The 279,387-nt window shown below is 43.1% G+C and overlaps 4 protein-coding genes across 7 annotated transcripts in view; 3 read left to right on the forward strand and 1 right to left on the reverse strand.

Moving 5' to 3' along the window:
* Nucleotides 1-17,084: 17,084 nt before the first annotated feature.
* On the forward strand, nucleotides 17,085-56,821 carry LOC120066573 (harmonin-like). Its single transcript, XM_039017999.1, has 26 exons — nucleotides 17,085-17,120; nucleotides 20,233-20,300; nucleotides 21,755-21,898; nucleotides 22,143-22,281; nucleotides 22,864-22,972; nucleotides 23,080-23,104; nucleotides 23,376-23,433; nucleotides 23,704-23,883; nucleotides 27,151-27,210; nucleotides 27,342-27,398; nucleotides 30,477-30,619; nucleotides 31,929-31,994; nucleotides 32,315-32,448; nucleotides 33,247-33,315; nucleotides 33,834-33,883; nucleotides 34,156-34,308; nucleotides 35,988-36,104; nucleotides 36,327-36,641; nucleotides 36,738-37,073; nucleotides 38,792-38,905; nucleotides 43,709-43,774; nucleotides 51,355-51,396; nucleotides 53,146-53,199; nucleotides 55,652-55,751; nucleotides 56,248-56,357; nucleotides 56,762-56,821. Exons 1-26 carry the CDS (start codon nucleotides 17,085-17,087, stop codon nucleotides 56,819-56,821), a joined length of 2,805 nt encoding a protein of 934 aa, XP_038873927.1.
* Nucleotides 56,822-109,639: 52,818 nt separating this feature from the next.
* abcc8 (ATP-binding cassette, sub-family C (CFTR/MRP), member 8) lies at nucleotides 109,640-219,582 on the forward strand. The gene is made up of 39 exons (XM_039018049.1): nucleotides 109,640-109,787; nucleotides 116,421-116,562; nucleotides 117,507-117,628; nucleotides 121,905-122,071; nucleotides 129,822-130,064; nucleotides 137,999-138,187; nucleotides 143,589-143,753; nucleotides 144,800-144,955; nucleotides 150,048-150,182; nucleotides 152,745-152,907; nucleotides 158,479-158,519; nucleotides 159,269-159,414; nucleotides 162,687-162,798; nucleotides 163,181-163,294; nucleotides 163,455-163,527; nucleotides 163,699-163,804; nucleotides 175,127-175,159; nucleotides 179,356-179,397; nucleotides 179,709-179,807; nucleotides 190,453-190,537; nucleotides 191,257-191,337; nucleotides 191,596-191,733; nucleotides 191,846-191,971; nucleotides 193,160-193,256; nucleotides 196,449-196,696; nucleotides 204,018-204,184; nucleotides 208,255-208,324; nucleotides 208,509-208,666; nucleotides 208,793-208,885; nucleotides 208,985-209,087; nucleotides 209,560-209,673; nucleotides 209,871-209,991; nucleotides 210,351-210,481; nucleotides 210,579-210,657; nucleotides 210,758-210,866; nucleotides 214,621-214,724; nucleotides 215,609-215,742; nucleotides 216,539-216,601; nucleotides 219,445-219,582. The coding sequence occupies exons 1-39, from the start codon at nucleotides 109,640-109,642 to the stop codon at nucleotides 219,580-219,582; spliced, it is 4,755 nt and encodes a 1,584-aa protein (XP_038873977.1).
* Nucleotides 219,583-225,937: 6,355 nt separating this feature from the next.
* LOC120066123 (ATP-sensitive inward rectifier potassium channel 11-like) lies at nucleotides 225,938-227,991 on the forward strand. Its single transcript, XM_039017250.1, has one exon. The coding sequence runs from the start codon at nucleotides 226,119-226,121 to the stop codon at nucleotides 227,268-227,270; it is 1,152 nt and encodes a 383-aa protein (XP_038873178.1). The 5' UTR covers nucleotides 225,938-226,118; the 3' UTR covers nucleotides 227,271-227,991.
* A 147-nt stretch (nucleotides 227,992-228,138) lies between these two features.
* LOC120066124 (MOB kinase activator 2-like) overlaps nucleotides 228,139-279,387 on the reverse strand; it is a 96,181-nt gene continuing 44,932 nt past the window's right edge. For 3 of the 4 annotated variants that reach the window (XM_039017254.1, XM_039017253.1, XM_039017252.1), the window contains exons 2-5: nucleotides 237,138-237,298; nucleotides 235,533-235,626; nucleotides 230,287-230,411; nucleotides 228,139-230,013 (exon numbers count right to left, since the gene is read on the reverse strand). In XM_039017254.1, coding sequence (XP_038873182.1) covers nucleotides 229,700-230,013; nucleotides 230,287-230,411; nucleotides 235,533-235,626; nucleotides 237,138-237,298 — 694 coding nt within the window. In that variant the 3' untranslated portion in view covers nucleotides 228,139-229,699. Of the gene's footprint in view, nucleotides 230,014-230,286; nucleotides 230,412-235,532; nucleotides 235,627-237,137; nucleotides 237,299-248,258; nucleotides 248,486-279,387 lie in introns of those variants that run through there. The other variant, XM_039017251.1, reaches the window with a different exon arrangement.

The raw sequence follows: 279,387 nt of genomic DNA on the forward strand, positions 1-279,387 counted from the left end.
TGGAAATCTTGATGTTGAGTTTAAAAACAACCAACCTAAAGTTATTAAGGTACCTAGTAAGCTAACGTATCTAGCTAGCACTCCTGTCAGGTAGCTAGCTACAGTTACCCATAGCTGGCTAGCAATTTTTATAGTTTGGTAATTTATTCCAAAAATTTCAGATTTGCAAAAAATATGTTTATGAATCTATCAACGTTTTATAGGCTCCTCACTACGAGACAATGCCAATTTGCCAACGCTAAAATCAATATATGTATATATAAATATTTTTCTTAGCAAGCTATACTTTTTCTGACAAATGCAGCCGTGATGATGAAAGTTGACACTTCGCGGCCACCAGAGTTTGTGACTACAGCTTTCATTGAATTGTAGGTCATATCAACCCCGCAAGTGACCATGGCTGCATTCCAAACACTTAAAATCATTCCTTTCGTTAGTCATCATGTATCTTATTTATGAGGCATGTCTTACCTTGCTTCAAAGTAGCCTATAGGCAAAATACGGCCATGGAAACGTGAAGACAATTATTTTATAAAGACTTCATAGTCTGTGCGTGAGTTTCAAGCTGGGGGAAGCTTACAATGTATCCTACCATGTATAATGTTCTGCGTTACAGTTTCATTTAAATAATAACGTTTTCGTTTGTCAAAATCCTGACGGGAAAAAATCGTTTGTCAAAATTCCTGACGGAATCCCTGCTCCACGCTAAATTGTTTAGGATAGATGGCCAGTCCCATATGGGCTACCTCACAATTCCTTTTATTTTTAGATGGCTGTCCACTCCGTTTACCCTAGTGAATTTATCTTCCAATGAGAACTTGGCCTACAGGCCATGATTCGTTATTGTGAAGATCTAGATTATAGACTGCATTTGTTGCACATATCCTCTTCTTTAAAAAATAAATGTTTGTACATAGTATAGAGCACATACAGTACATGCTTAATACAAATTGAGGGTACATAATGTTTAAGGTAATTTAGACCATATTGTTAATAACAATGATAATAATGTGTCCGTTGTACCCTTGGGATGAATATAATAATTATAATTCCCTTCTCTTGGCTGCCATCGCCTACTCCGAAGCACCTCTCACTCACATGGCTCTCTCAGAGATCTCAATTCCTATTAGCCAATGTCCGTCACATGATCGGGTCCTTCTCACAGGCATAGCAGCTCCGAAGTAGATAACAAGTGAAGACAGACACACCAGGGATGCAATGGCATGCGTCCTTCGTATCGAATTCCGAGGTGCCTATAAAAGATGTTAGAACTGTCCACATTTACTTTTCGTCAGCCGACAAGATGTGTAGACCTAACAAACAGCAAAAGCACTAGCCTATGTCAATCTACAATCCCCCATAGTACAAAAGTTGACTGATTATATTGGTCAGCTTGTCCTTCTGTGCGAGAATGGTTTGGGATGAGATGGACCGCAGAGTGAAGGAAAAGCAGCCAACAAGTGCTCAGCAGATGTGGCAACTCCTTCAAGACTGTTGGAAAAGCATTCCAGGTGAAGCTGGTTGAGAGAATTCCAAGAGTGTGCAAAGCTCTCATCAAGGCAAAGGTGGCTACTTTGAAGAATCTCAAATATATTTAGATTTGTTTAACACTTTTGGTTACTAGATGATTCCATATGTGTTATTTCATAGTTGTGATGTCTTCACTATTATTCTACAATGTAGAAAATAGTAAAAATAAAGAAAAACCCTTCACTGAGTGTGTTCAAACTTCTGACTGGTAGTGTATATATGTAATTAAAAGTCTCATTAAAGTTCAGCTATATTTTCAGGCGCCTCCATCATGTCAGCATAGGTCTGGACATGACAGGAAGTAACCAAAGGCTATCACCTACACTTCAACATGTATGCTAATTATGTATGTACATTTACATGCACTCGTGTTAACAGAATAGTTACTGTTTTTCGGCTATCAAATCAATTTAATTGGCTATTTTTGTTAATGGCCTGGGTCACCTAGCAGATGACCTTGGTGCCATGTCATGAGCTGAAATAAAAAATCCCAGAAATATTCCATAAGCTTTAAAAGCTTATTTCTCTCAGATTTTGTGCACAAATTAGTTGACGTCCCTGTTAGTGAGCATTTCTCCTTTACCAAGACAATCCCTCCACCTGATAGGTGTGGCATATTAAGAAGCTGATTAAACAGCATGATCATTACACAGGTGCACCTTGTATTGGGGACAATAAAAGGCCACTAAAATGTGCAGTTGTCACACAACACAATGCCACAGATGTCTCAAGTTTTGAGGGTGTGTGCAATTGGAATACTGACTGCAGGAATGTCCACCAGAGCTGTTGCAAGATAATTGAATGTCAATTTCTCTACCATAAGCTGCCTCCAACATCGTTTTAGAGAATTTGGCAGTACGTCCAACTGGCCTCACAACCACAGACCACGTGTAACCACGCCAGTCCTGGACCTCCACATCCGGCTTCTTCACCTGCAGGATCATCTTAGACCAGCCACCTGGACAGCTGAGGAAACTGTGAGTTTGCACAACCAAAGAATTTCTGCACAAACTGTCAGAAACCGTCTCAGGGAAGCTCATCTGCATGCTCGTCGTCCTCACCGGGGTCTTGACCTGATTGCAGTTCGGTGTCGTAACTGACTTCAGTGGGCAAATACTCATCTTCAATGGCCACTGGCATGCTGGAGAAGTGTGCTCTTCATGGATGAATCGCAGTTTTAACTGTAACGGGCAGATGGCAGATGTGGGCGAGCAGTTTGCTGATGTCAACGTTGTGAACAGTGTGCCCCATTGTGGCTTTGGGGTTATGGTATGGGCAGGTATAAGCTACGGAAAACAAACACAATTGCATTTTATCAAAGGCAATTTGAATGCACAGAGATACCGTGATGAGATCCTGAGGCCCATTTTCGTGCCATTCATCTGCCGCCATCACCTCAGCATAATGCACAGCCCCATGTAGCAAGCTGAAAATGTCCTAGTTCTTCCATGGCCTGCATACTCACCAGACATGTTACCCATTGAGCGTGTTTGGGATGCTCTGGATTAGAGGTCGACCGATTATGATTTTTCAAAGCCGATACCGATTATTGGAGGACCAAAAAAAGCCGATACCGACTAATCGGCCAATTTTAAACAATCTTTTAAAAAATATTATTATTATTATTATTTATTTATTTATTTGTATTTTATTTTTTGGGGTAATAATGACAATTACAACAATACTGAATGAACACTTATTTTAACTTAATATAATACATCAATAAAATCAATTTATTGATTGAGGAACGTAATTACATTCACATGTTAAGGGTACATTTAGGCTGTATAGAGCAAATATTTAAAGTCTGAATAAGAATACAATTTGGATTAAGCCACAGAAAAAAACGACAGAATAAGACCAGTACGATATGATTTCCTCGTCGTAGCGAAAAAGAATGTGCAATTCTAACAGATGATTTTGGACTTGAATATATAAATTCTATCCATTTCAAAAAGCACTCCCCAAAACCAAGCTTCTTTAACGTTGCTAAAAGAAAGACCCAGTCGTTGAGGTCAAATGCCTTTTCAGCATCGAGAGATAGTATAACTGTTTGTTTGAGTTGGGTCTTAGAGTAATGCCTGTACGATAAAGAATCGATAAAGAATAAAGAAGAAGAATTGATAATATTCAGAAGTCGTCTTACATTCAACGTTGAGTGACGTCCTTTAATGAACCTGGTTTGATCTGGATTGATGCATTTTGTTACTACCTCCTCAAGAAACAAAGAGATCTTCTGTTGGACCTGACAATTCATCTTGATGGTTGTACAGTCCGCTCAAATAAAACTGTGAAGGACCTCCGCGTTACTCTGGACCCTGATCTCTCTTTTGACTAACATATCAAGACTGTTTCAAGGACAGCTTTTTTTCCCATCTACTTAACATTTCAAAAATCAGAAACTTTCTGTCCAAAAATGATGCAGAAATTCATCCATGCTTTTGTCACTTCTAGATTAGACTACTGCAATGCTCTACTTTCCGGCTACCCGGATAAAGCACAAAGTAAACTTCCGTTAGTGCTAAACACTGCTGTTAGAATCTTGACTAAAACCAAAAATATTTGATCATATTACTCCAGTGCTAGCCTCTGTACACTGGCTTCCTATTAAGGCTAGGGCTGATTTCAAGTTTTTACTGCCAACCTACAAAGCATTACATGGGATTGCTCCTACCTATCTTTCTGATTTGGTCCTGCCGAACATACATACATACATGTACGCTACGGTCACAAGACGCAGGCCTCCTTATTGTCCCTAGAATTTCTAAGCAAACAGCTGGAGGCAGGGCTTTCTCCTATAGAGCAACATTTTTATGGAATGGTCTGCCTATCCATGTGAGAGACGCAGACTCCGTCTTGACCTTTTAAGTCTTTATTGAAGACTTATCTCTTCAGTAGGTCCTATGATTGAGTGTAGTCTGGTCCAGGGGTGTGAATGTGAACGGAAAGGCACTGGAGCGACGAACCGCCCTTGCTGTCTACCTGGCCGTTCCCCTCTCTACACTGGGATTCTCTGCCTATAACCCTATTACGGGGGCTGAGTCACTGGCTTACTGGTGCTCTTCTATGCTGTCCCTAGGAGGGGTGCGTCACTTGAGTGGGTTGAGTCACTGATGTGATCTTCCTGTCTGGGTTGGCGCACCCCTTGGGTTCGTGCCGTGGGGGAGATCTTTGTGGACTATACTCGGCCTTGTCTCAGGGTAGTAAGTTGGTGGTTGAAGATATCCCTCTAGTGGTGTGGGGGCTGTGCTTTGTCAAAGTGGGTGGGGTTATATCCTGCCTGGTTGGTCCTGTCCGGGGGTATAGTCAGACAGGGTCACAGTGTCTCCCGACCCCTCCTGTCTCAGCCTCCAGTAATTATGCTGCAATAGTTTGTGTCAGGGGGCTAGGGTCAGTCTGTAATATCTGGAGTATTATCCGGTGTCCTGTGTGAATTTAAGTATGCTCCCTCTAATTCTCTCTTCTCTTTCTCTTCTCTCGGAGGACCTGAGCCCTAGGACCATGCCTCAGGACTACCTGGCCTGATGACTCCTTGCTGTCCCCAGTCCAACTGGTCGTGCTGCTGCTCCAGTTTCAAATGTTGTGCATGGTGCTATGGAAGCTAGACCTATTCAATGGACGTGCTACCTTGTCCCGGACCTGCTGTTTTCGACTCTCTCTCTCTACCGCACCTGCTGTCTCTAACTCTGAATGATCGGCTATGAAAAAGCAATTGACATTTACTCCTGAGGTACTGACCTGTTACACCCTCTACAACCACTGTGATTATTATTATTTGACCCTGCTGGTCATCTATGAACGTTTGAACATCTTGGCCATGTACTGTTATAATCTCCGTCTGGCACAGCCAGAAGAGAACTGGCCACCCCTCAGAGCCTGGTTTCTTCCTAGGATCCTGCCTTTCTAGGGAGTTTTTCCTAGCCACCATGCTTCTACATCTGCATTGCTTGATGTTTGGGGTTTTAGGCTGGGTTTCTGTATAGCACTTTGTGACATCGACTGATTGATTTATTTTGTAATATAATCTTAGTGAGGATTTTAGAGTCATAATTTACTAAACTTACTGGTCTATGGGAACCACAGTCTAGTGGGTCCTTACCTGGCTTCTTTAACAGGGTGATGGTTGCTTCACACCAAGTATCTGGGTATTTATTGCGCTCTATAACCTCATGAAGAACCCCTCTGATCAGCGGTATTAGTTCTTTACTGAAAGTTTTATAGAACTCACATTTTGCATGCTTCTATCTCTGAGTCAGAAATTGGGGTTTCTATCAATTCCTTTTCTTCACGCGATAGCTCTGGCAGCTTCAAATGTGTGAGAAAGTCCTCCGGAGAGGAAACATCTTTAGGGTTCTTATATAGGGTCTCGTAGTACTCAGCGAATGTCTTATTAATTTATTTGGGACAAGAAGTAACTTTGCCCTGCACAGTTCTGATATTGAGAATACGTCGTTCAGCTGCATCGTTTTTAAGTTGCAGTGCAAGAAGTTTCCCTGGTTTGTCTCCATGAGTATAGTATTTATTTTGGGCAAATCGTATAGAACACTCCGCTTTATAAGTAAGAAGCGTCCCCATCCCCTTGTTTCTTATGTCTTTCTTCTAATTGGGAGGTTTCTCTCTCATTTTTGTATACGTACTTTTTTAAGCGGAGATGAATAGGCTATGATTTGACCCCTAAACCTTAGCACTCTCCCATAAAAGGGTTGTGCTGATACCTTCTGTTGAGTTAAATTCCAAAAATGTAAGTTCAGCTTGAACAACCCTTTGAAAACAAGTTTCTCCAAGAAGAGAAACGTTTAGCCGCCACCTGTATGTATCAGGTTGTCGATCTTTGAACTTTAGTTGTAGGGATACCCGACTATGATCTGAGATGGTGATGTCATTAACAATACCATGTTCTGCCTGATGAGCTAAGGTCTGAGTCATAATTTAAAAAAGTCTATCCTAGAGTAAGTCCCACGAGGATTTGAAAAGAAAGTAGAATATTTTGTTGTTGGGTTTAACTTTCTCCAAACATCAATAAACCCCTGTTCTTCACAGTGCAGTGAAATTGAGACATTTTTAATATGGGACCACCTGGTCTTGACTTGTCAATGTGGAGATAATGTACAATTAAAGTCACCTCCAACTACACAATGTGTATTTGAATGCTTAGCAATCTCTAAGAAACATATATTAATGCATTTTGGGGAATCATCATTTGGTGCATACACATTAGCGAAAGTAAAATTTATACCAAATAAGAGACACTAAATAATAACAAACTGACCCTCAATCAGTTACCTTATTTTTCTATGTAAAAGACTACCTCTTATTAACCAGTATACAAACACCATTTCATTTTGAGGAGGAGTGAGAGGAGAAAACAGTCTGATCTACCCATTCCCGTTTAAGCTTTGTGTGCTCCGCAATGTCACAATCCATTTGTTTTAGCTGTGTCAATATTTGTTCCCCCGTTTAAATCACATGGTTTAAGCCCTTCACGTTATAAATCAAAATGTTAAGTGACTTCATTGGCAGTATAAAGTGTCAATGTAAAACACTACAGACTTTGATTTTAATTGACCTTTTCCTTGTTTAAAAAAATAAATAAAAATTATTTCACCCTTATTTAACCAGGTAGGCTAGTTGAGAACAAGTTCTCATTTGCAACTGCGATCTGGCCAAGATAAAGCATAGCAGTTCGACACATACAACAACACAGAGTTACACATGGAATAAACAAAACATCCAGTCAATAATACAGTAGAAAAAAAGAAAACAAAAAGTCTATATACAGTGAGTGCAAATGAGGTAAGATAAGAGAGTTAAGGCCCTTCGACTCTATACCCATAACTGCAAAGCTATGTGTAATTGCCATAAAACGTAAAAAATAAATAATCTTTACTCTATAGCCTATTAAAAGAGAAAGTGTGAATGAGGAAAGCAGACTATTCTGTTTTTTCCAGATTGAATAATTACCTTACCATCCCGACAAACTGTAAAACAAAGATGAATTAGTTCAGCAATAAGGTCCCAATTATGAGCATAAATGCAGGTAGTTTCAAGTCCTTAAGAAAAAGGTCTCGCTTCAGTAGTCTGTGGACTAGACAATGTTCCGCCATAGATTTAGGCTACTTCTTGGGCCTTGGGTCCTTGTCTCTCACTCCTTCTGGGCCCAACAATTTGCCACATAGTTAGCATATTTTTCCGGGTCCTGTCCTCGTCTGGAAGGTGGTATAATCCCAATGGAGCGCAGGAAGGACTCGGCATCAGGTACAGAATCAAAGATGTGGGTCTTGCTCTCATGGGTGACACGCAGCTACGCAGGGAACATCAGGGAGTATGTGATGCTTTGATGCTCTCTCTTGATACCGTCGTAATCTTTTCTCTTCTGCAACAGCTCTACAGAATAGTAATTGAAGGTAGATATGCGCTTGTCCTTGTAGAGTAGTTCTCCCTTGGTTCTCGACAGCTGCATTATTTCCTGTTTCGTTGAGAAGTTGAGAAGGCGCACAACAATAGTGCTGGGCCTCTGTGTCCTTCGGTCAGGGCCTGCAGGTGCGGTTCTGTGGGCCCTCTCTATGACCAAAGGTGTAGCAGCATTGATTTCCAAGACCTCCTTTAGCATCTTGTCCACAAATGTAGACATTTTCTGCCCCCTTTCTGCATTAGTTTCGACCCCGAAAGTTTTCCAACAAGTATCCCTTCTTTTGCAATTCCTCTCCCGGGCCCATCAAGTAGTTAATAGCCTGTGTAACGGATGTGAAATTGCTATCTAGTTAGCGGGTACGCGCTACTAGCGTTTCAATCAGTTACGTCACTTGCTCTGAGACCTGAAGTAGGGTTTCCCCTTGCTCTGCAAGGGCCGCGGCTTTTGTGGAGCGATGGGTAACGACGCTTCGTGGGTGACTGTTGTAGATGTGTGCAGAGGGTCCCTGGTTTGCGCCCGAGGTCGGGGCGAGGGGACGTACTAAAGTTATACTGTTACACCTGGTCTTGTTGTATTAGCTTTTCATCATGTTCCTCACTTTTCTTTTCAATGTGGGTCATCCGTTTATAATATTTCTCTAGAGTAGCCTTCATGCCATCGATAGAGATTCGCATTTTGCAGAGTGAGGTGGCTGTTTCTCCTCTAAATAACTTCAGTTCTGCCATGAGAGGTGAACCTTTGCCATCTCTGTTTCAGCTGTGATGGTGGCCTCTACCACCTCGTGGAGTTGGGCTCGGTGAGCGACTTAAACGTGGTGAACATAGCGGAGTATCTTCTCTTTGATGCAGTCTTTCACTTGAATACTTAACCTTACTCATTGCCAGTCCAATTTAGAAGGTCAAATATGTACTTTTAACTTGTGAAGTTCAATTTAGGCCAAAATTGTCACAGAGCTTGATCAGCACACAGCCTTTCCCCAGAAGTCCATGAAGGATCCTCCCATTCTTCGGAATTCTAATCGGTTTTATGTAATAACTCTAAAAATAGAAAAGTGAGGTGTAACTTTGCATTGGGACTTTTGATGCATATACTATTGCAAATCCAAATGTTCCACGTGGTTACATTGATGCTACCTACCCTTTAATACAGCCACTTACAAAGGTTCATTTGGGAGGTATGTGAATACAGCACTAATTTCGCTTTTATAAAAAAAAATGTAAGGATGCCACTATCGTCCCCAATCTTTAATAAACACATACATTAAACCATTTTCCAAAATGTTGTTCTCCCGTCTCGCAATGTACTTACCAAGATTGGTCCACACGGACCAAAGCGGGTTTGTTAAAAAAGTTTGTATCCTCGGATAACCCCTGTCAACTATTACATATCTTAGATGCTTCATCAGAAACAACAGCTCCTTGGGCTGTATTCTCTCTCCATGCAGAAAAAGCTTTTGATAGACTAGAATGGTCATATCTCTGGTCTGTGTCGGCTCCAATTTCATTAATATTATTAAAATACTCTACGTCAATCCTTCAGCCATAGTTAATACAGGCAATATCTGCTCTGCTCTGTTCAGAATCACTACAAGCAACAGATAAGGCGATCCAATTTCACCTTTGCTATTCTGATTATCCATGGAACCTCTGGCCCAGGCAATTCGTCAATCGAAGGGAATAACACCTATTTCCCTCAAATCTACTGATCACTTCATCTCATTGTGCAGACGATATTTTACAATATATACAATTAACCAACTGCCCTACTGCCTCTCAAGACCACCATGGAGGACTCCATCTCTACTAATGGAATCCCAAATGTTTCCCATTTTAAATATTTGGGAGTAGATATATTTCCTTAAATAAAACCACTGACAGAAACTTTAACAGAACTGTCACGCCCTGACCTTAGAGATCCTTTTTATGTCTCTAGTTTGGTTTGGTCAGGGCGTGAGTTGGGGTGAGCATTCTATGTTTTGTGTTCTATGTTTTCTATTTCTGTGTGTTTGGCCGGGTGTGGTTCTCAATCAGAGGCAGCTGTCTCTAGTTGTCTCTGATTGAGAACCATACTTAGGTAGCCTTTTCCCACCTGTGTTTTGTGGGGTAGTTGTTTTCTGTTTTGTCGCACCTGACAGGACTGTTTCGTTTAGTTTATTTCTCTTTGTTATTTTGTTTAGTGTTCTGTTTTAATAAATGAACATGGACACTTACCACGCTGCGTTTTGGTCCGATGATTCCTCATCTTCAGACGAAGAATGTTACAAGAACGTTAAAAGTAGATGGAAAAAAATATCCCTGTTGCTTTAACCGGCAGAAAATCTATTGTCAAAATGAATATATTGCCACGGCTGAATTTCTGTACTTCATGTTTCCAATGTCTCCTCCTTCTGGCTATTGGGATAAAACTTATCGGGTGTGTCCTTGCCACCACCCAGACACACCTGTCTGTCAGAACTTTGCCCCCCCCCCCCCCCCCACTCAATTACAACAAACCTCCTGCAGATTGAGTTCAATAACTACAGGCAGATGTATGGTGAGATGCCGGAGGAAGCTTTGAATAGGTCAGAAGCTTATAGAGTAATATGAGAAGAATACAATTGCTGAATTTGTTGATATTCTAAACTAAGTGTTTTGATAACTTTCAAATATAGTAACAGGTCCATGTAGAATAAACAAACCTTTACATAATACCATAGAAGCAATGTTCTGCTAATATAACAATGTGCACCTTTCACCTTTGAATGTCATTCCCAGCAGATGCAGATACAGCAATTTGTCTGGTGGCAATGGGGGTACCTTGGCAAACATGTCAGTGGTCATACACTACATTATGTGGACAAATCATGGGCATTAATATGGAGTTGGTCCCCCTTTAGCTATCTCCATTTTAAAGTAGTCCATTTTCTTATTTTTTATTGGCTGATTTCATCCATCTCATAGTAATCCCCACCCAGTTGACTACTTTAAAATGGTGGAATCCCTCAATGGCAAAGTCCATGCTAAAACAGCTTATATCCATGAGTCCTCTATCTATAGGACAACAGGCACAAATCAGATATAAAGTGTTTTTTTTCGGTAAATTGCCGAAATGCCATGTGAGTCCACTTATCAGTGCATTCCTAACAATAACCTAACCATTATGGAACTTCTATTCAATCAAATAAATTAAATGTATTTAGGAAAGATTTCCATTGCAATCCATGTTTGAATCAAATAGCTTGCTAGTACGTTCTAACGAAGTGATCTGCTAGCTAGAACGCCGTGCACTTCACAAACAAGTCTCAAAAACATTGGCCAGCCAAATTAGCTAGCTAACGTTAGCCAAATGTATACAAAGCCCAGGTTTGAGTGCAGAGTCCAATGGCATTATTTCAACAACAATTCTTGATCTGTAATAAACATTGAAATTAGTTGTCGTTACTGTTAAGGCTGCGAAGGTTCAACTGAGATAGGAACAATAGCACACCTGAACTTGGTTAAAATAATTGTTTAATTCAAAAGTTAATAAATGGCAAATACAATTTCCGTATATACGGGTTCAATGTTTCATCACGCAGGATAAGACAGAGAACTGATTTGTTCCTGACAAAGATAGTATATTATACTCATGACAGAGATAGTTCCCACTTCCGAGTCGGCCTGTCAGAGTAAATACTGGGCGTGGTTTAGACTCACCCAGCCTATCGTTGGTGTTGGCGCATAAGCTGGTCCCAGCCCCTTTGCGCTCTCTGGTGTCCTGTCGCTGTTGCTGTGTAGATTACGCTCCCTCACCCCAGAGACTGAGGTCAGACAGTTTTGCAACATTGTCTGAGCTATTTGCACCTGTATACAATGCCCACTGTTCTCGCTCAAGGCTAACTACAGCTTCCCAGCACTCTTATCTGGGGCTAACTGTTACTTCCAGCACACACACACAGACACCCAGGCGCCCAGGCCAACAGTTTGCTAATATTCAATCACGTTGAGTATTCAATCACATATACAGTTGCTAATATTCAATCACGTTGAGTATTCAATCACATATACAGTTGCTAATATTCAATCACGTGTGTTATAGTATTGGGTTATAGTGCATAACTCAGAACCTCACAGATGTTCTTCGTGTGTATAGTTTATCTGTTATTGTCTATTGTACACCACAGTCAGCAGTCTCCTGATTCACCCCCCTCCCTCTACACCCCTCCTGTGCCTCTCTAAGATTAGCACAGTTTCGGTCACACAGTACAGTGCCCTTCTTAACACACACACACACATTATTTCACACTTCTGCTCATCCCTTACGTCCTGATACATTTGTTGCATACACACACATATTTCAGGCTGTGGCCCCATGGTTAGGCCTTGAGCACTGGTAAGTCTGATAACAATGGAAAATGCAGGTTCACATGAGTCAGCAATTCAAACTTTAATGCATAAGAAGCCCTACTAGCTTATAGTTAGTTAAGCATGTAAAAAACCTTATAAAACCCCATATTACCTTTCAAGTGGCGACCCGTTATTTGGGCATTAATAAGTGTCACATATCAGTTTGCCTTCTATGACATTTTTGAATTTTTAAATCATTTAATTAATAAAGCCGCATACAAACATGGTCTCTTTTTTGTTTTCTTGAGTAAAGCAACTCCAAAATGCAGGTGTTTCAGCCTAGCTCAGCGCTTTATTTGGTGGTGGGGAAAGCCAGCAGAAAATAGGAGCGTTGCGCCTGATTGGCTCAGTGTTCTGTCACTCATGAGGACACTACATCACAGGCCAAGTCTAAGTCCTTAGTAGGAGTAGACATTGAAAATTTCAGCCCTTTGGGTCCTGCCATAGAGTTATGTTTTAACTGCCCTTCCAAGAAGGCTCAAGGTCATTAGCCACAGACAAAATGACATCAAATCACGTTATATGTACCGTAGCTTTGATTGGACTGGTCATGTCAACATCTTACTTTCAAAATCATAGCTAGCAGTCATCATCATGAATCAAGTCTACAATCTACTGACAAATCCTTTTCAATCCTTGTCATTTGAAGATAAATAATTAAGAGGATTTAGAGATAAAACGTATCAGTGTTCATTGGCCATTGGACATACCCATTACACAACAAGTTGGAAATTGCTAATTCAACAATGTGTGGTTTGCAAGTAATCAGTGGCTAACTGCAAGCATTGCAAAGCAATCACTAGCCTGCTATACTGTGGAGTGGCTGTGTGTTTTTTTCAGACTTCCCACCATAAATCCAGAGAATGCCAGACTTTGATAACAAAGTTTGATGACAAAATTTGCCCACAAAGGACTGCGGCACCACCTTCCTGTTTAAGTGAGCAGGGTGAGTCCAAAAATGTCTTGTATGCTGCTACATAAATTATGTAATATGCCAGGGAGATATGTATACTGTAGCTAAGAAAGTAATATTATGTGTATGTTGTGTAGTAAGCTGTTAGTAGCCCATGTGCCTCACCCTAATAATTTGGTCTATTTTCACCAACGCGGTATTGTAAACACATCGTTCGTGGCCGGTGTGTGATTGTTTGCACACTTTTTTTTGTACAGCTTTGACAGTGCTACTGATAGTAGTGGTGGCGCTTGGCTTGCACCTGCAAATTCAGCACACACAACATTCTATAATAGAATTGTGTTATTTGACATGTCAAATTAAAAGCTTATTTAACGAGTCATATTGTTATTTGACGTGTATCTTTTTTGACACGCAAAGACCGAAACGGCGTTCAATGTGCCTCACACTAATAATTTGGTCTATTTTCACCTCTTAATTTCGCGTACTGTTCTAACTTGGTGGTGCACATGTAGCCTGTAACCTGTTTTAGAGAAATGTAATCATGGAATATTGTAAGAGCTTTCATTGTCTGCTTATATGCCCCCTTTATTTATCCTACAGTTCTGACTTGGAGTACAGGGAGAATACTGTAAGAATGGCCCATGTTATGAATTCTGTCGCTGTACATTTCAAAAGTGCTGAACAAATAGTTATATTGACTACGTCCATCGTCGCTCACTCATTAACGTCTTAATCGAAATTACGGATTGCCTCTTATCTGCTTGTCGTCCCCTTATGCCATAGTTTGTACATCTCAATTGTCAGTAGAAACCACATTTGTTTAAGCAAGTGAGCCATATCAGCTATGTTTTTTTTTTTTAAAGGCAGTAAATGAGGCTGAATGAACTGTTTCGCTGTCAGACAAGGCTCCGCTGATAGCCAGGTGTAGCAGTGATAAGGTGTTGTGACTGCTGTCGGGACTCTGCTGTTGGGACAGCTTTATGTAGGCCCTAACATTGCACTGTGATTTGATTAGCGATGCTCTACTGCTACCTACTGTTCTGGTGAATTGAAACACTGTGTGACTGGCTGGACTTCGGCACAAATGTTGTGTAAAATATTATTTAACTGCATTTCATTTGATGTAGCAAAATAACTTTTTTTAAGGTGACCTACATAATGAAATTAAAGCATACATAATGAAAGAGTTAAATATAAGCCTAACTACCTGTATGTTTTTATCTTTTATTTTCATAGACAATATGCCTAAATCATCAGTACCACAAAGCACTCATTTTCCATATGTTACAGTAGCCTAAATGTAGTAGTATAGATGGTGACAATAATGATATAGAAATAGTAGCTATGCTTTATTTGCCGCTGGCCTAGACACTGATCTAAGGACCGTTTTGCATTCATAACCTTAATGTTATGATTTGGGTAGTGTGCGCTGATCCTAGACCTACACCTAGGATCTATATTCCAACTGTCCAGTGTCTTTTGGTCCTCATAACTTTAGGGAAAAATAGTAGCCTATATCTTTATTTATTTTTTGTATTCTATCAGAAAAAGGACATGTTTGACGTTCAGAAAAACATATTGTTCAAGCTCAGGCACTTAAACATTTTGGTGCATTTTCCAATCTGTTCAGTGTATAATCCTAACAGGGTGGAACCTAACAGGTGGATATTTGGAGCCTAAATTAGCCATAGCTCTGTGAGTGAGCAAGATTGAACTAGCATTAGGATGAACAGTATTTTAAGTTCTCTATCAAACATATTTTAACATTTTGAAATGTTGTTAATTTAATTTAATCATTTAGCCTAACAGGGTCGACATTTATGAGTGTGTCACGTCCTGACCGTAGTTCCTTTTTTGTGTCTCTATTTTAGTTTGGTCAGGGCGTGAGTTGGGGTGGGCAGTCTATGTTATTTTTCTATGTTGTTGTATTTCTATGTGTTTGGCCTGATGTGGTTCCCAATCAGAGGCAGCTGTCTATCGTTGTCTCTGATTGGGAGCCATATTTAGGTAGCCTGTTTTTCATTGTGTGTTGTGGGTGATTGTTTTCTGTCTTAGTATTAGTTTCCAGACGGAACTGTTTCGGTTGTTCTTTTTTGTTTACTTTGTATTGTAGTGTTCAGTTTAATAAAATGACGAACACTTACCACGCTGCACATTGGTCCGATCCTTGCTACTCCTCATCCGACGAAGAGGAGATCCGTTACAGAGTGGGACATACAGACTAACAAGAAACATGAAAAAATAGATACAACTGAGTGTTTATATTTATATTTAACAAAAATATAAACACAAAACATGTAAAGTGTTGGTCCCATGTTTCATGAGCTGAAATAAAAGACCCCAGAAATGTTCAGCACAAAAAACGTATTTCTCTTAAATGTGCACAAATTTGTTTACATCCCTGTTAGTGAGCATTTATCTGTTGCCAAGATAATCCATCCACCTGATAGGTGTGGCATATCAAGAAGCTGATTAAACAGCATGATCATTACACAGGTGCACCTTGTGTTGGGGACAATAAAAGGCCACTCTAAAATGTTAAGTTTCTTCACACAACACAATGCCACAGATGTCTCAAGTTTTGATGGAGAGTGCAATTGGCATGCTGACTTCAGGAATGTCCACCAGAGCTGTTGCCAGAGAATTGAATGTTAATTTCTCTACCATAAGCCGACTCCAATGTCGTTTTATAGAATTTGGCAGTACGTCCAACCGGCCTCACAACCGCAGACCAAGTGTAACCACGCCAGCCCAGGACCTCCACATCCGGCTTCTTCACATGCAGGATCGTCTGAGACCTGCCACCCGGACAGCTGATCAATCTGAGTATTTATGTCTGTAATAAAGCCCTTTTTTGGGGATAAACTCATTCTGAATGGCTGGGCCTGGCTTTTCTGTGGGTGGGCCTCTGCCCTCTCAGACCAACCCATGGTTGCGCCCCTCCCCAGTCATCTGAAATCCATAGATTAGGGCCTAATTTATTTATTTAAATTAACAGATTTCCTTATATGATCTGTAAATCAGTAAACCTTTTGAAATTGTTGCATGTTGAGTTTATATTTTTGCTCAGTATATTTAGCTTTGCACCGTTGTTTTCCTACCAACTAAATTATGAAGCTTCCTGAATTGTAAATACTGTATCCTGAAAACCGGAAACATCCGCTTTTCCCCAGCCCAGCAGTGCCTCAGCAACTGAATACCAGGAGCTATTCTCTGAATAGGGCCACTGCTGTGATCTACCACCATAGAGATAGATAGAGGACTCATTTGTGACATAGTGTCTGTGACAACATGGGCAGTGCCATTGAGGCTACAACCCATAGAGCCCTGCAGTGTAGGTGTCATAATACCCATAAAATCTAGAGGTCAAACAGGGAAATGGTTCCAATCGTTTTTTTCCACCATTCATTTTTTTCCAAAGGCATTTCATTTTTGGTGGATAAATACAGACAAATATATTGATAAAAATCACCTTGTCCTAGAGAGATTTACACGGTTATCAAAACATCACGCCAGGATCAGGCTACACGAAACACAGCCCTTATGTTAAGTGTTTCTAAAATCCCCTATGGGAAAAATGAACGGTGACCTCTAGGTTTATGGGTATTATGACTCTTACTGTGGTACTCTATAGGAATCCCCACCCAGTTGACTACTTTGACTACTTTAAAATGGCGGAAGCATGGTGGAAGCACTCATTTGCGCTGCCCATGTTAAAACGGCTTTGGGCCACTAGAGGCCTCTATAATTCTTTATGTTTACCACCCAGCGTTCACTGTCGGTAGCGCCACTGTTGAGAGGGAACTGTCGCTAACAGCAAGATAGAACATCGGTCGGTGGCAGCGTTATTCTTTTGTCGAAAATGGAACGAAAAGTAGCTCGAGAATTTAGGCACAAGGTAAGAACTTAATTTGTTTCTTTTTTGTTTTGGCTGTTATCAAAGTCCTATGATGTACTCTGAACCCTGTTGGGGTAAGGCTTTTGCACAGGTGCCTTTAGATGCGTTTATAATGTCTTCATAGGTGTAGAAAATGTTCATACAGGACTAACATGTTTTGGCTGGGATTTTAATTGAATTGTTTCATCCTTTATTTCACAATTGTGAAAGTAGACTGTTGTGTTATACAACTGTTATACAACAAGTCAATTCTCTGTAGTGTAGGATTAAAAAGTTGCCCCCTCCTTGTAAGGATATTTAATTGACTATATTCCCTTTTAATACCATATGTGTGTATAGTCTATACAGTAACAATGTCGATTATAGGGAGAGTGTGTACAGGTAAACTAGGCTTTTATCATGAGTACCTATGGCCTGTGTGTCAGCTTTCCTGATTGGTTATCCTAGTCATTTGTCAGGTGAACTGTGTGTATTGCAAAACGTTCACCTGGTGTTTCCAATTTTTTTTTGTCTGTTGGTCATTCTAGACCCAACACAAAGATACCAATGTTGCGTTTTGTACTTAGCCGTACAATTGTTCACGGATACTCATGGTGACAGTATTCGGGTAATAATGTCAAAAAGAGAAGCGGTGTAAAGGCAACGTGATACGTTTGGGTGTTTTCAGTCCTCTGTAATGTGGACCCAGAGCCATCTGTCCTCTATGTTGTAGCCTCTCACTAGGTCGCTCCCCATTAGATAATTTAGAGCGTGTCAGGGATGTCCAGCCGAGCGGAAAAGGATGGGACGATTTACAGCAGCAATTAGAGACAGAGAGGGGACTGACAGGCAGGAAGGCATGAGCCACAACAACACTTTTAGATAAGGCTTTAAAAAGGGCTTTATAAATACATTTGATTGATTGACCACAGAACAGCTTGCGTTTTTGGTCATGTTTGTGACAATGAATATGTGGTGACAAATGTCTTTTACAGGTGAATATAGGCTACTGTTAGATTGAAGTGGGCCCTTAATCTCTCTTACAGTTTATTTGTTGTATGTGTTGTATTCACCCCTGTGCCTTTGTTGGATGTTTTGAGAATAAGGGAGTTTAAGGGTTTATAGAACACAAGAGGACTTCATATACGGTATAACATAAGCTGCGGTATCTGACTGGCTCTTTAGCTTCATCCGTTCAGGGCGCTAAAGTCTGCACATAGTCACCGTTGCTTACCCTGTCTCTCAATGTTGAGTCCGAGAGCTTTACCAAACCATAAATACACTGTCACACACCCAGGAACCTGCATGGTTGAGCTTGTGTGTAGTAATGTGTGTCTAGGTGTCTGCGTGTGCATGAGTGGGAGTGTGTGTATCTCTAAACCTTTTTGTTGTACACTCTTGGAAGTAAAGCAGCCTCAAATAACCTTTTGGGGTTAAAAAGATTGCCAGCTGTGAGAGTAAATGCCATTCCTGTGCATAAGTTTGTACACAATATATATATTTTAAATGCATATTACATATTATACTATTAACATTGCTGACATTGCTCATCCCTAAAGTGGTAGCTCTTCCAACGTTAGGATTTGCGTAGGCTCTTGAGGAACTCATACACCTCTGTAAGCCTCAATGAAGCTACAAAACTGTCAGTGTTCAACCTTAACAATACAGGGGGCCATAAATAAATATCTGAAAGACACACCTCCAATCTTCTTATCTGACCCGCTGGGCCAAAAATAACTATATGCAAGCCAGGCCCCTACTAAGCCACGCCCCCGGTCATCTTATCTGACCGGATTTGTCATTTCTTAATAACCCAGCATCAATAACCCAGCATCAACAACCAAACCTGTTTCTTTTTTAAAGAAAAACACCTGACTAAGTGACCCAGTGCCTGCCACCCAGCAGTTGGCCCATCCAAACAACCAAGCATTTTTAAGAGTGTAGGCTAGGTTGAAGATACTGTAGGTAACTAGCGAACTAAGCCAACACTTAATAATTATCATCATGAACAAACGTCATTACCATCACAATAAACGTTATTATTAAAACAAACAGGACCACTTTGGAAACAATCGTTTTAATTAATCATTTCAAGTGATATCCTCTGGGTCCACATTGTACATTTTGTTGTACATGTCTGTTACCCAAAATACATTCAATTCAATTCAATACAGTCATATAATATAATGGGCTTGACAGCCAATGTTGTATTATTCAACATTGATATTAAAATAGTACTCATATAGGAATGGGTAATGTTTTACAAGTTGCTGGCCATCCCATAAAGCCATTGCTGAAAACCACATATTTTCATCTTCTTCTGAGCTTGGCAGCGCAACAAATCCAACATCAAAATAAATTCAAAGTGCTCCGTGCACTCTAGCAAAAGGTTTCCTCCAGGAAACATTAAGGGTTTCCCCATAACCCCTCAATTAACCAAAGGTGCAAATATGAACCTATTGACTGCAATGGTTCCTTGAGTCACCCCTAATTCTAAGAAATTATGGTGGAGGAATGCTTGTCACAGGGATGTACTGTAAGGTGACACTGCTCACCTCACTATTCCAAACCGCCCTCAACCCCCACCCCTCCTTATCGCTCCCTTACTCCCCCTCCCTAGTCCGGTGGCATAAGTGTGTATACCAGCCCACAGTCCTAGTAAGGGAAAGGGATCTGGAAAACAGGAAAGCTACCTGGCCTCCTACCGCCAGCAACACAAAATAGAGATACTATTGATGCTAACGCTCTACAGGCATAGGCACACAAACGCAGCACTGACAAACATATACACAGGTACGTGCCCACACGCGCACACACACACAGAGGCAGTCTCACACAGACGGATAGACAACCTTCCTTAATGAAGGAGATGGGGTATATTAATGACTGGCCTAAGCGCTTCCTCAAAACTTTTCTGCAGCAGTTCAGTCGCTACAAGGTAAGATGCACACACACACACACACACACACACACACAAACCTAGGGCTAAAGGGAATGCCCCCTGTTATGCTGAAAGGACCACAGTGGAGAGGGATGTGTCAGTATAGAGACTGCTGCCTTCCCTGGCCGCTGCTATCTTGTCTGTGATGATGATGAAGATGAGAATGAGACTAAAGATGCCTTTGCTGTTTAGGTGGAGCTGCTCATTGACAATGAGGCAGAAAAGGATTACCTGTACGATGTCCTGCGAATGTACCACCAGTGAGTACCAGTGGTGTAAATTACTTAAGTAAAAAATACTTTAAAGTACTATTTAAGTAGTTTTTTGGGGGGTGTCTGTACTTTGCTTTGCTATTTATATTTTTCACAACTTTTACTTCACTACATTCCTAAAGAAAATAATGTACTTTTTACTCCATACATTTTCCCTGTCACCCACAAGTACTCGTTACATTTGAAATGCTTAACAGGATAGAAAATGGTCCAGTTCACACACTTATCAAAAGAACATCCATGGTCATCCCTAATGCCTCTGATCTGGCGGACTCACTCAACACAAATGCTTAGTTTGTAAATGATGTTGGAGTGTGCCCCTGGCTATCCATACTTTTAAAAAACAAAACAATTGTGCTGTCTGGTTTGCTTAATATAAAAGATTTTTAAATTATTCATACTTTTACTTGTGATACTTAAGTATATTTTAGCAATTATATTTACTTTTGATACTTAACTATATTTTAAAACCAAACACTTTTAGACTTTTACTCAAGTAGTATTTTACTGGGTGACTTTCACTTTTACTTGAGTCATTTTATCTTTACTTTTACTCAAGTATGACAATTGGGTACTTTTTCCACCACTGGTGAGTACCACCATCTCTGTTTGACTTTCACTTTAGTGATAAATTATTGACCTATTTTTTTTTCTTCTTCAGGATGACCAATTTTCCGACAATTTTCTTCCCTCAACTGATTTGCTGATCCTTTATTTGGGGAAGTGGATTGTTAGTGGGTCTGCCAGGCTCTTGAACAAAATTAAGATGGCCTTTTTTGCGTCACTTCTCTTTCAATAAAAATGGAAAATGGTCAAGCAAACGTCTTGATTTCTCTCCAATTGCAGATTTACATATAGGAGGATTAAGTCTCCTGTGTGTGTGTGTGTGTGTGTGTGTGCGTGCATGCTTGTGTGTGTGTATACAGGTGTATGGTGGGAGATAGGATTTCATTCAGGACTATGACGATAATGTGGACTGAATGGGGGTGAAGGGGAGTTAGCGGTGCTGGTTTCCATGCACTCTTTGTATGGAGCCAGAGACCTGAGACCCCATTGGTTAGACCCATGATCAGTTTTCCGCTGTGCTCCGCCAAGCCTGGCCAGCTATTCACTACAGCCCTTTACTCTTTCATACACGAGTCAGGAGTGAAATGGCAAATGTTAATAATTCATAGTCATAGGTCTTATGTTCCCATTGGAATTGGTAGGTTGATTGCACATTCTTGGAATCCTTGATGGCCCATAAGGCCATGGCGTTTATCATACTGTTCTGTACTAGTCATTCTGTGTGCCGCTTTGTCCTCATAATCATGTATGTCAACGATAGGAATGATGAAGAAAGCCATTCAAAACATCTCGCTCTCTCCTGAATGACTGTGCAGTGTGTGTGTGTGCGCTTGTGCGTGTTGAGCTGTCCTTTGACCCTCTGCCCTCTCCCTCAGGTCCATGGAGCTGCCGGTGTTGGTGGGGGACCTGAAGCTGGTCATCAACGAGCCCAGTCGCCTGCCGCTGTTTGATGCCATCCGGCCCCTCATTCCCCTCAAACACCAGGTGGAGTACGACCTGCTCACCCCCAAGAGGTCACGGTGAGTGGAGGGGTCGCTGCCACCCACCAGGCTGGAGCCCATAGACTTTCAATACGATGCACTTGTCTTATACCATGTAATTACTCTCTTAGTACTTATAGGCAACGAGAATGTACACCAATTTGATGACACAGAACTGATAACCCCTTCCTCCACCCTTTCCTGTCATCCTCCATCTAACCCCTTCTCCTTCTCCTCTCCTGTCTTCCCTTTCGTCCTCCCTCTCTCCATCCTGGTGGTGCAGTAAGTTGAAGGAGGTGCGTCTGGATCGTACTCATCCTGAGGGTCTGGGTCTGAGTGTGAGAGGGGGCCTGGAGTTCGGCTGTGGACTCTTCATCTCACAGATCGTCAAGGATGGACAGGCTGGAAACAGTGGCCTGCAGGTGTGTGTGTGTGTGTGTGTGTGTGTGTGTTTTTGCGTGCGTGTTTGTGTGTTCATGCATCGAATAAAGTCAACCCGAGAAACAAACCGCTTTGGTAAAAACATCCAGGAACTTTTTAAGTACCTTCCTGTCCTTCATCTCTTCCTGAAGCCATTTGCTCCTGAGTCACGACTCAGACTGATTGGATCTGCTTTTCCGTCAGTCTGCTGTAGTTATTCCCCTCAACCAGCGTGACAAGATGTCACACACTTCCATTAGCTCAATAACCGGTGACACAAATTGACACACAGCTACAGCTGAGGTGACACAGCCATCCTGTCTGGCATCTAGAAGAAAAAAACACTTCTGAGACTCATCCTTACCCAGTGAGCACAAGACATTGACTTATTTTCAATCCAAAATACGTAATTTCAACGTCTTTGCTCATATAGTACCTAGTATGGAGGGTAGATGGGATGTGGTCAAATATCTAAAGAGAGGCAAACATACACTGTGAAACATAACACTCAGAAAAGTAGCCACACACTGTCACACTACATAAAAAGAGCTGGTCGTAATGTCTGACCTCTGTGTGACCTCCAGATGGGAGATGAGATTGTCCGCATCAATGGATACGCCATCTCTTCCTGTATCCACGAGGAAGTCATCAACCTCATCAAGACCAAGAAAATCGTGTCGCTCAAAGTCAGGCGTAAGTTAAACGAAATCCACCCAACCAATATACTCACTCATCCTCATGTCAAATACAAAAGTGAATATTAATAACTTACTTCAATTTTCATCCTTTTATTTGTGCAGAGGTTGGGATGATACCAGTGAAGAGGTAGGGCTGTGTCTCTCTTTGTTGGTATTGTATTTGACACCTTTCTGCTTTAGAAAAGACTGTGATCAAAATAAAACCAGAAACTATATCCTGGGCAAGGGGTATCCGGTGAGCACTGAGATGATAGCTTGATTATTGATTGATGTATTTCCTGTGCCAGGTGTTGCTCACAAAATCTTATTCAGGGGACCTTCCTGGTTAAATAAAGCTGGAATAAATACATAAATGAATATAGAATCGGATTTATCCTCCGCTTTCTGTTCTTCTCCAGTTCCACAGAGGAGCCTCTGAAGTGGCAGTTCGTGGACCAATTTGTGTCTGATTCTGGGGTGAGAATGAGATTCGTTTTCTTTGAGATGAAATATTCCCTCATATTCTTTGAAGTGTAACACCCTTTGGCCCTTCTTCCATCACATTTTAGTAATTTAGGAAAACACTTATCCAGAGTGACCTACAAATAAGGAGGCAGGAAAAAAAACAAATTAATGCAACCACGAAATTGTACAATCTCTCTTTTCTCTCTCTGCCCTCCCCCTCCCCTCCCCTCCCCTCTCTCTCTCGCTCTCTCTCTCTCTCTCTCTCTCTCTCAGGACAAGAAGAGCAGTGTGGCAGGCCTGGCATCCATGGGAGGGAAGGAGATCAAGGAGAAGAAGGTGTTCCTGAGCCTGGTGGGCACCAAGGGCATGGGCGTCAGCATCTCCAGTGGCCCCACACAGAAGCCTGGCATCTACATCAGTAACGTCAAATCTGGCTCCCTCGCTGTTGAAGTAGGACTGCAGGTAAGAGTTTGGCCCTGTTTAGCGTACTGTAAACCACTTTGAAATGAACACGTGGAAATGTATCACGATGACAACTAGTCGACTCGTTCGCTTGCGAACATACATTTATTTTCCTTTGTTTTGCGCATCAGCCAATTCAAATCGTTGACTTAATTGCTCGTGATAAAACACTAGATGTTAGCTGTTCCCATTAGACAACCTGGCACATTTAGCCCTATGCTAAACTGACCAGCTGGAAGTGATTATTTCCTGTAAAAAATTTGGCATCAGTCTGTCAAAGATCTTAGACTTTATATCCACCAAACAATGGCATTTCTTAAAATATATTTTAAACCTCAAAATTCAAGGTTTACTTTTGTTCCACTTGGAACAACTGTAGTGTTCCAGTATTTCATCCTTGACTAGGCTACTACCCACTGGGCACACCAGGTCATTGCAACGTGGATAATTGGGTAATAATATTTGGTTGAGACATTGATCAATGAGATTACAACCTGCTGTATATTCACCCACTCAAAAAATACAACCAAAAGTTAGTTGAATTTCTAATGTGTTATCGCTATGCTTTCAACCATCTAAAAGCACAACCAAATTCCAATAGAAAACAATGTCAGATTTTTGGTTTAGTTGTCACCGAAATGTCTATCGCTATGCTTTCAACCATTTAAAAGCACAGCAAAGTTGAAATGGAATACAATGTCAGACTTATCCATGCTATCTTGAACATTCACACTTTACATGATTACATAAGGAGAAATGACAGTAACCTATTTTAAGGTTGAATGTTACGTTAGTTTGTAAGATAGCCTGAAGTTAAGGCTATTTACTATCTTGTAAAAGTAATATTGAATTGTGTTTGGTTGACAACGCAACCAAATATCAACATTTAAAGGAGATATACAGTGTATTCGGAAAGTTTTCAGACCCCTTCACTTTTTCCACATTGTTACGTTAAAGCTTTATTCTAAAATGGATTAAATTCATGTTTTTCCTCATCAATCTACACACATGAACCCATAATGACAAAGCAAAAACAGATTTTTAGAAATGTTAGCAAATATATTAAACATTAAAAACATAATGGTGTTAGGCGGGTGACGAGCTGTGTCTAGTTTTCTCCAGACATAATGCTTTTTTATTCAGGCCAAAAAGTAAAATGTTTTCCTTATGCTCTCAAAGTCTTTTTGCAAACTCCAGGCATGCTGTCATGTGCCTTTTTCTCAGGAGTGGCTTCCGTTTGACCACTCTCCCATAAAGCCCAGATTGGTAAAGTGCTGTAGAGACTGTTGTAGTTCAGGCAGGTTCTCCCATCTCAGCCAAGGAACTGGCAGAGTGGTCATTGGGTTCTTGATCACCTCCTTGACCAAGGCCCTTTTTGCCCGGTTGCTCAGTTTGGTTGGACGGCCAGCTCTAGGCAGAGTCTTGGTAGTTCCATAATTTTTGTCAATTTCCCACTCTGTTCCTGGAAACTTTCAACACTCTAGAAAATGTTTTATAGCCTTCCTCAGATACATGCCTCATCACAATTCTATCTCAGAGATCTACAGCCAGCTCATTGGTATGGTATAGTTTCTTCTCTGACATGTACTGTCAACTGTGGGACTTTATATACTGTACACAGGTGTGTTTCTTTCTAAATCATGTCCAAACAATTGAATTGGCCACAGGTGGACTCCAATCAAGTTGTAGTGACATCTCAAGGATGATCAATGGAAATTGGATGCACCTTATCTCAATTTGGAGTGTCATAGCAAAGGGGTGTGAATACTTAATTATATAAGATATTTCTTTATTTCATTTTCAATACATTTGCAAAAATTTCTAAAAACATGTTTTCACTTTGTCATTATTGGTTATTGTGTGTAGATGGGTGAGAAAAATATATATTTATTGAACTTCTTAGGGATCGGCGTCCCGTCAACGGGGCAGTTGTAAATCATGCAGCGCCGTGTGTCACGATGGCAGATTATAGAGAAACAACAAATATTGGTACATATAAGTGTCTTCTATCGGCTGAAAGCTTAAATTCTTGTTAATATGACTGCACTGTCCAATTTACAGTAGCTATTACTGCGAGAAAATGCCATGCTATCGTTTGAGGAGAGCTCCTAACAACAAAACACTTTTTTCACCGTGATAAGTTTGATAAATTCACCTCTGAAGGTGAAATGTGTACTTACATTCTGAAATCTTGCTCTGATTTATCATCGAAAGGGTCCCAGAGATAACATAAAGTGTCGTTTTGTTAGATAAAATCCTTTTTCATATCCTAAAAAGGTCCATACAGCATGCATGATCGATTTTTTTTAGTTCCACTCATTCAATTTGCAAAGAAAGGAATCTGTGAAAATCTCACCCTAAACATTGTTTCAACCAGTCAAATTACGTTCGTATTTATTCCTCAGAGATCCTAGAACGTAACCAGACTTCACTATATCATTAGGAGGGTAGTATATCCTATAGGACACCAAATTTGGTCAGGGAGCGACGCCTTCATGGCGCGCCGATGACACGGGCGGTCTTCACTCAAACAAAGCTAGCTAGATAGCCAATGAGCTGGGCTTTACGGGAGTCCCGTATCTCGTATCTGTCGCACAATGTTGCTGCTAACCTTGTGCGACAGCAAGCCTTTCCCTTTTGGACAAAAATGGCAAGAATATGGAGAGTTATGAAAACTGGATGTTTTGCAAATGTTGAACTTACAATATGGCTACTAATACTGGAAAAGCTAAATCAAAGTCCAAGTATACAGATTTGACGATATTCTTGCAGAAAAAATGTAATGTAAATGCATCCTTCACACTAAATGTCATGTAGCTTGCTCATACTTCAAGTTATCAGTCTGAAACTTTGCACATACACTGCGCCCTCTTGTGGACACCATCTGAATTACAACCAGAGTGATGGCTAGATTGCTAGATACAAAAAAACACATGTTTTTTGCTTTGTATTTTCGTCTACCAGATCTATTGTGTTATATTCTCCAGCATTCAATTCACATTTCCACAAACTTAAAGTGTTTCCTTTCAAATGGTACCAAGAATATGCATATCCTTGCTTCAGGTCCTGAGCTACAGGCAGTTAGATTTGGGTATGTCATTTTAGGTGAAAATTGAAAAAAAGGGGGCTATCCCTTAGAAGTTTTAAATGAAGGCACTGTATTTGGGTCCTAGTATGCCACAATGTCCCATAGTGGATCCAAATAAAGTACTGTGTGTGTTTTTGCATGGTTGGTATTGTGGATTGTATTGTGTTTTGTGTTGGTAGATTGGTGACCAGATCGTGGAGGTGAACGGGGTGGAATTTACTAATCTGGACCACAAAGAGGTAGGACACATGAAATGCAGACAAAGGTTTGATAACTCCAGAAAACTGTTTTGCTTGGTAAATAATGAATTTGCTTTGGAAAGTTTCATTTTTATTGCTCAGTTAAGTTTTTGTCTTTATTACGTCTGCAGGCTGTAAGAGTTCTGAAGAGTAGCAGGAGTCTAACCATCACAGTTCTCACCGGCGCTGTAAGTACACCGCCAGGACCTCCCCCACCCCCAAAACATTTTAGTGGCCCCCCGCTTGACAGCGGAGAGAAAAAATGTAAGTACACTTCCTGCAATTCTACACGTTTTGCCATGGGGCTTAGAGAAAATGTTGCACTTTTGAAGCACGTTTGCTGCAATTCTACACATTTTGCCATGGGGTGGAGAGAACATTTAGCAATTTTAGAACTAATAGCATGCAACTCGACTCGTTTTGCCATAGGGCAGAGAGAAAATGTTGCACGTGTCCTGCATGCCCAGTCGGTAATCCAACCGTGATTACTACAAGTTTAGATAGCTGGCTAGACTAATTTACCAATGTAAAAATATTTTACTGACATGGGCTAATTGAGTGACTGTCAGTGACTGACATAACAAAAGAAAACCTGCTGATACACAACCAAATTTTGAAACTGCACAATGTGTATTCTACTCCTCTTAACTCTCAACACTAAGTTGAGACTCCAACTCATTTACTTTTGGTTCAGGGGCCCCCTAGTGGCCACGGGACCCTAAAAGGTTGCTTATGTCACTTATGCCTAAGGCCGGCCCTATGAATAGTGCTTCCTCAACATTTCCCCAATTTATCTGCGGCGGCGTCTTGCTTGATTTATTACTTTTACATGCTGACTAGACTGCACCATCGCGAACATGTTTATTTTGTCCATTCATCCCAGACGCGGACACGAAGGTTGAAATATCAAAACAAACTCTGAAACAACTATATTCATTTATATTAATTTGGGGACAGGTCGAAACACATGAAACATTCATGACCATTTAGCTCGCTTGCTGTTGCAAGCTAATTTGTCCTGGGATATAAACATTGGGTTGTTATTTTACCTGAAATGCACAAGGTCCTTTTTTTCTGGATCTTTGTATAATTTTGACCCATTTTGAGTCATAAAATCATGTGTTCTCTAGTCCGACAATTATTCCATAGATAAAAGGGGAAACCTAGTTCGTTTCCAGTGATCTCTCCTTCTTCGGTCTTGTTCTTCTTCTTCTGTGGACTTTATATGGCGGTTGGCAACCAACTTTAAGGTGCATTACCTCCACCAACTGGACTGGAGTGTGGACCTCAGTTCATCTTTTAATCACCCACGTGGGTATATGCTCCTAAAAACCAATGAGGAGATGGGAGAGGCGGGACTTGCAGCGCGTCAAGCATAAAAAATAGGACCAAGTTCTATTTTAGCGCCTGCCTACGCAGATGCTCGTAGGCACCCGCGAGCAGTTTGGATTAAATGATTGAATAACATGCATGTGTACATTTATTTTACAACGCGAGCGGTGTGTTCAGCATGTTAGTTCCTACTGGAGTCTCGCATACCCCGAGCAGTTTTGACAATTTTGGAAAATGTGAATAACTTTGATAAAAATCTATCTTCTATCCAAGTTTACCCTAGAGCCAAGTAAGCTTTATACTCGCACCACAGTTTACACAGGTAATGCAGAAGACAACAACATCTGCATCAGTGGAGGCTGCTGCGGGGAGCACGGCTCGTAATAATGTCTGGAACGGAGCAAATGGAATGGCATCAGACACATGGAAACCGTGTGTTTGACATATTTGATAGCATTCCACTCATTCCGCTCCAGCCATTACCACGAGCCCCTCCTCCCCAATTAAGGTGCCACCAACCTCCTGTGATCTGCATTATATCCACCTACAGAGTAGGATAATGTGTATGTCTATTTTTAGAACATTTACCCAGACAAAGTCTGCTTCTGGAGGAGAACATGACTCATTTCGGAAAGTCATTTACCAGGTGGTTGTCATCAGGCCTCAGTTACAGGGCTGTGTTCTTGTCACACGCCATCTTCTCTCATTTACTGCTAGCAGAGGAAATACCGTTCAATTGAGAATTGTTCCTGTGTATGTTCTGTTGATTTGTGTGCAAACAAGTGCAGAGTGCCTTCTTATTGATTCGTCCGTATACTTGAGCGAGTTAACACCGGTGACATACAGTTAACTGACAAAATAAAGGAAATGCTTGAGTTAATGAAGTCTTGAAAGTAGGTGCTTCCACGCAGGTGTGGTTGCTGAGTTAATTACACTCGTGGGAATGGGCCAATATGGATAGGGCTAAATGTAAATGTTTCTTACAGAAGAAATATGAAATGCATAACCATGCTAGTTATTGAAAGGGAACAGTTTGGAGATTATGGGAACATAAGAATTTGTTCTTAACTGACTTGCCTAGTTAAATAAAGGTTAAAAACAAATACAAAATACAAATAAAAATTATTAGACACAACAGTTTATTTATTTATTTTACTAGGCATGTCAGTTAAGAACAAATGCTTATTTACAATGACGGCCTAGTAACAGTGGGTAAACTGCCTTGTTCAGGGGCAGAACGACAGACTTTTACCTTGTCAGCTCGGGGATTCGATCTAGCAACCTTTCAGTTACTGGCCCAACACTTTAACCACTAGGCTACCTGATGCCTCGTGGCAAGCTCACCTTAAATAAGACTGAATCTTGGTTTGCAGGGAACGCAGTCACAAGTGCATTCAGATGCGTGTGCTGCAGAATTTTTTTTTCTCTCTCAATAGACAAACATAGTCTCATTCTGTTCAGAACAACCCAGGGTGTGATGTCATGTCATCTTGTAACTAAATGTACATCAAACATAGTGATCATAAACGTTGACACTGTTTTTGACATGAGATTTATGATATGGAAATGTGAAGTGCACATTTGGACTCACGGGTGTTTGGCTTGCTTGTATGACATCAACGCTGTATTTATTATAATCCTCAACATCTCGTCTTTCAAAATACATAGAGTTCTCTTCATTTACAGACAAAAGTTTCCCAGTTAGCGGGAGGGGTGCAACTTCTTGTCGCACGAGTTGCTCCAGTTCAGAACAGACTGTCAGCCGTATCAAGTGTTTGGGTGTCCAACCTAAGAGCCATACATTATATATACAACGTTTGGTAATCGATATGAGGTTTTTAATTCTAAGGCTCACCAAATGTTTAAAAATTGAGATATTTGAACCCTCTGACGCCCCCCTTCCTGATTGTCCGTCTGTCTCCCCCCCCCCACAGGGCAGTGAGTTGTTTATGACAGACGAGGAGCGTCTGGCGGTGGAGGCTCGCAGGGAGCTGGACAGACGAGAGTTGATGCACCAGAAAAGGGTTGCCCTGGAGACTAACAAGATGGTCAAGGAGCAGCAGGAGAAAGAGAGGCAGTGAGTGGATATCAGTGGACTGATTGATTGGTTGATTCGTTTTGAGATTTAAAACCCAATTTAAACCACATAATTGGATGTATGGCATTTAAAATCATCAAGGGCAACTCAAAGAAGTGGTCAAACATATTTCCAATGTGGCTGGGGCTTTATCAGAATAGATAAGGCCCTTTGGAGGGAAAACTATTGTACTGAACTATTGTACGGAATAGGCAGCCCAAAGAATGATGGGAAGTTGGACAGAAAAAGCAACAAAACCAGCAATTGATGACTATAAATGATTATTTTATTCAGAGAGCTGAAGCTTTGGCAATTGGGAATTCATAAACTGATCATTATGTATTTTTGCTAAAAGTTATTGTTGTCTGTGCATATGCTTTATGAAGAGATGCCTCTCTTGACACACCCAGAGAGAGAGGGAGAGCACAGACAATAAGTGAGGACTGAAACATACTGTATGTTGGTTTTCACTTGTTAACCCACGTTCAGTTTGCCAAAATAGTCAGGTGCTGACAGCCATAGAGCACAGAGACTTTATCTCTTGGCTCTGTACACTAGAAAATAACAGGCTTTTCACTAGCAGTGATAGCAATCAGAGACAAGCAAAACAAAATATTAGTTTTTTTCTGATTGACAAATGAGATATACACTGAGTATGCCAGTGTATATCCTAATATTCAGAACAGCCTCAATTCGTCCGGGCATGGACACTACAAGGTGTCGAAAGCTTTCCACGGGGATGCTGGCCGATGTTGACTCCGATGCTTCCCACAGTTGTGTCAAGTTGGCTGGATGTCCTTTTGGTGGTGGACCATTCTTGATACACAAGGGAAACTGTTGAGCGTGAAAAACCCAGCAGCGTTGCATACCCCGTTCAAAGGCATTTCAATCTTTTGTCTTGCCCTGTTACCATCTGAATGGCGCACACACACAATCCATGTCTCAATTGTCTCGAGGCTTAAACATCCTTCTTTAACCTGTCTCCTCCCCTTCATCTACACTGATTGGAATTTTAACAAGTGACATCAATAAGGGATCATAGCTATTCACCTGGATTCGCCTGGTTAGTGTGTCATGGAAAGAGCAGGTGTTCTTAATGTTTTGTACACTCAGTGTACAAACTTGTCATCAACATGGCTTTCACAGTGAATCTATTATACTGACGCTATCTCCAGAAGAATAGGCTGTACTATATACAGTATCTCAGTCCTATACAATTTCAGAATATGTTATTTCCCATAAAATTGGATTTTAGTCATCCATACCGTACATGTCAATATATATAAATGTTTCTTTGTGTTGCGAACAGGAGAAAGATGGAGATTTCTCAGAAGACTGCTGAGGAAGAGGAACGCTATCGGAAGGAGATGAAGAAGTGGGTTTTCACCCCGCTTTGCATATTTATTGCAAAGCGTATGTATCTTGTATGTTACGTACATAATGTTACGCATATGACTAATTATTTCCGTAGTGAAACAGGCAGATCAGTCAGGGACTGGGAGTATTGCATGAAGGGAACCCAGGATCTATCAAAACTGCACAGACCGTGTAGTTGAGATCAGAGAGCTTCAGTTCTCTTGTGTGTTCACAACTATATCAGAGAATGTTTAGTTTGGGTGGCCCAGTGACCTCCTGACCTGTGTGTGTCTATGTGTGCGCGCTTGTGTGGATGCATGCGTGCCTGTGTGTGCGTAGGATCGAGGCTGCGGAGAGGAAGCACCACAGGGAGTGGGAGGAGGACTGGGCGCCTAGAGAGCAACCCAAAACCAAGAGTCCCTCTCCGGCCCCGCCCGAAATCAACACCACACCCCCCAAGTCCAAGAACTCTGGTAAGGACAGTGGGTCAGGTGGTACCTCTGATAGTGTCTAATGAATCTGTAGAGCAGGGGTACTCAACTCTTACCCCACAAGGTCCGGAGCCTACTGGTTTTCTTTTCTACCTGATAATTAATTGCACACACCTGGTGTCACAGGTCTAAATAAAATCATATTTTACATGCGCCGAATACAACAGGTGTAGACCTTACAGTGAAATGCTTATTTACGAGCCCCTAACCAACAATGCAGTTGAAAAAAATACGAAGAAGAATAAGAAATAAAAGTAATAAGTAATTAAAGAGCAGCAGTAAAATAACAATAGCGAGACTATATACAGGGGGGTATATAACCGGAGGCACTGGTTAGTTGAGGTAATATGTACATGTAGGTAGAGTTATTAAAGTGACTATGCATAGATGATAACAACAGAGAGTAGCAGCGGTGTAAAAGAGGTGGGGGGGGGGGGCACTGCAAATAGTCCTTGTGGCCATTTGATTATATGTTCAGGAGTCTTATGGCTTGGGGGTAGAAGCTGTTTAGAAGCCTCTTGGACTTAGACTTGGCGCTTCCTGACTACATGAGCGCCCCTGACTAGAGGGGAACAATGAAAAACTGCAGTTGAACTGTCTTCGAGGTCCAGAGTTGCGTTTGAGGGCTATAGATGAATGAATAGATCCAAGGAAGACCGTGTAGATCAGCAGAGACTGTAAGGGCCTAGATTTACAGTTGTGTTTCATCTCTTTGCATGCTGTCTGTCTCCTCTCTTCCTCCACTGTGTGCCGTGCTTCTCTGACTCCCTTCACTGCCAGACATTGGAGCAAGCTCTTTTCAGGCTGACGACGACGATGAAGAGCAGCAGGAGGTGGAGGAAGAGGGGAGTGAAGTGAGTGACGGGTCTCACAGTGTACCCACAGATCGCAGCGTCAGAGACGCACTACAATACCACTCGCAACATGCTCGATTTCCTTTGACAATCAAAACCCATTGACAGGCTCCCACACCTTAGTAGGGCTAGCCTGGATGCTAGGCTGTTTCTGCTTTAGCTAGCTTTTCATGTATTTCCGAAACTGCCTAGCATTCATCTTAACAAGGTGCCATCTTTCTGAATACGACCCCTTGAGCTGTCTTTCTCCGTTCATTTCTGTTGCGTGCAGTGGATTTAGTTGACGAACTGTAGCATGCTTTTTATCTCTAGTTACTGAAGTTCTGCTCTGAGTCCTCCTTAGCCTGAGTGTCAGTCTGTTTCTGCTCTCTTCATGGAATTGTGATGCAATACATGCATGACAGTTTGGCTTGACAATGACAGTGGAGTAGGCAAAAGCACAAACAAATCTGGGACCAGGCTAATTCCTGCCTCGGCATCCGAGTGACTCTGGCGTTGTTTTTTTCTCTATAGCTTTTGGATGGTTTTATCGCTACGAAGGGAAGCTGCCCACACTCCGCAAGGTACTCTGTACGGTCGCAGTTTGGTGTGCTGTGAGATGTGTTCTGTCAAAGCTAACCGACATATTTAACTTCGAGCAAAAAAACTTCACTTGTTTACTGGTTCTGTCACCACAATGCTGTGGCAGTTCTATAATATATTATTGTAGAACCTTACTGTGTAGTGTCTAGTCTTGGTCCTTGGACGGTTTGTACGGTTTGGGGTGGAATGGGTTCTGGTTTCTCCCTGGTTTCTATAACGATAAACATGAATGATGTCTCAGAAAGGAGAGAAGAAGAGGAAGAAGAAGAAGGTGTCCAACACGGACACCCTGCAGGAACAGAGGAAAAACAAGAAGGAGATGGAGTTTGAGCTCAAGCTGGCTGCAGAGAAAGAGGAGATGTATGAACGAGAGAAGCAGCTGAAGATCAGTAGACTGGTGCAGGAGGTAGGAGTAATGATCAGTAAACTGGCGCAGGAGGTAGGAGTAATGATCAGTAGACTGGCGCAGGAGGTAGGAGTAATGATCAGTAGACTGGCGCAGGAGGTAGGAGTAATGATCAGTAGACTGGTGCAGGAGGTAGGAGGAATGATCAGTAGACTGGTGCAGGAGGTAGGAGTAATGAACAGTAGACTGGTGCAGGAAGTAGGAGTAATGAACAGTAGACTGGCGCAGGAGGTAGGAGTAATGATCAGTAGACTGGCGCAGGAGGTAGGAGTAATGATCAGTAGACTGGCGCAGGAGGTAGGAGGAATGATCAGTAGACTGGCGCAGGAGGTAGGAGTAATGATCAGTAGGCTGGCGCAGGAGGTAGGAGTAATGATCAGTAGGCTGGCGCAGGAGGTAGGAGTAATGATCAGTAGGCTGGCGCAGGAGGTAGGAGTAATGATCAGTAGACTGGCGCAGGAGGTAGGGGTAATGATCAGTAGACAAGCGCAGGAGGTAGGAGTAATGATCAGTAGACTGGTGCAAGTGGTAGGAGTAATGATCAGTAGACTGGCGTAGGAGGTAGGAATAATGATCAGTAGACTGGTGCAGGTGGTAGGAGTAATGATCAGTAGACTGGCGCAGGAGGTAGGAGTAATGATCAGTAGACTGGTGCAGGTGGTAGGAGTATTGAACAGTAGACTGGTGCAGGAGATAGGAGTAATGAACAGTAGACTGGCGCAGGAGGTAGGGGTAATGATCAGTAGACTGGCGCAGGAGGTAGGAGTAATGATCAGTAGACTGACGCAGGAGGTAGGAGTAATGATCAGTAGACTGGCGCAGGAGGTAGGAGGAATGATCAGTAGACTGACGTAGGAGTAATGATCAGTAGACTGGCGCAGGAGGTAGGAGGAATGATCAGTAGACTGGCACAGGAGGTAGGAGTAATAATCAGTAGACTGGCGCAGGAGGTAGGAATAATGATCAGTAGACTGGCGCAGGAGGTAGGAGTAATGATCAGTAGACTGGCGCAGGAGGTAGGAGGAATGATCAGTAGACTGACGTAGGAGTAATGATCAGTAGACTGGCGCAGGAGGTAGGAGGAATGATCAGTAGACTGGCACAGGAGGTAGGAGTAATAATCAGTAGACTGGCGCAGGAGGTAGGAATAATGATCAGTAGACTGACGTAGGAGTAATGATCAGTAGACTGGCGCAGGAGGTAGAAGGAATGATCAGTAGACTGGCACAGGAGGTAGGAGTAATAATCAGTAGACTGGCGCAGGAGGTAGGAGTAATGATCAGTAGACTGACGCAGGAGGTAGGAGTAATGATCAGTAGACTGGCGCAGGAGGTAGGAGGAATGATCAGTAGACTGGCACAGGAGGTAGGAGTAATAATCAGTAGACTGGCGCAGGAGGTAGGAATAATGATCAGTAGACTGGCGCAGGAGGTAGGAGTAATGATCAGTAGACTGGCGTAGTATGAGTGAGGAAATAACATAAAATGAGAAAAGAGTGACTTTCATCTTCTGAGTTGACTTCCCATCAGCACCTTGCCAATAGGGTGTGTCTTCTTTATTCATTTATACTTTGGTGTATGACTAAGCCCTAACCCAGCCTTGAGTTATACAGTATGTTGTTCTATACGGGAGTCAGGGACCCAGTCTTGAGTGTTGCGTTGCGCTGTGCCGTGCCCCAGGTGTCAGAGACAGAGCGGGAGGATCTGGAGGAGTCAGAGAAGGTGCAGCACTGGGTGGAACGTCTCTGTCAGACACGCCTGGAACAGATTTCCTGTGTGGAGAACGAGTCCCCAGAGGTACATCTAGAACCCCTTCTCTATCTGTGTATCAGCTAGGAACACCGGTGGTCCTATCACATCTGATATTTTTATGTGTAGTAACTTTTCTTCAATCATTTCATGTTTTTTCCGTTCCGTTGCTAATGAATGGATTTGTCGTAGGCCACAATGATCTGTGACTGTGTGTACCATGATAGCTCTGTGGTTGTGTGTGTCTGAGAGGCTGGGCTTGTCCTTCAGATGTCCCCTCCTCGGTCTCCTGCCTCTGGACCCATGGTGAGGCGTTTCCCCGGGGGTCTCCAGCTGGCCACCACTGACCTTGATGATTTGAACTTGGATGAGGTGGACCAGAGCCTGAGGGGGCCCCTGAAGAGACTGGCCCCCACCCAGCCTTCTTCCTCCCAGCCCCCGCCCCCCCTACCTCTCCCTCCACCCTCTCCCAGACTCAACCCCACCATCCCCAACTTCTCTCCTGCCTCACCACGACCATCGCCCCAACGCCTCCCCCCTTCTCCCCCCTCCACCCGCAAGCCCCCTCCCTCTGCTTCTACCGCGGCCTCCAGAGGACGCCAGCCCCCTCCTCCTCCTCCTCCTCCACCACCCCCACCTCCACCTCCACCCCCACCTCCCCCTCCACCTCCTTTTTCTAAGTACCCTCCTACCTCCATCTCCTCTCACTACCCTCCTACCCCAATCTCCCACTTTCCTCCCTCCTCCTCACACTATCCCCCTACCTTCCAGTCCTACAGGCCCCCGTCCTCTCCCCGTCCCTCCCCTCAGCTTCCCCCTCCTCCTGCTCCACCTTCTCCGCCCCCACCCTCCCAGCACCCCGAGGAGCAGCTGGGGGGAGGGTCGCATGGAGGGTACCACCACCACCCCACCAGTCCCCCAGAGACAAGGAGCGAGTGGGAAGGGGGCGGGTACATGCCGAGGGGAGGTTACTACTCGTCCAACGCCAGTGAAATGTCTTACCCCTCCAGCCCTAAGGTAGCCTCCCTGGTGTGACTATGGCTTGGTCTGAAAACAACCCCTAGCCCGTTTCCCTTGTCCTTCCCCTGAAAACATTTAAGCAGAGCTGATAGGAGCGGACAGGTGTGAGCAAATACTTTTGATGGCTCCCACTAAACCATCCAATTGGTTTAGGGAAGAGATGCTGTTACGTTCCTGCTAACATCTTGTTCCTTCAGATCTCAGAACATCAAGGGGGCAGGGGAATGTTTAAGGACGGTACTCTGCATGATCTGTGCTGGGAAGATGCATGGTTATTTAATTCATGAAAGGGAGAGGAAACACATCACTGAGTCGCAATGACTGAATGTTGTGAAGAACAATGTCAATTTCCTCTCCGATTAAATGCAATCATGGATGCAGTTGTTGGTTTTTATTCGGTCTGTTTGCGGTGGCTCTGATTTTGTATTGTGTTATCGTATTTGACAGCAGTGGGTGTAGAATTGCATGGCGTGACGTGGTGGGTAAGATTGTCTATAGGCGAGAGAGGTTGCGAGTCATGACTGAAAAGCTCCTCTTCAAGTGCATGATATCTCCTTTCCTGTGTTCCATTTGAAACCACCACTGTGTGTGTGTTTGACATTACTATTCCAGTAGCGTTCTGTAATGATGATTCAGGGATAAGTACATGATACTACTGTGTTTTCCTGGTTCAGGTGATGAGAAACACTTCCCATATCAGTGGCATCTCCAATTTAAGCAATTCCCTGGTAAGTCTGCTCCCTCCCATCATTCGATCTTTGAGAGTGGTCAGTGAAGCCTGCCTAGATCGCTCCTGTAGTGGAGGAAGTTCTTCTGTGATGTCAGCAAATGTTTAGACAAGCTGGAGAGCTGTTGACTTTAAAGCCATGCCACATTCTTCATAGTTCTGGAACATTCCCAGGGCTCTGATCTTATGGGGTTAAACATATATAATATATACTACAGTTCAAAAGTTTGGAGTCACTTAGAAATGTCCTTGTTTTTGAAAGAAAAGCACCAAAAAATTTCAATTAAAATAACATCAAATTGATCAGAAATACTGTGTCGACATTGTTAATGTTGTAAATGACTATTGTAGCTGGAAACTGCAGATTTTTTATGGAATATCTACATAGGCGTACAGAGGCCATTTTGAGCCTGTAATCGAACCCACAAATGCTGATGTACCAGATACTCAACTAGTCTAAAGTTTTATTGCTAGTTTTATTGCTTCTTTAATCAGGACAACAGTTTTCAGCTATACTAACATAATTGCAAAAGGGTTTTCTAAAGATCAATTAGCCTTTTAAAATTATATACTTGGATTAGCTAACACAATGTGCCATTGGAACACAGGAGTGCTGGTTGCTGATAATGGGCCTCTGTACGCCTATGTAGATATTCCATAAAAAATATGCAGTTTCCAGCTACAATAGTCATTTACAACATTAACAATGTCTACACTGTATTTCTGATCAATTTGATGTTATTTTAATGGACAAAAACAAGGACATTTCTAGTGACCCCAAACTTTTGAACGGTAGTGTATATAGGGTTAAATCACAGGGTTAAAGCTCTGATGTCACTGGTTTTATAATGAGCGGTTTGCTCTGGGATTTAGCAGTAGAATCCCTATGTGTTCTTTTCAATAATGCCCATGGTGCTCTGCTCACTGAAGCCCGCTGTAACCCCATTGTTTGCTGTCCTTTCTGCCGCTGCTCGGATGTTCCTAATAGCAAATCGCTCCTAGCCCGCCCAACCAGAGGCGTCAGATGGCCCCTGTCATGTCTAAACCAGTCATGCTGTCCCAGAATCAGTCCCATCGACCTACCCTACACGCTGAGGGCCTGGTAAGAAACACAAACTCAGCACTGTCCGCCTACTCCTCCTCTCTCCCTCTCCCTAAACACCCTCAACCCCTCTGCGCATGCTTGCTGTGTTCTCCTGTCACTCCCCTTAGCCGGGGTGCTACGTTTGTTCACGCTGTTTCTCTGCTGCACCAGACAAGGCTGGTTAGTGTACCGATGCTAACTTCCTTATCCTGTCATTACTCTGCTCCCAACTGGTCATTTACCATGTGTCATCACCATCCAGAAAAACCAAGGGAGGATCGGGCCTGGCTTTTATATATCATCCAATTCTGTTGTCAAAGATGAATCCACAAACTGAGAGAGCGTGATAGTCTTTTGCAGTTTAGCTGCAGAACTTCTTAGTAGCTGAGTGAAATGATACAGCATCAGAACATGACTCGCATTCCAATAGTGAGAGGAGTGAGAGTGTATTGTTTCTTTGCCTGTCTGAAATTCGGAATACATTGATGTTCCCGATAGGTTGTCTGAGTCTTTGCGATGCTATTCATCTGAAGGGGACAGATCCACGGGGGGGGGGGGAAGCCCTTAAGTTCACAGACAGAAGTTACAAAGGCGGCTCCTAATTATTTTTGATTGTTTCAAAAATATCTCTCTATATACATCTTTGTATGTTTATTGGATAGAGAGAGAGCTATAGGTGAATGGTAGGAGAGAGATTGCTGAAAGAGCGGTGGGATGGATTCGAAGCAGCAGCGGCTTAGATCACCAGACAACCCCAAGCCGTTATCCAGAATGACTTATGAGTCAGAGACACAGAAACGGAGGAGAAACTCTGCTGCAGTTTGATGCTGAGACCCTCTCAAGCCCTACTGTCCGTCTGTAAGACTGACGCTCTATCTGCTGCAATTTAGACCACACAGGATGCCTATCTCAGCCCGTCTCAGCCCTATCTCAGGCCACCACCCGTGGATATAGCCTACAGTACAGTTTAGGTGCAGTCAGTTTCAGGCTCTGACGTTTGGTGACTGCTGTGTTAGCACTCAAGGATGTCGCATAAAGTTGACTTCCGTTTTTCAATTGTTTTATTCTTTTCACTGCATCAAACGTTTCGGCTTTGCGGCCTTCTTCAGTCTGTAGGTAATATTTTTCATTCAAAACAGCATTTATAGGACACAGCAATTTAAACTCTGTCCTTATCAAGAACACTGTCCATATCATATTTTGCATATAATTTATGAGTTAGGCTCACATATTTATGAACGACCTAGGCTGATGCCCTTTGTGGTAAGCTATCTCGTACATGTATATAATGTATCCAAATGAGCGGACGGTTCACGTCTCATACCCCCAATTGCTCTTTGTGCCTGCTCCTGTACCCTATAATTCTGAATTTCTTTGTGATTGTATGTGGGTAGACCAGAGAACCTGATTGGCAGATGAGTGGCAACATTGATTAGAAGCACCTGTTGCTCATCAGTTGCTCACCTGTGTTCCCTGTAAATGCTGTTTTGAATGAAAAAGATTACTACCTACACACTGAAGAAGGCTACAAAGCTGAAACGTCTGTGTACGCTATTGCTGATGCAAATAAAATAATAAACCAAATCGAAAAATGATATCAGCCTTATGCAACATCTTTTTGAGTGCAGACCCATCACATCTTTTTGCTTATATGAGTTTACAGGTTTTACACACCAACCAAAGTTCTGGGAGAGCATGATGGTCCCCTTTTGATTGGCTGCTGTGTTAGCCCTAGAAGATCCAAAGCAGTTAGCTACAGTCTAGTTAGGATGCAAATTAGATAATGTGGTACCAACATGGAGGATTATTTCTCTACCACTTGTAAGGTGAAGTTGATCCCAGGTGAAGGTTTTGCTGATGTTGACAGAGAGACAGACTTAAATTATTATAATTTTTTTAAATGAACCTTTATTTAACTAGGAAAGTCAGTTAAGAACAAATTCTTATTTACAATGATGGCCAAACCCGGACAACGCTGGGCCAATTGTGCGCCACACTTCCAATCACAGCCAGAAGTGGTACAGCCTGGATTTGAATCAGGTACTATAGTGATGCCTCTTGCACTGAGATGCAGTGCCTTAGACCACTGCGCCACTCGGGAGCCTAGACAGAGGGAGCACAGACAGAGAGAGACTCTGAAAGAAAGAGGAAGCGACTCATAAAGAGAGAAACAGAGAGAGACTTTTTGTATTTCTTTAATAAGCCATCCTCACTATATTGAAACACCACAGTACCCCCAGTGAGTCCCCCGGCCATACCATCAAACCACTTCTCAACCACATTTCACAGTACAATACACATTCCATATCATATTACAAATGTATATTTAACCCGCCCTCTCCAGCAGTACAGTCCTCTTAAGCCCCCGCATATCTTGAAATACCCCCAGATAGTTGACTATCTAGTATTTATAATCAATCTGTCATGACTTTATTTTCATTAAGCTGATGACTGTTATTTATTTAATCCACTAACTATGTTTAATTGTTACCCGACTAAATGGATCATGTGACAACTAACTAATTAGGAGTTTGGGGCACCACGGAAGAGGTTGTTTAAAGAGTTACCATCTCCCGAATTAAACTCTATAAGATATATCTATTACATCGATAAACAGTCATCTTATTAATCATTACCTCTTATCATTATGAACAGTCATAACCTCATGCATCTACAAAAACACCAGCCGTAATCATGATTCAGTACTACACAAATTGGTTGAATAATTTATTTACAAGCTAACTAAATAATAACAGGATAAGATACACACTTAATACATGAGACAAAGGTCCCTAGCGGACTTCTACAATATGGGGGCTTTTTACACAACGACACGGAGCGGGAGAGAGAGAAAGAGAAATAGACACTACAGAACTATTCTCACATTAATCATATAGTTTGCACACAAACCACTGCCCGTTTGGAATAAGAAATCATGAATGTATTTATGTGTGAGTGCCTTTGTTCGGTCGGAACCAGCCCTCCTTAGGAAGGTTGTTGGCCTTTCAGTGGCATGCTGTATGGCTCTGATTGTCTGAAAGGGGTCTCCACTTTCCCGTCTTCTACTATTGTTCACTCTGGAAGATAGCTAGCCAGCCGTGTCGCGGTTCCCATTGGTGATGAGCGTAGTAGGATAGTCTCACTTAGATTCGCTTTTCTAGATATTTGACTCAAGACAGCTAATCAACTGTCTCAGTGATTGTCTGGGAGGTGAGCTTCTCGCCTACACCTTGTGTTGATTATTCAGCATTTGGACCACGATGGACATGAGCTGCAGCTCGCTCGAGTTTATTTCTTCACCTCGTGTTGAGGTTCAAAGTTACAACCTTTTCAAACATGTAGCTACCGCCTCACGTTTCCTGGTCTGATGTTAATCTCTGTTGGCAAACCTTTTATGTCCTCTGGCCGAAGGGGACAGTTCCGTCCATCTGACACTCTCTCTGACCTTATCGGGGCGTGGCTACCTACTTATGCACAGTTTATAGGAGATAGATTCTCTTATACCTCTTAAAATCACATTCATATCTTAACAACAATACTTTCTTAATATGTCATATTATATGCACAACGTATTGGATGGAAACTTGACAGATAAAGGGGATATACTTTCCAAGTTACAGTATTACGTCCATACAGTTTTTTAAATTACATTTTATTCGTCACATACACATGGTTAGCAGATGTTAATGCGAGTGTAGCGAAATGCTTGTGCTTCTAGTTCCGACAGTGCAGTAATATCTAACAAGTAATCTAACAATTCCCCAACAACTACCTAATACACACAAATCTAAAGGGTTGAATGAGAATATGTACATGTAAGTAAATGGATGAGCGATTGCCGAGTGGCATAAGCAAGGTGCAATAGATGGTATAAAATACAGTATATACATGTGATATGAGTAATGTAAGATATGTAAACATGGCATTATTTAGAGTGAATTGTATAAAGTGACTAATGATCCATTTATTAAAGTGGCCAGTGATTGGGTCTCAATGTAGGCAGCAGCCTCTCTGAGTTAGTGATTGCTCTTTAGCAGTCTGATGGCCTTGAGATAGAAGCTGTTTTTCAGTCTCTCGGTCCCAGCTTTGATGCACCTGTACTGACCTCGCCTTTTGGATGATAGTGGTGTGAACAGGCAGTGGCTCGGGTGGTTGATGTCCTTGGTGATCTTTTTGGCCTTCCTGTGACATTGGGTGCTGTAGGTGTCATGGAGGGCAGGTAGGTTGCCCCCGGTGATGCGTTGTGCAGACTGCACCACCCTCTGGAGAGCCTTGCGGTTGAGGGCGGTGCAGTTGCCGTACCAGGCTGTGATAGAGCCCGACAGGATGCTCTCGATTGTGCATCTGTAAAAGTTTGTCAGCGTTTTTGTTGACAAGCCAAATTTCTAATGACATCACAAAATTAAAACTAATATGGCATTCGTTTTCTATAGCTCCCCACTGATCATTCCCCATATTCTTATGTTAGAATTATTGTTCCAGTATTCACTTTTGATGTGCTAAAGTTTCGGCGGGAAAACTTCTGTGAAACAAAGAACATTCCTTGGGTTAAATACTGGAGTGGGAGAGAAAGTCTCCTTCTCCTGTAATTTATGACAGGGTATGAACTGTCAACCCCCCAGCAGCCCCCCCCACCCCTGTGGGAGAGAGAGGGCCTTGTTATTGTCATCCATTGCCAAGCTGATCTGACCCATTCAGATCCTCACAGGACAGGCATGACACACCCTAAGGCATGGAGGGAGAGAAGGAGAATGGGGGGGGGAGAAGCGAGGTGTCGTAGTGTCAATCTCTAATGACTACTGTCTGGTTCCTGTGTTACAGCCCCCGGAGATGCTGAAACGGATGGTGACGTATAACAACTCGTTTAGGTCCAACAACAAGAGACAAGTAATCCATACCCATCACCACCTTCTCCCCTGACTGTGCTCTCCTCTGCTCTGAGTGGTTCTTAGTAGTTTAGTGGTTGTTTTCCCCTCTTTCTAATCTAAATCAATCCACCTTTCTTCCTCAGAGTGACTTGTGGAGTGACTGCCTCCTTTATTTCCCTGGTTCCCAATCTGTCCTTTCTGTTGGACACAGTAGTTCCTTGTACACATTCGATAGTTCAACTAAATTGACTGTGGAAGTTATGTACATGCATTGGGCCTTCTTTTGTCTCAAGGTAAATATGCAGACGGTGTGGATGCTGAGTAGTGTAGATATGTGGTTGTACGTCTTCCTTTTAGTGTTCAGGTTGCACTGAACTGAACTGACAGTGCATTGTCCCGCTGTCAATGGCATATTAGTGTTTGATACAAACTGAGACCACAAGCAACTTCCTGTGCAATGGGAAGAAGGACCTCCATGTTTTGACTCGACCCTACATATCATGCTTATTGTTATTAAAAACCTTGAGTTAACATTCCTTGCCTTAAAATAAACTCTGTGGGAATCTCAATCGGCACCCTGCTATTCCACATATTCTGCACTATAACTGGTGGAAAGTAGTGCACTATATAGGGGATAGGATGCTATTTGAGATACAAACTCGTACCGCAGATAGCCTTTTGTTCTGTTGATGCTTTTCTAAACACCTACATGATGCTATTAAAAAGGCATCAATGTCATTACAATAAATTGGCTTCTCATTCAGCCAGATTTAATTAACGTTCATTCTGACTCCCTCAGACTGATGTCTCCAGCCATGAAGGACGCTTTTCAATTAAATTGGCATTTGTTTCAAACTGGAGACGTCTGCTTTTTGAAATGGAAAGTGCAGTGTGATTGCCTTGCTAACTGAGCTGTTGCTGCAGTGATGGAGACATGATACATGTCCTCTTTCTCCTGAATGGAGATTGAGGAGCTGTAGCCCTCAGATTTTGAAGGCCACAGATGACGGTGTTTGTGTATGTCAATAAGGCCTGTCCTAGAGGAGAAGGAAGAGCCTTTAGATGTCACACTAGCAGACAGAGATGCATTGAACATTTTTATTTATTCTTTATTTAACTAGGCAAGTCATTTAAGAACAAATTCTTATTTACAACGACAGCCTAGGAACAGTGGGTTAACTGCCTTGTTCAAGGGTGGAGCAACAGATTTTTACCTTGTCAGCTCTGGGATTCAATCTAGCAACCTTTCAGTTGTTGGCACAACGCTCTAACCACTAGTCTACCTGCCACCCCATGCCTGTTCTGTTTTTCATTCAGAATTGTTATCTCCTTTTACAATGTTTTGAAGTGAAAATAAGAAATGCTGTCGCTATCTCGCTTTACAAAACAAGGTTCTTGAACAGTGGAGCAAACAGAAAAACTGATTTTTGGATACCCTTGGTAGGACAATGGAAGTTTACTTTAAAAAATCTATATTTTATAGTTGCAACCAATGTGTTGAAACACTGAAATGTGTTGGTGTTAACAATAACATCTAGATTTTTTAAGCAACATGTTTATTTAGTGAGTTGCTAAATACACTGAGTGTACAAACATTAGGAACAAGTGCTCTTTCCATGACACACTGACCAGGTGAATCCAGGTGAATAGGTATGATCCCTTACTGATGTCACTTGTTAAATCCACTTCAATAAGTGTAGATGAAGGGGAGTAGACAGGTTAAATAATTATTTTTAGCCTTGAGACAATTGGTATGGCCCCTCCCACCGTGGCTGCTTCCAGTCTATTCTCCTCAGGGACTGGATCCCCCCCCCCAGTCTCCTGGTTGGATTGAGTGAATCACCTTCTCCTGTAATTCACCCGTTGGACACAAAAACTTGGACATACGGGTTTGGTTAACAAACAGTCCTCTCATGTGTTCTCCTAGTATATCTTCAACTTCTATGTCTACCTATTCTGGTTCCTAACTCTGGCCTTCTATTTGTTCTACCTGATTAGCTAAACTGTCATCCATTACTTAAAGAAATAGATCCTAGTAAACCAACTCTAGTGATAATATCTTGACCTAATATTTTAGCTACCATAATCGTGTCCGTCAAGTAAGTTGGGAACGCTTCTACCCATTTGCTATATTTATCTATTATAAAAAATATTAAAATATTTTAATTAGTTCGTTATCCTATAGGCCACAGTGTCCTAACCTATCCCCCCTATTGATACATGGCTCTGCCCATGTACTGTATCAATTTGCCGCATATCTAAACAATGACAGGTAAGATGAGTAAATTATCCTTATGTCGGACATTATCTTGTAGGATCGCCCCTTTCATTTTCCACATGTCCAATTCTCCCTGGGCCGTTCGTTCATGGCTATCCTGTAACAATTATCTGTCAAGTATCTTATCTTCTTTGGTTTTAAATGCCTATGTGCTTGTCTGTGTAAATAGTAACCTTTCTCTCCTTTCTTATTTCGCAGGCACTAGTCAATGCTACTATTTTCGGCCTGTTGTGCAGAATAATTTCTAGGCAATGGTTCAGTGTCTAACACTTTAGTCCCTGAAACCAACTAGGCTTTCATTCCCCTTTTATTTTCACTCAGTAACTGTTATCTACCCATTCTGTGTCACTCCTATCTTTTCTCCTCATGCTACTCCCTCCCCAACCATCAAGGTCTCAGCAGTGCGGGGAGGGCTTCTCCGTCTGCCCTTCCTACTATCTGTCTGTCGCTCTTTCTCATAACAGTCAGTATCAAATATGGGTTGTTTCCAAATATTTACTAAATGTCTCACTGTCTCCCTGTCTGAACTCATGGATTTTAGAAAAATCACCTGTCTATGGTAGCAATCTCTAAGGTTATTACATATTTTGATTAAGGCTATCTCGATGCTCTCAATAATCCTGAATCATCCTAGATGTCATATATCCCTGTCCTGTTGGCTTCGATTAGGTTCTAAATACTTAACATAAGTCTACCATATATCCAAGGCTATGCCATTTATTTCTTCTCCTTGGTTCAAATTACAAATATGTCAAAGAACTATAAACTCTATCATAAAAATCAATTACCTTAAAATCAGTATCACAAATGACCTTAAATTCATTATCCAAATGGCCCTCCCATGAGGCTGATCAGACCACAAAGGAAAGCCATGATAGAGGTCAAAAGTCATACCACCCTTTTACAGTCGTGTTTCATACTATATTATACAAATTAAAGAAAAACCATCAAACATTTTCTACATGTTGTATCCCAGATTCCCAGAACATTCCCTTTATCAAAATAATTCACGTGTTTAATTAAAACTCAGAAAATAAACTTCTAATATTCCATATGTGTGTGTACCCCTTTAAGATATCGTCTCATCACCTGAACCAGGACTCCAAGATATCGTCTCTAGGAAACATGGAAATCTCTTCAAACCCAAAGGATAAAAACAAACGAACAAACGAAACATTTCCAGGCCTTTTCAATTTGGTAGGAACATGAATAAAGATTACCGACCTTCGTCTCATAGACTGGGAAAAGCAATGTTGGTTGGATCCCGTCACCGTCTCTGCCGACCAAAGATATGTATATACCGGCCTGTTATGGAACTCCAATGTCAGGGGACAGGTCTTTAATTTACGGGTCAATGACCCGCCCGTGCACAGTATTTCGGTGTGGTACCTTCGGACGGCAGGGACAGGTATTGGGATCCGGCTCGAAGGACCAAATTGTCATGAGAATTATGTTCTCGATGTTCATAAACTGAACTTCAATTAACTACTTAGTCTGTAACCCAGGATTTGTAAGATACTGGTTGAATGAAACAGACCGAGGCCCCAGCTATGATAGTCAAAATGTTTATTCACGGGCGCGCTGGTTAGTTGTACAAAAGCATTCATTTTATAATAGCTCCTTACACACATACATTTGCACACAAACAGTAGGTATCCTACGCACATACTGTCCTGCTACCCAGCCGACAAAGATTAGGGGAGTCCGTGAGAATCACTCCCCGTCCTCCCTCAAGATAGGGAGACCCTGGGAAGTACTCTCAGTGGCCCCCCCAGCCAAGGTCGGCACCGAATCTTGCTCAGACAGTCTGTTTTTAAGATACTATAATAGACATTGTTACAGTTATATTGTTTTACCCTAATTCTGACTAAAACTACACATAATTTATTATCATTTTATGATTCTAATGTATTTCATTGATGATTCTAATCAATTACATACAATTATATAGTTTCAGGGTGGAATATTTTAATCATTCATTTAAACATACAAATTCCATCCACAGACATGGATTGTGTGTGTGCCATTCAGAGGGTGAATGGGCAAGACAAAATATTTCAGTGCCTTTGAATGGAGTATGGTAGTAGGCAGGGTTGGGTAGGTTACTTTCCAAATGTAATCCGTTACAGTTACTAGTTACCTGTCCAAAATTGTAATCAGTAACGTAACTTTTGGATTACCCAAACACATTAACGTAATCTGATTACATTCAGTTACTTTTAGATTACTTTCCCCTTAAGAGGCATTAGAAGAAGACAATGTATGTTACCAATTGAACAACATCTATTGCAGAATAAATCAATGTTAAAGTTTACATACCTGGCCATATATGGATGTTAAATTGTACTGTATGGGTTGGTTATATGTAGGCTTCTTCTAACCCATCGCTTTCTACTACATATAATAATACGATTAAATTATATCTTTACATTAAAAACCAGTCATTCCAATAAATGTTATACCCCTTGATCTTCAAGAATACTATTTGGAAATATGGAAGTATAGATTAGCCAAATAGTTTTACCTGAGCACTAAGGACTTATTAGCCAGCCCCACTCGGTTGTTTATGATTTTGTTGTCATGGAGGACTGATTGGGCTCATTTGATTTGAGTTGAAAAATAAAGGCTGCGCTCATAGAATGGTACGCTTTGATCACTACTGAAAAGTGCTATTTACATGTGAAAAATGAATGACATATGCTGCCTTTGCTATACTGTAGGACTATTGTTTACCTTTTTGTTGGTGACACTTTGATATCTTGATAATATGCAGCTGTTTAAAGGGCAAATCCACAGATGAAACTAACAAACCGTCGGCCCCGCCTCTGTTTTGGCAAAAAGCTTGGATGCAAGGACTGACCATCCATGATATCAAAATTATTATTTTAACCATGTTATGAGGTCATACAGTGTTTGTTTACGTTTACAAACATTTAGAGAAAAACGTGCTTATATTTTGGGTTCTCATGGAGTGTAACAATTTAACTAAGCTCATGAGGCATTTATAAGTTATATTATTCAAGAAAGTTTACATACACCTTAGCCAAATACATTTAAACTCCGTTTTTCACAAATCCAGACATTTAATCCTCGTAAAAATTCCCTGTCTTAGGTCAGTTAGGATCACCACTTTATTTTAAGAATGTGAAATGTCAGAATAATAGGAGAGAGAATGATTTATTTCAGATTTTATTTCTTTCATCACATTCCCAGTGGGTCAGAAGTTTACATACACTCGATTAGTATTTGGTAGCATTGCCTTTAAATTGTTTAACCTGGGTCAAATGTTTCGGTAGCCTTCCACAAGCTTCCCACAATAAGTTGTGTGAATTCTGGCCCATTCCTCCTGACAGAGCTGGTGTAACTGAGTCAGGTTTGTAGGCCTCCTTGCTCGCATACGCTTTTTCCCCACAAATTTTCTATAAGACTGAGGTCAGGGCTTTGTGATTGCCACTCCAATACCTTGACTTTGTTGTCCTAAACCATTTTGCCACAACTTTGGAAGTATGCTTTGGGTCATTTGTCCATTTGGAAGATCCATTTGCGACCAAGCTTTAACTTCCTGACTGATGTCTTGAGATGTTGCCTCAATATATCCACCTAATTTTCCTGCCTCATGATGCCATCTATTTTGTGAAGTGCACCAGTCCCTCATGCAGCAAAGCACTCCCACAACATGATGCTGCCACTCCCGTGCTTCATGGTTGGGATGGTGTTCTTCGGCTTGCAAGCCTCCCCCGTTTTCCTCCAAACAGAACGCAGGTCATTATGGCCAAACAGTTCCATTTTTGTTTCATCAGACCAGAGGACATTTCCCCAAAAAGTATGATCTTTGTCCCCATGTGCAGTTGCAAACCGTAGTCTGGCTTTTTTTATGGCGGTTTTGGAGCAGTGGCTTCTTCCTTGCTGAGCGGCCTTTCAGATTATGTCGATATACGACTCGTTTTACTGTGGATATAGATACTTTTGTACGTGTTTCCTCCAGCGTCTTCACAAGGTCCTTTGCTGTTGTTCTGGGATTGATTTGCACTTTTCGCACCAAAGTACGTTCATCTCTAGGAGACAGAATGCGTCTCCTTCCTGAGCGGTATGACGGCTGCGTGGTCCCATGGTGTTTATACTTGTGTACTATTGTTTGTACAGATGAACGTGGTACCTTCAGGCATTTGGAAATTGCTTCCAAGGATGAACCAGACTTGTCAAGGTCTACAAAAAAAAAATTCTGGGGTCTTGGCTGATTTCTTTTGATTTTCCCATGATGTCAAGCAAAGAGGCACTGAGTTTGAAGGCCTATTCCTGCTCTTTTCCAGCGATCCATCAAACCCATTTGGTGTGTCATCATATTGGTCTCTGACTTGTGGTCAGACTCGCTCAGGTGGAACAAATTTAAACTTCCGCCTTTTTTCAATGTTGATTTGAATGTCATTGAGAAAACAGAGGAGTGTCAAAGATTTTTCAAAAGAATCTGTAATCTGATTACAATATTTTAACGGATTACAGTTACCGTTTTTTGGTAACCCCTTACATGTAACGGATTACGTTACTCCCCAACCCTGTATGCGCACCAGTTTGAGTGTGTCAAGAACTGTAACGCTGCTGGATTTTTCACGCTCAACAGTTTCCTGTGTGTATCAAGAATGGTCCACCACCCAAATGACATCCAGCCAACTTGACACAACTGTGGGAAGCATCGGAGTCAACATGGGCCAGCATCCCTGTGGAACACTTTCAACACCTTGTAGAGTCCATGCCACGACGAATTGAGGCTTTTCTGGGGGAAAGGGGGGGGGTTCAACTTAATATTAGGAAGATGTTCCTAATGTTTTGTACACTCCGTGTGTATAGTTAGCCTTCTCTCTGTCATCACTTTATTTTTCAAAGCTGGAAAGACTTGGAAAATGAGTCCACAGCCTTGGTTTTTGTTGTATTATAACATTCATCAATTTGAAATACCATTTAAAGACAGAAGTGGTTGTCAAAGGAAATCTAGCCCTTGTACACTCACCACACTCGTTCTCTGTTAGAGCCTAATTACATAATTACATGCCAAAGTCATTTAGAAAAGTAATAAGCTACATTGCCCTGGTTCGGGTTGAATCTATGAAGTTTTACAGTGCCGTAGACTAACAAAGGAAAGGATAGCCATTTCTGCTTGTACCACAGATTGTGTAAGATGTCATATTACTGAGCAAGAAATCAGTTAAGAGACCAGGGTGATATAGGGCTTATATTATAGGCCTATTGTTCAACCATGCGTGTGGTGCTGAACCTCAATGCAGCATTGCCATGTTGAACTGTCTAATATGTTGTTTGTCTTTCAGGGCTTTCAGAAATACGTGGAAGACTTTGATCCCCACTCCATGGTACTGTATGTCTGTCTATAGCTGCAACAAGACGTACAGGATCATGTCATGTGTACAGGCGTGTGACATGTGCCAATGAAGATCTGTTAACCGTGACCAAAAAATCAGTTTGTAAATGTCTCCATTGTGAGCCATCCCATAGTTGACCTTCTAGGTTCTGTGTGGCCATTGAGTCACTGTAACAGCCATTCTGTGTTTTAGCCTTCCTGGAAACCTCAGTCGGACACCTCTAATGTTCTAGTCTTTCTTGGAAATAGTCAATGCACCTCAGGGAAATGGTTTTCTATAGCTAAAGCCATACATTGCCTTTGGAAAGTATTCAGACCCCTTGACTTTTTCTACATTTTGTTACGTTACAGCCTTATTAAATTGACAAAAAGGTTATTTTTCTCCCCTCAATCCACACACAATATCCTATAATGATGAAGCAAATACAAGTTGAGAAATTTTTGCAAATGTCTTACAATAACCCCTGAAATAACACATTTACATAAGTATTCAGGCCATTTACACAGTACTTTGTTGAAGCACCTTTGGCAGCGATTACAGCATTGAGACTTATTGGGTATGACACTACAAGCTTGGCACACCTGTATTTGGGGAGTTTCTCCCATTCTTCTCTGCAGATCAAGCTCTATCAGGTTGGAAGGGGAGCGTCGCTGCACAGATATTTTCAGGTCTCTCCAGAAATGTTCAGCCGGGTTCAAGTCCGGACTCTGGCTGGGCCACTCAAGGACATTCAGAGACTTGTCCTGAAGCCACTCCTGCGTTGTCTTGGCTGTGTGCTTAGGGTAGTTGTCCTGTTGGAAGATAAACCTTCGCCCCAGTCTGAGGTCCTGAGCACTCTGGAGCAGGTTTTCATCAAGGATCTCTCTGTACGTTGCTCTGTTAATTTTTCCCTCAATCCTGACTAGTCTCCCAGTCCCTCACCCTAAAAAACTTCCCCACAGCATGATGATACCACCATCATGCTTCACCGTAGAGATGGTGCCAGGTTTCCTCCAGACGTGACGCCTGGCATTCAGGCAAAATAGTTCAATTTTGGTTTCATCAGACCAGAGAACAGCAAACTCCAATTGGGCTGTCATGTGCCTTTTACTGAGGAGTGTTCCAAACTTCTTCCATTTAAGAATGATGGAGGCTACTGTGTTCTTGGGGACCTTCAATGGGGACCTTCAAGAAATGTTTGGATACCCTTCCCCAGATCTGTGCCTCGACACAATCCTGTCTCGGAGCTCTACGGACAATTCCTTTGACCTCATGGCTTGGTTTTTGCTCTGACATGCACTGTCAACTGTGGGACCTTATATAGACAGGTGTGTGCCTTTCCAAATCCAAGTTGTAGAAACATCTCAAAGATGATCAATGGAAACAGGATGCACCTGAGCCCAATTTCAAGTCTCATAGCAAAGGATCTGAATACTTATTGTAAAAAAGGTATTTCTGTTTTTTATTTTCAATATATTTGCTAAAATTTCAAAACTGTTTTTTTTTTGGCTTTGTCATTGTGGGGTATTGTGTGTTGATTGCTGATGGTTTTTATTTATTTAATCCATTTTAGAATAAGTCTCTAACGTAACAAAATGTGGAAAAAGTCAGGTGGTCTGTATACTTTCCGAAGGCACTGTATATAATAGAGATTTACTGTATAGATTGTACAATCCATACATATCTATTCACTGTGATCCAGTGTTGTAATGTTATGTGTTTTGTTTTGACTCCATCCATCTCTGCTGGTTGTGTTAACAGTTCTCCTCGGAACAGATAGCTGGGCGAGACGTGAGACTACTGAGAATCAAAAAGGTAATCAGAATTACCATCAGGATGAACTGTCCAGTTTTGACTATACTTTTCAGGTTGTTATATTCTTTATTTAAGGCAAGAAGGATCAAAACAAACTGACCTTTGGGTACAATGAAGTTAATTGGCAATTTGAAAAGTTCATTCCTGCACTGCAGAATCATCTCTATTTCCTCAGACAGACATATACAGTAGGATGATGGTGATGATGATGATACATCTAAGGCTTTAATCTCTACTTAATCACCCTCCCGGATCCGGGATCCTCCTCATCAGAAACGCTGACTAGCATAGCCTAGCCTAGCGCCACAGGGATATCATATAATATAATTTCATGAAATCACAAGTCCAATACAGCAAATGAAAGATAAACATCTTGTGAATCCAGCCAACATTTCCGATTTTTAAAATGTTTTACAGCGAAAACACAATATATATTTATGTTAGCTCACCACAATAGCCAAACACACAACGCCATTTTTTCACCGCAAACATAGCTTTCACAAAACCCACAAATAGAGATAAAATTAATCACTAACCTTTGAACAACTTCATCAGATGACAGTCTTATGACATCATGTTATACAATACATTTATGTTTTGTTCAAAAATGTGCATATTTATAGGTATAAATCGTAGTTTTACATTGCAGCCATCGTCACAAATAGCACCAAAACAGCCAGAATAATTACAGAGAGCAACGTGAAATACATAAATACTCATCATAAAACTTTTATGAAAAATACATGTTGTACAGCAAATGAAAGATAAACATCTTGTGAATCCAGCCAATATTTCCGATTTTTTAAAGTGTTTTACAGCGAAAACACAATATATATTTGTTAGCTCACCACAATAGCCAAACACACAACGCCATTTTTTTACCGCAAACATAGCTTTCACAAAACCCACAAATAGAGATAAAATTAATCACTAACCTTTGAACAACTTCATCAGATGACAGTCTTATGACATCATGTTATACAATACATTTATGTTTTGTTCGAAAATGTGCATATTTATAGCTACAAATCTGGGTTTTACAACGCAGCCATCGTCACAAATAAAACCAAAATGTCCGGAGAAATTTTAGACAGCGACGTAATCTAACAGAAAAACTCATCATAAACTTTGCTGAAAAATACATGTTGTACAGCAAATGAAAGATACACTGGTTCTTAATGCAACCGCTGTGTTAGATTTAAAAAAAATAACTTTAGTACAAAGCACAGCATGCAATAATCTGAGACAGCGCTCAGCCATTCTACGCCATGTTGGAGTCAACATATTCCACAAAAATACGAAATAACATCATAAATATTCTCTTACCTTTGATGATCTTTCATCAGAATGCAGTGCAAGGAGTCCTAGTTCCACAATAAATCGTTGTTTTGTTTTAGAATGTCCATTTCTTCTGTCGAATTAGCAACTTTGGCTAGCATGGTGGAGCTCAAGTGTCCATCAACGTTTGGCGCATGGAACGAAAAATTCAAAAACTGATAATAAAAGTCGAATAAACTGGTCAAACTCAGTTGAGAATCCATCTTTAGTATGTTTTTCTCGTATGTATCCAATAACGTCCCAGAGCATTTATTCGTGTCTACCTAACGCATTGCAGACAAAGATATGGCGTTCCCAACTGCGTAGCAAAATACTGCCAATATGGCTGACCTGTCACTTCAAAAGCTCTCATTCGGTCCCACATCAGGCTAGACACCTCATTCAACGTTCTACAGCCTGTTGACATCTAGTGGAAGGCGTATGACGTGCATACAGATCCATAAATACAAGGCAATTGAATAGGCAAGGCCTGTCACAGAGACCCATTTCAGACTTTTCACTTCCTGTTTGGAACTTTGCCTGCCAAATGAGTTCTGTTTTACTCACAGATATAATTCAAACAGTTTTAGAAACTTCAGAGTGTTTTCTATCCAATAGTAATAATAATATGCATATCATATGATCTAGAACAGAGTACGAGGCCGTTTAATTTGGGCACTATTTTTTCCCAAAGTGAAAACAGCGCCCCCTATTAAGAAGAAGTTTTAAAGCTGCAATATGTAACTCTTTGGGCGACCCGACCAAATTCACATGGCAATGTGAGTTATAGATCTATCATACTCATTGAAAGCAAGTCTAAGAAGTGGTAGATCTGTTCTATGTGTGCTATTTCGATGCTTCCCGTTCATAAGTTTTGTTTTCCGTCTTTTACTTTCGTTTTTTGTACACCAGCTTCAAACAACTGAAAATACCATATTTTTGGTTATGGAAAATATATTTAGATGGTACAATGATTCTCTACACTATACTTGCTTGTTTTGTCACAAACTGAAATTAGGTGAACTATTACAATTTTAGCAACCATGAAATGGCGTAGCGATTTCTGTATAGTGCATCTTTAAATCATATGTAATGAATGCATTACATGTATTTCCACGTATCTCTCTTACCTCAGGTTGGACCACTTGATCTGGCTGTGGAGGGGGGAGTAGACTCCCCTCTGGGAAAGCTAGTGGTATCTGCCATTTATGATGGAGGCTCGGCAGACAAACATGGTGAGTTCATACGTGTCAACACTTGGATTTATTTAATTTAAAGATTACATACATCCATCTCTTCTCTCAACCCTCTGTTGTCACCAATAGAAATTGAATGGCATGTTTTTGTTTCATATTTGACATACAAACAGAATGTCAAAAGGTTTATTCCGTCTCTCAGAATGATATTCAATGGTCTGATTCCGCTCTTATTAGTCTATGGCTGCGTTTACACAGGCAGCCAAGTTATTATGGGCAAAAGAGTTGATTTGATTGTCAAAAGACCAATTAATGGAAAAATAATCAGAATTGGGTGGCCTGTGTAAACGCAGCCTTTATGTCCCTGTGGAGCAATGATAGTAGAAACCAATCCCAGGCTATTGAGTGGGATATGTTTACTAAACATAAGTTGAATCTACATAGGCAGCACTATTCACCCAGAGGTTGTTGTATGTAAAAACAAAAGTAATTTTTGTGACTGTGTGTGTGTATGCGTGTGTGTGTGCCTCCCCAGGTGGGATAGTGCCAGGAGATGAGGTGATGGCTGTGAATGGGAAGATCCTGACTGACTCCTCACTGACAGAAGGACAAAACTCTCTGACCCGGGCCTGGAACAGCGGAGGGGTATGATTTTGACTGTCTCTTTTACACTCTGACGACAACAACAACGTCTAAGATCAGAAATACTGGGGGGTATTTCTCACAGCAAAATCAATGAATAAACAGGCGAGGGAGTATATCCAAGGCTATCAGTTTGATCCTGTATTGTGAAATACTACCCTGGTTGTTTTGTGCTGACGGTAATTTGTCTTACATGAGTCTTATTGATAAGGCCAGCCCCGATCAAAACGTCAACAATCAGCACAGTTGGTTTTATAGTAGGGGGGGGGGTTGATTTTTTTGGATCAATAGTTCCTCTGCGATATTTTTTTAACCCTGCAAATCCTGTATGGAAGAGGGATAGACAGTTCGTTGTTATATGAGCCAAACATCATTGATTTTTAATGTATGTGTATGTGTGTCTTTAGGATTGGATTGACCTGGTGATAGCAGTGTCACCTCCAAAAGAGTATGAAGATGAGGTGTAAGTACATTCTCTCCATCAACTCCACATGTGGAACAACCTCTACAGTATGTGAATGCACACAATGAATAGCTTATAAATCCTCACAAAGATTCAGTTGAAAGTAGATGCAGGGCGTAATGTTTCAATTGACTTGTTATTTACAGTGCATTCGGGAAAGTATTCAGACACCTTGACTTTTCTTTTTTTTTCTTATGTTAGTCTTATTTAAAAAATAATGACATTGTTTTTTCCCCTCATCAATCTACCCTCAATACCACAATGACAAAGCAAAAACAGGTTTTTAGAAATGTTAGCAAATGTATAAAGAAACAAAAACAGAAACATCACATTTACATAAGTATTCAGACCATTTACTCAGTACTTTGTTTAAGCACCTTTGTCAGCGATTACAGCCTTGAGTCCTCTTGGGTATGACGCTACAAACTTGGCACACCTGTATTTGGGGAGTTCCTCCCATTCTTCTATGCAGATCCTCTCAAGCTCTGTCAGGTTGGATGGGGAGCGTCGCTGCACAGCTACTTTCAAGTCTCTCCAGAGATGTTCAATCAGGTTCAAGTCCGGGCTCTGGCTGGGCCATTCAAGGACATTCAGAGACTTATCCCGAAGCCACTTGTCTTGGCTGTGTGCTTAAGGTCATTGTCCTGTTGGAAGGTGAACCTTCGCCCTAGTCTGAGATCCTTAGCGCTCTGGAGCAAGGATCTCTCTGTACTTTACTCTGTTCATCTTTCCTTCAATCCTGACTAGTCTCCTAGTCCCTGCTACTGAAAAACATCCCCACCGCATGATGCTGCCACCACCATGCTTCACCGTAGGGATGGTGCCAGGTTTCCTCCAGATGTGACGCTTGGCATTCAGGCCAAAGAGTTCAATCTTGGAGTCCTTTAGGTGCCTTTTGGCAAACTCCAAGAGGGCTGTCATGTGCCTTTTACTGAGGAGTGGCTTCCGTCTGCCCACTCTAGCATAAAGGCCTGATTGGTGGAGTGCTGCAGAGATGGTTGTCCTTCTGGAAGGTTCTCCAATCTCCACAGAGGAACTCTAGAGCTCTTTCAGAGTGACCATCGGGTTCTTGGTCACCTCCCTGACCAAGGCTCTTCTCTCTCTCGATTTCTCTGTTTGGCCGGGCAGCCAGCTCTAGGAAAAGTCTTGGTGGTTCCAAACTTCTTCCATTTAAGAATGATGGAGGCCACTGTGTTCTTGGGGACCTTCAAATAATTTTTTTGGTACCCTTCCCCAGATCTGTGCCTCGACACAATCCTGTCTCAGCGCTCTATGGACAATTCCTTTGAACTCATGGCTTGGTTTTTGCTCAACTGTGGGACCTTATATTGACAGGTGTGTGCCATTCCAAATCATGTCCAATCAATTGAATTTACCACAGGTGGACTCCAATCAAGTTGTAGAAACATCTCAAGAATGATCAATTGAAACAGGAGGCACCTGAGCTGTAGTCTCATAACAAAGGGTCTGAATACTTATATAAATAAGGTATTTCTGTTTGTACAGTGGGGCAAAAAAGTATTTAGTCAGCCACCAATTGTGCAAGTTCTCCCACTTAAAAAGATGAGAGAGGCCTGTAATTTTCATCATAGGTACACTTCAACTATGACAGACAAAATGAGAAAAAAAATCCAGAAAATCACATTGTAGGATTTTTAATGAATTTATTTGCAAATTATGGTGGAAAATAAGTATTTGGTCACCTACAAACAAGCAAGATTTCTGGGTCTCACAGACCTGTAACTTCTTTAAGAGGCTCCTCTGTCCTCCACTCGTTACCTGTATTAATGGCACCTGTTTGAACTTGTTATCAGTATAAAAGACACCTGTCCACAACCTCAAACAGTCACACTCCAAACTCCACTATGGCCAAGACCAAAGAGCTGTCAAAGGACACCAGAAACAAAATTGTAGACCTGCACCAGGCTGGGAAGACTGAATCTGCAATAGGTAAGCAGCTTGGTTTGAAGAAATCAACTGTGGGAGCAATTATTAGGAAATGGAAGACATACAAGACCACTGATAATCTCCCTCGATCTGGGGCTCCACGCAAGATCTCACCCCGTGGGGTCAAAATGATCACAAGAACGGTGAGCAAAAATCCCAGAACCACACGGGGGGACCTAGTGAATGACCTGCAGAGAGCTGGGACCAAAGTAACAAAGCCTACCATCAGTAACACACTACGCCGCCAGAGACTCAAATCCTGCAGTGCCAGACGTGTCCCCCTGCTTAAGCCAGTACATGTCCAGGCCCGTCTGAAGTTTGCTAGAGAGCATTTGGATGATCCAGAAGAAGATTGGGAGAATGTCATATGGTCAGATGAAACCAAAATAGAACTTTTTGGTAAAAACTCAACTCGTCGTGTTTGGAGGACAAAGAATGCTGAGTTGCATCCAAAGAACACCATACCTACTGTGAAGCATGGGGGTGGAAACATTATGCTTTGGGGCTGTTTTTCTGCAAAGGGACCAGGACGACTGATCCGTGTAAAGGAAAGAATGAATGGGGCCATGTATCGTGAGATTTTGAGTGAAAACCTCCTTCCATCAGCAAGGGCATTGAAGATGAAACGTGGCTGGGTCTTTCAGCATGACAATGATCCCAAACACACTGCCCGGGCAACGAAGGAGTGGCTTCGTAAGAAGCATTTCAAGGTCCTGGAGTGGCCTAGCCAGTCTCCAGATCTCAACCCCATAGAAAATCTTTGGAGGGAGTTGAAAGTCCGTGTTGCCCAGCAACAGCCCCAAAACATCACTGCTCTAGAGGAGATCTGCATGGAGGAATGGGCCAAAATACTAGCAACAGTGTGTAAAAAGCTTGTGAAGACTTACAGAAAACGTTTGACCTCTGTCATTGCCAACAAAGGGTATATAACAAAGTATTGAGATAAACTTTTGTTATTGACCAAATACTTATTTTCCACCATAATTTGCAAATAAATTCATTAAAAATCCTACAATGTGATTTTCTGGATTTTTTTTTCTCATTCTGTCTGTCATAGTTGAAGTGTACCTATGATGAAAATTACAGGCCTCTCTCATCTTTTTAAGTGGGAGAACTTGCACAATTGGTGGCTGACTAAATACTTTTTTGCCCCACTGTATTTTTCATAAATTTGCTAAAATTTCTAAAAACCTGTTTTTGCTTCGTCATTATGGAGTATTGTGTATAAATTGATGAGGACAGTTTTTTATTTAATCAATTTTAGAATAAGGCTGTAACGTAACAATGTGGAAAAAGGGACAGGTGGTCTGAATACTTTCCGAATACACTGTATGTGTTGACTGTGATGTGACTGTAGCTAAATGGCCTCTCATGTAGTCAAAGTGGTGTGTGTTGTGTATGTCTGTTAGACTGTCTATCTGTCAATGTTCATGTCTGTGTGTCTGTTGGCGTGTGTGTGTGTGTTCAGCCCGAAGTCAACATCAGTCAGTCCTACTGTGAACAGAAAGGTGTTTGAAGGCAGTGCATCAGTGTACAGACACGGCTACCGGCTCCAGTTTTAGCCCTAACCTCCCACCCTGCACACCCCCACCTGTGGGTAAACCCCTACCCCCACGCAACCCTACCCTGTGCCCCTGCCAGAGGGGATGTTTGGCATGACTGTTTGGCCCCAGGGGGAGGTGGACTGTGTGTGCTTGTGTAGTATGCATCTAATTCATGTGACAGTCTCTCTGTCAATCAGAAACGACGACACACCAGCATCAATAGTAAACGGTATGTACGTTTTATGCCTCTCATTTTAGACACTTGCTGTCACAATGAATGGCAGTGTCTGTCTTCTAGAACAATAGACACACTGCACATACAGTGCATTTATAAGGCTCTGGCCTGTCCTAAGAGGTCACATCCATAATTAGCGTGACCGAGGTAGTGACATAGCCTTCTGCCATCCTTCAGCAGTTGTTCTGATTGATGTTAGTCAAAGGGACTGTAACATGTTTGGACCTATACTGGGAGATTACTATAGCAGTGATCCCCAAACTGTTTTGGTGCTGTGGCCCACCACAAGCTTTGGGAATTTACCTATGTACCCACCCCATTATGACCCACCTAGTTGAAACAAACGTTTCACAATTCATGGCCCAAATACACTGAACAAGTATATAAACGCAACCTTCAACAATCTCAAAGATTTGACTGAGTTCAAGTTCATTTAAGGAAATATGTCAACTATAAGTCAACTAAAATAAATATATTAGGCCCTAATCTATGGATTTGACATGACTGGGAATACAGATATGCATCTGTTGGTCACAGATAGCTTTAAAAAAAGGTAGGGGCATGGATCAAAAAAACAGTCAGTATCTGGTGTGACCACCATTTGCCTCATGCAGCGCGACACATCTCCTTTGCATAGAGTTGATCAGGCTGTTGATTGTGGAATGTTGTCCCACTCCTCTTAAATGGCTGTGTGAAGTTGCTGGATATTGGCGGGAACTGGAACACGGTCGTACACATTGATCCAGAGCATCCCAAACATGCTCAATGGGTGACATGTCTGGTGAGTCTGCAGGCCATTGAAGACCTGGGACATTTTTAGTTTCCAGGAAATGTGTACAGATCCTTGCAACATTATCATGCTGAAACTTGAGGTGATGGCGGCGGATGAATGGCACGACAATGTGCCTCAGGATCTTGTCACGGTATCTCTGTGCATTAAAATTGTCATCGATATAATGCAATTGTGTCTGTAGCTTATGCCTACCCATACCATAACCCAACCGCCACCATGGGGCACTCTGTTCACAACGTTGACATCAGCAAACCGCCCGCCCACATGTCTGCCATCTGCCTGGTACAGTTGAAACTGGGATTCATCCGTGAAGAGGACACTTCTCCAGCGTTTCAGTGGCCATCGAAGGTGAGCATTTGCCCACTAAAGTCATTTACAACGCCAACCTGCAGTCAGGTCAAGACCCTGGTGAGGATGACGAGCACAGATTAAATTCCCTGAGACGGTTTCTGACAGTTTGTGCATAAATTATTTGGTTGTGCAAACCCACAGTTTCATCAGCAGTCCGGGTGGCAGGTCTCAGACGATCCCGCAGGTGAAGAAGCCTGATGTGGTGGTCCTGGGCTGGTGTGGTTACACGTGGTCTGTGGTTGTGAGGCCAGTTGGACGTACTGCCAAATTCTCTTAAACGACGTTGGAGGCAGTTTATGGTAGAGAAATTAACATTAAATTCTCTGGCAACAGCTCTGGTGGACATTTCTGCAGTCTGCATGCCAATTGCACGCCCCATTAGAACTTGAGACATCTGTGGCATTGTGTTGTGTGACAAAACTGCACATTTTAGAGTGGCCTTTTTATTGTCCCCAGCACAAGGTGCACCTGTGAAATGATCATCCTGTTTAATCATCATCTTGATATGCCACACCTGTCCTGTGGATGGATTACCTTGGCAAAGGAGAGATGCTCACTAACAGGGATGTAAACTCATTTGTGCACAAAATCTTAGAGAAATAAGCTTTTTGTGCATATGGAATATTTCTGGGATCATTTATTTCAGCTCATGAAACATGGGACCAAAACTTTACATGTTGCGTTTATATTTTTGTTCAGTATAGAATCCAATGGGAGCATCCAGTGGGTTCAATCAGTCCATTTGGGGTTACACAGCCATAGGGTCTCTCCGCACATCTGCATGTGTGTTATTTCTAACTTACTTGTTTAGTTTATTAGGATCCCCATTAGCTAGTGCACATGCAGCAGCTACTCTTCCTGGGATCCACATAAAACACATGACAGAGTACAGAACAGTTACAGACAAGAACAACAATAGATATTATTACGTTCATGTTCAAATTAAAAGTAATATATTGTCAAGGCACCAAGCAACAAAAACATGTATATTTACTCACTACCCAGCTAGCAATGAGGAATCGGCCCAGAAGCGGCCCTCTTCCGGGTGGCCGGAACTGTTTGAATCGGACTCGGCCCGGAATCAAAATGAATGACTGCTCAGATTCGGCCCAAGTACATCGGGCCGTTTCTGTCTACCGGAATTCAGCCGACTTTGCCAGCATCTTACCAGAATCCCCCCAGAAGCGGCCCGATGCAATTTAAATAAATGTATACAAAATGACCCGATTTAGAATTTTTTAATATTACTATTATACATTTTATACATACAAATTATACCACATTATCCACAAAAAAAATGGTGCCGGAGGAAACACCATATACACCTGGTGACCGTGTCAGCGTGCATGCGCCTGGCCCGGCACAGGAATCGCTACAGCGCGATCGGACAAGGACATCTCGGCCGGCCAAACCTTCCCCTAACTCGGACGGTGCTGGGCCAATTGTGCGTCGCCTCATGGGTCTCCTGGTTATGACCGGCACGGGTCTCGAACCAGCATCTATAGCAACGCAGTTTGTACTTTGATGCCGTGTCTTAGACCGCTGCGCTACTTGGGAGGCTGCATCCACAAAGTTTTTAATGCTTATCAATTGCCTCGCACAAAGTATCAAAATACTGAAATCCTACACAGGACTCTTAAAGAATTTAATTGAAATGTTAATTGTATTTTTTGATCACAGAAACAATTAGAAAATATGGAAAAATAAATAAGGAAATGTTAATTATATAAAGCAGCCCGTGCAATCATCTGCCAGAGAGTAGCCCCAATCGACCCGAGCCCCAAGTAATACATTTGGGCCAGATAACTATCACCAGAATCGGCATGAGCTCAATCCCTGCATCCTAGCCATAAGTAATACTGCCGAAGGCAGCCCAGACTCGGGCCACATGACGTCAGCCGAGTCTGACTCTCAGCCGGAATTGGCCCAGATCCACTGTGCTAGCTGGGTACTCATATATTCTTAAATACCGTATAGTTAAATTACATCTTCAGAAAGAGGAGAGGTGCTGTCTTTATCTTTTTTTAAACTAAACTTGCTTTTTGCCTGAATAAGCTCTGGTGGCAGAGCATTCCATGATGACATTGCTCTATACATAACTGATTGACGCATTAAATCAGTTTTGGGTTTAGGTACTGTGAAGAAACCCATAGTGGCGTTTCTAGCGGGACTTATGACCTAAGATACATTCTAAGGCTCCTCAACTGATGATATCCAGGTCATTCGACCTGCTTCTTTCTTTCTGTAGGACGTTCTTCTGAGAGTCACCTGACCACCAGCCTGCCAAACAAGCCATACCCACCAACCAGGAACCATCGTTCTCGTTCCCTCTGACATTTGACCTATTTTATCATCACAATCAAATCCCTGCATCAAACTGTTGCAATGCAATGCTGATCACTATTGACAGCAAGTCTGTTTGAACCAGAACCACGCCGGGATGTGCTACATGTGAACTGTCTAGAATGTGAAAGACTGATTCATCCTCTGTTGAGTTCCATTTAGATCCCAGTACAGATACTTTCTGAAGAAGCTAGAGGGTTATGACATCACTACGTAATACTCTGAGTTGATATTCACGTCATAAGAAGGAATTCACCTCGGCCACACAACTTTTACAATTTCAAATATGGTTTTAATTCTAGACATTCAGTTCCATAGCATTATTTAAATATTCCTCATGTAATGTTAAAGTAACTGTCCAGTGTTTCCAGATTTCTATGAAATGCGACCTATAATTAATTACAATATGAGTGAAATAGTTTTCCTTCCAAAAAGTGGTAATGTTAAAAAACAGCTTTTCTGTGTTGGAATAGCGTGGGCGTACCCCAATATCAGAATGGTGTCGGCGTATACCTGTCATTAAAAATATTAATGTGAGTAGAGGGCTGATTGGCCAGCTCATTCTCCTCAGGAGGATGACCTCATACTTTATGAGGAAACAGCAAGCATTTTAGAAACGGTCTGTTTGAGATACAAGTTTGTGTTTTTTCTCCAGTTTATGCTTTGACCACGTACAAGTACAGGATGAATCAACAACATTATTTGGGTATGAGTAAACAGAATATGAACTTTTAAAAGTGAGATGTTCACTGCACAGTTACTTTAATGGGTCGCTAACATGGTTGCCATATCATTTTGATTTGTCATGTAAATGCATCATAATGCAGGAATCTCAATGTCCCAACTAATTACATAGCTATGTTCCCCATTCTTCTCATTCTAGTACACTACAGCAAAGGAACACAGTTGTGAAAAACTGAACTCTGATGCTGAGGGGCATCGGTGTCAACAAGTTTTGATCCTCTGAGTTTAGTTAAATGCTAAGTGCATCTCAATGAGCTTCTAGTATGCCATAAGCCCCCTAGTTATAGGTGAAATTACACTCCTAAATCTCCAATGAAAGGTGTTTGAGCTTATCTGTATTCAGTTAGAGTATGTAATCAGAAGCAGGAGCAGGAGCAGACCCACAGGCCCTGCAGGCAGGCAGGCACACTGTGATGTAATAAATGTCCCTATTTGAAATCAATGCTCTCTCAGAATCAATAAAGGTATGTGTTTACTTTGACTGACTGCTCAGATTGTCTGGATTCACGATTTGGCCCGTTTATAAAGCTGGAATTCTAATGCGTTAGTAATCTCTCTCTCTGTCACTCTGTCTCTCCTAATAGTAGCATTATTTACATTGAATGAAACACTAGGCAAGTTTCCATTGACCCAGGTTTATTCGTCAAAAGCATTAACCACGTTTCCATCCACAGTTTTTATGCGAGTAAAGTCATACCGTATAAAAAATAATCACGACATCTGTGATGGAAACAGGAGGTTCGGTAAAATGTTATAAATGCAGACAGATCATTTGTTTGTTCGACGTGGTGGGATCTTTTTGTGTCGGTAAAATTAATTGGCGAGAAATGACGGTGGAAACGCCTTTCTGCGCAAATATTGATATAATAAGCATCATATAGAAGTAAACTCGGAGTCACACGATGACATGGTGTGTGGTCCTCCCACTACGAGTCGTGAAGCCATGCAGTTTATTAGGCTACAAATGAAATAAGTTATGATGAACTTTACAGGGTGGTGAAAGTGCACGGAATGAGCTTGACGCTCCTTCCCAATAAATGTTTAGAGTCTTATTCTGGTGACATGAAGAGCTGTTGGCTAGAATGCACATGCCAAGACCAGAGTAGGCACATTTGCTATTTAACTCAACAGCTTTTCGGACAAAACTATTGGTTGAGTTGAAAATGCGATGGGAACACATTGAACATTATATTTTTATTCGGTACATGAAAACTTTAAAAGAAAAAGTACATTTTGTGTGTACCATGTCATCACACACTGATTTTAACCGCAACAAAGTTTGGTGGGGAAATTAACAATTTTCTTTATGCAGATTTTAGAATATTTGCATGAAAATCTGTCGCCAATTGGATAGAAACCTAGCTACTGTCGCAAACAAAACCTTTACGACGTGTAATGGAAACGACAGATATATAGGAGACATTTTCTAAAGATCGAGAACATTTTAACCGTTTGACAGGGGAGGATTTTTATTTTGTTTAATTTTCTTTATTGGAACAAATTATGATGGAAACTGTGTTTTTCCAATAAATGATGATTGCCGAATAATTTTGAAGGTACGTGGGGCACGTGATGTCATTGCGTAACTATAAAGCTCCACTCCAGCACGTACCGTGGTGATGTCACATGAGAATTGTTAAAATATGGCAAATATTAGTCAATTATTGCATTCTATCCCTGCTGGCTTTCGTGGACTACCTGAGACATTAAACAAATTGGCATACAGGCTGTCACCAATTTATTAATGTACAATTTGCCTAATGGGTAATGGAAACACTTAATTTTTCAGAACCCACCAACCCAACCAACCAACCAATGCACCGGCACAGCTGAATCCCTCCATCCCCATCTCACAGCCTGTAATTGCTCCCATCACTCCTGCCATCCTCCACAAACCTGACGAGAAACCAAAACACTATATTAATTATTGACTCCAATGGAACGTTTATATTAGAGCAGTGAGAGACACTGTATTATAGAATAAACTTTTCCCACTTAAAAAGGTGGCAACGTTATGGTGCCCCACAACAGAGCGAGGTATGGAGCTCTTGACTGTGGCCCAGCTTGGCTCCCCCAGCCATATCCTCATTCACACAGGGACCAATGACCAGCACAAAATAGTTTGACCACCAGAGGGCATCTTTGAGAAGCATTTGATAGTATTCCGTATTGGCATTATCAGAAAATGTAAAACCTTTTTTTGTAATAGCATAGTATATGGGATTGATTTGAAGAAATTTGGCTTAATTAATTTGATTAATATTATGGGGTTTCCATTCAGAGAAAAATTGTCCGTTTGTAAATTCAGACCGTTTCGCTCTCGGAGCGCACACTGGAAGTTTGGGCTGAGGAGTAGGGTTGATTTGAGCGTTCTGGCCTTACAATGGCAGTCAAGCACCCAAGCTAACGTTGGCTAGCTTGCTAGCTACTTCCAGACACAAATGAGACCACTCTGGCCATTTTACTCGCCCTAGCAGAGCTGGTAAGGCAGTTTTCGTGTTAACCAGAGCTTTGGTGACTGTAAAAGTGCTACTGGAAACAATTTAATTACGCTTTTTTTTCGACGTTTACTGACACCGCCCATATTCAATGGGTGTTGAGCGCTCGTAAAGTAATTATTCTGCGCTCTGGTACACTCAGATGAGAGTGCTCTGAAATCCGTGTAGATAGTAGGCTGGACATATGACATTTCTAACAACGTTCTTTTCTGATAAAAAAAAATAGTTAATTGCATCCGCCGTGGAGTCCAGTTTCATAATATGACCATATTTCCCAGCTGCTTGCCATCGTTGTGAAGTAATCGCGAAAAAACAGGACTTATTTTAGTGCATTTTTCACCCTGCCAGCTCCTATTAGTTGTATTGAGCACCGTGGCACCAACTCACCTTCCGAACGTTCTATTCCCAGGTTATTGTTCAACGTCACAATGCCTGCTTCGCTATTGTTGGCAATGAGACCTGCTCATGTTGTTCAAATGTAAACCACAAAAAACTCTGCGTTCTTCCCATTGTTTCCTATGGGGGAAATATAGGCATGTCTGTCTATTTCGCCAAATATCTCGCAATGTGTATATTTTGATTTTTTTCAAGTCGGGTGTAACCGGTGTGAAATGGCTAGCTAGTTAGTGGGGTGTGCGCTAATAGTGTTTCAATCGTTGACATCACTCGCTCTGAGACCTTGAAGTAGTTGTTCTCCTTGCTCTGCAACTCTGCAAGGACTGTGGCTTTTGTGGAGCGATGGGTAACGATGCTTCGAGGGTGGCTGTTGTCAATGTGTGCAGAGGGTCCCTGTTCAAGCCCAGGTAGGGGCGAGGAGAGGGAAGGAATCAAAGCTGTTACACGGGCACCATTGTAATCAGGAGAATCTCCTCTTTGTAATTATGTAAGTCTGGGCAGCGAGCTCGTTTTTCATCATCGCTAGACCAGAAATAGTCAGAAGTTTTAATTTTTCCCCTACTTTTTCATTACGCAGACATAAGCACCGTTGACACCATCGAGGTGCGGATGTTTACTTTCTACACAAGTTGTTTTTTTCCAGTTTCGTCTGACAAACAGATTGTAGTGGTAAAATAAAAATAGATACATTTTTTTATGAAATTCTAAGCATCACTCCAGTCAAAACAGGCTCTGCGAACGTTCCATTCCATTAATTTGCTATGGGCTCGCGCTAGTGTTCCAGTTTAACCAACGTTCTTAAGCCGTATTTCAGCCTTGGGTGAATATTGACTCTATTGTCCAGCCTATAGATAGCCAGAGCGAATTTACGAAAGTACCCGAATGTCCACTGAGAAAGCACAACAACTATACCGTTTAGCTAAGCTAAGAATGACGAGAATAATCAAGTCAATAAACGGTGGGTAGTTAGATAGCCTATAGTTAATATACTGGCAAGTTTGATGTATAACTACTAACGTTAGATAGCTAGCTAACATACCGGTACATACTGCTGTAATGATATGTTATGTGGTTCGTAAGGACAGCGTAGCTAACAAATTGTCAGCCAACATAACGTGTAAGGTAACTTATTTGAAAAGTCATTACTTTATTACATTGAGTAGCAAGCTACCCCTTGGTCGTTAGGGCAAATCTGGTCTGTGATAGGATGGGGTTTTTTCATACCTTGCTCGGCTATTAGACTATTCTTTAGAAAAGGTTGAATAGTCTATTGTTCAGCTATTAGCCCTCCTCCCCAACTTGCAACAAATATCTGTTCCCAACTCATTCCTTTCCCTCTTCCACGCGTCATCATTCTGTTCCTGAGTGGCTCGCTTGTGGGCGTGCTGGCAGGATATGGCAGCATTATCGGCTGTGCGTCAAGAATTCTGCATACAGTAGCACGTTTGTATGAAAGGTGTGGTTATTCACAGGCAAATTGTTATATGCTATGGAGGTACATTTGTGTCTTTTTGTCGAGAGCAAAACCTTTTATTTTAAATAAAAAAAATTGTTCTGAAAGCAACTTTTTCCGACACAAAGGAAGTCAAAGCGGACACCTACGAAGATGGCATCTCAGGTAAGCAGCACTGGGCTGTATTGACGTATCCTAAAAATGACATCTGCTGCTTTAGATTGAACGGTCATATCTCAGTTATTGTTTTCATACCTATAAAAAATAAGCTGTTTTATTTACTTTCAGAGAGCGAGCTGATCAAGGGGTCGAAAATGTAGATATTGCCAGATATTCACTGTCTGAGGAACAGGCCATGAAAGCTTTATTGCTGGCAAAAGTGTCCATAACCAGAGGTAATTAAACTCTTCTGTGTTATTTTTCTCCATCTCTGCCTTTTTTTATTTCGTTTTTTTCATCTTTATTTAACCAGGTTGGCTCGTTGAGAACAAGTTCTCATTTACAACTGCGACCTGGCCAAGATAAAGCAAAGCAGTGCGACACAAACAACACAACAGAGTTACACATGGAATAAACAAACATACAGTCAATAACACAATAGGAAAAAAGTATTATATACAGTGTGTGCAAATGAGGTAAGATAAGGGAGGTAAGGCAATAAATAGGCCATAGTGGTGAAATAATTACAATTTAGCAATTAAACACTGGAGTGATAGATGTGCAGAAGATGAATGTGCAAGTAGAGATACTGGGGTGCAAAGCAGCAAAAAAAAAAAAAAAAAAGTATGGGGATGAGGTAGTTGGATGGGCTATTTACAGATGGGCTATGTACAGGTGCTATGGTGACCAGTGAGCTGAGATAAGGCGGGGCTTTACTTAGCAAAGACTTATAGATGACCTGGAGCCAGTGGGTTTGGCGACGAATATGAAGCGAGGGCCAGCTAACGAGAGCATACAAGTCACAGTAATGGGTAGTATATGGGGCTTTGGTGACAAAACGGATGGCACTGTGATAGACTGCATCCAATTTGCTGAGTAGAGTGTTGGAGGCTATTTTGTAAATATGATGCTGGACGGGCGGGCAGGCGCGGATAGCGATTTGTTGAAGAGCATGCATTTAGTTTTACTTGCATTTAAGAGCAGTTGGAGGCCACGGAAGGAGAGTTGTATGCCATTGAAGCTCGTCTGGAGGTTAGTTAACACAGTTTCCAAAGAAGGGACAGAAGTATACAGAATGGTATCGTCTGAGTAGAGGTGGATCAGAGAATCACCAGCAGCAAGAGTGACATCATTGATGTATACAGAGAAAAGAGTCGGCCCGAGAATTGAACCCTGTGGCACCCCCATAGTGACTGCCAGAGGTCCGGACAACAGGCCCTCCAATTTGACACACTGAACTCTGTCTGAGAAGTAGTTGGTGAACCAGGCGAGACAGTCATTTGAGAAACCAAGTACATGGAACCTGTCTCGCATGCATTAATTAAAAAACCCTTAAGATGTCAGGTGCTAATTTTCAGATTTACACCACATAAACACTGCCATTTTCACTGGACTATCTGTGCTATCTGTTGCTGCCAAGTCATGATTTCCCTGGGGGTTAGCCTTGCAATAACCAGACACATAGCCCTCTATATTTAAATGTTTCAGGTACACTCCGATAGGTGTCTGCGTTACATACAGTATCTTCTATTGACATTATCTTCTATTGTTTCTGTTTTTCAGCATAAAGTACTCTGTAGCCACTTAGTGTGGACACCAGGTGAGACCATACACACACAATAACAGTCTCTCTTCTTCACTTCATCCCTCTCCCCCTTCTCCCTAAATCCTCTAGGTTATATCAGCTGTTTTGGTGAACCCCTCCCGCATCTGAACTGGTTGACAGAGGGCACAGCATGATCATAGGTGAGATGTGTAACGATTGTCTATTTCGTCCTCCTCATCGGACGAGGAGAGGCGAGAAGGATGTCGTGGAAATTTCCTGTATTACTCAATAAAGAGAGAGAGAGAGCCAACCACACACAAGTCAGAGTTAAATTATATATTCCATCTTTAATATATATATATACAAGCCAAAGCCCTTTAATGACTCTCAGATCAATTCAGTGTCTATAAATGAATTCTCTGAGAGTCCTTACGAAACAATTCTTAGTTTCATTTATAGTCAAGATACACCCCTCTCAACTTACAAAGAATCCTTTACCCGAAAGAGGAGTATCCTATCGCTAGACAGCATCAGCTATAAATCATCGTTCAGTTTGATCTCCCAAGACAAGGTTTAAATCTCATGCTTGATACTTCACTGTCTACCAAAACATTACCTCATCCAATGGCATATATCAATTGTCATTTCTAGATACTCCCAAACCTGGACAAACTCAAAATCAGACAGTGAGCCCCTTAGGTCAAATACTAGGTCAAGATAAGGGCAACCTCAGAGGGGACATACAATGGTTCCAAACACGGCCAAACTCCTTCCCCCTATGAGAAAAGTAGGGAGTGACTGGCGTACAGACATTGTATGAGATAACTAACTGGTTTCCCAATTAATAACTCCATCCCATGGTTTAGGAATAGTTACAAACAACGTTCCCATAAGAAACCAACATTCCACTCTGTCCTCCTCCCCTTCTAATATTCTACTTAGCACCACATGGTTTAACAGATACATTGACTTATGAAGACAAGCCTGACCTCTCCCCTCTCTGGCCCCAAGTTACCAATCCCTAGCTCAGAAGATTCTAATGACAAGTATCTCACAAGCATATGATGAAAATAACATCTTATCTATCTGTTACTTAGCTAAATCTGATTCTGACACGACAAGGATCGGACCAATATGCAGAGTGGTAAGTGCTCATGATGATTTATTAAACCGAACTGAACACTGAAATACAAAAACAATAAACGATGTGCAGAAAACCGAAACAGTACCGTGTGGTGAAAAAACACTAACACGGCAACAAACACCCACAAAACACACGTGAAACCCCGGCTGCCTAAGTATGATTCTCAATCAGGGACAACGATTGACAGCTGCCTCTGATTGAGAATCATACCAGGCCGAACACAAAATCCCAACATAGAAAATCACACATAGACAACCCACCCAACTCACGCCCTGACCATACTAAATAAATACAAAACAAGGGAAAACAGGTCAGGAACGTGACAAGATGTCACTTGGTCGGGTCAACAGGAAGTATTATTAAAGAGATGCTTTACATTGAAATACAGACAGAGATGTAGTAGTCCCAGAGTTAATGATCCAAGGTCAGTTTTGCATTTCACCTCCTGATTTAAGATGACTGACCGTGTTAGAATAAAAAAACAATGCTTAATCATGCTCTCTCCATCCATCTGTCACTCGTCTGCAGGTATGTTTTGATGTGAGAGAGGAAGCCAGTCCTCATCGTCACCTCACCCACTCTTAAGTTAACCTTCGGGCCAACTGGGGGCCCAAGGCTGGTTAGGAGACACCGCAATTGTGATGAACTGAGAGAATATTAGGGTAGCACTGTAATTCATAAATCACATGCTGTCTGCTGCTGTTCTTACCTCTTTCCCTTTCTGTCTTCATCACCTCTCTCCCCACCTCGTATTTCTTCCTCGTTTAATAATGCACACCATATGTGCATTGAAGTACAGATTGAACTTGTATTTATAATATTACAATTATCATAATTATAATGCATTTATGTATTTATAACACCTGAATAATGAACTTCTTTCAATAAAGCGTTTCACATTCTACACTGTTGAAATTAAGTATCTCATTGAAATACTATCCTGTGTCCTCAGATTAATGCAGATGAAGGGAGTTAGATATGCATAGTTTTTTTCTGTACATATGAATTACAAATCAATCATGTTTCTAGTCTATTGCATAGTTACAATGTGTAATCATTGATGTCCCAGGAGCAGGAGTGATAAACACTGTTGAAGTGTATAATTGTAATACATACATGCAGACACAGCATCATTCAAATAATGGAGTTTGATATGACTGAAAAAGAATGTCTCAAAGACTCATACCTGAACCGCACCTTTATTTGCCAAGGAAGAATACATGATCAGTGAACAAATTCATTGTACAGGCTACAATGTGAGAATCTCATGCGTGGTAATAACTACAGTACATGTGTATGTGTATATGGTTTATACACATACATGTCTTTATGTCTTTATGTCTTCCGGGTTGGAGCGAGTAGTCGCATTCCGCATTCCGCTTCGCTCCACAGGTAGTATTACCATTTCATTTTCATTTTCATTACAGTACAACGGTTTGATTTGTTTGATCTTAGCTAGCTACATAGCCGTCTTTGTATCAAAGATAATTGTGTAGTTATTGAGGTTCGCTAGCCAGCTATTTTCGTCCTAACGTAACGTAACGTAGTCAACACTGCTAGCTAGCCAGCTAGCCACCGAATAGCAGCACTGTAGAAACGATTGCATTACAACGGAACGACTTGATTAGTGTAGTGTTAGCTAGCTACACAGTTGTCTTTGCTATCTTTGATTTGTTTGATCTTAGCTAGCTACTTAGCTAGCTACATAGCCGTCTTTGTATCAAAGATAATTGTGTAGTTATTGAGGTTCGCTAGCCAGCTATTTTCGTCGTAACGTAACGTAGTCAACACTGCTAGCTAGCCAGCTAGCCACCGAATAGCAGCACTGTAGAAATGATTACATTACAACGGAACGACTTGATTAGTGTAGTGTTAGCTAGCTACATAGTTGTCTTTGCTATCTTTGTATCTAAGATAATTGTGTAGTTTTGAGTAATTATCGGTTAGCTAGCCAGCTATTTTCGTCCGCCGCGCTGCCGTTCTCCTACCTAGTCAACACTGCTAGCTAACACTGCTAGCTAGCCAACTTCTACCGAATAGCAGCACTGTAGAAACTTACATTACAACGGAACGACTTGATTAGCGTAGTGTTAGCTAGCTACATAGTTGTCTTTGCTGTCCTTGTATCCAAGATAATTGTGTAGTTTAGAGAAATTTAGAGAAATTGTCGAGGTTACCTAGCCAGTTAGAGGTTACCTAGCCAGCTACACTTTCAAACAAAGTCAACAACGCAGCCACTGCTAGCCAGCCTACTTCACCAGCCAGCAGTACTATATCATTTTAGTCAATAAGATTATTATTTTTTTTGCAACGTAAGCTTAACTTTCTGAACATTCGAGACGTGTAGTCCACTTGTCATTCTAATCTCCTTTGCATTAGCGTAGCCTCTTCTGTAGCCTGTCAACTATGTGTCTGTCTATCCCTCTTCTCTCCTCTCTGCACAGACCATACAAACGCTTCACACCGCGTGGCCGCCGCTACTCTAACCTGGTGGTCCCAGCGCGCACGACCCACGTGGAGTTCCAGGTCTCCGGCAGCCTCTGGAACTGCCGATCTGCGGCCAACAAGGCAGAGTTCATCTCAGCCTATGCGTCCCTCCAGTCCCTCGACTTCTTGGCACTGACGGAAACATGGATTACCACTGATAACACTGCTACTCCTACTGCTCTCTCCTCGTCTGCCCACGTGTTCTCGCACACCCCGAGAGCTTCTGGTCAGCGGGGTGGTGGCACTGGGATCCTCATCTCTCCCAAGTGGACATTCTCTCTTTCTCCCCTGACCCATCTGTCTATCGCCTCCTTTGAATTCCATGCTGTCACAGTTACCAGCCCTTTCAAGCTTAACATCCTTATCATTTATCGCCCTCCAGGTTCCCTTGGAGAGTTCATCGATGAGCTTGACGCCCTGATAAGTTCCTTTCCTGAGGATGGCTCACCTCTCACAGTTCTGGGTGACTTTAACCTCCCCACGTCTACCTTTGACTCATTCCTCTCTGCCTCCTTCTTTCCACTCCTTTCCTCTTTTGACCTCACCCTCTCACCTTCCCCCCCTACTCACAAGGCAGGCAATACGCTTGACCTCATCTTTACTAGATGCTGTTCTTCCACTAATCTCACTGCAACTCCCCTCCAAGTCTCCGACCACTACCTTGTATCCTTTTCCCTCTCGCTCTCATCCAACACTTCCCACACTGCCCCTACTCGGATGGTATCGCGCCGTCCCAACCTTCGCTCTCTCTCCCCCGCTACTCTCTCCTCTTCCATCCTATCATCTCTTCCCTCTGCTCAAACCTTCTCCAACCTATCTCCTGATTCTGCCTCCTCAACCCTCCTCTCCTCCCTTTCTGCATCCTTTGACTCTCTATGTCCCCTATCCTCCAGGCCGGCTCGGTCCTCCCCTCCTGCTCCGTGGCTCGACGACTCACTGCGAGCTCACAGAACAGGGCTCCGGGCAGCCGAGCGGAAATGGAGGAAAACTCGCCTCCCTGCGGACCTGGCATCCTTTCACTCCCTCCTCTCTACATTCTCCTCTTCTGTCTCTGCTGCTAAAGCCACTTTCTACCACTCTAAATTCCAAGCATCTGCCTCTAACCCTAGGAAGCTCTTTGCCACCTTCTCCTCCCTCCTGAATCCTCCTCCCCCTCCTCCCCCCTCCTCCCTCTCTGCAGATGACTTCGTCAACCATTTTGAAAAAAAGGTCGACGACATCCGATCCTCGTTTGCTAAGTCAAACGACACCGCTGGTTCTGCTCACACTGCCCTACCCTGTGCTTTGACCTCTTTCTCCCCTCTCTCTCCAGATGAAATCTCGCGTCTTGTGACGGCCGGCCGCCCAACAACCTGCCCGCTTGACCCTATCCCCTCCTCTCTTCTCCAGACCATTTCCGGAGACCTTCTCCCTTACCTCACCTCGCTCATCAACTCATCCTTGACCGCTGGCTACGTCCCTTCCGTCTTCAAGAGAGCGAGAGTTGCACCCCTTCTGAAAAAACCTACACTCGATCCCTCCGATGTCAACAACTACAGACCAGTATCCCTTCTTTCTTTTCTCTCCAAAACTCTTGAACGTGCCGTCCTTGGCCAGCTCTCCTGCTATCTCTCTCAGAATGACCTTCTTGATCCAAATCAGTCAGGTTTCAAGACTAGTCATTCAACTGAGACTGCTCTTCTCTGTGTCACGGAGGCGCTCCGCACTGCTAAAGCTAACTCTCTCTCCTCTGCTCTCATCCTTCTAGACCTATCGGCTGCCTTTGATACTGTGAACCATCAGATCCTCCTCTCCACCCTCTCCGAGCTGGGCATCTCCGGCGCGGCCCACGCTTGGATTGCGTCCTACCTGACAGGTCGCTCCTACCAGGTGGCGTGGCGAGAATCTGTCTCCGCACCACGTGCTCTCACCACTGGTGTCCCCCAGGGCTCTGTTCTAGGCCCTCTTGTCACGTTCCTGACCTGTTTTCTGTTAGTTTTGTATGTGTTAGCTGGTCAGGACGTGAGTTTGGGTGGGCAGTCTATGTTTTCTGTTTCTATGTTGGTTTTGGGTTGCCTGGTATGGCTCTCAATTAGAGGCAGGTGTTTTCATTTCCTCTGATTGAGAGTCATATTAAGGTAGGTGTTTTCACACTGTTTGTTGTGGGTGGTTGTCTCCTGTGTCAGTGTTTGTATGTTACGCCACACGGGACTGTTCTCGGTTTGTTTGTACGTTCGGTCTTTTGTGTAGTCATTTTCCTGTTCGTGAGTTCTGCGTTGTATGTAAGTTCGCATGTCCAGGTTTGTCTACTCCGTTTTGTTGTTTTGTTAGTTTATAGTGAAGTTCGTGTTTTCGTCTTTTCTGTAAATAAATAATGTCAACTTCAGAAGCTGCGTTTTGGTTCAATCCATGCTCCTCCTCTTCGGATGAAGAGGAAGAGGAGAACCGTTACACCTCTCCTATTCTCGCTATACACCAAGTCACTTGGCTCTGTCATATCCTCACATGGTCTCTCCTATCATTGCTATGCAGACGACACACAATTAATCTTCTCCTTTCCCCCCTCTGATAACCAGGTGGCGAATCGCATCTCTGCATGTCTGGCAGACATATCAGTGTGGATGACGGATCACCACCTCAAGCTGAACCTCGGCAAGACGGAGCTGCTCTTCCTCCCGGGGAAGGACTGCCCGTTCCATGATCTCGCCATCACGGTTGACAACTCCATTGTGTCCTCCTCCCAGAGTGCTAAGAACCTTGGCGTGATCCTGGACAACACCCTGTCGTTCTCAACTCACATCAAGGCGGTGACCCGTTCCTGTAGGTTCATGCTCTACAACATTCGCAGAGTACGACCCTGCCTCACACAGGAAGCGGCGCAGGTCCTAATCCAGGCACTTGTCATCTCCCGTCTGGATTACTGCAACTCGCTGTTGGCTGGGCTCCCTGCCTGTGCTATTAAACCCCTACAACTCATCCAGAACGCCGCAGCCCGTCTGGTGTTCAACCTTCCCAAGTTCTCTCACGTCACCCCGCTCCTCCGCTCTCTCCACTGGCTTCCAGTTGAAGCTCGCATCCGCTACAAGACCATGGTGCTTGCCTACGGAGCTGTGAGGGGAACGGCACCTCCGTACCTTCAGGCTCTGATCAGGCCCTACACCCAAACAAGGGCACTGCGTTCATCCACCTCTGGCCTGCTCGCCTCCCTACCTCTGAGGAAGTACAGTTCCCGCTCAGCCCAGTCAAAACTGTTCGCTGCTCTGGCACCCCAATGGTGGAACAAACTCCCTCACGACGCCAGGTCAGCGGAGTCAATCACCACCTTCCGGAGACACCTGAAACCCCACCTCTTTAAGGAATACCTAGGATAGGATAAAGTAATCCTTCTAACCCCCCCCTCCCCCTTAAAAGAGTTAGATGCACTATTGTAAAGTGGTTGTTCCACTGGATATCATAAGGTGAATGCACCAATTTGTAAGTCGCTCTGGATAAGAGCGTCTGCTAAATGACTTAAATGTAAATGTATATAGGACTTGCATCTTTGGCACAATAAAGTTATTATATTCTACTCTATCCATGGGCTTCATTAATGCGGCAGATAGCCTAGTGGTTAGAGCGTTGGACTAGTAACCGGAAGGTAGCAAGATCGAATCCCTGAGCTGACGAGGTAAACATCTGTCGTTCTGCCCCTGAACAAGGCAGTTAACCCACTGTTCCTAGGCCATCAATGAAAATAAGAATTTGTTCTTAAATGACTTGCCTAGTAAAATAAAGGTAAAATAAATAATGCCATTCAGACTTGAAGTTGATACAACAACTATGATAGCTGAGGTTCATAGATTGGTATGAATATTAGTTCAGAACCTAACGTTTTAGGGTCCATACACAGATCGGCTACATACTGTAGCTAACTACACATCCATTGGCATATAGTTATTTTTATCCTCCACTACACAATAAGCAAGTAAATAGTTGACTCGTTATGACGTTATAACAACTTACATTTGGTTCCGCCGTAATGTTTTGTCAGCCATCTTTGTTGAAGAACGCCACAAGGCAAGGGTGGCTCGCGTCAAAATCCGTCATTGGAACCACTCGATATGATTGGTCATATAAAAACCTTGGGACCCAAATGCATAATGAGTGTTCTAACTCCCCCTTGTGGTGGTCTGGAGCAATGAAGCCATGACGCTGGGTACCTCTAAGTCCCGCGGTGCAAGCTCACAACTTTTAAAGGAGGAACCACTGTACTGATGGTGTTAAATCAGGTTTCCTGGATATTACGAAAGGTGTCCTGCAGGGGTTGAGTCTGGGTCCTTTACTTTTTACTGTTTACATTAACAATATCGACTTGTCTGTTAATCAGGCTAGGGTCTATTTTTCTGCACTTCCTGTCTGACTGACGTGCCCAAAGTAAACTGTCTGTTGCTCAGGCCCAGAAGCCAGGATATGCATATGATTGGTACCATTGGATAGAAAACACTTTGAAGTTTGTAGAAATGTTAAAATAATGTATGAGACTATAAAACAATAGATATGGTAGGAGAAAATCCAAAGGAAAACCAACCGGAATGTTTTTATTTTTGAGAGCCCATGCTCTTACAATGGAAGGTATAGGGGCATATCCAAATCCAGCTCCCAGATTGCAATTCCTATGGCTTCCACTAGATGTCAACAGTCTTTGTTCAAGGGTTCAGGCTTGTTTCTTCCAAAACGAGGAAGAATTATGAGTTTTAGTACTGGGACTCAGAGTTGGAAATCAGTCTGTGCGCGCACCTGCTAATATTATTTTCCTATTGAACATACTTCTTTCCATATGAAATATTATAGTTTAATTACATTTTAGGGTACCTGAGGATTTAATAGAAATGCTTACAAATATCTGGGATTCTAGATAGATGAAAAGCTGTCTTTTTAATTTTTTTGAGTTAGTTAATAAGCTGAAAATAAAAATGGGCTTCTTCTATAGAAATAGGTCCTACCTCTCGCTAAAGTAGAAAGCAGATTATTCACTCTGTGTTCCTATCAGTCCTAGCAGTTAGATGCTGTCCATTGATAACCATCTGTTCTGAGACACTAAGACTACTCCATGGCTATTCTAAATAATAGAACGTTCCCATAGAAGGTGTGAATAATGGAACACCCAACACTATCCATGGTAGGGATTGTAATAAGAAAAATGGAAAATAATAACAACAATTGATAAAGAAATTAACTACAATATACTACTCAAGTAGTATGTGACACCTACAGCACCCGATGTCACAGGAAGGCCAAAAAGATCATCAAGGACAACAACCACCCGAGCCACTGCCTGTTCACACCGCTATCATCCAGAAGGCGAGGTCAGTACAGGTGCATCAAAGCTGGGACCGAGAGATTTAGAAACAGCTTCTACCTCAAGGCCATCAGACTGCTAAACAGCAATCACTACCTCAGAGAGGCTGCTGCCCACATTGAGACCCTTTAATAAATGGATCACTAGTCACTTTAAACAATGCCACTTTAAATAATGCCACTAATAATGTTTACATATCTTACAATACTCATATCACATGTATATACTGTATTTTATATCATCCACTGCACAACGTAAAAAGAACGTAAAAAAAATATATATAATTGAGTTAATAAAGCCGCATACAAACATGGTCTCTTTTTTGCTTTCTTGAGTAAAGCATCTCCAAAATGCAGGTGTTTCAGCCTAGCTCAGTGCTTTCTGTGGTGGTGGGGCAGCCAGCGGAAAATATGGAGCGTAGGTGTTGGTAATGTTCTCTAGTTGCTCCGTGATTGGCTCAGTGTTCTGAGAGCTCGAAAATTCAAGCCCCTTGGGTGCTGCCATAGAGTTACATTAGAAATGCCCATCCAAGAAGGCTCAAGGTCATTGGCCACAGATAAAATGTCAAATCACGTTATATTGACCATAGCGTTGATTGGACTGATCATGTCAACATCAAACTTTCAAAATATTAGCTAGCAAGCTAGGCTCCTGAGTGGCGCAGTGGTCTAAGGTACTGTATCTCAGTGTTTAAGGTGTCACTACAGACACCCTGGTTTGAATCCAGGCTTTATCATAACCAGCTGTGATTGGGAGTCCCATAAGGCAGCGCATAATTGGTTTGGCTGGTGGAAGGCTGTCATTGTAAATAAGAATTTGTTCTTAACTGACTTGCCTAGTTAAATAAAGGAGAACATTATTATTTTTTAAATAGACAAGCTGTCATCATCATGAATCAGGTCAACAATCTACTGGCAAATCCTTTTCAATCATTGTCATATGAAGAGAAATTATAGATAAAACATATTGGTGCTCATTGGCCATTGGACATAAACATTACACAGCAAGTTGCAAATCACAAATTCAACAATGAGTGGTTTGGAAGAAAACAGTGGCTAAGTGCAAGCGTTGCAAAGCAATCACTAGCCTGCTATTCGGTGGAGTGGGTGTTTGGTCCAAGTCTGGGTTTAAGGCTCTCTTTTGCCAGCTTAAAAGGAAAAACATTCAACACAGTGGGCCAGAAAAGGTTGAATACTTTGGTCATGCTGTCAATCCAGCATGACTTTTGCCGTGTTCAAAACAACTGGAGACTCGGAACTGGATGAAAGCACCATAAATCCAGAGACTGCCAGACTTTGATGACAAAATTTGCCCACCAGGACCGCTACGGCACCTTCCTGTTCAAGTGAGCACAGCACAACAAGGTGAGCCCAAAAATGTATTGTATGCTGCTGCATAAATGATGTAATATGCCAGGGAGATATGTATACTGTAGCTAAGAAAGTAATACTAAGTGTATGTTGTGTAGTAAGCTTTTAGTAGCCCATGTGCGTCACCCTAATAATTTGGTCCCTTTCTCTCATAACTTAGCCTACTGTTCTGACATGGCGGTGAGCATGTAACCTAAAGTCTGTTTTAGAGAAATGTAATCATTGACTATTGTAAGAGCTTTCATTGTCTGCTTATATGCCCCCTTTATTTATCCTACGGTTCTGACTTGGTGTACAGGGAGAATACTGTCAGAACGGCCCATGTTCAGAATTCTGTCACTGTACATTTCAAAAGTGCTGAAAAATAGTTATATTGACTACGTTCGTCCTAGCTTGCTCATTAATGTCTTATCGAGATTACGGATTGCCTCATACAGTTGAAGTCGGAAGTTTACATACACTTAGGTTGGAATCATTAAAACTTGTTTTTCAACTACTCCACAAATGTCTTGTTAACAAACTATAGTTTTGGCAAGTCGGTTAGGACATCTACTTTGTGCATGACACAAGTAATTTTTTACAGACAGTTGTTGTTTACAATTGTTTACAGACAGATTATTTCACTTATAATTCACTGTGTCACAATTCCAGTGGGTTAGAAGTTTACATACACTAAATTGACTGTGCCTTTAAACAGCTTGGAAAATTCCAGAAAATTATGTTATGGCTTTAGAAGCTTCTGATAGGCTAATTAACATAATTTTAGTCAATTGGAGGTGTACCTGTGGATGTATTTCAAGGCCTACCTTCAAACGCAGTACCTCTTTGCTTGACATCATGGGGAAATCAAAAGAAATCAGCCAAGACCACAAGTCTGGTTCATCCTTGGGAGCAATTTCCAAACGCCTGAAGGTACCACGTTCATCTGTACAAACAATAGTATGCAAGTATAAACACCATGGGACCACGCAGCCATCATACCACTCAGGAAGGAGACGCATTCTGTCTCCTAGAGATGAACGTACTTTGGTGCGAAAAGTGCAAATCAATCCCAGAACAACAGCAAAGGACCTTGTGAAGATGCTGGAGGAAACAGGTACAAAAGTATCTATATCCACAGTAAAACAAGTCCTATTTTGACATAACCTGAAAGGCCGCTCAGCAAGGTTTTTCATTAGCATCATCACTAACGGCTACACGAACTGGTAGCTGCTCCGTGCACCACACATACAGGTGGAATTCTCATTGCCTCTTCAGTAAGTTACAGGAAATACGAATTACTGACGCATTCTGTTCATGTCTTATGATAAACCTGGGCAAATTATTTCATTTTCAATATATTTAGTTGATTCCCTATTAAGTTCGATACATTTTTTTTTTTTAATTGCTGAATTCCGTTTTGTCTGAATTCGCATTCTCCGTATCTTGGATTTTGTAGGGCCCTAGGGAAAGGAAGAAGCTACTGCTCCAAAACCACCATAAAAAAAAGCCAGACTATGGTTTGCAACTGCACATGGGGACAAAGTTGGTACTTTTTGGAGAAATGTCCTCTGGTCTGATGAAACATGTTTGGCCATAATAAACCATCATTATGTTTGGAGGAAAAAGGGGGAGGCTTGCAAGCCGAAGAACACCATCCCAAACGTGAAGCACGGGGGTGGCAGCATCATGTTGTGGGGGTGCTTTGCTGCAGGAGGGACTGGTGCACTTCACAAAATAGATGGCATCATGAGGGAGGAAAATTATGTGGATATATTGAAGCAACATCTCAAAACACCAGTCAGGAAGTTAAAGCTTGGGTCTTCCAAATTGACAATGTCCCCAAGCATACTTCCAAAGTTGTGGCAAAATGGCTTAAGGACAACAAAGTCAAGGTATTGGAGTGGCCCTCACAAAGACCTGACCTCAATCCTATAGAAAAGTTGTGGGCAGAACTGAAAAAGTGTGTGTGAGCAAGGAGGCCTACAAACCTGACTCAGTTACACCAGCTCTGTCAGGAGGAATGGGCCAGAATTCACCCAACTTAGGCTACCTGAAAGATTTGACCTAAGTTGAACAATTTAAAGGCAATGCTACCAAATACTAATGGAGTGTATGTAAACTTCTGACCCACTGGGAATGTGATGAAAGAAATAAAAGCTGAAATAAATAATTCTCTCCACTATTATTCTGACATTTCACATTCTTAAAATAAAGTGGTGATCCTAACTGACCTAAGACAGGGAATTTTTACTAGGATTAATTGTCAGGAATTGTGAAAAACTGAGTTTAAATGTATTTGGCTAAGGTGTATGTAAACTTCCGACTTCAACTGTATGCTCGTTGTCCCCTTATACCATAGTTTGTCCATCCCAATTCTCAGTCAAAACCAGATTTGTTTAACAAGTCAGCCATATCAGCAATGTTGCCATACAAGGTTCCACTGTTGCCAGGTGTAGCAGTGATACGGATTCACTCCATGGTGCTGAAAAGAAAGCTCTGTTGTTGGGACAGCTTTATGTAGACTCTAACAGTTTGTGGTCACCGTTATAGTACAATTAATGTATTGTTTCGTGAATTCTGTTGTGTAGTGGCTTTGCTGCCATGCATCAACAACAAAAAATGAATTTGACCCACCAAGATGTACATGCTAAAATCGTCACTGATTATGTAGAACAAACATGCTTCTCTGATTTTAAGGAATCATGTCAGTTCTATTCATGGCATTTCTATCTGCAACGTTCCAAACGTGTTTGTACTGGACACGTCCAGGTGAACCCACCGAGCTAAAGCCTATACAAACCCCGCTCTGCCCATCGCTTGTCTGTCTGGGAAGCCTGTGGTAGGCGGGGTCGACCCAGTTCCGTGGCGAGGGTCTTCTCGTCTGAAGTGGATTTCCTGACATTATTGAATCACAGTCGGCCTTATTGTTAAGGTCTCCCTCAATAGATTAATTGAACACTTGTCTTGTGCCATTTACAATGCGGGAGCACGCAAACGCTTGCCTAAACCTAATTCAATCTGTCTATTCAGCCTGTGTAGTTTAGTAAAAATATTGTATGAGTAAATGTTCAATCATCCACTGATTTTGATTAATAAAATATGAATCATTATTATTGTTGCCTATTTGAAATCGCTTCTACAATTAATTGCTTCTGCAAATTAAGCAGTTCATGTAGGATTGCATGCTTGCTCACCAGGCGATGATGAGCAACGCTCAGGCAATGACGTTCAGTTAATTTAAAAATGTGGTGGGCTGGCATAGACTACGTAACTACAGAGCATATTGTGTGTATGCATCAGATCGACCTGTTTTTGTACAGTAATCGACGGCTCATGCTAAAGCAGAAGGAAGCCTTGAAATTGTGTCTCGCGCTGCCTCCTCTGTACACAGTTTCAGGAATGTGGTACTGGCCAGATCCTGGTAAAAGAAGCGTCAGACTCCCAAATCACAGAGTTTCTAAACCCAGAAGCGCAACATCGAGAGACTTGCGTGAACGCTTGCGAAGCAGACCAGGCTGGGGTTTGCGGTTAGAGAAGTCAATAAGAGAAGTGAAACATTCTTCCTTAGTTGTTAATTTTCTCGAAATCGAAAAGCCACAACCTAGATTCGAGCCAATGTCTTAAGTAGGTGAACATGTTGTTACTCCAACCTCGTGAAAGTGACAAACTGACTCGTTTTCATTTTCGTCAAAAACAACGTTATATCGAAGAAGTGCCATTAATTTGACGGCCTGCACATGCGCAATTCGCGCGACGTTTTCTGCGCATGAGCTTAATTAGCCAACGTCGCTATGACATCGCCTACAAGCGTAATCGGGAATTTCTATTGGAGAAGCAGTTTCTGCCTATCTTTATAGTGTACTGTCTTTGCCCAGACGGTCACGGCATCCATCAATCGTTTCTGTCAGTTTAACCAAGTTCCCTTTGTTTGCGGACGTGATGGACTCTAGCTGCGTTTAAAACCAGAACAGATGTGACTAATTTTTTTTTTTTTTCCGTGTGTTTTTATTTTTTTAGTTGGTTGGATGCTCAGTCAAGACAAGATGAACAAGAGAGAAGATGCATAGTACCTGAGATTTTTTTGTCGTCCACTTGTAAAATAACTAACCTGTTATCTGTCTATGTTGGCTTTTTGTTGCACTCGAGGACTGGAGTCCACAACCGTCGCTCTTGGAAAGTGATGATCTCACGATACAAACCGGTAAGGGTTTTGCATGTGTGGGTGCTACTGCTTGGTTGTTGAGTGAGTTGGTCGAAACAGTTATCTCGTGCGCACAATTGGTGAAATAAAAACTCCAGTGAAAAGGTACGCGTTTTTTATATTTCGCTCAACATTACTCACCATCGATTTTTTTGTCTTTCAAAGAAGTTTATTATTCGGTTGTTTCCCACTGGGCACATATGTCAGCAGTTCAACGTTCAGTTATGATTTACATTTGGTTGAGTAGTCAACTAACGTGAAATCAACAAACAATGTCACCATGTCATTGGATTTAATTGAAAGTTATGGAAAAAATACGGAATTCCCTTACGGTGATTACTTTTTTCAAATCCAATCAGTTTTCCACATTACTCCAGCGTCATCACATAGATTATTTTGGGTTGAAATGACGTACAAATAACGTTGATTCATTGCGTTTTTTGCCCAGTGGATTATTTATTGTTTTAGTCAGAAAGTAATGGAAAAACGTGACCATCTTGCTAAAACTATGGGCCTATTGATGTCACGGTAAGTAAATTTAAGCCAGAGCCAGGCATCCCTCGCAAAATCAAATGCAAAAAATGACCCTAGGTCATTGTCCCAACGTCATCTTACTCTCTTCATCCTCCCACATCACATGTTACCTTAGAGACCTGTGCCAGGTCCTATAACTCAAGTGGTACAATAGCCTACACAGCCTATCACCGGGGCACAGCTATAGGATATAAAAGGATTCATTGCATATCCGTAGGAAGTAGGGGTGCTGCACCCCCTGAAAAATCACAAAAGTAGTACACTGGGCCTTTACTAGTCCTATATTAGTGGACAGATATAGCCATCTGTAGCTCGGGTAACAAAAAAAATACACCTGGGCTGTCATGCCAAATAATGTTCCCATGTGTCCTTGTGGGCAAAAAGTGTGATATTTTTTGGTACAGTTGTGTCATTAATTTATTTTCACATATTGCCATGTGACTGTACAAAATTAAACAATCAGACTAAAATACTGAATTATGGTGTGTGGTTGCTGTGTGGGTGGGAGGTTCTGCCTGTCACTTGTTCTCAACAGGCAGCCAGTCTTGGAAGGGGGACTTGAAGAGGGAGACTGCAAAGTCCAGGCGCTGCTGCTCTCTTCTGAGTGTTTGCAGTGCTCGTGTTTTTAGTTAGTCTGTGTATCTCACATATTATGTGCCCAGTATGATAGAAAACCTTCTTAGCAGATAATGACAATAACAGTATATGAAATAAGGAAAAGTTGGAGGGTGGTTGGTAATGGAGGACATCAGGTGGATCCACATCTGGGTGTTGGGCAGAACCCCTAGGTCCTGGAGAACAGGAACAGGGTAGGAGACAGGGACGTAAACAAGCAAACACACAGGTTACACTTTACTGTGAGAAAATGTGATGGATTAGTACAGTGTTATAAATGGGAGATATGTACTTTTGGAAGGTATAGCCTACCTCAAGCTGGGATACCTCCTGGGGGCTTGGACAGTCGATGGTCCTAAAGTCATTTAGAGAGGTAAATTGAAGAGGTACATTTTTATAAGCTCAGCCTAACTGCCATTTTTTGCTTCCTCAAATGTCAACCAAAGCTTAACATACTTTGTCTATTGGGCTTCACTGAAGTGTAGGGTTTCAGGGCTTTCAGTGGTCGACTGTCCAACTGCTCCAACTGGAGAAGATTGTTTGCTTCCACCGAGGTAGCCCTACGAAGACAGAAACATATCAGTGTTTGGGAAACTAAAACTAGCTTCAGGTTATTTTGTGTGCAAATGCAAAGTTATGAGATTTTTTTATATACACCTTAACAGATGGTGACCCCAGCTAGGAGCAAAAGAGCAGCAACGTTTCCCAGGTCTCGCCTTCCTTTCATCCTTCTTCCAAACCAAGTTATTTGGCCGGATATCGTAGCACTTGGTCCCCTTCTTGATTCTGCTCCAGTAGCTGTCCTTCTGTTTCTCCTGCGCCGTGTCGATGTTCAGTCTCACCTTGATTGATAACAGGAATAAATACAATTTATATTTCATATTACAGATACATTTCTTACATATCTCTTGGAGGGCCAGAAAATATATGAACAGAGGACAATCATTTTTACCTGGTTAAAACCGTGCCTGAAGGTGGTCCTCGAAGGCGTTCTGCTCTGGTTCGACAACTTCCACCATATCAGGTGGTGTTTCAGTGGTCTGAAAGTACGTTATAGGGTCTGGTTGGTCCATTCACCAAACCTGGAGGAAGGGGTAGGAAAACGATATCTATTGACAATGTAAGATATTGAAATCTGTCCGATTTTATGTACCATGGTGAAAAACAAAAACAAATTGTAAAAAACAAATAACAAACCATTGGTGACAGAATATAACTTAACATCCATACCTTGTTCCAGCGTTCATGACATCAGTCACTCAAAGATGACCTCAGGAGAACCGTGGGTGTCATCATCGCCTTGGGAGGTGGCCTCGCCAGTCTCGTCCTTGATGGGTATCATACAAAACGAAAATCTATTTTTGTTTCCAAGCATCCATTTTAATGAGTTACAGAAGGGAATGTAGAGTTAAGCACGTACTCTTCATTTACTGACCTTAATGGGTATTGCCGCCACCCACTTGGTAAAGTGATCGGTTGCCGTCAGACACCGACTGGGTCCGATGACGTCCACCCCTAACATCTCTCTAACACTTTAGATGATTACTGTAACGATCGTCTGTTGAAGGAGTGGACCAAAGCACAGCGTGGTAAGTGTTCATGATTTATTAATAAAACTGAACAATAAATAACAAAACAACAAAGAGAACGAACAAAACCGAAACAGTTCTGTCAGGTGCAGAAACACAAAACAACTACCCACAAAAACCATGTGGGAAAAAGCTACCTAAGTATGGTTCTCAATCAGAGACAACGATAGACAGCTGCCTCTGATTGAGAACCACACCCGGCCAAACATAACAAAACATAGAAAATGAACATAGAATGCCCATCCAAATCACACCCTGACCAAACCAAAATAGAGACATATAAAGTTCTCTACGGTCAGGGCGTGACAGTACCCCCCCCCCACCAAAGGTGCGAACTCCGGACGCAAAACCTGAACCTATAGGGGAGGGTCTGGTGCGGGACGTAGACCCCGCTCCACCTCTGGCTTGGCCCACTTGGGTGGCGCCTCTAGAGCGGGGACCCTCGCCGCTCGCTGGGGACCCTCGTAGCGGGCCCCGGACTGGGGACCCTCGTAGCGGGGGCCGGGCTGGGGACCGTCGTAGCGGAACCCTCTGGAAGCTCCGGGCTGCAGGGCGACTCTGGAAGCTCCGGGCTGGGGAGACACACAGGAGACCTGGCTCTAGGAGCAGGCACAGGACTCACCAGGCTGGGGAGACATACAGGGGTTCTCTTCCTTGGCCGAGGCACCAGATACACTGTGCGTGGAGGCACACTGGCGGTCTCGAGCGCAGAGCTGGCACAACTCTTTCTGGCTGGATACCCCCTGTAGCCCGGCTAGTGCGGGGAGCTGGAATAGGCCGCACTGGGCTGTGCTGGCGAACCGGGGACACCGTGCGTAGAGCTGGTGCAGGATAACCCGGGCCGAGGAGACGCATTGGAGACCAGATGCGCTGAGCCGGCACCCTCCGTCCTGGCTGGGTGCCCACTCTAGCCCAGCCGATGCGAGGAGCTGGAATATAGCGCACCGGGCTATGAGTGTGCACTGGGGACACCGTGCGCATCACCCCATAGCACGGGGCCTGACCAGTCACATGCTCGCCACAGTAAGCACAGGGAGTTGGCTAAGGTCTCCAACCTGACTCTGCCACACTCCCCGTGTGCCTCCACCCCAAAATATTTCTGGGGCTGCCTCTCGTGCACTCCTCTTAGAGCCAACTCCTCGTAGCGTCGCCGCTCCGCCTTAGCTGCTTCCAGCTCCTCTTTAGGACGGCGATATTCTCCCGTCTGTGCCCAGGGTCCCTTGCCGTCCAGGATTTCCTCCCATGTCCAACTCTCCAAAAAACGCTGCTCCCTCTTACCACGCTGCTTGGTCTTTTGGTGGTGGGTAGTTCTGTAACGATCGTCTGTTGAAGAAGGAGTGGACCAAAGGGCAGCGTGGTAAGTGTTCATGATTTATTAATAAAACTGAACACTAAATAACAAAACAACAAAGAGAACGAACGAAACTGAAACAGTTCTGTCAGGTGCAGAAACACAAAACAGAAAACAACTACCAACAAAAACCATGTGGGAAAAAGCTACCTAAGTATGGTTCTCAATCAGAGACAACGATAGACAGCTGCCTCTGATTGAGAACCACACCCTGCCAAACAACAAAGAAATACAAAACATAGAAAATGAACATGGAATGCCCACCCAAATCACACCTTGACCAAACCAAAATAGAGACATATAAAGCTCTCTACGGTCAGGGCGTGACAATTACGTTATTCTTACCCGTATCTGTGTCACACAGTATGCAGATTTTCATATTTGTAAGGATACTGACACACACATTCTATAATACTGAACTCTGCTGAGGTCAAATAAAGAAACCATTACAAAACAACTTATCAGGACAAAATTTGAATTGTGACACTTACCGATCATGTGCCATGGTGAAACAACTTTGATGGGCTTCAACTCCGGGCGCCACAGTCTTAAACCTCTCAAACTTCTGGCAAGCTAGACCGGGTACTGATCTTTAAGCAAAAAGTGACAAATTGAAAAATTGTGTGCTCTCTAATATGACATTCATTGAAATCATAATTTCAGATATAATAGAATGTGATTGATAAACAAAAGGTTATTTCACTTGCCCAGCTGTCACTAGCCCAGCTGTCCACCTCCTTGACAATTCCCCGTCAGAAGAAGCGTAGGTTGATTTTGGCAGTCATGCTCTTCACTCCAAAATGGCCAGCATGCATCTCGTTCAGCACGGCCTCCTCCTTAGTAAAAATCACCCTCCTGTGTGGCTGGCCATCCTTCCCCCGTAGGTACATATGATTGCCTAACAAGTTGGAAGAGAAGAGTCGTTGAAATACTCTAGTCTAAGTACATTTGCACTGCTGTCTTTCTCAGTTTCTTTCTCTCCATCGCTCTCTGTCTGTCTTCCACTTTCTTCCCACCTCTCTCTCCCTCTCTCACTTTCATCCTTTCGTTCTCAGTGTCTGTTAAGGGAAGACACCAAGTTAAGGGCATTTGTAATTACCATAATTGCTTACACCTAACCATTTGATTGATCAGGTTTAGCTTATAGCTAGATACCTCAATATGACAGACATAACTATATCAGTTGAGGCTGCTGAGGGGAAGACGGTTCATAATAATGGCTGGAATGGAGTCAATGAAGCGGTATCAACTAAATGGAAACCACGTGTTTGATACCATTCCATTTACTCCATTCCAGACATTATTATGAGCCATCATCCCCTCAGCAGCCTCCACTGAACAATAGCTAGCAACATGTAGCTGACCAACTAGCTAGATGGAAAATGGTTGTTGAAAAATGGTTGTATATAGCTAAATCTGTCCAGTTGTCTAATAGAAATTAACTGCTTAACGTTACCCTGAATTGTGAATTTCTTTGTTGCGCCTCTTGTCGTGATCAGTGGTGCCTTTATAGTACTGCTCCTGGTTGGAAAGATAAAAGGAAATCTGAGGGATGCCATTGAAGTGCAAGCTTTTATTTTTGTATATATATTTTACATTTATTTAAAATACTTTTTTTATTGCAACAATAATAACAATATTACACACCAAAAGCTACAATAGCAGCTACTGTAGCTGGCTAGCTGACTAGGCAGGCGGCGGTAAATAAGTACAGTAGCTAGCAACGTGTAGTCTGGGTGTAGCTGGTGCACAGGAGTCAGGCGCAAGACAGCAGAGATGAGTAACACAAGTAACTTTACTCAAATATTCCAATAACATGTCGTAATACTGAGCCCACAATAACGGACCGAACATACATAAAACAATCACGCACAAAAACCATGGGGAAAACAGAGGGTTAAATAATGAACTGGTAATTGGGGAATTGAAACCAGGTGTGTAAAACAAAGACAAAACAAATGGAAAATGAAAAATTGATCGGCGATGGCTAGAAGGCCGGTGACGTCGACCGCCGAACGCCGCCCGAACAAGGAGAGGGACCGACTTCGGCGGAAGTCGTGACACAACGTCAATCTAAAAACAGCTTAAATTATTTCTTCCTATTTTAACTATTATATAAAGACAAATATATGGTTAAGAAAGTGTTCTCTTTTCGTTCCTCTGAAGCAGCAGGTTGTCAACGTCAAATACCGTCCTTAGAGAGGAATCCACAATGCTCGCGCGCATCAACAGACGCCTGTGTAGCCAGGCGCCAATGCCGCATTCAAAATAACTCGTAACTCCGAAATCTCAGACTTCAGTGCATACTCTCAACTAGGAACTCAGAAATATTTGCACTCTAAATTGTGCTTATTATGATCAAGTTCGATTCCCACAGTTATTTATTTTAAAGTTTGCTACAATTCTATATTTAAATAAATAGGGATCAAATTTGACTACTACATTTGTTGTTACACAGGACCACGTGCTGACACAGATAATTACGGACCAGCAGACTACGAAGAGGCTTGCGCCAAAGACAGTAGAGTATGAAGATCGGCTAAAACTTATTCTCCAATAGAAATTCCCGATCACACTTGTAGGTGACGTTGGCTAGCTAAGCTCATGCGTAGAAATACTTCATCGGGTCTAACGGTCGTCTCACGCCGAACTGTCAAATCAAAGGCACTCCTTCGATACAAAGTTGTTTTTTGATGAAAATGAAAACATGTCACGAGGTTGGGGTAAAAACATGTTCAACTACATAAGTCATTGGCTCGAATTTAGGTTGTGCCTAAAAATGAACAACTAAGGAAGAATTTTTCACTTCTCTCATTGACTTCTCAAACCCTAAACCCCAGCCTGGTCTGTTTCGCAAGCGTTGCCATAAGTGTTGCGATGTTTCTCCTCTGGGTTTAGAAACTCTGCTCGCGCCCTCATGCCATAGACTTTAAGGTTGATTCTCTCAGGCAGGATGAAAACGATTACGTCGAACATGATCATTTGCTAGTTACGGCTACTTTCGCTATGATACTTATCGATTATTTTGGTGCCATTCAACACCATTCAGCAATATGGTGCGCTTCAAATTCAAAAACTTTCGACATCATGCGCAATCAGGAGTTTTCCATAGGAATATGTGGAGGACGTCAGTGATATCACTCTCTACTGGTTTTAATGTCTATGGCTATAACATATGACGTGTGCGCCATCGTGCGTGTGATCATGACATACCAAAATTAACTGTGAATCAATTATATTAATTTTGGGGTAGGTCGAAACCCTCATGGACATTGAGCTAGCTAGCTAGTTTTTCCTGGGAAATTATTATAGGGTAAGCCTAACAGGTAGCCTAGTGGTTAGAGCGTTGGACTAGTAACCGGAAGGTTGCAAGATCAAATCCCCGAGCTGACAAGGTAAAAATGTGTCCTTCTGCCCCTGAACAAGGCAGTTAACCCACTGTTCCTAGGCCGTCATTGAAAATAAGAATTTGTTCTTAACTGACTTGCCTAGTTAAATAAAGGTCAAATAAAATTACATTTTTTACCCGACATGCATATGGTTCTCTTTTTAGCTGGTTCTTTGTAGAGTTTTTACTCAGAGTCATACAAAATCGTGTGTTTCTCTACTCCGACGATTAACCCACAGATAAAAAGGGAAACATAATTGTTTTTGAGTTAATCTTTGATTAATCTCTCCTCTTTTGTCTTTCAAGTATTTGTGATATCCAATAAGGAGGGGACTTGTGGAGCGTCTTAAATAGAACCAAGTTCTATTTTAGCACTTGGCTAAGCAGACGCTCGTTCACACGCGCGAGCGGTGTGGGTGAATTGATTAAATAACATGTATTTGTACATTTATTTAGCAATGCTTGCGCATGCAACATGGCTGGTGTGGTTTGCATGTAAAATACAACTTGGTCCCGCCTCTATCTACTCATTGGTTTTCAGGAGCATACAATCCCACGTGGGTAATTGAAAAATGAACTAGGAGAGATGAATGATAGTTTAGTTAGTTGCCTAACTAGGTTTCCTCTTTTATCTGTGGATTAACACTAGAAGTGCCAAGAGCATAATTTTGAGGTCATATGAATTTAACATTTTCATTACTCTGCCACGTCATGTCACCCCACCCTTAAATAAGTCTATTCAACACTGTTAGAATTTCGATATCACTAACTGAGTTTGTGTGATAAGCAGTTTTAGGAGGACATGACACACAATAATAATGCATTTCTTTGTGATGGTGTATAATGTTTTGGGGTTTTTCGTTTTTACATATTGGCTACAGTAACATAAACAAATGAAAATTCATGTTTTTCATATTCTAATGATACCTAAAACCTTCATAAATACAACCAAAGGATTATTTTTGCAATAGCGTATATCAAAAAACCAGACCATATGCATTTCAGGCAAAATAACAACCCAATGTTCATCTCCCAGGTCAAATCAGCTATCTCGCTAGCTAAATGTCCATGAATGTTTCATGTCATAAAAAGAGATACAATTTTATTTGTCACATGTGCCAAACACAACTGGTGTAGACTTTTTTTTACAGTGAAATGCTTGCTTACGAGCCCTTCCCAACGATGCAGAGTTTAAAAATAAAATAGAAACAGGAGGAGTAAAATAAAATACACAAGAATGGAGCTACATTCAGGGAGTACCAGTACCAGATCAATGTGCAGAGGTATGTGAGGTAGATATGTACATGAAGGCAGGGTAAAAGTATCTAGTCATCAGGATTGATGATGATGATAATAATAATAATAATAATAATTAGTGATGCACCTACATGACATTTTTGGCCGATATCCAATATTTTACTTACCAAAAAAAACAATACCGATATTTAACATTTTAGTGGCCTTTTTAAGCATTCTAGTACAGTTAACTATTTAACACACACACATGGACGCAGGGGTCTAAGGCACTGCATCTCAGTGAAAGAGGAGTCACTACAGTCCCTGGTTCGAATCCAGGCTGTATCATATCCGGCCGTGATTGGGAGTCCCATAGGGCGGCGCACAATTGGCCCAGCATCATCCAGGTTTAGGGGTGTTTTCCTGGAATAAAAAGCATGGACAAACACACACACACACACACACAACCAGTCAAACGTTTGGACACAAAGTCAGCTAATTTCCACTACATTCAGATGTTAAATATTAAAAATCCATCTGATTCGTACACTGGCTGTAATGTTTTTATTTTAACCTGCCCTTATCTACACTGAAATAATAATTTCAGTAGTCCTCTATGAGAAATTTTATTCTACACCCTTGTGGTTGAATATACTGTACCAGTCAAAAGTTTGGACACACCAACTCATTCAAGGGTTTTTCTTTATTTTTACTATTTTCTACATTGTAGAATAACATTGAAGACATCAAAACTATGAAATGACACATATGGAGTCATGTAGTAACCAACATTTTTTAAAAACCTAAATACATTTTGGATTTGAGATTCTTCAAAGTAGCACACTCTTGGTATTCTCTCAACCAGGTTCACCTGGAATGCTTTTCCAACAGTCTTGAAAGAGTTGCCACATGCTGAGCACTTGTTGGCTGCTTTTCATTCACTTTGCGGTCCAACTCATCCCAAACCATCTCAATTGGGTTAAGGTCGGGTGATTGTGGAGGCCACGTCATCTGATGCAGCACTCCATCACTCTCCTTCTTGGTCAAATAGCCATTACACAGCCTGGAGGTGTGTTGGGTCATTGTCCTGTTGAAAAACAAATGATAGTCCCACTAAGTGCGATCCAGATGGGATGGCGTATCACTGCATAATGCTATAGTAGCCATGCTGGTTAAGTGTGCCTTGAATTCTAAATAAATCACAGTGTCACCAGCAAAGCACCATCACACCACCTCCATGCTTCAAGGTTGGAACCACACACTTCTCACTGCCCCAGATACATTTTCACCTTTGGCACGAAGGTCATTTGTTGGGGGGTGTAAATCTCATACAGAAGTTATACACCTGGTGTCAAGGGAGTAATCTTTCCTGGACCAAGAACGTCCCATTTGAATTGATAAGGACTGCAGTTGTGGGTGGTTGTATGGATGGAGCAAACTGGGAGGCTGATAGGTGGACCTGTGCTGGAGCAGACTGGGAGGCCGGTAGGTTGACCTGGTGCAGTGTCATCAGGCTGTGTGGTGGAGGCCATGCTGGTTATGCTGGTCTCAGGTTCTGCCTGTGTTGTACCAAGCTGATGGACATGTTGTCTAGATGCAGAGGACATAATGACTAGCTGTTGGTTGAGTGTGTCAATGTACCTCTCTCTGCTCTAGATCCTCTCTTGTTGTGCTCAGATGGTCTCTGAGGTCATAATTTGTCTGACTCAGTTTGTCCATTCTGCTTTCTAATTTAGCAAAAGATGCTCTCCTCTGCTATCCTCCCTGAACTGTTTCATCTCTTCTTTTAGTTTCTGGACAGTGTCATCCTCTTGAAGCTTGTTCTCTCAGAGTTCTATGACCTCTGCTTCAACTAGGGAGAGGGTGTTGTGGAAACGTTGCATAGCAGGTGTACTTGGTGCTGTAGGCATGTTCTTGGCTCTGTCTGCTGCAGGTGAGGTAGGTAGAGGGACACCGAGAGCTTCTTGCTGGGTCACAGAGGCTGTTGTGTTGGGGCCTGCTTTTCTCCATCATCTCCCTCCTTGACTTTTTCCTCAGCTTCTGAGATGAGTTCAGCTTCTACTTTTAGGGTAGCAAACACATTCAAGCCTCCAGGCTTTTGAGAATCATTGCCTTGTATCAATACAGTTCCATTATTGTATAAGTTGACTGTTTGGTATGCGTTGCTCTGGTCAGCTTCTTCAAAAATGATGACCTGACAGCCGTGGCTGATGCCGCTCTTTTTTGAGAAAGGGAAATGGTTGCAAATAACCCTTTTCCATATGTGCCCTCGTTAGGTATTACTTTTATTATTGTTTTGCAACTGGTAAGATCTGCAAACAGGTATTCATGGTTCTCTCCCATCAAACCTTTGAACATTTTCTTAGTTTTCCCGATCTGGATGTCTGGTGGGTAAACAATTTCCATTACAATGCTGGTGATGTTGACTACAATATTGCAGTAGAAGCCTACCTTTTCCAAAACATCGTTGTTTCTTGCATTATTGTCCCTAGTGTCTTTAGAGAACTGTTTTACTTTGATATCCTTTGTCTTTTGTCCTTTTGTCTTTCTGTTGTGTTGGTAACTAGCTATGTTTTGTTAGCTAGCTTCTTTTAGGAGAGTCCCTAACAACTGGTAAACAATCCAGCTAGCTAAGCTAACTGCACAATTTTATAAAAATATACTTTTACACAAGCTCATCTTCATCGTTTGCTGCTTGTTTTGTCTCCCGTTTAGTCTTGCAGTTTTTCGTTTGTTTTTTCCAATGTACTTCACTCTAAAACCATGTAAATTTCGATATTTGTAGGAGTAAATTTTTTCAGCAGCTGCTCAATTTGGATCTCTCTCTTTCTATTATCCACCAGATCTCAATATTTTAAGTGAGAGAATGACTCAGAACGAACTGTTGTTTCCCAGTTGTAGAGCTCTCCCCTAGCTGCACAGGGAGGCTATCTAACTTCTCTCTCATGTTGTGTTGAACCATAGTAACCCAGAAAAAGAGCGGCTAAACCTAGGTTACTCTCTTCGTCTGGAATTGGCAGGGTACACCCATTGGGGTAAAATATCCTTCAAAAGGTCCTGATGAATGTTCAGAGACCTCTAGGTTCACAGCGAGTACAATAAATACATAGCAGTGGACTACTGTAAACAGCTGAGACGGTTGCCTGTCAGTGAGTAGGTCTGTCTGTCTCTTTGGCCACATGGCTATTAGTCTTAACGCTGCCAATAGAGATTTGAAACCAATTATATACCTATGCACAACTGGAGCAGCTGAATGGTAGGAAAGTCAGTCAGTCAGTGGTCTCTTTAGCCACTGGTCAGTGATTTACTGAATGTTACAAGAACTTCCGACGTGAGTTCCATTCTGGAACATTCCACATGAGAGGATCAAAATGTTCCTCTGAGCCGCTGTTAAAGCATCTGTTCTGCCCCTCCCCTTTTAATTCTGCCAGTTGATGTTTAAAACTCTCCCTGGCGAATAATCCCACAATGGACGGTGGTAATCTCAAATTCAGGACACGACAGTTTAACACACCTTAAACTGGCCACACACGTGAATACAGAGGAGAAATAAAAAACACACAAGTAGGTTGGAGATTGTTGATTGTTACACATCAGACCTAGGTTCAAATGCTCTTGAAATTATTTCAAATACTTTATCAGTGCTTGATTGAGCTTGCCTGTTGCTACGTAACGAATAGAAAAGTCATAAAAGTGCAAAACCCTGGCCAAGTGACACTCCAGAGAGACTAAAGAAAACGCTGTTGCACATGTCAATAAAATGTAAATAGAAAAGCTATCAAATATCTAAATGTAGTGTATATGTATTTAAAAGTTCTTCCTAGAGATGTTTGTGGAAGTTACTGGATTTCTCCCTCATGCCAACTTCTTCGTTCCCATGTGGGGAGGTATTTTGGTGCAGGACAGGAAGTGAGGGTACAGAGTTACAGATTTTGCATTCCCCTGGGGCCACGTTCAGTTCCAAAATGTTCTAGAACATTGCAGATAGAAATTCCATGAATAGAGCTGACGTGATTCCTTCTACGTCAGAAAGGCATGTTTTGTTCTACATAGCATATTTCTATCTGCATGTTCCAAAAAGTTGCATCCTGCTGAACACGGCGTGGGTGTCGAGGGAGGTATCAGGTATCGTGTCTAGACGACCAGCTGTGCATCTTCACTCTGTTCCCCTCCCTCCCTGAACTTCCCTCTGGCGTCAGGGGTGCGTTCAGTAGAGCGCGCTGTTTTTGAACGTTCAGCTAGAAATATGCTATGTGGAACCAACATGCCTCTGACATGTAGAATGAGGAATCGCGTCGGCTCTATTCCTGGTATTTCTATTTGGAACGTTCGAGAACGTTTTGCAAGTGAACGCGGCCCAGTTGTCACCTCTCACCCCTGACACCTGAGCTGGGCATCGTCTAGATTACTGAGTTTGATCTACACATCAATTATAAAAATGTGTGAATTTACTCCGCGCATTCTGTACCTTGGGCTGATGACCTTCGTGAATGAGCGGAATGTCATTGGGATCTATAGAGTATAATCCTGATAACAAAACAGCATAACATACAGTAGTCTTTTTTTTAGGATGCCATTCATATTTTATGTTCCTGTGTTTTAGACAGTTGTCACGTCTACTCCCGCTCCCCCTCTCTGGCGCTCGTTTGTCGCCAGTTTGTTCATTATTACGCACACCTCCCACCATTGTTACGCACACCTGCGCTTCATCACCTTCCTGATTACCTCCCAACAGTATATCTGTCAGTTCCTTTGGTTCTTTCCCCATGCGATATTGATTCTGTTCCTGTGTTATATGTCTGTACACTACTCGTGTTTCTTGTTTTGTTCCATGTTTCATTTATTATTAAATTCACTCCCGACTCCTAGCGTACTCGTTACAACAGTATATACAGTACCAGTCAAAAGTTTGGACACACCAACTCATTCAAGGGTTTTTCTTTATTTTTACTATTTTCTACATTGTAGAAAAATAGTGACGACATCAAAACTATGAAATAACACATATGGAATAATGTAGTAAGCAAAAAAGTGTTCAACAAATCAAAATATATTTTAGATTCTTCAAAGTAGCCACACTTTGCCTTGATGACAGCTTTGCACACTCTTGGCATTCTCTCAACCAGCTTCATGAGGAATACTTTTCCAACAGTCTTGAAGGAGTTCCCACATATGTTGAGCACTTGTTGGCTGCTTGCCTTCACTCTGCGGTCCAACTCATCCCAAACCATCTCAATTGGGTTGAGGTCGGGTGATTGTGGAGGCCAGGTCATCTGATGCAGCACTCCATCACTCTCCTTCTTGGTCAATTAGCCCTTACACAGCCTGGAGGTGTGTTGGGTCATTGTCCTGTTGAAAATAAATGATAGTCCCACTAAGCGCAACCCAGATTGGATGGCATATCACTGCAGAATGCTGTGGTAGCCATGCTAGTTAAGTATGCCTTGAATTCTAAATAAATCATTGAGTGTCACCAGCAAAGCACCATCACACCTCCTCCTCCATGCTTCATGGTGGGAACCACAAATGTGTAGATCATCTGTTCACCTACTCTGCGTCTCACAAAGACACGGCAGTGGCAACACTAGCTGCAGTAACCCATGGGGAGGGGGTCACACTCGGACATTCAGAGAGGGGGTATATTATTGTGACCCTGGTGGCACAAAATCAAAGTCTGACTGCATGGAGATGCTTGGGAATAGGGTCAATACGGGTGACCGTAATTGTGAGTGTTTCAGGGAAAAGGTGTACATTTGACCTCCATCATCTAGGATGATGGAGTGGTTGATAAAATGGTTAATAAAATCTCTCAATTTCTGCCCATTTTTTGCGCGGTCTTGCAGGCCTTCTCATGCAGCTGCAACTGTAAGTGCATTTTTAAATCAAGACCTTTCTTGAGTTGGACTCTGGGATGGTGCAATTGTTGAGAATGTGAGCTTATGGTTGTGTGGGGGGAAAGGGTTGAGTTTGTGTGGGTGTATGTGTGTATCCCACAACTGTTGTGAAGGAGTAAAAGATGTTAGGGACAATAGAGGATGATCCACAGCTATATATAATACAAATCGAGGTGAGGGCGATGGAAATGCATATGGCAGTTGATCTACTTCAATTTGGTAAATGGCACTGTGTGCTCTTTTCGAAGGATGGATCCCAGTCGGTTCAGGGCTATGGGATACAGGGGGTCGAGGGTGGTCTGCCGGTCATTAGGATGACAACCCAACTCGGGATGAGGAGGGCTTTTAGCGGGAGGAATAGTAGGGACCAATTGGAGGTTTGCAATGCAAATATCATGGTACAGGTATATAGACACTCAATCATCATGTTACTTTTTAATGGTACGTTTACAAACATATATTTTGATAGAAATAATTGAAAGTTGTGTCTCATTATGGTAAGTGGTGAAATAAGTATAGCCAGTAACAATTGTAATGGCTTAGCAGATAATAAGAAAAGACGATCAGTATTTACCTGGCTAAAAGAGAAAGAATTTAATATCTATTGTTTACAGGAAACCCATTCAACAATTTTAGATGAAGTTTTGTGGAAAAAGAACTGGGGGGGCGGGCGAAATATATTTCTCCCATGGGCAAAGAAATTCAAAAGGGGTGATGGTTTTAATGAACAATAATTTTGATCCAAATGTGCAAATTGTCCAAACAGATCCTCAAGGTAGATGAATTATTAACCTATACGGTCTGAATAATGATGATCCAAGCTTCTTTGAAAATATATATAAGAATTTATCAACTCTACAAGCAACACTAAACTCTATTATTATGGTGGGAGATTTTAATACGGTCTTAAATACCTCTGTGGACCAGAAAGTTTGTGGTGTGATTTCCTATCACCCTCAGGCACTTAAGGAAATCATGAATGTCATGGATATATTGGAATTAGTGGACATATGGAGACTTAAATACCCTGACCTAGTGAGATATACATGGCGGAGGCTTAATCAAGCTAGTCGTCTTGACTACTTTCTTATACCATTCTCTCTGACACTAAAAGTTTAAAAAGTGTTGATAGGGGACAGAATGCGGTCGGATCATCACTTAATTGGCATATATATTACTCTTACAGAATTTCCACGTGGGCGAGGATATTGGAAATTTAATCAAAGCCTACTAGATGATAAATTGTTTAGAACTAGGACAGAAGAATTTATAACTGACTTTTTCAGACATAACATAGGTACAGCAGATCCCCTTATTGTATGGGACACTTTTAAGTGTGCTTTTAGAGGCCATGAAATTCAGTACTCATCTATAAAACAAAAGCAATTTAGATCAGAGGAGTCCATATTAACAAAGGAAATTGAAGGACTAACAGTACAGTTAGAGACCAATAAAAACGGTACCATAGAGGCACAGAGTAAGTTCGAGGAAAAACAAAAAGAAATGGAGGAACTTATTCAAGAAAAAATAATGCGATCTGGATGGAATATGGTGAAAAATGCACCAAATTCTTTTTCAATCTTCAATATAGAAATGCCACCAAAAATGTTTTATTAAAACTTGTTACAAATGATGGAGTCACGCATGATTCACAAAATGATATTTTGAAAGAGGAAGTAAAGTACTTTAAGAATATGTTTTCGTTTCAGGCTCCTCCATCTCCAATAACAAACTAATTGTATAGATTTTTTTCCTAATAATAATGAAAAATGAACATCTGTACAGAAAGACTCATGTTAAGGCCAAATTACAGAGGAGGAACTGCTTGATGCAATTGGGGCCTTTAAAAACCTCTTGGCGCACCGATCCCTTTAGCGGGATCATTTTCATCAACATCACCTGAATTGCAGAGCGCCAAATTCAAATTAAATTACAAAAAATATTTAATTTGCAATATACCAAAACACAGTTTAGCTTGTTGTTAATCCACCTGGCATGTCAGATTTAGAAAAAAAAACTTTACAGCGAAAGCAAACCAAGCGTTTTTGAGGACAGCTCTCAGTAGACAAAACATTACAAACAGCTAGCAGCAAAGTAGATTGGTCACGAAAGTCAGAAAAGCAATAAAAATAATCGCTTACCTTTGATCTTCAGATGTTTGCACTCACGAGACTCCCAGTTACAGAATAAATGTTTGTTTTGCTCGATAAAGATTATTTTTATATCCAAAAACCTCAATTTGGTTGGGGCGTTTTGTTGAGTAATCCACAGGCTCGTGCAGGTCACAACGGGCAGAAGAAAATTCCAAATAGTATCCGTAAAGTTCCTAGAAACATGTCAAATGTTTTTTATAATCAATCCTCAGGTTGTTTTTACAATAAATGATCGATAATATTTCAACCGGACGGTAAATTTCAACCGGACGGTCTCGTTCCTGTGTCGCGCGCATGAACAAATCTAAGGACATCTGGGTATCCACTGACGCGATGTGATCATTCTCGCTCATTTTTCAGAATAAAAGCTTGAAACTATGTCTGTTCACACCCTGTGGAAGCCATAGGGAAAGGATTCTGGTTGATATCCCTTTAAATGGAGGATAGGCTTGCAATGGAACAGAGTAGTTTCAGAAAAACAGCACTTCCTGGTTGGATTTTCCTCAGGTTTTCGCCTGCAATATTAGTTATTTTATACTCACAGACAATATTTTGACAGTTTTGGAAACTTTAGAGTGTTCTCTATCCTAATCTGCCAATTATATGCATATTTTAGCATCTGGGCCTGAGAAATGGGCAGTTTACTTTGGGAATGTTATTTATCCAAACATCAAAATACTGCCCCCTAGCTTCAAGAGGTTAGGATGGGAAAACTCCAGGGCTGGATGGCATTGGAAGTATACAAAACTTTTTTTGATATACTCAAAGGACCATTATTAGCATGTTTTAACCACTCCTATATAAATGGTAGATTATCAGACACACAACAAGAAGGTCTGAGATCATTATTACTGAAACAGGACCCAAGTGGTATATATAAAGATCCAGTCCATTAAAAAAATTGGAGACCTCTTACACTTCAGTGTTGTGATGCAAAAATCCTAGCAAAATGCTTGGCGCATAGAATTAAAAAAGTATTGTCAGATATTATTAATCCTAATCATACAGGTTTTTTACATGGACGATACATTGGAGATAATGTAAGACAAGTACTGGAAGCAATAGAATACTATGAAATATCGGGGACACCAGGCCTGGTTTTCATAGCTGATTTTGAAAAGGCTTTTGATAAAGTACGACTGGAGTTTATATATAAATGCCTAGAATATTTCAATTTTGGGGAATCTCTTATAAAATGGGTTAAAGTTATGTATAGTAACCCTAGGTGTAAAATAGTAAATAATGGCTACGTCTCAGAAAGTTTAAAACTATCTAGAGGAGTAAAACAAGGTTGTCCACTATCGGCATATCTATTTATTATTGCCATCGAAATGTTAGCTGTTAAGATTAGATCAAACAATAATGTTAAGGGATTAGAAATCCATGGCTTAAAAACAAAGGTGTCATTGTACGCTGATGATTCATGTTTTCTTTTAAAACCACAATTAGTCTCTCCACGGCCTCATAGAGGATCTAGATACTTTTGCTATCCTCTCTGGATTAAAACCAAATTAGATATTACGTATTGGATCACTAAAAAAATGCACATTTTACATTACCATGTAGGTTACCAATTAAATGGTCTGACGGAGATGTGGACATACTCGGTATACAAATCCCAAAAGAAAGAAGTGATCTCACTCCAATACATTTTTATAGAAAGTTAGCAAAAATAGATAAGATCTTGCTACCATGGAAAGCAAAATACCTGTCTATTTGTGGAAAAATCACCCTGATTAACTCTTTAGTCATATCACAGTTTACCTATTTGCTTATGGTTTTGCCTACACCTAGTGACCTGCTTTTTAAATTATATGAACAAAAAATATTCAATTTTATTTGGAACGGCAAGCCAGATAAAATTAAAAGGGCCTATTTATATAACGAATAGGAATTTGGAGGGCAGAAATGATTAAATATTAAAGCATTAGACCTCTCACTAAAGGCATCAGTCATACAAAAGTTATACTTAAATCCAAACTAGTTCTCTAGTAAATTGGTACGAATTTCTTATCCTATGTTCAAGAAGGGCCTTTTCCCTTTATTCAGATTGCACCTGCTCACTTTCGGTTTTTTGAAAAGGAAATCATCTCCAAAATATATTTTATTTTTTACAAGCCTTAAAGTTGGTTGCAATTTCAGTTTAATCCACCTGAAAAGACAGAACAAATAATACAACAAATATTGTGGTTAAATTCAAATATACTAATTGATAAAACAAACTGTATAATTTTAGTGAATGATATCATAAATAGGACTGGTGGAGTTATGTCACACATGCAGCTAACACAGACATATGGATATGTCTGCTCTACCCAAAATTACAACCAATTAATTGCAGCATTACCACAAATATGGAAGAGGCAAGTAGAAGGGGAAAAAGTAAGGAACTTGTATGTCGGCCCTGTATTAAAGAACATAAATGGTTAAAGAAAAGTGTGTTAAATAAAAACATACCAATTTCATTTAAGGACCAAAAAACTGACAGCTGTGCCATATAAATTGCAAAATAGTTGGGAAGAGATTTTCGATGTACCCATTCCATTGCACATGGTTTATGAATTGATACGCAAAACAACGCCGGATTCAAAATATCAAATTTATCAATTTAAATTACTATTCAAAATTCTTGCAACTAATGGAATGTTATATATATAATGTATATAATGTTATATAATATATAATCTTCCCAGCTCTGCAGATTCTGCTGTGAGGAGGCAGAGTCATTAGATCATTTATTTTGGTATTGTCCATATGTAGCTCGTTTTTGGTCACAGGTCCAGGAATGGCTGAAGAATTGCAACATTTGCCTAGAACTAACGCTACAGATAGCAATACTGGGTGATTTGAAAAGCCATAGTCAATCAATCAATAATATAATAATTTTAGTAAAAATGTATATTTTTAATTTACAATCTGTAGAAGCTATGAGAATAGAAAGGTTCAATTCTTTTGTGAAGCATCACAGCACAGTTGAAAAATATATGGCAAATAGAAATCCGAAATGGATGATGTTGAGAGATAGATGGGAGGGGTTGAATGGAGCTGAAGGGTGGGACTAATAACAAGATAAACAATGTAAAACATACGGGATCTGTAAAATGTATATAGGTTCGGAACTTTTGTGAAATAGCACAGTTACAAATAGAAATCAAACTGGATGGACATCAGAAATAGAGGAAGGACTAAGAACAAACAAGATAACTATTGTAAAGTAGACTGTGTCTGTAAAATGTGTATAAGATGTATAAATTGAAGGTAAAAGCCGAAGTGTTTATTAGTTTACTCCAATTGGGGAAGGGTGGTAGGGTTTGCGGGGAATAATAATAAAGGTATATTCTTTTAAAAAGTATGTATATGTATATACAGTGGGGCAAAAAAGTATTTAGTCAGCCACCAATTGTGCAAGTTCTCCCACTTAAAAAGATGAGAGAGGCCTGTAATTTTCATCATAGGTACACTTCAACTATGACAGACAGAATGAGAAAAAAAAATCCAGAAAATCACATTGTAGGATTTTTAATGAATTTATTTGCAAATTATGGTGGAAAATAAGTATTTGGTCACCTACAAACAAGCAAGATTTCTGGCTCTCACAGACCTGTAACGTCCTCTGTCCTCCACTCGTTACCTGTATTAATGGCACCTGTTTGAACTTGTTATCAGTATAAAAGACACCTGTCCACAACCTCAAACAGTCACACTCCAAACTCCACTATGGCCAAGACCAAAGAGCTGTCAAAGGACACATAGTATATGTATGCATGCGTGTATGGATATATATATTTACAACAAAAAATATATGGGGGATTGGAAATGATGCAGACAATTACATTGATGGAAGCAACATTCTTTCCGCAATATTAAGCTGATCCACCCCTTAGTATTTTTTTTTTTTTTTTTTTTAAAGACACGGCGGTTGGAACCAAAAATCTCAAATTTACTTTTAACATGGCAAAGCTGTCAAGGCAAAGGGTGGTGTAACGGAACTCTAATTCCTCCTCCTCGGACGAGGAGAGGAGAGAGGGATCGGAAGACCAATTTGCAGCGAGGTAGGATGACATAATGAATTTATTTACAAAACGAAACTAAACACACGAAGAACACTTGAATAATTACAAAACAACAAACGAACGTAGACTGACCTAAAACATGTGAACTTACATATAACGAAGAACGCACGAAACAGGTACAGACTACAAACCAACGCTACAGTCCCGTGTGGCACGAACATACATACAGACACAGGAGACAACCACCCACAAACAAACAGTGAGAACAACCTACCTTAATATGACTCTCAATCAGAGGAAACGTCAAACACCTGCCTCTGATTGAGAGCCATACCAGGCAACCCAAAACCAACATAGAAACAGAAAACATAGACTGCCCACCCAAAACTCACGCCCTGACCAATAAACACATACAAAACAAGAGAAAACAGGTCAGGAACGTGACATAACCCCCACCTTAAGGTGCGAACGCCGGGCGCACCAGCACAAAGTCTAGGGGAGGGTCTGGGTGGGCATCTGACCACGGTGGTGGCTCAGGCTCCGGACGCTGTCCCCACACCACCATAGTCACTCCCCGCTTCTGTATCCCCCTCCCAATGACCACCCTCCAACTAAACCCACCTAAATGAAGGGGCAGCACCGGGATAAGGGCCAGCACCGGGATAAGGGGCAGCTCCGGGCTGAGGGACGGCAGCTCCGGGCTGAGGGACGGCAGCTCCGGGCTGAGGGACGGCAGCTCCGGGCTGAGGGACGGCAGCTCCGGGCTGAGGGACGGCAGCTCCGGGCTGAGGGACGGCAGCTCCGGGCTGAGGGACTCTGGCAGGTCCAGGCTGGACGGCTCAGTCCAGACGAGCAGTTCATGCGGCGTTGGGCGGACGGGCAGTTCAGGCGCCGCTGGGCAGACTGGCAGACCTGTAGGGAGGAGACGGAGAGACAGCCTGGTGCGTGGTATAGGCATTGGCTGCGCTGGAGAGGAGGAAAGCTCTGACAGCGCTGGACAGGTGGGAGCAGCTGGAGAGAGAACCCGGAGAGACAGCCTGGTGCGGGGGGCTGCCACCGGAGGACTGGTACTTGGAGGTGGCACCGGGTATACCGGACCGTGAAGGAGGACACGTGCTCTTGAGCACCGAGCCTGCCCAACCCTACCAGGTTGAATGGTGCCCGTAGCCCTGCCAGTGCGGCGAGGTGGAATAGCCCGCACTGGGCTATGCTGGCGAACCGGGGACACCATCTGTAAGGCTGGTGCCATGTATGCCGGCCCGAGGAGACGCACTGGTGGCCAGATGCGTTGGGCCGGCTTCATGACATCCGGCTCGATGCCCAACTTAGCCCTACCAGTGCGGCTAGGTGGAATAGCCCGCACTGGGCTAAGCACGCGTACTGGGGACACCGTGCGCTTTACCTCATAACACGGTGTCTGACCAGTACGACGCCCTCTCACTCCACGGTAAGCACGGGGAGTTGGCTCAGGTATCCTACCCGGCTTTGCCACACTCCTCGTGTGCCCCCCCCCCCCCCCAAGAAATTTTTGGGTCTGACTCTCGGGCTCCCAACCACGTCGCCGCGCTGCCTCCTCATACCAGCGCCTCTCTGCCTTCGCTGCCTCCAGCTCCGCCTTGGGACGGCGATATTCCCCTGGCTGAGCCCAGGGTCCTTTACCGTCCAGGATCTCCTCCCATGTCCATGAATCCTGGGATTTCTGCGGTTGCTGTCGCTGCCCTTTTCCCCGCTGCTTGGTTCTGGTAATTTGGTGGGTGGTTCTCTAACGGAACTCTAATTCCTCCTCCTCCTCGGACGAGGAGAGGAGAGAGGGATCGGAAGACCAATTTGCAGCGAGGTAGGATGACATAATGAATTTATTTACAAAACGAAACTAAACACACGAAGAACACTTGAATAATTACAAAACAACAAACGAACGTAGACTGACCTAAAACATGTGAACTTACATATAACGAAGAACGCACGAAACAGGTACAGACTACAAACCAACGCTACAGTCCCGTGTGGCACGAACATACATACAGACACAGGAGACAACCACCCACAAACAAACAGTGAGAACAACCTACCTTAATATGACTCTCAATCAGAGGAAACGTCAAACACCTGCCTCTGATTGAGAGCCATACCAGGCAACCCAAAACCAACATAGAAACAGAAAACATAGACTGCCCACCCAAAACTCACGCCCTGACCAATAAACACATACAAAACAAGAGAAAACAGGTCAGGAACGTGACAGGTGGCTACTTAAGAATCTGAAATATAAAATATATTTTGATTTGTATAACACTTTTCTTTGGGTTGCTACATGATTCCATATGTGTTATTTCATAGTTTTGATGTCTTCGAAAAAATACAAATATAGAAAAACTCTTGAATGAGTAGGTGTGTCCAAACTTTTGACTGGTACTGCATGTCTGTGCCACTACAGCAACCTAGTTATTCTGTCACCATTGTGTTCTTTCTGTCCCTGAGTGCTTGAACACAGCTGAATATGTAGAAAGCCAATTAATAAATGGAGGGATATCATTATGTAATTCCTGGAAATAATTGGGTTTGGGATTTTGCATGCTTCCAAGATGCCTCTCACGTAGCCTAACTCTCCTCTGTGACTTCAGCATAGGTACCTCTCGCTCTGTCTGTTTATCTGTCTGTCTCCCTCTATCTCTCTCTCTCTCTGTGTTTCTCTCTATTTCATTCATGTTCACCCCTCCTCTTCTTTGATTACCCCCCTCTCTCTTTCCCCTTTCTCTATCTCTCTCGCGCTCCCTCTCCGTCCCATTATCTCTCTCTCTCTCTCACTCACTTTCTCCGTGCCACCTCTAGCAGGTCGTCTACTCTGCACGGACAAACTGTCTCACGTTCAACCTCAGTTGTCATCTTGCAAGGTCGACTCTGAAATCTCATTTACAGAGATAGGAATAGCAGGTGCACCGCAGGAGGACTCCGCTCTCGTGTGTGTGTGTGTGTGTGTGTGTGTGTGTGTGTGTGTGTGTGTGTGTGTGTGTGTGTGTGTGTGTGTGTGTGTGTGAGGCGCCGCTGTGTCTTTGTGGTGTGTGTTCCAGAGGAGCTGTGCAGCGTTTTGCACGTGAGAGCGAACAGACAAAGCCAGCCTGGCAATCAGACGTGGGTGTCAAGGATGTGTTTTGGATCCCGCAGGGGAACAAGATGCAGGAATTTGTTACCAGCGAGCTTTCCGCTGGCAATGCTGCTTCTTAGGAACTCGAAGAGTGCAGCTTTTTCCCTTTAACTGGACTGTAATTACCCTCCTCCTCTCTCCTTTCTTCTCCCTCTCCCTTCTTTCTCTCTGGATCTGGTATTGGGAGCCAGGATGTGAAAGAGAGGAACTAAGAGAGCGGAGGTCACGTTCTAACTCATCGAGACCTGCCGCTGGAAATACATCGGTGTCCTACAAAGAAACAACATGCTCTGAGAGATTCTCTCTCCTTTTTTCTTGTTGTCCTCCTCCTCCTCTTTTTCCATTTTTTCCTCCTTTCCTGTGGTGAGTTCCTCCGTAGAGTCCCGGTTCCAACATGTCCTTGGCGTTCTGTGGGAACGAGAACAACTCGCTGGCGTACAACGTGGACAGCGGCATCCTCAACAACGGCTGCTTCCTGGACGCGCTCAATGTGGTGCCGCACATCTTCCTGCTCTTCATCACCTTCCCCATCCTCTTCATCGGTGAGTGTTACCACGAGGTGAGCGCCACACAGCCTTACCACACATACAGCAAGCACAAGGGCGGGAAAGTATGTTGACGGACGCACGCTCGCACACGAGCGCTCAAGCATAACTGTCCTATGGTAGCTCGTTACTAAGCCATTCACTCCGTTACTGGGTGCTTATGTTGCAATGAAATGATCTGTAATTGCTGGTAATCAGTGATGGTGTCGGGGATGGTGTTAGCATATGCTAGAGGGAGTGTACCGAGCTGTAGTTTTTTTGTTTAACTAACTATGCATTAATTCATTTTGCATAGGAATATATAATCCACGGTACAGTTTAAAATAAATGCCATTTAGCAGAAGCTTTTTATCCAAAGTGACTTAGTCATGTGTGCATACATTTTACGTATTGGTGGCCCCAAGATTCAAACCCATAATCCTGGCTTTGCAAGCACTATCATCAACTAACTGAGCCATACATAAAGTATACAGTGTGTCCCCAATGATAAAACCATTAACATTCTAATGGGAACATGACCCTAGGTGAAACATGGTGGGGGTGGGAGGCTGGTTAGGACATATTCCAAGAAACCCCTCGTTGTGGGAAGCATTTTTATTTTTGACAAACAAATGTGACCTTTCTGCTGGAATTTAGACCTAGCGAGCAGGAGCTGGAACCATAATCTACTGTAGGGTCGGGTTGCACATCCCTGCTCGCCTGCCAGTCTGTTCCACCTGGCTACCCCCTCCAATTCCACTGGTGTCATCATCACTGTGTGACCGGCCGGCCACCTCTGCGTCATCAATGTGTGACAAGTTCAATGTGTCCCCATCCCAGTTGTTAAAGTTATTGTAATGTGCTGTGACTTTCTTCAGCTGTTATCATTCCTAGACCCAATTTGTGTCCCTGTGACTGCTGGTAAAGTGACTCTTACGTGCTTGGCTATGTGTCATCAGTGTGTGACTGACCAAGTCTCTATTTCCCTGTGACACTGTTAGAGAGAGGCTACATTACATCTGAAATTCAACGCTATTCCCTTTACAGTGCTCTACTGGCTCTGGACAAAATACTTGCATTCTACAGTTAATAGGGTACCATACCAGATTGGGATAAACCCATTACCTAGAAGGAAGATAAAAGATGGAGCTAGTACAAAGAGAGAGAGAGAGAAAGATAGATATAAAGAGGGGGGGGGGGTGAGAAAGAGCTTGAACGATTCATAGACGAGAGATACTTACGAGCTCAAGGAAACATGTCGCTGGTTTCGGAGGATTCGAGCACTGTTAAGGACAACAAACCCAATCAACAAAACATAGCAAAGCCAAGCGGTATCAACGATGGCATCAAACCATCCCCAAGCAAGAGGGCGTGAGTGGGTAGAGGTTTACTGATATGGATGTTGACTTGTTGAAATCCATCAATGAAAGCCTTGCCAAACGTGGTATCTTGGTTATACCACGAGAGGACACCAATGCATTATGTGCCAGTCTAGAAGTCAGCCAATGTCAGATTGATGATGTAAGGAAAAAGAACACGGTGCTGAAAGGTACTGTAGACTCTATTCCTGGCAAGGTGGAGGTGGTGCAAAGGGAGAACAAACAACTTAAAGAAACCCTGCTTGATGTACAACGTCGATCAATGCGGAACAATCTAATATTTTCAGGGATACCGGAGAATGACAACAGCAGAGGCTGTGAGGACACTGTCAGAGACTTTATGTCAACTCAACTGAAACTGCCCACTGATGTCGTGCGTAATGTCACTTTCTCTAGAGTCCATAGAATGGGTAAGGCCTCTGGGAATAGGACACGGGCTCTTATTGATGGTTTGAACATTTTAAGCAACAGTAAATGGCGAGATTTTGAAATGAATGATCACTTCCCCACGGAGATCAATGAAAGGAGAAAAGAAACTGTATCCCATCATGAAGGAAAAGCGTTGCCTGAGTCAACGAGTCTCCTTGGTGATAGATCAACTTCACATCAACGGGCAACTGTATCGGGACTCTAGAGTAACTCCCTCACTATTTTAATCCAATGTTCAAATCTGAGTTTGTGTGTTGTAGTGTATCATAACAACTTCAACTATATTCAACTCTATTGATCTCCACTTGATAAGGAAAGGGTTGCATATAGCTCAGGTTAATGTATGTAGCCTTCCTAACAAAAAACATGAGGTTTTTAACTTGGTCAACATAAATAATATTCATATTTTAGCTAGCCGTAAATGATGGGCAAATGAACATTCATGGATATAGTCTACTTAGAAGGGACAGGAATGGTGGGGGTGTAGCACTGTACATTCAGAATCATATGCCTTTTAAGAGGAGGGAGGACCTTAATGTATGTCAGATCGAGGCACTATGGGCTCAAGTACATCTGCCTCACCAGGCAGCCATATTGGTAGGATGTGTGTGTATAGACCTCCTAGCTCTAAGTTGTCCTATCTGGATGACTTATGTACTGGGTTTGACCAGGCCACAGATAGTAACAGAGATGTATTTGTCTTGGGTGATTTTAATATAAATTGGAAGGATCATAATAATTCAAATATAACTTAATTCATGAGATCTGCCGAGAGCTGTGGTTTGAAACAAATGGTTAATGATACTACTAGCTCATCAACTAAGTTAGGTCACCGTTCGTCATTGATCTAATCTTCTGTAATATCCCATAGAAATGCTTAAAAGACAGATCAATGCCATTAATATTGTGACCCTAACCATGAACACCAAGGTTCCAAAGAAACCCTCAAGGATTGTGGTCAAGATCATTTTATATATATTTTTTTAATCATGAGCTTTTTCAAAATTATTTGGCTGCTGTACCCTGAGAGCTGATTTATCTAGAGAATGATTAAATCACGCTACAGAATGTTTTATTGATTTGCTCACTGAGGTAATGGACCATCATGCCCCAGCAAGAAAGAGTACAGTTGGGGATAGGGTGGGGACTTGGGTGAGGCTTTTTCTCAAAGAAATATGGCAAAAGTCTTAGCAGCCAAATCTAAACTACAAATTGATTAACAGAGTTATAGAACACTGGGTAATTATGCAGTTAAATTAAATCGTAAGAAAAAAACTATTTTACAAAAATGCTTTTATTGATTGTAAAAAGGTATGGAATACAGTTAAGGGCTTGGTACATCTATCTCATCATGCCCATCTAGTGTGGAGGTTGACGGGAGAACAATAACAAAACCAGCTGATATTGCCAATCATTTTCCATATATTTTTTTTACCAAGAACATTTATCTACTGAGCGATAGTGTAAATACCCATTCTTCCAAACAAGCTATTGTCCAATGGATTGATGATCATATTATGAGTGAAAAAAACTGCTATTTTAGTCTACGAATGGTGTCAGTAGACGAGGTGTTAAACCTATTGAAGTCATTACCCAATGGTAAATCTACAGGTTAAATCTTATGGACAATTTTTTACTTCGTTATGCTGCTCCCCAGGTTGCAGCTCCATTGAAATACATGTTTAATTGGTCACTGGAAAAGGGGACATTTGCACATGTATGGAAGCATGCTAAACTGTATCCAATCCAAGACAGCAAAGAACCCATTACTCCTGCCAATTGTCGACCAATCAGACTACTCCCTTCACTCAGTAAGATATTGGAGGGTATTATGAGTAGACAAATATGGGAGTATATGGAAAATAATGATCTTACCACAGCCAATCAGCATGCTTATCACAAAAAGCATTGCACCACCACTGCATTGGTTGACATGACTGACCAGTGGCTCAATGCTATTGATAGTGGTTGTGGGTGTACTATTTTTAGATTTTACTGCAGCATTTGATTTAGTGGATCATTAAATATTTGTTTTGAAGGAGGCAGCATTGAATTGGGTACAGTCATATCTAACTGACAGGAAACAGTCCACCTATATCAATGGGTCGTTTTCTTCCCCTCATGCGTTAAACTGTGGAATACCGCAAGACAGCTGCCTTGGGCCACTTCTCTATTTAATATATACCAACGACCTTCATTACTACAATTTATACAGCAAGACAATCGGTTCAATAGGTACAGCAAGCTCTACAAGTATATCTGGGAAAATATCAAGGAGTGGGTTTGTCTGAACCAACTTGTTTCGAACAGCAAGAAAACCAAGGTTTGTTGGTCTGTTCCAGCAGGAAAAGGCAAACAGCATGGGATACAATTAAGTATGGGGGGAGTACAAATTGAGGAAGTGGCAGAAACCACACGACTAGGAGTGCAGCTAGACACCTGCTTATCATGGTCGTCTCAAATAAATCATCTATGTAAAAAATATTTTTTTTCAATGGCATGGCATGATCAGAAGGATAGCTAAATATTTACCAGGAAAGATTCTTAAGTAAACAACCCAAACATTAATTTAGAGTCAGGTGAACTACTGTTCTGTGGTCTGGGGAAATGCATCAGCATGTTAAATTAGGAGGCTGTAGAATGCACAGAATAAAGCAGCAAGGATTGTTTTAAGGTGGAGATATGGTTCTTCTGTTGTAGGTATGCTCAACAAGATAATACAATAAAAAAACATGCTTATTTTATTTCACAATGTGCACCATTTAAAACGGCCAAACTCTATTCACAACAGTATTCAGTTGGTAAGAGCCAGACATTCAGTAAATACTAGGAATAGATTGTCCACCATCTATGTGTTGTCCAGACAGAAAAGAGAAATAGGCAAAATAACATTTTGATTTAGAGCAATAAAGAAATTTTATATTTTTTCTGAGCAAACCAGAAATATTTCAATATATAAATTCAAACAGTACTTTAGAACCATTTTAAATATAATACATTGGAAGGTTGTGCAGGATTATGGTAGATGAAGGAATCAATCTATCTTTTCAGACAGAGTATTTATCTGGTCAATATGTCAGTGTATTATGCCTGTTTGTAACAGTGTTATTATGTGAAAATGTGATTGTATTAGAAATTGTGTTTTAATGTTTAAGGACTCTTGGTTTAGTCCAAATGACGACTAAAAGAGAAAATCCTCCTCCTCCCTCTCACTCATTCATTCTCCCTGTCACTCTGAGCCTGTGAGAGAATCTCAATTGCATTTCCTTGATCCCTTTGCACCCTCTCACCTCCTCAAAACCAATTGGATGAGAAGGTCAGAGGGAAGGTGCCTAGTGACCCTGAGAGATTAATCTCCCGCTCAGCCATGGGCGTCGTAATGTTTGCAGAGCTTCAGTTACACACACAGAATACTAATGTGTGTGTGCGCGCGCATGCATGCCAGCAGTGCTGACTGATTAACTTACCTCCCAACAGATATTATAATGTAATTAGTAGGGAGGTGTTGTCGGGAGCAGCAGTTGGATGCCTTGCTAAGGAAACCCATCGCAATTTGATTATTATGTCAGTTTTAATGATATAAGCATTTGGTCAGTTAGGACCAGGTGTTGTGTTTAATAACCCAGAGGTACAGCGAAATAAGCTGTTACGCTCCTTTTTAAAAGCAGATGTATCTGACCGGTGGGTACCTCCTGGCTCAACACCACGGTAGCCCATCAAGCGAAAGTCCAAGGTGTTAGGTTTTAGTAGCTCACTGTAATAAAAATACATTCGCCAACAACACCGGTGGTCTAGACGCCTTCCGAAGCAGGTTGTTTGACCGAAACATTGGTAAATAAGATCCATTAAATGTCGGAAGCATCTAGATCCCCAATGTGCTGGAGTTTCTTTTCATCAAGCTGCATTTTACTCCGTGCACCTAGCAGCGTGTAAGGTGTGTGAGTAAATTGACTTCATAATAGCTTTTAAGAGCTAACTGGAATGGCGGTCTCGGGCAAGGTACAGTAGCTTTGTTCTCTCTATCGAGACATGCCCAGCTGCAGGCCCCCGGAGGGTGACCCACCTCACAGTGAAGACCTTGACAGACTCGCCACTGACTCCCCTTTGATTACCTTTTAATCTACTCCTGTGACTCGCAGGGACAACTTTCTTGTTAGGCTCACAGTTTTTCGAGGTTGTACCGGGAGTCAGTAGAATTTGATCCTATCAGTTGTTAAGCCAAGGTCATGAATTGTATATCCGGAGTAATACACCCGAAGGGGACTTTGTGTGTCCCCTCCATAGTCTCTACGGGAATCAACAGTCTGAATTGTCTTCCAGTCGAGGCTGCTGAGGGGAGGACGGCTCATAATAATGTCTGGAAAGGAGCGAATGGAATGGCATCAAACACATGGAACCCATGTTTCTGATGTATTTGACACTATTCCGCTCCAGCCATTACCACGAGCCCGTCCTCCCCAATTAAGGTGCCACCAACCTCCTGTGGTGTCTTCTTTTAGGCCAGTATTTTATCTGATCAGCGGTACATCCACCTTATCGCACACTTGACAATTAAATGTCCATTTTGATTGAGCCAACATATGTAGTGTTTACCATGAATGAGGTCTACGCGAACTCTGACACATTGCCTTTAGAATGTGCATAGCTGAAAGAGCTTGATCGGATTGAATCCCGGCCATAGACAAGTAAAATGTATAATATTATTGCGGATGCTTAGTTGGGAATTGACTCTCAACTGCCCAACAGAGCAGATAAATGAGCTAAGTTAGACGGATGTCACGGTGTTCTCTGAAGCTAACTTCCTGTTTCCTGTGTCATTGTTGTGTTTGCCGTGTTCTGAAAGGCTGGGGCAGCCAGAGCTCCAAGGTGCACATCCACCACAGCACCTGGCTGCACTTCCCTGGTCACAACCTGCGCTGGCTCCTCACCTTCGTCCTCCTCTTCGTCCTGGTCTGTGAGATCGCAGAGGGCGTCGTCTCCGATGGGTGAGTCCATTCCCCCTGCTCTTCCACTGGAATCATGCCCCATGTTTGACGTCACCGACCCCCAGTACATTACAACGACCATACACCTCCATAACATTGAACAAGAGTGGATCTTTAGCAAAGCTAGCAGTGTCATCAGACTTCTCATCTCCTCTGCTCCTCTCAATGACTGCTTCTGCTGTAGACTGTACTCTTTTCATAACTGTCCTCACTCCCCCCCACCTAGGTCACTAGGTTCTCTTCCTCCTCTGCACTAGTCTTACCTACTTTTATGGCAGCACTGTCAACTTTCTCCATTTAATCTTCAATTTATCGGTCTTTCCCTCTTCTCACTCCACAATCCAATAGTGTGTGATTCACAAATGTAGGTCAAAGGTTAAATAATTACAGGAAATCAATCAGAGCCTTTACATTCCTTTGCCTCTGTCTCTCTCTCTCTCTTTCAGTCTTTCTCTCTCTCTCGTCTCGTGTATCTCTCTCTCTCTCTCTCTCTCTCTCTCTCTCTCTCTTTCAGTCTTTCTCTCTCTCGTCTCGTGTATCTCTCTCTCTCTCTCTCTCTCTCTCTCTCGTTTTCAGTCTTTCTCTCTCTTTCACCGGCTTTCACCTCTTCTCTTTCTCTTCTGTCCTTGTATGTTCTCCTCCTCTCAGGTTGATTGCCCACGCGTGTCCCCTATAGTCCCATACACATGATTACTGTAGGATTGCCTGTCGCCGCTGAGAGCATCTCCTATGCGTTTGTGAATTGATTGGAAGAGCTCTCCTCCTACACTTTCACCCTAGAATACCATTCACTATTGCACAATGTCTGCCTGCAGCTTTTATACGGCATTGAGTGTGTGTATAGAATGATTTTAACTTATCCAATTGGGATGTGTGTGTGTGTGTGTGCAGCTGTGCATGTGTGTGTGCATTAAACCCCTTCTGTCCTGTGTGTGTTCTCCCAGGTTCACCCAGTCCCTCCACCTGCACCTGTACATGCCTGCAGGCCTGGCCTTCATGGCGGGGATCACCTCCATCATCTACTACCACAACATCGAGACCTCCAACTTCCCCAAGCTACTGCTAGGTATGGCTCCTTCATAGTTTCCCAAGCACTTTACAGAGTGTGTGTATGCATACAGTGTGTTTGTGCGAGGGCGTGTGTGCGCGTCCGTACCGTGCAAATTATGCTAGAATGTGCACTTCAATGCACAGCTCACCTCGTTCTAGTGTTAAACATCCAAGCCTCCAACTTCAACTGCTGAAGTCTGCCTCCCTGTAGCGCAAAGATGCCTCCGGCTGTAGAAGATGTCCCCAATTACTGTTACGTGTGAGAGCAACCTCTTGCTAGGCTTCACTGAATGGTGGATAAACCATGACTCACTTGCAGGCTTGCTGGTCCCTAGGGTCTTCTAAGCCCAAATCAATACAATTCAAATGTAAGGAAGTATTTTGTACAGCGTTGTGGTTTTGTCTAAACCACAGGCATTAATAATGTCATGTTAAATCCAGATGTGTGGTTCATTTATATTCAGATGAGATGGGTTTTGCTCTAAAGCAGGGGTATTCAACTCTTACCCTACGAGGTCCGGAGCCTGCTGGTTTTCTGTTCTACCTGTTAATTGATGCACAAACCTGGTGTCCCAGGTCTAAATCAGTCCCTGATTACAGGGGAACAAGTTTTTAAAAAGCAGTGGAGCTGGCTTCGAGGGCCAGAGTTGAGTTTGAGGACTCTAAAGGTTGTAGGCAATTATCATTAAAGTGTAATTGCGTTATTCTGATTGGATGGATATGAATTCTACTGCAGTTCGAGGCAGAAACCAAAGTAATAGAATATTCAATGTGTGTCCGTCAAGCAGGAGTCAGATCTGCTTTGTGTAATGATTTTATTCTTGTGTATTCCATACCGATATTAGGTTGAAAGGGGATAGTTAAAAAAAATTATACGTTGTACTGTAGTTATCCTCATAAATCAGTAAGATTAAATAAGGCCATATAATTAAATTTAATGTTGAACATATTGATTTTTTTTTTTTAAGTGAGATGAGCGAGTTAAAAATTACAATATCGACCTTGGTTCACTAATCAAAAGATGTTTGCCTCTTGGGGAGGTTAAAATAGGTGTAGTTCAGCCATAGCTCAAAATGAAGTTGTTGTGTCTCTTTACTGGAAGCGAATGAGGACATTATTTGACTATAATCTTGCAATTTTTCAGTACAACTTTATTTTAAATAAAAATAAAGTGAAGAGGGGCACTACTTAATTACATTTTAAGTAGTGATACAAATGTCAGCTGAGAATATTAAGATGTACTGTACTTAAAAAGGATGCTTTCATGACATGGTACTGATGAGATTCTGCACAGCAAATTCTCCAGTGTTAAACAGTTTAAAATTGAACACTGATCCAGCCTCTATACACTGTAAAAACGTATTTAGGGATTTAGTAAATATTACCCCCCAAAATCTATGAGTTTCACATAAAAATGCAGGCTTCTGGTTCTGCTTCAATATTCCAATACCTTACTTCATTTTTTTATGTGCTCAAAAAGCATGACATTTGAAAATTCTAATTAAGTGATAATGCCCGAGAAGCCGGTGTTTGGAGGATATATTGGCACAGGTATTGTTAGGCCTGAGATGAAGTGGGGGGCCAGCATACCAGCCACAAAATGTGCTGGGGGAAAACATTTGTTCAAGGCCTGTTGTGACTAGAGATGAGTAATGTCTTCATACTTGATCTTGGGAAACTCTAGGGAAGTGTTTGTCCAGCTCAGTAAAGCCTCAAACATAAATTATACGCAACAGTGAAATGGGCTACTTCTTATGTGAATTGGCGAGGAGGCTGAACACACCTCAATTCCAACTGTTAGAAAATAAAACTTGTTGGAAAATAATTTTAAATTGACAAGTTGAAATATAGCCTATAGATAATTAGCAGGCAGCGTCCCTTGGTTTGAGGGCATCGCGGGTAACTGTCCTGTTGCGTAACAATCATATGTTAGATGGTTTTTGTAGTAATACTTCCTTTGTCCTGTGGCTTTCATTACGTGAGATTCTAAGTGAATACTTTATCATAAAAATGTAATTCTTCAACATAATACAAGTATTTAATAATGCCTTATTTTGAGGGCCTAGTTTTACCCTAATACAGTGGCCTGAATCTCATGGTTTTCAGGCCTGCAAGTCACATTATGATGGCTTGCAAAGTGATGTGTAATTCCTATTGGAATCCAGCCAGAGTGGGGATATTCAACATTTTCAATGTTTATTCACCCGCAACCTGAATTCAGGCTGACTGCTGGGATGGGGAGACAAAGATATGAGACAAGGAACAACCATTTCAGAAACCGGTGTAGTGAGTCCAAATAGCAGATTGGATTAGTTTAGAAAAATGTTATTTATATTTGAGTAGGATAAGATTAATGAATCAGTCAATGTACATGCAAAAACATAGATATGGTTTAACTCTGGTTAAGACCAACACTTGGGTTCTTTTACAATCATGTTACACTGAAAAATCAACAGTCGGTAACACTTGCCAATTTCCTGTGTGGTAATTACCAAATAAATATTTTTGTTGCATCATCGAGACATCGTCAAGCATCAACACTAATCTCTTCTGGTTGTTATTATTTGATAGCCAATATTCTCTGAAACAGAGAGGATTTATAAAATCCTATCAATAAATGCCATGTCCCAGCTCAGTCCATTGCCCTATGAGCACAAGACATTGAAAAGAATACGTATTTTTTGGTTGAAATGATGTATTTTCAATGTCTTGTGCTTACTAGGTGGTCTTTGTCGTTTCACGGTTCTCTCATCGTCAATGTTGACTTCTTTAATCATCCCCTCAGTTGCCATGTTCCTCCTCTTCGTCTGATCACATACCTCCATACCTCCTCCTTCTCCTCCTCCTGCGTCATTAACTCATCCGCGTACTGCCCGTGTTCGTTCACTCTTCCTCCAGTTCCCTCGTTCACATCAGTGCTTGAGCCTCAACCTCGATGCGCGGCCAATCGGTGTCAGTCGAGGGAGTGACCCCACAGGCGGTATTTCTCGTACAGACTTTAATCTCTGATTACAGCTGGGGCTGAAGGGATGGATGGCCATAGACATGGAGAACATAGAAGGGATATGCTAATATGGCCATATGTCAAACGCCGTTATCCAGTCTCTCTTCTTACGGAATCTTTTTAAATGTTCAGTGTATAAGGCCTTTGTGGGAATGAAACCCACGACTAATTAGTAGTACTCACTCTCCATCTGAAACTTTCCTTCAGAACCGTCCTTCCATTAGAGATTTACTTATTGACTCTGCCTTCCATTAGAGATTTACAGTACAACTGCAGGCCTGACAAATACTGTAAGTCATTAACCTTCAAAACAGCCACAACAAACACACTGAAAGGACTTACACTGAGTGTACGAAACATTAAGAACACCTTCCTAATATTGTTGCACCCCCCTATAGAAAGGACTTATGTCGTTGATTCGTTGACTGTGACTCACAATGGCAACCTGCTACAACAAGATCTGAATCGACCCCGGCTTTCAATACTGAGTCCATTCTTTTCCCTCTGTTTCTATGGATATTGAGCTTAACAACCATGGACATACATCACTAAACAACTGGAAAGTCGAGGGGAGGAAGGAAGAAAGAAAGGGAGGAGAAGAGAGCAAGGAGGGAGGGAGCGGGTGGAGGGGGAGGGGAGAGAACATGAGTTAGTGTTTGAGATGCAGGCCACACTTCTGTTATGAACATCTGCGGACTTCATGGGGGAGGAAAAAGATCCCAAATCCCAGAATGTTTAGCATACTCCTACGAGACTCTGTTACCATGGTTTCGCTCCTATAAAACATCTAGAAAGGTGTGAAAAATGACATCGGTCAGGTCGTTTAGGATGTGTCTTGGGGATTTAGAATGGATGGCATCCGTGAGTGGGTTGTCTTTCCAACAGGTAGGCACAGTAATTCTGACAGTTATAGTACAGCTGTTCATTCCCTATTGTCACTGAGTTTGAACACGAGCAGTTCTGTCAGAATTGCCATGACACAAAACGTAAACAAAACTGACAAAAGCAGAGGAAAGATGGGGAAAATGAATTAGAAGATGTATGATATGGATTCTAAATAATATGTATGACATTCACTTTGTAGATATACAGTTCACTCCTGATGCAGTGTGTACAGTTCACCAGAAACAAAATTATTTTACTTACTCTGGATATCTGCATAATCTGTTGGGAATGTATAGGACGTTCCTAACCCAATTGCATTCGTCCGGAGTTGACTTGAGATGACTGACGATTCCCTTTATGAGTCCTGAGATATTAAAACGTTCCTCTCTGATCCTCTCTAAAGCCCTACTCTTCTACTGGGTCTTGGCCTTTCTGATGAAAACCATCAAGTTTGCCAAGTACACGGAGCACGGCATCGGCCTGAGACAACTCCGCTACGGCATCACAGGACTCCTGGCCCTGCTCTACGGACTACTCCTGGCTGTGGAGATCAACGTCATACTGGGCAGGGTGAGCAGCAGTGTGTGTGAGAGGGGGATGGTGTGCGTGTGCATGTATTTGTGTGTGTGTCATCCTAGTGTGTTTTGTGTGTACGGGCATCTGTTTTCCTCAGTATGTCTGGACGTCTCTATCCTGTCTTTTCCCTCTGCTTCAATCAGCTCTCCTCTCTTTCAGTCTAGCATTTTTGTATGCTCCTGTATATTGGATGTTAAGTATTGCTGCCTACAGGCCTGTTTCTGAAGTAGATAGATGGCAGAATGTGCTAGGTTGTTGTGAGTCGTACAGAGACGTCATGTCCAAAGGGGGAACAAGGGCACGTGCCACCTCCAGATTTCTGCAAGACGCCCCTGTATGACACCCGCTACTTGTCTCTAATTATAATAGGATGTTTATGATGGACTTGTTTGCCTGGATGTTTGAATGATTCATCATTTTAATCCGTTGGAGTTCTGTCTGGAGATTTTCTTCTGAAAGAATGGAGGCTGCCTTGCTATTATGGTGATCAGGATCTCAAGTTTTTTCGTGTGCGCGTGTTGGATGACAACGACATATACTCGACGTGAGAATGGTATTCATGTGAGTGTGTGCGCATGCAGGTGGATTCATGTTTTGAGGAGTCAGTCAGGATCTTCCCATTCACAGCAATCGCCTCTCCTCCTGGCACTATCCCACCTGGTCCATTTGTTCCCCTTTAGCATCCCATCTTGTGTTTGAGAACAATCAGGTTCTTGGGCACTTGGCAATCATTGGCATTCTTCATTGGTTTGTATTGGTTAAGATTGGGACTAATCCAGCGGAGGCTCTTCAGAGTAGGAAAGGGGAGGACCATCCTTCTCAGTGAATTTCTTAAAATAAAACATTGAAAAACTAGACTAAAACATATTTACGTCACCAAATAATTGATTAATACACACTGTTTTGCAATGAAGGTCTACAGTAGCCTCAACAGCACTCTACAGTGTACCGTTACTTATTGTAGCGGGTTTACCAACGCATTAGTTCTATTAGCTAGAATGTTACTTTAGCTAATATGGGGACAACGATGTAGGCTGTGTGTAGCGGTTATGATATGGTTTTGATTGGATAGGCTTTTTCGCCTGGACACATACAGCTGATGTGTTGTTCATTGAAGTCCACGAACGAAGGGAAAAGCTGAGAGGAGAGTGCATAGAGGCTAGAATGAATACTACGTTGCTGCTATGATCAGGGGTGTATTCATACTGCCGATTTTGTTGGGAAATATTTCTTAAATGGAAGCAAAACTAAACAGGGATGAAAATACCTGAATTTGTCCAATTGAAACTCTTGTTTTAAACTTTTGGACTAATGATTACAACCTAGATAAGCTAGATACAGGCAAGAGTGTGCAAGGCCTGTGTGCACCTAGGTTGTAAACTTTCATTCAGAGGCTAGGGTGTAGGGACATTTTTAGTATCATCTAGTAGCCTAAACCTATCTGTGATATTGAACCGAATGAATGGAATATGAATGCCAGTCATCCAACATGCTGTAATAGAATAAGGACATGTTCATGGAGGAAGAAAAAAATGGTCCTCCCTCATCATGAACGGCACTGACCACCACTGGACTTATCTCAGCACTTATTCTAATTACAGTTTCTATTCATGATCACTAATGGGCAATTTTTTCAATGCCTTCATGATGCCTCGGGCTTCTACCAGAGCCATCAAACACAGAGTCGTCTATACATACATTCCTGTTTTGATAGAAGACTGTGTATAGAGAGAGTGTTGTATGTTGCATTGGCAACATCTACAGTCAGGAAAGACACATCTGTTGTGGAAGAGTCCTCTGAGTCCCAATGTACACTGACTAACTCTACACATATACACTACATGACCGAAAGGTATGTGGACACCCGTTCGTCGAACATCTCATTCCAAAATCATGGGCATTAATATGGAGTTGGTTCCCCCTTTGCTGCTATAACAGCCTCCACTCTTCTGGGAACGCTTTCCACTAGATGTTGGAACATTTGCTGTGAGCACTTGCTTCCATTCAGCCACAAGAGCGTTAGTGAGGTCGGGCACTGATGTTGGGCGATTAGGCCTGGCTCGCAGTTGGAGTTCTAATTCATTTTGAAAGGTGTTAGATGGGGTTGAGGTCAGGGCTCTGTGCAGGCCAGTCAAGTTCTTCCACACCAACCTCGACAAACCATTTCTGTATGGACCTTGTTTTGTGCACGTGGGCATTGTCATGCTGAAACAGGAAAGGGCCTTCCCCAAACTGTTGTTACAAAGTTGGAAGCACAGAATTATCTAGAATGTCATTGTAGGCTGTAGAGTTAAGAATTCCCTTCACTGGAACAAAGGGGCCTAGCCCGAACCATGAAAAACAGCCCCAGACCATTATTCCTCCTCCACCAAACTTTACAGTTGGCACTATACAATGAGGGTAGGTAGGGTTCTACTGGCATCCGCCAAGCCCAGATTTGTCTGTCGGACTGGCATATGGTGAAGCATGATTCATCACCCCAGAGAACGCGTTTCCACTGCTCCAGAGTTCAATGGTGGCAAGCTTTACATCACTCCAGCCGAAGCTCGGCATTGCACATGCTGATCTTAGGCTAGTGTGCAGCTGCTTGGCCATGGAAACCCATTTCATGAAGCTCCCGACGAACAGTTCTTGTGCTGAAGTTGCTTCCAGAGGCAGTTTGGAACTAGGTAGTTTGTGTGTTGCAACTGTGAGCTTGTGTGTCCTACCACTTCGCGGCTGAGCCGTTGTTGCTCCTAGACGTTTCTACTTCACTATACCAGCGTTTACAGTTGACCGGGGCAGCTCTAGCAGGGCAGAAATTAGCCGAACTGACTTGTTTGAAAGGTGACATCCTATGATGATGCCACGTTGAAAGTCACTGAGGTCTTCAGTAATGCCATTCTACTGCCAATGTTTGTCTATGGAGATTGCATGGCTGTGCGCTTGATTTTATACACCTGCCAGCAACGGGTGTGGCTGACATAGCCAACTCCACTAATTTGAAGGGGTTTCCACATACTTTTGTGTAAATACAGTTCAAGTCTGAAGTTTACATATACCTTAGCCAAATACATTTAAACTCAGTTTTTCAAAATTCCTGACATTTAATCGTTGTACAAATTCCTTGTCTTAGGTCAGTTAGGATCACCACTTTATTTTAAGAATGTGAAATATCAGAATAATAGTAGAGATAATGATTTATTTCAGATTTGATTTCTTTCATCATATTCCCAGTGGGTCAGAAGTTTACATACACTCAATTAGTATTTGGTAGCATTGCCTTTAAATTGTTTAACTTGGGTCAAACGTTTCGGGTAGCCTTCCACAAGCTTCCCACAATAAGTTGGGTGAATTTTGGCCAATTCCTCCTGACAGAGCTGGTGTAACTGAATCAGGTTTGTAGGCCTCCTTGCTCGCACACGCTTTTTCAGTTCTGCCAACATCTTTTTTTATGGGATTGAGGTCAGGGCTTTGTGATGGCCACTCCAATACCTTGACTTTGTTGTCCTTAAGGCATTTTGCCACAACTTTGGAAGTATGCTTGGGGTCATTGTCTATTTGGAAGACCCATTTGCGACCAAGCTTAACTTCCTGACTGATGTCTTGAGATGCTGCTTCAATATATCCACATAATTTTCCTACCTCATGATGCCATCTATTTTGTGAAGTGCACCAGTCTCTCCTGCAGCAAAACACCCCACAACATGATGCTGCCACCCCCGTGCTTCACAGTTGGGATGGTGTTCTTCGGCTTGCAAGCCTCCCCCTTTTTCCTCCAAACATAACGATGGTCATTATGGCCAAACGGTTCTATTTTTGTTTCATCAGACCAGAGGACATTTCTCCAAAAAGTATGATCTTTGTCCCCATGTGCAGTTGCAAACCGTAGTCTGGCTTTTTTATGGTGGTTTGGAGCAGTCGCTTCTTCCTTGCTGAGTGGCCTTTCAGGTTATGTCGATATAGGACTCATTTTACTGTGGATATAGATACTTTTGTACCCGTTTCCTCCAGCATCTTCACAAGGTCCTTTGCTGTTGTTCTGGGATGTATTTGCACTTTTCGCACCAAAGTACGTTCATCTCTAGGAGACAGAACGCATTTCCTTCCTGAGCGGTATGACGGCTGCGTGGTCCCATGGTGTTTATACTTGTGTACTATTGTTTGTACTGATGAATGTGGTACCTTCAGATGTTAGGAAATTGGCCCCAAGGATGAACCAGACTTGCGGAGGTCTACAATTTTTTTCTGAGGTCTTGGCTGATTTCTTTTGATTTTCCCATGATGTCAAGCAAAGAGGCACTGAGTTTGAAGGTAGGCCTTGAAATACATCCACAGGTACACCTTCAATTGACACAAATTATGGCAATCAGAAGCTTCTAAAGCCATGACATAATTTTCTGGAATTTTCCAAGCTGTTTAACTTCTTCTGGCTGCAAGCCCGAAGCCGGGCACAATATGACAACAGCCACTTCAAGTGCAGGGCGCGAAATTCAAAATATATTTTTTAGAAATATTTACCTTCCACACATTAACAAGTCCAATACAGCATTTGAAAGATAAACATCTTGTGAATCCAGCCAACATGTCCGATTTTTAAAATGTTTTACAGCGATAACACCACGTATATTTATGTTAGCTCACCACCAAATACAAAAAAGGACAGACATTTTTCACAGCACAGGTAGCATGCACAAAACCAACCTAACTAACCAAGAACCAACCAAACTAACCAAGAAACAACTTCATCAGATGACAGTCTTGTAACATGTTATTCAATAAATCTATGTTTTGTTCGAAAAATGTGCATATTTGAGCTATAAATCAGTTTTACATTGCAGCTACCATCACAGCTACCGTCAGAAATGGCACCGAAGCAGCCAGAGTAATTACAGACACCAACGTCAAATACCTAAATACTCATCATAAAACATTTCTGAAAAATACATGGTGTACAGCAAATGAAAGACAGGCATCTTGTGATTCCATCCAATATTTCCGATTTCTTAAGTGTTTTACAGCGAAAACACAATATAGCATTATATTAGCTTACCACAATAGCCAGAAACACAAGCCATTCCCCAGCAGCAAAAGTTAGCGATCGTAACAAACCAGCAAAAGATATATAATTTTTGACTAACCTTGATAAGCTTCATCAGATGACAGTCCTATAACATCAGGTTATACATACACTTATGTTTTGTTCGAAAATGTGCATATTTAGAGCTGAAATCAGTGGTTATACATTGTGCTAACGTAGCATCTTTTTCCCACAACGTCCGGATATTTTTCTGACACTCACATATTCTGACCAAATAACTATTCATAAACATAACTAAAAAATACATGTTGTATAGGAAATGATAGATACACTAGTTCTTAATGCAATCGCCGTGTTAGAATTCTAAAAATAACTTCATTACGATATGCAGTTTACGTTATGGCGAGAGCGTGCCCAAAACCTGGCCGCAAACTACTAGTACAACATGTTCGACAGATATATGAAATAGCATCATAAAATGGGTCCTACTTTTGATGATCTTTCATCAGAATGTTGTACAAGGGGTCCTTTGTCGGGAACAATCGTTGTTTGGATTTAGAATGTCCTCTTCTCCAGTCAATTAGCACGGAAAGCTAGCAAAGTGGCGCGAAGCTCTCCTTCCTGAACAAACGCAGACAAAGCAACACGCCTAACGTCCCGAATAAATTTCAATAATCTAATAAAACTATATTGAAAAAACATACTTTACGATGATATTGTCACATGTATCAAATAAAATCAAAGCCGGAGATATTAGTCGTCTATAACGACAGCTGTACAGAAGGCAAAACCAGGTCCCTTCACGCGCTCTCCAGAAAACAGGAAACTGGTGACACGTCATACAAAGAGCATTTATTCGACCCCAGATCAAGTTATACACTCCATTTCTTCTCTCACTGCCTGTCGACATCTAGTGGAAGACGTATGAAGTGCATGTATACTGATATATATCAAGGACATTTATAGGCAGGCCCTAGAACAGAGCATCGATTTCAGATTTTCCACTTCCTGTCAGGAAGTTTGCTGCAAAATGAGTTCTGTTTTACTCACAGATATAATTCAAACGGTTGTAGAAACTAGAGAGTGTTTTCTATCCAATAGTAATAATAATATGCATATTGTACGAGCAAGAATTGAGTACGAGGCCGTTTGAAATGGGCACCTTTTATCCGGCTACTCAATACTGCCCCTGCAGCCCAAACAGGTTAAAGGCACTGTCAACTTAGTGTATGTAAACTTCTGACCCACTGGAATTGTGATACAGTGAATTATAAGTGAAATAATCTGTCTGTAAACAATTGTTGGAAAAATGACTTGTGTCATGCACAAAGTAGATGTCCTAAACAACTGCCCAAAACTATAGTTTGTTAACAAGAAATTTGTGGAGTGGTTGAAAAACAAGTTTTAATGACTCCAACCTAAGTGTATGTAAACTTCCGACTTCAACTGTATAGTGTATGCAAGCTTGCCTAACTTGGTAACTGTGAGAAGACAAAAAAGCACTTTTTATCATGCTGGAAGAGGTCTTTGTTGTTGTGCAGATAGTACGTTTCTGTGTTAGAGGGTTGGAAGTACTCTAGTAGTCTGTAGTAAGTATTTCAGCTTTTATTTTCATTTGTTGTTTTTTCCTGTAAAGCACATTGTGTTGCATTTCAGGTCTAAAATGCGCATCGTTTATTTATGCAGATTTTTGAATATCTGCATGAAGATCTGTCGCCAATTGGTTGGAAACCTAGCTAGTGATACCCTTTAGAAAGTGGGAATTATTTCTGCAGATATAAATTAAACAGTGTGAAACTGTACCCTCAGATGTACTGACAAGATGCAGTAATGATTGCCACGTCCTGTGTATTGAAAAGGTTTTGGTTAGACTTTTAGATGTGCGCTTCGAAGAAAAAAAAAGTAACTACGTTTAAAGCTGAGATCCGCATTAGGGGAAACAACGCCACTAGCAGCTCCAGGCATATTTGTTATTCGTTTTGTTTGTTAAACGCAGAAAAGGAGCTCCAGCCTCGTGGTAAAAAAAATACTTGTTGTACATACTCTACTGTTCTATCGCGCGTGCAATGATGTCCGGGGGGAAAAATGGTGTTCGTTATTTGAAGTAACGTCTCTGTTATTGTAATATCACAAATGGACGTGGCAGTTTCACCACTACAGATTCCAACTTTAAGAAACATTTCCTTTTTTAAGTTTTTGTTTTACCTGGTGGGCGTATTCTCTGTAAGTGTTTGGAAGTTATGTGTCTGTGCTGTATTTCTTCAGTAACCTAGTTTCCCCCCGAGTTGAGACTCTCACTGCTGAACTGAGCTGACTGTTACATTAGTGTTTCACTTTGTCATCCAGTTTCAGCGCTCGGGGTACCAGGAGTGTGCCTCGTTCTTAGACCTAGTGCAGGCCATAATACTTCTCTTCAACAAAGCTCTAAAGCTGAATAGCTCAAGTGAACACAGTTTAGGGTTTCTTATTTCAGTGTGTGATACAGGGAGGCTTCGCCAAGGCATTGATGCATTCGCAAAGACGCGACCAGGCAACCCATAATTTAATACACAACAGAGCAAGCTTCCCTATCAGATTTGCGTAGTTCGTTTCGTTGTTCCCATTTGTATTCTTAGTTCTGAATATATTCATGATTTAGGCTCTTTCTCTTTTAGTGAATCGTCCATCTTTCTTTTTCTCTCTTCCCACTTGATAACCCCTCTCTCCCTCTGTCCCTCCCCACAGCGCTACCTGTGTTTCACTGAGGCTACGGAGGTGAAACCCCCAGAGGACCTGCAGGACCTGGGGGTGAGGTTCCTGCAGCCCTTCGTCAACCTGCTGTCCAAGGCCACTTACTGGTGGATGAACACCTTCATCACGGCAGCCCACCGCCGCCCCATCGACCTCAAGGTCATCGGCAAGCTGCCCATCGCCATGCGAGCCCTCACCAACTATCTGAAGCTCCGCAAGGCTTTCGAGAGTCAGAGGGTAAAGGGAGTGAGTGAGTGAGTGAGTGAGATGGCAGCCAGTGGGCTGTAAGTTTCCGTAAAAACAATGGTCAAAAAAGATTACAGTAATAGTATTGGATACCGTAAAATACGGTATGGTAACATATATTTTTTTACGGCTCAAATAAGCAAAGAGAAATGACAGTTCATCATTACTTTAAGACATGAAGGTCAGTCAATGCGCAACATTTCAAGAACTTTAAACGTTTCTTCAAGTGCAGTCGCAAAAACCATCAAGCTCTATGATGAAACTGGCTCTCATGAGGACTGCCATAAGGAAGACCCAGAGTTACCTCTGCTGCAGAGGATAAGTTCATTAGAGTTATCAGCCTCAGAAATTGCAGCCCAAATAAATGCTTCAGAGTTCAAGTAACAGACACATCTCAACATCAACTGTTCAGAGGAGACTGTGTGAATCAGGCCTTCATGTTAGAATTTCTGCAAAGAAACCACTACGAAAGGACACCAATAAGAAGAAGAGACTTGCTTGAGTCAAGAAACACGAGCAATGGACATTAGACCAGTGGAAATTTGTCCTTTGGTCTGATGAGTCCAAATTTTGAGATTTCTGGTTCCAACCGCCGTGTCTTTGTGAGACGCAGAGTAGGTGAACGGATGATCTCCGCATTTGTGGTTCCCACCGTGAAGCATGGAGGAGGAGGTGTGATGGTGTGGGGGTACTTTGCTGGTGACACTGTCAGTGATTTAGTTTGATTTCAAGGCATGGCTACCACAGCATTATGCAGCGATACGCCATCCCATCTGGTTTGGGCTTAGTGGGACTATCATTTGTTTTTCAACAGGACAATGCCCAACACACCTCCAGGCTGTGTAGGGTCTATTTGACTAAGAAGGAGAGTGATGGAGTGCTGCATCAGATGACCTGGTTTCCACAGTCACCCGACCTCAACCCAATTGAGATGGTTTGGGATGAGTTGGACTACAGAGTGAAGGAAAAGCAGTCATCAAGTGCTCAGCATATGTGGGAACTCCTTCAAGACTGGTGGAAAAGCATTCCAGATGAAGCTGTTTGAGAGAATACCAAGAGTGTGCAAAGTTGTCATCAAGGCAAAGTGTGGCTACTTTGAGAAATCTAAAATATATTTTTATTTGTTTAATACTTTTTCTGGTTACTACATTATTCCATATGTGTTATTTCATAGTTATGTCTTCACTATTATTCTACAATGTAGAAAATAGTAAAAAATTAAGAAAAACCCTTGAATAAGTTGGTGTGTCTAAACTTTTGACTTTTACTCTAAGTATTCAGACCCTTTGCTATGAGACCCGAAATTGAGCTCAGGTGCATACTGTTTCCATTGATCATCCTTGAGATGTTTCTCCAACTTGATTGGAGTCCACCTGTGGTAAATTCAATTGATTGGACATGATTTGGAAAAGCACACACCTGTCTATATAAGGTCCCACAGTTGACAGTGCACGTCAGCACAAACCAATTTCAATAGAATGTTCATGATGTCACTGCAACAACTGTGGATAGACGTAGCTGGTCAATTCGCTCTGGCTATCTACTCCGATTTCAGAGCTCTCTCGTCTGGGTGTGCCAGAGTGCAGATTAACTGACGAATTTGCGAACGCTCAACACCCGTTGAATATGGCCGGTGTCAGTAAATGTTGTCAAAAAAGTGTAATTAAATTGTTGCCAGCAGCACAGTTGCTGTCACCAACGCTCTGCAACTGTGCTTAACCAGCTCTGCTAGGGCGAGTAAAATGGTCAGAGTGAGCTGTTCTCTCATTTGTGTCTGGAAGTAGCTAGCCAATGTTAGCCAGTTAGCTTGGGTGCTTGTCTGCTGTTGTTAGTTCAGAAGGCTCAGATCAACCCTACTCCTCGGCCAGAGAGTCCAGTGTGACCTCTGAACGCTCCGAGAGCGAAACGCTCTCAATTTACGAACTGACAATCTGACAATGCTCTGAGTTTACGAACACCCAAAGCGCACTCTGGCACTCCAGAACACACCCGTAGTATAAACCAGCCTTTAGTCTTGACATCTTTGGTTGTTTAGTATATAGCCTCGCATGTGAATCCTTAAAGAGATGAGTGGGGCTAAAGCTTAATTGAGCCGGTCGGTGAGAAATGAGCAAACATTTCTAAAAATCTGTTTTTGCTTTGTCATTATGGGGTATTGTGTGTGTATATTGATGAGGGGAAAAAATAATATAATCAATTTTAGAATAAGGCTGTACTATAACAAAATGTGGAAAACATCAAGGGGTGCCTTTGGAACATGGACTTTTTCCCCCCACATTTTGTTGTGCTACAGCCTAAATTTACAAATAGATTAAATGTAGATTTTTTTTGTCACTGGCCTACACACAATACCCCATAATGTCAAAGTGGAATTATGTTTTTTGACATTTTTACAAATTAATAAAAAATGGAAAGCTGAAATGTCTTGAGTCAAGTATTCAACCCCTTTGTTATGGCAAGCCTAAATATGTTTAGGAGTAAATATGTGCCTAACTAGTCACATAATACGTTGCGTGGACTCTGTGCAATAATTGTGTTTTAACTTGATTTGTTAATGACTACCTCATCTCTGTACCCCACACACACAATTATCTGTAGTCGAGCAGTGAATTTTGAACACAGATTCAACCACAAAGACCAGGGAGGTTTTCCAATGCCTTGCAAAGAAGGACACCTACTGGTAGATGGGTAAAAATAAAAGCAGACATTGAATGGTACCCGCAAAACACCAGTCTCAACGTCAACAGTGAAGAGGTGACTCCGGGATGCTGGCTTTTCTAGGCAGAGTTACTCTGTCCAGTGTCTGTGTTCTTTTGCCCATCTTTTCTTTTCATTGGCCAGTCTGAGATATGGCCAGCATCCTGGAGTTTCCTCTTCACTGTTGACGTTGAGACTGGTGTTTTGCGGGTACTATTTAATGAAGCTGCCAGTTGAGGACTTGAGGTTGTCTGTTTTTCAAACTAGACACTCTAATGTACTTGTCCTCTTGCTCAGTTGTGCACCGGGGCCTCCCACTCCTCTTTCTATTCTGGTTAGAGCCAGTTTGCGCTGTTCTGTGAAGGGAGTAGTACACAGCGTTGTACCAGATCTTCAGTTTCTTGGTAATTTCTTGCATAGAATAGCCTTCATTTCTCAGAAGAAGAATAGACTGACAAGTTTCAGAAGAAAGGTCTTTGTTTCTGGCCATTTTGAGCCTGTAATCGAACCCATAAATGCTGATTCTCCAGATACTCAACTAGTCTAAAGAAGGCCAGTTTTATTGCTTCTTTAATCAGATTTCAGTTTTCAGCTGTGCTAACATAATTGCAAAAGGGTTTTCTAATGATCCGTTTTTTTAAATGATAAACTTGGATTAGCTAACACAACGTGCCATTGGAACACAGGAGTGATGGTTGCTGATAATGGGCCTCAGTACGCCTATGTAGATATTCCATAAAAAATCTGCTGTTTCCAGCTACAATAGTCATTTACAACATTAACAATGTATACACTGTATTTCTGATCAATTTGATGTTATTTTAATGGACAAAACAATAGCTTTTCTTTCAAAAACAAGGACATTTCTAAGTGACCCCAAACTTTTGAACAGTAGTGTATATATTTGATTTGCTGTAATATGAAAATACATTACCTAGCAGCCAACCTGCTTGCACCAATCCCATGTAATTACAGTAAAATACTGTAAAATGCAAACCCCACCTCCCCTCAATGAATTGAATTAATTAATTAATTACAATTACAGTAGAATTTATTTTTACAGTATTATACAGTAAATGTTACAGTAATGTACTGTTTGTCATTGCTCGGATATTACAGTAACTACTGGCAGCCAGTTACCTGTTAGTTACCGTAAAACAACTGTACCAAATATTACAATGCATCTTTTTTTTTACAGTGCAGGGATTAGCTTGGATGTTCCACACAGTGACAAATAAAGACAGTATTAAGTGTTTATATAAGAACAGATTGCACAGTATGTTTTGGTTGATATGGATCTTTCTTTTGAAGCATGACATATTCTGTTTGGATTGCATTTTGTTAGCTTGCGTCAATGCAGCTTTCCCAGTTGGATTGTTTAAATAAAATGTCAACAGGGTTTTACTTGTTCTCTAAACAATTCAACTCTGTTCTCCAATGGCCTGTGGTGATTTGACTACATGCATCCGTAAAACTGAAAATCCAAATAGATGATTGTCTTCTCTAGTTAACACTGAACAGATATATCCCGCCACACACTCACACACATCCAACGTTCCGGTTCCCTTACTGTGTGTTACTGTCCAGTTTCACAGGAAATAAGATCATGTAACATCCCAAGCCATTTCTGGTAACTCTGCAGGCTAAATAATGTTATTTTGCTTATATGTTGATTTGAAACAACCGGAATATGTGAAACGTGAGACTTTAATCATCACACAGAGTAGCAGAGGGACAAACCCAGTCACCACACACACAGACACACACACACACACTCTTCCCACTTTCTTCCCATGAAATGTCGAGTTCTTTCACCCTGTGAGGGGTCAAAAAGTCGCAGTGTTCACAGTAGAATGATAATGACCTTGCTCCTCTTAATCTTTTAGTCTTCTTTTCCCCTCCTTCATCTCTCTAATCCTTCTCTCCTCCTGGAAGGAAGTGTGGTGTGGATTCACAAGCAGCCGAAACTGTCTCATTGACCTCAGAGTCCAGTGTGCACTGGAAAACCCTGACCCTGTTGTGACCTTTGATCCTTGACCCCTGTCCCCTGCCACGTGTTGTCTCACTGAAAGAACCACGTCTGACCAATTCTCTCGTTATCTCTCTCAGAACCATCTTCTTGACCCTAACCAGTCAGGCTTCAAGGCGACTGAGACCGCTCTTATCTGTGTCACAGAGGTTCTCCGCTCTGCCACAGCTGACTCTCACCCCTTTGTTCTCATCCTCCTAGATCTATCTGCTGCCTTTGACGCTGTGAACCATCAGGTCCTCCTCTCCACACTCCTGGATTGCATCCTACCTGGCAAGTCGCTCCTACCAGATGGCGTGGAGAGAATCTGTCTGCACCATGTGCTCTTCCTACTGGTGTCCCGCAGGGCTCTGTTCTAGGCCCTCCTCTTTTCTCTTTTCACACAAAGTCGCTCGATCCTGTCGTATCCAAACATGGTTTCTGCTATCATTGCTATGCGGATGACACTCAACTACTCTTCTTATTACCCCCTTCTGACGCCCAGGTGGTGACACGCATCTCTGCATGGCTGTCGGACATCTCCACTTGGATGTTGACCCACCACCTCAACCTCGACAAAACGGAGCTGCTTTTCCTCCCGGAAAGGGCCTGCCCGCTTCAAGACCTCTCCATCATGGTTAACAACCCCACATTGTCCCTCTTCCAGAGTTCAAAAACCTTGGTGTGACCCTGGACAACACCCTGTCGTTCTCTGCAAACATCAGTGACTCACTCCTGCAGGTTCATGCTCTACAACATCCGTAGAGGACGATCTTTCCTCACACAAGATACGGCGCAGGTCCTAATCCAGGCTCTTGTAATCTCCCGTCTAGACTACTGCAACACTCTGTTGGCTGGGCTCCCCGCTTGTGCCATCATACACATGCAGTTTATCCAGAATGCCGCAGCCCGCCTGGTGTTCAAACTTCCCAAGTTCTCCCATGTCACCCTGCTACTCTGCACCTTCTTACCTTCAGGTTATGCTCAAACCCTACACCCCATCCTGAGTCCTACACTCCACCACCTCTGGTCTCACCACCTCTGGTCTCTTACTTTGTTGATGGAAAATGTATTTTATACGATTGTGATGTGTTGTCTCACCTAGCTATCTTAAGATGAATGCACTACTTGTAAGTCGCTCTGGGGTGGGTTGAAACAAGTGCAGGGTTAAATCAAGAATATGGGTATTTACAGTACAGCACTAGGGTATGAACAGAACATCTGTTCGTTGCTGTCAAACTAGAAACCATATGCATAAATACATATTTGGATTTGGCTGAGATGGGGCCCAAGAGAAAATATACATAGGGTCTGATTATGACAGTTAGTGTGTAGTGACAAATCCTAAATGAGCTAGAACACATGAATGGCTTGGGACGTGACGTGCACATTTGTATCCACGAAACAGGAAAGTCACACACACACACCAAGGTCATTTTCGGAAGTCGGAAGAACCAAATGTGGTTTATTTGTTTATTTATGCATCTGCCCCTGTGCTCTCTGCATCAAAAAGGCTGACCAGAGGCTGCCTCCAAGCCAGGACCTTCACCCCCTAGAGAGGAGTGGGAAAACCAGGACACACCCACTTGCACATGCGCACACACAGACCGAGAGGCTGTGGCTTGTTTACTACTCTAGCCAGAGTAGCCAGACGCTCTCTCTGATCATCACAAACTCTAAATGTGTAAACATCACACAACGCGTTGTCAGCGGCAGGGGTATAACTGCAATAAATAGTTTAACATACAAAATGTTTGGCCTCTGAATATTTATCCTTCATACAGTATACATGGAGGGTTTAAACCTTTGTTCAAAATATTGAGATCAGACAAACATTTTGACTGCACACAAGTGCCTGAATGCTGGTGATCTGAGCTAATCTCTTCTGTGAGGTCACAGTACGCTAGGATTAAAACTGAACTCATGAGATGGCAGAACTGGGAGGACATCATTACTAGGGAACCACTGAGATGAGAAGCACGAGAACTACGCTCTTCTCCTTCCCTCATTAAACACTGAATCCCAAGATGCAACAGAAACAGCGAGCCAGCAGAGGTTCCATGCTTGTCCTAATTCTGTAGGGTTTTTGTGTGTGGCTGGTGCACTGCTCCTGATCAAATTGGGTATGCATTTGTTTTTTTCCCCCGGCCAATTACTTTTTCATGTCATGTTAACAGCCTTTTGATGTGTGACCTAGTTTTTTCTGTTGGGAGACATTTTTTAGAAAGAACTGACCGTGAGAGCCGCTGCAATACAGCAGAAATGTATTCCGATTCCTTAATAGGAACGTAGATAGCACTTTACATGAATCTTGCACAGCAAATTCTCCAGTGTTAAATCAACACTGACAGTGTTCAATTCAACACTGGTCCGGTGTCAATATGGGTCCACACATTTCAGTATTAAATCAACACACTGCTTAGTGTAAAGCCTTATTTGTATATTTCACAGGGTGCATTGCCTTTCTGATGAATTGTAGTTACCACCCGTGATTGTGTTTGTTAGTGACAGGGAAATGGTTGTTGCAGTCATTTTTCATTGTCCTGTTGCCTTCACCAAGTGAGATTATAAGCAAATCCATTATGATTTAAATTGTATTCTTCAACACAATACAATTAGTTAATAAAACCTTATTTTGAGGGCCTAGTTTTACCCTAGTACAGTGCCCTCAACCTCATTGTTTTCAGGCCTGCAAGTCACATTATGATGGCTTGCAAAGTGAAGTGCAATTCCTATTGGAATCCAGCCAGAGTGGGGATATCCAACGTTTGGCATTTGTATTCACCCACAACCTGCATTCAGAATGACTTCTGGATTGGGTAGAAGAAGGTATGAAACTACCTAAACCATCTAAACAAGGAACAACCATTTCAGTAACGAGTGCAATAAATCCAAGTAACCAATTTGGATAAAAATGCTATTTATATTTGAGTAGCACAAGATGAATAAAAATAATAGATATTGAAACAAACAGTTAGAACAATGAACCTGCAAATGGATCACGCTGTGAAATATAACAATGGGCGTGGTTTTGGTAACACTGGTTATTAACACCAACACAGTATGTGTTAATTTAACAATTACACAGTTAATTTAACACCTGAATCAACACAAATGTTAGACTGAAAAATCAACTCTAGTTTAACACTGGCCAATTTGCTATGTGATTTTTCACTTTTTTACCTGATATACTGTAATCATGATGTTCTTCCTCTTGCAGAGGCCTCTGGGCTCCATGCCGCAGGACCCTAAGTGGATCTGGAGGGCCCTATGCCAGGCGTTTGGACGTCCCCTCATCATCAGCATCACCTTTCGCTTCCTGGCTGACCTGCTGGGCTTCGCTGGGCCTCTCTGTATCTCTGGCATCGTCCACCACATCAGCAAGGAGAATCGCACCATACAGCCCCCGGTGAGAATATATTATTAATTATTTTATATATATATTATTATTTTTTGTACACATGGCAGCTAAAAGCTGTATTTTGTATACATCAAGAAATGTAAGAAAACAAAGTAAATCAATCAATGTTAGCTAATCAAGAAAGTTCGGAAGTCAGATGGATGGGTCAGAGGTAGCTACAGATTCTAATACCAGATAATGTGATTCATCTGCCCAAAATCTGACCATTATACTGGTAGTTACAGGTGTGGCTATACAAAATGTTGCCAGAGATTTTTCAACTAACCTGATATTGGCGATACCTCGATTTGTGGAAACAGGAGTCTCATAAAATGTCAGTGTCCAGTTGCAGGGGGTCTGTTTGAATTAAGAAAATGTTTTGGTCCGTGAAAGTAATCAAACAATGTGTGTATTTTTCTAATCTTCTCTCATTGATTGAGACAGGTGCCACCCCAAAGTGCCGCATGTCATGATGTCACCTGTCACGATCAATGAGAGAAGACGGCGTACACATTGTTAGATTACTTTATGGACCCCAAAAAGTATTTATTTTAATAATGGAGCATTTTCTAAATTCAAACAGACCCCCTGCAATGGGACACCGACATTTTATGAGGACAAAAATAGTATTGGAAATATCAGGTTAGTTGAAAAATCTCTGGCAATGTTTTGTATATCCGCACTTGTAACTACCAGTGTAATGGTCAAATTTGGGGGTTTAAATAACATTATCTGGTGTTAAAATCTGTAGGTAGGTCAGAAGGAGGGAGCATCTCCGTCACAGCCAGAGATGGGAAAAATATCCACCAAAATGTACAGTATCTTGTAACAAATACAAGATACTCTAAAAACCAATGTATCAAACTACAATACTAACTACTTTTGCAAAGTATTGTATTTACCTTAAATACAGGTATTTTGACATTTCAAAATACAAAATACAGTTGCAAGTACACGCCTTCATTATAACAACATTCTCTGTAACGGTAACAAACAAAAAACTAGTTTTACTTGCTATGACTGTGATATGTGGTTGTTTATCTACCTTGGTTGAGTCACTCTGAATAAGCTAAATGACCTAAATGTAACAATTACAAAAAACAATAGTTATTATTATTAGCTTTGTTTCGGGGGCAGAGCACATTACAATAATACCAAGTGTTAATTTTTACATTTATATTTTGGTCATTTAGCAAACATTCTTATCACACCATTGTGCCATCAGACTTCTGATTACCAATGCAGGCTGAAAGTGAGACACAAAATTGATGGTCAGGAGGAGGAGGAGGGAGCATCTCAGTCAGCCAAATGTATCTTGTAGTAAATACAATACACTCAGAAGACCAATGTATCAAACTTAAATACTTTAGCAAATTATTGTATTTACATAAAATACAGATATTTTGACATTACTAAATACAATACAAGTACACGCCTTCACTACAAAATAACGGTAACAAAAATATGTTACGACTAATACCAATGCAGGGTGAAAGGGGGACACAAAATTGTGAACCGCTATAAAAAATGTTATTTTGAAAATACAAATTAGAGGTTTCAAAAGTATCTTGTTCCAAAATGCATTGGATTGTGGTTCAGGCTGGTGAAATACAAATGATAACATACTCAAAAGTAATTGAAATACGTATTTAAAATACATGTGACAGAAATTCTGCCCATCTCTGGTCACAGCTAGGGAGTTAGATACAGACAGCCCACACGTATACTCAGAGATGGGCAGTATTTATGTTACGTGTATTTGAAATATGTATTTTAATTACTTCTGAGTGTTTCGTAATTTCAATTACACTGGGCTGAACTACACTACAATGTATTTTGTATTTTCAAAATACAAAATACTTTTCTATTCCATTTTTTATAGCGGTTCACATTTTGTGGCCCCCCCTTTGTGGCCCCCCCCACACAGGGTGTGTTGGTATCAGAAGTCTGATAGCACTATGGGTGTGATAAAAACGTCTGCTAAATTAACTAAATATAAATGTATATTTAAAAATGAACAATTGTAAAGCATGCTGAGTATTATGCTTGTGAGCTCCACCCAGTATATTCAGTTTCACATATAATTTTACATTTTGGTCATTTACTTGCACAACTAAGGCAGTTAAACAACAACATATCACGGTCATAGTAAGTAAAACCTTTTTGTAACCGTTACTGAGAATGTTGTTGTTGTTTGTGCCGGCTACTTGTTTTGTTTGTGCCGGCTACATGTATTTTAATTAACTACATTACAAAATAAGTATTTTGTTGTTTATTTTGATACATTTATCTTTATGGTATTGTCTATCTATATTTTGTCATTTTTGCCCATCCCTGCAAACACGGATGGGCAAAGACACACATACAGTTGAAGTCGGAAGTTAAATACACCTTACCCAAATACATTTAAACTCAGTTTTTCACAATTCCTGACATTTATCCCCAGTAAAAATCCCCTGTCTTAGGTCAGTTAGGATCACCACTTTATTTTAAGAATGTGAAATGTCAGAATAATAGTAGAGATAATGATTTATTCCCAGTGGGTCAGAAGTTTACATACACTCAATTAGTATTTGGTAGCATTGCCTTTAAATTGTTTAACTTGGGTCAAATGTTTCGGGTAGCCTTCCACAAGCTTCCCACAATAAGTTGGGTGAATTTTGGACCATTCCTCCTGACAGAGCTGGTGTAACTGAGTTAGGTTTGTAGGCCTCCTTGCTCGCACACGCTTTTTCAGTTCTGCCCACAAATTTTCTATGGGATTGAGGTCAGGGCTTTGTGATGGCCACTCCAATACCTTGACTTTGTTGTCCTTAAGCCATTTTGCCACAACTTTGGAAGTATGCTTGGGGTCATTGTAATTTTCCTGCCTCATGATGCCATCTATTTTGTGAAGTGCACCAGTCCCTCCTGCAGCAAAGCACCCCCACAATATGATGCTGCCACCCCCGTGCTTCACGGTTGGGATGGTGTTCTTCGGCTTGCAAGCCTCCCCCTTTTTCCTCCAAACATAACGATGGTCATTATGACCAAACGGTTCTATTTTTGTTTCATCAGACCAGAGGACATTTCTCCAAAAAGTACGATCTTTGTCCCCATGTGCAGTTGCAAACCGTAGTCTGGCATTTTTATGGCGGCTTTGGAGCAGTGGTTTCTTCCTTGCTGAGCGGCCTTTCAGGTTATGTCGATATAGGACTCGTTTTACTGTGGATATAGATACTTTTGTACCTGTTTCCTCCAGCATCTTCACAAGGTCCTTTGCTGTTGTTCTGGGATGTATTTGCACTTTTCGCACCAAAGTACGTTCATCTCTAGGAGACAGAACCCGTCTCCTTCCTGAGCGGTATGACGGCTGTGTGGTCCCATGGTGTTTATACTTGCATACTATTGTTTGTACAGATGAACATGGTACCTTCAGGCATTTGGAAATTGCTCCCAAGGATGAACCAGACTTGTGTAGGTCTACAGTTTTCTTTGAGGTCTTGGCTGATTTCTTTTGATTTTCCCATGATGTCAAGCAAAGAGGCACTGAGTTTGAAGGCAGGCCTTGAAATATATCCACAGGTACACCTCCAATTGACTCAAATTATGTCAATTAGTCTATCAGAAGCGTCTAAAGCCATGCCATAATTTTCTGGAATTTTCCAAGCTGTTTAAAGGAACAGTCAACTTAGTGCATGTAAACTTCTGACCCACTGGAATTGTGATACAGTGAATTATAAGTGAAATAATCTTGTCTGTAAACAATTGTCGAAAAATTACTTGTCAGGCTCAAAGTAGATGTCATAACCGACTTGCCAAAAATATAGTTTGTTAACAAGAAATTTGTGGAGTCGTTGAAAAACGAGTTTTAATGACTTCAACTGTAGGTGCATGCACGCACACACACACACATACACACACACACACACACACTTGATCTCCCGTTTTTTAAAAGGTCAGGTCCTCCAAAAGCACACACTTATCCTCAAAGGTGAACTCCTCATTTTAATTAAGTATTTATGAGGCTAATGACTGGCGACCTCACCGTGCTGCTTTCTGTCTGTCTGTCGGTCCGTCTCAAACTCTCATATTCCACTCAGAGCAGACAGGACATGGACGCATCTGTCAGATCTCCTCTCCTGCTGTAATAATAGAACCTCCGTTTGTTGTTTGAAAGTCACATAGTTGCGTAATGGAATATTTCTGATTTGGCTCAGTAACAGTAGAAATGTTCTGTGGCTACTTGTAGAAAGCTTAAGGTAAATGCCTTCTTCCGAAGAGAAGGTACGTTATGATTCTGTCAGAGGTTACGAAACTGAATATCTGAAAAAGGAGCTGATTTGGAAACAGTGGGGTGGACCTGTTGTCTGTAGACACTCATAGAAGGCAAACAGCATTCTTTTCTGGCTCTGTCTCCATCTTGACATTGTGTTTGGGCCGAGGGTAGACTGAAATAGTCGCCCCTGGAAGAGATTAAAGTGCTGTCGAGCTAAAAATGATGCCACGAGACTGTAGGCTGACAAGAAAAAGAGGTGTGGTCAACTTTTGAATAATGCAATGGCTTGGAACTTCTCAGTAACTTGTTGTGAATCCCTGCAATGGAGCGTCCCGATGTCCAGAGAGAAATGGAAAGCTGGAACTTGAAGGGCAGTGTACTCAAACAAAGTATTCATTTGCATTCATTTGACATACATTTAGAACTGGAGTCGACTGTATACCATTAAAGATTGTGAAATGTCTCTGTGTGAGTGTGTGAAAGAGAGCGGGGGAGACGGGGAAGAGGGAGAGTGTGAGAGAGAGACTTGCCAAATGATATCTAAGCTAGAATGACGTATTACCTGTCCTAGTTTTAATGGCTCCTTAGAGATATGAGAAATAAGATATCTTTCTCACCTGAGACCCTTGACTGCATAATCCAAGGCTAGGGACAGCACCTGAAGGATGACTTCTGTCATTGATTGAACTTCCTTAAAATAGTGGATTTGATACAGTACGACCCCAACCTTGGTGTGATTCACTGGGAGAACTGAATGACTCTAAAGACATCCATCATCATTACAGTACAGCCAGAAAGAGAGTGTGCCAAGAATAGCTGGCATGATCAAGAGTGTTAGATAAGAAAGATACAGCGGATTACTTTTAAGTATATTGTTCATTGATCATCTTAAGGAATGTCTGGGAGTTATTTTTCTCAACGGGGTAGTAATGAATGTAATTTCCTTATAGAAAATCAAACCATTTTCCCCTCTGATGTACATATTCTCTTTGAGAGATTTTGAACTAGTCATGACAGTCAGTCAGACTCGCCGTATGTGTTTTCTTTGACCCGTTGCCCTCCCTGCAGGCAGCTCCTGTCTATGTGAGTAGGATATTGACTGGGGGTACTGACTGACTGGGTCAATGTCTGTGTCTCTCGCTGTGCTTTCAGATAAAGCTGCTGGGGGTCTACTTTATCTCCTCTCAAGAGTTCTTGGCGAATGCATACGTGCTGGCCGTGCTGCTGTTCTTTGCCCTGATCCTGCAGAGAACCTTCCTCCAGGCCTCGTATTATGTGGCCATCGAGACGGGCATCAACTTACGAGGGGCTATACAGGTACTGTACTGTAGGCCTATATACAATAGGGACCACATCGCAAAAAGGATCTCTGCAAACTTTCACATGCATCCCACGTTGATGTCAATGGAGATTTGTGTGAAGACATTCTGCCCCTTATGCTTTTCCCCATTCTCTATTACTTAGAAACAGGGGATTAGTGTTACAAAAGCATCTGCAGTGTCAATACATCAATTTTGTCCAGTGTGCCAGTCTATGGTAGAAACCCAGCAGAGCTCCTAGAGAGTACAGTCAATATATACAATGACATACAGGTAACTGCCGACGTAAAGGAAACATCAACATAAAGTGTCTTAATAGGGCACTGGGCCACAACGAGCTGCCAGAACAGCTTCAATGCGCCTTGGCAGGGTCTGGAGGGATGCGACGCCATTCTTCCACGAGAAATTCCATAATTTGACGTGTTGTTGATGGTGGTGGATAACGCAGTCTCAGGCGCCGCTCCAGAATCTCCCATAAGTGTTCAATTGGGTTTAGATCTGGTGACTGACTGACTGACACACACACTTTATTAAACACCCTGTGCTCCTTCGAGTCCCCTCTTTCAAAGTCACTGAGATCTCTTCTTCTAGCCATGGTAGACAAAATAATGGGCAACTGGGCATTTTTATACATGACCCTAAGCATGATGAGATGTTAATTAACTCAGGAACCACACCTGTTTGGAAGCACCTGTTATTTCCCACATTTAGGGTAGACCATCGTTGTAAATAAGAATTTGTTCTTAACTGACTTGCCTAGTTAAATAAAAGTTAAAGACAAATACAAAAAATAATTGACTCAAGTGTTTCGTTTTATTTTGGCATTATGTTGCCATTATTATACATGTATAGCGGGGCGGGGGGGGGGGGGGGGGGGGGGGGGGGGGGACGACTAAGAATGAGAGTAGCCAAACTACATCACATGTAAGGTGAGTTATAGTAAGGCAAGGTCCTCTGGTAACTATACTATATTACAGGTTTCGGAGGGTGGAGCATTCCTTGATCTGTTTCCCTATGTTGTGTCTGACTGACTTCTCCTTCCAGACTAAGATCTACAATAAGATCATGCGGCTGTGCACCTCTAACATGTCCATGGGAGAACTGACAGTGGGACAGATCTGCAACCTGGTAGCCATAGATACCAACCAGCTCATGTGGTTCTTCTTCCTCTGTCCCAACCTGTGGGCCATGCCAGTCCAGGTAACACTATTCTGTTCTACTCTACTTGTTTAGGTTCTATTCAGCTGTATTTAATTATATTCTATCTGGGTATATTCTGTTTGGTTCTAGTCTACAGTATACTGTAAAGGGATTGCTGTAAATTTGACAGTAAAGGGGCAAATAAGTTACTATATTTCAAATTGCAATACACCTACTGTAATCTAAATACAGTATCAAAGCAAGTACTGCGTAATGACACAGAGTACAATACTGTAGAATTGACTGTATTGTACTTTAAAAAGTAAATGGGCCAGTTCAATTGGTACAGCACTCTCACTAACGGGTTTTGAATTTCACTGTATTTTACTGTAATTAAACGGGATTAGTGCAAGCAGGTTGTTTGCTAGGTACACATTACGGCATATCAACAATAAATTATACCACTTTAAATAACATACCATCTCAATTCGTACAGCACTCTCACTAACAAGTAGAACAAATAATAGCCTCTTACAAGGCACTCCTCAAATGATGTTAAGGAGCCAGCAACAACAATACCATGCACCCACTAATGCACTGTAAAACAAAATCAAATCTGTTGTTTTTACAGTAACTTACCGGCAGCCAGTTACCTGAAAGTTACTGTAAATCAAGTACAGTATGTTTCCGTAAATTCCAAAGAAACTTTAGTTTAACAGTACATTACTGTAACGTTTACGATAATATACTGTATTTTTCTAAAAGCTATAACAAGAGCAAGGTATTGTATTTCATTTGAAAACAGCATAACATTTTGTAAAAGCTGAATATTTCAGGTCATCCCACCCCCCCTAACCTTTGAACCCCTAACAGCTAATTACATGGGTGAAAGCACATGATAATTGTTTTTAGATAGAAAACAGATAATGAGAAGATGGCCAACATGAAGAGATCAAATGTGGGCCAAAATATGCTACAGAGAAGGCATTCTGTGGGCCTATAGAACATAATTGACAGCAGAATCCTGCCAGGATTATTTTTACAGTGTGGTCAAAAGGTTTTTGGAACTCTAAAAATACGGTACGGTACTGAAATTCTGACGGATGGACTTGCAGAACCATTCGAAATATATCAATTATTTCCCCGCCCACAAATCTTCCCACAATGTACCATAATTTACAGTATGCTGCAGTAAAATGTTTCACAGTATTTTACTGTTGATAATATCCAAAATTACAGTATAAATGACCGTTTTCCATCACTACTAGTCTAATCTACTATATCAAAGGCAGGATATGAGTCACAAGGGTAGAAAAGACAGACGGGCAGAAAAGAAGAAGCACAGCAGGAGAAACCCTATGGATTTGAAATAAATGTATGGCATACTGTATATTATAACAGAACAGTGTGACCTTCAGGTTTATGCTCCATGGCATGTATAATTAATGTTAAGCAGTGATGATCTCTCATATCCCATCTCTAAATCTATACATGGAAATGGAAGGAAGGTGTATAAACGCAACATGTAAAGTGTTGGTCCCATGTTTCATGAGCTGAAATAAAAGATCCCAGAAATTGTCCATATGCACAAAAAGCTTATTTCTCTCAAATTGTGTGAACATATTTGTTTACATACCTGTTAGTGAGCATTTCTCCTTTGCCAAGATAATACATCCACCTGACAGGTGTGGCATATCAAGAAGCTGATTAAACAGCATGATCATTACACAGGTGCACTTTGTGCTGGGGACAACTAAAGGCCACTCTAAAATGTGCAGTTATGTTACACAATGCAATGCTACAGATGTCTCAAGTTTTGAGGGACCGTGCAATTGGCATGCTGACTGCAGGACTGTCCACCAGAGCTGTTGCCAGAGAATTGAATGTTCATTTCTCTACCATAAGCCGCCTCCAACATCGTTTTAGAGAATTTGGCAGTACGTCAGACCGACCTCACAACCACGGGTCACGTGTAACCACACAAGCCCAGGACCTCCACATTCGGCTTCTTCACCTGCAGGATCATCTTAGACCAGCCACCCGGACAACTGATGAAACTGTGAGTTTGCACAATCAAAGAATTTCTGCACACACTGTCAGAAACCGTCTAAGGGAAGCTCATCTGCGTTGTTTGGTGTCGTAACCGACTTCAGTGGGCAAATGCTCACCTTCGATGGCTCTTCACGGATGAATCCCGGTTTCAACTGTACCAGGCAGATGGTATGGCATCGTATGGGTGAGCAGTTTGCTGATGTCAACTTTGTGAACAAATCAAATTTCACAGGTGTAGACCTTACAGTGAAATGCATATTTACAAGCCTTTAACCCACAATGCAGTTCAAGAAATAGAGTTCAGAAAATATTTACTAAATAAACTAAAGTAAAAAATGAAATGAAAAGTAACACAATAAAATTACATAACAATAACAACGTACCGAGCCGATGTAAGTAGGGGTAAAGTGACTATGCATAGATAATAAACAGCGAGTAGAAGCAGTGTAAAAACAAAGGTGCGGGGGGGGGGGGGGGGGGGTCGTCAAGGTAAAAAGTCCAGGTAGACATTTGATTAGCTGTTCAGGAGTCTTATGGCTTGGGGGTAGAAGTTGTAAAGGAGCCTTTTGGACCTAGACTTGGCGGTCCGGTACCGCTTGCCGTGCGGTAGCAGAGAGAACAGTCTATGATTTGGGTGACTGGAGTCTTAGAATTTTTTTCCGGTCTTCCTCTGACAGCGCCAAGTATACAGGTCCTGGATGACAGGAAGCTTGGCCCCAGTGGTGTATTGGGCCGTATGCACTACCCTCTGTAGCAACACTGTAGCACCTCTTCACGACTGTCTTGGTGTGTTTGGACCATGATAGTTTGTTGGTGATGTGGACACCAAGGAAATTGAAACTCTCGACCCGCTCCATTACAGCCCTGTCGATGTTAATGGGGGCCTGTTAGGCCCTCCTTTTCATGTAGTCCACGATCAGCTCCTTTGTCTTGCTCACATTGAGGGGGAGGTTGTCCTGGCACCACACTGCCAGGTCTCTGACCTCCTCCCTAAAGGCTGTCTCATCGTTAACAGTGATCAGGCCTACCACCGTTGTGTCATCAGCACACTTAATGATGGTGTTGGAGTCATGTTTGGCCACGCAGTCGTGGGTGAACGGGGAGTACAGAAGGGGACTAAGCACGCACACCTGAGGGGCCCCGGTGTTGAGATTAGCGTGGCAGATGTGTTGTTGCCTACCCTTACCACCTGGGGGCAGCCTGTCAGGAATTCCAGGATCCAGTTGCAGAGGGAGGTGTTTAGTCCCACGGTCCTTAGCTTAGTAATGAGCTTTGTGGGCACTATGGTGTTGAACGCTGAGCTGTATTCAATGAACAGCACTCTCACATAGGTGTTCCTTTTGTCCAGGTGGGAAAGGGCAGTGTGGAGTGCGATTGAGATTGCATCATCTGTGGATCTGTTGGGGCGGTATGCAAATTGTAGTGGGTCTAGGGTTCCCGGGATGATGGTGTTGATGTGAGCCATGACCAGCCTTTCTAAGCGCTTCATGGCTACCGACATGAGTGCTACGGTGCAGTAGTCATTTAGGCAGGATACCTTCACATTCTTTGGCACAGGGACTAAGGTGGTCTGCTTGAAACATGTTGTTATTACAGACTCGGTCAGGGAGAGGTTGAAAATGTCAGTGAAGACACTTGCCAGTTGGTCCACGCATGCTCTGAGTACACGCCCTGGTAATCCGTCTGGCCCAGTGACTTTGTGAATGTTGACCTGTTTAAAGGTCAGCATAAAAGGCATTTAGCTCGTCTGGTAGGCTCGCGTCACTGGGCAGATCGCGGCTGGGTTTCCCTTTGTAGTCCGTAATAATTTGCAATCCCTGCCACAGCCGACGAACATCAGAGCTGGTGTACTAGGATTCAATCTTAGTCCTGTATTGACGGTTCGTCTGAGGGCATAGCGGGATTCCTTATAAGCGTGCGGATTAGTGTCCTACTCATTGAAAGCAGCAGCTCTAACCTTTAGCTCGGTGCGGATGTTGCCTGTAATCCATGGCTTCTGGTTGAGATATGTACGTACGGTCACTGTGAGGACGACGTCGCCGATGCACTTGTTGATGAAGCCGGTGACTGAGTTGGTATAAGTCCTCAATGCCTTTGGATGAATCATGGAACATATTCCAGTCTGTGCTAGCAAAACAGTTCTGTAGCATACTGTAGTATCCGTGTCATCTGACCACTTCCATATTGAACGAATCACTGGTACTTCCTGCTTTAGTTTTAGCTTGTAAGCAGGAAACGGGAGGATTATGAAATACAGTCAGATTTGCCAAATGGAGGGTGAACATGGTGGTGGTGGTGGGGTTATGGAATGGCCAGGCATAAGCTAAGGACAAGGAACACAATGTGCATTCAAATTGCCATTGATAAAATGCAAGAGAGCATATTTGGGATGCTCTGGATCGACGTGTATGACAGTGTTCCATTTCCCGTCAATTTGCAGCAAGGTCGCACAGCCATTGAAGAGGAGTGGGACAACATTCCACAGGCCACAATCAACAGCCTTATCAACTCTATGCAAAGGAGATGTCACGCTGAATGAGGCAAATGGTGGTCACCAGATACTGACTGGTTTTCTGATGTTTTTTTCTGACAGTTTTTTTAAGTATCTGTGACCAACAGATGCATATCTGTATTCCCAGTCATGTGAAATCCATAAATTAGGGCCTAATGAATTTATTTAAATTGACTGATTTCCTTATATAAACTGTAACTCAGTAAAATCGTTGAATTGTTGCATGTTGCATTTATATTTTTGTTCAGTGTAGTATGGATATTCGGACATGTACAGTTTCTCCTCTCTCTCTCTCTCTCTCTCTCTCTCTCTCTCTCTCTCTCTCTCTCTCTCTCTCTCTCTCTCTCTCTCTCTCTCTCTCTCTCTCTCTCTCTCTCTCTCTCTCTCTCTCTCTCTCTCTCTGTCAATGGGAGACAGGTTAATGGCATTTTGTGTGCGCGCGTGAGAGTCAGGGAGAGAGAAGGTGCAATTCGCTCATGTTTCACTAATTTGCATGTCCAATCAGATGTGCAATCTAATATTTTCCCCGATCTCAACATTTCCCAAGGTTGAACATGCCCAAACAACATTCTGTATTGTATTCTCCAGATCATTGTGGGGGTTATTCTGCTCTACTACCTCCTGGGGATCAGTGCTTTGATTGGGGCCACAGTCATTGCTGTACTGGCCCCTGTCCAGTACTTTGTGGCCACCAAGCTGTCCCAAGCACAGAAGAGCACCCTGGTGAGTAATACAGTGCCTTCAGGAAAGTATTCAGATCCCTTGACTTTTTCCCCCAAAATTGTTACATTACAGCCTTGTTCGAAAATGGATTAAATAAAAATCCTCAGCAAAATACATACAATACCCCATAATGATGAAGCAAAAATAATTTTTCAAATGTATAAAAAAATAAATACCTTATGTAAATAAGTATTCAGACCCTTTGCTATGAGACTCGAAATTGAGCTCAGGTGCATCCTGTTTCCATTTATCATCCTTGAGATGTTTTTACAACTTGATTGGAGTCCACCTGTGGTAAAAATTGATTGGACATGATTTAGAAAGGCACACACCTGTCTACATAAGGTCCCACAGTTGACAGTGCATGTCAGAGCAAAAACCAAGCCATGAGGTCGAAGGAATTGCCCATAGAGCTCCGAGACAGGATTGTGTCGAGGCACAGATCTGGGGAAGGCTACCAAAAAATGTCTGCAGCATTGAAGGTCCCCAAGAACACAGTGGCCTCCATCATTCTTAAATGGAAGAAGTTTGGAACCACCAAGAGTCTTCCTAGAGGTGGCCGCCCAGCCAAACTGAGCAATCGGGGGAAAAGGGCCTTGGTCAGGGAGGTGACCAAGAATCCGATGGTCACTCTGAAAGAGCTCTAGAGTTCCTCTGTGGAGATGGGAGAACCTTCTAGAAGGACAACCATCTCTGCAGCACTCCATCAATAAGGACTTTATGGTAGAGTGGCCAAACGGAAGCCACGCCTCAGTAAAAGGCACATGACAGCCCGCTTGGAGTTTTCCAAAAGGCACCTAAAGACTCTCTGACCATGAGAAACAAGATGCTCTGGTCTGATGAAACCAAGATTGAACTCTTTGGCCTGAATGCCAAGCGTCACGTCTGGAGGAAACCTGGCACCATCCCTACGGTGAAGAACGGTGGTGGCATCATCATGCTATGGGGATGTTTTTCAGAGGCAGGGACTGGGAGACTAGTCAGGATCGAGGCAAGGATGAACAGAGCAAAGTACAGAGAGATCCTTAATGAAAACCTGCTCCAGAGCCCTCAGGACCTCAGACTGGGGTGAAGGTTCACCTTCCAACAGGACAACGACCCTAAGCACACAGCCAAGACAACGCTGGAGTGGTTCGGGACAAGTCTCTGATTTGTCCTTGAGTGGCCCAGCCAGAGCCCAAACTTGAAACCGATCGAACAGCTCTCAAGAGTCCTGAAAATAGCTGTGCAGCAACGCCTCCCCATCCAACCTGACAGAGCTTGACAGGATCTGCTGAGAATAATGGAAGAACCTCCCCAAATACAGGTGTGCCAAGCTTGTAGCGTCATACCCAAGTAGACTTGATGCTGTAATCACTGTCAAAGGTGCTTCAACAAAGTACTGATTAAAGGGTCTGAATACTTATGTAAATGTGATATTTTAAAAAAAATCAAACATTTGTATAAATTGGTAAACATTTTTGCTTTGTCATTATGGACCATTGTGTGTAGATTGATGGGGGGACCAATTTAATCCATTCCAGAATAAAGCTGTAAAGTAACAAAATATGGAAAAAGTAAAGTGGTCTGAATACTTTCCGAATGCACTGTAAATGCCATTTAGCTGACACTTTTATCCAAAGCGATTTTCAGTCATGGCCAGATGGGCAGTATTTACATTAAGTTGCTCCTATTACTTTGTAACTACACAGTAATAACAACATAGTAGTTATGTGGGTATTACTATGTAATTACATGGTAATATGTTTTTTAAATATTTTTTACCTTTATTTAAACTAGGCAAGTCAGTTGAGAACAAATTCTTATTTACAATGATGGCCTAGGAACAGTGGGTTAACTGCCTTGTTCAGGGGCAGAAGGACAGATTTTTACCTTGTCAGCTCTGGGATTCGATCTTGCAACCTTCTGTTTACTAGTCCAACGCTCTAACCACTAGGCTACCTGCCACCCCAAGGTTGATGTTATAACACGTTTTCACATCTTGGCAAACAGTCTGGGTATGTTTTGATTTGATCATGTCATGATACTTATAAATTATGGTGTGTGGTCCTTTTACAGTACACACACACACACACACACACACACCCTCAGAACCCTTGGATAACCTCTATCTTATTGATAATAACCAAATGGATTGTTAAGGAAAACTTTCATTTTTCAACCATAATCTCTTCATTAATCACGTAACATGTCTTTCTGCTTTGTCTGCCTTTCTCTCCAAATACACTGCTCATTTCTATAATACCATGCTACTGTAATACAGTGTGTATCTCACTGGCTTAATTGTCTGAGATTAAATACTGTATCTTTCATGGCAATTATATTGTTCTGACATACTTGTGTGTACTATGGTGTAGGACTACTCTGTTTGTCTGTGTTGTGATACTGTACAAGTGTACTCCAGTCAGTCAATCAATCAATCAATCAATCACATTTATTTAGCAGATGTCACAAAGTGCTTATACAGAAACCTAGACTAAAACAGCAAGCAATGCAGATGTTTGCGTGTATTTTGGTATAGAAATATTCCAGTCATTCAGATGTGTGTGTATCATCCTAAAGGAGTACTCCAGTGAGCGGTTGAAGAAGACTAATGAGCTGCTGCGGGGCATCAAGCTACTGAAGCTGTACGCCTGGGAACACATCTTTTGTCACAGTGTGGAGGAGACCAGGGGCAAGGAGCTCACCAGCCTGCAGGCCTTCGCCCTTTACACATCCATATCTAGTAGGTTACCTTACCTCCCTCTACACATCCATATCTAGTAGGTTACCTTACCTCCCTCTACACATCCACATCTAGTAGGTTACCTTACCTCCCTCTACACATCCACATCTAGTAGGTTACCTTACCTCCCTCTACACATCCACATCTAGTAGGTTACCTTACCTCCCTCTATACATCCATATCTAGTAGGTTACCTTACCTCTCTCTACACATCCATATCTAGTAGGTTACCTTACCTCCCTCTACACATCCATATCTAGTAGGTTACCTTACCTCTCTCTACACATCCATATCTAGTAGGTTACCTTACCTCCCTCTACACATCCATATCTAGTAGGTTACCTTACCTCCCTCTACACATCCACATCTAGTAGGTTACCTTACCTCCCTCTACACATCCATATCTAGTAGGTTACCTTACCTCTCTCTACACATCCATATCTAGTAGGTTACCTTACCTCTCTCTACACATCCATATCTAGTAGGTTACCTTACCTCTCTCTACACATCCATATCTAGTAGGTTACCTTACCTCCCTCTACACATCCATATCTAGTTGGTTACCTTATCTCCCTCTACACATCCATATCTAGTAGGTTACCTTACCTCCCTCTACACATCCATATCCAGTAGGTCACTTTGCCTTTACTTTACCCTTTCCACCAACTAAACAACACCCAAATAGGTGATGGACTTTTAGCATGCAGTACAAATAATTGTTAAGTTTTCACTAGCCTCTGTGGACAGTCACATAGCTGATTCACTCATTGGAGAGGAAAATGCCCTACACAAAAATGTTACCCCTCTCAACTCTGCATCAGTCCTTCTACAATATGTAAATGTAAGAACATCTCGTCTTACATTTAAGATTCTGCAATCGCAAATTATTTAGCAAAATCAACAATTCCCTGCATACATCCAATCTGCGCACAAAACAGTAAAATCACTGCAATATTACTGCATTCAACTGTACGATCACCGCAATAAAAAAGGAGGGCTCACAATTTTAACCAATCCCTGCATAAATGGTTCAATCAGGTCACATGCCAACAAATGTTTCCCCCATCAGCACATTTTTGTGAAAAATTTGCCAAAAATCAACATTTTGCTAGTTTGCCTCATCTACCTTCACTAAAACCACGGCAAAGGTTTTGCCTGCAAACTTTGGTTTTGAATCCCGACGTTCTGAGATGTCTGCCTACAGGCTACGGAAAGAATCAAATAAAATGTTATTTGTCACATACACATGGTTAGCAGATTTTAATGCGAGTGTAGCAAAATGCTTGTGCTTCTAGTTCTGACAAGGCAGTAATAACCAACGAGTAATCTAACCTAACAATTCCACAACTACTACCTTATACACACAAGTGTAAAGGGATAAAGAATATGTACATAAAGATATATGAATGAGTGATGGTACAGAACGGCATAGGCAAGATGCAGTAGATGGTATAGAGTACAGTATATACATATGAGATGAGTAATGTAGGGTATGTAAACATATAAAAGTGGCATTGTTTAAAGTGGCTAGTGTTACATGTATTACATAAAGATGGCAAGATGCAGTAGATGGTATAGAATACAGTATATACATATGAGATGAGTAATGTAGGGTATGTAAACATTATATTAAATGGCATTGTTTAAAGTGGCTAGTGATACATTTTTACATACATTTTTCCATTATTAAGGTGGCTAGAGTTTAGTCAGTATGTTGGCAGCAGCCACTCAATGTTAGTGGTGGCTGTTTAACAGTCTGATGGCCTTGAGATAAAAGCTGTTTTTCAGTCTCTCGGTCCCTGCTTTGATGCACCTGTACTGACCTCGCCTTCTAGATGATAGGGGGTGAACAGGCAGTGGCTCGGGTGGTTGTTGTCCTTGATGATCTTTATGGCCTTCCTGTGACATCGGGTGGTGTAGGTGTCCTGGAGGGCAGGTAGTTTGTCCCCGGTGATGCGTTGTGCAGACCTCACTACCCTCTGGAGAGCCTTACGGTTGTGGGCGGAGCAGTTGCCGTACCAGGCGGTGATACAGCCCGACAGGATGCTCTCGATTGTGCATCTGTAAAAGTTTGAGTGCTTTTGGTGACAAGCCGAATTTCTTCAGCCTCCTGAGGTTGAAGAGGCGCTACTGCGCCTTCTTCACCACACTGTCTGTATGGGTGGACCAATTCAGTTTGTCCGTGATGTGTACGCCGAGGAACTTAAAACTTACTACCCTCTCCACTACTGTCCCGTCGATGTGAATAGGGGGGTGCTCCCTCTGCTGTTTCCTGAAGTCCACGATCATCTCCTTTGTTTTGTTGACATTGAGTGTGAGGTTATTTTCCTGACACCACACTCCGAGGGCCCTCACCTCCTCCCTGTAGGCCATCTCATCATTGTTGGTAATCAAGCCTACCACTGTAGTGTCGTCTGCAAACTTGATTATTGAGTTGGAGGTGTGCATGGCCACGCAGTTGTGGGTGACTAGGGGGTACAGGAGATGGCTCAGAACACACCCTTGTGGGGCCCCAGTGTTGAGGATCAGCGGGGTGGAGATGTTGTTACCTACCCTCACCACCTGGGAGCGGCCCGTCAGGAAGTCCAGTACCCAGTTGCACAGGGCGGGGTCGAGACCCAGGGTCTCGAGCTTGATGATGAGTTTGGAGGGTACTATGGTGTTAAGTGTCAATGTAGTCAATGAACAACATTCTCACATAGGTATTCCTCTTGTCCAGATGGGTTAGGGCAGTGTGCAGTGTGGTTGCGATTGCGTCGTCTGTGGACCTATTTGGGCGGTAAGCAAATTGGAGTGGGTCTAGTGTGTCAGGTAGGGTGGAGGTGATATGGTCCTTGACTAGTCTCTCAAAGCACTTCATGATGACGGAAGTGAGTGCTACGGGGCGGTAGTCGTTTAGCTCAGTTACCTTAGCTTTCTTGGGAACAGGAACAATGGTGGCCCTCTTGAAGCATGTGGGAACAGCAGACTGGGATAAGGATTGATTGAATATGTCTGTAAACACACCAGCCAGCTGGTCTGCTTATGCTCTGAGGACGCGGCTGGGGATGCTGTCTGGGCCTGCAGCCTTGCGAGGGTTAACACGTTTAAATGTTTTACTCACGTCGGCTGCAGTGAAGGAGAGTCCACAGGTTTTGGTAGCAGGCTGTGTCAGTGGCACTGTATTGTCCTCAAAGCGAGCAAAGAAGTTGTTTAGTCTGTCTGGGAGCAAGACATCCTGGTCCGCGACGGGGCTGGTTTTCTTTTTGTAATCCATGATTGACTGTAGACCCTGCCACATACCTCTTGCGTCTGAGCCGTTGGATTGCGACTCTACTTTGTCTCTATACTGACGCTTAGCTTGTTTGATTGCCTTGCGGAGGGAATAGCTACACTGTTTGTATTCGGTCATGTTTCCGGTCACCTTGCCCTGGTTAAAAGCAGTGGTTCGCGCTTTCAGTTTCGCGTGAATGCTGCCATCAATCCACAGTTTCTGGTTTGGAAATGTTTTAATAGTTGCTGTGGGTACGACATCGCTGATGCACTTGCTAATAAACTTGCTCACCGAATCAGCGTATTCGTCAATGTTGTTGTTCGCCGCAATACGGAACATATCCCAATCCACATGATCGAAGCAATCTTGAAGCGTGGAATCCGATTGGTCGGACCAGCGTTGAACAGACCTGAGCGCAGGAGCTTCCTGATTTAGTTTCTGTCTATAGGCTGCAAGCAACAAAATGGAGTCGTGGTCAGCTTTTCCGAAAGGAGGGTGGGGGAGGGACCTTATATGCGTCGCGGAAGTTAGAATAACAATGATCCAGGGTTTTACCAGCCCTGGTAGCACAATCGATATGCTGATAGAATTTAGGGAGTTTTGTTTTCAAATTAACCTTGTTAAAATCCCCAGCTACAATGAATGCAGCCTCAGGATATGTGGTTTCCAGTTTACATAGAGTCAAATAAAGTTCGTTCAGGGCCGTCGATGTGTCTGCTTGGGGGGAAATATATGCAGCTGTGATTATAATCGAAGAGAATTCTCTTGGTAGATAATGCGGTCAACATTTGATTGTGAGGAATTCTAAGTCAGGTGAACAGAAGGACTTGAGTTAGAGTTTTCATGCTTGGCCCCCCTACCCAAACTCTGGATTTTTTGGGAGAGTCTGTCTGAAGAGGATCCGCCCCGAAACGATTTTTATTCATAGAAATGTCCAAAAGAATCTGACGTCCTCCCCAGACGTAGTGCTGTTGCTCTAGGTCTGGGATTTCCAAGACTACTAGCTATCACTAGCTAACAGGGAAGAACTTACAATACATACATGCCTCCTAGCCTCCCATGCATAGGCTACTTTCTGTCACGAACACTAAACTGAAACTAAATAATGTAAACACTAAATAGAAATGTTTTTATCAAACTAAAACTGAATAAAAACTAGTAAATCAAGTCGGAAAAACAACTGAAACTAAACTGAATTTGAAATAAAAATCTAAAAATGAATAGCAATCAAAAATAATTTATACTGTGTCCCATGTTTCATAAGCCGAAATAAAAGATCCCAGAAATTGTCCATACACACAAAAAGCTTATCTTTCAAATTTTGTGCTCACATTTTACATCTATGTTAGTGAGCATTTCTTCTTTGCTAAGATAATCCATCCACTTGACAGGTGTGGCATATCAAGAAACTGATGAAACAGCATGATTATTACACTGGTGCACCTTGTGCTGGGTACAATTAAAGGCCACTCTAAAATGTGCAGTTTTGTCACACAACACAATGCCATAGATGTCTCAATTTTTGAGGGATGCTGACTGCAGGAATGTCCACTAGAGCTATTGCCAGAGAAATAGAATGTTAATTTCTCTACCATAAGCCTTACAACCGCAGACCACGTGTATGGTGTTGTGTGGGCGAGCGATTTGCTGAAGTCAACGTTGTGAACAGATTGCCCCATGGTGGCGATGGGGTTATGGTATGGGCAGGCATAAGCTACGGACAAAGAACAAAATTGCATTTTATCGTTGGCAATTTGAATGCACAGAGATAACGTGATGAGATCCTGAGGCCCATTGTCTTGTCATTCATCCATCTCATGTTTCAGCATGATAATGAACAACCCCATGTTGCAAGGATCTGTACACAATTCCTGTAAGCTGAAAATGTCCCAGTTCTTCCATGGCCTGCACACTGACCAGACATGTTACCCATTGAGCCTGTTTGGGATGCTCTGGATCGATGTGTACGACAGCGTGTTCCAGTTCCCGGCAATATCCACCAACTTCCCACAGCCATTGAAGAGGAGTGGGACAACATTCCACAGGCCACAATCAACAGCCTGATCAACTCTATGCGAAGGAGATGTGTCGCGCTGCATGAATCAAAAAACACAGAACTACAAAAAACGTTGCCTTTCTCAGTGCTGATGCTCTAGCTTAGTCCTGGACAACAACCGCTTCAAGCCATTCAGTTGAGCTGAGTTCCTGGAGAAAGACACTGCGTCTAAAGTATTCTCAGTCTCTGGAACAAACTGTCTGTACAGTATCTGAACCACATTGTCATGTATCTAATGTTGTCTGTGTCTCCTCTTTCTCAGTATTCATGAATGCAGCCATCCCTATCGCTGCTGTCCTGACTGTGAGTATTAATTCCACTCATAAATTCCTATTCATATCTGATAGGTGGCATGCATACTACTTGTCTACAGACTACCCCAATATCTGTCCTCCCTCACATTGTTCACCATAGAACAGCATGTTCTAACCACCATTTCACCTTTAAAAATAAGCTGCATACTGTACACTGGTCTGGGTATTGTTTTCAGTGGATGGGCTTTTACAGAGAACAGAATCCCTTTTCCCGAGTGAAGGGCACAAGACAGACCAGTCCAGACTAGAGTGGTATCACTCAGAACGCAGTCAGTCAGACTGGCATGTTTCTGCTTTCTAAAGGATGGCCAGTGACATTTCACAGGGACACTGGAGGTTTTTTGACATGGCCACTGTAAATCCCAGTTATATTTATGGTAGAGAGAGAGAGTGAGAGATTGTGTGTTTTGGAGACCGTAATGTGCTTATCTATCTCTCATTGTTTAGCCCTAAAGTGGAAATGCTCAAGTTCACCACAAACTGACTGAATGGCAAAAGAATTTAAATTAGTCAGTCTTTCTGAAGGATATTTATTCTTTCAGGGCCAAATCCTGTATTGGATGCGAGCACAGGTCAGACTATAGCACACATCGCACATTGACGTTAATGCAAGATTTATGTAAACGTTTGTGTTGCTCACTTGTATCTTGAGTCAGGATTCAGACCTCACTCACAGTATCTTTGCTGGTTACTGAAGTGATATTAATATTTTTCTCTCCTCCCGTCATCTTCCTGTAGACGTTTGTGGTCCATGTGCACATCTCTGAAGAGGCTGACCTGTCACCTGCTGTGGCCTTCGCGTCCTTATCCCTGTTTCACATCCTGGTCACTCCTCTCTTCCTGCTCTCCAGCGTGGTGCGATCCACAGTCAAGGCCCTGGTCAGGTGAGCTGTGTATCATGGACACACACTTACTAGTGGTAGGTAAGTTACTGTATTTCACATTGCAGTACACCTACTGTAATTTTAATACAGTCTCAAAGCAAGAACTGTGTAATGACACACAGTACAATACCATAGAATCGACTGTATTATACTGTAAAAAATGTAATGCTACTGTAAACATAATGAATGACATTCACTGAGGGGAGGGGTTTGTATTTTACTGTAATTACAAGTGCAAGCAGGATGGTTACTAGGTAATGTGTTTACACATTACAGCATATCAATGAATATTTGGTGTTTTATATCACTTTGCACTTCTAGAAGCCTTAACAAATGTTTCCAAACTGGCAGTGACTACAAGGCAAAACAGACCAAAAGAACATGGAAAAATGTTCAACCATTGAAGGTTGAAGACTTGCTGTTTACTCTCACTAACGGATGCAACAAATATAGCCTCTTACAAGGCATGCCTCAAAATATGTTAATGAGACAGAAACAACAATGCCATGCACCCACTAGTGGTCAAAAGGTTTTTGGTGCTTAAAAAATACAGTAGGGTACTGCTGTAATTGTGTTGTCACCCTTCTACCCTATTCCTCATTACCCATCCTATCATACATAATAGCATAACGACTGCTTCAAACATCATAAACATATATAGAGCATTTGAAATGTTATGTTACAGCCTTCTTCTAAAATGGGTTAAATAGTCGTCCGTCCACCCCGTCCACCCGTCCACCATATATATATACACATGCATACTGTATGCACCATTTTCTAAAAACCTATTTTTGCTTTGTCATTATGGTTAGTGTGTAGATTGATGGGGGGGGCGGACGGACGGACGGACGACTATTTAACCCATATATATATAAATGAAATATCACATTTACATAAGTATTTGGGCCCTTTACTCAGTACTTTGTTGAATCAGTCATCCGTACAGAGTGGGGGGATTGAGTCGGGGGTTTGCTTTGCATCCTGAGAGGATGAATGGAAGTCCCGAGAAAATCAATGGGGTCGAGCTGATCTCTGGTAAATGGAGGCAGTACGTGTATCCTAATGCTGTCGAACCAGTGACGGAGAAATTGTCAATCTACATCCCATTTGTATCCCACTGAAACCGCTAGTTCCTTACTCAATGACACGCAATGACTTGCACTGAGTCACAGCCATAGAGATCCTATCGTTATTCATCTCTATGGTGACAACAGGTTGGATGTGATGCTGTATCTCAGGGGTAACGTAAGTCTGTTGTTCCGTTTATGGTCAAGATGACCTTATGATCCCTGTAACAGCCTGGTATTGACCTAGCCGTCGATAGTACCATCTGCTTGCTGCAATTCTGCAGTGGAGCTGGAGCATATGCTGCCTGCTCTACTCTACTGCACTGGCTTTGATTCAAGAGATCCTCGCACACAATACAGTCTATTACGGATTACAAAGGAAGACCAAAACGGAGATCTGCCCAACGATGCCTCACTACCAGAAGAACGCAATGCATTTTATGCATCCTTTGACAACAACAACATGGTGTGAGGGCCGTCACCGACCCAGAGGACTGGGTGATCTCGCTCTCTGAGGCCGAGGTGAAAAGGGTCTTTAATCAGGTCAACACCTGCAAGGCTGCGGGCCCCGACGGCCCCAACAGCTGCTAAGCGTATTCACTGTAATTTTCAACCTCTCCTTGTCCCAGTCTGTAATCCCCACGTGTTTTAAGATGACTACCATCATCCCTGTTCCTAAGAACTCTAAGGCTTCATCCCACAATGATTACCGCCCTGTAGCACTCACTTCTGTAATCATGAAGTGCTTTGAGAGGCTGGTTATGGCACACATTAACTCTACCATCCCAGCCACCCTTGACCCACTCCAATTTGCATGCCACCCCAACAGATCCATAGATTATGCAATCTCAATTGCCCTCCACACTGCCCTCACCGACCTAGATAAGAGGAATACCTATGTGAGAATGCTGTTCATTGACTACAGCTCAGCGTTCAACACCATTATCCCCGCCAAGCTCGTCACCAAGCTTAGGACTCTGGGTCTAAACACCTCCCTCTGCAACTGGATCCTGGATTTCCTGATGGGCCGCCCCCAGGTGGTGATGGTAGGCAACATTACTTCCACCGCTCGGGGGCCCCATAGGGGTGTGTGCTTAGTCCCTTCCTGTACTCCCTGTTCACCCACGACTGTGTGACCACGCACGACTCCAACACCATTATCAAGTTCGCTGACGACACGACGGTGGCAGGTCTGATCACAGGCGAAGATGTGTCGGCGTACAGGGAGGAGGTCAGTGACCTGGCAGTGTGGTGCCGGAACAACAACCTCTCCCTCAACGTCAGTAAGACCAAGGAGTCGATCATGGAGTACAAGAAACGGGGGTCGAGCACGCCTCCATCCACATCGATGGGGCGGCAGTGGAGCTGGTAGACCGTTTCATGTTGCTCAGTGTCCAAATCACTAAAGACTTAGTGGTCCAAACACACACGCACGGTCATGTTGAAGGCGCGCCTCTTCCTCCTCAGGAGGTTGAAAAAGTTTGGCATGGGCCCTCAAATCCTGGAAAGGTTCTACAGCTGTACCACTGAGAGCATATCGACTGGCTGCATCACTGCTTGGTATGGCAATAGCACCGCCCTCGATCGCATGGTGCTACCGAGTGTTGTGCAGGCAGCCCAGTACATCGCTGGGGCCGAGCTCCCTGCCATCCAGGACCTGTATACCAGCGGTGTGAAAAGAAGGCCCGGAAAATCGGCAAAGACCCCAACCACCCAAGCCTCAGCTTCAGTTTACTGAGTCATATTCTACAAAATGTATGGTCCAATAAGAACTCTCCAAATGAATGATGCGGTGTGTGGCTCGCTGAATAGCCTGGAGTGTAGGAGTATGTCACAGCTGACTGAACCTCATTTACTGGTAGATGTACAGCAAGGCCTGTATTGTATTCCAAGCTTATACTAATCATTATGGCTTAGTTTATTCCAGATGTACTGAAGCAGGTAGCTGAAGGAACATAAAAACTGAATACTTTTTTACTTTATTCATTTCAGATTGTCTGGAGACTTGCTTTGGGAAATTAAACCTTTTCACTTCTCCATTTTTAACATTCTTTGATCAGATGATTCTACCAGGAGAGTTACCTGTGCATTTGAAATGTGTTGTTCCCTATCCCATCTTCAATGCGGTAACTTTTCCTTCTTTTAACCCACTCTGGAATGTGAAACTGTGAAATGGATCTGTGGCTTCCCCTGTCCTCTCTTCAGTGCCCAGAAGCTGAGTGAGTTCTTCAGTAGTGATGAGATTGGAGACGAGCAGGAGCCCAACGCTACCATGCCCGCTGGCCCCAGCAACCACAACAGCAAGTACCAGGCTGTGGTGAGTAGGGACACACACACACATGAACACATTCGAACGTATCCACACACACACACACACACACACACACACACACACACACACACACACACACACACACACACACACACACACACACACACACACACACGCAAGTACACAGCGCTCCCACAAAGAGACTTTCCTGCCCCCAGCAATTCTTACACACTCAACCACTCACTCACAGGCAGAGTGCACTTCAATGAATTATTAACGGTTCTCTTCACTCTGTATGTTCTATCCTCCTTCCTCCACCTCACTTACACTCACCACCCACCACCTCCACCACTACTCTCTGTGGTGTCCATAGTTGTCCTTTAAAAAGCCTAAGCCATGGCCTGTTCCCTCCCTGCGCCCCTCCCAGCCCCTGAAGGTGGTGAACAGGAAGAGGCCCCCCAGGGAAGACTGCTGGAACAACTACAGCCACAAGGGAGGCGACCCGCCCCCCCAGGAGAGGGACCAAGACCTCTGCTTCAGGGTGAGTGGGAGGTAGCAGGACTAGATAGATGTTCAATCTGTCGTTCAGTCTCATCAGTGTGCTGCCAGGGAGCCTCTCCTGGTCTGACTGCTTGACATTCAGTGTTTGACATTTGCTTTGATCGGCGTGTGTAATGTTTTATTTATTTTTCTCTCTCCAGATAACCAGCGGATATTTCACCTGGACAGACGGACCTCCCACCCTGTCTAACGTAGACATCAAGGTTCCCTTTGGTAAGGCTCTGATCCTGGAGGAAGGTTAAATGCCATGGTATTCATACACTACCAGAGGAATCACGAGAGGAATCACTACAACTCCCTCCTCCTATCCCTCCATCTCTCTCTATCTTTCTCTCTAATCGCTCTATTTTCCACTCATGTCTTCTGTGTGTGTGTCTCTCTCAGGTCAGCTGACTATGATCGTGGGCCAGGTGGGTTGTGGGAAGTCGTCCCTGCTGCTTGCAGCTCTGGGAGAGATGCAGAGAGTCTCTGGGACTGTCACCTGGAACAGGTAAGACTGGATGAAATTACTACTCACACCGCAGACATTACAGATAGATGGACGGACTGACAGACAACTATGTAGTAGGATGGACATACTAAACAGTTTCTCAAGCATCTTTCTCATCCAATTCAAAGAAAAGGACTATTGTAGGTTTGTGTGACCTGAGCTTGGATGATGTCAATTCTAAAGGTCAAAGATTAGAGGTGAAAGGTGTATTGACTCCACAGAGAGCCATGTAGCTGCAGTCAACAGAAGACTGGCAGTTTACCTCTCTCAGCTATATAAAATGCTCTACAGCACCAATTCTCTTGTAATGAGTCTGTCTGGGGAAGCGAATGTGTTTGTTTTATGTGTGTTGGGATGGGGAAATAAATACTGCAGCTCTCAGGGCCATTTAATTAACATCAATATACCACTGCCTGACTCTGTTACTTCTTCCTCCTCCAAGTCATACAACTAATAGGATTTCGCTGATTTACTGGCCGCTTAAAGAGCTTTTGTCACAGATTCTCCTCATATGTCAAATGCTGTGTAGGTTCAGAGAAACTGAAGTAAGTGATGGAAACTCTGCTCTCTCTAGATCTGTGTTGCTCACCCAAGGTGTAGGGATATGTGTGAGTCAGGAGTTTATGGAGTGATGCTTGCTCAGTCATTTGTATGTGGTCCCACAAGCCTGACTGAGATACTCTAAAGACCAACGTATCAAACTAAAATACCAAATAATTTAGCTAAATATTGTATTTACATAAGATACAGGTATATTGAGGTATTTTGTCGTTTCGAAATAAAAAAATACATTTTCATGTTCAAATCAAATAAATGTTTATTTGTCACACACATGTTTAGCAGATGTTATTGCGGGTGTTGCTAAATACTTGTTTTTCTAGCTTCAACAGTGCAGTAATTGCTAACAATTCACAACAATACACACAACCTAAAAGTAGAAGAATGGAATTAAGGAATATATAATATTAGGATGAGCGATGTTGGGAGTGGCATAGACTAAAATACAGTAGAATAGAATACAGTATATACATATGAGATAAGTAAAGCAAAAATATGTAAACATTATTAAAGTGACTAGTGTTCCATTATTAAAGTGGCCAGTGATTTCAAGTCTATGTATATGGGGAAGCAGCCAAAAGGTGCAGGGTTACGTAACCGGGTGGACACCACCTAGTGATGGCTGTTTACAGTCTGATGGCCTTGAGATAGAAGCTAGTCCCAGCTTTGATGCACCTGTACTGACCTCGCCTTCTGGATGATAGCGGGGTGAACAGGCAGTGGCTCGGGTGGTTGTTTTCCTGTGACATTGGGTGCTATTGCGCCTTCACCACACTGTCTGTGTGGGTGGACCATTTCAGATCGTCAGTGATGTGTATGCCGAGGAACTTGAAGCTTTCCACCTGCTCCACTGCGGTCCAGTTGATGTGGATATGGGTGTGCTCCCTCTGCTGTTTCCTGAAATCCACGATCAGCTCCTTTGTTTTGTCGACATTGAGTGAGAGGTTATTTTCCTGGCACCACACTCCCAGGGCCCTCACCTACTCCCTGTAGGCTGTCTCATCATTGTTGGTAATCAGGCCTACTACTGTTGTGTCATCTGCAAACTTGATGATTGAGTTGGAGGCGTGCGTGGCCACGCAGTCATGGGTGAACAGGGAGTACAGGAGGGGGCTGAGCACGCACCCTTGTGGGGCCCCTGTGTTGAGGATCAGCGAAGTGGAGGTGTTGTTTCCTACCTTCACCTACCTGGGGGCGGCCCGTCAGGAAGTCCAGGACCCAGTTGCACAGGGTTGGGTTCAGACCCAGGGCCCCAAGCTTAATGACGAGCTTGGAGGGTACTATGGTGTTGAATGCTGAGCTATAGTCAATGAACAGCATTCTTACATAGGTATTCCTCTTGTCCAGATGGGATAAGGCAGTGTGCAGTGCGATGGCGATTGCAACGTCTGTGGATCTTTTGTGGCGGTAAGCAAATTGAAGTGTGTCTAGGGTGTCATGTAAGGTAAAGGTGATATGATCCATAACTAGCCTCTCAAAGCACTCCATGATGACAGAAGTGAGTGCTACGGGGCGATAGTCATTTAGTCCAGTTACCTTTGCTTTCTTGGGTACAGGAACAATGGTGGACATCTTGAAGCATGTTGGGACAGCAAACTGGGATAGGAAGAGATTAAATATGCCCATAAACAATCCAGCCAGCTGGTCTGCGCGTGCTCTGAGGATGCGGCTAGGGATGCCGTCTAGGTCGGCAGCCTTGCGAGGATTAACGCGCTTTAATGTCTTACTCACGTCGGCCACAGAGAAGGAGAGCCCACAGTCCTTGGTAGCGGGCCGCGTCGGTGGCACTGTTATCCTCAAAGTGGGCGAAGAAAGTTTTTAGCTTGTCCGGACGCAAGATGTCGGTGTCCGCGACGTGGCTGGTTTCCCCTTTGTTGTTCGTGATTGTCTGTATACCATGCCACATACGTCTTGTGTCTGAGCCGTTGAATTGTGACTCCACTTTGTCTCTATACTGACGTTTTGCCAGTTTCATTGCCTTACGGAGAGAATACCTACACTGTTTGTAGTCAGCTATATTCCCAGTCACCTTGTCATGGTTAAATGCGGTGGTTTGTGCTTTCAGTTTTGCACGAACTCTGCCATCTATCCACGGTTTCTGGTTAGAGTCGATTTTAATAGTCACAGTGGATACAACATCTCCTATACGCTTCTTTATAAACTCAGTCACCGTATCTGTGTATTCATCAGATGTTATTCTCGAATGCTACCCGGAAACATATCCCAGTCCGCGTGATCAAAACAATCTTGAAGCGTGATTCCAATTGGTCAGACCAGCGTTGCATAGTCCTTAGCACGGGTACTTCCTGTTTGAGTTTCTGCCCATAGGAAGGGAGGATCAAAACAGAGTCATGATCAGATTTGCCGAAGGGAGGGTGGGTGAGGGCCTTGTAGGCTTCCCGTAAGTTGTAGCAGTGGTCGAGTGTTTTAGTAGCGTGGGTACTACAGTCAATGTGTTGATAGAACTTCGGTAGCATTTTCCTCTAATTTGCTTTGTTAAAATCCCCAGCTACAATAAATGCGGCCTCGAGATATGTGGTTTCCAGTTTGCTTAAAGTCCAGTGAAGTTCTTTGAGGGCCGTCGTGGGATCGGCTTGTGGGGGAATATACATGGCTGTGACTTTAACCAAAGAGAATTCTCTTGGGAGGTAATACGGTCGGCATTTGATTGTGAGGTATTCTAGGTTGGGTGAAGAAAAGGACTTGAGTTTCTGTATGTTATCACAATCACACCATGAGTGGTTAGTCATGAAACATACATCCTCACCTTTCTTCTTCCCAGAGAGCTCTTTATTCCTGTCTGCGCGATATACTGAGAACCCAGCTGGCTGAATGGACAAAGACAGTATATCCCGAGAGAGCCATGTTTCTGTGAAACAGAGTATGTTACAATCCCTGATGTCTCTCTGGAAGGAGATTCTCGCCCTGAGCTCGTCTACGTTATTATCCAGAGACTGAACAATAGGGAGTAATATACTCGGAAGCGGTGGATGGTGTGCGCGTCTCCTGAGTTGGATTAGAAGTCCACTCTGAATACCTCTTCTCCTCCGGCGGTGTTTTGGATCAGCATCTGGAATCAGTTCAATTGCCCTGGGGGGTACAAACAAAGGATCCAATTCGGGAAAGTCGTATTCCCAGTCGTGAGTTACTGCCGCTCTGATATCCAAAAGTTATTTCCATCTGTATGTAATGACACACAAAAAAATCCTGGGCTAATAATGTAAGAAATAAAAAAACGAAATACTGCAAAGTTGTGTCATCAAATTTTATTTGTGACATGCGCCGAAGACAACAGGTGTTTACTTACAATCCCTTAAAGAACAATGCATTTTTTTAAATACCTAAATAAACATTTGAAATAAAAGCAACAAATAAAGACTCCTGTCAGGATCCAAAGATCAGGACAGTGGATCAGTGTCTACAGAGCCCTCTCTGATTACTTAAAAAAATTGTATAAAGATGTTATAACGAAAACATTGTCACTTGAGGAGCTTTTACACTTGAGGCGCTTTTGTGTGTATCAGGTTTACATCCTTTACGTGGTGTAGAAAATATCAAGGATGAAGAGAATGTTTTTGTGATGATAGGATTGTGATTTTAGTTCTCTAATGAGATCATAATAATTAGGATACTTTGCCTCGTAACTAGCCACGCCTCAGGGAACCCAGAGAGCGTTTCAGCATGGCAAAAACGCCCCCTTTCTACCCAAGGGTATAAAAGATTGAGTTAAGAATTAACATACCAGACTAAAAGGACCACAAGCTGCAGCTAGGTCTACATGAGTCACGACGCTGAAACGCCACACGAGGTTGGTGAAGACAAAGGAGCCTCTACCAATCAATGCTACGGTTGAGTAGCTGTTCTAAGTACTGTATCTAAGAAAGTGAATTTACGTAGGACCATCCAGTTATTCTCTTCAAATCATCGTCGCCTACAATGCTCTCATTACCACTCTGGGGTTCATCGACAAGGCTGATTAGCCGTCCTCAGAAGACCACTCTTCCAGACCGAGTGCAAGTAAACAGACCACTAAGAAGAAGGACATTGTGACCTCTTGTGGACAATCAGAGACTTACACCTGAGAACGAAGGAGAAGGCCATCCGAAGAAGAAGGCCCAATCAAACTCTTATCACACAGCGTAACCCTTTCCACGAAGGCCTGGGCCCAACAGAAATACCCGATAAAGACCTTCAACACGTAAATATATGCATTACTTCTTACCCAAAAGTGCGGCAGTTCGGGGCAAGGTATTAGGACTACTGTGAGCGTAGTTCCCAAATGTATCCATGTGTTGCTTCTCTTTCTCTCTCTCGCTAACTCTCCATCTTGTGTAACAAGTGTCATATTGTGTTAGTCCGCTAGGGACCTGTTGTCCCCGTATTAAGTTTCTAATAAATAACCTATACCGTGTGTGTGTATCCTGTATTATCATTTAGTTTGTTAGTAAATAAATAACAAAATCAATTTGTGTGGTACGGAATGATTAGAAAGACTCGGGTTTGTGCAGATTCATGAAGTCTGCGACGTTCAGAATGAGACTGATATGAGGAAATTAAGAATTAGTGACTTATCTATATATATTCTTGAGTTAATTCAGGAGACGGTAACTCTGTAAACAACTTATCCCGTGGTGCCCCAAATCACTGAGTTAATTGTTACATGATTAATTGAATACAGTAACAATTAAACATAGTAAGTAATTATTCAATAGATAAGTCATCACATTACTGAGAGTCACGTCACGACAGTTGCTTAGAAGCAGAGCTGCCCTATCTGTCGGCGCCATCTTCAGTAACAGTAACAAAAATGTTTGACTTGCTATGACTGTAATATGTGGTTGTTTATCTACCTTAGTTGAATGCACTGCACTCAAAAAAAAGCTGGGTTAAAAACAACCCAATTATTGGACAGAACACACGTTGGGTTTTTGATCCAGCCAGTTGGGTCACAAACAGCCCATTGTTAACTTTTTTAAGTTGGGTTGTTGATTCTGGTTTATGGAGCGATAATCCACCGGGTCAGATCAGAAGACTGTAGGTGTGGCTTAGTAGGGGCGAGGCTTTCAGATAGTTATTTTTGGCCACCGTGAGAGTAAAAGTCATTCCGGTTAATCTATTCTGTTATATTGTGTGAATTTTAGTTGCTCTGGATAAAAATGTCTGCCACTCCCACTGGATATTATTATTGGCCTTGTTTCAGGGGCGGAGCTCATTAGGACAAATACCCAGCGTGCTTTGCAAGTGTTAATTTTTACATTTACATTTGAAGTCGGAAGTTTACGTACACAGCCAAATACATTTAAACTCAGTTTTTCACAATTCCTGACATTTAATCCTAGTAAAAATTCCCTGTCTTAGGTCAGTTAGGATCACCACTATATTTTAAGAATGTGAAATGTCAGAATAATAGTAGAGATAATGATTTATTTCAGATTTTATTTATTTCATCACATTCCCAGTGGGTCAGAAGTTTACATACATTCAATTAGTATTTGGTAGCATTGCCTTTAAATTGTTGAACTTCGGTCAAACGTTTCGGGTAGCCTTCCACAAGCTTCCCACAATAAGTTGGGTGAATTTTGGCCCATTCCTCCTGACAGAGCTGGTGTAACTGAGTTAGGTTTGTAGGCCTTCTTGCTCGCACACACTTTTTCAGTTCTGCCCACAAATTTTCTATGGGATTGAGGTCAGGGCTTTGTGATGGCCACTCCAATACCTTGACTTTGTTGTCCTTAAGGCATTTTGCCACAACTTTGGAAGTATGCTTGGGGTCATTGTCCATTTGGAAGACTCATTTGCGACCAAGCTTTAACTTCCTGACTGATGTCTTGAGATGTTGCTTCAATATATCCACCTAATTTTCCTGCCTCATGATGCCATCTATTTTGTGAAGTGCACCAGTCCCTCCTGCAGCAAAGCACTCCCATAACATGATGCTGCCACTCCCGTGCTTCACGGTTGGGATGGTGTTCTTCGGCTTGCAAGCATCCCCCTTTTTCCTCCAAACATAATGATGGTCATTATGGCCAAACAGTTCCATTTTTGTTTCATCAGACCAGAGGACATTTCTCCAAAAAGTATGATCTTTATCTCCATGTGCAGTTGTGCAATTTTTATGGCGGTTTTGGAGCAGTGGCTTCTTCCTTGCTGAGCGGCCTTTCAGGTTATGCCGATATAGGACTCGTTTTACTGTGGATATAGATACTTTTGTACCTGTTTCCTCCAGCATCTTCACAAGGTCCTTTGCTGTTGTTCTGGGATTGATTTGCACTTTTCGCACCAAAGTACGTTCATCTCTAGGAGACAGAACCCGTCTCCTTCCTGAGCGGTATGACGGCTGCATGGTCCCATGGTGTTTATACTTGCGTACTATTGTTTGTACAGATGAACGTGGTACCTTCAGGTGTTTGTAAATTGCTCCCAAGGATGAACCAGACTTGTGGTCTACATTTTTTTTTCTGAGGTCTTGACCGATTTCTTTAGATTTTCCCATCATGTTAAGCAAAGAGGCACTGAGTTTGAAGGTAGGCCTTGAAATACATCCACAGGTACACCTCCAATTGACTCAAAAAGCCATAACATAATTTTGTGGAATTTTCCAAGCTGTTTAAAGGCACAGTCAACTTACTGTATGTAAACTTCTGACCCACTGGAATTGTGATACAGTGAATTATAAGTGAAAGAATCTGTCTGTAAACAATTGTTGGAAATATGACTTGTGTCATGCACAAAGTAGATGCCCTAACTGACTTGCCAAAACTATAGTTTGTTAACAAGAAATGTGTAGAGTGGTTGAAAAACGAGTTTTAATGACTCCAACCTAAGTGTATGTAAACTTCCGACTTCAACTGTACATGTTGGTCCTTTATCAGACACTCTTATCACACCATAGTGCCATCAGACTTCTGATACCAATGCAGGATGAAAGGGGGCCACAAAATGAACCGCTATGAAGAATGAAAATACAAATTAGAGGTCTCGAAAGTATCTTGTTCCAAAATGCATTGGATTGTAGTTCAGGTTGGTGAAATGCAAAGGACAAAATACTCAAAAGTAATTGAAATACGACATGTAAAATACATGTAAAATACATGAAATACGGCCCCGTCTCTGCTCAGATCCTCCCATCTAATGAAAGATAAAAGGAAAGATAAAAAAGCCACACTGTAGGGAGGGAAATAGGGAGAATTAAGGGGATGACATAGAGTTCCAAGTGGGCCAGAGAGAGATGGCACAGGGGAGAGATTGAATGAAAGGATAGATAAGGTCTTGAGCCTTGGTGTTAATGTGTAAGTATCTACATTGAGTTTGTACTCAGGCTTTGGCTTTGTGACTGGCCATCTGTCCATGGTCAGACTACTCTCTGTCTCTTCATAAAGATCAGATACCTTGCTAGATTGTCCCCCTGCCAGCCAAACACACCCTCTCTGGTCCTCATGCCAGGGACAAGCTGGCACGTCCTCAGATACTGGAGCCCAACCTACACCCTGGCGGCTGGCGCCATCCCACACACTTATCATATAAACAGAGTTAGACAAAGGCTATTTAGGCTGTGCCCTCATAAAGGATTTAATGTGATGTTTAGAGTGGAACGTTACTGTGGTGGGGATCAGGGGTTGGCTAATGTCCTGAGCTTCCTGTGGACAGTTTGACTTTGAACTGTTGGGTCAGATCTTTTTTGTGGGATGTTGTTTTCCAGCATAGTCATCATCATCATCCTTGTTGTCGTCATCATCATCGTCATCATTATCATCATGTGTAATGTTTTTAATCAGCAGCATCATTGTTGTCATCATCAAAGTCACCATAATTTGCGATAGCACAGCATAACCTTTGTTAAACACATTTTCAGGAGGCTTCTTCAGAGAAATATTTTGGCCACCCGTGAGAGTAAATGTCATTCCTGTTCATCATGTCATGTTTGTACACTGCAAATAAAAATGTCCTTCATTAGTTTTGCACATTATTATATAACAAACAAAGAACCACGAGTTAGGATGATACAGACAGCTCAAAATATATGCTTAGATATGCAGAAAGATATACAGATTTTTGTCATAGAATTAAGCATAATGGTTATGGCTCTAGATTGCAGGAAAAAGCTGTTTCAGGTGTTTAAAAATGTTAATTTTATTTAATTTAAAACTTAAGGACGGGGTGCCTAGGCCCAGCAGTGAAGTTTTATTTCCTTCTTTTTTCCCTTTTTTTTTTTAACATGCCATAAGAAGGCTTCAAACTCACTGCCGTTATAGCCCTCAAACTTAGGCCTAAATGCCTTAGTGGACTGTACCACCAGTCAGTGATAGTAACTGTTATACAATACAGCTATTTGACAAGACCACTATCAACTTTTTTTACGCTTTAGTTACGAAAATAAATATTTATTTGTAAAATCACATGGTTGTATGTGAAACGGTGCCAATATATTGGTACACCACTTTTTAGACCAAGTCAAGAGTAACAAATTAAACCTTGAGGTTTTAGAACATCCAACTGGTAGCCAAGTTGATCTGTTTAACAAATGCGATTGGATGGTGGCTCTACAGTGTGATGTCTCCGATAGGTTGATTCATTATTTTTTTTACCAGATATAATTATGTGCTCAGCTGGTTGTACTCAGCATAGTGGCTAATTGTACCAGGTTGGCCTATGAGAAAAGCTAGCAGCTTGCCCTTTTAGACCACAGGTCTAATCCTCTATGTAAGCCAAAGTTTGCGAGTATGGTCCCATCCATTACACCCATTAAATCAAAACAGTAGCTAAGACTTGGTGGTTGTGATCTTACGACACCTCCTATGTTATCTCCAATTAATTGTTTTGCCAGTTGTTTCCTTTAACTGGCACTAACAGTCTCCAACAAGGACTCTGTCAGTAGTGTGTTTGTTTGGTTTGACCTGGCAGCACTTCTCCCTACTGTCATCACTGTCTTTACGCCGTGCCACATCCCCTCCCCTCGACCTTACCCTCACCCCTGTGTAGTAATCCCTGTGAACCCCCGTAGAGGGGTCCCCTCATGTTCGAAGTAGGACACCGCACATACTCAGAGAGGTTGGGATGATGACTTCGAGTAATCTCTCGTAACAGTTCGCAAGATGAGTTCTGGGTTCCGCGAATAGAATAGAAAAGTTGACTAAAATGGTGTAATTGCCTGATATTGACTGTTGTTCAGTGCATGTCCAGTTTTTCATCAGATATGTCTAATCTTAGATTACTTGTCAAGCCTGCAGCATTGGTGAAATGGGTAGAGTTTGTTCTCCTCCCGGTTTCTGGGTGTTTGTGTTGAGTTAAAGAGCAGGGCGAAGAGACTTTCATTTGGGCTGAGAAAGTGGCGTCTCCTCACACCAAGATTCATTATCATTGTCTCGTTCTCACTATTATCAGGAGTGGTCACCAGGAAAGACATTAGGTTCTTCCTAGCTAAGTATCTGTTCCTTTTATCTTTTAGTTGTGATATGTGCTGTACGCCCTAGCTGGGTGATAATAATATTTCCCATTAGGATCACAGTTCTCTATACGTACTGATGCGCTTGCAGAATGACATCACAATCAATCTGGAATATTGCCTGCTGTTCAATGGTCATTTAAATACATTTGGCCTCAGGATTGTGGTTTTAAAAATCTCTTATCTGCAGGTCTGAACATGAAGAGTATAATTATCCTTAACGATGAGGAGTCTCCGTAAGAGATGAAAGCTGGTTGTCATCAGCTCTAATAGTTTGGTGATTCTGTTTGTGAAGGAAGCACAATAGGACAGGATAAGTATAGCCTCTTACATGGCACGTTAGCTCTCACTCTGATAGCTGGGACATCGTTAGCCTCTCCAGTGACTGGGTCTATTTTTCTGTCAAACTGTTGAAAACTCTGTGGATTTTGAGACTTTCTTTTATCAAACTCTTTCTTCTGCAGTTTTCTTTAGTCTAAATTTTTAACATTGACTGACATACAGTAGTGTGTAAGTGCTACAGCTGGAGTTACTTGCAGTACAGTATTAGTACTATTATTAGTACTAGTATTAGTTGGTCTAACGTGAAAGTTGTTCTGCCGTGTGTTATTTGTCCTGCAGTCACAAAGACCTTTTTCCTCACAGGCCTAACACCTTCTCAACACACTACCTCACTTTCTTTTTTTCTTTTTTTTTTAACTTTAAGGCTGTGTGTGCACGTGTGCGTGAGTGTGTGTGGCACATCATCCGATTCTTAAATATCAGTCTTCCGGAATGTTTGTTGACAGCTGTGTTCCCTGGTCATGTCTCATCGAGACGTGGCCATTTTACATGCTTGGTGGTGTGAAAACACAGAGTATGTCAAATATGCCCCGAGAAACTGGCCCAGAGTCAGACGTTTTCCTATCCTCCTAATGGTTAAGGTTAGGAATTGAGGGTGGGTAATCTGATCCTACATCTGCAGCTCTCACCTTTCTGTCTGTAAACTCACTCTATCAGAAACACTGACCCAGGAACTCAGGGAAACATGTCAACTAGTCAAGGCTAAAAATACAACAGCAGTGCCTACTGGCCTGGGGAAGTTCAAACTGAGCCAGGAGTACCCAAACTGCTGCCACAGTGAAAGGGAGCACTAGTGGCAACAGAGGTTGGGTCAAATATTAAGATGATACTTTTTTTTAGTACTACTGTTTAGTACTACTGTTTAGTACTACTGTAACTACATGAGTTTCATAGTTTAAGAAATATTGCCCTAAATAATATTCTACCTTTTTACATTGATGTGACCTCTGTTTTCTCAACTCTTTTTCCTTTCTCTGCAGTTTGCCCAACCTGGACTCTGAAGGCGATGAGAGGTATGTGTCTGAAGGAGATGAGAGGTATGTACATGTATTGGATCGTACGAACATTTCTATAGCTCTAGGATACGCCAGGTCAACACAATATGAACAGGGGTCACTGATGTAAGAGACACATCCACAGTAGAGATACAGAGGACGTCTTGGTAGGACATACACGGATCTGTGTTTATGTCTCCGGCAACAATCTTTCTCACACACATAGCAGGGTACAATTTAATATGCTCTACATCACTGTCAACACAGCTCAACTTTCCATCTGTCAATGATGTCACTCACAGCATGATCCAAACAGGGAGCAATACACACACACACACACACACACACACACACACACACACACACACACACACACACACACACACACACACACACACACACACAAACAGACAATCGTGCATGCGCGCACACACACACACACAGACAATCGTGCATGCGCACACACACACACACACACACACACACACACACACACACACACACAACAACAACAAAAGACACACACGGCTGTTGTCTTTGGGTATTCCCTCTATCTCTGTCCTGCTCCGCTACTTTCCGTAATAAAACACGAAGCTTTGTACTATGCTACGGTGTGTGTGTGTGTGTGTGGCTTTTGTGGTACTTATGTGCATGGAAGCCTGTTTGTCTGTATGTGTGTCAAATCAAATCGAATTGCATTTGTCACATGCTTCGTAAACAACAGGTGTAAACTAACAGTGAACTGCGTAGATACAGGCCCTTCCCGACAATGCAGAGAGAAAAATATAAAAATACGAGGAATACCACAGGTGTGTGTGTGTACCTGCTGACAGAATCCTGGAAACAGTAATAATCCCTCAGCAGGCCGGGGCTATCAGAGTAATGGAATAAAGGGATAAAGACATGTTTTTCTCCCAGACAGACCACCAAGGTTATAGCTGCTGACCTGTGGTTTCTCTGTTGCATCCCAGAGTACTGTTAGTGCAGTGCCCTGTAAGAAAGTGAGAGGATATTTGAGGGGGATGTGTATGAGGTAGTGCCAATAGAAATAGAATTGGTGTACACCCGAGGCTGTGAGGACAGTAGCGAATAGTAGTTCAAGACACAAATCAGTGCGTATCCCAGAGGATACTGTTTCTTATACTTCTTCACTGTGAAGCATACTGCTATACAGTATACAGCCATACGTTAACACCATTTCTGCGACTTCTTGTATTTACTTTGTTGTGCAGTGACTGGGAGACTTAATCAATAAGTGAAGTTGTATCATTTATTATCATCGTGTGTTTGAATTACATGTTTTTGGCCATAGTCATTTTACAGCTCATGCATCATTCATATATATTTTCATAATGTTGAATAATGATTCAGTCTACACCATGGGAAGGCAACTAGATTCAGCAGCGGGCTGATTTTGTACGGTGTTGGGGGACTGGGGGCCGCAACATAATTATAATAATTTGTACGCCGCTAATTGACCACAACTAAGCCCCAAAATAGGGAACAATCATTTCATACCTCGATTACGTTGAGAAATTATCACATAATTTCTCTTTTTTTATTTGTGGGAATAATTACGAACAGATTTCCTAAGTGAAACGACTGTTGCCGACCCCTGGTCAACACTGTTGACTGTAGACTACACCATCTGAGCTCAGTGTCCCACCTAAGACCTCAGCAGAAGTCTGCTTCACTTAGTGTTATTAGACACAAGTTCCCTCACTGCTTCACTTTAAACATGAAACGCACCGATAATCTTACTGCCGGTAGACCGCCGATAGGTACTTATCACAGTGGGAGGCTGTTCCTTCTCTTGCTAGAACAAAAGCTGTACCTACTGCATGCCGACCCTGTAGCGACGATCCTGCTGTTTCTACTTGTAGAATTGTGAAGCTCGTCAGTGGCCAACAACTTGACTTTGAGCCAATCAGAGAGCACGAATCACCAACATGACAACAAAAAGGAAAAAAGATGGCATTTTGTCCATACATCCACAGTTAAATGTCATGAGCCAGTCACATTTCATATGCAATGTAGGCTATGGGATGGTAGCTAGCTAAGTGCACAGATGCAATGCACACAACACTAAATACTTCCTTCAAGATAGCTAACCACTGTAGCTAGTATTTACATTATAGCTGCCCAGTTAGTGCAATGTCCATAGATAGATAGCTAGCTAGATATGTTGTGCTAGCTACTGAGAATTCTAGCTAGCTAAACATTTAGCAAGGGACATTGGCAGTATAGGGTAATGGAGAGTGAATTCAATTATTTATTTGTCATCTTGCTAGGAGTTATCTAGCTGTGGCAATCTGGCTAGTATCAACAAGAGCTTTCTACAGCTAGCTAACGCTGGAATCTAGACCATGAACTAAGTAACACACACGGACATGCATTGCCAAACAAAGCTACTGCCACCTTCTGGTTAGGAGTATTTTAACAAGGCTGAGTGGCTGAGGACTTCAAGGCCTTTTCTGTGTGAACACAAAAGAAATTGACTGCCGGCACTCTGTTTGACATTCCTACCGGTGTGTCTGAGTTATTACTCCCAACTTTAGGTGTGAATCCTAACTTCCACTTAAGTAAAATGCTCAATTTGACTTTGGTCCTGCACAGTACAAATCATGTTTTTCATGAAATTGAATGATACAGTATTTGGATGAAACAAGATCAAAGTAGGATGACCAAATGGTAGCGTCTTATCTTCTTACTTAACTAAAGAAGTACCGACTAGTAACCATCATCGCATAAATTGTGTGGTTTACATAGCTAGCTAGGCAGTCTACTGGTGCCAACATTCTACTGCAGGGTGTCCACAAATATAATTACAGGTTTATCCTATTAATATATGGCAAAGATACTTCTAGGTTTCCCCTTTCATCTATGTCTGGTGTTTGCTAGTTTGCTAGTCATCAAGTGAAGAATCTCAAATATAAAATATATTTTAATTTGTTTAACACTTTTTTGGTTACTACATGATTCCATAGTTTTGATGTCTTCACTATTATTCTACAATGTAGAAAATAGTTTTAAAAAACATATAAAAACCCTTGAATGAGTAGGTGTTCTAAAACTTTTGACCGGTAGTATATGACGGGGATGGATGTTGCATGCAATTTAAATGTTTGTTTGATGTTCGTTTCTTCATGTATCTGCAAATGTGCTTGAGATTATTTCAATGCAGCGCTGCATCTGAGTTTCTTGACGTAGTTGTGTCAAAGAACTGTCAGTCAAGGTGAACTCCCCGCCCACTCAGCCTATTTGCTCTCCGCCCTCTCAGCCGGTCTTTTAAGCCTTGCTGATAGTTAGACGTCAAAGAAAAAGGACAATTTTCTTAAATTCTAAGCATTTTTATCTCTGGAAAAAATGATATGGGTGATGTTTTGGTCACTCAAAAGGCTATTTTACATGGGAATCAAGATTTACTGTTTGGGACCATTAAGTGGATGTTAGAATTCCCCCCTTGGTTTCCACTTCATCTAATCCGCTGTTTAATCACTGGAGCACAGCCTTCTGACATCCTGTCTGGGACATGCCTCTCAACTGGCCCTGTCTGTCTGTGGTGATCAGGATCATTAGATAGACCCTGGGACGCTTATCAACCAACTCTCTTTCCTTTCAAAAATATTCTAGTTCTCCCTCTCATCATCCCTTTCACTCCTCCCGCTCCCCTTCTCCCTCTCTCAAGTAGCAGCCAAGGATAGGCAGCTGAGCTCCTGTCACCCCTGGCAGACCACAGGGGAACTCAGAGAGTGTGTGTGTGTCCATCCCTTTCCTCTATCTTGTATTTATCTCACTAATATGTCACACCAATTATAACTACGCCAAGAAAAGACACGCAATAACAGACTAAATACAACAGCATTAAATCCAGCCATGACGTATGCAGCTTTTTGCAAAAACTCTGTCTTCTATATTCAGAGTGAGTCAGAATCTTCAAATTGCAGGAAGTAATAGTTTGCTTTATTTATAGACACAAGATCTAATGATAGACATGCACATATAGGGCAACGATGGCCTTGTTTTGGTTTGTGTTGCCGACTGTATACATTACTGGTGTGTGTGTGTGTGTGTGTGTGTGTGTGTGTGTGTGTGTGTGTGTGTGTGTGTGTGTGTGTGTGTGTGTGTGTGTGTGTGTGTGTGTGTGTGTGTGTGTGTGTGTGTGTGTGTGTGTGTGTGTGTGTGTGTGTGTGTGTGTGTGTGTGCCATTGCAGCCCCACATCAGACAAGGATGCAGCTGGTGATGGGGACATCCAGTAAGCACACATGACGCCTCGCACCAGATTGTCACTATGGAGATGCTGTATTTACTCTTATACACTGTCATCCACAATAGAAAAATACAAACAGTATCTAGTCAATACAGTGAAGTAACTGCCTGTATTACAAAAAAAACAAGATAATACACTGACTTTCCATTGTAATTGAACAACACAGAAAGCAATCCAAAACCATTTTACATTTGAACCTAGTCTGCCATGAAGTGTGTTTATCTTTGTGCGTCATTGAGAAAAGACAGGAAGTTGTGAGATGTTGGTTGATCTTGATACTGTGTTTATCTTGGCAGGAAGAGAGGCTCTGTGGCCTATGCTTCCCAGAAGCCCTGGCTGCTCAACGCGACGCTGGTGGAGAACATCACCTTTGAGATGCCCATGATCAAACCCAGGTGAGACTTGATTATACAGTGCATTCGGAAAGTATTCAGACCCCTTTACTTTTTCCACATTTTGTTATGTTACAGCCTTATTATAAAACGGATTAAATCGTCCCCCCCCTTATCAATCTATACACAATACCTCATAATAACAAATCAAAAACAGTTTTTTAGAAATGTTTGCTAATTTATTACAAATAAAAAACAGAAATATTACATTTACATAAGTATTCAGACCCTTTACTCAGTACTTTGTTGAAGCACCTTTGGCAGCAATTGTAGCCTCTAGTCTTCTTGGGTATGAAGCTACAAGCTTGGCACACCTGTATTTGGGGAGTTTCACCCATTCTTCTCTGCAGATCCTCTCAAGCTCTGTCAGGTTGGATGGGGAGCGTCGCTGCACAACTAATTTCAGGTCTCTCCAGAGATGTTCGATCGGGTTCAAGTCCGGGCTCTGGCTGGGCCACTCAAGGACTTACGGAGACTTGTCCCGAAGCCACTCATGTGTGGTCTTGGCTGTGTGCATAGGGTTGTTGTCCTGTTGGAAGGTGAACCTTCTCCCCAGTCTGAGGTCCTGAGCGCTCTGGAGCAGGTTTTCATCAAGGATCTCTCTGTACTTCATCTTTCCTTCGATCCTGACTAGTCTCCCAGTCCCTGCTGCTGAAAAACATCCCCACAGCATGAAACTACCACCACCATGCTTCACCGTAGGGATTGTGCCAGGTTTCCTCCAGATGTGATTCTCTATCAGAGTGACCATTGGGTTCTTCGCCACCTCCCTGACCAAGGCCCTTCTCCCCCGATTGCTCAGTTTGGCCGGGCGGCCAACTCTAGGAAGAGTCTTGGTGGTTCCAAACTTCTTCCATTTAAAAATGATGGAGGCCACTGTGTTCTTGGGGACCTTCAATGCTGCAGAAATGTTTCGGTACCCTTTCCCAGATCTCTGCCTCGATACAATTGTCATGTCTGTGACTATCATTAAATGTGAAGACTTATTTTATCAAATCAATTCTCTGTGTAAGTATTATTACGTGATTAAACTAATCATGTCAACTTTAATTAACTAGGACGTCAGGGCACCACGGGAAAATCTCTATTTCCCGAATCGACTCTTCAGATATTTTCATATTTATCGATTCTTCTTCTATTAATGTATCATTATTACCTCGTCAGTTCTCATTACTGAACCTTCTCATTACTGAACATTCTCATTACTGAACATCATTACTGAACATTGAATATCTGCATGAACCCTAGCCTAAATGATGAATCAGCTATATACAAATTGTCTTAATTATTTATTTACTAACTAACTAAATAATCACAGAAATACATAACGAACAAACAGTAGATATTGGTAAGTCCGTAGTGGGCTAAATAATCACAGAAATACATCACGAACAAACAGTAATGCATTGATAAGTCCCTAGTGGGCTAAACCGGTATGACGGCTTGGTAGACAATGGAAAGGGGAGGGGACAGGAAAAGAGCGGGAGAGACAAAATGGATTTACTACACACAGTTGATAATTATATTAGTTGAAATGCTAATCCTTTGCACATGAACAGCCGCTCATTCGAGAATAATTGCAATGTATATATTTACGCCCTTATGTCGTTGTCTTCTCTGTTGGAATTGCCGGTCTGTCTGCTGGAGAGTCAGTTCGTCAGAGAGTCTCTGGTTAACATCCCTAGAAGCCACAATGTCTTTCGTAGTTGTCGCTTTCTAAGCGGTTCCGGATAGTGTCTGTTGTAATGGATACGTCAGGCGTACATATGGTTGTTGCATAGAATAGATGTTTCCACAGTTGTTGGTATTCTCGTACTAGACTTACGTAATTTCCAGCTGTATGGTCTGTCTCCGTGACTTAGAGAATTGTAGTTCTTAACAATTTCAACATGTAGCGTCAGCTCCGTATTTTCTGGTCTAATGTAAATTTCATCAGGAGTGGGTTTTATACACTTCTGAGAAAAGGGCGGTCCATGACGCCGACGTAATGTCTATGCTCACGTGGGCATGGCCACTTTATATGAAAACCCATATTTTCTCATTTAGAAGGTTAACATCACATTACATCTTTTCACAAATAGTTTTTAATCATGTTTAATCACATACGTTTCACAATATTTAGATGTAAACCTGACAGCTGGGAAATGTACACTTTAAGAGACACAGTTATGTGTGTTTCCTGTCCTTCATGAGATCACCAAATGAAACGCACTCGTCATGACTGTCCCTTAAGTGTCCACGGACCACTCCCACATTCTCAAAAATATAAATATTGTTTAATTATTCAAACTTTTGATGTCCAAGTTTCTCTCTGTGTTCCACAGTTTACATTCTAATCTCGAACACTACAGAGTATAGGGGCAGCGTATTTTATGACCGACCATATAACAGCCGACTTCCCTCTCGACCCCTCTACGAGAGAGAGCACGCTGTAGAGCGGACCCACTGTAACCTGATCCTTCAGATCGTCACAGGAGACTTATGACAACAATCCTCTCTATCTTTACGGACAATTCCTTCGACCTCATGGCTTGGTTTTTGCTCTGACACTATAAACTCTTAAGACTGATTTTAGAATAAGGCTGTAACGTAACAAAATGTGGAAAAAGTCAAGTAGTCTGAATACTTTCCGAATGCGCTGTAAACTGCTTGTAAAACATTTGAACAAAAGCGAAATACTGTATCATGTCAGGGACCCCCAGGCTTAAGGGTTAGTTGACATCTGATTCAGTCCATTCTAAATCTCTGTTTGCCTCTTTTGTCATTGGTAACTGTTTATCTCCAACCCCCACCCGTGGCACAACACCATATGCTGTTTTCCCCTGCCACTGGATGGGTATGGTGATACACACTTTCCCAGACGAGCAGGTAGCCTGTGTGTTTGTGGTCCTATCTCCTCTCTCTGGGCCTAATGGCCTAGCTGCAGAAAATATAATTAAATGGAACCCTGAGTTATCTCGGTTGCTGTGGAGAAGCATAGAGGAGTAGTGTTTACCTACTCACACCTGTTACTTTTCTCTCTCTCTCCATTGTTTCCCTCTCTGCTATCGCTCTCTCTCCCTCTCTCTTTGACTCTCTTTCCTCCTCTCCCCTCTTTTCCTCCCTTTCTCTCTGTTTCTGAGAACAATAGTTGAGCAGCTTTATTTCTCTCATTCGCTCTCTCTCTTCCCTGTTTCTCTGTCTCTCCAAGCCAAGTGGGATAGTTCTCTCTGTAGTCTCAGTGCTCCTCTGGGGCCTCAGTTATCAACCATGTGTAAATGTCATACTATGTTTTGGCGTACATGGAGATTCTTGGATTTGCGTGCGCAACAAATTATTGGGATTTATCAAGCTGTTGCACTCAAGTTATACACATGTTTTCGTTGATAAATCAGAGCCATACCATATAAACACCCTTATTTGCTTGAACTGGGTGTTGGAACTGGGCCCTGACAGTTTCTGAAAGAAAGTGCAATGGCAAATTTGATCACATTTCTGTAGAGGTGTGGGCAGAATGTTTTCATAATTTGCTGTGACTTTTTCAAACAAAAAATGTATGCCACCACAAGTGCCAAACACTGGCCGCGCATTCTGCAACATTGATTGTCTATTCGAAATACGCAAAGACAAATTGTTGTTCAATATTTAGTTTATCAATAGATGATTGTGTCCATATAGTTAGCTAGCTGGCCATGCGATCGTTTAAAGGATGCGTCAATACAGCTCTGGCTTTTTTTTTTTTACACCTGACTACCGCTGAGGTGTGGTAGTCTTTCTGGCGCTTATAACAGCCGAAACATCACCCAGGTGGGCGCTACACTTCTGTAGTGGACTATCCAACCTGCCTACAGAGGAAGAGGAGACAACGAACGAGGTGCCCGATGAAGAGCTCCGGACCTGTCTAAGTAACTGACTGACGAGGCACCCCGCTCTGTGACATCGCCAAAGCACCTACCAGATCTCTACATTTTGTTTTTACAGCGTCTTTCAGATTCTCTTGGTAATGAAAGCGCTATATAAAATATAAAAAATATAATTATTATATCTCCTGCCTTGGTATAGGCTCAGAGATTAAATCGGCTGGTGTCTCGCTCCTATTGCACAGCAATACTGTAGCCTACCCATACTGTCAAATATTTTAAATAGGGTACTAATCTTTTTACTTTCGAGCATGCTTGGAAATTGAATGAGTGATGGATGAATGGTTGCCTAATATTTGTTGCGTAGCAGAAATAAACCATGTAAGACCAATGTCAGAAAAGGAGAAACATGACCTGCAATATCATTATGATTACATATACGCCTACACGCTGCTCAGTTTGTCTGGTCTCTTGCTTGTCTGGTCTCTTGTTTGTCTGGTCTGTTGTTTGTCTGGTCTCTTGTTTGTCTGGTCTCTTGTTTGTCTGGTCTCTTGTTTGTCTGGTCTCTTGTTTATCTGGTCTCTTGTTTGTCTGGTCTCTTGTTTGTCTGGTCTCTTGTTGGTCTGGTCTCTTGTTGGTCTCTTGTTTGTCTGGTCTCTTGTTGGTCTGTTGTTTGTCTGGTCTCTTGTTGGTCTCTTGTTTGTCTGGTCTCTTGTTTGTCTGGTCTCTTGTTGGTCTCTTGTTTGTCTGGTCTCTTGTTGGTCTGTTGTTTGTCTGGTCTCTTGTTTATCTGGTCTCTTGTTTGTCTGGTCTCTTGCTTGTCTGGTCTCTTGTTTATCTGGTCTCTTGTTTATCTGGTCTCTTGTTTGTCTGTTGTTTGTCTGGTGTCTTGTTTATCTGGTCTCTTGTTTGTCTGGTCTCTTGTTTGTCTGGTCTCTTGCTTGTCTGGTCTCTTGTTTGTCTGGTCTCTTGTTTATCTGGTCTCTTGTTTATCTGGTCTCTTGTTTATCTGGTCTCTTGTTTGTCTGGTCTCTTGTTTGTCTGGTCTCTTGTTTGTCTGGTCTCTTGTTTGTCTGGTCTCTTGTTTGTCTGGTCTCTTGCTTGTCTGGTCTGTTGTTTGTCTGGTCTCTTGTTTGTCTGGTCTCTTGTTTGTCTGGTCTCTTGTTTATCTGGTCTCTTGTTTATCTGGTCTCTTGTTTGTCTGGTCTCTTGTTTGTCTGGTCTCTTGTTTATCTGGTCTCTTGTTTATCTGGTCTCTTGTTTGTCTGGTCTCTTGTTTGTCTGGTCTCTTGCTTGTCTGGTCTGTTGTTTGTCTGGTCTCTTGTTTGTCTGGTCTCTTGTTTGTCTGGTCTCTTGTTTGTCTGGTCTCTTGTTTATCTGGTCTCTTGTTTGTCTGGTCTGTTGTTTGTCTGGTCTCTTGTTTGTCTGGTCTCTTGTTTGTCTGGTCTCTTGTTGGTCTCTTGTTTGTCTGGTCTCTTGTTGGTCTCTTGTTTGTCTGGTCTCTTGTTGGTCTCTTGTTTGTCTGGTCTTTTACGGTTGGTAAAAAAAAAATCTCCAGTTTGGGTCATCATCATCCAAGACAAGGAGTTGTGAGGCGAGAGGTTCTTCCGGTTGTATGGCAACTTTCGAAACTGGCTTCCCTTTGACCAGGGGTTTGGAGCGGGGGGGCTGTTTCTGGGACATCTTGGATGGTGGATTGGGCGGTGGAAAGGTCTGGGGTCTGGTTCTGTGTCTTCGTTGTTGTCTGGGGGTGGGGGGTTGGGATTTGGGATAGTGTGGTTGGGGTTGGTGGCGTTAGCCCTTGCCCTGCTGGCTTAGGAACTGGGGCAGGTTTTGAAGAAGTGGCGCTCTTTCCCGCACAGGTTGTAGGGGCGTATGGATACACAGTCTGTCTTTACAGATCTTGCAGATGATGGCTTTGCAGGCTGTAGCCAGATGGCCCAGTTGGCCACAGTTCCTGCACAGTTTGGGCATGTTGTAGTAGTGGACGGAACCTCTGTTGTTCCCCAGTGTGATGGTGCTGGGGGGGGGGGTTGGGTCCGGTCTCAACTGGACCGGCCATTTTCGTTCCCCAGTCCAGACGTTGTCTTCGTCCAGGACCCTCCTAGCCGCTGACTTGAGGATGGCGAACCTACTTAACCAAACTTGTATGTTATAGTCCTGGATGCATTCATTGTGACGTTTTACTGTAACTACCCCAGATGCTGCTCTATTGCTCCCTTCCTACAGCCTGTCTGTTTTATTCTCCTCTTCAGGCTTTTCTTTTTTAAATCTTTTTTAAAATCTGTCCTCTCATTCCCTCTCCACCCTCTCTCTCTCGCTCTTTCCATCTCTCTTTAATAAAGCCCCAGGGCCAGACAGGCTTCATTCATCCCTTTATGTAATTCAAGTCTTCTTAAGGGGTCTACAGACAATACGCAAACGGGGTCGATGGAGCGTAGCGCAGTGTAGCAATGTCGTCACAAAAGGGGCAGCTCCTTGTAATATTCTCCAACATTCCACACAGTTTTTTTTCCTACATGGAAATTGAGACCTGACGTGTTATTCCTTGCGAAGACTGAGGGGCAGTATTGAGTGAGTTTTGCAACGTAAGTCCAGTATCCCTTCTGGTATAAACACAGACGGGATGGACGTTCTGCTACTTCGCTTCTACCGCTTGCAAGTTTACTTTTTTTGTGCTTTTTATGAGATTTTGCTAAGCGTCTGTGCGAGCTGGTGAGACAATACGACACTGACATTATGCAGCGGGTGGCTGACTTAAAGAAACGGCAGCAGGAGTTACAGAAACAGCAGCAGCGTCCGGCGAAAAACCGTCTACGACGTCATGGTGCCATGGATGGTGTCTATTCCTGCCGATCAACTTCTCCCGTTTGTCTCAAACCCAAAAATGGTTGTGTGCTTTTTTTTTCTCTTATTCATACATTAGGTTGGTGGGTAATTTTACCGTTTTTTTTTGTGTGTAAATGTTTTTTAAACTTATTTCCACATTCACATATTACTGGTGTTTACTTAGTTTGTTTTCTCTGATCTCCCTTTTCACCTGTGTATTAGATTGTTTTACGTTGGACTCTGTTCCTCTTGTGATAGTAAATAAGTATCTAAAAGGTCTGCAAATGTATTGGTCTGGTTGTTTGTACATGTGGCAGAAAGTATTGTTGTGTTCAATCAGTCACTCGGTAAACTTGTACGGCTTTGTACATGAGCTCCATTGAAAGGCCACTACACGTGACCACGTACAACCTTGTGTTATGTAGATGAGGTTCTAGCCTTGTTGTCTACAGCTGGACAGCAATTCTCACCCATTTGCTATAGCAGGAAAGGCCACTAAGGCCACTCATTGAAAGGCCACTGCACAACACGAGGTTAGGTAAGTGTGAAGGATGAAGTGACTGTCATTATAGTACTATACTGAACCAAAATATAAACGCAACATGTAACAATTTCAATGATTTTACTGAGTTACTATTCATATAAGGAAATCAGTCAATTGATATTAATTCATTAGACCCTAACCTATGGATTTAACATGACTAGGCAGGGGCGTAGCCATGGGTGGGCCTGGAAGGGCATAGGCCCACCCACTGGGGAGACAGGCCTAGCCAATCAGAATTGAGTTTTTTCGCCACAAAAGGGCTTTAATACAAACAATTACTCCTCAGTTTCATCAGCTGCACAGGTGGCTGGTCTCAGACGATCCCGCAGGTGAAGAAGCCGGATGTGGTGGTCCGGGGCTGGCGTGGTTACATGTGGTCTGCGGTTGTGAGGCCGGTTGGATTTACTGCCAAATTCTCTAAAACGACATTGGAGGTGACTTATGGTAGAGAAATGAACATTCAGTTCTCTAGGCAACCGCTCTGGTGGACATTCATGCAGTCAGCATGCCAATTGCAGACTCCTTCAAAACGTGAGGCATCTGTGGTATCTGAGACATCTGTGGCACCTGGTAACCTGGTGTCCCCGCACATTGACTCTGTACCGGTACCCCTTGTATATAGCACCGCTATTGTTATTTACTGCTGCTCTTTAATTATTTGTTATTCTTATCTCCTACTTTTTTTTAGGTATATTCTTAACTGCATTGTTGGTTAAGGGCTTGTAAGTAAGCATTTCACTGTAAGGTCTACACCTGTTGTATCCGGCGCATGTGACAAATACAATTTGATTTGATTGTGTTGTGTGAGAACTGCACAGTTTAGAGGCCTTTTAGGTGCACCTGTGTAAAGATCATGCTGTTTAATCAGCTTCTTGATTTGCCACTCCTGTCAGGTGGATGGATTATCATGGCAAAGGAGAAATGCTCACTAACAATGATGTAAACAAATTTGTGCACAGAATTTGAGAGAAATTAGCTTTTTGTGCGTATGGAACATTTCTAGGATCTTTTATTTCAGCTCATGAAACATGACCAACACTTTACATGTTACGTTTCTATTTTTGCTCAGGATATTTATTGTGATTTGTAAAGTGTGAATAAGAAAAAGAGCAAAACCCAAGTGTGTAGCTTACAACATGACACAAACAGTCATCAACCAGAAAAAGAGAACTTACACTACATGACCAAAAGTATGTGGACACCTGCTCATCAAACATCTCATTCCAAAATCATGGACATTTAATATGGAGTTGGTCCGTCCGTCCCCCCTTTGCTGCTATAACAACCTCCACTATTCTGGGAAGGTTTTCCACTAGATGTTGGATCATTACTGCGGGGACTTGCTTCCATTTAGCTACAAGCGCATTAGTGAGGTCGTACACTGTGTGGGGCGATTAGGCCTGACTCACAGTCTGCGTTCCAATTCATCCCAAAGGTGTTTGATGTCGTTGACTTCAGGGGTCTGTGCAGGCCAGTCAAGTACTTCCACACCGATCTCGACAAACCATTTCTATATGGACCTTGCTTTGTGCACTGGGGCATTGTCATGCAGAAACAGGAAAAGGCAGTTCACAAACTGTTGCCACAAAGTTGGAATCACAGAATTGACATTGTATGCTGTAGAATTAAGATTTCCCTTCAAGCCTGAACCATGAAAAACAGCCCCAGACCATTATTCCTCCTCCGCCAAACTTCACAGTTGGCACTATGCATTGGGGCAGGTAGCGTTCTCCTGGCATCCGCCAAACCCTGATTCATCCGTTGGACTGCCAGAAGCATGATTCATCACTCCAGAGTCCAATGGCGGCGAGCTTTACACCACTCCAGCCGGCTCTTGGCATTGCGCACGGTAATCTTAGGCTTTTGTGCAGCTGCTTGGCCATGCAAAGCCATTTCATGAAGCTCCCGACAGACACTTCTTGTGCTGAAGTGTAGCGTAGTGTAATGTAGTGTAGCGTAGTGTAATGTAGTGTAGTGTAGGGTAATGTAGTGTAATGTAGTGTAGCTCGGTAGTGAGTGTTGCTACGCACTCGCCACTCCCGTTCTGTGAGCTTGTATGGCCTACCACTTCCAGTTCACAATAACAGCACTTACAGTTGACCGGGGCAGCTCTAGCAGGGCAGAAATTTGATGAACTGACTTGTTGGAAAGGTGACATTTTATATCATTACAACATCTATATTGGTATAAGTTTCACACGTGTGTATATAGTCACATGTATTTAGTGTATCTTACCTGGATATAGTTGGTACCTTGCATCACAGGCTGCCATTAGGAACATTGAGAAAAAGCCCTTGTAGTTATAGTGTACGCTGCCCAAGTTTGCCGGATCTCGGATCCGAACATATTTTACGTCGACAGCTCCTGCACAAAACGGATAATTCCAACGATCCCCAAAATCTCTGGCGAGTTCTGCCCATTGTGCCACGGAGGGATAAGCAACAAAATCCACCTTCAGGACTTGCCAGATACCCTGGCACACTTCCGTGACGATGGCTCAGACTGTCATGATTCCAGGCTTATAAGTTATATCTCACAGCGATGCTTTGCTGTGTGCTGCCACAAATCTGGCAACTCGCATTCCGAAAGTATTGAACATGTCTTTCCTCGTCAATGCTTCGCATTAGGTTGGACAAGAGACGTGTATTCTCCATTTTTCTCAGCCCCCCCCCCTTCTCATGAGTAGTAGTAGCAGTCCAAGCTCCTGCAATACAAATAAGAGACATGTTTGCTTCTGTGGCTAAAAAAAGTAGTGTTGTAAAACAGAACGCCAGACTAGCCTGACGTGTAGCTCGCGCTTGTAAACGAGCGTAGAACGCCGGATCCGGAAGTTCAAACGTCCTCGCTAGCTAGAGTCAAAAAAGAGTGCCTTGGCTCCTCTTGCTTGGTTAAGCGTCTCTGACTCCCCAAGCCCCCTAGTGGATATACACTATACAAGGCGGACTTCCTCTCTGGGTGGAACGCAACGAAACACTCCGCCCGCGAACGTGCATGCACGTAGTTCTACGTGCGTTAGACCCATTTAGACATTCACTGTTTAACTTGATCCTCTTAAAATGTTCTTCAGTTGAGCCGCATCTCTGTGGAGATGTTTATCCTGAATACAACCTTAGAATGATATACTGTTGCTGTCTGACGGTACATAGATTACAGTAAGAGTATTGGATACTGTAAATGGATTACAGTAACAGTATTGGTACCATAAAACTGGTTATGGTAACATACTGTACCATTAACATACTGTACCAACGGGCTGCCTGTAAATTACCGTAAAAACAATGGTAAAACTATTTTTTTTACAGTGTACCATGATATCGTTACTCTGACGGTACAAATCACTAGGAATCTGTTCAGCGTTCCCCAGCCCGTTGACATTTCAGGGTATTTGTTTTAATGTCACGGTTGTCATCTGATTATCTGTTTCTGTGTTGTCCAGGTACAAGGCTGTCATTGAGGCGTGTTCCCTGCAGCCGGATATCGACATCCTGCCACAGGGAGACCAGACGGAGATCGGAGAGAGGGTCAGTGACCCACACCGTCACTGTCGCTGTCACTGTCGCTCGGGACCACTCGTACCTGTCTCTTGTCATTCTCACTTACTAAATGGCAATCAAGGGGACCACATTATAATAGTAGTAATCAAGTATAACCTTTTATATAATCTTTATGTATTCAGGTTATAGACAGACTTTCGCTATAGAGACTCCTGTCACCACCTGTCTGTTTGATGTTTATACTGTATGTACAGGAAGCAAGCTTCACCAGAGCTCGCCCAGTACACTGTCATGCTTGTTTTGTTCAGGCATCATTCTGTTACGTAAGCAGGTCTTGGTTGTGTTTCTGTCACAAAGGTGTGTGTGTTTTAATAATATTGCGGTGTTTATTTCTGTAATGTTGCTGTTTGTGTAACCTCTCATGAATAGACTACGTGAACATACGCAAGATTCTAGTTCTGGGTGATGTGTGTGTGTGTGTGTGTGTGTGTTAATTGATGTCCACTACCACTTCTATAGAATAGGCATGACCCTATTATGCAGAGACAGAAGTGGATAGTAGATTATTCCACTACAGCGAGTCTTAGTGGCAGCAAAGGAAGAAGAGGGCAGATACATCAGTCTACCTTTGGGGAGAGCTCCTGACACTCAATCACGCACACACACACACACATACACTGTAATGTGGTCTGATAACGCTGATACTGTACGCTCAACGTACCTCCATTCATTCTCTCTCTCCACAGGGTATAGTTCTATCTGGAGGGCAGCGCCAGCGTATAGGTGTGGCCAGAGCCCTGTACCAACAGGCCAACGTGGTCTTCCTGGTGAGAGAACCTGTCTACACTAACTTAGGTCTACACGGTGACCTCAGCTTCATCAAAAAGAATCCTGTTGAATCACATAGAACTGATAATAGTAAAGTAACCAATATTTTCCCCTCCTTTGCAAATCACTTTTCACCTCGTCTCTGTATTCATTTATTTTGCATTGGAAACATTGAGATGAAGCTACAATACATTGTCTTTGATTGTAGCCCATGGAATCATGCCCCTCTAATTGGCCTGTCCCTTTGTGTGTTTCAGGATGACCCGTTTTCAGCTCTGGACATCCACCTGAGTGACCACCTGATGCAGGAGGGCATCCTCAAACTGCTGAGAGAAGAGAAGAGGACTGTGGTGCTGGTCACTCACAAACTACAGTACCTACCCCACGCCGACTGGGTGAGAGTAGAGTGTGCGGGCACGCATGTGTGTGTATTGTGTTCCACAAGCAGCGTTCTTCATTCACATCTAGACGGTCACTAATTCAGTCACTCTCTCCCTCCGTGATCAGATCATAGCGATGAAGAACGGGACCACTCAAACCGAGGGGACTCTGAAAGACATCCAGAACTCTGAACCGGAGCTGTTTGAACAGTGGAAGACCCTGATGCACCGTCAGGACGGAGAGTTTGAGAAGGTACTGTATCGGACCGCGTGTCTCCAGATGGCCATAACAGAAAGGGTCAAAAGGGGTGTGATGATGACACATCCTCACCTCTCATAGGCCTGAGTTTACACAGGCAGCCCAATTCTGATCTTTTGCCCAGTTATTAGTCAAAATAGCTGATCTGATTGGTCAAAAGACTAATAAGTGAAATCAGGGCTCCTGCGTTCAGTACGAAATAACGGTGTGTAATGTTGAATTAAACAGAAACTGTGCCGTACTGAACAACCAGTTGAAGAACGGTGTGATGATTTTGTATGGTGTGCTGCAGGAGTTTTAGTGATTTCAAATGTTTACACCCATATTGATCAGGCCTCACCTTGCCACACCCACCAAACGGGAGCAAACATACCTCAATGGCTGTTAAAGAACCGTGAGCACTGTGTTAGGGAAACGTGTCATTCAGTACAAACAGTCACGCAATGTAGTGAACGTTGGAGCGAACTGAACGCACCCCAAAATGTAGCTGCCTGTGTAAACGCAACCATATACAGATACAGTGCATTCGGAAAGTATTCAGACCCCTTGACTTTTTGTTACGTTACAGCCTTATACTACAGGTGGACTCCAATCAAGTTGTAGAAACATCTGAAGGATGATCAATGGAAACAGGATGCACCTGAGCTCAATTTCGAGTCTCTTAGCAAAGGGTCTGAATATTTATGTAAATAAGCTATTTCTGTTTTTTTATTTGTAATAAATTAGCAACATTTTCCCCCAAAAAACAACAGTTTTTGCTTTGTCATTATGGGGTATTGTGTGACGATTGATGAGAATTTTAGAATAAGGCTATAATATAACAAAATGTGGAAAAAGGGAAGGGGTCTGAACACTTTCCAAATTGTGTGAATGTGTTAATATTTATTTGTCAGAGGGCCCTGCTTTTTCAGTAATATTTCATATCCTGCCATAGTTAAACATTATATTCCATAATTTACTCTGCTACAGTTGTGTTAATTGAATGTGTGAACTTTTTATGTGCACAACGTAACGGCCGACTTCGTCACAGGGTCACAACTGATGAGGAATTGAGACGTTTGTACCTGGGCTTGCTCTTTTTGGCTCCTTTTTTCCTGCTTTGTTTTAAATTCATCTGGTCAAATCTATTTCAGCAAACTACCTCAGCTGAAACTCTGATGTGTGTCCGTGTGCATTCTCCAGGAGACAGTGCCTGAGAGTATGACGGTGTTGGAGCGTAAGAACCTGCGGAGGGCCATGTACTCCAAAGAGGCCGCCAAGACTGAGGAGGAGGACAAAGGTGAGAGGTCAAAGTTCACAAACTTCCCAATGGGATTGAAGGACACCGGCTGTCAATCACTCGCTAATGGGAACCAGGGGGGTTAGCATGGGCATAGTTACTTCAGTATGCTTTGTTTGTGGAGACTATAAAATGACAGGAGCTAAATTTACTAGGTGTAAAAAAAAAAAAAAAAAAAAAGTTTCTAAAATGGGATGCCCCTGCAGAGTATCTGTTTCTGAGCCTAAAGTGGAACTAATGGTGTGTGTGATCCTGTGGGGTCTGTCTGTGGCGATGTTCCAGTAAACTACCTCAGCTCAAACTCTGCGTTCTTTTCTCTTTCTTTGTCAACACTGATCTGTAAAAGACGTGGACTAGTCAAGTCCTGGGCCAGAGACTTCCACGTCTTTTAAGATCTGTTGAAAAGGAAAAGGGGGGAATCTGGTCCTTGGGGGGGGGGGGGGGGGGGGGGGGGCTACATTTTCTGCTGGTTTTCATCCTTTCCCATCAACCAACAACTGGTTTTAGGCCTGACAAACCAGGTGAAGAATCAATGCCATTAATAGAATAAAGTAGCAGAGGGAAATGAGAACCAGCACACTGCTGCTCTTTAGGACCAGAGTCCCACACTGGTTCAGAGTATTGGGACAAACCCTGTGTGTGTCTCTCCGCTGTGATGTCCGGATAGAAGTTGCCCTTAGGCACAGATCTAGGATCAGCGTACCCTCCCCATCCCCAAATCATTACCTTTATCCACAAAACTGACTCAAGATCAGGATCTATCTAAGGGCAAATGCATCTTATGTGCTGTGGCGACAGTGTCACGGTAGTGGTACTGTGCTCTTTATTCTGTGTTCTGTGTTGTCTCCTGTGTTCTGGTGGCACCCCGGTGTGGACTGAGACAACCCCAGCACAGAGTGCCGCTGCTCTTTTAGACGTGGCAGGTTTGGGCCGTCCGCATGGTTTTACTGAGTGGTTCCCAGTCGCGACCAGTCTGTGTCATCGTGTTGCAACTGCGATTTCCCCACTCCGTACTACTTCCCGTGTGGCTCCCGTGTAGGCTTGTAGCTCGCAGACTCTACCCATGCTCCGTTTCGTGCCGTTTCCATTCTCTTGTTTTCTCCCTCTCTCTTTCCCTCCATCCTTCGCTCTTTCTTTTCTGATCTCTCCCTCTATCCCGTAGACACGCCCATTCAGTCATCAGCACTGAGGCTTGCCTGCATGATGTCATGTATGTTTAGATAAGGGGAATAGGTAGGAAGTTGTCAGCACTGCTCCGCTCCCCATGGTCAATGTGTCCTGTCTACTGTCCCTGCTCTACGTGCTCGATCTAACCCAACACATGAAACAAATTATGTTTCCCATTAGGAAACAAACGATGTATCGATACAGGACTGAATGACCAGTTGGTCGTGTGGTCATGGCTAGAAGGGATCCAGCTTTTGTCAAATGAATGTCAGATTTGACTTTTCGTAGCAGGTTAGGAGGATTTGGTTAAGGTTAGAAAAAGGGTTAGGGTTAGCTAAAATGTAACAACCACAAAAAAAATCAACTTTTGACGTTAATTTTACAAAAGCTGGATCCCTTCTAGCCATGACCCTGCTCTGTCTCTAGCTGTAGCTATATTTCTGTATTTTCTCTTCCCCTTCTCTTCCCCCTGTCTTTTCTCTTCCCTTTCTCTTCCCCCTGTCTTATCTCTTCCCCTTCTCTTCCCCCTGTCTTTTCTCTTCCCCTTCTCTTCCCCCTGTCTTATCTCTTCCCCTTCTCTTCCCCCTGTCTTATCTCTTCCCCTTCTCTTCCCCCTGTCTTATCTCTTCCCCTTTTTTCCCCCATGTCTCTACTCTTCCCCTTCTTTTCCCCCTGTCTTTTCTCTTCCCCTTCTTTTCCCCCCGTCTTTACTCTTCCCCTTCTTTTCCCCATGTCTTTACTCTTCCCCTTCTTTCCCCCTGTCTTTTCTCTTCCCCTTCTTTTCCCCCTGTCTTTTCTCTTCCCCTTCTTTCCCCCCTGTCTTTACTCTTCCCCTTCTTTTCCCCCTGTCTTTACTCTTCCCCTTCTTTCCCCCCTGTCTTTACTCTTCCCCTTCTTTTCCCCATGTCTTTACTCTTCCCCTTCTTTCCCCCCTGTCTTTTCTCTTCCCCTTCTTTCCCCCCTGTCTTTACTCTTCCCCTTCTTTTCCCCATGTCTTTACTCTTCCCCTTCTTTCCCCCATGTCTTTTCTCTTCCCCTTCTTTTCCCCATGTCTTTACTCTTCCCCTTCTTTTCCCCATGTCTTTACTCTTCCCCTTCTTTCCCCCCTGTCTTTTCTCTTCCCCTTCTTTTCCCCCTGTCTTTTCTCTTTCCCTTCTTTTCCCCCTGTCTTTTCTCTTTCCCTTCTTTCCCCCCTGTCTTTACTCTTCCCCTTCTTTTCCCCCTGTCTTTACTCTTCCCCTTCTTTTCCCCCTGTCTTTACTCTTCCCCTTCTTTTCCCCCTGTCTTTACTCTTTCCCTTCTTTCCCCCCTGTCTTTACTCTTCCCCTTCTTTTCCCCCTGTCTTTACTCTTCCCCTTCTTTTCCCCCTGTCTTTACTCTTCCCCTTCTTTTCCCCCTGTCTTTACTCTTCCCTTTCTTTTCCCCCTGTCTTTACTCTTCCCCTTCTTTTCCCCATGTCTTTACTCTTCCCCTTCTTTCCCCCCTGTCTTTACTCTTCCCCTTCTTTTCCCCATGTCTTTACTCTTCCCCTTCTCTTCCCCCTGTCTTTTCTCTTCCCCTTCTCTTCCCCCTGTCTTTTCTCTTCCCCTTCTCTTCCCCCTGTCTTTTCTCTTCCCCTTCTCTTCCCCCTGTCTTTTCTCTTCCCCTTCTCTTCCCCCTGTCTTTTCTCTCTCTGTTTCTCTCTCTCTCGCCACCTGAGCTGCTGTGAAATGGCCTATCACTCTGCCTTCCAGTCTTTCAGTCAGTAGCTGAAACAGAGCCTTCCTCTCCTGAGTCCCATTTCACTTCCTGTCCTCCTGCTCCTCACTTGACACACAGATACTCCTGTCATATTGTATCCATTAGAGAGAGAGAGAGAAGGACATGGAGAAGAAGAAGAGAGACCGGGATATAGTGGGAGAGAGGAGGGGAGAAGCAGAGAGAGGCGAGATGGAAGGGGCGTATATATAGTGGGGGGACACACACACAGCCCCCCCCACCCTCACACAGTCTATCCCTCGCTCATGCAGCTCTCTGTTCTTCCAGAAGAGTCTGTGGACAGTGACGAGGATGACAATATGTCCCAGGCCATGCGTCACCGCACCACCATCCCCTGGCACTCCTGTGGGGTCTACCTGTCCTCTGCAGGGCTCCTCCTCCTGCTGCTGCTCCTCCTATCACAGCTCTTTAAACACTCCCTCATGGTTGCCATCGACTACTGGCTGGCCCACTGGACCTCCCGTGTCATCAATGCCAAGATGGAAGCCACCGGGAGGAACTGCACCGTCGCTCAGGTCAGGTGACAGGCTTCAATTTGGTCCTACTAAACCAAATGGCAATGTGTTTTTAAAACACTGGTTACGCTTTAATCTACAGTACACTTTTTACCTTACAGTGTAGTATTCACTTTAAAGGACCTGGTGAAATGTTAGTTTACAGTGCCTTGCAAAAGTATTCACCCCCCTTGGCGTTTTTCCTAGTTTGTTGCATTACAACCTGTAATTTAAATAGATTTTTATTTGGATTTCATGTAATGGACATACACAAAATAGTCCAAATTGGTGAAGTGAAATTAATTATTTTTTTTACTTGTGGTGCGTGCGTATGTATTCACCCCCTTTGCTATGAAGCCCCTAAATAAGATCTGGTGCAACCAATTACCTTCAGGTCACATAATTACTTAAATAAAGTCCACCTGTGTGCAACCTAAGTTTCACATTATCTGTCACATGATCTCAGTATATATACAGCTGTTCTGAAAAGCCCCAGAGTCTGCAACACCATTAAGCAAGGGGCACCACCAAGCAAGTGGCAACATGAAGACCAAAGAGCTCTCCAAACAGGTCAGGGACAAAGTTGTGGAGAAGTACAGATCAGGGTTGGGTTATAAAAAAAATATCAGAAACTTTGAACATCCCACAGAGCACCATTAAATCCATTATTAAAAAATGTAAAGAATATAGCACCATAACAAACCTGCCAAGAGACGCCCACCCACCAAAATTCACAGACCAGGCAAGCAGGGCATTAATCAGAGAGGCAACAAAGAGACCAAAGATAACCCTGAAGGATCTGCAAAGTTCCACAGCGGAGATTGGAATATCTGTCCATAGGACCACTTTAAGCCGTACACTCCACAGAGCTGGGCTTTATGGAAGAGTGGCCAGAAAAAAAGCCATTGATTAAATAAAAAAATAAGCAAACACGTTTGGTGTTCGCCAAAAGGCATGTGGGAGACTTCCCAAACATATGGAAGAAGGTACTCTGGTCAGATGAGACTAAAATTTAGCTTTTTGGCCATCAAGGAAAACACTATGTCTGGCGCAAACCCAACACTTCTCATCACCCCGAGAATACCATACAGTGAAGCATGGTGGTGGCAGCGACATGCTGTGGGGATGTTTTTCATCAGCAGGGCCTGGGAAACTGGTCAGAATTGAAGAAATGATGGATGGCGCTAAATACAGGGAAATTCTTGAGGTCAACCTGCTTTAGTCTTCCAGAGATTTGAGACTGGGACGGAGGTTTACCTTCCAGCAGGACAATGACCCTAAGCATACTGCTAAAGCAACACTCGAGTGGTTTAAGGGGAAACATTTACATGTCTTGGAATGGCCTAGTCAAAGCCCAGACCTCAATCCAATTGAGAATCTGTGGTATGACTTAAAGATTGCTGTACACCAGCGGAAACCATCAAACTTGAAGGAGCTGGAGCAGTTTTGCCTTGAAGAATGGGCAAAAATCCCAGTGGCTAGATGTGCCAAGCTTATAGAGACATATCCCAAGAGACTTGCAGCTGTAATTGCTGAGAAAGGTGGCTCTACAAGGTATTGATTTTGTGGGGGTGAATAGTTATGCACGCTTAGGACCCTGGGACTGGGTTTTTGTCTTATTTCTTGTTTGTTTGACACACAAAAATATTTTGCATCTTCAAAGTGGTAGGCATGTTATGTAAATCAAATGATACAAACCCCCCAAAAATCTATTTTAATTCCAGGTTGTAAGGCAACAAAATAGGAAAAATGCCACGGGGGTGAATACTTTCGCAAGCCACTGTACATGATAATTCAGCCAACTACAATGTTGATTTTAGATACCAGGTAAATACATTTGAAATAGGACCATCAAATAATGTTACCAACAAAACAAATATTGATTTACATGCAGTACTTCTGACCTAGACGTAATGCACATAAACTCTCTCAGATGGATCCTCCATACGTGTGTGTTGCCCATGAGCTACACTTAGTCTCATTTGCATATATCAATTAAGAACTGCATGAATGGGAAAACTGTGTCAAGACCTAAAAACCCTTTAGATCTGTTTGGATTAAAGCCTCTGCAGTTAAGAGGAATACCTGTGAGAGAATGCTGTTCATTGACTACATCTTAGCGTTCAACACCATTTTCCCTCCAAGCTCGTCTGAACACCTCCCTTTGCAACTGGATCCTCTGAACACCTCCCTTTGCAACTGGATCCTGGACATCCTGACGGGCTGACCCCAGGGGGTGAGGGTAGACAACATCACCTCCGCCACGCTGACCGTCAACACGGGGGCCCCACAGGGGTGTGTGCTTAGTCCCATTCTGTACTCCTTGGTCACCCACGACTGCTTGGGCTTGCACGACTTCAACACAATCATCAAGTTTGCCGACGACACGCCGGTGGTAGGCCTGATCACCGGCAACGATGAGACAGTCTACAGGGAAGGTGGTCAGTTACCTGGCAGGGTGGTGCCGGGACAACAACCTCTCCCTCAACTTTAGTCCAAGGAGCTGATCGTGGACTACAGGAAATGGAGGGGCGAGCACACCCCCATCCACGTCGACCGGGCTGCAGTGGAGCAGGTCAAGAGCTCCAAGTTACTCCAAATCACTAAGGACTTCAGATGCTCCACACGCCCACATTCGTGAAGAAGGTGCGACAGAGCCTCTTCCCCCTCAGGAGGTTGGAAAGGTTTGGAATGGGCCCTCAAATCCTCAAAAAGTTCCACAGCTGTACCATCGAGAGCATCTTGACTGGCTGCAGCTCTGCTTGATATGGCAACAGCACCGCCCTCGATCGCATGGCGCTACAGAGGTTGGTGCGGACAGCCCAGTACATCACTGGGGCCAAGCTCCCTGCGATCCAGGACATCTATATCAGGCGGTGTGAAAGGAAGGCCCGGAAAATCATTAACGACTCCAGCCACCTAAGCCATAGATGGTTCTCTCTGCTTCCTCACGGCAAACGGTACCACTGCATCAAGTCTGACGCCAACAGGCTAATGAACAGCTTATATACCCAAGCCATAAGTCTGCTAAATGGCTAACTAAATAGCTATAAAAAAATTCTACACAGACTATCTGAGTTGACCCTTGTGTGTGTGTATATATATATATACACTGCTCAAAAAAATAAAGGGAACACTTAAACAACACAATGTAACTCCAAGTCAATCACACTTCTGTGAAATCAAACTGTCCACTTAGGAAGCAACACTGATTGACAATAAATTTCACATGCTGTTGTGCAAATGGAATAGACAAAAGGTGGAAATTATAGGCAATTAGCAAGACACCCCCAAAAAAGGAGTGATTCTGCAGGTGGTGACCACAGACCACTTCTCAGTTCCTATGCTTCCTGGCTGATGTTTTGGTCACTTTTGAATGCTGGCGGTGCTCTCACTCTAGTGGTAGCATGAGACGGAGTCTACAACCCACACAAGTGGCTCAGGTAGTGCAGTTCATCCAGGATGGCACATCAATGCGAGCTGTGGCAAAAAGGTTTGCTGTGTCTGTCAGCGTAGTGTCCAGAGCATGGAGGCGCTACCAGGAGACAGGCCAGTACATCAGGAGACGTGGAGGAGGCCGTAGGAGGGCAACAACCCAGCAGCAGGACCGCTACCTCCGCCTTTGTGCAAGGAGGTGCACTGCCAGCGCCCTGCAAAATGACCTCCAGCAGGCCACAAATGTGCATGTGTCAGCATATGGTCTCACAAGGGGTCTGAGGATCTCATCTCGGTACCTAATGGCAGTCAGGCTACCTCTGGCGAGCACATGGAGGGCTGTGCGGCCCCACAAAGAAATGCCACCCCACACCATGACTGACCCATCGCCAAACCGGTCATGCTGGAGGATGTTGCAGGCAGCAGAACGTTCTCCACGGTGTCTCCAGACTCTGTCACGTCTGTCACATGTGCTCATGTGCTCAGTGTGAACCTGCTTTCATCTGTGAAGAGCACAGGGCGCCAGTGGCGAATTTGCCAATCTTGGTGTTCTTTGGCAAATGCCAAACGTCCTGCACGGTGTTGGGCTGTAAGCACAACCCCCACCTGTGGACGTCGGGCCCTCATACCACCCTCATGGAGTCTGTTTCTGACCGTTTGAGCAGACACATGCACATTTGTGGCCTGCTGGAGGTCATTTTGCAGGGCGCTGGCAGTGCACCTCCTTGCACAAAGGCGGAGGTAGCGGTCCTGCTGCTGGGTTGTTGCCCTCCTACGGCCTCCTCCACGTCTCCTGATGTACTGGCCTGTCTCCTGGTAGCGCCTCCATGCTCTGGACACTACGCTGACAGACACAGCAAACCTTTTTGCCACAGCTCGCATTGATGTGCCATCCTGGATGAACTGCACTACCTGAGCCACTTGTGTGGGTTGTAGACTCCGTCTCATGCTACCACTAGAGTGAGAGCACCGCCAGCATTCAAAAGTGACCAAAACATCAGCCAGGAAGCATAGGAACTGAGAAGTGGTCTGTGGTCACCACCTGCAGAATCACTCCTTTTTTGGGGGTGTCTTGCTAATTGCCTATAATTTCCACCTTTTGTCTATTCCATTTGCACAACAGCATGTGAAATGTATTGTCAATCAGTGTTGCTTCCTAAGTGGACAGTTTGATTTCACAGAAGTGTGATTGACCTGGAGTTACATTGTGTTGTTTAAGTGTTCCCTTTATTTTTTTGAGCAGTGTATATCTTTTTTGTTGCATGGTCTCTGTTGATTGTGAATTATAACCGGAAGCGTTTCTAGGTTCCAATAAATGTTACCCTCACAAAGGTAGGATTGATATTCTCATCATGGCAATGTCTCCCCAACCTCATTCTGTATTCAGAATATAACAATCATATTTGGACACTTAGATAGCCTTTTTACAAATGGCATTGCTATTGTAATGTAATTAGAGTTGTGTAATGTCATTACCGTTATTAGGAATTGAGTATACGCACACGCAAGCATGCATATATAATTACAGGAGAGGGTAAGCGGTGTCATTCACACATTAGGGCCGTGGCAGGTGTGTGGGTTATCCTGGCGCTACTAAACCCAGCCTCTTATTAATAGACTGTGTGTCCTCTGCTTAATGCCAGGTCACATTTCATACAGTCATCCAGAGGGTGGCAGGGGACAGCAGCTGATACAGTAGATAGTTACGCCCACACACGTACAAACACACACACACACACATACAAATAGACATGTCTGCACTTTCACGTACTTTTACACTTTAGCCTAATCATAGTCTCGCTCCCTCTCTCACACACCGTACGTGAGCGCGCACACACACACACACACACACACACACACACACACACACACACACACACACACACACACACACACACACACACACACACACACACACACACACACACACACACACACAATGCTCTATTGCTTTAGTGATTCTAACCAGAGCCAATTTAGCCACAGACATGTGGGGACACTCCAAACCTTTGTCACGCTATCTAACAGAGACCCAATGCACACTGCAGCTGTGAGGGCTACCTCGTGCCCACTGCACCGAACAAACCTCAATCTGGCAACAGAAAGACTGACAGTATGCATGACAATCACTGCTGCATCTCCCTCTGGGGCTCAAACACAGCTGTTCCCCGTCACACACACACTCATACACAATTGCACACACACACACCCATATGGGTTACATCCCAAATGTCTGATTATCAAAGGTGTTTCTGTGTTCATTAGCTTCAGTGTTTTCCCCCTCCGTCTTTCACACTTTGGGGAGGACATAAGAAATCTCCAACGCACAGAACCCTTAAATTGTCTTTGACCTTGAATTAGAAGCCCATTCATTTTGTCAGGCCCTTACAGTGATTGTCTGACTGATTAATTCATCTGAAGGAAACATAAATTAATTATTTGACTTGTAAGACATATCCCTTTCATTTCCCCAGTCACTTTATTATCCTTGGCTAGAGGGGGTTTGGCTCTGAATGTTTGATTGTGTTAAATCGCTATATAGATTACCTCAGGGGTTAATTTAGCCTTTATCTTTTAATATCACTGCCCTGGATTAGAGTGGAGGAGGCGAGAGGAAGGGAAAGAAGACAGGGCACAGATGGAGAGTGACATAGAGACAGGCAGACAAATAGAGGGAGAGAGATGGAGAGAAAATAAAGAGAGGGAGGGAGGGGTAGGGGTGGTGTGGGGGCCCAATATAGTGTCAGCAGTGGTTTCACCCATGTCCAAATTTAGCCGGTTCAGCTTTGGTGACTTTAATTCATTTGCCAACGTAGTCAGCTAATTCTTGCCTCATTAGTCACTATTCCTCATCACTAGAGTTCATGTTACAGATGGTAGAGCTCAGGGTTACTCTGAGTGGGAACTAGGTGTTGTTATGTATTTGTGTGTGTGACCACATGAAAAGATACTACAGTATACTATGGTATACATACTATAGTATTCACTGTAGTGCTTTGTCTGATTTCAGTGTAGTATTCACTGTAGTATTAAGTCAGCAAAGACACTACAATGAATAATGTAGTATTTACTGTAGTATTTCCAGTTATCTATAGTATACATACTGTAGTAAAATAACTGTAGTTTATACTATAGTATTTACTGTATTGTTTTTGCACACATTTCTGTAGTATTTACTATAGCGTTTTTGTTTTATTATCTTTGACATAGAAGTGGAGGCTTTCTCCTTGAGGAAACCTCCTGAAGAAATACTAAAAGAGTACATTTTCCGTAAACAAATTTTTTAAATGTAGTGTTTTTACGGACTGTAGTGTTTTTGTGGACGTAACTGTAGTAAATGTTTTTTTTCTCGGATAATACTTTAGTATTTACTATAGTATTTTTTACAGTATACTACAACATTCTATAGTAAGTACTACCAATGATTGAGGGATACTAGAGTGTGTAGTGTAGTATTCTACAGTATTCTACAATTTACTATAGAATTCTATAGTAAGTACTGTAGTATTCTATATTAAACTATAGTATTTTTCTGTGTGTGTGAGAGAGAGAGTGTCTGTGAGAGAAGGGGTGTGATGTTATTTTGGTTTGTGACGTGTTCTCTAATGACCCCAGAGTGTGATGAAGCTCAAACTACATACACACACACTTCATAATTTGCTTACACACACATAACATGCACACACATTTAAACTGACTCGACACGCACGCACGTACAATCATCATATACAGTGCTGCTGCTGTTTATCATATATCCTGATGTCTAGTCACACACACACACACACACACACACACACACACACACACACACACACACACACACACACACACACACACACACACACACACACACACACACACACACAGCTCTCTAACCCACCCTCTTCTCCCTGTGTACCCCCTGTAGGAGTGTGGGTTCAGCCACTCGTGGTACCTGTCGGTGTTCAGTGTGTTGTGCTGTCTGGGCATCGTTCTGTGTCTGGTCACCTCTGTGGCCGTAGAGTGGACAGGCCTGAGAGTGGCCAAAGAACTACACCACAGCCTGCTCAGCAAGATCATACTGGCCCCTATGAGGTAAAGGTGTGCGCGTTCATGTGTAGGTTTGATGCATCACGTGCATTTTATGGTACCTATTATTACTCTAGGGAGGGCAGGTTGTGAGTGTGTGTGTGCCTGTGTATAATGCGTTAGTGTGTGTGTGTGTGTGATGATCGGTCATTTTGGGTTGCTTGGTGAGACACTGTAAACGCTGTGTTCCGCCCCATTACCCAGAGGCCCATCTGCCTGCCACACACTGAAACCACGGCAACGCCAGCGCAGTGTCAGATCACCGATAACTAATGACTCTGTGGTTGGGCTTCTGTACTAGTGATGGGCATTCTAAGTCTGTTTCGGGGAGCTCATTTGGCTCCCAAACGGCTCTTCGTTCAAAATGCCAAAGAAATCAACCTAGAACCATTAAAAAAAGCTCATGTCCAATTTGAAGCCCAGAAATGAGGTTACCATTATGTCAGATCATGTTCAAATAAATGTGTCCCTGGCCAAATTATTAGATAGATATACACTGCTCAAAAAAATAAAGGGAACACTAAAATAACACATCCTAGATCTGAATGAATGAAATATTCTTATTAAATACTTTTTTCTTTACATAGTTGAATGTGCTGACAACAAAATCACACAAAAATTATCAATGGAAATCAAATTTATCAACCCATGGAGGTCTGGATTTGGAGTCACACTCAAAATTAAAGTGGAAAACCACACTACAGGCTGATCCAACTTTGATGTAATGTCCTTAAAACAAGTCAAAATGAGGCTCAGTAGTGTGTGGGCACCTCCACGTGCCTGTATGACCTCCCTACAACGCCTGGGCATGCTCCTGATGAGGTGGCGGATGGTCTCCTGAGGGATCTCCTCCCAGACCTGGACTAAAGCATCCGCCAACTCCTGGACAGTCTGTGGTGCAACGTGGCGTTGGTGGATGGAGCGAGACATGATGTCCCAGATGTGCTCAATTGGATTCAGGTCTGGGGAACGGACGGGCCAGTCCATAGCATCAATGCCTTCCTCTTGCAGGAACTGCTGACACACTCCAGCCACATGAGGTCTAGCATTGTCTTGCGTTAGGAGGAACCCAGGGCCAACCGCACCAGCATATGGTCTCACAAGGGGTCTGAGGATCTCATCTCGGTACCTAATGGCAGTCAGGCTACCTCTGGCAAGCACATGGAGGGCTGTGCGGCCCCCCAAAGAAATGCCACCCCACACCATGACTGACCCACCGCCAAACCGGTCATGCTGGAGGATGTTGCAGGCAGCAGAACGTTCTCCACGGCGTCTCCAGACTCTGTCACGTCTGTCACATGTGCTCAGTGTGAACCTGCTTTCATCTGTGAAGAGCACAGGGCGCCAGTGGCGAATTTGCCAATCTTGGTGTTCTCTGGCAAATGCCAAACGTCCTGCACGGTGTTGGGCTGTAAGCACAACCCCCACCTGTGGACGTCGGGCCCTCATACCACCCTCATGGAGTCTGTTTCTGACCGTTTGAGCAGACACATGCACATTTGTGGCCTGCTGGAGGTCATTTTGCAGGGCTCTGGCAGTGTACCTCCTTGCACAAAGGCGGAGGTAGCGGTCCTGCTGCTGGGTTGTTGCCCTCCTACGGTCTCCTCCACGTCTCCTGATGTACTGGCCTGTCTCCTGGTAGCGCCTCCATGCTCTGGACACTACGCTGACAGACACAGCAAACCTTCTTGCCACAGCTCGCATTGATGTGCCATCCTGGATGAGCTGCACTACCTGAGCCACTTGTGTGGGTTGTAGACTCCGTCTCATGCTACTACTAGAGTGAAAGCACCGCCAGCATTCAAAAGTGACCAAAACATCAGCCAGGAAGCATAGGAACTGAGAAGTGGTCTGTGGTCACCACCTGCAGAACCACTCCTTTATTGGGGGTGTCTTGCTAATTGCCTATAATTTCCATCTGTTGTCTATTCCATTTGCACAACAGCATGTGAAATTTATTGTCAATCAGTGTTGCTTCCTAAGTGGACAGTTTGATTTCACAGAAGTGTGATTGACTTGGAGTTACATTGTGTTGTTTAAGTGTTCCCTTAATTTTTTTGAGCAGTGTATATTTTTTGGCACTGAAAGAATCAGCGTGGACCAGATTGACACGCTCTCCCCCTCTACTGATTGTTTCTGCAATCAGGATTCACCCTCTTTGTAGATAATTAGTTTCTACCTTGTCTGCAGAAAAACATTGTTTTGAGCTCAAAAAGCAGTGGTAGCAGTATGCATATTTGGGAGCCAAATGAACGGCTCTTTCACCGATGCAATTCGGGTTACCGACGTTCACCAAGAAGATCCGTTCAAAAAGAGACACTCGTTCGCGAACGACCCAACACTACTCTGTACCGAACCGTTTTAGATGTGGTGGCCAAGAAGAAAAGTTACTTCCATTGTCTTCTTGCTTTAAAATTAAATTCCTCAAAATTTGTAACAGAAACATTGCTGATGTGTCATCAGCTTTTTCTACTCAAGGTGGTACAGATGAGCTTTAAAACATACAGTTGAAGTCGGAAGTTTACATACACCTTAGCCAAATACATTTAAACTCCTTTTTTCACAATTCCTGACATTTAATCCTAGTAAAAATTCCCTGTTAGTAGAGACAATGATTTATTTCAGCTTTTATTCTTTCATCACATTCCCAGTGGGTCAGAAGTTTACATACTCAATTAGTATTTGGTAGCATTGCCTTTAAATTGTTCAACTTGGGTCAAATGTTTTGGGTAGCCTTCCACAAGCTTCCCACAATAAGTTGGGTGAATTTTGGCCCATTCCTCCTGACAGAGCTGATGTAACTGAGTCAAATTTTCTATAGGATTGAGGTCAGGACTTTGTGATGGCCACTCCAATACCTTGACTTTGTTGTCCTTAAGCCATTTAGCCACAACTTTGGAAGTATGCTTGGGGCCATTTGCGACCAAGCTTTAACTTCCTGACTGATGTCTTGAGATGTTGCTTCAATATATCCACCTAATTTTCCTGCCTCATGATGCCATCTATTTTATGAAGTGCACCAGTCCCTCCTGCAGCAAAGCACCCCCACAACATGATGCTGCCACCCCCATGATTCACGGTTGGGATGGTGTTCTTCGGCTTGCAAGCCTCCTCCTTTTTCCTCCAAACATAACGATGGTCATTATGGCCAAACAGTTCTATTTTTGTTTCATCAGACCAGAGGACATTTCTCCAAAAAGTACGATCTTTGTCCCCATGTGCAGTTGCAAACCGTAGTCTGGCTTTTTTATGGTGGTTTGGAGCAGTGGCTTCTTCCTTGCTGAGCAGCCTTTCAGATTATGTCGATATAGGACTTGTTTTACTGTGGATATAGATACTTTTGTACCTGTTTCCTCCAGCATCTTCACAAGGTCCTTTGCTGTTGTTCTGGGATTGATTTGCACTTTTTGCACCAAAGTATGTTCATCTCTATGAGACAGAACGCGTCTCCTTCCTGAGCAGTATGACGGCTGCGTGGTCCCATGGTGTTTATACTTGCGTACTATTGTTTGTACAGATGAATGTGGTACCTTCAGGCGTTTGGAAATTGCTCCCAAGGATGAACCAGACCTGTGTAGGTCTATAATTTTTTTCGGAGTTTCCCATGATGTCAAGCAAAGAGGCACTGAATTTGAAGGCAGGCCTTGAAATACATCCACAGGTACACCTCCAATTGCCTCAAATTATGTCAATTAGCCTTTCAGAAGCTTCTAAAGCCATGACATAATTTTCTGGAATTTTCCAAGCTGTTTAAAGGCACAGTCAACTTAGTGTATGTGAACTTCTGACCCACTGGAATTGTGATACAGTGAATTATAAGTTAAATAATCTGTCTGTAAACAATTGTTGGAAAAATGACTTGTGTCATGCACAAAGTAGATGTCCTAACCGACTTGCCAAGACTATAGTTTGTTAACAAGAAATTTGTGGAGTGGTTGAAAAATGAGTTTTAATGACTCCAACCTAAGTGTATGTAAACTTCCGACTATAACTGTACGTTTCAGGTATAATAATCTGCTGTAAATATGAACCATGCTGTATAAGGTGTATCTACAGTATGTGGTTGTCTCCTCCAGGCTGTTTGAGACCACTCCTCTGGGCAGCATCCTCAACAGGTTCTCCTCTGACACCAACACCATAGACCAGGTATTTCAGCACCACCTTTCTCTGTGTGTTAACAGTGGCAATAGCCACCACCATACTGCCTTGGAACTTTCAAATTCCTATTTGTCTTCATGGCTGTGGAAGTAGCTTCAGCCTTTGAACCCTTTGCTTGCTTTTCCTGGTAGATGGTAGCAATGTAATGTTTCATTGGTGGTTGTGTCCCCAGCACATCCCTGCCACCCTGGAGTGTCTGAGTCGCTCCACCCTGCTGTGTGTGTCGGCCCTGGGGGTCATCTCCTACGTGACCCCTGTGTTCCTCATTGCTCTGGTGCCTCTGGCCATCGCCTGCTACTTCATACAGAAGTACTTCCGGGTCGCTTCTAGGTGAGCGCTTGGTTTGGGATTTTGTCACTTGTTTTGCTGCTGTGTATTCAGTATCTCCCCCCTTTGTCTGTCTCTTTATTTGTCTTGTATCTCCCTCTCCATCTCCTGCTTTCTTTCCCTGGTCAGGGACCTCCAGCAGTTGGAGGATAGTACCCAGCTCCCTCTCCTGTCCCACTTCTCAGAGACAGTGGAGGGCCTCACCACCATCCGGGCCTTCAAGTAAAGATTTTTTTTTAACTCATCCATTTTGACAGCAACGGCTAGGAGTTTGTGTGTTTCGCCACTTACACATGTTACTCAATGGTTCTCTCCTCCCAGGTATGAGCCCAAGTTCAGACAGAGGTTACTGGAGTTCACTGATGCCAACAACATCGCCTCGCTCTTTCTCACAGCAGCCAATCGTTGGCTAGAGGTCCGCATGGTAATGAGTTCTACTCTAAACTAGAGTTTACTCTACTTGACTTGTATGGCCCGTGCTGATCAAGTTCTTCCATGTTTTCTCACTTTTTATTGGGTGACTGTTTCCTCTATGGGAATTTTGAATATGACAGGATGATATGGATTTGATACGGAGTATTTTTTCTATTTCTATGGCACTAAATGGTTACCTTTGTGTTAACGGTTTGTTTTGTCTCCGTGGAGTATATAAGTGTGTGTGTTCACTATTATGCTGTTGCTCTGTACACTAGGATACATATGGGTCTGTATGTTCACTATTATGCTGTTGCTCTGTACACTAGGATACATCGGGGTCTGTATGTTCACTATTATGCTGTTGCTCTGTACACTAGGATACATATGGGTCTGTATGTTCACTATTATGCTGTTGCTCTGTACACTAGGATACATATGGGTCTGTATGTTCACTATTATGCTGTTTCTCTATACTGTAGGAGTACATAGGTGCCTGTGTGGTTCTGATAGCAGCTGTGGCCTCCATCACTAACTCTCTGTATAACCACCTCTCCACTGGCCTGGTAGGACTGGGACTCACCTACGCACTCATGGTGAGGACCGTTCTGGTTTTTGTGTGTGTGTGTGTGTCTAAGGTCTAACCTCTAATATAGTCACATATTTCTTGATGAAAGGACTGAGGTCAAGCCCCTAATTTAGTGAAACTCATGTCTCCACCTTCGTTACAGTACCTGTCTCTCTGCAAGTCCATAATGAGGTTGTCTGATCGGACTGTGTCTCTGTGTCCCAGGTGTCTAACTACCTGAACTGGATGGTTCGTAACCTGGCAGACATGGAGGTTCAGCTGGGTTCAGTCAAGAGAATCAATGGTCTGCTGCAGACTGAGCCTGAGAACTACGAAGGACTGCTCAGTGAGTACCGTACCACCTCTTAGGTCCAGCCCCAACACTTACGCTAACACTAGTTTCCGATCCACATCCCGGTTCAACCCTAACCCTAATCATGCACTGACCTGAACCCTTAAGTCTAAACCTAACCCTAGCTCCAGCCCAAACTGGGTAGCTCTGGCTCAATTTTTACCACTGCCTACAGTATATCCCAGGCATGCTCAAGTTCTGGAGTAAAGGCTTACTCCTGTGGAACATGGGACATCCCAACCTCACCGTACCTAGTCGCCACAGAGCAGTTCTCTCTTCTGCTTTTCCTGGCGCTCACCTGTCTCTCCCTCTCTCTGTCTGTCTCTCCTATCTCTTCCCCTCTCTCCCTCTAGCTGCATCTCAGGTGCCGGATGGCTGGCCACAGCAGGGGGAGATTCAGATTGAGAACCTGAGTGTGCGTTACGACACCACCCTGAAACCTGTCCTCAAACAAGTCAACGCCCACATCAGCCCTGGGCAGAAGGTATCATAGAGAAAAATGGAAGGAAGGGAGTCGAGAATTTAGACTGTAGACTTGTGTAGTGGTGATGAAGATGAAACAGACTTCCTGTGGTTTCCAGGTGGGGATCTGTGGCAGGACAGGAAGTGGGAAGTCTTCTTTCTCCCTGGCCTTCTTTCGCATGGTCGACATGTTCGAGGGTAAACACTGCCTACTGTTACGACACTAAAACTAAAGTTCCCGATAAGCTCCTGTGCTTGACTGGGTCAATCCAACATAGCTGATCAACTCTCCCAACAGGGCGTATCATCATTGATGACATTGACATCGCCAAGCTGCCTCTGCAGACCCTGAGGTCTCGATTCTCCATCATCCTCCAGGACCCCATCTTATTCAGCGGAACCATCCGGTAAGAGAATCCTCACACTACGGTTCCATCTAGATCAGAGGTCTTTGCTCTTGGTTCTGGAGGGCCACATTGTCTTCAGTGTGGCTAGCACCATTACACATGATTCAACCAATCAACTCATCATCAAAACCTTGATTAGCTGATTCAGGTGTTTTATGGCTGGGCTGGAACAAAAGCCTGCATCCCCAAGAGTGAAGAACCTTGAGACAAACATAGGTAGTTGAGCCAAAAGTATTGAGGTTTTAAACCACCTTGTGCTGTGCTCCCGGAAAAACACTGCCTAGTGTGAGTTGTTTTAGGAGAGGAAATGAGAGATGGAAGCTACTCTCACTTGTATCTGGGTCAATTGGACAACTGTTGAAACTTCAATCACAGTTATCTTAGGAAGTGTCTGATAGCAGGATGCCTCTCGGAAAAACTAAACTGTAGTGATTTATTTTTGGACGGCTCAAAAGTCTTGCACCAAGCTAAACAGGAAGTGAATCATTTAGGGTTGGGTGCTGCAGTACTGTCTCCCTATCAACCTAATTCAGAAGAAGCCCAAAATTACACAATCAGACAACAGAAAATAATACGAGTTTTTGATGAATGGGATAAAACGAGAAAAACATCCTTGTGAGGCTTGTACAGTAAATAATGCATACTCGTTTGACACTGTACATGAGTGTGATTTGAAGTATACCTATAGGTTATACTGTATCAAGACCTGCTATGAGATAGTACTACTCATCCAATCATACACTCTCAAAATACAAGGTGCTAGTTTGTACCAAAAAAGGTTCTTCATTTTGTCCCTGTAGGGCAGGGGTGTCAAACTCATTCCATGGAGAGCCAAGGATCTGCAGGTTTTAGTTTTTTCCTTTCAATTAAGACCTAGACTACCAGGTGTGGGGAGTTCCTTACTAATTAGTGACCATAATGCATCAATCAAGTACAAGGGAGGAGCAAATACCCACAGACACTGGAATGAGTGGAATGAGACACTTGCCAAAACACTTGAGTTCCATTTAGAACCCTCTCATGAAGAACCCTCCGGTTCCAGGTAGAACCAATGACAGGTTCTACAGTTATAAAATACTTCAGATACACTTACGGCACACACTGTTAGGTACTTACAGTGCCTTTAGAAAGTATTCATACCCCTTGACTTATTCCCCATTTTGTTGTGTTACAGCCTGAATTGAAAATGGATTCAATTATTTTATTTGTCTCACCTGTCTACACACAATACCACATAATGACAAAGTGAAAACATATTTTTGCAAATGTATTGAAAATTAAATACAGAAATCTCATTTACATAAGTATTCACGCCCCTGAGTCAATACTTTGTAGAAGCACCTTTGGCAGCGATTACAGCTATGAGTCTTTCTGGGTAAGTCTCTAAGAGCTTTCCACACCAGGACTGTGCAACATTTGCCCATTATTATTTTGGAAATCCTTCCATCTTTTTCAAATTGGTTGTTGATCATTGCTAGACAACCATTTTCAGGTCTTGCCATAGATTTTCAAGTCGATTTAAGTCAAAACTGTAACTTGTCCACTCAGGAACATTCACTTTCTTCTTGATAAGCAACTAGAGTGTAGATTTGGCTTTGTGTTTTAGGTTATTGTCCTGCTGAAAGGTGAATCTCCCAGTGTCTGGTGGAGAGCAGACTGAATCAGCCTCTTCTCTAGGATTGTGCCTGTGCATTCAGTTTATTTTTTATCCTGAAAAACTCCCCAGTCCTTAACGATTACAAGCATACCCATAACATGACGCAGCCACAACTATGCTTGAAAATATATAGCGTGGTACTCAGTAATGTGTTGCATTGGATTTGCCCCAAACATAACACTTTGTATTCAGGACAAAAAGTGAATTGCTTTGCCAAATATTTTGCAGTATTACATTAGTGCCTTTTTACAAACAGAATGCATGTTTTGGAATATTTTATATTCTGTACAGGCTTCCTTGTGGAGTAACTACAATGTTGTTGATCCATCTTCAGTTTTCTCCTATCACAGCCATTAAACTCTGTAACTGTTTTAAAGTCACCATTGGCCTCATGGTGAAATACCTAAACGGTTTCCTTCCTCTACAGCAACTGAGTTAGGAAAGACGCCTGCATCTTTGTAGTGACTGGGTGTATTGATACATCATCCAAATTGTAATTAATAACTTCAAACTTCCATGCTCAAAGGGATATTCAATGTCTGCTTTTTTTTACCCATTAAACCAATAGGTGCTCTTCTTTAAGAAGCATTGGAAAACCTCCCTGGTCTTTGTGGTTAAATCTGTGTTTGAAATTCGACAGAGGGACCTAACAGATAATTGTATGTGTGGGGTACAGGTTTTCATTCAAAAAGTCATGTTAAACACTATTATTCCACACAAAGAGAGTACATGCAACTTATTATGTGACTTGTTATGTGCATTTTAACTCCTGAAATTTCAGCTTTTCATTTCAATTCCACTTTGACAGTGTTGTGTGTAGGCCAGGGACAAAATGTATCTATTTTATTCAGGCTGTAACACAACAAAATGGGGAAAAAGGCATTCAATCATTACTGCACTTTGAAATGTAGGTGGGGGCATGTCCCCCAATTAGCATATTTGGGGGCATGGTCTAAAATATATTGTATTTGTACCAACCATTAGGGGAAGTGTTGTACCAGTTTAAGTTGTTTTATCGTTATGTTGATGACGGTTCATTTGTCCACTCCCAGTTCTACAATCTTTGTAAGAGTGTGTGACAATCAAGAGCTGCACTGTTAATTTTCCAGTAACTTAATGGCAGTTGGTAACGAGGAAGTTTATTTTGCAATAATTTACTGTCAGCTGGCTGCAAGTAGTTATTGTAAATTTCACAGCAATTTAATGTGCAGTTATGTCATGCTCACTGACCTGATGGTGTGACAGAAAAGTCTGTTTGCTGTCAACCAAGATATTGAGGCCAGGTGAGGCTGGGTCCCAAGTGTGCGCACCACAAAAAAAGCTTAGTAGTTGTCAACTAATGTTAAGCTAGCTCGTAATCAGAAAAGTTCTGTGAAAGTACAGGATGGTACTGGCAGCTAGTTGTAACTAAGTTACTAGCAGTTACTGGATATTCAAATAGCTGGTTATCAGTTAGTTGCATGGAAGTAGCTGCAAATTTTGCATAAACTAACTGCCATTAAGTTACGGTGATGTAATGCACAGTAACCTCTTCACAGTGCAGCTCTTTATTGTCACATGCTCTTACAATAATTGCAGAACTGATATTGTTAAAATGTCAACCACTTAAACTGGTACAACACTTCCACTGACAGTTGGCACAAATGTTTTAATTTGACCTTTATTTAACTAGGCAAGTCAGTTAAGAACAAAATCTTATTTTCAATGACGGCCCAGGAACAACTGCCTTGTTCAGGGGCAGAACGACAGATCGGTTACTAGTCCAACACTCTAACCACTAGGCTATCTGCAGCCCCAAATACACAACATTCAGTAACTGGTTGTTGTTTACCGTACTTTCACTGCAACCAGTTGCCTGTAGTGTGGCGTAAAACTGCAGTAACTTTTTAAGTGTAGCATTTCATGGAATAAAGGAAATCGTGGTAGAGAGGGAAAAAACAGGATGGTTTTTCACAACCATCACAGCAGTTAAAACCCCCTTCCTGATATGCCCCAAAAAAGGCTTACACATCACCCTCACCTCTGACAAAGAACCCCTCAAGAACCTTTTTGTTGTTGTTGAGTGCATGACTCTGTCAGTGTGTGTGTGATCATCAGGTTTAACCTGGACCCAGAGATGAAGGCTACTGATGACATGCTGTGGGAGGCTCTGGACATCGCTCAGCTAAAACCTGTAGTCAAGACCCTACCAGGAGGACTGGGTAAGTGTGTGTGTGTGTGTGTGCGTGCTCTGAAGTTCTACCGTAGCTCGTTCAGAGATGAGAGCTGGAGCTTAATGAGATGTAGATGTATCGGGCTCAACAACATTATATACTGTATGATTTGGAAAGCAGTATAGCAGTGCAGCAACCGCTCTGAGTTGACCCCAGATCAACCCTGCTGGTTGGTTAAGATAGATGAAGGTGGTTTGAGAGCAGTGGTGCCTTGACCAATCGCGCGTCCTCTCACCCATTGTCTGATCAGTTGGATGTGTCAGCTAGCTCTAGCCTAGAGTACATTCTGTATCGTGGCTGTAAGATGTTAGGGCAGCTAGCTTCAAACTTTAGACTCTCTCTCTCTCTTTCTGCTCTCGCTGACTAATGGCTGTAGGAAATTATCGCACATGATGTACCCAAGTTACGACGGAGAAAGTGTGTCAAATCAAAGTGGATTTGTCGCGTAGCCAGATTAGCAGATGTTAAAGCAGGTGCAGCGAAATGCTTGTGTTCCTACCTCCAGCAGTAAATGTCTAACAGTACAATACTAATACACAAGTGATCCCAAGAAAGAAGGAAACAAGAGATTAAGAAATATCAGAGTGTGTGTGTGGTGGCTATGTACACTGGACAGTGACAGAGAGATGTAGAGACTGAATGTTGCTAAATGTTTGATTTGATATTTATCATTGACCAGCCAGATAAAAGGTCAATTCATTTGACTGAGTTGACACATCCATTTTCATGGGGTCAAGCACAAGTCTACCAATATTTATGTGATGTTTTTGTAGGTCATGTCGTGTCATTGTAATACAAATGTTCTCTCAGGCTAAAGATATGTATCGTGCAGTAAGTCTAGTATTATGGCGATAATATTTGTTGTGTTGCAGACGCCACAGTGACAGAGGGAGGGGAGAACTTCAGCCAGGGCCAGAGACAGCTCTTCTGTCTGGCCAGAGCCTTCGTCAGGAAGTCTAGCATCCTCATCATGGACGAAGCCACAGCCTCTATAGACATGGCCACGGTGAGACGTGTGTGTGTGTGGCAGAATGGTAAAACGACGAGATAAGGTGGAATGGGAAGGCAGAGGGTGAGTTGGGAGGGGAGAAGGGGAGAGGAGAGAGTGCGAGTGTGGAGGAGGCTGAGGGTGGGTGAACGGCAAACGGGGAGGAGGGGATATGTTGAGTGAAAACAAGAGGATAAAGTAATTGATTGAAAAGATGAACGGGGAGAATAGAGGTATGCATTTAAAGGGGGTAGGAGTATAAGAGAACCCAAGGGGAATCAGTGGGGCTTCCTAAATAGGTTCCTTTCACTGCAGCACGCTGGCTGCACACACACACGTACGCGAGCACATTCACGCACACACACTTAAATTGCCTGTCACAGTGACGGGCCTACACTGGCTCACAGTAGCGCAGCGGTAACCCTGGGGAAATGGAGCATATCTTAAATGGGAGATAATAGCGCAGCAGAGGGATCGGACAGCATTAGAGTGAAGAGGAGTGATGTTTTGGGTTGACATAAAGGCTTAGGTGGAAATTCTGCTGTTGATAATGTAAACTAGGGAATCATTACACTGAATTTTGGGCCTCTAACTCTTGACTCTAGTAATCATGTGACTCTCTGGTATTACTTGTGTTTAACACGTGACGTAATATAAAACATGTTTTAATGAAATAGTGGAGGCACAAACTATTTGACCTTTTTTGTAAGTACAGTGAGCTCTGTGCGTAAGAATCATGGATGTAAGTCTATCATGTTGTAAGCGTTTCCTATTCTTCTTCTGACTTTGTGTTTGGTTTGTATTGTGCCCACAGGAAAGCATCTTACAGAAGGTGGTGATGACTGCCTTCGCTGATAGAACAGTGGTTACTATAGCAGTAAGTATCTTTTGCTATGACCTTTGTCTTGTGTAATCCAAATGCTTGAGAGGTTGTGACATGCCCTCCCCTCCGTATGTTTTTGGACAGTGAAATGTGGCTCTATACTCTACCATTTTGGATTTGAGATCAAATGTTCCATACGAGGCGACAGTACAGAATGTCACCTTTTTATTTTAGTGTATTTTCATACACATCTATTTTACCATTTAGAAATTAAAGCACTATGTACTTAGTCCCCCAATTGGAAGAAGTCATAAGTATTTGGACAAAGTCACTTCTAGTGTGTTAAAGTACTGTTAAAGTATTTGGTCCTATTTTCCTGGCCCACAATGGTTGCGTTCGAGCGGATCACTTTTGTCAAGGCGGCGACCCTCGTTGGTCACTGTCTTTCAAAGTGTGTTGCATTATGGGTATAAAAATTGTATCACATGTCGACTGCTTGAACTTGACCTTTAATCACAAGATTTTTGTAATGTAGTTTTTGATGAAGTCGCTTTTCACCAACTGCACCATGCAGCCATAACCTGCATTGTGGGAGGCTCTATTTGGTTAGTCGTTAGGGTGTTTTGGTTTGACCCACGCGAACGTGGCCAAAGAAGTGACTGAAACAGGAACCAACTTTGCCGTGATTCTAAAGCTACAGGGTTTACAAATTAAATGTATATTTGAAATCGTATCAATTAATTGTACACACGTTATATTTTCAGTTTGAGTGTGTGATATGGGGGTATAGAAAAGTTTTATAAACAGTAGCAGCTATGTTGACACTGCCATGTTGATCTGAGCCATGCCGTCGGAAAACCACTACAGTGTCTGACTTTCGGCTATCACAGATGCACCTCTCCCGACTTCACTCGCCGCATTTGGTCCAGTCGTCTTCGTTAGACTTACTGCTCAGACACACCCAGTGACTACATCAAACTTGTGACTCTACAAAATTGTTGGATGCATTTACAGCTGGTTTTGGTTGTTTCGGATTATGTTTTGCCCAATAGGAATAGAATGAATAATGTATTGTGTCCTTTTTGTCACTTTGATTGTAAGTAAGAATAGAATGTTGAGAATAAGAATAGATGTTTCTCAACACGTCTACATTAGTGTGGATTCTACCATGATTATGGATGATAAAAATTGAGGAAGTTACAGAGGGACAAAAATACCCCCCCCCCCCCAAACAATGTTTATCTCCCGTTATTGGTAATGGTGAGAGGTTAGCATCTTTTGTTGTAGCCTCTGTAACTTTGTCAATCCTCATTATTCGTGATTCATTGATGATTTTTCGGAATCATGGCACTATCAGGATTAATTTATGTGTCCAGAAATATCATATCTACTCACTTAGAAAGGAAATGACTCGTCATCATTCACCATTTAGTTCCTATTGGGCAAAACATAACACAACCGAAACAAACTGCAAATGCATCCAGCAAGTTTGTAGAGTCACACACTTGATCTAGTCATTGCGTGCTAGGAATATAGGACCAAATACTGAACTTTTGACTACTTTAATACTCTATAGGTGAATTTGTCCAAATACTTTTGACTTCTTCAAATGCTTTCATTTATAAACAGGTATGAAAATACCCTCAAATAAAAGGGGCCATATGTACTGTCGCCTCATATGAAACATTTGATCTTCAATCCAAAATGGTGGATTTTAGAGCAAATTTTAAATTGTAGCTTCACTTTCCAAATGCATACGGGGGGAGTGTAGATATAGCATAGGTAGAACTGGGTAACATAGACATATAACAATCTGAACTGGTAGTGCAGTGCTGGAGGGCCGCTGGTTTGTTTTTTCTATTGGACTGTATTCTGTGGGAGCAAATATGCTTTTTATTATCTTAAGTTAGAATATCAAGAGTCAAAAGTGACTACCAGGCAGCCATATATGGTGGTTTCCCATGGGAAAGTGAGATTGCGAGAGAACCCTAGGAGACATTATTTACAGTTCTGGTGCAGAACTCTGGTCCTCGAGGAAGATAGCTAGGTACAGATGGCTCCCGATAGTGGCTAATATTTAATATGATACAAATTGTAAAATAAAAATGAGAAAAGGCCGGGCATATAATTAAAATATTCTAAAGTGCTTTCATAAATCAACTCGGCAGGTTCGGCGCTACAGAAGCCTATAGCTTGGGTCTCCAAATTTAATCCCTATAAATTATGAAGGCATACGCTTACAATTCTGAATAACGGCACAGCTATTTATAGCCTGCTTCACTGTGGAAAAGGGGCCGCAATTCGTCATGTTGATATGATTTTCAGTTTGCTTCCATATGACTGGTTTCACAAGGAAAAATAATCTAAAACAATTGCTATGTGTATTTCTAATCCTAGTTCTTATAACTCTTATCAATTTATAAATGACAGCGCATGTATAATGCTTTTATTTCTATTGGGGGAAAAAGGAAGTAAATGCTTTTTCCACTTGGAACCAGCAGGTTCGCTCGACCTCGATTCATGATTTCCTCTCGCGTAGTGGTGGAATTCTGGGGGAATTAAGTAAAGGTCAGAATATGGTGTGTCTGTAGACACACCTCCGCTACACCTTCATTTCTTTGATCTCGACCCAAACGAATAGCATGCTTGTTATTCTCAGGCTTAAATTCTAGGTCTGAATGAATACGGGTAGAGAGAAAAGTGCATGAAAAGGGAATTACGTTCCCATTTACGCACGCTTAACTCAGCTCGGATTTCCCCCCCATGTGCCTAGCATATATATTTGTAATCTATGTAACCCTGAATGTCAAAACACGGAAGTTGTTGAAAACATTTGTATTTCTTTTTAACCTAATCTGTTTATTTCTGTCTACTTTTTTCTTTCTCTCTTTACTCAGCATCGTGTCCACACCATCCTGAAAGCAGACCTGGTGATAGTGATGAAGAGAGGGCTCATTCTAGAATACGACAGACCCCAGGCGCTGCTGGAGAAAGAGGACAGTGTCTTCGCCTCCTTCGTCAAGGCGGACAAGTGACAGAGGAGAAAGAGGGGAGGACATTCCAAAGTGCAATTGTACCATGGGTTATATACTATAATTTTATTTTCTAATTCTGTATGATATTCGTACATAAAAAGTTCATTCTTTGTTAATAAAAAAACATAAATACTCATTGTGCAGCAGTGTTTTGCATACAGTTTAGTGACAGGAAGGTAGATTTGTGTGACCTCACACTGTACAGAGCAATGATTCAGCTGTGGAAGGCTGGGTCAGAATGACACTAATTGACTCTGGGGTTGATCTAGAAATGGGTGGCATTCCCCTGCTCAGACGTTGCATGCATCAACCAACGGTTGCGTGCCACATCATCGACTGTGCCGTCGGGCACCAGATTGCTATAACATATGTGGTTAGGTGATATGTAAAATACCTCTCCAGGCATAAGCTCTGGCATGCGCCACCAACGCCTGGGCAGAGGAACGCACCTACAGTCAATAGTAGCTGAGAAGCTTGTGAATCATGGAGTCGTTCACCACTACCATAAACCGGCCTCGCACTCTCCGACATGTGAGCCCTGATTGGATGCTAGGGGGCCGGACACCCTTTTGACTCTCTAGGGCCACGTTCAATAGCCGAACGTTGCAGACAGAAATGAAACGAATAGACCCGACGTGATTCCTTATTCTACAGGTCAGAGATGCACGTTTGTTCTATATAGCATATTTCTATCTAACATATTTCTACCTGAACGCATCCCAGGTCACACACATTTCAGTCTCCTCCAAGCAGTTGGTAATGTTTATGGGAGTGCCAAGGTTAATATAATGAACATGTATGGAGTCCCCTGGTTTGTTATGGAGACCCCAGCACCCATTGGCTTCCTGAAAATGTGAACCCAGTTCAGCATGGGTTTTGTGTCGTGACTGCAACATTAACGTGTCAGAAACCAAAATTTAGGACGTGAATCGTAGCCTTGTAAACAGCATGAGAGGGACTGAGATTGTGTATGTTTAGGCCTACTATCTGAGATAAAAATGGTTTAGTGTGTTGCCTAATTATGTTCTTGTCAATGTATTGTCATTAGTATTTGGGAAGAATGTCTATCTTTGGGAATGGATGAATAACCTTCTAGGGTGAATTCGGAATGCATTTCCGTCTTCTGCAACCTCTTCAGACATCTATCCAACATGTTAACCCAACACGATACAATTCTGAAATCCTCAAGATGTTTCCTAATCACACAAACACTTTTTTATCTTCACAGGGGGCATGACACGCCCGTTTGTGTACACTGAGTCAACCATATTTTCAGTTTGCATTTGGTAGACGGACAGCAGGTTAGATAAACTGGGACACCATTATTATAGTCCTAATTGTTCCCTAATGACAATTCAATTTTGTGTGATTAGCAAACATCTGAGAATTTCAGAAAGATGTGTGTTGGGCTAATATGTTGGATAGATGTCTGAAGAGGTGACAGAAGACTGAAATCCAAAAAGAATCCCACTGTTTCTGAATTCACTCAGAAATTGTACAATAAAAAATGAGCAATATATACAGTACCAGTCAAAAGTTTGGACACACCTAATCATTCCAGGGTTTTTCTTTATTTTTACTATTTTCTACATTGTAGAATAATAGTGAAGACATCACAACTATGGAATCATGTAGTAACTAAAAAAAGTGTTAAACAAATCAAAATATTTTATATTTGAGATTGTTCAAAGTAGCCACCCTTTGCCTTGATGACATATTTGCACACTCTTGGCATTCTCTCAACCAGCTTCATGAGGTAGTGACCTGGAATGCATTTCAATTAACAGTTGTGCCTTGTTATAAGTTAATTTTGGAATTTCCTTCCTTAATGCATTTGAACCAATCAGTTGTGTTGTGACAAGGTAGGGTTGGTATACAGAAGATAGCCCTATTTGGTAAAATACCAAGTACATATTATGGCAAGAACAGTTAAAATAAGCAAAGAGAAATTACAGTCCGTCATTACTTTAAGACATGAAGGTCAGTCAATGCAGAACATTTCAAGAACTTTAAGTTTCTTCAAGTGCAGTCACAAAAACCACCAAGTGCTATGATGAAACTGGCTCTCATGAGGACCGTCACAGGAAAGGAAGACCCAGAGTTATGTCTGCTGCAGAGGATAAGTTCATTAGTGTTACCAGCCTCAGAAATTGCAGCCCAAATAAATGCTTCACTGAGTTCAAGTAACAGACACATCTCAACATCAACTGTTCAGAGGAGACTGCGTGAATCAGGCCTTCATGGTCGAATTGCTGCAAAGAAACCACTATGAAAGGACACCAAAAAGAAGAAGAGACTTGCTTGGGCCAAGAAACACGAACAACGGACATTAGACCGGAAATCTGTCCTTTGGTCTGATGAGACAAATGAGATTTTTGGTTCCAACCGCCGTGTCTTTGTGAGACGCAGAGGGTGTTGTTCCCACCGTGAAGCATGGAGGTGTGATGTTGTCGGGTTGCTTTGCTGGTGACACTGTCAGTGATTTATTTAGAATGACAAGAGCATGGCTATCACAGCATTCTGCAGCGATATGCCATCACATCTGTTTTCAGCTTAGTGGGACTATCATTTGTTTTTCAACAGGACAATGACCCAACACACCTCCAGGCTGTGTAAGAGCTATTTGACCAAGAAGGAGAGTGATGGAGTGCTGCATCAGATGACCTGGCCTCCATAATCACCCGACCTCAACCCAATTGAGATGGTTTGGGTGAGTTGGACTGAAAGAGTGAAGGAAAAGCAGCCAACAAGTGCTCAGCATATGTGGGAACTCCTTCAAGACTGTTGGAAAAGTATTCCAGGTGAAGCTGGTTGAGAGAATGCCAAGAGTGTGCAAAGCAGTCATCAAGGCAAAGGGTGGCTACTTATACAATATATTTTGATTTGTTTAACACTTTTTTGATGTCTTCACTATTATTCTACAATGTAGAAAATAGTAAAAATAAACTAAATCCCTTGAATGAGTAGGTGTCCAAACTTTTAACTGGTACTGTGTGTATATATATACTGAACAAAAATATAAACGTAACATGTAAAGTGTTGGTCCCATGAGCTGAAATAAAAGATCCCAGAAATGTTCCATACGCACAAAAGCTTATTTCTCTCAAATGTTGTGCACACATGTTTACATCCCTGTTAGTGAGCATTTCTCCTTTGCCAAGATAATCCATCAGTTGTAGCATATCAAGAAGCTGATTAAACGGCACAATCATTACGCAGGTGCACCTTGTGCTGGTGACAATGAAAGGCCACTCTAAAATGTGCAGTTTTGTCACACACAGTGTGAAATTGGCATGCTGACTGCAGGAATGTCTACCAGAGCTGTTGTCAGAAAATGGAATGTTAATTTCTGAAAGCTGATGAAACTGTGGGTTTGCAAAACCGAAGTATCTCTGCACCTACTGTCAGAAACCGTCTCAAAGAAGCTCATCTGCGTGCTCTTCGTCCTCACCAGGTTCTTGACCTGACTGCAGTTTGATGTCGTAACCAACTTGTGTGCAAATGCTCACCCTTGATGACCACTGGCCTGCTTGAGAAATGTGGTCTTCACAGATGAATCCCGGTTTCAACTGTACCGGGCAGATGGCAGACAATGGCGTCATGTGGGCGGGCGGTTTGCTGATGTCAACATTGTGAACAGAGTGCCCCATGGTGGCGGTGGGGTTATGGTATGGGTAGGCATAAGCTATGGACAACGAACACAATTGCATTTTATCTATGGTAATTTGAATGCACAGAGATGCTGTGACAAGATCCAGAGGCCCATTGTCGTGCCATTCCTCTGCCGCAATCACCTCATGTTTCAGAATGATAATGCACGGCCCCATGTCTCAAGGATCTGTACACAATTCCTGGAAGCTGAAAATATCCCAGTTGTTCCATGGACTGCATAATCACCAGACATGTTACCCATTGAGCATGTTTGGGATGCTCTGGATCAACGTGTACAACAGTGTGTTCCAGTTCTCGCCAATATCCAGAAACTTCGCACAGCCATTGAAGAGGAGTGGGAAAACTTTCCACAGGCCACAATCAACAGCCTGTTCAACTTTATGCTATGGAGATGTGTCGGTCTGCATGAAGCAAGTGGTGGTTACACCAGATACTGACTGGTTTTCTGATCCATGCCCCTACTTTTTTTTTTTTTTAAGGTATACTATATATACACAAAAGTCTGTAGCCACCCCTTCAAATGAGTGGATTCAGCTATTTCAGCCACACCCGTCGCTGACAGGTGTATAAAATCTAGCACACAGCCATGCGATCTCCATAGTCCAAAATTGGCATTAGAATGGCCTTACTGAAGAGCTCAGTGACTTTCAATGTGGCACCGTCATAGGATGCCACTGTTCCAATAAGTCAGGTCTTCAAATTTCTCCCCTGCTAGAGCTGCCCCGGTCAACTGTAGGTGCTGTTATTATTAAGTGCAAACGTCTAGGAGCAACAACAGCTCAGCCACAATGTGGTAGGCCACCCAAGCTCACAGAACGAGACCGAAGAGTGCTGAAGCGTGTAGCACGTAAAAATCGTCCTTCCTCGGTTACAACACTCACTACCGAGTTCCAAACTGCCTCTGGAAGCAACGTCAGCACAAGAACTGTTCGTCAGGAGCTTCATGAAATGTGTTTCCATGGCCGAGCTGCTGCACACAAGCCTAAGATCACCATGCGCAATGCCAAGCGTCTGCTGGAATGATGTAAAGCTTGCCACCATTGGACTCTGGAGCAGTGGAAATGTGTTTTCTAGACTGATGAATCCAGTTATCCTTTTTAGATAAAACTACACTAAATATAATCACGTCACCAAATAATAGATTAAAACACACTATTTTGCAAAGAAGGATTACAGCAGCCTCAACAGCACTCTGTAGGGTAGCACCATGGTGTAGCAGGAGGACAGCTAGCTTCCGTCCTCTTCTGGGTACATGGACTACAATACAAAACCTAGGAGACTCATGGTTCTCACCCCCTTCCATAAACTTACACAGTAATTATGACAACTTCCAGAGGACGTCCTCCAACCTATCAGAGCTCTTGCAGCATGAACTGACATGTTGTCCACCCAATCAAAGGATCAGAGAATTAATCTAGTACTGAAAGCATAAACTACAGCTAGCTAGCACTGCAGTGCATACAATGTGGTGAGCTGACTCAAAGAGAGAGAAAGACAGTAGTTGAACAGTTTTGAACAAATTAATTTCTTCCAAAATGGAGAAGCAAGAGAGAAATTGTCAGTATTGTTTTTTTTTAATTTTCAGTTTTACTTACTTAGCTAGCAAATGCAGCTAGCCAGTTTAGCCTGCTGAAAAACCCTGCACAAACAGAGGGATGCTATGTTAGCTAGCTGGCTATGACTTTCCAACACAACACTGGAACTCTTCCAAGTCAAGGTAAGCTTTAGGTTTGTTTTGTGTAATACTACAAGAACCAGAACCCTTACATTAGGGGTCCCTAGTGTAAACTGGATCTCTTTCCTCCACCATTGGAAAAGCCTATAAGACTGTCCCACTGTAACTAGCTTTTTAGGAAGCTATGGTTGGTAAAGCAGGACAACAAAAAAAAAATACTGAATTACAAAACTGAAACATAATATTGGCAACTTTTTAAAAGGTATTTTGATGCACCAGTGCATAGTATGCACCAATTTGGTACAGTGCATTATTTCTGACGGTTTTATCACCTCAACATCAAAACAGAAAGACAACTATATCACTGATTTTCCACTGTGCTTCGCTGGGTGAACTTCCTGTTTGAAGCTTGCTCTGCCCCCCACTGTGATGTCACACCAATGAAGTGATGTGACTTTGATCATGTGGTTTCTCTGCAAGGGTTTAGTAACAATAGTTTTGACTTTCTCTTGTCAGATCAATAAATAAACGCGTCAGGATTAAATTGACCCAGTTTATATGATTTGCCACTCTTCCTGAATTGACCCTATGTAACAACGTTCCAGAAATAAACTATTGGAGTTAAACAATTTAACTAAATTAAGTTAATTTATCCCTAGAGGGAAATGCCACCAGCATAATCCAGGCATTGAGATGTCTCATATTAGCCTACAGATGGAGTAATGTGTAAAGAAAGAACGGTTTGTTCTGCATAAACCACTGCTGTTGCGATTTATCTACCATTTTATAGGTAGGAATTATATGTACATTAATCGAGGGACAAGCGTGCCAGCCCAGTGCGTCAATTGCGACGGTTGGCTACTATCGAGTTGCAGTTGCGTGACTGACAGCGGCAGCTGAATGCAGAATCTTCTCATGGGACCTGGGCGGCTATGGTGGTGCGCCTGCCTGATCTGGAACGGGGCAATGTGAAGAGCTCACATACTTTTAGAAACTAGATGACAGAGCAACACTCTTCCTCCGGCAGCTGCGGCCATTCGGAAGAGAACTTTCACGGGCAGTCGCCTTCGGTTAGAAGACGCACATGAGAAGAGGAAATTAGCCTATAGATTTTAATCAAGAGGAGGTAGCTAATCTGCTTAATCGTTGGCAAGTGGTCCCGCGGTGAATAGTAGGCTATGGGAGCACTATGTTGTCCCGAAAAGGACTGGTCCCTGACGACTACTTGCTGACCCGCTTGGCTGAGGATGTCCAGCAGCCTAAATTCAAGGGGAAAGCACGGAAGGCTCGGTTCGTTGCCAAAAACGGAACTTGTAATGTGGCCCACACGAACATTCGCGAACAAGGACGGTTCCTACAGGATGTTTTCACCACTTTAGTGGATCTAAAATGGCTTCACACACTTATCATTTTCACCATGTCGTTTCTATGCAGCTGGCTGCTGTTTGCGATGGCGTGGTGGCTCATTGCCTTTGCACACGGCGACCTGGATCAAAAAAGTGACGACTTTGTCCCTTGCGTAACGGACATCCACTCCTTCTCCTCCGCTTTCCTTTTCTCCATAGAGGTACAGGTGACCATCGGGTTCGGTGGACGCATGGTCACAGAGGAATGCTTGTCCGCCATAGTGGTCCTCATCATTCAGAACATCGTGGGCTTGTTGATTAACGCCATCATGCTGGGGTGTATATTTATGAAGACGGCACAGGCGAACCGGCGCGCCGAGACGCTGATCTTCAGCAAGCACGCTGTCATTTCCATCCGAAATAACAGGCTCTGCTTTATGATCCGTTTAGGGGACCTGAGGAAGAGCATGATCATCAGCGCCACCGTGCGGATGCAGGTGGTAAGGCGCAGCACCACTCCGGAGGGCGAGGTGGTCCCCCTGGACCAGATCGACATTCACATGGACAACCCCGTGGGGACCAACGGTATTTTCCTGGTGGCCCCTCTCATCATATGTCACATTATCAACAAAGACAGCCCGCTCTATGAGCTGTCACCAGCGGACTTACAAAAGAATGACATCGAGGTGATAGTGGTGCTGGAGGGGGTGGTGGAGACCACGGGGATAACCACCCAGGCCCGTACATCCTACCTGTCCGAGGAGATACTGTGGGGGCAGCGCTTTGTGCCCACTATAACCGAGGAAGAGGGCACGTACGCGGTAGACTACTCCAAATTCGGTAACGCGATTAGAGTACCGACACCCAGCTGCAGTGCCAAGAAACTGGATGAGGACGGAGGCATCGCCCGGTTTAAACTGCACGAGCACTCCACCCCGCGGCCGTCGGTGAGAAGGCGCATAAAGCGTCAAAGCACCATCAGCCCACTAGCCTAAATAGACAACTTGAATAAAAGGAGTGGATAGTGCCAATGTGTTTTGTATATGAAATTTAGATTTTTGTTACCAATAACATTTTCATGGATATTTTTGTAATATTACAGAAATGCTGTTTATGATGTTCTGATTCTGGGCAATGGGACCCACAAGGTGTGCATGTGTGTTCTAGCCCAGCACACACCTACTTCAACCAAGGACTATATGATTAGATGAATCCAGTGTTGGGCTAGAACACAACCCTGCACACCCTGTGGGTTTTAAGTCAAGACCAGGATCAAGTATTGTAGCCTTATAGCCATGTGCCCCTACATACTGCAATGTTACATTTATATTACCTGAAAGCGTTAGGGGATTTTAGGGGCCTGAACATCTTGCCGTTCTATCAATCCCAGAATATGCACGTATCAAATACCTTATACTCAGGGTGCTCAATGAAAACATGCATGATGGAACACAGTTGGATAGATTTGTAACATTATACAAAGCTATGCAATTATCCAGTTTGAAGGCACAGGCCAGCGTGTGTGTAGTAGACTGGTGCCCAACACTCCTCCTGGACAACTGGGTCCTTGCAGGCTTTTCATCTGACCCTGCATGAAAACAATAGCAGACACTGTGGCCCTCAAGGACTTGCCCAGCGCTGATCTACATAATGATGCTCTTGTATGGTAAAAACGTCATATTGTCTTATGCAAAGCTTGACTTGGAAATAAAGGAATGCCTGTTGACATGTACTGTACAGTATGTGTGTGTGTGTGTGTATGGATGATATGCAGAGGAGAACTTCCTTGTCAAGTTACTATGCACGCCACACATCTACTTAGTCATCACCACCACCACCACGTTGACAGAAGACAACATGAGACCGAGCGGCATTTGTCTTTTATTCGATTATTATCCGCAGTTTAAAATATTAAATTGCTTTTAACTTAGTTAATAATTAAAATACATAAAAATGAAAGCCAGAACTGAAGAACCCTGCAAAAAAAAATATATATATATAAATAAAAAAGGAGAACTATAAACCCAAATCCTCCTTGATACAGAGGCTATGTCTGACGGATTCAGCTTGCCGCTCTCTGTACAGTGAAGTTGAAGCAGACTGTGCATTTGTCTATACATGTGTAAGGATGCCATTATTTTTCATGAACTAGTTTCATCTTTGATAATAAAAAAAAAAAAAGTACATTTGAAAGGGAAAATAAAAACCAAAAGATAAGGGGCTGGGGGGGTATCGTCAAGAGACGGTGGGGCTTGTTCCGCAATACAGAACAGCAAACACCCCCACACGTATCCTCTCTCCTCCTTTCCTCCCTTCTTTTTGGGCGTGCAGACATAACCAATGTCTTTGTCCTTCTCCTGTGCTGCTGGAGGGGGCAGGGGGGCTGCCGCTGTACCGTACCCACAGCAAACAGCTCTGTTCCCTGGGGAAGAGGTCTCCACCACCCTCCCTGTACTCAAATAATGGGAACCAGTTTGTCTTGTAGTAACATATCTGGTCAGATTAAATATCTAATATACAATCTTTATATCTTCTTCTCCATCTCCCTGCTTGTGTGGCAGTGCCACCCTGTCTATACTGCCCTCTATGGGTGGCCTCTGGGATGGAGCTGTTAAAGAGGGGTACATCAGGTGATTACCTGACTAGAGTAATACCAGAATGACAACTGTAATATATAAGGGACTGGGAGAAGTTTTGTAGGACAGAGAGAATGAGAAAAATAGAGTACTTCTCTCTGGCAGCAGTGACTTGTGTTCTCTCAGGTCCTGAGTAGGAAGCACTTGAATCATCCCAAGATTAACAACCCAAACAGTGATTGGCTAGTATTGCCCACCAGGCAGTTACATGGCTCCCTATAGGCCAGCGTAGTGACCGTCCCCCTTCAATCCTCCCACCACTAGGGGGGAGCAAAGAGCCAATACGATAATAGAGTCGCCTTTCCTCCACACAATAACAACACTTTACAATAGTATGTTCAAGCAAAGCAGAGCCACCATCCTGAACTATACTTTAGGCAGAGGACAGAGGGAGGAAAGGGCAAACAGACGCACTGTCCTCAAATGAGAAAAATAAAACAAAATAGAATAAAAGTCAAATAAAACATTACACATAGTTTGTTCCTAGTTTAAATTGCAGAGCAGATGGGAGGGATTTGCCCCTGGGAGGAACATGCTGACGCCAATTCCTGTTGGCATGACAACACCCCCCCCCCCCCCCCCCCCATACCCCCCAAAAAACCCTCCCACCTGGATCCTTCCGGCTGGCTGGCGTCATAGCGAAATATAAGGGTAGTGGAAGGTCTCCAGGTCCTGCTGCTGAAGCCAGAAGCCTAGGAAGGGGACCAGGCATTCTGTTTCCACATCTCTCCTCTATCTTTATCATCTACCACCTCCTTCCCGGGGCTGCTTCTCGCGGCAACCCCTGCTCATCTCTCCGTCACATGGTTGTGTGAGGAGGGGGAAGGGGCCGAGGTGGGGGAGGAAGGGGCGGCAGGCGCTGGGGGCGCAGGGGCGCAGAGGATTTCGGACAGGTCGTCCATGATACAGGTTTCCTTGGGGTCGACCAGGTTGAATTCCCTTACGAAAACAATGAAATGTGCGTACAGAGTGTTCAAGTGGCCCTGTAGATCCAGGGCGACTGTCTCCTTAAAGTGTGCCCAGAAGAGGTGAGCCAGGACGTGGAACAGATACCGGCAGATCTTCTTTACCAAAGACTCAAACGCGTTGGGGAACTCTTTGCCTGCACGGAGAGACAGAGAGAAGAGCAAGTTTAGAAATTATTTGGTGCTAGCATTACCGTTCTGATTTAAAAAGAAGCTACTATCACAATGCCAAGACAGCTATGAAGTGCCAAAACAAATAACCATTCAACACATTACTTAATTGGAGCCAGTAGAGGGCAGCAGTGGCACAGTTCAAAGTCCCAGCTTCAGTTTGATGTCAGAGAACCAGGGAGAGGCTGCAGACTGACCACAGCGTGGCGCTGCGGGCGTGGACCAGAGCTTAAACTCACCGTATTTCGTAGGAAAGATGTCGTCGTCTGTGACCAGCTTCTGCACCAGACTCATGACGAAGTCGACGTACTGAGGTGCGGTGCACTTTGTCTTCTTCCCCCTCTCGTCATACCAGTAGTATATTCTGGACACAAACAAGACAGCTGGTCATTTCTCTACGCCATTACTTCCATGTAAATAATAATAATAGCCATTTAGCAGCCGCTTTTATCCACAGCGACTTACTGACATGCGTGCATACATTCTCCGTATGGGTGGCCCCAGGAAATAAACACGTGTGCTTTGAAATGCACGAGATTGAGGCTATTATTACTTCGCCTAGTATGTTGTCGCTGACAAGTCATCTGATCTTGAAAAGGAACAACCTGATCGGTTCAAATCATTACCCATATATCATAGTGTGAATCATCTCGGGTAAAGACTGTGCACCAGGCGAGGAACCTTCCTTACACTGCATGGTGTGCTTTTCCTTTCCAGAAACTAAAAAAATGGCTGAATCATTCACATCATTATGTTGAAAGATGTAAACACACAAACCCCTATGTGAAAGCCCACACATTCACAGCATTTCCTCGTCTCCAAACAAGACCATGGACAGTCAAAATCATGTTTTTCATGAAATTGGATGATATTCGGATCAAAGTATGAAAGAATGACTGTTGCTTCTACATTGATAAAGTTACCGGTCCCCTCCCCCTGTTAAAAACTTGGATTCAGGAGGTGGAATTATTAAAGGGGATAGGGTGTGACTGTTCGGGACCTTTCACCCAACTTGATGAATGACTGAACTGTGTGTGGACCTGCCAGACAGACCTCCAGCCCAGTGAGGAACCAGCCAACCCCACCACCTTCTCTAACATAGACATGTTTGCATATTTCCATTCCAGTGGACTTAATAACCCCCTGTCCATTTCCCTTCCAGATCGGGATGAATTCCCTGCGGTCTTGGAGTAACGCGACACTGACCCCCCCCCCCCCCCCCCCCCCGTCGCTCGCTCGCTCTGACTGGTCAAACATTTCCCGGAGATGGGTGACCCGGTTAGAGACGGCTGTAACTGAAGGCAACCCCGAACCACGGTAGTCATGAGTTAGCAAGGTCAAATTGCAAGTCAGTGAAGTCACCAAACAAAAAGATAGCATGGCTAGCATGGACACACGTAACCTGGGAATACAGTACCGGCGCTGGAGCTAGCAGCGCGAGAGTGAAGCTAGCCGGCTACGTGAGCTAAAAGGGGTCATAAACTGCACAACACATCAACATGGCCAGGCACCGCATGAGCCAAAGAAGAGAACTCACAGGGAAGGCCCATCTAGGAGTGGGCAAGATCGAAGCTAGCACGGCTAAAGCAACAGGGAAACAGAGCTAACAGTAGTAAAGCCATTAGCTAATGAGGCTAGCAGTGTATGGTATGATAGGCTGTCAAAACTAGAGGGGTTACGGATCCAGCGCAGGCTCCAAATGGGCCGTAGAGCAGAGATGGTCTGTGGGATTTACCCAGGTCAAGCTACAAACAAGGCAAATAGCTTGTGAACAAAAAGGTTTGACTAAAACCCAAAGCAAGCTAGAAACTGTAGCAGTAGAGGTGAGTGAACTAGCAGAATCCCATGAGCGCAAGACGTTGAAAAGTAGTCCTTTTTTTGGGTGAAAAGTTCAACCAATTCTCCAAACTGGGACGGTTGTGTTAACAATAGCAGCATGGCGTGGTCTCGGTCTGGCGGGCTGTGGGGCAGACGTTACAAATCCTGAGGAATGTAGAGGGTCCAGATAAGTGACCCTGCAGGAGGGCCCTACTGGCCACAAGACAAGCACCAGGCCAGGCTCCACACTGAGGAGAGTACAACACTAACACTCACTAGGATAACACACACACACACACAGACAACCTTACAAAGACCGGCAAACATACCAAAAAAGACAGACGTCATTAGCCCACAAGAAAAAAAAAACCACACACCAACACACCCATTCACCCACCCACATAAAATGGGCATAAGACTATCAAATGGGCCTGTTCCCATAGCTCATGGAAAGTTCTCCTAAAATAGCACATTTTACAGTGCCTGGGGTAGGGGGAATTGACTGTGACTTTGTGTTGTGGGGTGGGTGAGTGCCAGCCAGGGAGGCAGGAAAAGGGCGGGGTGCCGTTACTGTGGCACACCATTAGACTGACGGACTGCACGTCTCCACAGCTGTTACAGCCTACTACAATCCTCCTTAGAAACACTGGGAGAATTCGGGTTCATGGGGTTTGCGTGTTAGAATTGTATATTTCATTCCAATATGTAGTTAGGGCTGTCCCCGATAAGAAAACCTTGGTCGGAAAAAAATCTGTTCTTTCGATCAATCAATTGGTCGACATTTTAAAACGTGTATTTTTCCATATACAGTGCATTCGGAAAGTATTCAGACCCCTTAACTTTTCCCACATTGTTACATTAGACGTATTCTAAAATCGAGGATTTATTTTTCTCATAAATCTACACACAATACCCAATAATGACAAAGCGAAAACAGGTTGTTTGAAATAAAATAAAATAAATGTTTTACATAAGTATTCAGACCCTTTGTTATGAGACTCAAAATTGAGCATTCTGTTTCCATTGATAACTATGATGTTTCTACAACTTGGAGTCCCCCTGTTGTAAATTCAATTGATTGTACATGATTTGGAAAGGCACACACCTGTCTATATAAGGTCCCACAGTTGACAGTGCATGTCAGAGCAAAAACCAAGCCATGAGGTTGAAGGAATTGTCTGTAGAGCTCTGAGACAGGATTGTGTTGAGGAAGGGTACCAAAAGGGTACCAAAAAAATGTCTGCAGCATTCAAGGTCCCCAAGAACACAGTGGCCTCCATCATTCTTAAATGGAAGGACACTTCCTAGAGCTGGCCGCCTGGCCAAACTGAGCAATAGAGGGAGAAGGGCCTTGATCAGGGAGGTGACCAAGAACCCGATGGCCCCTGACAGAGCTCCAGAGTTCCTCTGTGGAGATGGGAGAACAGCATCATACTGTGGGGATGTTTTTCAGCGGCAGGGAGACTAGTCAGGATCGAGGGAAAGATGAACGGAGCAAAGTATAGAGAGATCCTTGATGAAAACCTGCCCCAGAGTGCTCAGGACCTCCGACTAGGGTGAAGGTTCACCTTCCAACAGGACCCCAAGCACACAGCCATGACAACGCAGGAGTGGCTTCGGGACAAGTCTCTGAATGTCCTTGAGTGGCCCAGTCAGAGCCCGGACTTGAGCCCGACCAAAACACCTGTGCAGCGACGCTCACCATCCAACCTCACCGCGCTTGAGAGGATCTGCAGAGAAGAATGGGAGAAACTCCCCAAATACAGGTGTGCCAAGCTTGTAGCGTCATACCCAAGTAGACTCAATGCTGTAATCATTGCTAAAGATGATTCAACAAATTACTGCGTAAAGGGTCTGAATAGTAATGTAAATTTGATATTTCTGTTTGCAAACATTTCTAAAAAAATGTTTTTGCTTTGTCATTATGGGGTACTGTGTGTAGATTGATGAGGGGGTAAAAAAACGATTTAATGCATTTTAGAATAAGGCTGTAACATAACAAAACGTGGAAGTGAAGGAGTCTGAATACTTTCCGAATGCACTGTATATGGACGATTTAACAGTTAGGATATTGATTCTAGACCTAATTAAGTTTGTGTACACAGAATTCGACATACATCAACATATTTTGATGGGTAAAAAAAAACAACCAATAAAATTACACGAGAAAAAAAAAGAAAAAAAAATGAAATTATATATATATATATATATATATATATATATATATATATATATATAAAAAAAAAGTGATTATTTTTTGGGGGGCATTTTCTCATCCATCCTCACACACTGTTGCACCTACAACATTAATCTAGTGAGCACTATTGGAGTTCTGCCCAAGCAAGGCATTTCATTGGTTTGACGTGTTGCAAGGAGTCACTGATTTACATCCGGTCTCCACCCCTATTTAGCCATTTTTGTCTGCCATGAACTTCCCCAGGCTTCCCGTTCATGACGAGGCTACCTGACAACAAATCTGACACAGGCCTGTCATTCCTCAACGGCTTCTCCATTGTTTGCTTTCTCTCTGCCACTTTCATTTTTCACTGTGTGTGTGTGTGTGTGTGTGTGTGTGTGTGTGTGTGCGCCCGCCCGCGTGCAAACACACATTCGTAGTGTGGTTTAGCCTAAATGTGGGGGATCTGGTTTTTCCAGCCGTAAGTATACACAGGCGAGGAGGGCCTCTTTCCAAAGACAAGGGCTCCACACATGAGAACGGCACCCCGCCCTGACAGGGCCAACTCGTTGGGTGAATACTTAGTCAACCTCCTCCCCTCTGTTAGACAGGGATGAATAGGCCTCCATGTTATGACGGTCTTTGACTCCGACGACTGTAGGTGTAGGCTCTGCTTTTGTACTGTAGCTGTAGATAGATCTTTGTACAGAGTAAAGGCATTCCTTTATGAACAGCTACGGCTGAAGGTGACTTCTGAGCTAAAGCCATCAGGGGATGGATGCATGGTATAGAGAGGACTCATGTCATGGCGCCCATGGAAAGTCCTACATATTCAACCGGATTTTCTGAGAGAGACCAGAACTATTAGCTAGACAGGCCCCTCCAGTTTACTTGGCGATGGAACACAAACAAAAATGGCCACATCTCCATCAGCTTCTCAGAACCATTCGATCTTGGACCTCCAGCTAGGAACTCTGTGGTCTAAGTACAGAGACCTCACTATGCACCAGTCCAGCTAGGTACTCTTTGGTCTAAGTACAGAGACCTCACTATGCACCAGTCCATCTAGGAACTCTGTGGTCTAAGTACAGAGACCTCACTATGCACCAGTCCAGCTAGGAACGCCAGGCACCTCAGAAATGCTCATGGGATTTGAGAACGCTCACAGCGAAATCTACATTCCGACAGTCTCTCACTTGTATTAGATAGCTCTACAGCCCTCCACTTTACAAAACACACAGAGACAGAGAGACAGAGACAGAGACAGAGACAGAGACAGAGACAGAGACAGAGACAGAGAGAGAGAGAGAGAGAGAGAGGGAAGACTACAAAATGGAAAGTCAGGGGTAACCGAGCGCAGCCCTGCGGTCAGAAAGCTCTGCTGCTATCAAGACATGGGTCTGTATAATGGATTGCGAGACTTCTGGTAAATAACCCAATGGTAGGCCAGAGCACTGATGAATAAACCAATGGTGGGGGGGGGTGACTTACGTGTTACAGGCGGTCATGGCTTGACAGGTGTCCCCAGTGCAGAACTCAGAGATGGTGCTGTACTGCAGGTTTATAAGATTGAAGAAGGTCGTAGCTGACGGGAGAGAAGAGGAATATTATCATGTGTAATATCATTATCACACTCCGCAATGAGTCCGCTCCAGATCTAGCCTTGGTTAAATAGCCTACACGCATCAAATTCATTCAAATAGAGCCCCAGCTATGTTCATCTGTACAGACAACATTTCCAACAGAACCGTACATGTTCAGCCCCAGGTATTAAGCAGACACAGAGACAGACAGACAGACAGACAGACAGACGTTGGAGGTGCTTTTGGCTCCATTCATGACCAGCATTTTAGCCCCAAGGTAACTTCTTCGTACGTTTTCTCGTGCTTCTTCTTCACCACGTTGGTTTGTGGCCAACCTTACGTAGCATAGAACGATACGGACAGGGGTCGGCCTTGTTGCGCAACTCCCCGATTTCACGTCGGGAAAAAAGCGCTCCATTTGTTTTCCATAAAGCCATTGAAACGGCAAAAAAAAAGTCTCTTTGCATCTCCCTCTGGAGAGCACCTGGCAGGTTGCTCAGTCTCCAAAACAAGCCCTGGGAGAAACTAAATAATCCCTGTGTAGTCCCCCACACGCAAAGCCTGATCAAACAACCCACAACCGAGAACGCAGGGCTTCACAAGCCCATAGAGAAGATGCCTAAACTATCAATATAGTTTATTGTATACTGGAGAAGGCAATGCATATAACAGGCAGTGGATTGTCAATAGTCTGGATGGAATATTCTGCTGTCTCAGCCTGCAGGGCATTACAGGGGTTCAGACACATCTGGAGGAAACGTCTAAGACGGAGATGCCGGAGATGACTGGAACCCCAGAGATAACATTGTTCTTATCGCACCATTGTATGTGGGCAAATTTACGGTAAGAGAGTGACATTTTCATTTTAACGTGAAAAATCGGAGTATATCAAACTAAAACCGATGATTGCAACGTTAAAAAAATATATATATATAACTGTTTGTACAAGCACTATGGTGAAGAATTTCCACAGAACATTTTACAAAAAATACATTTACTTGAAGAACAGTTCAGATGCAAAGTTTGGTAACAGAATCGAGGCACAAACAGCACAAACCGTCTCATACCAAAACCTTACATCTGCACTGTTCTTCAAGTAAATGTGTTTTTTTGTAAAGGTTTCAGTGGAAATCGCTAAGTAGTCATTGTGCATATAGTTATATGGTTTGTTTAACTTTGCAAAATCATTGGTTTTTATTTGACATACATTTTAAAAGTACAAAATCGGTCTGTCACTGTTACCTTGGAATTGCCCATAACGTAAGGAGCTGCACCTGGAAATAAATGTCTTGAGGATTTAGCTGCAGTGCAGTGCTTTTACAGAACGCACGTTCAAAGAGAAGACGCACTCTGGTGCGGCAGAAATCCAGATGCCTGAACACTGGAGGAAACCTTCAAGTAAATCTGTCAAGTGTTGCGCTTCTCTGAAAGCCATGTCGTGTCTGGAAAGACGAGCGGAAAGCTCAACACGACCCCCAAATATGTTTTCTCAGCGTGTATGCTGCTGACTCACTGTTGCTGGCGAGCCATTCGTTGAGGTCTATCTCCCTGGGCAGCAGCACCAACTCTTTCAGGTCGAAGTCCACCACCCGTACTTTCGTAAACTCCGCCTCCAGATACTGCTTCTTCTCTTCCGCTGGCGGCTTCTTCCCATTGGGCTTCGTCTTAGACTTCCTGTAGGGGACAGGAAGAGAAGGGGGGACAGGTTAGAGCGAGGCACAGGGACAGTCACAGACGACATTTTAAGAACTACTCAGTTTGACTCCTAGCCATTACATTGCAGAGGGTTGTTTCGTATGCATTAAATTCACTTCAACGGAAAGTGGAACTGTGCCGTATCACCCTGGCCTGAGTGTGTTATGTAAATCGCCTTTAGCAGACAACCTTGTGTGTTTCACAGTCGCACACAGGTCAGTGCAAGGGTCGCCGTGGCTCTCCCGCCGTGGCGTTTTGAGCCCGCTAAAAAGGACCGTGCACCCAGCATCTGTACAGAGAGAATTCTGTTCCTGTGCCTGACCCAGGGCATGACCCCTGGCCTTCCGTAAGGGCCAGATACCACACAGCTAGCCGCGCGCAGCGCCTTGTACTTCCAGCGCTACTTTTAACACGAGTCTGTCATATCACACCGTCACTACACTTCCAGGGCCGTAACTCTCCGCCTTCCCTCACCCAAACAGCTAGTCCACTGATCTAGGGGTTAATGGTTGAATGAGTTAATAGGCTAGTGAGACTAGCCTAATTCAGACAAAAGCAGGCCTGGGGGACACCGCAGACCTGGCTCGTTTTACGCAAAAACGATTAAGGCACTAATTTCTGGCGGTCAGGGTCTTTAACATCTTGGGGATTTCACAGAGCTTTAACCTCGACTGAGTTTCAGCGTCCCACTTTAGAACGCGATCGGCTCAATTCCTCGCTCTCTCCTTTTTAATCATCTCCCTCCCTCCATATCTTCATTGCATTCCCTCACTCTCCCTCTCTCTTCGGGCTGTTTTATTACAGAGTTTGGGTTTGTTTGAGGACAGGGGAGTTCCACTTTACTCCCTGAATGTATTGTGCCTCTGTTGACCCTCGTTTAAAACTACCCCACCCCTCCTCCTTCCTCCAGCTCTCTCCACACCCTCTGTCTAAACACAATGTGCCCACCCTCCGTGTGCTCTTGGCTCTGGGCTTTCCTCCCCACTCCCAGATCCCGATTCCCGGACGACTGACACCAGTCCAGAATCAGGAGGAGAAAAAAAAAAAAGAGTAAGAGTGGCCATAAAACACTCCGTCTTTTCAGCGGGAGCCGTGCAGAGGGAAGCCAACGCTCAAGAAGACTGCTAGTTTGCTTTCCAAAGAGGGAGAAAACAGAGGCTGCCCACAGGCCTAATCAAGTACTCTCAGAAAGAGAAAGACTGAGGAGAGAAAATGTGTGGACATTACACACTCACATATCCATGGAAACTACTAAAACACATTTACAAAACATGACAGACCTCTGGAGGCCCGGGGCTTCTTGGACCGAGGAACACTGCTCAAAACCCTTAAGTCCCCCAAAGCATACCTCTAGCTTTTCCCTTCCACACACAGACATGCATTTTAAAAAAAGACAGAGGAAAGTACCGTACAGACTATGTCTATAAATGTTCGCTGACAACTTCTCCTGTTTGAGGACTTTTAAGACCACCCTCCACTGTCTGACTTGAGTGTCATGAGGACGAGACGGCTGTAGATCTGAAAGGTGAAAAGACACACGGACCTCAGCAGACAGGGCTGGTCTCTGGTCAACGTTACTGCTGGATCAGGATGGCGACGCAGCTGCCGTGTCCAGCTGGTCACGCAACGAGAGGGAGAGGAACTACAGCAAGCTGTAAGACTTCCAGAGAGGAGGAGAGAGTGATAGACAAAAGGGGGATAGATGGAGACTAAAAGTCCGACAGAGCCAACAACTGTGAGATCCAGTCTGTCAGTCAGCCAGCCGACGGTTCCAGTTTTGACCTCAACATCACCCTGCATTACAGCCTTACCCCACTTCCTGTTATAGATCGATAGCGCCACTTCTACTCAAGAAAAGAGCTCACCTATCATTTAAAATGATAATGCTTTTGAACCCAGAACTTCCAGGCCCCTACAAGGAACTTAAAATCAGAGCTGAGGAGGTGTTTGGTTATTGAATTAAAACCAGGAATTAGGACTCCCTCACTGGCTCGCTCGGCATTCATCACAGATTAAGAAAGGCCCTTTGTGTGTGTTCAGTCTAGTCCGTTTTCCCCCCTCGGGAAATCATCCTGAGACTTCAAACCGCCGTGCGTGCAACGACCTTGACAAAAACAGACACAGAAAACACACGGCACACTTGAAGAACCCATTACTGTGGGCTAGAATAGGTACCTAAACGCTATAATTTGAGTCACAGGCTTCAAAGCTCTCCTATAAGCAGTGTCTTCAGACCGCCGGCTGGTGAGCATGACTACATAGTCTATGGCATGCATGGTTTCCTCCTAGTACCAGGCGGTGTCAACTTCCTGCCCAGAGACATGTCTGGCCCTGGCCTCGGGTCTGGTCTGGCCTGGTGAGGAGGAATACAATGCCTTTTATGGCAAAGACTCTGCCTGGGAGAACTTTACCACGAGCAGCCACGGCCTCTGTGTGTGTGTGTCAGGGGAGCAGTGCTGGCAAAAAGGATGTTTTCTTTATCCTAAAATAAAGTAATGGATCCAGAAAATACCTCAGAGGCATGGTATGGAAAATGACGAAATTAGGGAGGAGACAGGAAATGGCTCAGTGAAACAAGTATAAAAAAATAAATAAATAAAAACAACGTTTTTATTTTTTAAATAACAAGCACAATGGTTTTCTGAGGGGCTTATGGAAGCCGTTGAAAACGTGTGTACTCTGATAATATCTGTAGATGAAGCCTTAATGGCTGCCGATAAGCTGTTTCACATGACAGAACATGTAGCTGACAAGCATGGATCACATACACCTGTCTCACTGCTCCTTATGGGGGAAGGGGGTATGAGAGAAGAGCGAGGGAGGGAGAGGAAGGGACGCAGACAGAGAGATAAGAAAAGAGAGCGGGGGAACGATTGAGAAGGTAAGATAGGAAGAGAGAGAGAGAGTAATTACAAATGTATAATAGTGGAGAAAGGAAACGGGGTGAGAAAGATGAAGGGATAAGAGAACAGATGGAGGGCACAGAAAGATGAAGAGAAAGGGCAGAGCCAGATGAGAGGTTAGAGAGGGGAGAGCAGGGCCTGAGGCTCTTGTCCCTGACTGGACAGGTGAGTCTGTGGATAGGGTGAGGGGGGGATAGGAGAGACAGGTCTACATTAAAATAAGTAAAGATGAAAAAGGGTAGGAGAAAGAATAAATGAGGGATAAAATGTCAAATATGACCTTCCCTCACCTCAGAGAAGTGGTCACACTGAACCCGAGAAGAGGACAAAGTGTGCGATCCTCGTTTTTCGGCAAACTTATGTGGATCGTTTCGTTTCTGGAGTGGACCATTCAGTGCCTGTGAGCACCACTCTTCAAGTGGAGAAAGTCCATAGACTATCTACCATCTGAACTGTGTGTTCACAGAGGTTTTCAGAGTGCCAACCATGTTGGTGAAGTCAGCGCAGTTCCCCAATCCTCCTTATCAGGAGTCAACTCGTTGGCCTAGAAGAAATCAGTTGTGTGGCGACTGAATGCTGACTGTACAGTGTTCAGGACTACAATAGAAGCCCGCTAAGGAGGAGCAGCCTTCGGCAGGTACAACACAAGACAGGCTGTTACTGTTCGACCCCAACAACCTGCTTCCAATTAATAACCTCACGTTACACAAATACGCAGAGGAATTAGCCGAAAGGGCTTTGACTTAAAGCGCTACCAAAAAGTCTGTATGCATTAAGCTAACAGTGGTTATTTTCTAAGCAACCTTTGAATCGAACCACTTGGCGACTTTGTGCGCATCTAACACTAGGCCTATGCTTTTCATTTATTTATTTAACCTTTATTTGACTAGGCAGGTCAGTTATAAACAAATTCTTATTTTCAATGACGGCCTAGGAACAGTGGGTTAACTGCCTTGTGCAGAACAGGTTTGTACCTTGTCAGCTCGGGGATTCGATCTTGCAGCCTTTCGGTTACTAGTCCAACGCTCTAACCACTAGGCTACCTGCCGCCCCCATGCTTAGTTATCACCTCAACAGGCTAATTCCACCTATTGTGACGCACATACTGCTGCTTGGAAGCTAAAACAGTTCTGGTTTTTAATAGCGCATTTACAGCATTATCGCTAACTGTAGCCATGTATTGACTTTCCCCTCAGCCAGAAGGGCCTGCCTGCCAAGCGCAACAACTCTTGCTTAAATTGGCCTGGTGAACTGTGGAGGCATCTAACGATTTGCAGATGGAAGTGGTTAATGTAATCTGTGACAGGGAACAGCATTCAGCTTCCATCCAACACGGTTACCATAAACAAGATGGCTTCTAGCACACACGAGCGCAGATCTAGGAACAGCTTACACTCCCCATAAGCTTAAACAGAAGGACACATGGACTCCACAATGATTTGGGGGGAAGAACGTGTACTAATAAAGTTGTGCCAGACAACGTGAGCCGTTCTTCCCCCCCGTTCTCTCTGAAGTGTATTTATGATGGATTTTCGAAGCACCGGCTGAGCATGCTTCCTGTATCTCTGGTATGTGGGGGGTGAGTTTCACACCAGAGAAACATGCTGCTTTTCTCACCACCTGGATTTCATTCGATAATGTAATAGCAGCCGAACAGCAGTGGGAAAACCACCCTACAGTATCTACAGTGAGGGTAGAGGAGGAAGAGACAAGACAACAACAGATAAGGAACAGATGTCTGGATGATGTTCTTGTACTTTGTTGACCAACAAAAATGTATCTGAACCACAACCCTAGAAACAAACCAAACAAGTCAGAGGCCAAAAAGAGAAGCAACAGAAAGTCAAGAGGTAGTTAGTAACAGATATGATTAGCATCCCTGAAAGATCAAATTATATTTCAACAAAATTAATCTATGAGAAATTAAGCAAATTGATTGCACCCAAATTTTTTATTTACAGGATTCAGGTAATGTTCAATAAATATACTTCCCAACATACGATTTGGACCAAACTTCTTCCTACCAATGAGAAAGACATCCCAAACATGGTCTAAAGCCACCCATGGACCCTCCAACCCAACCCCACACCAACCGCCAGTATACAGAATCAGTTCTATGTTTGACAAGTAGAAAGAAGCTGTGGCTTGGAGTATTGCTATTCCATACTATGTAATGTATTCCCTGTGATTCTGGTGTGTGTCCCCCCCTGTTCAGAGACATTAGTCACTGAAGTTGCATGCGTTATTTACCATAAGGTAGTGTAAAAGTACCAGCCAGGTTTTGACCACTAGATGCCGCTGTTCCTGCTATACCGCCACACACACATCCTTTTTACTGGTCTCGTGTTAATTAAATAGATCAACCTTTCCTTTGCAACTTTGGGCAGAAAAACAATAGATTCTTCCAACAAACTCAAAACTTTGACGGAGAAATGGACTAGGGACTAAAATGTTGGGACCCTAATAAAATAAGTTATGTTTTTCAATAAAAATGATCAGGAAACAGCTTTAAACGTATTGGTGATTATTAAACTCAACGCAATCCAATACCATTACAAAACACTACACAGACTTTTACCACTGAAGACCATTAGCGGCCATAACATTGACACCATTAGAACTGCTGCAGTCTAACGGTTTGCTTGTTCACCAGGAATGGTCTAAGAGTAACTAATCCAGAGCTTTTTTGAAGGGAATAAACCACACACAAAGGGGCCGTTTCCTGGACACAGATTAAGCATAAAGGAGGTTAAAGTGACTTGCTTTCATGGAGGAATGGCTTGAATTGTGAGGATGACATCACCATTTATTTTCATCATGAATCAAATGTATTGGTTTTCTGCCCAAAGAAAATGTTGTGACCTATTTAATCAACACAAGAGACCAGAAAAAATGTTTTAACGAGTGTGGCGGTAAAGCAGGAACAGCTGCATCTAGTGGTCAAAACCTGATAATTTCACACTACTTTATAGTAAATATTGCAAGCGACTTCAATGCAAGCGACTTCTTATCCCTTGTACATATACAGCTGTGTCTTTCCGGGGGGCTCACTGAAACTGAGGATCCAGAATATTTTTTATACAATGTTGTTAGCTCAAGCTTCAGGCTGGACCAAGTCGATACAATGTTTCAAGTTCCTTGCAGACAGGCTATGCTAAGCCAATGGGATGTTTTTATTTGTTGGCTTTATGTAGGCTATTTTTACATAGTTGGCAATAGAAGTTACTTTTAGACCTGTATAATTCTCATTTAGATTGAATTTGTATTAATCACATGACAATAATTTTGAGATATGAAGACTTGATTATAAAATAAACTGTTCCACAAAAATGTACATATGAAAATCATAACTGGCACGCAGATCGGTAGAAATGGTATGACAAATTGGCACTCCAAATGAATAAAGGTTGCCGACCCGTGGTGTATTCCATTACTGGCAACTTCGGGCGTGTAAAATCTGAGAAGGCCAGCAGCGTGGTGGTTCGGGAAAAGGTTTTAGGCTATCTTGATCTCTGGCTCCCTTGAGTCATTTGTGTGTCTACATTATTTAATTACAATGTGCTTAAAGCATCCAACAAGCTCAGTAGCCTACATACAGCTGATTTGATTAAAACACATAGGGTGTGTCTATATACAGTGCATTGGCAAAGTATTCAGGCTCCTTCACTTTTTCCACATGTTAGAGTAAGGCTCTATGTAATGTATTAAATTAATTTTGCCTGAATCTACACACAATACCCCAAAAGCACAAAGTGAAAACAGATTTTTAGAACACAAAAGGCGTCCATCATTCTTAAAATGGAAAAAGTTTGGAACCACCAAAACTATTCCTAGAGCTGGCCACCCGGACAAACTGAACAATCGGGGGAGAAGAACCCGATGGTCACTCAGAGCTCCAGAGATCCTCTGTGGAGATGGGAGAACCTTCCAGAAGGACAACCATCTCTGCAGCACTCCACCAATCAGGCCTTTATGGCAGAGTGGCCAGACGGAAGCCACGCCTCAGTAAAAGGCACATGACAGCTCTGTTGGAGATTGCCAAAAGGCACCTAAAGGACTCTGATCATGAGAAACAAGATTCTCTGGTCTGATGAAACCAAGATTGAACTCTTTGGCCTGAATGCCAAGCATCACGTCTGAAGGAAACCAGGCACCGCTCATCACCTGGCTACCTGGCCAGGGTTTGAATACTTATGTAAATGTGAGGTTTATATTTTTTATAAATTTGCACAAAAAAAAAAGTTGCTTTGTCTTTATGGAGTATTGTGTTTAGATTGAAAACATAAATGATTTAATCCGATTTAGAATAAGGCTGTGACATAAAATGTGGGAAAAGTCTGAGTCTGAATACTTTCCAATCACACTGTATGGAAAAATACACTTTTTAAAATTTCCACCAGTCGACTGGTCGAAAGAACAAACAACTCTCGGTCGACTAAGATGTATTAATTTTTTCCCGGGGACAGCCCTAGATCTATTTCAGGCGTCTAAATTGAGTCTACTTCTCAAATGGTTCTTTTTCCCTGAAAAACCACAGACAGAGGAGCAGGCCGAGCCAACCAAACCACGGCAGCCATTACTGGGCTATAAAGAGAGGAGTAAGGGCAGAAATCTCCACACAATTCATACTCAGCTAGTCTAGGTAGAAATGTGCAACAATGGCAGTCTTCTCTGATTTCTTCTGCTTTTAGAAGTGAAAGCCAAACTGTCCTGAGGCCTGTTTGATAGTCTTCTTTTGCCATGCGAATTCTGTTAAGTCTTCTTTTCGTAACCTAGTTGAATGTACGTTTTCATGCCATGTTTCCTGCAATCACATCAATTTCCCTTCATGGCATACAGGATCACTTGACTTGACAGAACCCAATGTGTCGGAGGCTGGGGGTCCCATCCAGCCCGTGCCTGTGTGCTGCAATAGGGCTAAACCCCATTCAGAGCCCCAATGCCCCGCTGAGCCCATAAAGAACCCCTGCTGAAACTATAATGTAAGGGCATCAACATCACAACAGACGTGTGTGAGGGGGAGAACAGCTTACAAGCTTCGCTCCGTTGATCTAGGTGTTTGACTGCATGCGAGTAGTGGGATTTTTGGAGTAGCGGACACCTTTTGGTAACACGATATCCACGCTGGTCCCACTCCCATTCACAAGGGAGCGATATCAATATTGCGGTTCTTTTGTCTTTGTTTTTGTGAAACCGAGGAAGAGTCGCATTCCCTTGCTAGTAGAAGCTAGCTGGCAGCCTGGCTAAAAACATAGCAAGCTAGCCTTGTTAGCTTCCCACATCTCCATGTGAAATAATCAAATGTATAATAAAAGAATATGCCCTGGCAAATACTCATATAATTGGAGTTTAATATGCTGCTTGTGTATTCATTCCCATATGAGCTAAAAATACAACGTCATGTTTTGGTCACGGAGAAGAAAAAAAGCACATGGCATTTGGCGGTAGGTTCTACCATTTCACATTAGTCTGTAATTACTAGTTATTACTTCTAAACAAAACACATTTTTGGGTGGATTCTTGTTGTTTGGTTTACTATTTGAAGCAGTGGCTGAGGTTATATGTGGTTATCCATGCAAAATAGATTTATTCATCTACTTCGATGAATAGCCTATAGATCAGATCAAAGAACCAAGCGACAACACTGCCCCCACTGCTGCGGAAGGAATAATTTGATGCGTCTCAATTTTCGGGTGGCAAAAAAAAGCATATTGAATGCCGTCCCTTCTGTGATGAAAAATGACATTGCAACACTGAGAACTATGCATTCATTGGCTGCGTTCACACAGGCAGACCAATTCTGATATTTTTCCCACTAATAGTTTTTTTTTGTCCAATCACAGATATTTTTCAGAGATGGGCAATTTTTTTTATAGCAAAAACAAGATCAGAATATGACTGCCTGTCTAAACGCTGCCATATAGTCTCCCTTTTGTTATTCTTCCTCAAATGGTCACTGAACTGGAAAATCCACTTGACGGTGATAAAAGTTCATTTTTAAAACGCAGTACGTGTAGGCTACGTGCATCAACCGATTGCAATCACTGTGGCATTCTAGCACCATTGAAAGGAGGGGCATGCAGAAGAACTTGTCGTTACCTGTTAGGTTTGACAGATTGCCATCTGCTACTGTAATGTACAATAATACATTATTGTGACTGCTGTACTGTACAATAATTCATTCCTACAGCATGGAATCCTAAAATGAATGGGCATTCTTAAACAGATACTTCAGGACTTTGGCAATGAGGCTCTTATCTACTTCCCCAGGTTCAGATGAACTTGTGGATACCATTTTATGACTGCGTGCAGTTTGAAGGAAGATGCCAACTAGTGCCAGCGCAATTAGCATTGCCATGGGAAAATCCGTCTAACCTCCTTTATAATGTACACAGAAACATAAAAATGGTATTTATGAGTTCATCAGACTCTGGGGAAGTAGATAAAAGGGCCTCATTGCCAAACTCCTGAAGTATCCCAAATACTGTACTATTATCTAAGGTTCCATAATTGGGACTGAATGTTTCCAAGCGTTTAGGTGGAGGTAAGAGAAGGGAAACTGCAAAGAGAAACTAACCAGCATGGTCGGTCTGTCGACTCTGTCCCATGAAGGATTAGCCTCATTACGTCTCTCAAAGACTTCACAAGGAAAAGCCACACTGACAGTCCCCATGGTTAGGCCAACAAGTTTTAAACTGACTGTGACTTAACAAGGTACAATTCTGAGCCGGTGGGCCCGAATTGTAGCCTTTTTGGGTGTTTAAAAGAGTGTTTCCTGGTAAAAAAAAAAAAAACTAAAAACAAGGTGTCCAGCCATGCACATACAGACTGAGGCAGTGTTGTCATGGGTTACTTCAGTATATTTCCCCACAGTGCTAGAGTTCTTCATGGGATGATTTCTGAAAGTGGGTCTGTGATCGTTTTTTTTTGTATTTGTTGTGTGACCCACAAACACATTCGATACTAACACTATTTGGATCATACATTATTTAAGTCTAAGTTACATCTGTAGTATGCAAGACTGAAACAGGTGGCCTAAAAATGCTTTTGAAGGTGTGTTGTAATGTTTTATATAGAGAATGTAGGACCATAAACATATTTCTATCCAAAACACCTCTAAGCAATGTTTTTGTTTGAATTGGTTAAAACGGAAGTTGGGGCTTTAATTATTTACAGTGGTTGAGGAGACATATCACATTGCTCTTGTTCAGTCTTGCTGGGGAAAGCTGTCGAGCAGTCGCTGAATGCTGGAAGCCAAACCAAATTCCACTGACTAGTGAATTGCTGTTAACCTGGAACCTGAGAGTCGAAAAGCCTGTAATTGCAGTTTAAGACACAGCCATTTCCTTTTTAAATTGTGAGCTGTAAACAATACTGCAACGAGAAAACAGTAGGCCTATGTTTAAACTAATGCAAGTTGAGCCTACTTTGCAGTGAGAAAGTTGACAGCGCCTATATTCTATTCTAAAATTATCTTTCGATGTTCAGTGCCAGATCTTAGAAAACTACATGTTCCTGCATCCAATAGCTGCTGCCACCGCATCGAACCAAGAACTGATTTAGAGTCGATGTTTAATTAACGACATGAAAAGGACAGTACTGGCTAACGTTACATACTTCTCACATTGTAGCGATTTTGGTCGTCGGATACACTGTTGCTTCTACACCTACCGTATCATGTTAACAGTGAGTCTAGAGCCTACTTTGTTCATATTTTATCCGAAACGGTACATTTATTTTTTCTAAAATCAGAATTACATCTAAAAACACCAACAAGCATATTCTTTGCAGAAGAAACCCGGTATTTTTCTAATTGCAAAGCAGACGCGTCTTACAAAATGTAGCCTAAACCAAATCAGCTATTGATTGGATGTTCCTTCTGCTGTCCCATGGAAAGTTCCACTATAAACCAAGCATGCTGCTGTCACGCGTACCGTCGAACGAGCCGACCGCTGCCTTGCCTTCACATTACAGGAGTAGGGTCGCAACGAGCAAAACTATACGAAAAGTCAACTCCAAAATACGGTTATTTTTACCTTAATACTTTGCCCACCGCCTGAAGGACCATTTTACAACTTAATCCGCTTTTCGCGTTCCTCTGAGAGTGCATATCCGTATTGTCTCCTGAAATGGGACTATAATCTCCGACCATTGCTGAATGGAAAAAACTTTTCAAAACAACGTCTCTCTCCACACCGTTCCTCTCCGATGAGGTTGCAAAATTAAATACTTCAATTTTGACGGTCGGCTAACGTTACAAAAGACCCGAAGAGAAACCTATTTGTGGCTCTCGCAAACTGCCCGCCCCCCCCCCTTCTCCACATGCAGCCAATCGAGGGAGTGGAGAGTCCTTGAGGTGCGAAAACAGAACCCCCACAAAAAGGGAAAAGGGGGGATACCTAGTCACTTGCACAACAATGATTTTTAACAGAAATGGATTTTCCGCATTTAACCCAACCCCTCTGAATCAGAGAGGAGAGCTGCCTTAAATGGACATCAACGTCATCGGCGCCCATGGAAATGAAGGACGTCACAGCTTGCTCATGTGGACGTGGTCCATGTTCTTCCTTGAAGCGTTGTCGCAAAAGTAGCGACAAAAAGAGCCAGGTGGTCTGAAGGAGGCTACATGGTACATGATTCTGTGCTGCAAAGTAGCCATAACGGTTACAAATGTAACTCTAGTTAATAATGATCACACTTTGGGATGAATACCTCATCTACTATGACAGTTGTAACTTTGTTATACCATAGTAATAACTGTCGTGTTACTGTACTGTAAACTTTAAAATACCAAAAACATACTGTAAACACAAAGTGGTCTTATCAGTTTAAAACAGAAGTATATTCTGTTTTAATATTCTTCAGCCTGTGGCTATCCCTACTATGTCCCACCCAGCTGGATAAAAACAATTCCTAAAATTAAAAATCGCAAACAATTAAAATGTACAATTAGATGGCAGCAATGACCTAGATATTTGTTGCACAGGCCTCGAGTCATCTCACTAGACAGGTCAGCTGCATTGAGAGGCCTGACGACAGCAGAACGTGGTTGGTTCACGATAGGGTACATGTTGAGACGGCGAGGCCACATTCTTGTGGTTGACTTCAAACCTCACCTGGAACTTCACTATGAGATGGGAGATGAGCAGTAGATGGCCATGTAGCGACTTGACTTTGGCACAACAGGACTGGCGGTGTACAGGTGAGGTGGTGAGGTAAATCAGCTCTGAAAGCCTCCAATTAAGAACGAGTGTGAAGGCGGCGTCGTCGTCGTTCCGGCGCAAGTCTGAGGTCGGGTTGAATAGAGGCATTACACAATCTGGACTTGGTGGATATCGATCCTCAACATTGAGAGAACAAAGAAATCTTGAAATAGGCCTACTACAGCCTTATGACGGCAAAAGAAAGTGAAGACAGACAGAAAGAAAAAAGCCTCAGGCTACGACAAAGGATCGTGGATAAAAAAGGCATTATACATCTTTCATTCTCCCCCTCCATTTTATCTCTTCCTTTCCTCTTCTGACCCCTTCTCTGACCAGGGCTGGTATCCCTAAAGTATCTGAGTGCTGATCTAGGATCAAGTAACCCCCCCCCCCGGTCAATATAATGTAATTCATTATGATCTAAAAGCCTAAACTGACCTTAGATAAGCACTCCTACTCAGAGAAACTTTATAAATATGGGCACAGGTTTCTCTCCTTGCCCCCCCTTCTCTCCGGCTGGACCAGTGGGCTTGCAGCTGCAGATGTGAGACATACCAGCGGACTGCTGTAGCATGGACGCTCACAAAGACACACTAATCTGTGGGGGGGGGGGGGTCTGGAGCTCAGCTCACTCCTAGTCTGTGTGTGTATATATATATATATATATATATATATATATATATATACACACACATATATATCACAGGCAGTCAGTGTGTAATGGTCTGAGTATGTCAGGGTCAATCAGTGCGTTTGAAAAGTCTTTACATGCTTGTGTGCAAGAGAGAGAGAGAGACCCTGCTTGTTTGTGTGCTGTGGTGGCTGTGAACCCCTATCACGTACATCTTACAAGTATCTGAGAGTGAGGTGGTCTGATAAGAGCCATGTACAGGTCCATTTGCACGCTCTGCCAGCATGGCTCCTTCTTGGGAGACATGTCTCCCCGTCTGGCCCCAGCACAGAGCTCACTCGGGGTGGGGGGGGGGGGGGCATTATCGCTCTGAATGGCTGCTGCTGTGGTGAGGAGAAAGAGAGATGGGCCAGAACAGGCCAGAGCCTTTTCTCAGGAGCTATTTATAACCTCAGCCTGGTCTATACTGACCAGAGAGAAAGGGGGAGAGAGGGAAGGGGAGGGATTGAAAGAGGTGGTGAGGACAGAGAGGGCCATGGGTGAACAGTTCTAAACGGCTTCGGGCCCTACCTGAGGTGGTGACCACTGAAGTGAAAAACAATGTCATGGGAAAAAGAAAAAAAAAGTTTCCATCCATTTGCTTACAGCTATTACATCAGCAGTCACCTAAAATAGAAGACAGCCGTTCAAGACCACTGGGCCATAGCCAGAGCCTCTGCATTCAGAATGAACTCCATTCAAGACCGAGGGCTCAATCAGGCGTCAAGGTCAAAGACAACTTAATGAAGTACTGTTCCTGGAGTTAAAAAGCAATTCAGTTGCTGGAAAGTACTAATCCATTATTGTGCATGAGCTGATTTTGGTCTAAATTATGCTGATAACTACAACTAATGAATTGCTGTCGTTTCTGAAGTTCAAAAAAAAGGTTGGCTAATGTAGTTAGCAATGGTCTCCTACGTGACCCAACATAGGGGTTTTATTTCTACCTGGAAGGCCCCTGACTACAGACCTAGCCGACAAGTTGGAATCGTTCACACAAACAAACACCATTCTCACGTAGCCTAAGATTTGACGTGGGTGGAAACTGCGGTCAGACACATTCCTCGTGTACCGGACAGAGAGAAGACTATGATTCTTAGCTACTGCTGACGTCACCAATGGCAGCTTCTTCCGAGACAAGACATGGCACCACTCACTGTGCCACCTGGTTTAACCGTACTACACACACACACACACACACACACACACACACCCCTAAACCTTCCATAAACCATTAACTCACGCTATAAAAAAAATTCTCATGCTCTATCGCCATTCCATGGAAGAAGCGCACACCTAGGACATCGGACATAAACCATATTCTGTGGAACAAACATGATCTCATGTCACTAGATTACATATAAACCAACCTCAGTACAGTATGTCAAACAACGGTCTTCTTCCTCAATGTTATTTTAACATGATATGACTCACATAGCGTGAATCACATTCTGTAGAACAAGCACGAATCACATTCTGTAGAACAAGCACGTAGCTAGCTAGCCCATAACATTAAACAGTAGGCCCATCTGACAGGATCTGGCTCATGTCCCCTTTCTAGCAAACAGACATTATTTTCCTCTTGAATTGCTCAGTGGCAAACTATGGGTAAACTATGAGAGTCATGACACTTAAGGACAGCAGCGGGGAAGCGTCCGGACTTCTTCCCTTTCATAACGGAGATGTGGTGATGTTGATTGTTTATTGTGAGAGGCGGCCCCTAACCACAGATCTAGGATCAGATCACCCTACTCCCCAATCCTATCTAACCATTAGGGGGGATGAGCAAATCTCTGACCCAGTATCAGCGGATAGGGGGGGACAACTTATAGCCTACTTACACTATCACAGACAGCTTCAAGGCATCCCTGGAAACCACAGTGTCTGCTTTGAGGCCCAGATTCAATAAGAACACACATTGCTCATTAAACTACAACGGGGGGAGAACAAAAGTAAAAAAGAGTTGCGTAAGATGGTTGCTGGAAACACTGACGTCAATGGCCAGGATTTATGACTGTCTGCTCCAGGAATGACAGTGAGGTGAGGTAAAGTCAAGCTGATGCTCAATCAACCATCTATAATCACTATCATCCAACTCGGTAGAGATAATAACGCAAGCAAAACAAACGGCGGTCTGGAAAAATGACAGCGTTTGATGTTATTTAAATATTTAAGCCGACGTCAGGGACCAGAAAGGGTGTGCTGGTAATGAGAATGCTGGTGAAGGGAAAAAAATAAAAAATAATGACGATTCACTCTGCCATGATGAAGGACGTGACAATCGCAGTCACTCAGAACAGAACGAACAACAACCGTGAGAAAACACGAAGCCAACGTCAAAAAGCTTGGCCAAAACTGAACCGAAACTTGACTAGTCAATTAGTAGGCTATGTAAAATAACTAGGAGAAAACATTTTGAAACGGGGTTCATGTTAACAAAAAGGTGTTCTCCAATCTCCACCCCAAATTTGCGTAGTTGACATCAAAACTAAAAGCTAGTACCCTTGTCCCCTTCAATAAAATTGGCCGAGCTGGCTGGTCCCCAGCTCAGCGGACAGACATTCCACCATTTTAAGACAAAGAAAACACAGATTCTTCACAGCAAAAAATGTATCACAGCAGCAGCAGACACACATTGGGCCTGGCAACAGCTCAGTCCCACCCCTTGCACCCCATGATATAGCCAATGGCACTGTAGAATTACCTTGAATGACTGGTGTAGTGACCAATGGAATGGCAGAATTTGGGCACCCCCCCCCCCCCCACGCTACAGTGGAGTTGGGTGACTCTCTGGTCTTTGTGTGTGTAGTGTGTGAGAGTGCGCAGTGCATAGTGTTTAAGTAAGGACTTAGCCAGTGAAAACAGTGCAGGCTGAGGGTCTTAATATCTGTGGGAGTTCCTATAGGCCCAGGATCTACTCAAACACTGAACCCTGTGACCTGCCAGGGAAATGCAATCCTGTAGGTGCCCTAGAAGGTGTGTATGTAACAGTATTTATAGTCTTTATGTGTCAGATGTGTGTGTGTGTGTGTGTGTGTGTGTGTGTGTGTGTGTGCGCGCGCACACACAAAAGGCAAATCCGGACAACAGAAGTAACAAGTAAATGGTAGACCTACCATTGAGTCATAGTGATTTTACAAATATCAATTTTGTTTATGAACTAAGTGATTAAAGCTTGTAATTCCGCTACCAAATTGGTAACAGAACTACAGTACCGGAATTACTGTGCGGTACCGGTCTCCTGTTACTTCCACTGACTTATGTTCAGCTCATAGTGTCTCCTGTTACTGTCCTCTCTTCCACTGACATACTGTTATGTTCAGCTCATAGTGTCTCCTGTTACTGTCCTCTCTTCCACTGACATACTGTTATGTTCAGCTCATAGTGTCTCCTGTTACTGTCCTCTCTTCCACTGACATACTGTTATGTTCAGCTCATAGTGTCTCCTGTTACTGTCCTCTCTTCCACTGACATACTGTTATGTTCAGCTCATAGTGTCTCCTGTTACTGTCCTCTCTTCCACTGACATACTGTTATGTTCAGCTCATAGTGTCTCCTGTTACTGTCCTCCCTTCCACTGACATACTGTTATGTTCAGCTCATAGTGTCTCCTGTTACTGTCCTCTCTTCCACTGACATACTGTTATGTTCAGCTCATAGTGTCTCCTGTTACTGTCCTCTCTTCCACTGACATACTGTTATGTTCAGCTCATAGTGTCTCCTGTTACTGTCCTCCCTTCCACTGACATACTGTTATGTTCAGCTCATAGTGTCTCCTGTTACTGTCCTCTCTTCCACTGACTGTTATGTTCAGCTCATAGTGTCTCCTGTTACTGTCCTCTCTTCCACTGACATACTGTTATGTTCAGCTCATAGTGTCTCCTGTTACTGTCCTCTCTTCCACTGACATACTGTTATGTTCAGCTCATAGTGTCTCCTGTTACTGTCCTCTCTTCCACTGACTGTTATGTTCAGCTCATAGTGTCTCATGTTACTGTCCTCTCTTCCACTGACTGTTATATTCAGCTCATAGTGTCTCCTGCTACTGTCCTCCCTTCCACTGACTGTTATATTCAGCTCATAGTGTCTCCTGTTACTGTCCTCTCTTCCACTGACTATGTTCAGCTCATAGTGTCTCCTGCTACTGTCCTCTCTTCCACTGACATACTGTTATGTTCAGCTCATAGTGTCTCCTGTTACTGTCCTCCCTTCCACTGACATACTGTTATATTCAGCTCATAGTGTCTCCTGTTACTGTCCTCTCTTCCACTGACATACTGTTATGTTCAGCTCATAGTGTCTCCTGTTACTGTCCTCTCTTCCACTGACATACTGTTATGTTCAGCTCATAGTGTCTCCTGCTACTGTCCTCCCTTCCACTGACATAGTGTCATGTTCAGCTCATAGTATCTCCTGTTACTGTCCTCTCTTCCACTGACATGCTGTTATGTTCAGCTCATAGTGTCTCCTGTTACTGTCCTCTCTTCCACTGACTGTTATGTTCAGCTCATAGTGTCGCCTGTTACTGTCCTCCCTTCCACTGACTGTTATGTTCAGCTCATAGTGTCTCCTGTTACTGTCCTCTTCCACTGACATACTGTTATGTTCAGCTCATAGTGTCTCCTGTTACTGTCCTCCCTTCTACTGACATACTGTTATGTTCAGCTCATAGTGTCTCCTGTTACTGTCCTCTCTTCCACTGACTGTTATGTTCAGCTCATAGTGTCTCCTGCTACTGTCCTCTCTTCCACTGACATACTGTTATGTTCAGCTCATGGTGTCTCCTGTTACTGTCCTCTCTTCCACTGACATACTGTTATGTTCAGCTCATAGTGTCTCCTGTTACTGTCCTCTCTTCTACTGACATACTGTTATGTTCATCTCATAGTGTCTCCTGTTACTGTCCTCTCTTCCACTGACTGTTATGTTCAGCTCATAGTGTCTCCTGTTACTGTCCTCTCTTCCACTGACATACTGTTATGTTCAGCTCATAGTGTCTCCTGTTACTGTCCTCTCTTCCACTGACATACTGTTATGTTCAGCTCATAGTGTCTCCTGTTACTGTCCTCCCTTCCACTGACATACTGTTATGTTCAGCTCATAGTGTCTCCTGTTACTGTCCTCTCTTCCACTGACATACTGTTATGTTCAGCTCATAGTGTCTCATGTTACTGTCCTCCCTTCCACTGACATACTGTTATGTTCAGCTCATAGTGTCTCCTGTTACTGTCCTCTCTTCCACTGACATACTGTTATGTTCAGCTCATAGTGTCTCCTGTTACTGCCCTCTCTTCCACTGACTGTTATGTTCAGCTCATAGTGTCTCCTGCTACTGTCCTCCCTTCCACTGACTGTTATGTTCAGCTCATAGTGTCTCCTGTTACTGTCCTCTCTTCCACTGACTGTTATGTTCAGCTCATAGTGTCTCCTGCTACTGTCCTCCCTTCCACTGGGATACTGTTATGTTCAGCTCATAGTGTCTCCTGTTACTGTCCTCTCTTCCACTGACATACTGTTATGTTCAGCTCATAGTGTCTCCTGTTACTGTCCTCTCTTCCACTGACATACTGTTATGTTCAGCTCATAGTGTCTCCTGTTACTGTCCTCTCTTCCACTGACATACTGTTATGTTCAGCTCATAGTGTCTCCTGTTACTGTCCTCTCTTCCACTGACATGCTGTTATGTTCAGCTCATAGTGTCTCCTGTTACTGTCCTCTCTTCCACTGACTGTTATGTTCAGCTCATAGTGTCGCCTGTTACTGTCCTCCCTTCCACTGACTGTTATGTTCAGCTCATAGTGTCTCCTGTTACTGTCCTCTTCCACTGACATACTGTTATGTTCAGCTCATAGTGTCTCCTGTTACTGTCCTCTCTTCCACTGACATACTGTTATGTTCAGCTCATAGTGTCTCCTGTTACTGTCCTCTCTTCTACTGACATACTGTTATGTTCAGCTCATAGTGTCTCCTGTTACTGTCCTCTCTTCCACTGACTGTTATGTTCAGCTCATAGTGTCTCCTGTTACTGTCCTCTCGTCCACTGACATACTGTTATGTTCAGCTCATAGTGTCTCCTGTTACTGTCCTCTCTTCCACTGACATACTGTTATGTTCAGCTCATAGTGTCTCCTGTTACTGTCCTCCCTTCCCACTGGACATACTGTTATGTTCAAGCTCATAGTGTCCTCCTGGTTACTGTCCCTCTCTTCCACTGACATACTGTTATGTTCAGCTCATAGTGTCCTTCATGTTACTGTCCCTCCCTTCCACTGACTACTGTATTTCCATCATAGTGTCTCTGTTACTGTCCCTCTCTTCCAGCTTACCATACTGTTTGTCCTCATAGTGTCTCCTGTTTATGCCCTCTCTTCCACTGACATACTGTGTATGTGCAGCTCATAGTGTCTCCTGCTATGTCCCTACTCCTTCCACTGACTGTTATGTTCAGCTCATAGTGTCCTCCTGCTACTGTCCTCCTCTCCACTGACTGTTATGTTCAGATCCATAGTGTCTCCTGCTACTGTCCTCTCTTCCCACTGGACTGTTTATGTTCAGACTCATAGTGTCTCCTGTTACTGTCCTCCTCTTCCACTGGACGTACTGTTTATGTTCAGCTCATAGTGTCTCCGTGTTACTGTCTCTCGTTCCACTGACATACTGTTATGTTCAGCTCATAGTGTCTTCCTGTTACTGTCCTCCCTTCCACTGACATACTGTTATGTTCAGCTCATAGTGTCTCCTGTTACGTCCTCTCTTCCACTGACATACTGTTATGTTCAGCTCATAGTGTCTCCTGTTACTGTTCCTTCCCTTCCACTGACATACTGTTATGTTCAGCTCATAGTGTCTCCTGTTACTGTCCTCTCTTCCACTGACATACTGTTATGTTCAGCTCATAGTGTCTCCTGTTACTGTCCTCTCTTCCACTGACTGTTATGTTCAGCTCATAGTGTCTCCTGTTACTGTCCTCCTTTCCACTGACTGTTATGTTCAGCTCATAGTGTCTCCTGTTACTGTCCTCTCTTCCACTGAACTGTTATGTTCAGCTCATAGTGTCTCCTGCTACTGTCCTCTCTTCCACTGGACATACTGTAGTTCAGCTCATAGTGTCTCCTGTTACTGTCCTCCCTTCCACTGACATACTGTTATGTTCAGCTCATAGTGTCTCCTGTTACTGTCCTCTCCTTCCACTGACATACTGTTTTCAGCTCATAGTGTCTCCTGTTACTGTCCCTCTTCCACTGACTGTTATGTTCAGCTCATAGTGTCTCCTGTTACTGTCCTCTTCCACTGACTGTTATGTTCAGCTCATAGTGTCTCCTGTTACTGTCCTCCCTTCCACTGACTGTTATGTTCAGCTCATAGTGTCTCCTGTTGCTGTCCTCTTCCACTGACATACTGTTATGTTCAGCTCATAGTGTCTCCTGTTACTGTCCTCTCTTCCACTGACATAGTTATGTTCAGCTCATAGTCTCCTCTTACTGTCCTCTCTTCCACTGACTGTTATGTTCAGCTCATAGTGTCTCCTGTTACTGTCCTCTCTTCCACTGACATACTGTTATGTTCAGCTCATAGTGTCTCCTGTTACTGTCCTCTCTTCACTGACTACTGTTATGTTCAGCTCATAGTGTCTCCTGTTACTGTCCTCTCTTCCACTGTACTTTTTATGTTCAGCTCATAGTGTCTCCTGTTACTGTCCTCTCTTCCACTGACATACTGTTATGTTCAGCTCATAGTGTCTCCTGTTACTGTCCTCTCTTCCACTGACATACTGTTATGTTCAGCTCATAGTGTCTCCTGTTACTGTCATCCTTCCACTGACATACTGTTATGTTCAGCTCATAGTGTCTCCATGTTACTGTCCTCTCTTCCACTGACATACTGTTATGTTCAGCTCATAGTGTCTCTGTTACTGTCCCTCTTCCACTGACATACTGTTATGTTCAGCTCATAGTGTCTCCTGTTACTGTCCTCTCTTCCACTGACATACTGTTATGTTCAGCTCATAGTGTCTCCTGTTACTGTCCTCTCTTCCACTGACTGTTATGTTCAGCTCATAGTGTCTCCTGTACTGTCCTCTCTTCCACTGACTGCTGTTGCGCATAGTGTCTCCTGTTACTGTCCCTCTTCCACTGACTGTTATGTTCAGCTCATAGTGTCTCCTGCTACTGTCCTCCTTCCACTGATTGTTATGTTCAGCTCATAGTGTCTCCTGTTACTGTCCTCTCTTCCACTGACATACTGTTATGTTCAGCTCATAGTGTCTCCTGCTACTGTTACTTTTCTTTATTGTAGTGAACTGAACTCTACCCTCGTGTGCTCTATTGCATTGGACTGGACCGTACTCAGTACTGAATTGTACCGTGCTCGACTTACGGTACGGTACTGTTCTATCCAAACATACGTCTATGATAGGTTCAGATTTAGTTCAGTCCGATCTGTGGACGGTAACATCAAGGCAAGAGTGGACTGACCAAATTTCAACTACCCCCCCATCCTCCTCCCTTTTCCAGTTAATGTTACCTCTCCCAGCTCTTACTAACACCTACCCATGAACCCTCTCTTTCCATTTACTGTAACCAGCATCCGTACCCACTGAGCAATGCTCGCTCACGCTCCCCTTGGTGGAGAGAACATTTCGTAGGTTTAAAGCTCATTTACTGCCATTCTACACATTTTGTCATAGGGTGCAGAGAATTTTGCCATTTTAAAGCACATTTTCTTGCAATTTTATACATTTTACCATGTCTAACGTGTATTCATGTGATATTTCAGTGACTTAAACATTACAACAAGGCCTCCTGAGTGGCGCAGCGGTCTAAGGCACTGCATCGCGTCACTACAGACACGAGTTAAATCCCAGGCTGTCATATGAGGCGGCGCACAATTGGCCCAGCGTTGTCCGGGTTAGGCCGACCAGGGCACTATACTCCATGTTCCTATACTCTACTATACTCCATGTTCCTATACTGTACTGTACTATACCCCATGTTACTATACTCTACCCCATGTTCCTATACTCTACTGTACTATACCCCATGTTCCCATACTCTACTGTACTGCACTATACTCCATGTTACTATACTCTACTGTACTATACTCCATGTTACTATACTCTACTGCACTATACCCCATGTTACTATACTCTACTGTACTATACTCCATGTCCCTATACTCTACTGTACTGCACTATACTCCATGTTACTATACTCTACTGTACTATACCCCATGTTCCTATACTCTACTGTACTCCATGTCACTATACTCGACTACACCCCCTGTTACTATACTCTACTGTACTGCACTATACTCCATGTTACTATACTCTACTGTACTATACTCCATGTTACTATACTCTACTGCACTATACTCCATGTTACTATACTCTACTGTACTATACTCCATGTCCCTATACTCTACTGTACTGTACTATACCCCATGTTCCTATACTCTACTGTACTATACCCCATGTTCCTATACTCTACTGTACTATACTCCATGTTACTATACTCTACTGTACTATACTCCATGTTACTATACTCTACTGCACTATACCCCATGTTCCTATACTCTACTGTACTATACCCCATGTTCCTATACTCTACTGTACTATACTCCATGGTACTATACTCTACTGTACTATACTCCATGTTACTATACTCCATGTTACTATACTCTACTGTACTATACTCCATGTTACTATACTCTACTGTACTATACTCTACTGTACTATACTCTACTGTACTATACTCCATGTCCCTATACTCTACTGTACTATACTCTGCTGTACTCCATGGTACTATACTCTACTGTACTATACTCCATGTCCCTATACTCTACTGTACTATACTCTGCTGTACTCCATGGTACTATACTCTACTGCGCTATACTCCATGGTACTATACTCTACTGTACTATACTCCGCTGTACTCCATGGTACTATACTCTACTGCGCTATACTCCATGGTACTATACTCTACTGTACTATACTCCATGTTACTATACTCTACTGTACTGTACTATACTCCATGTACTATACTCTGCTGTACTCCATGGTACTATACTCTACTGTACTATACTCCATGTTACTATACTCCACTGTACTATACTCCATGTTACTATACTCTACTGTACTGTACTATACTCCATGTCCCTATACTCTACTGTACTATACTCTGCTGTACTCCATGGTACTATACTCTACTGCGCTATACTCCATGGTACTATACTCTACTGTACTATACTCCATGTTACTATACTCTACTGTACTATACTCCATGTTACTATACTCTACTGTACTATACTCCATGTTACTATACTCTACTGTACTATACTCCATGTTACTATACTCTACTGTACTATACTCCATGTTACTATACTCTACTGTACTGTACTATACTCCATGTCCCTATACTCTACTGTACTATACTCTGCTGTACTCCATGGTACTATACTCTACTGTACTATACTCCATGTTACTATACTCTACTGTACTGTACTATACTCCATGTCCCTATACTCTACTGTACTATACTCTGCTGTACTTCATGGTACTATACTCTACTGCGCTATACTCCATGGTACTATACTCTACTGTACTATACTCCATGGTACTATACTCTACTGTACTATACTCCATGGTACTATACTCTACTGTACTATACTCCATGTTACTATACTCTACTGTACTATACTCCATGTTACTATACTCTACTGTACTATACTCTACTGTACTATACTCTACTGTACTATACTCCATGTCCCTATACTCTACTGTACTATACTCTGCTGTACTCCATGGTACTATACTCTACTGTACTATACTCCATGTCCCTATACTCTACTGTACTATACTCTGCTGTACTCCATGGTACTATACTCTACTGCGCTATACTCCATGGTACTATACTCTACTGTACTATACTCTGCTGTACTCCATGGTACTATACTCTACTGCGCTATACTCCATGGTACTATACTCTACTGTACTATACTCCATGTTACTATACTCTACTGTACTGTACTATACTCCATGTCCCTATACTCTACTGTACTATACTCTGCTGTACTCCATGGTACTATACTCTACTGTACTATACTCCATGTTACTATACTCTACTGTACTGTACTATACTCCATGTCCCTATACTCTACTGTACTATACTCTGCTGTACTCCATGTTACTATACTCTACTGTACTATACTCCATGGTACTATACTCTACTGCGCTATACTCCATGGTACTATACTCTACTGTACTATACTCCATGTTACTATACTCTACTGTACTATACTCCATGTTACTATACTCTACTGTACTATACTCCATGTTACTATACTCTACTGTACTGTACTATACTCCATGTCCCTATACTCTACTGTACTATACTCTGCTGTACTCCATGGTACTATACTCTACTGTACTATACTCCATGTTACTATACTCTACTGTACTATACTCCATGTCCCTATACTCTACTGTACTATACTCTGCTGTACTTCATGGTACTATACTCTACTGCGCTATACTCCATGGTACTATACTCTACTGTACTATACTCCATGGTACTATACTCTACTGTACTATACTCCATGTTACTATACTGCACTGTGATGTCCAAACTTGTGAAACATGAGAATGACATTCATATCCATAATAATGTATTTCTGTGTAGTACAGATCAGGGACCCATGACGTAATTCTGTTACCGGGTGTAACTTCACTTCTCTTCCTGTAGTTCAATAACCAAACTCAAGGGGCCATGTCATAGCCGACACCCTTTCTTCAGACATATTGTCATCTTAATTCAAAGCAAGTATTTCAAGTTTTTGGAAAACATGCATAAAAACCTGAGGGAGATTTGACTGTAATTTCGTTAACGTTCGCGTCTGCACAGTCCTTCCACTAAATTAGTTTTCTGTGGAAATTGTTAAAACTAGTCGTTGCGCATGGAGTTGTATATTTTGTTAAACTTTTAAAATCAATGGGTTTTTGTTTGGCATACATTTTTAAGTAAAAAAACAAACAGTCAAAGCTTAATTTTGTTATCGTGGAATTGCCCTTAGCAAACACAGCAAAGTAGCAAGTCAATGGGAGTGTACTTTTAAACTGACAAGAGGTCGACCTTGTTTGCTGAACTTGCTTGACACACTACCGCAGACGCTCAACTCATCCCCTCTACAATACACTGTGTTGGCTGCTAAATGAAGGGCCTACTGCAAACTGTCCTTTGCTATCAACACATTTTGAACTTAAGATATGGGGTCATTCATTAGTTTGTCTATACAGGTGTATTGTTTCTAAAAACATAGGCAAGTTTACTCTGTAAAATCCTACCTTTGCTTCTTTCTCTTACCACCCCCCCCCCCCCACTATCTCCCGGGATATGTATTTCTTTCAGTGGCCACCTAGGGGGCCAGAAGATATTACACTTTTTTCCCCTCTGCCTTGATCTACTCTGCCTCATGCCTTGCATTCCAGCCGGGGGAGGTCTGGCGTGCACCGACATGTCATCCCTTGTTTTATCCCTCCCCAGCCTGGCTAAACAAAGGAAAGACAAAACAGAGAGAAAGAACAGAGACAGGGCGAGAGGAGCATTCGCAGAAGGAGAAACGGGTCGGGGGGGGGGGGGGTTGTGAGAACAGGATATCACCTCTAAGAACAAGCGTACATTGCAAAAGTTGTCTGTACTTCTGTTCGTTTACTCTGGATGGTGCACGTGCCCAGGGCGCACACTTCCTCTTCGCATTCAACGACTGACATTTATGGAAATGACACAACTGCTTCATTACAGCCACATTTATAACCCCATTAATATCACCAACAAAAGACTGTGAAAGGTCAAACAACATTCTTGCTAGCTCATTTTTCTAGGATTGGAGCTGGTTCTAGGAGAGAGGTGGCACCCGGGCACCTGAGGATGTTTGAGAGTGGTAAAGGAAGGGGAAGCCATCTTTGTTTGTGAACAGTTTCGGAGTTGTGACAGAGAGAGAGAGGACGATGACAAGATGGAGCCGGACTAGATGACAACTACAAGACCTCACGTCTGTCTGTTTCTATCTCCATAGCTACAGTTTCAGTTTGGACTAACTATGATGATATGGTGGTAACGGGATGGGAGGGTGAAGGGTTAGAGGACGGGAAGTAGCGGGAGGCGAAGAGGAAGGAAGAGGAGCGAAGGGGGAAGATAAAAAAAGGACAGGGGTGAGAGCGAGGGCGAAAAGAGGTGAAAGAAGAGATGGGCAGTGGACGAGGCAAAGCGAAAGGAGAGCGAGGATCGAAAGGAGGAGAGTTAATAAAGAAGGGGTCAGGGAGGAGAGGGAACATATTAAAAGAGAAGAGTGGGGGGGGGGGGGGGGGGGGGTTGTCACAGCATGCCCTGGCTCAGTGTTCTGTACTCTCCCTACATTCCACAGACAGGGGAGAGGAGAAGCCTCACCGTGCTGCTTTCAGCCTCACTCAGCCAAAACATCCAGGTCATTACTCACTTCCTGGCCATCACCACGGCAACCATACGTCTGTCTCTCACTCTCCATTTCCTCCCTGGGTTTTCCTTCTACCCCATCGCTTCGCCTTCTCTTTTCACCCTCCATTTGTCTTCTTCCGACCCCTCTCCCGCTCCGTCAGCAAACCCATCTTTATCCCCCTCTCTCTGCCTCCCCAGCTCCACTACGAGTGGAGAGGCAGGCAGGCCGTATTTCAGGTGAGAGGTTGGAATTAGAGAAACAAACATTTTGTTATCCAGAGTCACATTTTTCCCCCCCAAGCTATAGCACACAATATTTTACATACAGCAGGTTTTTAAAAGGACCAAAGAGTTTGGGGTTTTCATTTTTGCCATAGAAAAATAAATATTGTGATACTGGTATCGTCACAATCCTAGCTGGAATGAGAGCAGCATTGCAGGGTCAGTGGACCCCAGGACACTGGTCTGAGGTCAGATGGTCAGCTATGAGATGGTCTTGATAAATGGTCAAGAAGGTTTAGGTTAGGATTGAACGTGCAGATCCTAGAGCTGTACTTAGGGGAGTAGACTTCAATGAGAGCCAGCCAAAACGAACACGTCGGGTTCACTGCCTGTATATCTGACATTAGCAGTTAACCCGAGACTCTGGTCTAAGGTCAGTTAGGAGATGTTCCGTTCCTGATAAATTGTTGGAGGTTACTTACAAGGGGGGTCAGCTTGGCTGATCCTGAATCTGCTCTTAGGGGTCAACTTCTGACTCACCCACCACCAGTGTGTAGCACCTCTGAGTGATACAACGGCAGCCATTTTGAAAACAAAACTCCCCAAATACCTCCTGTCAAACAACACCTGTGGGGAAAATACTGCGTTGACCTTGACGGTGACAGCCGGTGCCAGGTATGTCTGCTGAATGATCACTTGACAGACAGGTAGACTGATCCTTCATCTCTGCTGTGGGTGGTGACCGTAGAGGTAGAAAGAGGGCTCTGGATGGCTAGAACCCATTTCAGCATGGACATTGCCATTGAGGGATTCCACCATTTTAAAGTAGTCAGCCATTATGGCAGATACAAAGATGAGCCTTTTTCTACAGTACCAGTCAGAAGTTTGGAAAAAGCTACTCATTCCAGGGTTTGTTTATATTGACTATTTTCTACATTGTAGAATAATAGTGAAGACATCAAAAGTGTTAAATCAAAATATATTCTACATTTGAGACTAAGTAGACACGATTTGCTTTGATGACAGCTTTGCACACTCCTGGCATTCTCTCAACCAGCCTCATGAGGTAGTTATCTGGAATGCATTTCAATTAACAGGTGTGCCTTGTTAAAAGTTAATATTTGTGGAACTTGCGTTAATGCGTTTGAGCCAATCACTTGTGTTGTGACAAGGTAGGGGTGGTATACAGAAGATAGCCCTATTCCACATTATGGCAAGAACAGCTCAAATAAGCAAAGAGAAACGACAGTCCATCATTACTTTAAGACATGAAAGTCAGTCAATCCAGAACATTTCAAGACCTTTGAAAGTTTCTTCAAGTGCAATCGCAAAACCATCAAGCGCTATGATGAAACTGGCTCTCATGAGGACCGCCACAGCAAAGGAAGACCCAGAGTTTCCTCTGCTGCAGAGGATAAGTTCATTAGAGTTACCAGCCTCAGAAATTGTAGCCCAAATAAATGCTTCAGAGTTCAAGTAACAGACACATCTCAACATCAAGTGTTCAGAGGAGGCTGCGTGAATCAGGCCTTCATGGTCAAAATGCAGCAGAGAAACCACTACTAAAGGACACCAATAAGAAGAAGAGACTTGCTTGGGCCAAGAAACACGAGCAATGGACATTAGACTGGTGGAAATCTGTCCTTTGGTCTGATGAGTCAAAATTTGATATTTTTGGTTCCAACCGGCGTGTCTTTGTGAGATGATCTCCGTGAAGCATGGATGTGGTGTGATGGTGCTTTGCTGGTGACACTGTCAGTGATTTATTTAGAATTCAAGGAACACAACCAGCACGGCGGCTACCACAGCATTCTGCAGCGATACGCCATCCCATCTGGTTTATGCTTAGTGGGACTATCATTTGTTTTTCAACAGGACAATGACGCAACACACCTCCAGGCTGTGTAAGGGCTATTTGCCCAAGAAGGAGAGTGATGGAGTGCTGCATCAGATCTGGCAACCCAGTCATACTAACAGTATCCGGATCATATCAGTGGAAGGAAGAAGGATTATGGACGTGAGGATCTGGCAACCCATGGTCAAGTCATACTAACAGTACCTGGCGATTATCAGTAGAAGAAAAGGGGATAGAGGTGCAGATCTGGCAACCCAGAGTTGACGGGGGGGGGGGAGAAAGCTATCGAAGAAAATAGACAAAACCGTTGTTTTTTCCCCTCTAGTGTGCGCGTGTGTCACCACGCCTGGTGTTCTGAGGGAAAGGGATAGGTTCCCCAAGGCCACAGTCTTCCCATTTCTCAGAAGTGCTTGTGAAACAGCAACGAGAAGAATGTTCTTCTCTCAGGAATAATATGATAGGCGCCAGTAACGACAACTTGGGGAGGGCCGTGGGGTCGAGCCAGGACACACGTACACACTGACTCCCTAAAAACATATCACACCCACCGACTGAACTTTTCTAAATAAACTGTACGGGGGGGGGGGGGAAACCCCCACTGAAACCAGATGATAACTCAGCAGAAACAGAGCGTACCATTCTGAATCTCGTCTTAAGATTCTTGGTTTGGCAACCATGGGGGATGCAGACTTTATACACTAAGCATGAGAGCACTTGTTGAGCCTCGAGTGTTCACTTCAGAGGGGAGCGTTGTAAAAACAATAGCACCACCTACAGGCAGATTACCAGCCACTGCAGTTGATATTTCAGTACAATACCAATAGTCAGCGTTATGTAGCCGAGATATAAAATTCTCTCTCAGGCCAAGGATCAGTTTCTTTCCAATCTTACACTAAACAAGGAACAAAAAAATAAAAAACTGACCTTAGATCAGAACCTACGGGTAAATGTGTTACTTTATTCTTTTCCTAGAGGGCGAGTAGGTGAGAGGCCTCTCCAGTCAAAAGGGAATAAGGCCTCGGTACTCACCCACCAGGTGGAAAAGCATCTTTTTTTGTATCTATGCACAGACCCTGACAGAAACTTTCCCCCCAGGTGTGTTCCTATGAGGGCGTGGATGCTGAAGGGTGTTGTATGATGTGTGTGTGTGTGTGTGTGTGTGTGTGTGTGTGTGTGTGTCTGTACTGTGTACATCTTTCCCTGAAAGCTGAACCTAACCCACCACTTTCACAGCTCCAGCATCCAGTCAAGGCTGGAAAAACTAACGAGTCAGTTTCCACTAGTATTGTGGTTCACAGAGAGAGGAGACGCTGGCTTCACGTCACTGTTACCACGTGTAGAACAGTAGTATATATATATACATTAAAAAAAAAACTTTGATCTAAAAGAGAGGGGAAGTGAGACATACTTCCTTTTAAAAGCAGCTTCATGTGTGTTGCTACCAGAGCAGTTGAACTACAGACTACTAGACAGAAGGGCATCAGGACAGGCGCCAGAGGTCGAACACAGACAGCATGTCAGAGGGAAAAGGGGGATACCTAGTCAGTTGTTCAACGACACATTCAACTGAAAGGTGTCTTCCGCATTTTACCCAACCCCTCTGAATCAGAGAGGTGTCGAGGGCTGCCTTAAATTGATGTCCACGTCTTCGGGCGGGCGGACGGACGGGGGGGGACAGTGGGTTAACTGCCTCGCTCAGGCGCAGAAAGACAGATTTTTTTTTACCTTGTCAGCTCGGAGATTTCGATCCAGCATCCTTCGGTATCCTGACCCCGGAAATGACTGGTGTAACGTGAACTCGGCAGGACACGGTTTGACCATCCTCATCCCCACACCCCAATCGTCACTATCGCTCTTCTTATGAGCATTGGACGTGAATCGTGATAGAGGGAGACTGTAGAAGGAGGCATGAAGGGAGAGAGCATGAGTGGTGGAAAACGTACCCAATTGTCATACTTGAGAAAAGTAAAAGATACCTTAATAGAAAATGACTCAAGTAGTATTTTCCTGGGTGACTTTCACTTTTACTTGAGTAAAAGTCTAAAAGTATTTGGTATTACATATACTTAAGTATCAAAGTAAAAATAATTTCAAATTCCTTATATTAAGCAAACCAGACGGCATAATTCTTTTTATGTATGGATAGCCAGGGGCACGCGCCAACACTCAATTTACAAACGAAGCATGTGTTTAGTGAGTCCGCCAGATCAGAGGCCGTAGGGATGTTCTCTTCATAAGCATTTTCCTGTCTTGCTAAGCATTCAAAATGTAACTAGTACTTTTGGGTGCCAGGGAAAATGTACGGAATAAAAAGTACATTATTTTCTTTAGGAATGACATGAAGTAAAAGTAAATCAAAAATATAAATAGCAAAGTAAAGTACAGATACCCAAAAAAACAACTTAAGTAAAAATACTTGAAAGTACTACTTAAGTACTTTACACCTCTGGATGAGTGAAAAAGAGAAGGGCTCTGTGTAGCAGTTAGGTTAAGGAAGAGGGACATGGGAGGGACGACTAACGAGAGAGGGAAGGGGGAGGAATGTGACGAAGGGAGGCGCAAAGAGAGGAGGCTTGTGTAAGAAATGGAGAGCGGAAGGGAGGGAGAGTTTGAGGGAAAGAGAAGGACTTTGTGCAAGGGAAGGAAAAGGGAGGATGAAATAGGAGGGAGAGACGCAAGCTGTCCCACACCCCACCCTGTCCCCACCAATGTTTTCTCAGGAAAGCAGAGGGACAGAGGGAGACTGTGCAAGAGGGAGAGATAGTTTGGCGAATAGAGGGAAGCAGGACTCCGTAATGGAAAAGGGCGGAGGGAGAAAAGGGATGGCGGAGAGAGAGAGAGAGAGATGGTAGCTGGCGCCGCCCATGTTTGCTCAGGAAGTGTGCGTGTGTATAGGGCAGCGGACAGGCGGCCAGTGGGCTGTGGGCAGGAACAGGGTGGAATTTTGAGATTTTAGACGATGTCGATTAAAGCAGCCCGCCGCACCTCTCTGATTCAGGGGGGTTGATTTAAATGCAGAAGACACATTTCAGTTGTACAACTGACTAGGTATTCCCCTTTAAGTGTATGTAAATGTACAGTGAGTTTACAAAATATTAAGGCACACATCTGTCTATATAAGGTCCCACAGTTGACAGTGCATGTCAGAGCAAAGACCAAGTCGTGAGGTTGAAGAAATTGTCCGTAGAACTCCGAGACAGGATTGTGTCGAGGCATAGATCTGGGGAAGGGTACCAAAACATTTCTGCAGCATTCAAGGTCCCCAAGAACAGAGTGGCCTCCATCATTCTTAAATGGAAAAAGTTTGGAACCACCAAGACTCTTCCTAGAGCTGGCCGCCTGGCCAAAATGAGCAATCGGAGAGAAGGGCCTTGGTCAGGGAGTTGAACCAGAACCTGATGGTCACACTGACAGAGCTCCTCTGTGGAGATGGGAGAATCTTCCAGAAGGACAACCATCTATGCAGCACTCCTCCAATCAGGCCTTTATGGTAGAGTGGCCAGACAGAAGCCACTCCTCAGTAAAAGGCACATGACAGCCCGCTTGGAGTTTGCCAAAAGGCACCTAAAGTACTCTCACACCTTGAGAAACAAGGTTCTCTGGTCTGATGAAAGCAAGATTGAACTCTTTGGCCTGAATGCAAAGTGTCACTTCTGGAGGAAACCTGGCACCATCTCTATGGTGAAGCATGGTGGAAGCAGCATCATGCTGTGGGGATGGTTTCAGAGGCAGGGACTGGGAGACTAGTCAGGATCGAGGGAAAGATGAACAGAGCAAAGTACAGAGAGATCCTTGATGAAAACCTGCTCCAGAGCGCTCTGGACCTCAGAGCGGGGTGAAGGTTCACCTTCCAACAGGACAACAACCCTAAGTACACAGCAAAAGACAACACAAGAGTGGCTTCTGGACAACTCTGAATGTTCCTGAGTGGCCCAGCCAGAGCCCGGACTTGAACCCGATCGAACATCTCTGGAGAGACCTGAAAATAGCTGTGCAGCGACGCTCCCCATTCAACCTGACAGAGCTTGAGAGGATCTGCAGAGAGGAATGGGAGAAACTACCCAAATACAGGGGGGCCAAGCTTGTAAGGTCATACCCAAGAAGACTAGAGGCTGTAATCGCTGCAAAAGGTGCTTCAACAAAGTACTGAGTAAAGGGTCTGAATACTTCTGTAAATGTGATATCCGTATTTTATTTGCATTAAATTTGCACAGATTTCAAAAAAACTGTTTTCGCTTTGTCATTATGGGGTATTGTCTGTAGATTGATGAGGAAAATAATTTAAATCCATTTTAGAATAAGGCTGTAACGTAACAAAACGTGGAAAAAGTCAAGGGGTCTGAATACTTTCCTAACTTAACACCAGTCATGTTTGACAAATATAAATGTAGGATAATTCATATTAACGTCTAAAGGCTCGATTCTGTCGACATACTTGAGGCACTGTTCCTTCCGACGGGAGAGAAAGGCCAGTCACTGTTCCTTCCGACGGGAGTGAAAGGCCAGTCACTGTTTCTCCCGACGGGAGTGAAAGGCCAGTCACTGTTCCTCCCGACGGGAGAGAAAGGCCAGTCACTGTTCCTTCCCGACGGGAGAGAAAGGCCAGTCACTGTTCCTTCCGACGGGAGAGAAAGGCCAGTCACTGTTCCTTCCCGACGGGAGAGAAAGGCCAGTCACTGTTCCTTCCGACGGGAGAGAAAGGCCAGTCACTGTTCCTTCCCGACGGGAGAGAAAGGCCAGTCACTGTTCCTCCCGACGGGAGAGAAAGGCCAGTCACTGTTCCTCCCGACGGGAGTGAAAGGCCAGTCACTGTTCCTCCCGACGGGAGTGAAAGGCCAGTCACTGTTCCTCCCGACGGGAGAGAAAGGCCAGTCACTGTTCCTTCCGACGGGAGAGAAAGGCCAGTCACTGTTCCTTCCGACGGGAGAGAAAGGCCAGTCACTGTTCCTTCCGACGGGAGAGAAAGGCCCGTCACTGTTCCTTCCGACGGGAGAGAAAGGCCCGTCACTGTTCCTTCCGACGGGAGAGAAAGGCCAGTCACTGTTCCTCCCGACGGGAGAGAAAGGCCAGTCACTGTTCCTCCCGACGGGAGAGAAAGGCCAGTCACTGTTCCTTCCGACAGGAGAGAAAGGCCAGTGCCGGTTGCGGAATGAAACATCACCTACCTTGCAATCTGAGCGGAGGCAGTCAACATTTTGAAAACTATTTAACCATAAAGGGATTTTTTAATTTTTTAAACCGGGATGTTTTTTTGTTGTCATTTTACGAGACACGTCTTAACTTGTTTTAAAGTAGCCTACACAAATTCCGACCATAGGAACGTCGTGGGAATTTATCTTATAACCACTTCCTCATATGCCGTTGAAAACCCAGTAGGCTATTTCTCTCTTGTTCTATTGTCCGTCGATGCCGCCGGGAAATTGGAGGCCTGGGCGGTAACAGAGTGGTCTTTTCATGGAGAAGAAAACCTGGTGGGCAGACACTAGAGAGATAGCCCAGACAGACAGGTCAAAGCTCCTCTGGGAAATACGAGAGAAACAACAACCCATGTCAACTCTCCTACATCCAGGGGAGAAGGACACAGGGCAAAGTTAGTAAGGAGTATAGAGTAAGAGGTAGCGAGGATAGGTTTAAGGGGTTATGGGAAATATGGTGTAGGGTGGTTGTAGTGGCTGGGCATGGCTGCTCTGCTCCAGCACATGAACTTCTAAACCAGGCCGTTTAGTCACAGATTCCCACTAGAGGGAATGTGCATGCAAACCTCCAGCAGTTCCAAGCCCTGACACACACACACACACACACACACACACTAGAGATGGCCAAATATGTACAGTATGTTCCTACGAGGGCCACACACACACACGGATGGACATACCCCTCATTCCAGTCTGGATGTGTAGGGGAGTGAACGGGGGTTTTCTGACAGAAACGACAGGAAGAATGGACAGAATGTGTGAGAAATTAGAAACATCTCATAGTTCAAAAGAATCCAAATGTCAAGATCCATTTTCCAGTTAATCTAAAAGGTGCCAACCCCCCCGTTTTAAAGAACTGATACCATCTCTGGAAAATGTTGTTCAAACAACACTGAAATCAACTGACTGCAGTCACGTGTTATGCCCAAAAACATGTACATTTCCTCCCAAAAAAATCCCCTTTGTCCATTTCCAGGGATGTTGTGTAACCACTCTCATGGTTCATGTGACCAAAAACAATAACACAGACAGACGAAAAGAGAGAGATGGGGGGGGGGGGGGAAGAAAAAAGAGAGCGGCTGAAATGCCCACCTCCCTAGAGAGTCTACGCTCCAGATCATTTCCTGGCCCACAAGAGATACGTAGACTAAACTCACTTTAACACAGAGCCAGCATGTCTTCCCACTGGGTTTGTTTGTGTGGATAATGTAGCCTAACACCCATGACACTGCTCTCTAGTGATGGGTGATTTCATTTTAGATCTACCTACGGGGATATTATTTGTAATGTTATATTGTATAGCTGACAATAATCACAATATTATTTTGCACCAATTTGCTGTGCCTGCCCCAAAACTCCAGTATTTTTTATCCATAAGCTTGTTCTCCATCTTTTTAAATAAAAAGCCCATTTGTTTTTGGCACTTATACTTCCATGACTGATCCAAACTTCTCATGGCTCTCGTCCCTCTGCAGCAGACATGTGGTGAGCAATATGTTCGGAACGTCGACTCGCAAATTTTTTTTTATCACAGTGATGCATATAGAATCGCATCGCCGGTCTGAGTATTGCGATATCGTATGGCGAGGTCCCTGGCAATTCCCAGCCCTACTGCTCTCTCGGCCAAACAACATCGGCTCTACCCCGGAACACAATATAGGCGCTGGATCAACTGTTAAAAAGGGCATTGAGAGACATCTCTGTGCCTAGAGAATTGTGATGCTGGTCATAACTGCCTGGAGAGATTTTTACAAATCTATTGTCCATCGTATGACCCAAATGTCTTCTGTCGGAAGAACGTCGCACCTGTGCTATTGAGGTTTCTGTCCGTTAGCCATGACCGATGACTACTCGCCGCACCGTAGTACATGCCCGTCTTGTCAGGGAATATCACATGCAACTCACTAACCAGGTGAACAAGCGTCTCAAGAATTACGGCTACGTAACAGATGGCTTGTGCTGCAAAGGAAACGACATAACTAGGTTCCAGAGTTGTTCCTCACCATGTAAACTGTTCAGGAAAAGCTCAGGGCCCTATTCATAAAGAGATTGTGTAACTGTTATTTATGGCCACGGACAGGAAAAGGGACGGGAGTGTTTAGACAAAGAGAGGAGTATGTTATGATGGATTCCAGGACCAAGCCAAGCATTTTTTTTGTCCTCCTGGAGGGCATTGTCAGGATGGCTGAGACCAGACACGCCCTGCCCACCTCACGCAACACACACGGTACACCAGACACACTTCCCTCTGCCAGCCTGGAGACACACAAAACATATAGACTAGGAAAACAGACAGTTGAAAATGTCGGACACACACACTAGCGCAAACACATGCTCTCCTATCTCGTTCAATCTCCCACCCAGGTAGATGGGGGCTGAATGATCCAGGGAGGATGAGGCAGAGGCTCCCATTCACATCTGAATAGAGAAATTAGGGCTGTGAGGAGGAGTGAGATAGATAAATCAATAAGTACCCAACGTGCGGTGAAAGGAGGAAGTGGGAGTCCCTAAACATCCATGCTCCCTCCCAGTAGCAATGGGTACTGACCAATGGTAAGCTCTAGGTTCCACGGTGTAGACCAATCACATCAGCAAAGTGTCTAGGGGCATGCCCCCCCCCCCCATAACGAGGGAAGGGCCTGGTAATATGATCCGAGGGGGGGGGGGGGGGGGGGGGGGGGGGCGACGACATCCATGACCTCATCCAGCTGCCCAGGAGTAAACACACCTGTGATTGGCTGGCTGGCTGGTTGGAAGCACCTGGCCGACTCCAGGGGAGATGAGCTCTAACTTAACGAGCGAGCTCATTTAGTTTCGACGGCACTGCTTGGGAGTCTCTAGCGATTGTAATAGCCAGACCTGCATATGCAAAGTCCGTGTACCAGTGTACTGTGAAGGTGGGACACATGGAGACTGTATGTGCAACAGTCCGTGTACCAGTGTACTGTGAAGGTGGGACACATGGAGACTGTATGTGCAACAGTCTGTGTACCAGTGTACTGTGAAGGTGGGACACATGGAGACTGTATGTGCAACAGTCTGTGTACCAGTGTACTGTGAAGGTGGGACACATGGAGACTGTATGTGCAACGGTCCGCTTCCTCTGCCTCAAACTTTTGCCTTTCCTCTCCTCTTCATTCTCCTTCCCTCCATCCGTGCGCCATGTCGGATGGCTGATAATTGAAACAAATGACAAGGCACAGCTGACAAGCGCACTGCAGCACAGAGTCAATTACACAGCTATGCAGGCAGGGGGGGGGTGTGTGAGAGAGAGAGAGGGAGACAGAGGTTATGTGGACAGAAAGAAAGTAGTCAAGAGAGTGAGGGTTTGAGGCGGAAGGAGAGAGAGCAAGCGAGAGAGACAGGAATCATGGAACATTGGGTATGTGAGGCGTTAAGGACTTGCCTACCTACGACCCCCCCCCCCCCCCCCCGGTTAAAAACTTCAGAAAAAGGAAGTGAGGTGCCCAGACACTTCCCGTCTCCCCTGGTCTTTGCATTCTGTTCCCGGAGGCCCTTAGGATAGGCACACAGCTACTGTTCCTGCCCTAGTCCCTAACCGTAGGCACGTTTGTTGTTCTGAAAGGACTGGACAGGAGTTAGCCATCAGCAGCAATACGCTGAAAGTGTCATCTAGCTAGCATATTAGAGAGTATATATCCGTACCGTCCTATCCACACACACCGTCACGTTGCAGGAGCCAGAGGAGACACGAGGGACAGTCTCGTCTAACAGCCGCTGTGCAGGTGAGGGATGACGTCGAATCATCCAGCAGTGTTATTAGCCAGCCACAAAAAGACCAAGTGCATTTTCTATGGAGGCGTGTGCGCGTGGGTTCACGCTGACGGTGCAATTCTAAATGCGGAGGTAAGGTCACAGCAAGGTCATCTCTTCTCTCCGTCGCCTGAGCCAGCACCCAGGGAGGGCTGCGCTCCACACACACACACTTGCCTGTGCAGTTCAGTGTTACGTAAGGCAAGCCACCACCCTGTGCAGACTGCAGAGCTAAGGCCAGGTGAAATGAGAGAAGGACAGCGAGTCCGTCAGTCTCAACTGAATTGATCAGTAGGACTGGGCAGCACCGATACGGTATTACTCTGCTTGCATGTGGTTTCTTCAACCTCAGAGGGGGACCAGACAGTTTACGGTGAGTCACATGGGGAGAATCGCAATTGGATTTCTTGCATCCACTCGAAAAGGTGTTTAAAAAGTACAAAAGTGGTGTTCAGGGAGAGAATATTATTTGGTCTGTGGACAACTGTCATCGGGCTTGAGAAAACAAACGAACGACCACCTCTCTGGAACGCAGAGTCTACTTGAAGATCAACCAGAAAATCGTGTTTGGTTGAACACACACACACACAGAGAGAGAGAAAGAAACTGCCTGGCTGTGAACTGATAGCTTTGTGAAGTGTTGTATCGCTTATGTTTTTATTAACCCTATTTGAAGAGGTCAGTCAGTGATACATTTAGATATATTCTGAAATGTAATATTAAACATGTGCCACGACTGTCATTTTTCCCCCTCTCTTTTTGTGTCAGGTAAAGGTAATTGATTCGTCTTACATCTACTACTCAAGTAAAAAAACAACAACATTGGCTTTGTTGAAACGCAGGCAAGAGTCTCCTTCCAGCCATATTTTCCCACCAGTCTAGGTGCTTACCCTTTAAATCCAAGTCCCATTAAGATGGAGTTATAATTGAAACCTCACCAAACCTATGTCCTGTCTATGGAGTCCTCTAGTGGCCAAAAGACTGGGTTAGCATGGCAGCACCATTGAGGACTTCTGTCATTTTGATTCAGTCAACTAGGTGAGGCGTCCAACTTCATTGGCTGATCCCTCCCGATGACCCGGTTGGCTAATTTATATACCTAACACTAAAATGTAAACTAAATAATATTTAAAAAAATAAATAACTAAATAAAAAATCAAGTCTGAAAACTAACAGCTGACAATGGAAGCAGAGTCATAACCCAGGCCCTTCCTTTCATTCCACTATTCCTTCTGCAACGGTTGAGCCACTAGACCCTTTGTCCACAGTCTGCTCGCAAGTCCCCATCCCGCACCCCCAGGCCCTTGGCCAGCCAGACAGGGTGTGTCTGTGCTGCATGCTCCAGTGAAGCCTATATCCGGTGGTGCAGTCAGTCACCAGATGACTGTCCGTTAGCAACTAGCCTATAGGAAAAGAATCATGCCATACTCAGCCCAACGGTGGATATGTATGTTGGTCAACCCATTACGTAAGGGTAAGTTTTCCACTTGTGTCGAGGCTTGCCAAGCCGGGTCCAATTTAGCTATGTTTGAGCGACAGGCGACAGGGTTTGGGCCGGGAGACATGTGGAGTATGGAGGAGTGAGGTGGTTTTAGGAGGAGAACACAGCCCTTGTGGAACGCTCAGCAGTGTAGAATGGGCCAGGCCTGCCGAACACGGCCTAATAACAGACACAAGGCACACTAACAACACACACTCTCTCAGGGGCCATTGTTGTAGCGTGAAAGGAGCCTCGGGTTCTGAATGTTCCAAGCTGTAGTCACCCTCTGTGGCATCAACACCACATTTCTGCGGCGCCCCAAAACCAAAAACACAGCGCATCCCGAGAAGTAACAGACACCGTACCAAAAAAAAAAAAAACTGCATTCGCGGCGGCCTCTTCAACCAATGTTTTAGAGTAACGTCTGCCTGTCCCCTCTACAGCTTTGGAGAGGTGAAGACCCTTCTGCTCTTGACCTCCAGCTGGAGAAAACACACACACACACACACACACACACACACACACACACACACACACACACACACACACACACACACACACACACACACACACACACACACACACACACACACACCTTGGCCAGACAGAGGAACCACTGGGCACTAAGCTCCAAAACCAGGCATCAGATACTCACGCGTGAATGGAGCCGTGGCTTGCAGGGCCGAAGGCTAATTGAATTCTACCGCGTGCGCTGTGCTAGGTTTGCCTCTCCTCTACTCACACTGACACAGTACTTTATCAGTCACGTGCGGGAGGCCCCAATGTGTGTGTGTGTGTGTTCAGGTCAAACAGGATCATTCTCACAGACTAACCCTGGCGGTTAAAGATACTAAAGTCTACTACAACTTACTTAGAATCTGACTACTTTCTTTGTGGAGCTGTGTCTGTCAAAATCACCCAAAACCATGCTTTAGTTTACCCGGTCACCCCATGTTCCTTTCTCTGATCCTCTCAGTGTCTCACTCATAGAGTGAAGAAGTGGCGAGGACCTGTTAAAGCCTACCTTATTCGGATAAGAAGCGCATGTGTACAGAAAAAGGAGCGTGGCACTGTCACCGCGTATCATCTGCCCATTACATTACCTGTAACCTCAGCCTGTCCTCCAAACAACATCATTTGGACCCATCCTTGTGCGGGCTGAACTAGTCAGAGGAGTGAAACTCTTGTGGTCAGAGCAGAAAGCACACAACGCTGCATTAGTTCTCAGCCATGTCTGTTTGAGAGTTGGGTATTGGACTGGAGCTAAGGTCAACAAGGACCTTGTGTGGGTGTGTGCAAAGCAAAAAACACCCAATCAATCGAAAACAACAGCGTCACAGCCAAACCCCCTGATTGGCTGGCAGAGGTGCTGAGGTAGACAGGAAGTAGTGCCAGAAATAGAACTGATCTGTCCTTTTCCTTAATGACCCAATAAAACGACAGCTGCGCAGAAGCCACGCCCTGCCTCAGGACTGGTGATAATTGACCTGCGATGTGTAGAGAGAAATAAAATACAGTTCCTGGCAGTGGGCCGTGCGTTCACAAAGCTACTGTGTGTTTTACCTATAGGTGCACACACACAGTCATGCGTTCGGACACACACATGGACAGAAACACACACTCACACACAAAGGGCTGGCTGTTCTTCACACTAGCTAGGAAAAGGGAGGGAGTGTAAACAGTTCTGAATCACACAGAGGGCCTGACGGTCTAATCCGATGCAGCTGTATGTATGTGTATGTGTGTGTGTGTGTGTACACATGTGCGCGCAACAGTTTGGCCCTCATCAAACCCTCTGTTTATATATAGCAGTAGTACAACTAAAGCTGTTTAACCCCACAAGCACATATAAAAAGGGGGAAAGAGCTCATCTAACTAACTCACAGCCATCTGTAAGCATGATGCTAAGTCAACACTCTCTGAACCCTCAAGAGCGCGTAGGAGTAGTGTAAAGTTGCTCCTAGAAGCTGCTACGAGGTCAGTTGTGTGTTCTCCCCTTAATGGTTCAGGTTACGATGTAGAGAGGCGGAGCTGATCCTAGATCTGTGGCATCCAACGTTTGCTTAATGCCTACTGAACGTGGCCCAGGTAACCATGCCATGCTAACTAAACTGGCTAACGTGGCCCAGGTAACCATGCTATGCTAACTAAACTGGCTAACGTGGCCCAGGTAACCATGCCATGCTAACTAAACTGGCTAACGTGGCCCAGGTAACCATGCCATGCTAACTAAACTGGCTAACGTGGCCCAGGTAACCATGCCATGCTAACTAAACTGGCTAACGTGGCCCTGGTAACCATGCCATGCAAACTAAACTGGCTAACGTGGCCCAGGTAACCATGCCATGCTTACTAAACTGGCCCAGGTAACCAGGCTATGCTTACTAAACTGGCTAACGTGGCCCAGGTAACCATTCTATGCTTACTAAACTGGCTAACGTGGCCCAGGTAACCATTCTATGCTTACTAAACTGGCTAACGTGGCCCAGGTAACCATGCTATGCTAACTAAACCGGCTAACGTGGCCCAGGTAACCATGCTATGCTAACTAAACTGGCTAACATGGCCCAGGTAACCATGCTATGGTTACTAAACTGGCTAACATGTCCCAGGTAACCAGGCTATGCTAACTAATGTTACGCTCACTAAGTAAACAACAACTGTTCCCTACCAAAACTAGTTCTGCTGTAACCGTATGAGAAGGTCAAAGTCTATCTCCCAAACACTGCTCCGCTGCACCAAACAGAAAACAGGGAGGCCATGGGAAGGAACACAGTGTCCAAAACAAAAACACAGCAAGGCAGAGAGTCAGAGCGACGCCGGCAGGGCAGTGGAGGAGAGGATGGGCTGGCTGCATGCCATCCTTCCTCTAAGCCAGCCTTAACCCTGTGCACATGCATCCTAGTCTCTGGCCCAGTGACAATCCTCCTCTAACCAGCCTTGACTCCTAACTAAAAAGGAGGCTCAAGCACCAGAGGGCTCTGGCGCCGTGCCATTCCTCCGCAAACCAGCCTCAACCGCTACCCTCCTCCCCAGTCTGACTACAGCAAAATCCCTGCTGCCACAGCAGCACTGTCCTCAGAATGTCTCTTCCAAACCACACCGCAGAAACCGAGAGAGGAAGGGGAGGGAGGGTGAAGAGAGAGCCGTTTTCAGCCACAGAGGGACAGGGAGAGGGAAAGTACAGGACCAAAATGTAAATAAAAAATAAAAAAAAGTTACGACACAAGCAGGGAAAACAAAACAACGAGAGACACATTCAGAAAGAGAGCGAGGAAGTAGCGAGAGAGAGAGACAGAG

This window comes from Salvelinus namaycush, chromosome 21 (assembly GCF_016432855.1).
Source record: "Salvelinus namaycush isolate Seneca chromosome 21, SaNama_1.0, whole genome shotgun sequence".
Classification (NCBI taxonomy): Eukaryota; Metazoa; Chordata; class Actinopteri; order Salmoniformes; family Salmonidae; genus Salvelinus; species Salvelinus namaycush.

What these genes read in the sequence shown, in the direction of transcription:
- abcc8 (XM_039018049.1), top strand. Translation starts at nt 109,640, where the DNA reads ATGTCCTTGGCGTTCTGTGGGAACGAGAACAACTCGCTGGCGTACAAC. An exon ending in ATCGCACCATACAGCCCCCG is followed by an intron (nt 138,188 to 143,588) that starts GTGAGAATATAT and finishes CTGTGCTTTCAG; the next exon opens with ATAAAGCTGCTGGGGGTCTA. An exon ending in ACCTACCCCACGCCGACTGG is followed by an intron (nt 191,734 to 191,845) that starts GTGAGAGTAGAG and finishes CTCCGTGATCAG; the next exon opens with ATCATAGCGATGAAGAACGG.
- LOC120066573 (XM_039017999.1), top strand. Translation starts at nt 17,085, where the DNA reads ATGGAACGAAAAGTAGCTCGAGAATTTAGGCACAAG. An exon ending in GGGATGATACCAGTGAAGAG is followed by an intron (nt 23,105 to 23,375) that starts GTAGGGCTGTGT and finishes GTTCTTCTCCAG; the next exon opens with TTCCACAGAGGAGCCTCTGA. An exon ending in CAGCAGGAGAAAGAGAGGCA is followed by an intron (nt 30,620 to 31,928) that starts GTGAGTGGATAT and finishes TGTTGCGAACAG; the next exon opens with GAGAAAGATGGAGATTTCTC.
- LOC120066123 (XM_039017250.1), top strand. Translation starts at nt 226,119, where the DNA reads ATGTTGTCCCGAAAAGGACTGGTCCCTGACGACTACTTGCTGACCCGC.